Genomic DNA, 212,996 nt, shown 5'->3' with positions numbered 1-212,996 from the left:
ATCCGATTCCTTCAATACAGAATATGAAGTGCCTCAAAACTCTTGCCATTCCATTTTATATGCAATGTACATTTGCATTACACAGCAAAAAACATTGTTGGCGCGCGAGGGGTTTTACATGTATTTTAGCCCCTCAGTATACTACAGCGGGAGAACCTTACATAGTGGCCTTTCCCCATTGAGCCTTTGCGGCAGCTGCCCCAAGCTTTAGTGCATCCCTCAGCACATAGTCCTGGACCTTGGAATGTGCCAGTCTGCAACACTAGACAACTCTTTGCTCTGGAAGACCAGCAAGTTTCAGGCAGATCAAAGTGCGTCTTTCACCAAGTTGATGGTCCTCCAGCAGCAGTTGATATTTATCTCGGTGTGCGTCCCTGGGAGAAGCCCATAAAGCACAGAGTCCTGAGTTACAGAGCTGCTCGAGATGAACCACGACAAAAACCACTGCATCTCTTTCCGGACCTGCCTTGCAAATGCATATTCCAGAAGGAGTTTGGACGACAGTCTCTTCCCCTCCACAGCCACCTCGAGGGCAGCATGCGGAGGCTGTGAGATTCCGGGCATGCAGGAAGGATATGACAGGGAGGGCCCTTCTCACCACTTGCCAAGCTACGTCTTGGCGCTTGTTTGAAAGTTCTGGCAATGAGGCATTCTGCCAAATGACTTTAACAGTCTGCTCAGGGAACTATCTGACAGGATCCACCATTTCCTTTCCCCACAGGGCCGTGAGGATATTCTGTACAGGCCACTGCCTGATGGACTTGTGGTCAAAGGTGTTTTTCTGTACAAATTTTTCCACAGAGGATAGGTGATACGGCACGGTCCAATTGGATGGAGCATTCTGCAGCAATGTGGCCAGACCCATCCTTCGCAACACTGGGGACAGATAGAACCTCAGCACGTAGTGACACTTGGTGTTTGCGTACTGGGGTTCTACGCACAACTTGATGCAGCTACATACAAAAGTGCCATCAGGATGAGGGTGATGTGGGGTATGTTTTTTTCCCTTGTTATCCAGAGGTTTGAACATCGTGTCCCTGTGGACACGGTCCATTTTCAATCTCCAGATAAAACGGAAAATGGCTCGGGTGACCACCACAGCACAGGACTGAGGTATGAGCCAGACCTGCGCCACATAGAGTAACAACGTGAGCGCCTCGCACCTGATGACCAGGTTCTTACCCACAATGGAGAGAGAACGCTGCTCCTACATGCTTGGTTTATGGTGTTTCCTGGCCACTCGCTCCATCCAGGTTTTGGAGCACACCCTGAACCCTCCAAAACATATCCCCAGCACCTTCAGGTAGTCTGACCTGACAGTGAAGGGGACAAAAGATCGGTCAGCCCAGTTCCCAAAGAACACGGCCTTGCTCTTGCCGCGATTAACTTTGGCTCCTGACGCCAGTTCGAACTGGTCGCAGATGCTCATCAGCCTGCAAACGGATGGCGGATCCAAGCAGAAGACAGAAATGTCGTCCATGTACACCTGAGTGTCTCCGCTGCCTGGGATTGTCACTCCTCTTATGCCCGCATCCTTCCTACTGGATTCAGCAAAAGGTTCAATACAGCAAACAAACAAGGCAGGAGAGAGAGGACAGCCCTGTCAGACTCCAGATTTGATCGGGAAGCTTTCTGATTCCTACCCATTAATTGAGACTGTGCTACTGATATTTGTGTAGAGCAGTTTGATCCAATTGCAGATTCCCTCCCCAAACCCCATTTTGGAAAGCACGTCCATCATGTAGGTATGCGATATCTTGTCAAAAGCCTTCTCCTGGTCCAGCTGATGAGGCAGGTGTCCACCCCCTTGTCCCGTACAGAGGCGATCGTTTCCCTGAGAAGCGTAAGGCAATCAGAGATCTTCCTGCCGGGTACAGTACAGGTCTGATCAGGGTGAATCACCAACTCCAGAGCAGAGTTGACCCAGCTGGCAATGACTTTGGACTGAATTTTGTAGTCTACATTAAGCAGTGAGATGGGCTGCCAATTTCTGATTTCCTCCCTCTCCCCCTTTGTAAGACCCCTCTCTGGTCTAAAGGTTCTTGTCTTTACTCTTGATATCAATGGCACACAACAACTTGGATACTGTTTCACTAAATGTGAGACACCTTTATTAAATCTCTAAACAATAGTAAATACTCACAATGACACTGGTTGCTTAGGAATGCTATGAGCTAGGGTCCATCTCAGGTGGTCAGTCCTTCGACAGATCTTCAGGCGCGACTTCGGAATGGCTGACCAACCCACTCTAAAGGCTGCAGTAACAATGTCCTTGAGGGCTGTAGTTTTATACACCTTCCTGACCCTGGCCCTTGGCATATAAGGTAATGTTTTCTATTGGGTTTCAGTGCCTTATCAATTGCACCCTGGTTTTGCAAGACCACCTGCAAGTGGTCATATCCTGCTCTCAGCAGGAGGAGTTCTTAGGTGCATACCGCCCATGGATGTGATATCTGCATCTTGATAAGGCAAGAAGGAAACCATTCATCCATATTTCAAAAGGCCATTGTTCCCAAGTGTGGTTGTAGACACGCTGTTTGATGTTCTAACAACCCAGGCTAGCATATCCTGATTAGTTTGTCTGTGTGTGTATGTGTGGGGTCCCAGCTCACTTACATTGTCTTTTATTTTTAAAAGTCCAATATGAACCCCAGCGAATGATATTTTTGGTCAGAATTCTTCTCCCTTCGTCCCAATGTCCTTTGCCTCCTTCTTCTTACCACCATGAGACAACCTCTGCCCACAGGACTGCATCACAACCAGTTTACATTCATTAATAGGAAAGAAATAAAAGCATGGTTTACAAGATTAAGTCTGATTAATACAATTAAAGTAAAGCATTGGCTTACACCTTCTGCTTATAGATGAGGGTGATGATGCCTTTCCTCATGGATTTTGACATGCTGCCGGCCAGAAGCATACCCTTGTACACTTCTAGCAGGTCTGGGCTGATCCAGTCCCACACAGAGTCAAATACAATTTGACTGGTAAGCTGTCGCTTCCGGGAATTTTACTCATCTCGAAGAACCTGATGGCCTTCGTCAGCTCGTCCAGAGTTAACTGTTTGTCCAGACTCTCCCACGTACTGTCATCTAAGACCTCTGTGATTGATGACAGGAAGGACTGGGAGGCGGTGCTGTCCGGGGGCTTCACGTCATACAGCCCAGCATAAAATGATTTGCTGATCCTTAGTATGTCAGACTGCGATGACGTTACTCAGCCGTCTTCTTCCTTCAGGCTGCTGATCACAGAGCTCTCTCTGTGTACCTTTTGGAAGAAGAAACGCGAGCACATCTCATCCTGCTCAACGGAGTGGACTCTGGACCGGATGATGATCTTGGAGGCCTCTGCAGCAAAGAGCGAGGCCTGCTGGCTCTTCACCTCTTGGAGATCCTCCTTGACATCACACCCATTGACTACAGCAGGAGCAGATTCTGCATTCTTTTCAGGAGTTGGGACATTTCCCTCTGTCTCTCTCACCCTCTGAACTCCTTTGAGGATGAAGAACCTCTTGATGTTCTCCTTGATCACTTCCCACCAGTGCGCCAGAGACTCAAGGAGGGGTTCCACAGTTCGCCAAACTTTGTAATCCCTTTTGAGTTCCTCAATGTTCTCTGGGGTTAGTCATTTTACATTCAGCTTCTCGCTGCAGGATTCCTAGTCTCTGACCTGCCAATCCACTGGTCATCCAGTAAGTGACAGTCAGTCAGTAGGAGGCAGTGGACAGAGAAGAACACCGGCTTGACATCAATGGATCTGACCGTGAATGCATGGGACACAAACAGGAAGTCAATCCTGGAACGGGCAGACCTGTCTGGTCTTGACCAGGCGTATCTACGCTGTGCTCCGTCTGCAAGGTTGAAGATGTCGTGCAGCTTGGCATCTTTTACTGTTTCCATTAGGAATCTGTATGTGGCATCCAGTTTGCGGACGTCTCTGCCGGATTGTCCAACTGCATCAATGATGCAATTGAAGTCACCGCCTAGTATGACCGGCCTGGACATCGCCAGCAGCAGTGGGAGCTGCTGGAGGACGGTCAGCCATTCGCTGTATTGGACCGGGGCATACACATTGATTAACCGGAGCAGAGCGTTTTGGTACATTCTGTCTGCTACAAGGATGCGACCGCCCACCACCACTTTAACTTTGGAGATGTGGAGTTGCCTCCCCACAGCAGAATACCCAGGCCAGAGGAATGGGAATCATTTCCCCCTGACCCGATCGATGGCCCGTGGGACCACCATCTCAACCATTGCCTGTAAGTGCTGAGGTGTGGAATTCCACACTCCTGCAGAAACAGTAGGTCGGCTTTGACCTCGGCAAGGTAACCCAAGCTCGAAACACATTGCGTAGTGGATTTAACGCTACACATATTAATGGAAGCAATCTTTAAACCCATTTAAAGCTGGATGTTGCTTACCACTCCAGGTATCCTTACTAGTTCCAGTCCTTGGGTAGTTTTCTGCATACCCATAGTGTGCTGAAGCTGTTGCACAGTCGTTGGGCTCAGTAAAATCTCCTGGTCACTCAGGGGGGGTTTGTTCCACTGGGGCGACATGGGGGTGGTGGGGGGGGGGGGGGGGGTGGCGGGTCTTGCAGGCAACGAGGTTTGGACTGTCCTCTGCTGGTGGTGTCTTTCCCTTCTGCTCCTCCTGGAGGATGTTGCTGCTCCTGGCTTCCCAGAACTGGAGTGCACTGGACACTTCACTGGGTTCAGCGCTTTGGGGTTGGGACGTGTTGGGGCCCATCCCTGCTTCCAATGCTTCGGAGCTGGGGGGCTTTTTCTTCCAGCTCCTTTGCATTCTGCCATTTCTTTTGCAGGTGCCATCTTTCCAGCCCTTCCTCATCAATGAGGAGCAGCTGCTGTAGTCCTTCTCAGACGTTAGCCTCCTCTTGCCACTAGTTTGGGTGGTTTCCAGTTGTTCTTTTAAGGGTTAATGATTAATGGCAGCAGCATAGCTGGTGCTTGGTTGATAATGACAGTTATACAGTGGAAACCACCTTTCAAATAGAAAGGAAGCCTGACCATAGATGGCAATTGTAACTGAAAGGTCTGTGGAGAGGCTAAAAACATTGACAGCAGCTGTGGAAGAAGAACACATACTGAGGCAGAGTGGGAGAAAAACAGTATCCATCTCATAACCTTATCTTTAACAATCTTGTCTTTTCACTTATTTTTTTATTCGTTCATGGGTTGTGGGCATCGCTGGCTAGGACAGTATTTATTGCCCATCCCCAATTGCCCTTGAAAAGGTGGTGGTGAGCCGCCTTCTTGAACCGCTGCAGTGCTTGGGGTGTAGGTACACCAACAGTGCTGTTCGGGAGTTCCAGGATTTTGACCCAGCGTCAGTGAAGGAACGTCGATATAGTTCCAAGTCAGGATGGTGTGTGACTTGGAGGGGAACTTGCAGGTGGTGGTGTTCCCATGCATCCTCTGCCCTTGTCCTTCTTGGTGGTAAAGGTCACGGGTTTGGAAGATGCTGTCTAAGGAGCCTTGTTGCATTGCTGCAGTGCATCTTGTAGATGGTACATACTGCTGCCACTGTGTGTCGGTGGTGGAGGGAGTGAATGTTGAAGGTGGTGGATGGGGTGCCAATCCAACGGGCTGCTTTGTCCTGGATGGTGTTGAGCTTCTTGAGTGTTGTTGGGGCTGCATCCATCCAGGCAAGTGGAGAGTATTCCATCACACTCCTGACTTGTGCCTTGTAGATGGCGGACAGGCTTTGGGGAGTCAGGAGGTGAGTTACTCGCCGCGGGATTCCTAGCCTCTAGCCTGCTCTTGTAGCCACGGTATTTATATGGCTACTCCAGTTCAGTTTCTGGTCAATGGTAGCCACCAGCATGTTGATAGCAGGGGATTCAGCAATCGTAAAGCCATTGAATGTCAAGGGGAGATAGTTAGATTCTCTCTTGGTGGAGATGGTATTTGCCTGGCACTTGTGTGGCGCGAATGTTACTTGCCACTTATCAGCCCAAGCCTGGATATTGTCCAAATCTTGCTGCATTTCTACACGGACTGCTTCAGTATCTGAGGAGTCACGAATGGTGCTGAACATTGTGCAATCAACAGCGAACATCACCACTTCTGACCTTATGATTGAAGGAAGGTCATTGATGAAGAAGCTGAAGATGGTTGGGCCTAGGACACTACCCTGAGGAACTCCTGCAGTGACGTCCTGGAGCTACAATGATTGTCCTCCAACAGCCACAACCATCTTCCTCCGTGCATCACTACATATTCTACCATCTATTTGGAAGTAACAATAAAACTTCAACTTGCATTGCTGTCTAGAACTTGAATTTTTGCAATCAATATATTCCTGATGTATGGAGACTTCCTTCTCTCAGTATCCAGTAAAAGACTTATTTCAGGCTTCACTTAACATGAAATCGCATGAGCTCAATGTAGTTCAATCCTGTGAAAGTGCTCTTGACCAAATCGGAATTCGATACTGCAATAAACTAGTCAAGTAAATGGGATAGAGAACATTCTTATCACAAGTCCAATAATGACAGAGCAAAAGGGCAAAAGTTTAATTAGCCACAGCCTTTGGATTTATTAGTGTATATTGAACAAAGTCTGGGCAGTGTGCATACAGACAAATTAAATTTAGATTGCAGAATACACAAAGCAATCTTTTCATGTAATTTTTGCCCATTAAGTAACTAATTCAAAGCAAATTGTTTGTTGTGGCAAGTAATTTGTTATTTTTCACTACCTCAGGGATATTTTAACCAAAATCATGGTAATCAGACAATAAATTGTGCTAACATGTCACATGGCCCATAACTTGCAGAATGACCCTGGTCCCCAAGATTCCAGGGTTCCATGTAAGGGGACAAGAAAAAGTTTTTAAACATAAATGTTACCATTCTTCAGGGGTCCAGACCATCTTACTCTGGAACCAGCACATCTCAGAGCATAAAGCACCACTAGTAATGTGCATTTAAAAAGGAACATTTGCTGAGTCACTGCTTTGCTCCCAATGTTTCTCTATTACAATTAGATTAAAACGATCAATTTACTTGACAAGGGGTTCCCTGTAAGAGACTTTCAACATTATTTTAAATATCTTTACAATAAAATTTCAACTTTAAATCACACATTTGTCATGGCCATCATCTATATCATGACTATCAAGAAATAAAGTTAACACTTGTTACTGAAAGTCACAGCTTTTGAAGTTGGCTATTTCTGGTTATTCAGTACTCAAAAAATTCAAATTCAGTTTTTCCTCAATCGGCAAATGAAATTCTGATAAACTGCTATTATTCTTCCTGATCTGCCACACCATAAACCCATAAAAATAAAAGTGCAGTGGATAACGAGCATGAACAAAAATCACCAAATTTAACCCTAAAATTAGCTCCAAAAATTGTCTACAAAACAGTAGTCTGAGTCTCTGAATAATCTGTATTCTAAGTACACCCTTAACAATTGCTGGGGGAAGAGAGTATCCACAGACAAAGTCTGAATGTCAGCATCTCCAGGGCTACAGTGCTGGTTTCCCAACCCCCGGTCTGCCATTGGGAGGCTGCCTCCAGGCAACTGGCCTGATCCCCAACACCTCAGGCCTGGAGACCTTTAATTGGCTACCTGCTGCCTCTGTAGGCAGAGACTATCTACTAGTGACTGACCACCACTCCAAATTTCTTATTGTGCAGAAGCTTCGAGACCGGTCAAGTACAGCAGTGCCAACACTGTTAGTGCCATCTTTAGTCTTTCTGATGCCCCAGTAGAAGTGGTGTCCAACAATGGCCCACAATACACCAGAAACCGTTCCAGGATGTGTGTGAACAAAGGTCCATCAACCAAGTCACATCATTGCCCAGATATCCTCATTTGAATGGGATGGCTTAACATATGGTCAGGACAGTCAAATCACAGATCAAAGTGTTCAGAATCCAGGCAAGATACCCAAGTTACATTATTGCATCCTCGCACAACACCATTAGACTCCAGATTGCATCACCTGCTGAGATCCTGCTTGGTTGACCAGTGAGAACCACATTACCAAGTTATCATCTCACAAGTCATCCTTGATCACAAACTGGTTATGTCAAAAACAAGATGAAAGTCACACACGATGTGCATGTGGGTGCAGAATTACTTCCACGATATGTTGGTCAGAAGGCGAGGGTCCTTTATTCGCAAGAACAGACATGGATCCCAGCAGAGGCAGGCAAAGAACTACGTTCGTATGAGGTGACAACACCAAATGGTGCAGTACTGCAAAGGAATCAGTCTCACCGCCAGGGTCTCTCTGCTAGCTGTGCACAATGCGACCAACCAACGTTGCCGACATGTACCCACGTACATTTTGTAGATGGAGACAACAAGCAACACACCGACAACTGAAGACAATCCTCCCAAACACAATTTTCAGGAGGACAGGAAAGACAGTTCAAGAATGCACCCATGTCATTGTCACAAAGTCTGGTCTAGTCAGCGGACAACCGGTACGGTTCCCAACGTAAACAACACCTTGAAGAGGAGTGTTCCAAATGTTCTTGTCACAGTCGAATGTTTTATGTAAATAGTGTTATAGTCGTCAAACCACAAGGGTTGCTTATTCATATACATATTATACTATATGGGGTTGTCATTTACAAGAAGGGGTTGTTGTGATAGTGTATTTGTTAGTATGTTAAATATAATCATTTAAACATATGTTTATGCTAATATGCATGACATCACAGGAAGTGATGCAATATTACGTGCTTGAGTTCTCTTGCACAGTTAGCACGTGTAAGCTGTAGCAACAAGTCTCCATGAAAGCTCTGTGTTCAATCTCTATGCCTGCCCTTCAGCTTCACTTATATTAGTTTAGAAATAGATAATACGACAAGGGTCCTCTCTCATCAGTAGCACACATCATTCTTAAGACTGATCTTGACTGTCCTTAGGGAAGCAGCTCATTTACCAGAGTTCAAAATATATCAGTAGCAATTCGGAAAGAGCTCAAATCTCGTCAGCATTGCTCATCTTCCAAAGCAACACATTACTTCGGACCAGGTCTGTCCAAACAGATTAGAGCATCAGATAACAAAGAAAGAATGGAGAGTGGTATAGAAGCAGACCCACACAACCACCACCTGCTGCTGAATGCATGAAAGGCAGCTCAAGATAATCATTGAGCAAACCACACTTTACTGATTCCATCCACCTCTAGGGGATGGCTGGTGGATAGGTGGTCACTTTACCGCACAAATGTACTTGTGCTGTTACGTTTAGCTGTAATAGGCAGCAGTCTGGGAAACCACAGAGAACATGACAGGTTCCAACCTTTGCAAACTAAGCTAGTGTCTGGTAAGCAAGCTCCCCTGCAATTTACAGACTAACACAACCATCACTGCTAGGTGAAAGAAGATACATTTCCTGTTTTTTGAACACAGCTTGGATGCAAAGAATATGAAAACATTGACACATTAGTATATGAGGCAGGTGTTTTTCTTATCACCAAGTAAATCTTTTGCAAGTATTCAGTTAATTGGTATCAAAGTAAGCTACATGTAAATGGTTCCTCACTTTACTGTCAGTTTGAATTTGGATGAAATGATAGCCATAACCGATTAAAAATAACACCCCAAGTCAAAGCAATTTCTCCCCCAAAATGGTTGACAATGACTTTAAATTTAGTCATTAAAAATGAGACAAGTTTTTGTAGTCATTGACTTGTGCATAAACTGTGCCTCAACTAATGAGTGATTTAATTTATTTTAAAGCATGTTATGTATGAAAATGTTACTATAGGTTTTTTTTGGAAAAAGATTTAAATGGTTTATGTACTCAATTCTGTAAGTATCAATTGCATTTGTGTTTTACTGGAAACTTGTTTCTGGTCTTTGAGCCCCAGTTAAGTGTTTGATCACACATCTCCCAGCATTTGTGGTTGATGGGAGTCGGTTGGGGCTGTGATGTAAATGTGCATTTCTAATGTTAGGAAATAGAATGCCAGATGTGTACAAACACCCACAAATGTTCCTTCATTCAGAATATTGGAATAAACTTGCAAAGATATCTTTGTAGAATTAGTTGTAGTGACAACAGACCTAAAAATGCAGAATCGATAACACCAGGGTTACGTAGAATAGTATAATAGGTTAATGGCTTAGCCTAAAGGGAATCATAAAATCAACAGGAGGGCTAGAGTAAAGTATAGAAACCACAGGCATACATTAGGCCCGATTAAGTAGAAGGCTTGGAACAGATGGAGAAATGAGGAAAAATAGCTCAATATAGAAGTTAATATTAAAAGTTTATTCTGTGAGATACAGGCTAACAGAATTTAGGTTAGGTTGATAGTGTCGGGTTAAGACAAAATTTATTTAAGGAGAATTTATTTAAAAGGATTTGTGTAAAGGATTATGGCCTAGTTTAGAAACATGTCTCATTTCAGTTGCTAATATCATGGAAAAAGTGGATGTTTTACAATAGTGCAAGTTTATCTTGCCTTCACTGGTGAGATAAGGGCCAGAATTTTACCTTAATCGCTGGCTCCGGTACGGGTGGAACTCAAACGGATGCGACCTCCGATCCCGCGCTGTGTCTCCTGTCCAGCTAATTGGCTGCCCCGCGGCGTAACTGAGACCTGAATCGGCTCGTGCAGGCGAGAAGATATACATCATTGGGGGCGGAGCCACATCCGGGAATGTCTGACGTAAGCCCTTGAAAAAGATTTAGTTCAATGAAATTGACCAGGTAGTCATTCACTGTTTGTAAATCTGCTGTATTAGTTGTGGTGCACTGGGAGGCTGCACTTTTGTTAGGGCAGAAGGACTTAAAGATTTCAAGACAGGTGGAGGAAGTCATGGAGGGGAGAAGCACTCGTTCAGCCCCCCCGGTTTTCGGATGCATCACTACAGGTCCTCCTTCAGGCGGTTGAGGAGAGGCGTGAGATCCTGTTCAACCCAGATGGTAGGAGGCGACTGTCGACAGTGACAAAGAGGGCCTGGCTGGAGGTCGCGGAGGAGGTCAGCAGCCTTGGCATCATTCGGCACGCATGGATACAATGCCGCAAACGTCTCAATGACCTGCTTCGCTCTGCCCAGGTAAGGGGCATTCCTCATTCATCTAATCGTTATTTTGTCAAGGGAGGGTGTATTTGTATTCATGATGCAATGTGGAACCTCTGCATGATCATTGCCTGGCTGCCTCCTTGCATTGGGATGCAAGATGGGCATATGTGAGATGAACGTTAAGGAGGGATTGATGAGGGCACGCTCAGCAATGGCACAGCAGTTAAATGCCACATCAACCCATTTGGGTGATTGCAGGACATGCCCACAAAAACGTTTAAACTAATGTTTTTTCTCTAATTAGGAAAAGAGGGCACACAACACCCGAGAGAGGTCCCGGACAGGTGGTGGCGTGGCCTGTCCAGCATTCCTCAGTAGAATGGAGGAGGGCGCATTGATGATAGCAGGGGAGGAAGGAGGATGAGCCGTAGCAGATGGCGAGGCTGGTGGAGCTGGCCGTGAGAGTGAGAGATCCGGAAAGTGCTGTATTAGTGCATTTCAGGGGGGAGGGGGTGGTGGTGGGAGGGAGCGTTGCTGGGCCAATGTTGTGATTGACTAATGAACTTAATTATGCCCTCAAATGTCACATCACACTGATGTGACCATAATGGACTCAAATACATGTTCTCCACTCTGGCTTTCTGATCAAACTGATCAATATGATTTTCCCAGCAGGTGACCAACTGCATGGAACAGGAAGCATCTCAGTTGTACCACCATCAACCTCCGAGGTTGAGGAGGGTGCCTCAGAGGGTGCACCGTCACATCCTCGCGACGCACCAAGCACCAGCGCAGATACAGACACCTCAGTTGCGATTTGCGTGTCCGTGGAATCGATTTCACAGCCAGATGTCAGCACAGCACAGGTGCCAGGCCAGCCACCGGAGGCAGAATCAGCCGATGCCTCACACAGTCGGAGGAGTGTGGGAGGCCAGGCCAGTGCAGAGCAGCAAGCTGATGACATGCCTTTGAGAACATCCCATTCGGTGGGAGATGTTGCAGGTGCAGCAAGTGGTCCTTGGAAATCTGGCGGAGCTGCCTGAGACAATGTGCGCAATTAATCAAACTCTGGCTACATCCATCCAGAGTATAAGTTCTGCTAACTCTCAGGCAATTGAACATCTGGCTTCCTCCATTGACAGATTGGCGGCTGCAGTGGAGGGGCCAGTTCTGGATACACTTCGTGACGTCAGATCGAGTATGGCCTCCCTGGACCAGAGTACCAGAGAGCAGAATCTGATGCGCTGGCGCCAAGTCGAGGCTGCTCATCCCTCTGATGTCACCATTGAGGATCGTCAGAGACTCACGAGGGCACAGGGGCAGCAGTTTGCATATGGATGTCCTCTCAGGGCCTCTGGTGCATCCTCCAGCTCCTTGCTCCCTCTGCCAGGGACATGTGATCAGTGAAATCCCAGGGTGTTACAGGGTGCTCATGAGATTTCTCAGGAGAACCCGGAGATGCCGGGGCCCTCACGGCTGCGAGCAAGCAGAGGACGTCGCCCAAAGTCATCACAAGCAGGGCAGCAAACAGTTCAGCCACCTGCCTCTGGTGTGTCTGGTGGTGAGGGATCATGCACCCGAAAGAGCACTCGGAAAAGAATTAAGAAATCACTTTAACATCGTTACTGGTTCACAGGGTGAATTGAAAGGTTTTTTATTTGAATGTGTTACAAAATATTGTAATAAATTGGGTTATCTGAGATTTTGTCATGGCTTTCCTCAAGTCAAATCCAACATCGTTGCTCAACAAAAGTAGTTCAACATGTGAGGTCTCACACCTGGGTGGTGTTCCTCATGATGTGAAGGCACAGTGGCGTAGTGGTTAGCACCGCAGCCTCACAGCTCCAACGACCCGGGTTCAATTCTGGGTACTGCCTGTGTGGAGTTTGCAAGTTCTCCCTGTGTCTGCGTGGGTTTTCTCCGGGTGCTCCGGTTTCCTCCCACAGCCAAAAGACTTGCAGGTTGATAGGTAAATTGGCCATTATAAATTGCCCCTAGTATAGGTAGGTGGTAGGGGAATATAGGGACAGGTGAGGATGTGGTAGGAATATGGGATTAGTATAAATGGGTGGTTAATGGTCGGCACAGACTCGGTGGGCCGAAGGGCCTGTTTCAGTGCTGTATATCTAAATCAAAAAATCAAATCAGATTGCATCGTCGCATTCTCTCTCCCCGTGAAGGTGAGTGAATTTGCCCTTTCAGAGCCTCACAATTAGTCTTGTCATACAGTAATCCCAATTGTGTGAAAATTTACACACTCTCAATGGAAACGTCTGCCTCTTAAAGACTGCCTGGTCTCTCGAGCAGTTAGGGCCAAATTACATTCAACTTCCTCTCCAGGACTATCAAGTGATGTCCAGCTTCATCATCAGAAACATCATTGTCATCTGATGACACATCGTGCTGACACTGATCTTCCTCCAGTGCCTCTCCATTTTCAATCGTCAGGTTATGCAAGGCACAGCAGACGACAATTATTCTTGAAACCCTTGAAGGTGCGTACTGCAGTGCTGCACCTGAGCGGTCAAGACACCTAAACCTCATCTTAAGCAGGCCTATAGTTTGTTCGATGGTCACTCTGGTGGCCACATGGCGCTCATTGTATCGTTCCTCCACATGACCTCTTGGATTCCTCACTGATGTCATGAGCTCTGTCTTCAGAGGATAACCCCTGTCGCCAAGTAACCATCCCTCCATTCCGTCTGGAGGGCTGAAAAGTACAGGTACCTGGGAGTTTCGGAGAATGAAGGCATCATGACAACTCCCAGGGTAACGTGCACACACCTGCATTATTCTCTTACGATGATCACAGCCGAGCTGAACGTTCATTGAATGGAATCCCTTGCGGTTCATGAATGCCCCTGACTGACCTGCTGGGGCTCTAAGGGCCACACGAGTACAGTCTATCACACCCTGTACCATTAGAAACCCAGATATAGTACTGAAGCCTCTGGCTCGCTCAGCCTGACTAGTGTTGTTCGCCTTGAACGTGATGAAATGGTTAGCACGTTGGAACAATGCATCAGTCACAACCTTGATGCAGTGGTGCGCTACTGCTTGTGAGACTCCACACAAGTCTGCTGCTGAGGCTTGGAATGAGCCAGACGCATAGAAGTTAAGAGCTATTGTAACCTTTAGAGTGACCGGCGTTGGATGGCCTCCGATACACTTTGAGGAAACATCCACTGCCAACATCTCACAAAGAGATGTGACAGTCTCCCGTGACAGCCGCAGTCTTCTTCTGCACTGGCGCTCTGACAGCTGCAACTAGCTCAGACGGGGCCGGTATGCCCTTCCTGCTGGGTAGGCACATTTCCAGACATGTGTTCGCTCCCGGGCGACTCTACCACCTACTCTCCCTCCCACATCACAAATAGTGCACTGGGTCAGATTGTTGTCCTTCTGTCCCTCGTAGGGGCAAGGTCTTCCTCATCTGATGATCCACTTCCAGATTGAACAATTCCCATTGCTGTACTGCTCACCAGATGCTCTGTTAGCTTCCAGCAGTTAGGACTGGCTCACGAGATCGCCTTCCTTTCACCATATAAATCAAAGTTGATGGGTCCCCATCAGCAGTGCAGAACACTCAGATGAATCTTTTAGCACTAGTTGCAAGTCACACACCTTGTCAGGATATACAAATAGCATTAGAATTATTTCAGAGTAAAACTGAAAATTGTACTTCCAACTCCCTCCTGAATCAACGCCTGCCGCCCTTATGTAGCTGCCGGCTGGCCGACACGCCCCACGAGCCGATTTCCAGGCGTTAAATCAGACCTCAGACGTAAAATTGTAGTCAATTGCTTTCTAAACGACCTCAATTACCTTTCAATTACTTGTAGTCGGGCGGCGAGCGCAGACTCGCTCACGCCCGACTTCCAACGTTGGTAAAATGACACGGCCTGACGTCATTGCGCTTCATTTTACCATCCAGACGCCTCCGAAGAGACATGTTTAATGCCGGTAAAATTCCAGCCAAAGTCTTTTACGGACCAGTGAAAGAGTTGTGTGGGGCAACATTGCCACCTACTGGTGGCATGATTCTTTGCCCTATACAACATGAAAATAATCTCACATTGATAGATTCAGAGCAAGTCAATTGACATTCTCCATTTATATGTATAAGTATGGACCAATTTCAATAGTTACTTGATATTCAGTGCTAAGGAACCTGCCTGCATAGGAGCATTTACATACTCCAATGGATATCCTATTTGCAAAAAGAGAGACTGGTTTGCTTGATCTCTTAGGGAATTGAGAGATATGGGAACAGAGAAGAAAGTGGAGTTGAGGCAAAAGATCAACCATGATTGCACCTGAATGGCAGGAGAAAACCATAGGCTCTTTGAACCTGCTCTATTTCTTATGTCAATAAAAACAAGTCAATTTATCAGTATCCATACCTACATAACTTGCATTGATCCACTTGATTAAGCCAATAAATTATACTTGAGAAGGGAGTTTTGTAAAGCACTTGGCTATTCTAGATTCCTTAAGCAGCTTTCTGGAGTATGCACAATTACCTACTGGTACATAGTCAGAGTGGTGTTGCTATTAGAAATGGCAATGAGCTGAAAAACCTTTAGTCAAAATTGATCCCTTTTAACATTATGGAAGTCCCTTAACCCGTATTAAACACCATTACTTTTTATTGTACTCTTTCCAAAGGACTGAATGCAGGGCTATGGAGAAAGGGTAGGAGGGGATGGGGAGTTGCTCTTGCAGAGAGTTGTAACCATGCTTTGATTATAAGTAAAATGTGGTAAGGAATATGGGATTAGTGTAGGATTAGTATAAATGGGTGGTTGATGGTCGGCACAGACTCGGTGGGCCGAAGGGCCTGTTTCAGTGCTGTATCTCTAAACTAAACTAAACACTTGTATTGTTTAGGCATTATACATATTTCCAAATGAGTGTTATCCCCATATCCTTCATGACACAACATCCATTAGGAACAAGTACTCTAATTAAATTTGCATTTGTTCCACTCCGTTATCAACTGAATCAAAACCATGATGCGCTATGCAGTCCCTTAATCAAATTGCTGTTTGGATTGTCTTTCCAAAGCCTCATTTTACATCATTGCTAGTGTCTGGAGCTTCTAAAACAATGGCTTACACTTTTGGAAAGGTCGCTTCAGGATGGGAAATCTGCAGTGTTTAGCTGATCAGTTTTGATTGCTTGGGCCTTATTATGCAATGTTGAATGATACATTTGCATCAATGCACTGGTGTACTCCTGCCTGAGGACAGAAGTGATAGAATTGTGTGCAGCTGATCCCTAATGGACTGGTGAAAGTAGCAGCAGCACATATGTTGGTGGTCGAGGGAGGCTCATGCATCATCAGAATCAGGGTTTCAGCTAAACCAGCATCTGACCTTCAATTCAAGGGCAACTTTACACAGCAGCTCAGAGCAAATACTTAATTAGACAGCCTCCTTTTGGACAGTTAATTTCCACCTCAACTGTCTACGCCATCTCCATATTCGACCCAGCAGTTGTGAAAGGATAATATTGCACTGCAGAGGTACCACTTTACCTTAATGAGGGGATTTTCATGCCATCTGGCCTGGCTAAGTTTGAACACGATCAACTATTACATTGTATTTTACAGCATAACTTGTAAAGTTGAATATGCATTTTATAAAGTGGGAGGATATAATTGTACATTATACAAAAGCTCTGGTTAAATTCAAAATATTCCAATTATGCATTCTGCAAAACACTGCATTGCAAACATATTATGCAAGCCATTTATGGAACAGTTGCAGCGAATACATTTTATTTAGTAATACAAGCACCTTTGTTATTTTTCATAATGGTCTATAGGAGCAATAGAAAAAGGTCACATTATAGGCAAGACATTTTGAAAGCCATGAATGCTCATGAACATAATTAAAATTAGACAATAAATAGACAATTTTCCAAACTTCAAAGTAAATGCAGTTTAAGGCCTTCACCTGGCATCTGTTTAAGAATGAATATTAAAAAAGCGCAAGATTTTAAACTTGTCGGTGAACAGCTTTCAGAATATTGAAAGCTTGATGGATTGGACAGCAATAATAGGGCAGTGCTTACTTTAGATCAACAGAAAATGTACAACAAAGCAGTAACTGACTGGGTTAGGTGTTTTCTTAATAGATTCAGTGAGATCAAATCAGCAGTCAATAATTTCTAAAATCTGCAAACTTAGTCTTCCCCCAAATACTTCTGGAATTTAAAAAAAAAAAATTAAATTTCTTCCTGCATTTGGCTTTTTAAAATTCTTTGAGGAAAAAAGGGCCATCTGACACACTGCAATTGGAGTGTGCACCTGCTGAGAGCATAAGGTTTCCCTCCAGGAACAGATGTGGCTACTATAGCAAGTGACCAACCCCTTTTGATTACAGTATTGGCAAATAGAAATGGTTTGCTGCAATGCTCATCTATCCGAGCTCAATCATGTGTGGAAAGAAAAAAAAAAAAATCAAGAATGCATGACAAAACACGATACCTGCTAGTGCCATTCTAAATATTAATTTCCTTATTTAATTGTAGAATTCATTAACATTACTTAAGAGCAGAGCAAACAGTTTGGCCATTAAATCCTTCAAAACATCTTAAATGCAACTCAGTTTGCATTATGATGTGCCTTAAAATCACTCAGCTTTAATGCGGAGGAAAATCTTCAGTACAACCAGAACGTCAAGGTATAATGTCAAGCTATTGTCACTGAGGCGCATCCATGAGGTTGAGACCTTTGTGAATAGCATGTTTATAGATGAGGTCACCCCGCAGCTTAAGAGTATGCAGGGAGGGGGGAAATGGGTGACTGCCAGACAGCCAAGAGGAAACAGGCAGGCAGTACAGGAGACTCCTGAATGCATCTCACTCTCCAACCAATATGGAGGAAAGAGATGATTCATCTGGGGAGTGCAGACAGAGCCAAGGCCATGGCACTACAGCTGGCTCAGCTGCACAGTGGGGGGCACAAGGAACACTGGAAGAGCGAATGATAGAAGATTTGACAGTTGGGGGAAATTGACAAGCTTTTCTGTTCCGCAGACGTAAATGGTGTGATGGTGTGTTGGCTCCCTGGTGCCAGGGTCAAGAATATCACTGAATGGCTGCAGTACACAGAGGCGGGAGGGTGAACAGCCAGCAGTCATGGTCCACATTAGTACCAATGGCATAGGTAAGAAGAGGGATATGACCCTGCGGGCAGAGTTTAGTGAGATAGGTAAGAAATTAGCAAGTAGTATTCTCCGGATTACTCCTGGTATCAAGCACAATTGAGTATAGAAATAGGAGGGTAGAACAGATGTAGTATAAGGATGTAAAGGGTTAATACCAAAAGACAGCGAGACCCCTCCCATTATATGAGCGATGATGTAACAGTCACTTGAGGAGGCGGTTTAGCAGTATGAAGGATGCTGGCTTAGGTGGCTTGCTGAGAGTGTATATAGTTACTGTAAATTATTAGTTCAGCTTTACCAGAGTCTAAGACATTCTCTGGAACACCCTACAATGCTAATACAAATCCAACAAATGCATGGCTGGAAAAATAGTGCAGAAGGGAAGACTTTAGATTGTTGGGACACCAGGAACAGTTCTGGAGATAATGGGGCCTCGACAGGCTGGGGCAAGTTTCCTTGCGGCCATTTTCTAGTGCTATGGGGAGGGTTTAAAACTTATTTGGTAGGGGTGTGGGAACCAGGAGGTAATGAGAGAGGAACACCAAGCTGCACGGAGAATTGGGAGAGGCAAGTTGCATTTACAGTTACTATATACGCTCTCAGCAAGCATCCTTTGTGCTACTATACCTTCTTCCTCTCAGGCCTCTCATGTGACTGTTACATCATTGCTCAGTGGGAGAGGTCGCTCTCCCTGCAGGAAATAAAGTATTAGGTAGGGTCAAAGTAAGAGGGAAAGTAATAAAGTCTAAATTAGGGTTGCTATGCATGTATGTGAATGTGGGAAGTGTGGCAAGGTCAGTCAGCTGCAGGTGCAAATAGTCACGTGGCAATAATGGAGACCTGGCTGCTGACTATTCCTGGATGCAAGGTGTTCAGGAAAGGGGGAGGGGTGGCAGTTTTGATTAGGGAGAACATTGCACAGAGACAGACAGACCAACCAAGAATATGAATAAGGTGGGCCAAGTGCATCAAGTGTCAGTAGGGGAACATTTAGGGGGCAGTGATCATATCATAAAGGTTTACGTTGGCTATGGAAAAGGACAAACAACAATCCAGAGCAAAAATAATGAACTGGGGGAAAGCCAACTTCACTGGGGCAAGAATGGATCTGACCTAGATAAATTGGAATCAAAGGTTGGCAGGCAAAACAGTAATTGAACAAGGGGCTGCCTTTAAAAGAAAGAGGAGAGTTCAGGCACTGTCAAGGTATATTCCCACAAAGGGAAAAAGGTAGGGCAAACAAATCCAGAGCTCCCTGGATGACAAAGAGAGTTCAAGATGAAGAAAACATGCATTATGACAGATGTCAACCGATAACAACTCAACTAAGCAAAATATAAAGGATTAGAGGGGAAGTGAAAAAGCAAGTAAAAGAAGCAAAGAGAATATGAAGAGACTGGCAGCTAATATAAAAGTGAATCCAAAAATCTTCTATAGGCAGTGGTAATAGGATGAGTGGGGATGATTCAGGACCGAAAAGGGGATTTATGCAGAGAGAGATAGGGGACATGATTGAAGTATTAAGTTAATACTTTGCATCAGTCTTTACCAATGAAGGTGCTGCACAGGTCACGGTGAAAGGCGGTAATTTAGACAGTTGAAAGGGGTTTAAAAATCGATGAGGTATTGAATAGGCTAGCTGTACTTAAAGTTGATAAAACGCCAGGACCAGATGAGATGCATCCAAAGATACTGAAAGTGGAGTGTGGAAATTGCAGAGGCACTGGCCATAATTCTCCAGCCTTCTTTATATTCAGGGTTGTGCCAGAAGCCTGGAGAATTGCCAACATTACACTCTTGTACAAAAAAAAGTGTAAAGATAAGCCCAGCAACTACAGCCCAGTCAGTTTGGTGGGGAAGCTTCCAGAAACAATAATTCAGGACAAAATTAATAGTCACTTGGGCAAATGCAGGTTAATTAGGAAAAGCCAGCATGGATTTGTTCAGGGAAAATGATGTTTAACTTGGAATTTTTGATGAGGCAAGTAAAGGTCGATCAGGGCAATGCCATTGATGTGGTGTACGAAGACTTCCAAAAAGCATTTGATAAAGTGCCACACAATCTTGTGATCAAAGTTATAGCTCATGGAATGAGGGGGACATTAGCAAAATGGATATGGAATTGGCAGAGTGACAGAAAACAGTAGTGGTTAAATGTTCTTCAGATTGGAAGGAGGTTTGTAGCAGAGTTCCAAGGGTCATTGTTGGGACCCTTGCTCTTCCTGATATACATTAGTGACCTAGAACTTGGTACACAGGGCACAATTTCAAAATTTGTGGATAATAAAAACTTGGAAACATTGTGAACTACAAGGAGGATAGTGTAGAATTTCAGAAGGACATGGATAGGTTGGTGGAATAGGTGGGCAAGTGGCAGATGAAATTGAATGCAGAGACATGAGAATCACAGAATCGTTACAGTGCAGGAGGTAGCCAGTTTGCCCATCATATCTACACTGGCTCTCCCAATGAGCCACTTTGTGCAGGGTTATAGGGGAATGGCACTTTCTTCCTTTTCCTGCAACAGTCTCATTCCCTTTTGAAGGTTTCAATTAAACCTGCCTCCACCACACTCAGGCAGTGCATTCCAGACCGTAACCACTCATGAATGAAAAAAACTTTTCCCTCATGATTTTTTTTTTGCTTTTTCCCTAACCACTAAGTCTGTGCCCTCTCGTTCTTGATCCTTTCAAGAGTGGGAACAGTTTTCCCCCCATCTTCTCTGTCCAGACCCCTCATGATTTTGAACACTTATCAAAATCACCCCTCAGTCTTCTTTTCTGCAAGGAACAGTCCAAACTTCTCAAATCTACTTTCATAACTAAAGTTCCTCACCCCTGGAACCTTCGTCTTGAATTTTTTCTGCACTCTCTAAATGCCGTCACATTTTTCCCCAAAGTGCGATGCCCAAAACTGGATGCAATACACCAGTTGAAGCCAAACTAGTGCCTTATGCAAGTTCAACATAATCTCCTTGCTCTTGTACTCTATACGCCCATTAAACCATACAGTATCCTGGACTTTATTATTAACTGTTCTCAACCTGTCCTGCCACCTTCAATAACATGCACATATACACCCAGGTCCCCCTGGTCCTGCACCCCCTTTAGAAATTGTACCTTTTATTAATATTGCCTCTCCATGTTTTTCCCCTACCAAAATAAAATCACTTCACATTGAACTTCATCTGCCACCTGACTGAAGTGTTTCATTTTGATAGGAATAATATGGAGACAATACAAAATAAAATAAAAAAAGTACAATTCTAAACAGGGTGCAGGAGGAACCTGGGTGTTTATGTGCATAAGTCATTGAAGGTGAAGGACAGGTTGAGAGTGTGGTTAAGAGAGCATACAACATCCTAGGCTAGAGTACAAAAGCAAGGAAGTTTGTTAAACATGTATAGAACACTGGTTCAGCCTCAGCTGGAGTATTGTGCCCAGTTCTGGCTGCCACACTATAAGAAAGATGTGAAGACATTGGAGAGAGAGAGTACAGAAAAGATTCACCAGAATGGTTCCAGGGATGAGGAACTTATGTTGATAGATTGGAGAAGGTGGGACTGTTATTTGGAAAAGGTGGTTGAGAGATTTGATAGAAGTATTCAAAATCATGAGGATTCTGGACAGAGTAGATAAAAGGAGAAACTGTTCCCATTGGTGGCGGGATCAAATTTTTTAAAAAAGGTAATTGGCAAAAGCAACAGTCATGAGGAAAAACTTTTTTCTGCAACAAGTGGTTGGAATCTGGAATGCACTACCTGAGGAGTGTGTGGTGGAGGCAGTTTCAAATAGAGGCAAAGACAGAATTGGATTGTTATTTGAAAATAAAATGTGCAGGGCTACAGGGAGAGGCGTTAGATAACTACTTTCAGAGACGGCACAGACATGAGCTGAATGGCCTCCTATGCGGTTAGGCTGAACAGCACTATGGATATTCAGTTGTACATTTAAGAAGTGAACTTTTGTGGTGACAATACGTTAAAACTTGTTACTTTCCTTAACCAAACTAGGAAGCAAGGTCTGAAACAAAATAGATGACTTTTGTGGGGTATAGAGAGAGAGGGAGAGAAATAAATACATCACAAACTGATTGAGACAAAACTATTAGAATGGCTTTACTGAAAGCACAAGTAGCAAGACCATACAGCACTAGAGGGAAACAAAATAAAACAGAACTTATGTTCCCCTCCTCACACCAAAAAAAAAAATCCAACTGCTGCTGCTTAAAATAGGAGACCACCATACAGCCCCTTGAGCCTGTTCCACCAATGATTAGGACTGATCATCTGCCTTAATTCTTCTTCCTGCCCACTCCCCATATCTTGAGTCCCTGAGAAAAATCAAAGTCTCTCGGCCTTAAATATATTCAATAGAGCATCCACAATCCTCCTAGAGAATTCAGCCCTCAGACTGAAGAAATTTTTCATCTCAGTCCTAGATGACCAGCCCCTTATCCCGAGACAATGTCCCCATATACTAGATTCCCAAACCAGGTGAAAAACCACCTCAGTGTCTGCCCTGTCAAGCCCATTCAGAGCATTTCAATGAGATCACCTCTCATTCTTCTAAACTCCAAAGAATGTAGGCCCAATTTACTCAGCCTTTCAGGACAACCCCCTCATCCCAGGGAACCAATCTAAATGAAACTTCACTGTACCACCTCCAAGGAAAGTATGTCCTTCCTTAGATAAGAGAACAAAAACTACACAGTACCCCAGGTGTGGCCTCATCTACAGTAACCCATACATTGATAAATAAACCCCATAGGTCAAGATTCCTACACAAACTTTAAAAAGAAAAAATAGGATATGATAGCAAAGGCCAACTGGGAGAATACTGCCTGGGATCACCTGCTACTGTATAAAATAAATTTCACTCCATGAAAGAATCAAACTCAAACCTAATGTTTATGCTGAACTCCTTTTCATTCTTCCCCCTCTCACTCCCACCACATTACTAAACAGCATTTTAGTGGATAGATTTCTGAACAAAAGCAAGCAAACAAAAAAAGATGGCTGCATTGAAATAATGCCTTTGAAGTGACATTTTGTATAAACCATATGCATCCTCTTGCTTGAAGAAAACTAGCAAAAAGTGTCCAAATGTTACATAATATCCTGTCACTTCGGTACCCAGTGTAGTATATTTGAATACAATGTCACTTTTACCAGAGAGCCAAAGTTATGGTCACTTACTCGGGTTAAAATGAAATTTTTTAAAAAAGGGGTTAAATTTCTCACCTTAGCTAAATGTAGACCTTACTAAAGTAACCCATTGATGGGCAACAGTCAATCCTCTCAGTCTCCAGTCATGATCTCCTAACTTCCAGAAAACAGATAAATATAAAATCAGATTGCAAATTTGGAATTATCACTCGAGGGTTCCTCTTTCTTTCACCACCAATGGCGTCAGGCTACCATTTGTCCCAGTTTATGGCCACCTATGCAAGCAATTATGCCCATTAGAAAAATAAAAGTGAATTCAATCTGGAGGAACCAAGTACTTTTTCTTTGCACCACACCATCCCCACCCTCAAAGCTTAAAAAACTAGTCAGGAGATAAAACACATTCATTTATTTCATTGAAATCTTTAATAAATAACATTTTGCTGAACATAGCCACAAACTGAAATTTTCCTGAACAGCACTGGAGGATTTTAAGTTGTGCAAATGAGAAGTTGGAGAATTTTGTAATTCACAGAAACTTAGACATGGACTTCATTTAAGACAGGAGTGCTGAGCAAGAAATACAGGACAGTAAACAAATTTGCTTAGGTTTTAACATTTGAAGAAATCCCTAGACATGTCAATGTACATGTACAAATTGTCAGACTGATGTAGATGTTTAAAGATAGTTTATAATGAAAGTCTCAAAACCTGGGACAATTAGACAATTTAATTTCTGATTAGACAAGACCGTAACACTGGTAGTTCCATTTTTTTTTTTAAAAAAGGATCTTAAATTAAGGCTAAACACAAATAATGGGCTTAAATGTCCAATTCACACCAGTACTGGCCCATCAAGTCATTAAACTAGTTTGACTAGCTAGGTCTAGGCCAGCACCAGGCCCAAGTGAAGCAATGAATATCGAAATTAGTAATTCTATGAATTGTAATAAAAAAGTTAAACACAGAAAGTTCAAGTGATTTTTTTCCCTACAAATGGTTAATTGTGCACGAGGTGAGTCAATCTGAAATTAAAAGCTCCCAAAACAAGTTTTGTGAACTAGTTTCCAAGAGAATAAGTGCTTCTATCCTTTCAATTTGCATAACAGCTTGGAATTTAAACATTAGAGCCACCTTGTTTAAAATCAGGTAAGTAATTATCCAAATGCAAATGAGAAAATGACAATGATAAAAGTAAACAATGCAAAAAAGGATAAGTGTGTGCCTTTACCTTCAGGATTAGATGTAGGGACCAACAGTAAAAAAAAAGTGAGCACCCTTGTGTGAAAGAAAAATTTTAGTTTATGCCTCAGGAATGTGATTGTAGTTACAGGGACTACGTTGTGCTGGTTGGTCTCCACATCCCCAGGAGTTCCAAATGCTAAGTAATGAAAAATCCTGAAAAACCTGAACTTGCATCAATCTGTAAACACAGATGGGAATGCACATCAGAAATTGATAAATTGAACACCAAAGTTATATTTTGTTTGTTTGGCCCGAGAATCAAACTGACAGTATATGGTCAGTGCAGGCTCAGTTATATAGCAAGTATCACTTTCTCACTGTGCCCATTACCAGATATTTACATTGTGATTCCAGATGTGGAAGTACTGCAGAAGATACTATTCCAGCATTTAGTTGTTCAGCTCTCTCAACTTGGCTAGTTCAATTTTTCCCCTCATGATCAATGATTTCAAGATGGCTGAACAACCACTATGAGCAACCAACAGCAAGTATAGAAATGCACACTGAAAATTTAATATAGAATATCTAGTTCTAGTAAACGTACTAAACTGGATTTCATATGCTATTAATGGAATTATACTTTAACAAATTTGAACAATTTGGATTATGAATTCCTGAACACAGATTATATCACGAGATGGTGCAAAGCATATTGAACTTGAATGTTCAAAAAAGTCCATTTTATTCCCCACTGCCCCCACAGTCGAGATAAAATCTTAAAGATGCCTTTTTGTCAGCTGTTAGGTTGGTGGATGGTGAAAAAAAATTTGAAAAACTTTATATGGTTAATACTGACATAGCCATGGAGTTGTTTCTAAAAATTTTTTTCGCAAAATCGAAGCAAGCATCCTACTTAGACAATGACGCTTCAGAAGATGGCAGGTTAAGGTGCATTTTGGAGACTATAGTCCATTTGCTTTGGTGCTTCTCACCACAGGATGGTATCTTACATTATCTGTCGATGCATGCCATAACCAGTCATGCCAGACTGGGAGGCTCCCTTGTTACTTCCCATCTGTAGGCCTATAACACTCTGTCCCTTTCGTAGCTGTTCTTCAGAAAATGCTCGTTTGTTGCCCTGAGCTTTCCTGTTAGAAAAGAGAAGTGGCCTTTACAAAGATGATATCAAACAAAGAAAAAGAAAAATCCAAAAATGAAAGCACCTTTTCTTGAGCCTTTTACACATTGACTTGACTAAAATTGTCCTGCTGTATATTTAGAAAATTATGGGATAGAGACATTTGTGCATCTTAACTATGAATATTTATTTTGGATGTGAAATAGTATCCTGTGAGAAATACATTCTCATGTTAATATTGCAAGGAAAACACTGATTTTACTGGGCATTATAAATTTAAGCAAAAATTCAGTCGGATGGTTAGCTTTACTAAAAAGATTGAAAACAAAATACTTACTTATGAAACCAATTGGGGTCTCCATGATAATATCCATCATCTTTAGTAACTGCTACACTACCTAAAGCTATTAGAGTTCTCTGAACTGCAGCCAAATCTTTTCCTATTGAGAAAGGAAAGTTTTTATTTTTAAGCTATTGAACTTCTGAAGAATTGAAACTTTAATAAGCACACAAGTGGTGGGACATCACCATAGCTATTACAGGCTAAAACATTAAATACATTCTGACTAAATGTTAATCAGCAAAATGGCAATTTATGCAAGGTGCATTAAATAGCAAATTAACCAATCTTTGCTTCACTAAACAGTGCAGTAATTCAGAATTGTCCATTTAAAGCAAGTTTATAATAGCTTCCAAAATCTTATTTCATGCAAGCACAGTTTAATTCAAGTTCAGGATGATTTAGGGATGTAAATTTAGCACATTTGGTCAATCACCAGTTTACATTAAAATGAAATAAATTATAATTTGAATTAAAGTCATTACAAGCACATGCATATGGTGCATTTTGAAATGCCACAAACAACTTGAAGGATCTATCGAATGCTGGAGCATTCAAATAGTCATCTCATTCCTCAGGACTAGCACTTCACTATTATCCACCCCCACCCACACCTCAGCATGCATAATTACACAGCTAGGAAGGTAGGCAACAAACAGCAACCAGATATTTGCCAATGCCATTGTGATCAACTGCAAGATGATTTACCCTACTGGAGTAGCATCAAACTTCTCACTGGCACCTAATAAGCAAGATTTAAAAGTTTTTTTTTTTGGAGTAGTTGCAAATGCAAACCAATGTACCCAAGCACTAAAACCATAATTAGATATCCTCAAATGGACCCTACCACCAACTCCTCCCCCTGCCCCCCACAATTATAATGCACCTTCATTTAGAAGGATGAAGTTGGTTTCTTCCGCAATGAGCTTGAGATCGGTAACTGAAATTATTCAGTGGATAAAGTCATAATGCAGGTTGAATTCTTTTTTAATTGGGGAAATTAAGGCTGATTGTACATTTACGCTCTAGATAGTTGTCCATTAGGTATTAAGACTAAAAATTGCTTTGTCATTTTATCTAGAATGGTTAAAAGATAATGAAAGGAAGCCATCATCCCATCTATTCTTTTCCCTTCAAGGGAAGGACTAAAAAGAGCAATCATTCATCGACAGCTATTCCAAGTTAGTTCGGTTCTCCTCCCCCAAAAGAAAATAAACCCAATGCCATTTTAAGCCAACAATTAATGTCATTTAAATCAGAGTGAAATATTAGTGCTGAATACCTTCCCACAAGGCTACAGTCTGGAAGATATCCATTGTTGCAACACCATAAGCTTCAGCAGCTTTTAGAAACTGAGAGATTTGTTCCATCTGTTTAAAGGCCATTTTGGATTCCTGGATTTTCTTAATTGGTTCCTGGTCTTTTGGATAAAGGCTGTTTATAACTCTACACAGTAACTAAAAGGGATGGAAAGAAAAACATTAGCAACATTATATCCAAACATGAACAGAATTTCAAGTGAACACAATGTCAGCCAAATAAAATGCTTTCACTCGTTAACAAAGATGCAAAGCAAACGTCATTTGCAACAGGAACTTGTCTTTCCCACTTTTTGGGCATCTTCGTGTACTGCATGCAAGTCAATGTTTTCCTTCTAATTCACAAGGCAAATGGTAGAATATGCATCTCTTTACAGCAGATAGGCTTTAAAAATCAGGCAAACCACATTAGGTGGCACTCACTTCCTTCAAATAAAAAAGGTGCTATGGGTACCTGCACTGATCCTAGCTATGCCTGCCTTTGTGGGATATGTGGAACATTCCTGGTTTCAGTCCTACTGGGTCCCCTCGTTCATCTCTTTCTAGGTGAATTGATGCTATCGGTACAGTTTCCTGCTCTCACCCTGAACTGGAAGATATCAACTTTGCTTCTAACTACCACCTTTCTCACCTTCATATCTCCAACTCTTTGCTGACTTGTGTCTTCATTTCTGGGGATAGGCCATCAATAAATATTCACTGCAGGCCCATTCATCGCCATAGCTACTTCAACTACACTTTCACACCCCACTTCTTGTAAAGGACTCCACTCCATTCTCCCAGTTCATGACATTTGTTCTGATGACAACCTTCCATCACACTTTCTTCAACGGAGGACTTCTCACCATCACAGTGGTTGACAGGACCCTCAACCAGGTTTGTCCCATTTCCCACACTTCTGCTCTCACCCCTTCCCCTCCCTCAGAGGGATGATGGGGTTCCCTTGTCCTCACCTTCCATCCACCATATTCAACAGGCCATCCTCCAGCTCCAAAGCCATCTTCCCCTCCCAGCATTTCAAAGGACCATTCCATCCGACACCTTGATCTACTCAATTGCCCCCCCTTCCCACAGCACCTTCCACACCCATCTCCTCTCTGTCCAACGCCTGAAACACTCTTTCCAGGTGAAACAGCAAATTGTACTTTGCAATTTAGTATACTATATTTCACTGCTCACGTGATCTGCTCAACACTTGGGTGACCATTTTGCAGAACAGCTCTTCAGTCTACAAGCATGATTCTAAGCTTCCGCTTGCCTGCCATTTTAATTCTCTACCTTGCTCTCATGTTGACCTCTTCTCCTGTAGTGTTCCAATGAAGCTCAATGCAAGCTTGAGCAGCACTTCATCTTCAACTGCCTTCTGGACAGGAGTTTAACAATCTCACACCATAACCCGTGTCCCCATTTTGTTTCTCATAAGGTTTTGGTTTTAACATTCTGCTTTCAGATGGCAGCTGTCAAGATATGGCAGAATGATGAACTTTACTTGTCCCATTACCACTCCCTTTGGTCCTGCAGAACCAACTCTAATCTCTCCTGTCTTCTACCTTACTAGACATTCCTTTTCGCTCTTCACCCTTCCCTTTCACTTGCTTAAAGCCTATTACATTTCTAACTTTTCCCAGTTTTGGTGAAAGGTCATTGACTTGAAATGTTAACTGTTTCTCCACATGCTGCCTGACCTGCTGAGTATTTCCAGCTGATTCAGACTAGCTGTTCTGCCAATCATTCCTTATTAAAGACAGGATGGCTGCTCCAATTGTCTGCAAATTACTTCTCACAAATTTATAAATGCAAGTCTGTCCTTCTTTCTGTAGGACATAGAAAGCAAAATACTGCAGATGCTGAAAATCTGAAATAAAAAAACTAAAAGTACTGAAAATAATCAGATCCAGCAGAATCTGTGTAGAGAGAAACAGCTAACAATAGAGATCATGAAAAGTCATCCACCTGTAACATTAACTGTTTCTCTCTACAGATGCTGCTAGACTTGAGCATTTCCAGCAGGCTATTACATTTAAATAACGCCTTTTATGACCAGACGTCTCAAAGTGCTTTACAGCAAATGAAGTAATTTTTGAAGCGTACTGTATGCACATAGCAAACTCCCAAAAACAATCTGTTTCTTGTGATGTTGACTGAAGGATAAACATTGGCCAGGACACAGGGGATGACTTGTGTGTTCTATTTCAAAATAGTGCCATGGGATCTTCCACATCCAACCGAGCAAGCAGATAGGGCCTCGGTTTAAATAGTCCCTCAATACTGTACTGGAGTGTTAGCCGTGATTTCTGTGCTCAAGCCGTGGAGTGGGACTTGAACCCAAAACCTTCTGGCTCAGAGGAAAGAGTGCTACCAACTGAGCCACAGCTGACAACTAAAAAATTAAACAGCAAGAGCAAAGCCAGTTAGTCTCAATTCAATAGCCCAATCAATAGATGCCAAAACAAGCTTTTGGTAACTCAAGAGACTAAATGAATCATGGCCTATGCTGCAATTTGCTCTGCAAGGAAGAGTTTACTGCACTCTGCTTCAGTGACTTCAGGCAAGACTTGGTCAGGTGATCCTGCAATAGTTATTCTGTATCCTCTGCCACAAACTAGGTGTGGAAAATCAGATCAGATAACAACTCGGATATTCCCAAAAAATAGAACCAGACAAAGGCTCTAAATAAGCCACACAGGCCATTGACACATAGAACTTGAATGCAAAATATTTTGGCAAGACCCTCTGTTAGGCATGGCTCAGTTGGTAGCACTTGCACCAGATTCAGAAGGTTGTGGGTTTAAGTTCCACTCGAGACTTAAACACAAGAATCTAGGCTGACATTTCAGTGCACTACTGAGGGAGTACTGCACTATTAGAGGTGCCATCTTTCAGACGAGACGTTAAAACAAAGGCCTTGTCTGCTTTCTCAGGTGGCGTAAAAGATCCCTGGCACTATTTCAGAGAACAGCAGGAGTGTTATTCCCAGCATCCTGACCAATACTTATTCCTCAAATTATCACAGATTATTTGGTCGTCATCATGTTGCTGTTTGTGGGACCTTGTGTGCAAACTGGCTGCTGCGTTTCTTACATTGCAGGAGTCACTACACGTTAAAGACTACTTCATTGGCTGTATAGCACTTTGGGATGTCCCAATGTTGTGAAAGTGCTATAGAAATGATTCTTTGAAGGCTCCAAGCACTTGCTAGTAATTGAATATTTGCATTTTTCTTTACTCATCCCCTTGAGGAGCCACCAGAACGACTTAAAACAGCTTCAAGTCACCTAAAATCAAAGTGCCAGATTTCTCCCTTAATCTTGTCACCATCATAACTGGTTTACCAAAATGAGATCATAGTTTTAGTAACGGAGTTTGGAGTAGCTCCACTATCAGACAGCATTCCTTCCAATTCCAGTTCTGACGAAGGGTCTAACACAACGTATTCTATGGTGCTGACTGACCTGTTTCCAACATTTTCTGTTCTTGCTTTATTTTCTATTGACTCAGAATGAACATCTTAACCATTACTCATTTGTGCCTTGACCAGTTGATGACAAGGGTATTATATCCAAATCCAATTCAGTTCTTAACCAGCATCCAGACATTAAAAAAGGAACTAGCATCTGTAGCAGTGGGAACACTGAAACGACTCGTACCTAATCCAGGGAACTGAAGCCAAAATACATTTATGACCTGCTGGCTAAAATCAGATCAGTACAGACTGGGATTGAAGATTTCTGGCCTTAAAAGGTTGCATCTACATAGGAATGGCAAGTTAAAAGTATACTTACTGTACCATTCATCAACCACTTCTGAAAGTGTGCTTTTCCAGGTTCCGGACGATTTACATTCCCACCACATTGCACAATGATCCAATCCACTAATAGTTCTTCCAATTCAGGATCATATTTCTGATCAATTTTTTGCTCAACTTCTCTGCTCAGGCCATAGCTTGGTCCTCTGTTGGCCATTTTTGAAGCCTAGAAATGCAAATGTTTATTTAAAAACCTTTCTACGCCACTTACTTTGATACATTTTATACCTACATCATGCCAGTGATGTATTCTGCACCATGCTTCTACAAACTGTGGCGCTATACTCGTAAGATGGAAATTTAAATTCCACTGCATTACTCAGTTCTTGGTCTGCATCAGATCACTGCATCCAAGCCTCAGGATGGATGACAAAAAGCTGTAACCCAAATGCCAGTCCACTGTACAGTTCAGATTAGAGAGCTTTAATTTTAGTGTTAATGCAAAACTACATTTAGTGGTAATTGCTGAAATGGGTACAAAAAAAAAAATCAACCTGCATTAATCTTAACATAGCAACTAAAGCTTCTACATTTTCCAGAAATGTTCTTCTCGAAGACATCCTTGAAATTATACAAGTGTGCCAATTCCATTTACATCTGTTTAACAGAAGTATAGCCAATTTAAAACATTTTTCCTCCACGTGAATTTTATCCAGCGACAAAGCAATCAATAGAGGCTAGCATAATTTTAGGTCTTTTAAATTGAACAGCTGAACACAAGTTTTATACCAGTCCTCATTGGTGATTCTACTCAATTTGGATTATTTACAACTTTTAAAGTTATAGTAAATAGCAAATAGTAAATTGCCCATGACACTGCCCATTTAGTTGAATAGTACAAGTATGCACAGTTAACATGAAGGAAATAGTTGCAGTCTTAACTTCCTGCTGGTTTATCACAAATACATTCCAATAATTGTGATCAATGACAAGGCACTAAAAACACCATGGAACAGGAAACAAACAAGTCTGGAGGAGAGGCTGGTGAACAAAAGGGCCAGACACAGGTGGCAACTTGGTGATTGAGCCAGAGAGCAGTCTGACTCAAAAGAACTCAGTAGTCAGTGAAAACAGGGTTGACAAAGGGCATTGACTTGAAGTGTTAACTGTTTCTCTCTCTCCACAGATGCTGCCAGACCTGAGTATTCCCAGCATTTACTGTTTCTAATTTTTTTAAATAAATGAGGTGATGAGCATACAGTCACACAAAACAGCCAGAGAATGGACTGCATACAAACTGGCAGGTGGACCAGATACAGCAAGAAAAGCTGCAGATACTGAAGATGAATGGTACATAACAGGGATGATCTCAAAACGGAAAGCCTGTGAAATACAGATAAAAACAGTTTTAAAGGTAATGTTAAGTGGAGAATTTCTATCTTAATACAACCTAAAAGCACGTAGGAGATTTGAATAGAAAGTGACAGGTTACAACAACTTTAATATATATGCACCCCACACTAAATGCAGACAAAAAAAAAAATCACTTATGTAATGTGATGTCAACAAATCAGTGGCAGTAAACTAGCCCAACTATTTTTCTATTCTTAAACTTAAAGCTCAGTCCTTTAGGAATTAAAATCAGGATTTCTTTTTCCAAAACAAAGGGTAGTAAAAATTTTGAGCTTGCTCCCTAAAAATGATACCGGGTCAATTGAAATTTCAGACTGAGCTCACTAGTTTTTTTTGCAAGTCAGGGGTACCAAAATCAAGTAAATAGAGTTGTGGTACAGATCAACTGCGATCTAATAGAATGGCAGAACAGGCTCGAGGGGGTAAAAGGAACATTGGCCTATTTCTATATTCATGAATAGTTTCAATCTTTAACAATGGCACCTAAAATCCATTGTTTCCAACTGACAGAACAGAGGCTATTCTCAAAATGCAGTTATCGATTTATTTTTAATTGCTGCAAGGGGTTTTTCCAGAAACAAACAGCCACAAAAGCAAATTAGTTAGTGGTTATCTTCTGAGGCATTTCATCTAGTGCTGTATTCTGAAGAGTCTGTTCTGCCCTCGTCAACTATGAATTATTCAAAAACCAAAAAACAGCTGAGTCATTAATTTACCCAAGAGAATTAGAATTGTGCGTACAAGTTAAACCTTTTTTGTGGACACAAGTGATTTGACTGGTCAGATCAATACTTTTACTGGCAGAGTTGGACATTCAATACAGGCTGCTAAATATTCAATATTTACTGCATTCACTAACAGTTTACATGGAGCACTCATTTCCAGATCAGCAAGCGATGGACATTCGATACATTTAAATGAGATCTGACTGCTGTAAAACCTCCAATATTAATACTGTAGCTCTGGCATTGAAATTTAAACCCTTGGTGAAAAAAATTAAATTAAAATTGAAGGCAACTGCATTAGTGCAAGTATCATTTCTGGCTTTGAGGTTAAAAACATTTATGAAACAAAAGCTGTAATTCAGTGCTAAAAAGAATTTAAATACTGCCTGGCTTAACCTAATAGAAGTAGGCCATTCAATTCAATTATGAATTATTTGTACTTCAATTCCTTATACCTTGATACTTTAACTCAAACAAAAATATATTGATCTCAAATTTTAGTTGACAAGCACGCATAACATTTTGGGAAAAAGCAAGTTCCAGATGTTCACTAGCCATGATTCACTCACCATGGTTTCCAAACAAATCCTGCAGCTTTGGTTTAACAACTGCATTCCATTTTTGCTCCACTATTGAATTTTGAAACTGAATGAGGCTTTCAGAGTTTGTTTCATTTTCCATTCACTCCTTTTGAACATTTACATTTTCTACATTTATCTTCTTTGGTGCTATCCCTTCCCTGTTCAGTATATTTTGTTTACTGTTAAAGATGTACCTTTTCAAATTATGAAAAGTAAAATTGATATTGAAATCAGTGACTGAGAACCTGCATACTTTGTAATGTTTTAAATGTCAAATTTTCCTTTCTCTTCATTCCTCAATGCAAATGACAAATGGAATGCTGAATACAGTTAAATATCAATTTAGAGCTCAATTCAACATAAAGGCAATTCCCTAAAACAGAATGGGCAAAAAAAGAAATCCGTCCTCTCTCCCAAATAACGTGGTGAGATACTGGAAAATTATTGCTGATGTTCAGGTTTATTCTAATTCTAACCAAATCACAATGTTGATCTGCTCCATAAATTGTGCAGTTAAAAAGTGTCAAATGGTTATAGTCAATTGTGTTCAATGCTTTCATTTTAGGCCATTTAGCTTTTCTACATTAGATATTGTCTTTTATCACCCAGTGATTCATCTAACAATACCAGTTGCTCCATTTCTTAGTCAAGTACAATGAAGTTATAAATCAGTGAAGTTAAAATAAGCCCATAAGCCATTTAAGCCCTTCCCCCTCCCTAGTCTCAAGATCACCAAAGACTCCCCCATCTTCATATATTACCATCTGTTCTCCTGCCATTACCAAAGGCTGCTTCCACCCACTGACAAAGTACCACCAACATCTATAGAATGGTGGGGGTGGGAAGGGCAGGAAAGATAATTTGCACATTTAATGTTAACATTGTCATTTTCAAAAAATTGTTCCCCAATCAAAACCACTAAAAAACATGTTTTTGAACCACAAGATCAAAAGTTACAAGCATACTTTCTGCAACAGCATTTCAATATTAAAAAACGCAAATTATTAATTCTACAGTTCTGATTTGACTAGTGCAAGTTCTGAAAATAAGTTAGAGTGAATGCTGGCATTGCAGAGTTATCAGCACCAATGGAATTGGACATCACCGGTAGACACAATCTAAAACTGGAAAGGGGGGAAATCAGTAAAAAGGAGGATACAATTATATGGCCTGATTTTTTTTTTAAACTTACAAATAATTAAATTATGCTGAAGACACTTGAATATAAACGTTCTGGTATTCCCGCAAGACACGTTATAATCGATCTTCACCATTACAGTTACATAATGTATTTTACTAAGTCACTAGCTTCCCTCGTGTTGTTGGATATAAAAGAGCATTCCCCTCCCCGTTATGATTTTCGGATCCCAGTGCGAAATGCATTTCAGGTTTTCTAAAAAGGTTCATAGCTTATAAAACTAACCTGAAATGAAAGCGTACAGAAGTCCACAAGAAGAGCAATGTAGAAACACCTCAAATCAGGCCGGGCAGTAAAAGAACAACTTGGGCCGGGCCAGCCCAGCGAAGGGTATCTCAGAAGGACCGGTTATGGTTTAGAATAACCACAACACAGTGACTTGTTAATTGATGGTTTGCTGTTTTGAGGCTAACGATATGATGCACACAGTTCCAGTTACGGGCTCCAGCTGATTAGCACATTCTGATCATACAGCTCTTTTCCGGTTGCCTGGCTATCTGACGCATTGGCTGGACGGCAAGCGTGGGCACAATTAAGTCGTGACCACAATTTTCACCATCACAAGTCTGCACGTTTACCCTCATCAGCATGAGTAGAAATCAATAAAGGCAAGCTGAATAAACAAATCGAATGATTAGATTTTTTCGGGAGCGCCACACTGAGGAGGACTACTGTCTATTTTAGATAATTATTCATTCAAAACACCATACTTCCAGGGTCTGTGATTTTTTTTCTTACATTGTAAACAGCAGTGAACTCAATTAATATTTCAAATACTGCACCTAGGATCATGAATTGCTTCCAATTTGATATATTTGTGACCCTGATTAATCTAAATTATCAAGAGAATGAGATCATTTCCATTCCGTGAGAAAAATAAAAGTCGACTACGAAAGGCAAAACAATCAGCCCTAAGAGTACGTTATACTGTGTGACCTCTATTTGAAAGCCTTCAGTTTGGGCTGTACAATAAAATCTTGGTAGTATTGGTGAATTGTTGGTAATTAGTTTTAGCTGCAGCTCTGGAAATGGACATTCTGCTGGGTACACCTATCTATTTGCTAGTTTTGGAGGCGAATCTGAGGATCTATGAGAAGCAGGTGCGTTTACAAGTGAGATGGAACCAGATTTTCAATTCGGGGTTGGCAACCTGACTCCTGGATGAATTCCAGGTCCCGATGCCGCGCCTTAGCTGCGTCGCTCTTGTGACACTATTTTTAAATGTAAATGCTCTAATTTGGCAGGAGCTGAACTCAGTGCCCAATAAGTGGCAGGCAGTAGGCTTGCCGAAGAGAGCAGGCAGTTCCCTACAGAAACGGTAGAGTCAACCAGGATGAAAGGGGCCATGCAGGAAAATGAAGGTCCAGTGCTAGTACCGGTGCAAGAAGTTTTAAGGCAAATAAGTTTTATTTGGCTCTGCGGTGAACCCAACAGCTGTGTACTAACGTTTTTATTCATTTCATGGGATGTCAGCATCACTGGCAAGGACAGCATTTATTGTCCATCCTGAATTACCCTTGCGAAGGTGGTGGTGAACTGCCCTCTTAAACTGCTGCAGTCCACCTGGTGTGGGTACACCCACAGTGCTATTCAGAAGAGTTTCAGGATTTTGATCCAGCAACAGTGAAGGAACAGCGATATATTTCCAAGTCAGGATGGTGTGTGGCTTGGAGGGGAAATTACACATGGTGGTGTTCCTGTGCGTCTGCTGCCCTTATCCTTCTAGGTGGTAGAGGTTGTGGGTTTGAAGGTGCTGTCGAAGGAGGCTTAGCAAGTTACTGCAGTGCATCTTGTAGATGGTACACACTGCTGCCATGGTGTGCCAGTGGTGGACCAGGTGCAAATCAAGCTAGCAGCTTTGTCCTGGATAGTGTTGAGTTTTGAGTGTTGTTGGAGCTGTGCGCATCCAGGCAAGTGGAGAGTATTCATTCACACTCCTGACTTCTGCCTTTTAGATGGTGGACAGGCTTTGGGGAGTCAGGAGGTGGGTTACTTGCTGCAGAATTCCCAGCTTCTGACCTGTCTTGTAGCCACAATATTTGTGTGACTGGTCCAGTTCCGGTAACCCCAAGGATGTTAGTATAATGACCAGGTGAGGAAGGAGTCTCAGGCTTCCCTTTTGCCCCTTCTCTGGTTTGACCACAACAGGGTTTATCCTTTTTTAACAGAGTGATTGAACTTACCACCTCAGTGAGCGCTTGCTCCTGTTCCTCTAATATAATTGCAAATGAACCAGACAGGTTTTCTTGAATTTGAACAGGAAAGATGTTTCTAATCCTTCTCACTCTAAAGTGGTTAAAATTACTAAAATGCCCGATGCATCCACGCACACACACAAATAGATTACAGAGTTGGGAGGTTGGAGTAGAGTCTGAAATAAATGGAATTTAAATACTGGATCTCAGTCCCAGAATTCTTAGTTGAAAGTGTAGTCCTGAAGTCTTCGTTGAGCCATGTGCATGGATCAGACTTGCTTCTCAGGCTCCGGAAGGCAGGAGAGTGGCTTTATCCTTGTCCCCTAGTTGCTGGCTATGCTGATCTGTAGATTTGAGGCGTTAGTAGTTGCAGCTGATGCTTCTCTGGGTCTTCAACTGGAGAGAGAGTGAGAGCTGTTTCCTTGGTGGCTTTCAGTTACTGTCTGCTTTCTGCATCACTCAGTACCTTGCTCTATGGCAGCGAGGCCTGGACAACATATGTCAACGTATGTCAGCCAAGAGCGACGTCTCAATTCATTCCATCTTCGCTGCCTCCGGAGAATACTTGGCATCAGGTGGCAGGACCATATCTCCAACACAGAAGTCCTCGAGGCGGCCAACATCCCCAGCTTATACACACTACTGAGTCAGCGGCACTTGAGATGGCTTGGCCATGTGAGCCGCATGGAAGATGGCAGAATCCCCAAAGACACATTGTACAGCGAGCTCGCCACTGGTATCGGACCCACCGGCCGTCCATGTCTCCGCTTTAAAGACATCTGCAAACACGACATGAAGTCCTGTGACATTGATCACAAGTCGTGGGAGTCAGTTGCCAGCGTTCGCCAGAGCTGGCGGGCAGCCGTAAAGGCGGGGCTAAAGTGTGGCGAGTCGAAGAGACTTAGCAGTTGGCAGGAAAAAAGACAAAAGCGCAAGGGGAGAGCCAACTGTGTAACAGCCCCGACAAACAAATGTTTCTGCAGCACCTGTGGAAGAGCCTGTCACTCTAGAATTGGCCTTTATAGCCACTCCAGGCGCTGCTCCACACACCACTGACCACCTCCAGGCGCTTACCCATTGTCTCTTGAGATAAGGAGGCCAAAGACGAACTCACAATCTCCCAGAGTTGCACAAGCAGTTACATGGCATAACTACCTCTTTGTGCTTTAATGAGGTTCTTCTGAAATTCAAGGCTCTCCCCTCAGGCTGCCCAGACATACTTGGTGGGGGGTTGGCTCTTTCAAAGTCAATGGATGGCTCTTGACGACCACATTGATAAGGTTATCTCAGGTAATTGAATCAGTGAGCATTCCATTGTTCTGGCTAGGCTGAGTCAATCATGTTTGTCTCCAGTCTAGTCCTTTGGTATTTCAAATGCAAATGTTTGTGGCCATCTTGGCTGCTAGCTGTTCTTTTTAAAAAGTGATATGTAGCAATTTCCAGTAAAAGTCTCAGGCAAAGTTCCAATCGATGAAATTACTATTTTCCATTTGGCATGTGGGGGATTCAGTGATGGTAATGCCATTGAATGTCAAGAGAAGATAGATTCTCTTTTGTCGGGGATTGTCATTACCTGGCATTTGTGTGGCATGAATATTCCTTGCCACTTATCTGCCCAGACCTGAATGTTGATAAGATCTTGCTGCATATGGACATGGGCTGCTTCAGTATCTGAGGAGTTGCGAATGGCGCTAAGCATCATACAATCATTTTTTTTTTTGTTATTCATTCAGAGATGTGGGCGTCGCTGGCTAGGCCAGCATTTATTGCACATCCCTAATTGCCCTTGAGAAGGTGGTGGTGAGCTGCCTTCTTGAACCGCTGCAGTTCATGTGGGGTAGGTACACCCACAGTGCTGTTAGGAAGGGAGTTCCAGGATTTTGACCCAGTGACAGTGAAGGAACGACGATATAGTTCCAAGTCAGGATGGTTTGTGACTTGGACGGGAGCTTGCAGGTGGTGGTGTTCCCATGCATTTGCTGACCTTGTCCTTCTAGTTGGTAGAGGTCGCAGGTTTGGAAGGTGCTGTCTAAGGAGATTTAGTGCATTGCTGCAGTGCATCTTGTAGATGGTACACACTGCTGCCACTGTGCGTCGGTGGTGGAGGGACTGAATGTTTGTAGATGGGGTGCCAATCAAGCGGGCTGCTTTGCCACTTCTGACCTTATGGAAGGAAGGTCATTGATGAAGCAGCTGAAGATGGTTAAGCCGAGGATACTGGCCTGAGGAACTCCTGCAGTGATGTCCTGGGGCTGAGACGATTGGCCTCCAACAATCACAACCATCTTCCTTTGTGCTAGGTATGACTCCAACCAGTGGAGCATTTTCCCCCTGATTTCCATTGACTTCAGTTTTGCTAGGACTCCTTGATGCCACACTCCGTCAAATGCTGCCTTGCTGTCAATGGCAGTCACTCTTGCCTCCCCTCTTGAGTTCGGCTCTTTTGTCTAAGTTTGGCGGAAGGCTGTAATGAGGTCGGCAGCCAAGTGGCCCTGGCAGTACCCAAACTGAGCATCAGTGAGCTGTTTAAGTGGTGCTTGATAGCACTGTTGATGAGTCCCTTCCAGCACTTTGCTGATGATCGAGAGTAGACTGATACAGCGTTAATTGGCTGGATTGGATTTATCCTGTTTTTTGGGGACAGGACATACTGTGCACCAGAGTGATTGGGTTCACCAAAATAAAGTTTAAAAATTTCATTCTGCACTGACCAGAACCCTTAACAAGCTCCTTAAGGAACTGATAATTGGTGGTGAGTGGGTTTCCGATTCCTTGCATCACCCCCCTCCCCCAGCCCCGCCATCTCTTTGAAAATTATAAACTGTGCTGGTGGGTTTGGGATCCCCTGACAACCTCTGGGACCTTGATTTTGAAATCACGCCCACACCAGATCCCGATCCCACAGCTCTTTGAAGATCCAGCCTGCAGGTTCAAAATTAGAGGGCAGAATTTTAACTGGCAAGGGGGTAGATTCCTGTGTGGGTGGGGGTGGTTATTGCCCCCAAAAATATCAGCGTGTTGTGTTGGAAGCCTGCTACGTTGACAAAGGATTTCCCGACCCGTTGCCAGCCATCCTGCTGTGAGTGTGTCAGGTTTGTTAAAATTCTGCCCATAGAATCATATAGCACAGAAGGAGGCCATTTGGCCCATCATGCCTGTGCTGGCAGTTTGAAAAATTAGTCCTTGCTCTTTCCCCATAGCCCTGCAATCTTTCCCATTTCAGGCAGATAACTATCCTTTTCAAGTTTACCAAGTATAAGCTGTCTTGCAGCATCTTACCCATCCACTGATGTGAACAACACAAGACATAACGCATGAAATTTAGAAAGGTACAGCCTGTTGTTTGGGCACTATAGATGCCATTTGGGGTCCACATTGCTGTCCAGTGCGCACGCGCACACACATTTGGACCCCAGATTGTAGAGGGCATTAGTGTACCACAGTGAACAGCTGCTAGAAATATACAGAGCAGGCAGAACATGATGTCAATCAGTATAACAGCAGCACTGCCACTTTGAAACTCAATGCTCCTGCTAACGCCCTCTCTTATCCTTGCACAGCAGCAAGAAGTACAACCCCATCCCCAGCTCTATTTAAAGGGATCTTCAAGTGCTTACAGGTTAGTTGTTGGTTGATTTCTTCTGACTGTTGATTTGATTCTACAAGTGTTTGGTGCTTTCTATAGATGGTTAAAGTTGCAAAAACTTCATGGAGTGGTATGGCAGGTGCCAAGGAGTTTTTTTTGCTGACTTCAAGACTTCTGCACAAACCAGTCTCTCCCAGAGATGGGTGAAATAGTAGGTATTCCCCTCAGATATAGAGCATAACTTGAAGAATGAACAGAGGTCACATAAAACAGAATAAGCTGCTGAAAGAGGGAGGAGGAGGCGGGGGAGAAGGGCTTTCAGCAGGGGGCCATACCAGCCCAGGTATTCATGGAGCAATTCACCTAACTGGCCCTCAGTAAGGAACAATGTATGCAACATCTGTGCTTCAATAAGGATGACCTCACCAATAAGGATGCCACCTGCTGTAGCCATAACTGCAACCTCAGAGCTGGGCGACGACCACATTGCTAGTGTCAGCTACACTTGAGCCACCATGGAAAATCAAAGGGTGGCAACCGTGCGACAAGGGCTATCCACGGACCACATAGCTGGTTACTGCAGTGCATAACTCGCGCACACGTGTGTAGCATGCCTACAATGAAAGTCTTGCTGCCAAACAAAAAATGATAGAGCAGACCATTGGCATGTTGAAACAATGTTTCCACTACCTGGATCCCTCTGGACTCGATTGAACAGGTGCCTCAATTCATCAAGATTTGCTGCATGCAGAATAACCTTGCCATCATGAGGGAATAGTCCTTGCTGCCAGCTATATGGTGAGCAGCTCAGGAACAGGAGGAAGAGGAAGAACAGAGGAGACAACCTCGACAGCCCCTTTCTGGTCAGACTGACTGTGAAAATCTCATGTGAGTGACCACAACCCCAATTCTCCATTCACCAACAGTCTCACACCTTGCCTTTCATCTGTCACAGTGTCTGCTTGGCCACAATGGAAAAATAAAAGCCATCAGAAAATAAACATTCCAAACCCAATTTATGAATGAAATCAATCCATATTGCGCATAAAAGTCAACAAATCACCCTTTTGCATTCCCTTTGTGCCTGACTTCTGTGCCTTTGTCCTCGTGTTCCTATGCGATGTTACCCTAGAGGCTCCAGCATGACTGGTGGAAAACTGATGACTTTCAGTGTAGGAGACTGCAGATGGCCTTGGAGGATGACCTTGAGCTGCTCTGGGCCTAGAAGGCCCAGCTTCAGACTGCACCATCTCAGCATAGGCAGTAGCATCCTGCGCTCGCTGGCTGACAGGAGCAGCAAGGGCATTGGCAGAGTGGCAAGATAAATGCTGTCTTTCTGATAGAGGGCAGACAGCAGGTTTGTCAATAGAGGCTTGCTCAGGTTGGGGAAAAAAGAACCCGACCGAACCACCGTGTACCCGAGCCCAACCCAACCCGAACCCACCCCGACTCGACTGGACCCGAGCCTGACCCGACCATCTCTTTACTCACCTTCGGACTCGGAATCTCCACGAAGTTGCAGCGCGTGCGCGATAACGTCAATATGATAATATAAAAGCAAGTTTAATCAATATGATGTCACTCGCTCACTGCGCAGACTCAGTTTCATCCCGGACTCCCAGCTCAGGTAATTTTTAAAAATTTCAATACTTACCAGCAGAGCACTTACCGTGTGTGTCCAGCCCGACCTGACCCGACTCGACTGGGACTCAGCCCGACCCGACCTGAGTCCGAACGTCGTACCCTGAAGATGGGCCTGACCCGACCCGAACCCAACACGTCGTCTGGTCCCGTCGGGTTCGGGTCGGATAGCAGGCCTCTAACTGCCAATACTCATGGGTGGAACCTCAGCAGTCCTAATAATGTGTTGGGCGACAGATCGCAGGACTGCTGTGGCACCCTGCAAGCCTCTTTCCACACTGTAATCCATAACCATGATGGCAGCAGTCTGAGTTTGCATAAATCCAGTACTAGTTCCAGTGCTGCACCCATGACTTCTGGTGAAAGTTGCTTGTGGTGCTTTCTCATTTGTCTGTGGGCCCAATCCGGGACGCCAGCCCCCAAATTTCTGTTACGACCAGGTGAGAAAGAGATCTACGGCTCCCCCTCTCAGCCTCTTCCTGGTTTGGCCATAACTGGGTTTAACTTTTAAAACCCAGTGTTTTAGCTTCCCTCTCAGTGAGTCCTTGCTCACTGTTCTCTAACTGTAATAGCAAAGAAATCAACCAGCAGGTTTTCTCAGATTTAAACAAGAAAGGTGTAAGTTTATTAACCTTAAAACTACTAAAAATACGCAATGCAACCACGCTAGCATGCATACGTGATAAACACACACGCAAATAGAGAGAGAGGAGGAGAAAGAAGGGGTAAGGTTTGAAGTAATAGCTGGAATTCAGGTACTGGTTTTGAACTGGATATAAAATCTTGCAAAGCATTAAAATAGATTGCAAAGCATTAAGGTAGATAAGTCCCCAGGGCCTGATGGGATCTACCCCAGAATACTGAGGGAGGCAAGGGAAGAAATTGCTGGGGCCTTGACAGAAATCTTTGCATCCTCATTGGCTACAGGTGAGGTCCCAGAGGACTGGAGACTAGCCAATATTGTTCCTTTGTTTAAGAAGGGTAGCAAGGATAATCCAGGAAATTATAGGCCGGTGAGCCTTACGTCAGTGGTAGGGAAATTATTAGAGAGGATTCTTCGGGACAGGATTTACTCCCATTTGGAAACAAATGGACTTATTAGCGAGAGGCAGCATGGTTTTGTGAAGGGGAGGTCGTGTCTCACTAATTTGATTGAGTTTTTTGAGGAAGTGACAAAGATGATTGATGCAGGAAGGGCAGTGGATGTTATCTATATGGACTTCAGTAAAGCCTTTGACAAGGTCCCTCATGGCACACTGGTACAAAAGGTGAAGTCAAACGGGATCAGAGGTGAGCTGGCAAGATGGATACAGAACAGGCTCAGTCATAGAAGACAGAGGGTAGCAGTGGAAGGGTGCTTTTCTGAATGGAGGGCTGTGACTAGTGGTGTTCTGCAGGGATCAGTGTTGGGACCTTTGCTCTTTGTAGTATATATAAATGATTTGGAGGAAAATGTAGCTGGTCTGATTAGTAAGTTTGCGGACGACACAAAGGTTGGTGGAGTTGCGGACAGTGGTGAGGATTGTCAGAGGATACAGCAGGATATAGATCGGTTGGAGACTTGGGCGGAGAAATGGCAGATGGAGTTTAATCCGGACAAATGTGAGGTAATGCATTTTGGAAGGTCTAATGCAGGTGGGAAGTATACAGTAAATGGCAGAACCATTAGGAGTATTAACAGGCAGAGAGATCTGGGCGTACAGGTCCACAGGTCACTGAAAGTGGCAACGCAGGTGGATAAGGTAGTCAAGAAGGCATACGGCATGCTTGCCTTCATCGGTCGGGGCATAGAGTATAAAAATTGGCAAGTCATGCTGCAGCTGTACAGAACTTTAGTTAGGCCACACTTAGAATATAGCGTGCAATTCTGGTCGCCACACTACCAGAAGGACGTGGAGGCTTTGGAGAGGGTACAGAAGAGGTTTACCAGGATGTTGCCTGGTCTGGAGGGCATTAGCTATGAGGAGAGGTTGGATAAACTCGGATTGTTTTCACTGGAACGACGGAGGTGGAAGGGCAACATGATAGAGGTTTACAAATTTATGAGTGGCATGGACAGAGTGGATAGTCAGAAGCTTTTTCCCAGGGTGGAAGAATCAGTTACTAGGGGACATAGGTTTAAGGTGAGAGGGGCAAAGTTTAGAGGGGATGTGCGAGGCAAGTTCTTTACACAGAGTGTGGTGAGTGCCTGGAACCTGTTGCTGGGGGAGGTGGTGGAAGCAGGTATCATAGAGACGTTTAAGAGGCATCTTGACAAATACATGAATAGGATGGGAATAGAGGGATATGGACCCCGGAAGTGCAGAAGGTTTTAGTTTAGGCAGGCATCAAGATCGGCGCAGGCTTGGAGGGCCGAATGGCCTGTTCCTGTGCTGTACTGTTCTTTGTTCTTTGATTGAAGTTAAATCTTGCAGTTCTTGTTGGGGCCCAGTGCACGCTTTCAAACTTGTTTTGCTGGTCTTCTGTCTTGAGGTTTATATTACTTCCGTGGGTCCCTGAAACTTGGCTTGAGAGAGAGAGAGACAGGGAGAGATCTTCCTTCTCTTTTGTCTTCAAATTGCAGCCTGTTCCTTTCTGTGTGGCACAGTTCAAACAACCCCCAGGTTGGCCAGCAGCTTAGTCATCTTAGTGATATGACTAGCTCCTTATTTGGAACAGTCTCTCCTGCGAGGTTTGTGGATTCCTTCAAGCTTCGTAGACGCTCTCAGTGGGGGAGGTGGGGGGGAGTGGTGGAATGTTGCCTCTTACACATTCAATGTCTCTTGATCACTATTGACAAAAATCCATCTGCTAATTGAATCAGGGAGGCACTCCCATTGTCGCCTTCAGGCAACTGTCTTTTAGAGTGCAGCCATGTTTGTAGCCACTGTTGTGGTCTTTTTAAACAAGTTATTTCAAGTCCAGTAATAGTTCAAAAATAATGCTCCATATGATGAAATTAGTATCTCATTTTGACAGGTGTGGTTTCCATCACATCTGTCTTTATCATCATTGTCTTCTTGCTGTTCCTCTACTGTCTAGCCAGGCTGCACATTTTGGGTATCTGAAAAGAGAAAGGTACAAGGATAAGGTTGTGGTTTGGGGAGGGGGGCAGTGGAAAGGGGAAGTAAGAGGCTTACTCCAAGATACCATCATCTTTGATGTTTTCAAACTCTCCACAGGCCCTGACCTCAGCAATGGCCATCCCAATAATGGCCAGCACTATCTCCTCCATGGGAGTCATATCATGCAGGCGTACCCCAGTCACCCTCCAGTTAGCTCTTGCTGCCTCCAGCAAGAGATGGAAGTGTGTCAGTAAGTGTCATGCAATCTGGGTGATGTGGCTGTCATGTTGAATAGCTGGCAGCATGTGCAAGCTGTGAGATGTGGGTAGGAGGCTTGCAGCAATGCAAAGTGAGTGAGGGTGAGGTGAAGCATATGAATGTTAGTTATGACTACTGATTGATAGAGACTGCTGGTAGCTAAGTGATGCAGTTGTAGTGAATTGAGCAGTGTCTGAGTTAGGGGTGTAGTTGGTAGGATAGTGCATTTGAAGATGATCTTGACCACTCCTGTGAGGACATTGAACCTTTTGTGGCACTGCATCCAGGTCCTTGGGGATAGACTCCTGGCATTGACCTCCCCGGCTATCTGCGTGGAGCATGTATCTGGAGAGCCTCCTGGCCCCTTGCAAATACAGGACATCTCTCATACATTCCACCTCCTTCACCAAGGCCTGTTATGCATCATCCAAAAGCCTTACAGCCCACTCTCTCCCATGTTGTTCAATATTGTAAATAAGGAGGAGTGTGAAGTATTGGATGTGATAAACATAGGGAGAGAGGAAGTATTAATGGGATTAGCATCCTTGAAAGTTTATAAATCATCAAGGCCAGATGAAATGTACCCTAGGCTGTTAAAAAAAAAAAGCAAGAGAGGAAACAGCAGAAGGTCTGACCATCATTTTACAGTCCTCACTGGATACAGGCATGATGCCAGAGGATTGGAGAACTGCCAACATTGCACCTCTGTTTAAAAAGAGAGCGAGGGATAGACTGAATAATTACAGGCCAGTCAGTCTAATCTCAGTAGTGAACAAATTATTGGAATCTATTCTGAGAGACAGGATAAACTGTCACTTAGAAAGGCACAGGCTAATCAAGGATAGTCAGCATGTACTTGTTAAGGGAAGATCTTGTTTGACCAACTTGATCGAATTTTTTGAAGAAGTAACAAGGAAGATAGATGAGGGTAGTGCAGTTGATATGGTCCACATGGATTTTAGCAAGGCTTTTGACAAGGTCCCACATGGCAAACTGGTTAAAAAAATAAAATCCCATGGGATCCAGGGAGATGCAGTAAAGTGGATACAAAATTGGCTCAGTGACAGGAAACAAAGGGTAATTGTTGACGGGTGTTTTAGCAACTGGAGAGCTGTTTCCAGTGGTGTTCCACAAGGTTGGGTCCCCTGCTTTTTGTGGTGTATATTAACGATTTGGGTGTAAACATAGGGGGCATGATCAAGAAGTTTGCAGACAACACAAAGATTGGCCTTGTGGTAGATAGCGAGGAGGATAGCTGTAGTCTGCAGGAAAATATTGATGGTCTGGTCAGATGGGCAGAAAAGTGGCAAATGGAATTCAACCTGGAGAAGTATGAGGTGATGCATTTGGGGAGGTCAAACAAGGCAAAGGAATACATGATAAATGGGAACATACTGAGACGTGTAAAGGAAGTGAGGAACCTTGGAGTGAATATCCACGGATCCCAGAAGGTAGCAAGACAGGTCGATCAGGTAGTTAAAGGAAAGGATTCCATATGCCTTCTTATTAGCCGAGGTATAGAATATAAGAACAAGGAGGTTCTGCTGGAACTGTATAACTCATTGGTTAGGCCACAACTTGAGTACTGTGTGCAGTTCTGGTCACCTCATTACAGAAAGGATGTAACTGCACTAGAGAGGGTATAGAGGGGATTTATCAGGATGTTGCCAGGACCGGCAAAATGCAGCTATGAGGAAAGGTTGGATCGGCTGGGGTTGTTCTCCTTGGAACAGAGAAAGCTGAGGAGAAATCTGATTGAAATGTACAACATTTTGAGGGGCCTGGATAGAGTGGAGGTGAAGGGTCTATTCACCTTAGCAGAGAGGACAGTGACGGGGGGCAAAGATTTAAAGTGATTGGTAGAAAAATTAGAGGGGAGATGAGGAAAATCTTTTTCACCCAGAGGGTGGTGGGGGTCTGGAACTCAGTGCCTGAAAGGGTAGTTGAGGCAGAGACCCTCAACTTATTTAAAATGAGTCTAGATATGCACCTCAAGTGCCATAATCTGCAGGGCTACGGACCAAATGCTGGAAGGTGGGATTAGAATAGGTGGATTGTTTTTCGGCCGGCACAGACACAATGGACCAAGTGGACTCTTTCTGTGCCTTAAACTTTCTATGATTGTATTCAATGTTTCCCAGGTCAGATTCACTTCCTGTGCTCTGCCAGCCCCTGTTCCAGCCACAAAATACCTCCCCTTTAAGAGATGCAGGCTGGCTTTAACTGTTGCTAACTACTCACAATATTGGCCCCCTGCACAGATGTCCAGCTAAATAACAGTAGTTAATGCTGGCTGGATACTGAAATGATGTAAAACTGAAATGATGTAAAACTGCAGGCAGCATAAAGTTGGTGTGCTGCCTGCATTGCAATCAATGGGCATGGGTTAATCATGCATTGCAATCCCCATGCCCATTTTCGAATTTAGCATCCATATTACCTAAAACGTAACTGAGGATCTCTATCTTCACTGCTTATGCTTGATAAGGGAAGCAATCACAGACATATACTACCCCTCAAACCAGACCTTCAAGTTTCCTTCCATTAATGGGATGACTTTGTCAGTATTTGTAGGGGCTACCACAGCCTTTTACTTCTACATTACTGGATCCTTTCGAGCAACAGCAGAGTACCAATGCAGAAAGCAGACAACATCTTGTTTGCCAGGAATAATTCTTTCATCCATTTCCTTATGGAAAGGAGCATGGGATCATACTGCATTTTTTCCATCTTATGGATTTCCTCAAAGTGCAGAACATTATTGATGGCACATATGCTGCTGCACAGGATTCTAATTCTGCAGACTTAATGGCTGGTAATATACCGTTGGTCTGTGACCATGGGCACAAAATTATGCATGTGAATGGCTTCTAGTCAGGGAGCAGTCACAACTGCTTGTTTTACAACAGTCCATGGTGCCACCTTGCAACAATCACAAACAAGAGCTAAGTATCTTGCATACATCTATCAGTAAACGTGAGGTTATCCAGAAATGTGAGATTATCCACTTTGGTAGGAAAAACAGAAATACAGAGTATTTCTTAAATGGTGAGAGGCTGGGAAGAGTTGAATTTCAAAGGGACTAGGGTGTCCTTGTTCATGAGTCACTGAAAGCTAACATGCAGGTACAGCAAGCAATTAAGAAGGCAAGTGGTATGTTGGCCTTCATTACAAGAGGATTTGAGTATAGGAGTAAAGATGTATTACTGCAATTATATAGAGCCATGGGGCTGTATTTTAAGAGCCTGTCACTGAACATGGTCTTCAATTTTGCTCGTGAGTATATTATGTACTATTTTATCAACCACACAGCCTTCATCAACCCTCTCTGCTACTTCATCAAAGAACTCAATCAAGTTGTGATTCTGAAATCTGTGCTGTCTGCTTGACAGGAAGATTCTTAAGGCTCTACTAATTAATGAGACCTTTATTTAAAAGCCTGTCAATCATGTCCTGTCCATATATACCCGATAAAGTGGGCCAATGCACCATCTCCATAATTGTCCTCTTCCCTATATCAACTATCATTGATACCAATCAGTTCCTCTGCTACAACTTATTTAGCCCCATTTCAAGTAAACTACAGGACACTGTCGAAATATTATATTTTATTATTCCCAATACTGAGGCATGTGTGCTTATTGTGCTTTAACCTAGTTCCCTATTGTGAAAGTGTATGGTGTGTATCATTTACTACCTATCCTGATGCTTTCTCAGTGATTTCCCAGTGTAAAGAGGAATTGTGATAGCTGGTTGCCAAAAGTCAGTGCATGCTTCATCAGATGAAGGTGGTCCAATATTTTCTCTTGTTGAGTCATGAGATAGTCTGCAATTACTGGTGCCCCATTTTATGTTACATTAGCTGCCTAGATCCTCACAGTATCTGGCACACCATCATTAGTGTGGGGTCATTCAGATGGTTTCATCATCTATGCCAGCACTTGTCATTGTATTACAGATAAACAATCCATCAGTACGCTCAGTGGTCTGTTTGCAAACAGGCTGTTGGGAAACAACAATGTCATACGGCTCCTGTATACCGAAGAAACATTTTTATACCCATGGATAGTAAACTGCTTTCTCCTCCTCTGGTCTATATTGGGTACTTTTAAAAGATTCTATTTAATGTCTCTTGTGTTGGACATCTAACTTATTTATCCTTTGTTCAGCATCCGCAATCCTTTACCATAGTAGTTTACACCACAAGGGGTGGCCATTTGGCCTACAGTCTGTGCTGGCCTTTTTCTTGAGCAATGCAGAATGAATTCCCATGTTCTGCATTCTCCTCATAGTTGTGTACGTTCCTCGGCTTCAAGCATTTACCTGATTTTCCCTTAAAAGATGCAATGGCCCCTGCGCAATCACTCCTGCAGGACAACATTCCATACTCCAACAACCCTGTGTCAAAATTTACAGCATTAATCTAATCCTCTACCTATTCCAAGCTTGAATATAATCAATTATCTGCACCACAATTTTATGCATATATCTAATTTCTAACAAGGCACCCAATTTACCTGGGGAGAAAGTCAGAAGGGGGTATTAAGAAACAAAACCAGCAAGGGAAGTTCAACAACAAACAAAATCTGTCAATTGTAATAAAATAAACTATAGTATAAGTCTTCAGATAAGCTAGATTGCTACAGATAACAGTACGCTGTAATTCAGCTTATGAGATGCAGGTTATAAAACAAAATCACTTGAAATGTGAAAACTCAGTGTTGACCTGATTATGTGAATTTTACTGCTACAGAATGAACATTCAGTTGTCACTAACAGGAATACATTAGTTAAGTGTATTCTGACTCAGGACGTCAGAAATGCTCCATCCATCAATATCGGCGACCACGCTCTGGAAGTGGTTCAAAGGTTCACCTACCTAGGCTCAACTATCACCGTAACCTGTCTCTCAATGCAGAAATCAACAAGCGCATGGGAAAGGCGTCCGCTGCTATGTCCACGAGGTTGTGGGAAAATGGCGCACTGACACGGAACACAAAAGTCCGAGTGTATCAAGCCTGTGTCCTCAGTACCTTGCTCTACGGCAGTGAGGCCTGGACAACGTATGTCAGCCAAGAGCGACGTCTCAACTCATTCCATCTTTGCTGCCTCTGGAGAATCCTTGGCATCAGGTGGCAGAGACTGTATCTCCAATGCATAAGTCCTTGAGGCGGCCAACATCCCCAGCATATACACCCTACTGAGCCAGCGGCGCTTGAGATGGCTTGGCCATGTGAGCCGCATGGAAGATGGCAGGATCCCCAAGGATGCATTGCACAGCGAGCTCGTCACTGGTATCAGACCCACCGGCCGTCCATGTCTCCACTTTAAAGACATCTGCAAACGCGACATGACGTCCTGTGACATTGACCACAAGTCGTGGGAGTCAGTTGCCAGTGATCGCCAGAGCTGGCGGACAGCCATAAAGGCGGGGCTAAAGAGTGGCAAGTCGAAGAGACTTGGCAGTTGGCAGGAGAAAAGACAGAAGTGCAAGGAGAGAGCCAACTGTATAACAGCCCCGGCAATCAATTTTATCTGCAGCGCCTGTGTAAGAGTCTGTCACTCTAGAATTGGCCTTTGTAGCCACTCCAAGCGCTGCTCCACAAACCACTGACCACCGCTAGGCGCTTACCCATTGTCTCTCAAGACAAGGAGGCCAAAGAAACCTCACTCCCAATCTCAGATCACAAGTCTTCAGAAGTATTCCCCCTAATGTGGCATTTAATGCACCTTTCGCTTAATGGTTTGAATAGGACTGCTAAAATTTGCGCAACTGTGGGAATTAACTGAGGCAATGGAAGTCTTAGTTGTGCAACTATGACCATTTCTGGTGCTATACCTATATTGTGGCTTCTTATTTTGTAATAAAACTCTGTATAAACCTTTCAGGTGTTAAACCTTAGTTCTTGGAATTTTTCTCATCTACCACATCACAAGCCTCCCTTTCATGCCCAATTTGTAAAGCCAGGCTGGAGTCAAAGAGGATAACTGTAGTGACTAGGGAAAGAATGCAGTTAGCCAAAGGGGCAAACTTTTAAGGGTATCACTGTTTCAGAAGGTTTTAAAAGTCTCAGCATAACCCATTTTTTCCACACCAAAACTTTAAATATTTAAAAAAAGAGAATTTAAGTGTTGGGTTTTAAAAGCACAGTGTTTCACTGCACAGAAAAAGAAAAAAAAGTGCCTGAAATGTAGGATTGTAGGTAAAATATAATGAATTAGCCGCAATGTGGTTTTCTCAGTAAATAATAATTGGGTAGTCCATCCCCATTATTGACAAACAATTCACATCTTTTATATTGGGGAGATTTTGATCTCTTCGCCTGTGAACTGTCAGGAATAAAGCAGAATGTCAGATACTTAAAGGACTCCAACTTTTACAACTGAAGGGGCAGCTGAGGCAAAGAGGTCCCAGAACAGACAGGCTTAAAAGTCAAGATATAAAGGAATTATCTGTTTGAGTCAAGAAAGATGACTTTCAGAAATGGGGTAAATATTCATTATTTTCAACTGACAATAAGTTGTTTTAACTGAAACAAGTAAATCTGACCATAACTATTACTCTGTACGCTCACTTTACTATAGAATAAAGCAGCTTAATTATTCAAACTAAGCCTCTCCTCATTCAGTGTTAACCCGGTCTGCCTTCGATGAGACTGAAGAAATGTGCATACAAAAGATGCTGATACTTGGTCCATGTTATAAGGGAGTTTTAAATGTGGCATAAGAACATAAGAAATAGGAGCAGCAGTAGACCATACAGCCCATCAAGTTTGCTCCACCATTCAATATGATCATGGTTGATCTTAGGCTACAACTCCACTTTCCTGCCTGCTCCCCATACCCTGTGATTCCCTGAGACCCCAAACATCTGAATATATTTAAGACTGAGAAAGACAATTATGGTGCATCCACAACCCTCTGGGGTAGAGAATTCCAAAGATCCAGAACTCTTTGAGTGAAGAAATTTCTCCTCATCTCAATCCTGAATGATTGGCCCCTTATCCTGAAACTGTGCCCCCTTGTTCTAGATTCCCCATCCAGGGGAAACAATGTTTCAGTATCTACCCTGTCAAGTCCCTTCATAAACTTGAATGTTTCAATGAGATCACCTCTCATTCTTCTAACGTCAAAGAATACAAACCCAATTTACTCAGCCTCTCATCCCAGGGACCATTGGAAAAACAAAAACTCAGTGAGAAGGATCCGTGGCTTACGACGGAGGTTAAGGATAGTATTATATTAAGAGAATGAAAATGTTCCAAAGAATAGTACTAAGTCTAATGTTTTTCTCTACTGATATTAATTACCACACTCTTATTAGCCCTTAGGTTACCTTCTATTTCTGGTATGTCACTTGTGTCTTCTACTGTGAAGACAGACAAAATATCTTTTCAATGTCTCTGTCATTTCCTCATTCCCCATGATAATTTCTCCTGTCTCTGTTTCTAAGAGACCAATTTTTACTTTAGCTACTCTCTTCCTTTTTATATAATTGTAAAAACTCTTACAATCTGTTTTTATATTCCTGGCTAGTTTACTCTCATTCTATTTTTTCCCTCTTTATCAACTTTTGGTGGCCCTTTGCTGGTTTCTAAAACACTCCAAATCCTCAGACTTAGTACTATTCTGTGCAACATTTTAAGTCTCTTCTTTTAATATAAAACTATCCTTAACCTCTGTCATAAGCCACGGATGGATCCTTCTCACTGAGGTTTTGTTTTTCCGATGGAATGTATTTTTGTTGAACATTTTGAATTGCTTCTTTAAAATATTTCCCAATGTTTATTTACTGATGTACCTTTTAGTCTATTTACCCAATCAACCTTAGCCAGCTCTCCCATAGAAACATAGAAAAAAAAACAGCAGCAGGAGTAAGCCCTTTGGGTTTGCTCTGCCATTCAAAAAAGATCATGGCTGATTGTAAATATTGGCCATGACACCAGGGAGAACTTTTCTTTGAAATAGTGCCCTTAGTATCTTTTACACAGTCTACATTGTATGTTTTATCTGAAAGATTGCACCTCTGACAGTGCAGCACTCCCTCAGTACCGGCATTGTGAGCTTCAGACTGGATTATGTGCTCAAATGCCTGGAGTGGGACTTGAACCCACTCTCCTCATACCCTCATACATACATAATTGGCTTTACATTTAATATTCTTGTTTGTGATTGGAGTACGTTGTTTTCAAACTTAATGTGGCATTCAAAAATATTATGATCACTATTTGCCAGTGGATCTTTTACTGTAATATTACTAACTAACCCTGCCTCATTGCAAAATACTGTGTCTAAAATAGCTTTATCCCTTGTTGATTCCACAACATATTGCTCCAGGAAACTGTTACAAAAGTATTCTACAAATTCATCTTCCAGACCACCTTTGCCAATTTGTTTGGTCCAGTCTATATGAACATTAAAGTCCCTCACAATTATTATATTGTCTTTGTTATAAACTCCAATAATTTCTTATTTATTGCTCTGCCCAACAATATAACTACTGTTACAGGACCTATAAACTGCTCCAACCAGAGTTTTCTGACCCTTGCTATTCCTAATTTCTGTGGGGCGGCACAGTGGCGCAGTGGTTCGCACCGCAGCCTCACAGCTCCAGCGACCCGGCTTCAATACTGCCTGTGTGGAGTTTGCAAGTTCTCCCTGTGTCTGCGTGGGTTTCCTCCGGGTGCTCCGGTTTCCTCCCACATGCCAAAGACTTGCAGGTTGATAGGTTAATTGGCCATTATAAATTGCCCCTAGTATAGGTAGGTGGTAGGGAAATATAGGGACAGGTGGGGATGTGGTAGGAATATGGAATTAGTGTAGGATTAGTATAAATGGATGGTTGATGGTCGGCACAGACTCGGTGGGCCGAAGGGCCTGTTTCAGTGCTGTATCTCTAAACTAAACTAAACTAAAACTAAACTAATCTCCACCCGTACTGATTCTACTTCTTGATTTTCTGAGCCAAGATCCTTTCTCACTAATATCCTTATGTCATCCTACATTATCAAGGCTACCCCTTGTCCTTTTCCATTCTGCCTGTCTTTTTGAAATATTGTGTACCCTGGAATATTTATTTCCCACCTTGGTCACCTTATAACCATGTCTCTGTAATGGTGATTAGATCTAAACCATTGTGCTACTAGTTCGTCTATTTTATTACGGATGTTCCATGCATTCAGATGTAGTGACTTCAATTTTTTTTTACTACCATTCCCTGCATGGACCTTACTCTCTGATGCACTAATACTGTTAAACTCTTTGTCCCTTCATGTACCACTTTCTTGTCTTTACCCACATCGATATACTTTTCTATTGCCTCAATTTTTATCTTTTGAATTTCTAAATCTCCCTTCACCCGAACCCTCTGCCCTCTCTGTTAGTTTAAAGCCATTTTTCCGTACTCTAACCATATTTGCTGGTGCACTCTTATGTTTGAATGTTCTGTCCCTTCCTATCATACTCTGGTTACCATTGCCCGTATTGCTACCCTGCATTATTGCCTTGTCCTTTCTCTTTAACCTTAACTTTCCAAATCTCCCCTCACGTGAACCCACACCCACTCCTTGGGTCCTGCTATTGCACAAGTAGAAAATGGAAGAATGGGAGATGGGGCTTGGGTTTAGAGTGGCAGTCAAAATACACACAGAAAACAACACTGTGTAAACCTTTGATTATGCGACTCAATGGTAGAGATCCAATTGTGACAAAGAGGGAACTTAGTGCAGAGACTGATGAAGGGCAGTAAACAGAATGCCAAAAGACCCAACCTTGTGGGTGAGGGGTGGAGGAGAGGATGGAGCAGCAACAAGCAAAGGCACAAATTGGAAAAAATCTATTCCCAGTTCCTTGCCCTATTTACTTGTTGTGAAATTTATATCAAAAATTTTCAACAAAAGAGATACAAGTCTGTGGAGTCTCATTCAATCAGTTTTTAATTGTTGAAAATTTTTTAAATTAAATTTTTTAAATAACTTGTCTCTTTTTCCGTCTTAATTCAATCTTTCTTTCCCTCTCATTTTATTTTGCTTTCTATAACTGATTTGACAATGAATTCACTATTCTAACTGACACTTCCTGGTCCAGACTCTGGGTGTTTATTAGCAACTTGGAAAAACAAAAAGCAAAATACAGCAGTTGCTGGAAACAAAAGAATGCTTGAAACATTCAGCATTGACAGGCAGCATGGATGGAGAAGATAGGGTTAATGGTTCAGGCAAATGACCTTTCATCATAACCACTGGCTCTTCGGACAAAGTCACCAATCTGCATCCTAGCTTCCTCTCTCCACAAACACTGCCCAAGCTCTGAGTGTTTCCATGGCATAAGAAAAACATCTCAAAGCATGAAAAAAAACTGTCTAATCTGGAGGAAGCAGAAATAAATGAAAAAACCTATTTTACAGAACACTGAACCAATTCAAAGACATTTTGGTTTACAGTCCGATCACATTATGAGACATCGTGTCATTTCATTTTTAGTTTCTACATAAGGTTTATTCTCCTCTACATATTTTGTAAAATACGTAAGGGCAATATGTTGACTGGAAACTTTTAAACTTAAAAACCAAATAAAATTTAGAGTCATAGAGAGATACAGCACTGAAACAGGCCCTTCAGCCCACTGAGGCTGTGCCGACCAACAACCACCCATTTATACTAATCCTACATTAATCCCATATTCCCTACCACATCCCCACCATTCTCCTATCACCTACCTACACTAGGGGCAATTTACAATGGCCAATTTATCTATCAACCTGCAAGTCTTTGGCTGTGGGAGGAAACCGAAGTACCTGGCGGAAACCCACGCGGTCACAGGGAGAACTTGCAAACTTCGCGCAGGCAGTACCCAGAATGAACCTGGGTCGCTGGAGTTGTGAGGCTAACCACTGCGCCACTAAGCTGCTTATATATTTGAGGTGCCTGATTAAAATGTCATCTTTATTCTCTTCAATGAAGATGCGCAAATGATCCAAGCAATGTACAACATGCTATCTCACTGATTGCAACAAAAAGGCAAACATAAATCATACTTGGAGTGGGCCAACAGAACTATGATTCATTGAGTCCTCCATGTCTCATTCTGCTGAGCTCTTCAGAGGTTGTTCAGTTGGCAAGACATTTTCTGCAGAGCTGCTTTTTTTTCAATGCACATTGCAGCATAAATAAGCACCAACACGCAGCAATAAATGTAGGGGTTGGGAGAAAAAAAATGCTAATGGTATGAGGTACAAGGTAATTGGCACAAACAAAGACACATGCACAAAATACATGGCTAAAAATGAAGCATTGAAACACCCATGTTGGCCACTTAATGCAATATTGCACCTCACTTTAAAAGTCAAATAAACAAAATAGTATTGTTGGATTTTTGTGTGTGGTGCATACTGAGAGTTGGAATAGCATATTGGCCATCCTTGCTAAATTGTGGTTCAGTAATGGGTTTCCAAGGCCACGGATACAAAACTTAAAAACAAACATACATGCAACACATCTCTAATGAACAGAAATGTGCAAAAGCCTTGTTTCAATGTCGTACCAATTTCTTAGCATAGATGGCCAAAAATAGCACATCATAATACATTGAGGCAGGAAGAACTCTGTTCCCAATAGCTTGGGAAATAAACCATATATATATTTTTCAAAAAAATTTCTTTACACTGAAGTGTAAGACATAATTCCACACAGAAAATTCTGCCTGTAAGTCAAGTCATCAAGGGAACACATTAAGCAAGCAAAAAGACAGGAAGGGAGAGGTCTAACTACTACTGCCATCAACCATGGTTTCTCACTTCAGAAATGGATAGAATGATGAGGTACAATTTCCAAACGCCATCAATGTTAAACTGCATTAGTTCTGAGAGAGAGTAGAACAATAAAAATAAATAACTTCTACCATTTATTCACTCTGTTTTTCTGCATCATTTTTAACAGACCAGAGTGCTCAAGGTCCTTTCAGTATTTTGAGATCAAAGAAGAACAGCTTGTTTCCACTGAGCAGCATCCAATGAATAAAGGCTATATGATGAACTAAATGGAGGGTCTGAAGAAATGTATGATAGAAAACAGACAGATGTTTTGTGGTACAAGACTCATCTCTCAACTGGAAGGCAACAATTACCCATAAATAACCAAGAAACGTGACTTTCCGCTTAGCTTGCAAGATTGAGCAGTCCTCTTGCTGGTAGGTTTGGAGAAGATATGATAGGAGCACAGGACAGAAAAAGAAGAAATACCTGCAGTGTGCATCACCTGTCAAATAATCAGAGCAACATTAACAACTGCTAGCTTCTCTGCAGCTACTTAACATTGATCCAAATATTTCAGTTGAAGGCTGAAACATGGCAGAGAAAGCATGAGGGGTAGATAGGAGAAGAAAATGATAATTGTTAAAATGTATGGTCATTAATTTAAAAATACCCAAATGGCATACTGTCACAGTGGGACATATACTTCTAATGCCAATCCCCCAGTTTCCAGTTAAGTGAGGATGGAAAATTGGCATTTGTCAATCTCTCAGTTTATAGTAGCCAGCGTATCTTTTTTTATTCATTTATGGGATGTGAGCATCACTGGCAAAGCCAGCATTTGATACCCATCTGTATTTGCCCTTGAGAAGGTCGTGATGAGCTGCCTTCTTGAACTGCGACAGTCCATGTGGTGTAGGTACACCCAGTGCTGTTAGGAAGGGAGTTCCAAACTTTTCACACAGCATCAGTAAAGGAATAGTGACATATTTCCAAGACAGGATGGTGTGTGACTTGAAGGGAACTTGCAGGTGCTGGTGTTCCCATGAGCCTGCTGTCCTTCTTCTGGGTGGTAGAGATCATGGGTTTGGAAGATGCTGTTGAAGGCGGCTTGGCAAGTTGCTGCAGTGCATCTTGTGGATAGTACACACTGCTGCCATGGTGCACCTATGCTGGAGTGAGTGAATGTTTTGGCTGCTTTGTCCTGGTGTTGTTGGGACTGCACTCATGCAGGCAAGTGAGGAGTATTCCATGACACTCGTGACTTGTGCCTTGTCGATGGTGGACACGCACTGGGGAGTCAGGAGGTGGGATACGCACTGCAGAATTCCCAACATCTGATTTGATCTTGTAGTCACAGTACTTATGTGGCTGGTTCAGTAAAGTTTCTGATCAATAGCGATCCCCAGAATTTTGATGGTGGGGGTTTCAGCAATGGTAATGCCATTGAATGTCAAGGGAAGATAATAGATTCCCTTCTGTTAGAGATGGCGATTGGCTGGCACTTGTGGGTGTGAATGTTACTTGCCACATATTAGCCCAAGCCTGAATGTTTAGTTTAGTTTAGAGATACAGCACTGAAACAGGCCCTTCGGCCCACCGAGTCTGTGCCGACCATCAATCACCCATTTATACTAATCCTACACTAATTCCATATTCCGACCACAACCCCACCTGTCCCTATATTTCCCTACCACCTACCTATACTAGGGGCAATTGCTAATGGCCAATTTACCTATCAACCTGCAAGTCTTTGGCATGTGGGAGGAAACCGGAGCACCCGGAGGAAACCCACGCAGACACAGGGAGAACTTGCAAACTCCACACAGGCAGTACCCAGAATTGAACCCGGGTCGCTGGAGCTGTGAGGCTGCGGTGCAAACCACTGCACCACTGTGCCGCCCCATGTGTTGCCCAGGTCTTGCTGCACACAGGTACGGACTGCTTAATAATCTGAGGAGTTGTGAATGGTACTGAACATTATACAATCAGTGAACATCCCCAATTCTGACCTTATGATGGAAGGCACGTCATTGATGAAGCAGCTGAAGAATGTTGGGCTGGGAACATTGTCCTGAGGAACTCATACATTGATGTCTTAGGCTGAGATGATTGTTCTCCAACAACCACAACCATCTTCCTTTGGACTAGGTATGAGTCCAACCAGTAGAGTGTATTCCCCCTTATTCCAATGGACCTCAATTTTACTCAGGCTCCTTGATTGTCAAGGACTACCTTGATGTCAAGGTCAGTCACTCACATTTCACCTCTGGAATTCAGCTCTTTGGTCCATGCTTGGACCAAAGCTGTAATGAAGTCTAGAGCTGAGTCTTCCTAGTGTAACCTAAACTGAGGATCAGTGAGCAGGTTATTGGTGAGGAAGTACCATTTGATAGCACTGTCAATGGTTAGGTTCTGCTTTGTTGTTGATGGTCATTGCCTGGCACTTCTGTGGCATGAATGTTACTTGCACCTATTTCCAAAAGGCATTCGACAAGGTGACACATAAAAGGTTAATACACAAGATAAGGAGCCATGGAGCTGGTGGTAATATATTAGCATCGTGATGGTCAGGTGAGGAGGGGTCGAAGGGCTTCCCTCTTTTTCCTCTCCTTGTTTGACCACAACAGGGGTAATTTTTTTTTGAAGTGGATGTACTGGCCAATTCTGTTTGTGTTTGATTGCTTACTTGCTATGATTATGAGAATGAATTGGACAGGTTTTCTTCTGTTTAACAAAGAAAGAGGTTAACTTTATTGTACTTACACTGAACAAATTAAAATGAACTACATGCCAACTTTCACATGCACACAAGCATTAGAGGTTCACACACACATAAATAGGTTACAGAGTGGGGAAGGTTAGATTGGTCCAGTTAGAGTCCATAGGAAAAAAAGGTATACAGTCTGTGGAGTTTGGTGATTTGGCTGGCTTCTAGCTGAATTTGGTGGTCCTAAGGCTTTTTAGTTTGAAGAGGTAAATGTGGATGCGATGTGGATGATTTCCTCCAAAGGGGTTTCTGATTGTAGCCAGAGTATGCAAAGGTGGTTAGTAAACAGGCAGGATTTGAAGCTTGTAAGCTGGAATGGAGAGAGAGAGGGATCCCCACTTGGGTCTGCAAGTGTCAGAGTCTAGATGCTTCTCCTTGCTCTGCTGAAGAAAAATACCATCTTAAAACCACAGAAGGGGAGGGGGTGCCTGTCACATGACAGTCATCCAGTGATTCAAGAATGGTAGTTAGCAGTGTATTTCTTCTTGATAAACAGAACAGGCAGTTCCCTTAATCTTCCTGTGTCTTGGTTCTTACTGGGATGCGCAGGCGTTTTATCTCCAACTCACAGGCCTTACAATGTAGGATATAGTGTTGCAAATTAGGTGGCCATCTTAAGATGCTAGCAAAGTCACTTCTATCTGTTCCTTTTAAAAATTTCTTTAAAAAATATAAGTTCAGATCTCCAGTCAGTGGATTAAAGAAAATTATCATTCAACAAAGCAAATGGGTGTGACTGCATCGGTAGAGGGTTGGTTCATGGAAAGGAAGCAGAGAGTAGGGATAAATGGGACATTCTAAAGTTGGCAGGCCGTGACTAGTGGAGTGCTGCAAGACTCAGTGCTGGGGCCTCAGCTATTTACAATCTCTATTAATGACTTAGATGAAGAGACCGAGAATATTGTATCTACGTTAACTGATGATACAAAGATAGGTGTAAATGTAAGTTTTGAGAAGGACACAAAGAGGTTGCGCAGAGGTATACACAGGTTAAGTGAGTGGGCAACAAGGTGGCAGACAAAGACGTGGGCACATGTGAGGTTATTCACTTTGGTAGTAATAATAGAAAAGCAGTTTTTTTTTAAAGGCAAGAAACTTTTAAATGTTAATATTCTCTCGAGAGACAATGGGTAAGCGCCTGGAGGTGGTCAGTGGTTTGTGGAGCAGCGCCTGGAGTGGCTATAAAGGCCAATTCTAGAGTGACAGACTCTTCCACAGGTGCTGCAGAAAAATTTGATTGTCGGGGCTGTTACACAGTTGGCTCTCCCCTTGCGCTTCTGTCTTTTTTCCTGCCAACTGCTAAGTCTCTTCGACTCGCCACACTTTAGCCCCGCCTTTATGGTTGCCCGCCAGTTCTGGCGATCGCTGGCAACTGACTCCCACGACTTGTGATCACTGTCACAGGACTTCATGTTGCGTTTGCAGACGTCTTTAAAGCGGAGACATGGACGGCCGGTGGGTCTGATACCAGTGGCGAGCTCGCTGTACAATGTGTCTTTGGGGATCCTGCCATCTTCCATGCGGCTCACATGGCCAAGCCATCTCAAGCGCCGCTGACTCAGTAGTGTGTATAAGCTGGGGATGTTGGCCGCCTCGAGGACTTCTGTGTTGGAGATATGTTCCTGCCACCTGATGCCAAGTATTCTCCGGAGGCAGCAAAGATGGAATGAATTGAGACGTCGCTCTTGGCTGACATACGTTGTCCAGGCCTCGCTGCCATAGAGCAAGGTACTGAGGACACAGGCTTGATACACTCGGACTTTTGTGTTCCGTGTCAGTGCGCCATTTTCCCACACTCTCTTGGCCAGTCTGGACATAGCAGTGGAAGCCTTTCCCATGCGCTTGTTGATTTCTGCATCTAGAGACAGGTTACTGGTGATAGTTGAGCCTAGGTAGGTGAACACTTGAACCAATTCCAGAGCGTGGTCACCGATACTGATGGATGGAGCATTTCTGACGTCCTGTCCCATGATGTTCGTTTTCTTGAGGCTGATGGTTAGGCCAAATTCGTTGCAGGCAGCCGCAAACCTGTCGATGAGACTCTGCAGACACTCTTCAGTGTGAGATGTTAAAGCAGCATCGTCAGCAAAGTGGAGTTCCCTGATGAGGACTTTCCGTACTTTGGTCTTCGCTCTTAGACGGGCAAGGTTGAACAACCTGCCCCCTGATCTTGTGTGGAGGAAAATTCCTTCTTCTGAAGACTTGAACGTATGTGAGAGCAGCAGGGAGAAGAAAATCCCAAACAGTGTGGGTGCGAGAACACAGCACTGTTTCACGCCACTCAGGATAGGAAAGGGGTCTGATGAGGTGCCGCTATGCTGAATTGCACCTTTCATATTGTCATGGAATGAGGTGATGATACTTAGTAGCTTTGGTGGACATCCGATCTTTTCTAGTAGTCTGAAGAGACCACGTCTGCTGACGAGGTCAAAGGCTTTGGTGAGATCAATGAAAGCAATGTAGAGGGGCATCTGTTGTTCACGGCATTTCTCCTGTATCTGACGAAGGGAGAACAGCATATCAATGGTCGATCTCTCTGTACGAAAGCCACACTGTGTCTCAGGGTAGACGCGCTTGGCCAGCTTCTGGAGCCTGTTTAAAGCGACTCGAGCAAAGACTTTCCCCACTATGCTGAGCAGAGAGATTCCACGGTAGTTTTTGCAGTCACCACGATCACCTTTGTTTTTATAGAGGGTGATGATATTGGCATCGCGCATGTCCTGAGGTACTGCTCCCTCGTCCCAGCACAGGCAAAGCAGTTTATGTAGTGCTGCGAGTATAGCAGGCTTGGCACTCTTGATTATCTCAGGGGTAATGCTGTCCTTCCCAGGGGCTTCTCCGCTGGCTAGAGAATCAATGGCATCACTGAGTTCCGATTTTGTTGGCTGTACGTCCAGTTCATCCATGACTGGTAGAGGCTGGGCTGCATTGAGGGCAGTCTCAGTGACAACATTCTCCCTGGAGTACAGTCCTAGGTAGTGCTCAACCCAGCGGTCCATTTGCTTGCATTGGTCAGTGATTGTGTCCCCTGATTTCGATTTGAGGGGGGCGATCTTCTTGATGGTTGGCCCAAAAGCTCTCTTAATGCCATCATACATTCCTCTGATATTTCCGGTGTCTGGTGGAGTAGCAGATAGTGAAGGGGACTGTCAGAGAATACAGCAGAATATAGATAGATTGGAGAGTTGGGCAGAGAAATGGCAGATGGAGTTCAATCAGGGCAAATGCGAGGTGATGCATTTTGGAAGATCCAATTCAAGAGTGAACTATACAGTAAATGGAAAAGTCCTGGGGAAAATTGATGTACAGAGAGATTTGGGTGTTCGGGTCCATTGTTCCCTGAAGGTGGCAACGCAGGTCAATAGAGTGGTCAAGAAGGAATACGGCATGCTTTCCTTCATCGGACGGGGTATTGAGTACAAGAGTTGGCAGGTCATGTTACAGTTGTATAGGACTTTGGTTCGGCCACATTTGGAATACTGCGTGCAGTTCTGGTCGCCACATTACCAAAAGGATGTGGATGCTTTGGAGAGGGTGCAGAGGAGGTTCACCAGGATGTTGCCTGGTATGGAGGGCGCTAGCTATGAAGAGAAGTTGAGTAGATTAGGATTATTTTCATTAGAAAGGCGGAGGTTGACGGGGGGCCTGATTGAGTTGTACAAAATCATGAGAGGTATAGACAGGGTGGATAGCAAAAAGCTTTTTCCCAGAGTGGGGGATTCAAATACTAGGGGTCACGAGTTCAAAGTGAGAGGGGAAAAGTTTAGGCGGGATATGCGTGGAAAGTTCTTTACGCAGAGGGTGGTGGGTGCCTGGAACGCGTTGCCAGCGGAGGTGGTAGATGCGAACACGATAGCGTCTTTTAAGATGTATCTAGACAGATACATGAATGGGCAGGAAGCAAAGAGATACAGACCCTTAGAAAATAGGTGACATGTTTAGATAGAGGATCTGGATCGTCGCAGGCATGGAGGGCCGAAGGGCCTGTTCCTGTGCTGTAATTTTCTTTGTTCTTTGTTCTGAGGCCAGCTGAATATGACTGCTAGGTGTTGCCAGTCGTCATTTGCGCAGCGCCTGGCTGTTCTTTGTGCAGTGCTTCTGGCTGCTTTAAGTGCTACGGATGTTAACTCGCTGGGGGCTTTCTTGTCGTTCAACAGTGCAATGCGCTTAGTGGCTATGACAGGTTCCTGCTCTTCAATATGAGATTGAAACCAGTCTTCATTCCTCTTCGCACGCTTGCCGTAGGTGGTCAAAGCTGACTCATAGATGGCATCTCTGATGTGGGCCCACTTGGTCTCAGCATCCCCTGTGGGAGTGTTTTGAAGGGCTTTTACAAGTGAACTTAGAAATTTTTGTAACAGCTGTGGATGAGAAATTCTGCTCGTGTTGATGCGCGGGTGGCCCTTCTGCTTGGAGTGATGCAGCTTCTTTGGTTTGAGTCTAACCTTGCTGCACACCAGAGAGTGGTCGGTGTCGCAGTCCACACTGTGGAACCTGCTTGTGATTTGAACACTGTTTAAGGAGGCTCGCCTTGTGATGATGAGGTCTAGCTGGTGCCAACAATGCGATCTTGGGTGCCTCCATGAAACCTGGTGACAGGGTTTAGTGTGAAAGAACGAGTTGGTGATGCAGAGGTTATGATAGGTACACAACTCAAGCAGTCTCTGTCCGTTCTCATTCATCCTTCCAACGCCATAGCGCCTAAGGCAGGAGGGCTATGAGTCACGGTCATCCCCAACCCTGGCATTAAAGTCCCCCAGCAGGAACAGGTGTTCGGTGTTGGGGATGCTACTAATGATATTATGGAGATCCTCATAGAACTGGTCTTTAGCTTCATGTGGGAGCAGTGTCGGAGCGTAGATGCTGAGTAGGTGTACTGGACCAGAGGCGGTGAGCAGTCGGATGGACAGTATGCGTTCCGAGCCATTTGAGGGAGGCTCTATCATGCTGAGCAAGGTGTTTCTGATGGCGAAGCCCACTCCATGCTGTCTTGGTTCTTCAGGATCCCTACCGTGCCAGAAGATGGTGTAGTCTTGCTCTGTTAGATATCCACTCACAGGGAGGCGTGTCTCCTGAAGTGCTGCAATGTCTACATTGAGTCTACTGAGCTCGTTGTTAATGATGGCGGTCTTCCGAGAATCGTTGATTTGTGTAAGGTCTTCCGACAGGCCAGGACACATAGTTCTGACGTTCCAGCTTGCAAAGCGAAGGGCTGGTACCTTCTTTCCTTTTATCATGTTGTTTGGTGCGGTGTTTCAGTCCACATTTCGGGCAATGACCCTGAGCTCCAAGAACCCATTGAAGCAGGTGGACTGTGGCGGGACAGAACCTTATTGACCGGGGCCTGCCCGGTTTGAGGTGGGCGGTAGCTGTCCAGTGAGGTGCGATGACCTCTCCCACCGACAAAGGCAACCCGTGGCGCCCAATCTCTATGCCAATTGAGCTGGACTTATAACCCGTAACTGCTGCCTTCCGTGTTGTTTCAGTCGCTGTGAGGCGACTATGGAGTGACCTCTCCATGGCGCATGCCTGGGCAAATGTATGGACGTTGAGAGTTGCCCAAGTGTCAAAACCCCCCCTCTCGGCCTTTCTGGTGGGGTCCAAAGGGGTGCAGAGCACGACGTTTGGCACTGGTATGGCTGCAGGAACTGCCGGAAACATGCCAAAGGTGACACATGACCACCTACGGGGTTCCACTCCGGGTTTTCTGTTGGGGTTTATTCCCTTAGCCTTGGTCTCTCCCGAGACGCCCACAAGGCAGTGGGGTTGTTAGGGCCCCTACACAGGGGTAGGAGGATGCCGGTAGGAGGAGGGGGTGCGAGGGGTAAGGAAGGGGGTGCGAGGGGGAGCTGGGAAGGGGGCTGTAAGGGGGTGGGGGGTGCAGGGGGAAGATGGTGCGAGGGGGGAGCTGGGAAGGGGTTGCGAGGGGGGAGGGGGTGGGGGAGGGGGGGTGAGCTGGGAGAGTGGAGCTGGGAAGGGGAAGGGGGGGAAGGGGGTGCAGGTAATAAACCATTTTATCAGTTCCCATGATCGATGCCGGGAAAGCTCATCCACGTCCTCTGGGAGGTGAGCGACAGCCTCAGGCGCCGGTACCAGCAGGAATTTGCCGACATTGCGCTGCAGATGCTCTCCGAGCTGTCTCCCGCGGGCGCTTTGAAGTTGTGGCTGAGGAGCTGTTCGTGGCTTTTTGCGTGTTTGGGGCACCTTTTTCTCAAGGCTTCCCCTCTGTGATAGTCTTATTGCCCTTGGGTCCCGCTGCTCCTTCTTCTCTTCAATAGACTTACTGCACGCCGTGGCCGCGGACACTCTGGACGGTGTAGACAGCAGGATCAAAGATCAAAGTATCACCAGCTGTACTTTGCAATTTCGTCCGGATTACGTTCAATTCCATTGAGTACTCAATGAGGAAAACAAAGAGCAGGTATGGCTGGGGGAGGGCAGTGAGCCCAGGTAACATAAACTAGCTGTTAGCTTGTAGTTCGGGCTAAAATGAGCTGATTAAAGAGCCAGGGGAATTTAGACAGTTTAAGAGGATAGATTGGGGGAGAAAACACTAAGAATGGGCGCAGATGGCCATGGATAGAGTTGAACAGCAAGGGAGCTTCCTAGGGAGCTTATAGCCCAGGAGCCATCTTGGAAATTGCATGCAGCAACAGCAAGCAATTATGAATGCAAATGCAATGTTTGCCTTTTTTGCAAGGGGACTGAAGTACAAGAATGAGGAAGTCTTGCTACAGTTGTATAGGGGTCTGGTGAGACCACAACAGCAGCGTTGTATGCAGGTTTTGTCTCCATGTCTGAGGAAGGATATATTTTCCCTGGAGGCAGTACAGTGAACGTTCACTAGATTGGTGCCTAGGATGAGAGGGTTGCCCTATGAAGAGAGGCTTATTAAATTGGGCCTATACTCTCTGGAGTCTATGGGTTTTGACAGGGTAGACACAGAGGTTGTTTCCCCTGCCTGGGAAATCCATAACACGGGGGCATAATATCAGCATAAGGGATCAATCAGTTAGTGCTAAGAAAAGGCGACAATTCTTCACTCAGAGTGTTATGAATCTTTGGAATTTTGGACGTTCCATCCTTGAGTGCATTCAAAGCTGTGACAGACGATTTTTGATCTCTCAGAGAATCAAGGATATGGGGAGCCGGTGGGAAAGTACAGTTGAAGCAGATCAGCCATGATCGCACTGAATGGTGGAGCAGGTTCAAGGGGCCATATGATGTATGCCTGCTCATATTTCTTATGTTCAATGACACCTTCCATTACTTTGTTGATGATTGAGAGTAGACCGATGGAAGAGTAATTGGCTGGATTTGATTTGTTCTACTTATAGTGGACAGGACACAGCTGGGCAACTTTCCACAATGTCAGGTAGATGTCAGTGTTGTAGCTATACTGGAACAGCTTGGCTAGGAGCGCAGCTAGTTCTGGAGCACAAGTCTTCAGCACTACTGCCGGGATGTTGTCGGAGCCCATAACTATTGTGCGCAACCGTTGCTTGATATCATGCGGAGTGAATTGAATTGGCTTAAGACTGGCACCTGTGATTTGGGGAACCTCAGGAGGAGACAGAGGTGAATCATCCACTTGACACTTCTGGCTGACGATAGTTGCAAACGTATCAGTCCTGTACTTTGCACTGAAGTGCTGGGCTCCCCCATTATTGAAGCTGGGAATGTTCTTGGAAGCTCCTCATCCCGTTATTTGTTCAGTTGTCCACCATCATTTATGACTGGATGTGGAAGGACTGCAGAGCTTTGACCTGATCTGTTGGTTGTGGGATTGATTAGCTTTGTCTATAGCATGCTGTTTCTGCTGTTTAGTGTGCATCTAGTCCTGTGTTGTAGCTTCACCAGGCTAGCACCTAATTTTTAGTTATGCCTGATGCTGCTCCTGGCATGCTGTCCTACACTCCTCATTGAACCAGGATCAGTCCCCTGGCTTGATGGTCATGGTAGAGTGAGGGATATGCCAGTCCATGAGTTCAGATTGTGGTTGAATACAATTCTGCTGCCCATAGATGGCCCACAGCGCCTCATGGATGCCCAGATTTCAGCTGCTAGATCTGCTCTGAATCTATCGCATTTAGCAAATGGTAGTGCCACACATCATGATGGAGTGTGTCCTCAGTGTGAAGATGGGACTTTGTTTTTGTAAGGACTGTGCGGTGGTCACTTCTACCAATACTGTCATGGGCAGATGTATCTGCAACAGGAAGACTGGTGAAAATGAGATCAAGTAGGTTTTTCCCTCTTGTTGGTGTTCTCACCACCTGATGCACACCCAGTCTGGCAGATATGTCCTTCAAGACTCAACTAGCTCAGTCAGAACTGATGCTACCAAGTCACTCATCAATGGACATTGAAGTCCCCCACCCAGAGTACATTCTGTGCCCTTGAAACCCTCAGGGCTTCTTCCAAGTGGTGTGCAACATAGAGAAACACTCATTCATTCATTGCAGTAGGTGGTAATCAGCAGGTTTCCTTTCCCATGTTTAGCCTGATGCCATGAGACTTCAATGTTGAGGACTCCCAGGGCCACTCCTTTCCAACTGTATGCCACTGTATTGTCATCACTGGTGGGTCTGTCCTGCCAGTGGGAAAGGACATACCCAGGGATGGTGACGGACGAGTCTAGGACACTGGATGTAAGGTATGATTCAGTGATTATGACTATGTCAGGCTGTTATTTGATTAGTCTGTGGGACAGCTCTCCCAATTTTGGCACAAGTCTCCAGATGTTAGTGAGGAGGACTTTGCAGGGTTGACTGCGCTGGGTGTGCCTTTATCGTGTCCAGTGCCTAGGTCAGTGCCAGGTGGTCCGCCTGCTTTTTATTCCTATTCAACTTTTCTGCAGCAGTTTGATCCAACTTGCTTGCCAGGCTATTTCAGAGGGCAGTTAAGAGTCAACCGCATTGCTGTAGGTCTGCATTCACATGTAGGCCAGATTTCTTTCCCTAAAGGACATTCGGGAACCAGATGGTTTTTTACAACAATCCATAGTTTCATGGTCATTATTACTGAGACTAGCTTTTTATTCGAGGTTTATTTAATTGAATTTAAGTTCCCCCAGCTTTCGTGGTGGGATCTGCACTCATGTCTCCATAGCATTAGTTGAGGCCTCTGAATTACTAGTCCAGTAACATTACCAGCATGCTACTGTTCCCGATAAATGTTAAAACATATGTGCAAGCTTGATCCACATAATTAGGATATTGCCATTGGTGCAAATTTGGTACGGTTACTTAGAACATTAAATGAATGTTGAAATTACAAATAATACAATTAAGACTAATACAGCAGGAAAGTATGACTAGACAAAGGAAAACATTTGAGAACCTTCCAAACTGTTAATTCATCTGCTGTAAACTTGATTTAAAACTAAGACCGATTTTACAAAGCAGTTAGTAGGGAAAAATTATTCCTATCCCTTAATAATCAACATAAAAACCAAAGAACATTTTGCATGCTCATAATAATTACCTAAAAACATGTGGCTAGACAACCTAATCAACCAAATCAAGATCAAGAATGAACTGCAGATGCACCAACAGTTTCAAAGTTAATTTTGGGTCAGTGTACTTAAGAATGGCAAAGCAACAAGTGAAACCCAAAATCAACAAGGAACTTGTACATTCAATTTATCTCTGACCAGTTACTTGTATAAATTATATTTAATATGTATTTTTCCACCAGTTCCTACTTGGGGAAAGTTTGTGGCAGACTAAGTGGTCAACAGTGAAGGAAATTATCCCTACTTGTTAAAACTTGCACATGATGTCACAAGTGTAACAGTACAACAGGTATCAACAGGTAAAAATTACAATATTCATATGTTGAATATATGGATACACATTTAGAAAAACATGGTGGAAAAGTACCTTTCCTACATTGTAGTATTGTAATTCGATGAAGAAACTAATATTTTATACAGAGATCTACCATACATTCAACTTTTACACCAGTAATCCAAGTGTTACGATCACGTGATGTGACGTGATGTGGGTGGTTCCCACTGTTCACCTTCCCACCTGACCGCAGCAAGTGTACTAGGTTAGCCCCTTGGTGTTTTATTTTTCAAATAAACAGAGAGCGCCAGGTTTTCTTGCAGGAATTTTTAAAAAGTCAGTTGTTTATTGATCAATATGTCTTATCCCGAAATTGTCGCAACCGCATCCACTCACACACTCGCTTGCGCACACAAAGAGACAGACATAGAAGGGAAAAAGGAAGCTGACGTTTAGTGGTGTGGGGAGGGGGGCGGGTAAGGTTATGATAAACCTGTTGAATTCTCTTGAAAATCAAGTTCTCGATGGATGCAGGCCTGAGAGAATTGTAGATTACTCTCCTGTTTGAAGGTTCCATTGAAGACAGTGAGTTACTTCTCGTTCTCACTGCTGTATAATGTAGATGTCAGATTCTGCAGCAGGGCATGTGTTTTTTTTCTGGCTTGGCCAGAACACAACTGTTAGGATGTTGCTTCTGCTCTCTCTCTATCTTTTTTTTAAGGCAAAGCTGTCAACTCTCACCTTCTGTTAGGAGACACTCTGGGTCTCTTCCTCATGGTGATTGCACAATGGCCCAGGATGTGGCTACTTCACACCTTCTTTGTTTCAGAGAAAGACATTTAATTCTGGAATGTTTTAGGATAGGCGTAGGATGGGTTCAATTGACACCTTTTGTCCTTTGTCTTTGTCAGTTTGAATACACAAAAGACCAATCCCTTTTACTTCAGTGGTCATTTTGGACCAATTGTTTACTCTTTAACATGAAGGTTCATTTTTTAAAAGGCAAAGTCAGTTTATCATAACTCTTCAGTTAGTCCATGATTTTTGTATTATCGCACTTTTGGTGTGTGTGACACAAGATACACAGATTGAAAATACTGTAACCTGCTCCCAACTGGAGTTTTGAATTGTTTCTAGAATGGTCAATTTTGAAGAATTCTTCAGAAGTAAATGTTTGCCTGACACTTCCATCAGGTTTGAAAAGTAGACAAAAAAAGCACAAAGCCACTCTAAAAATCAATGCATACACATTAATGTAATGGAGGCTTGGAGCTCAATTCTCAAAATATTTGCTTTTACTGCCACTTCCACCAAAAGTCAGCCAGATCTTGCTGGGAATTGAGCATGACCAGGGTTCGCTGTGAAAGCTAACACAAGAATGGCTATTTGGGCAAGGTACTATAAAGTGTCCATGCATTCAGACCCCAGCAAGAAGAATCAGCACTACAAAAGAGAAAAGGAATAAGACTGAAGCTTTGGGTAGTTGCACAGGATGGTAAAATACATCAATGCAAATTTTGTTTGTGCAGCAAAACACAAACCTTAATGTGCATGGCTTCACCTCTATCTGCTACAAAAACAGGAATTCTTCTTCTCACCAAAAATGCACAGTCCTCATTTCTTCTCCCACAGTCATGAATCACTATGCAGGAATGCATCAAATTGAAATGAAAAATTCTTCAAAGACAGATGTTTTTATGTTAGTGAACAGATACAGCCAATCACAATGCATTTGCAATAATGACTTTTCAACACTTCTGTAACAGCTAACAAACTACTTAAGTGACATCAATCATCCATAAAATAGCTAAAAAGAAAAAGGAAGAAATTCATATCAGTGACAACATGCAGCAAGCTTTTGTTAGCACTGCAATGCTGCATCGTGATAGCATAAGATTCAAGATCTCATAAACCCATCAAAATATGTTCAACCAAATCAATAATTTTGAGAGAAGATGCCTTCCAGCAGTGGCAGAGTGGGACAGAACAGATGGTTGGCACATCTCAGCACCAATTCTGTGCCATCATCTCATAATGCAAAAAGTGGTAACTGAAAGCTTTGGATGTAATAAGCTCACACTAATCACAGCAAAGAACGCCCTCTGGCACTGATGGAGGTCTGTCAGAAATTGTGTTGCACGTGTATCCCAGGCAGCCAACTGCCAAATACAGTTATACTGTATTAGAGGAGCTCCAAACTCCACAATTAAATTTAGAATTGAGGTATACTGATGTTATATGAATGAATTTTGGCACCAGAGGTATCCAAGCTGATGCTATGAAAACATCTTGGTCATAATGGTACCATAATTTAAAAATTGGAAAAGATTAGGAAATAGTTTTGTCACAGTTTTCTACAAAAATCACAGTACTTGCTGATACACATTTGCAGAAAAACAATTTGTAGAACAAACATTTTCTCTCCAGTAGTGCAAAATCAAAATCACCATTCCTTTGCAGGCGATTGCAAAGTACTGGCCATTAATGATGAGTAGCACAGATCAAATTCATGGCCATGAAAAATGCGTCAAGGACCCTGAAATTTTGGTTCTTTCGTGAAATTGGCCATTTTGTGTCGCGTGTTTTACTGATTGACACAAGGCTCAACACACTGACTGGTAGATGAGGGACAGCTTCCAGTGCAGTTTTGAGAGTCGCTGTCTCAAGTGTATAGCAAACAAACGAGAATGCCAGAATGAGCAATTCAAAACAACCACAAGTATCAATGCAACACATCAAGTGAAAGAATTTGGAAGCCAAATTCTGCATGCTGATGGTGGTATACCATTTTGTACAATATTTCGTTGGATCACACACGGCAAGCAATGGTTCAGCGCCACTTAAGAGTGCAAAAGCCATCGCAGCAGAAAGAGAAATTGACACTGCCAAAAAAAAAAATGATTTCATCTCTTTTTAAGAGTGGACAGAGAGCTCAGAAAATTGACAGTTGGTTACAATGGAACTTGAGATGTTTCTGCAAGCGCCAACATACCATTGGAAAAACTTGATCACCCAAAGCTACAGGTATTTATTAAACCTAATATCCAAAATGGGGTTGCTTGCCAAGTGCAAATAAACTACGATAGGACTACCTGACAAAGCCTTTTGTTACAAATTGTGAGGAGATGAAGTCTCAGAATAATGCATGTGAGTCTTTTGTAATTATTTGTGATGGGTCCACTGATGAGCAAGGCAACTATTTGCTGCATGTTTTGTTTGATTTTATGTCTGGCAAGGCCGAAGACATAGGGCTGAATTTTACACTGCCCCAACGGTGGTGGCGTGGGGGCAACGTAAAGTTGAGCGGGAGGCTCCGGGAGGCCTACCCGCCTCACTTCCGCTTCCAGCCAAGTTTACGGCGTTGGGCAGGGGGTGGGAAATGGCCCGCCCCCCCGAGGCCAATCAAGGCCCTTAAGTGGCCACGTAACAGCCACTTAAGGGCCCTCGCCCACCTCCACGGGTATTTTACCTGTGGCAAGCGGGCGTGCTGGGGACGTGAAAGGCCGCCCAGCGATAGCTTCTGGCCTTTCCACACCCCAGGGGCAGGGGGGCATGGTAGTCAGGCACAGGGTGCTCGAATTGAGGGCCACCCCTGCCTCCCAACCCATCCCCGGGACCCAAGACAACCCCCTCCCCCCAAACGACCACTCCAGCCTCACCAGGGAAGGACCAATTCCCGTGGTGAAGCAACCCCAATTTACCTTCCCTCCAGGGTCCCTGGCATCAGCTGGGTTGCAGTCCCAACAATGGCCATTGCTCCCGGAGACTGAGCTGCTGGCCCACTGATTGGCCGGCAGCTCACTGAGGCGGGATCTCCTCCCTCAGGTGGGGGGGGGGGTGGGGGGGAAGTCCCGCCTTGTGACACTTAAAGCCCGGGGACGCGTAAAATGCGGGACAGATCCCCGGGCTAGGCGGAAGCGGGTTTGCCACTGACTTTCACATCCGCCTAAGATAAAATCCAGCCCATACAGTCAGGAAAGCTAACAACAGTGCTTGCAGAGTACGTCTACTTAGAAGCTGTTAATTACACCAGTCTGCCAAGCAATAATCAAAACCTTTTCAAAATATAGTGCAGATTTCAAGGCGGCACAGTGGCGCAGTGGTTAGCACCGCAGCCTCACAGCTCCAGCGACCCGGGTTCAATTCTGGGTACTGCCTGTGTGGAGTTTGCAAGTTCTCCCTGTGTCAGCGTGGGTTTCCTCCGGGTGCTCCGGTTTCCTCCCACAGCCAAAAGACTTGCAGGTTGATAGGTGAATTGGCCATTATAAATTGCCACTAGTATAGGTAGGTGGTAGGGGAATATAAGGACAGGTGAGGATGTGGTAGAAATATGGGATTAGTGTAGGATTAGTATAAATGGGTGGTTAATGGTCGGCACAGACTCGGTGGGACTCGGTGGGCCAAAGGGCCTGTTTCAGTGCTGTATATCTAAATCCTAAATCCTAAAGTGTCTGCTTTAATTAGTGACAATGCAACATACATGACAAAATCTTTCAAACCAAGGTGTAAAACCTAATGCTTCATCAATGATCTTCCCTCCATCATAAGGGCAGAAGTGGAGATGCTCGCTGATGATCGTACAATTTTCAGCACCATTTGCAACTCCTCAGATACTGAAGCAGTCCGTGTCCATATGCAGCAAGATCTGGACAACACTCAGGCTTGGGCTGATGTGGCAAGTAACATTCATGCCACACAATTGCTAGGCAATGACAATCTCCAACAAGAGAGAATCTAACCATCTCCCCTTGACTTTCAATGGCATTACCATTAACATCCTGAGGGTTACCATTGATCAGAAACTGAACTGGAGCAATCACATAAAAACGGTGGCTGCAAGAGCCAGACAGAAGCTGGGAATTCTGTGGACAGTAACTCCTGACTCCCCAAAGCCTGTCCACCATCTAGAAGGCACAAGTCAGGAGTTTCATAGAATACTCTCCACTTGCCTGGATGAGTGAAGCTCCAACAACACTCAGCAAGCTCAACACCATCCAGGACAAAGCAGACCACTTGATCGGCACCCCATCCAGCACCTTAAACATTCACTCCCTCCACCATCAATGCACAGTGGCAGCACTGTGTACCATATACAACATGTGCTGCAGAAACTCACCACACCTCCTTTGACAGCACCTTCCAAACACATGACCTCTTCCACCTTGAAGGACAAGGGCATGCATGAGAACATCATCATCTGCAAGTTCCCCTCCAAAGCACACATCATCCTGACTTGGAAATGTATTGCTGTTCCTTCAAAGTCCTAGAACTCCCTCCCTAACAGCACTGTGGGTGTACCTGCAACAGATGGACTGCAGCAGTTCAAGAAAGCAGCTCACTATCACCTTCTCAAGGGCAATTAGGGATGGGCAACAAATGCTGGCCTTGCCAGACACCCACATCCCATGAAACATAAAAAAATTACATGTAATGCACATATAATTTCTCATCAGTGAGCTGTGGAAAAGCAAGCTTGGTAAAGCCAACAAACTGGTCAGCTACATTAAAAAGATCTACAAACACAGCCCTAACCACAAGCTTCAATACAGGCAACACATTGCAAATGTGGCTGAAATTGGGGAACAAAACAGTGCCCTTCCTCCAGAGCTAGTAATTACACATTGGAATTCTTGGTTTCGGGCAATACAGGATCATGCAGCCCACCTGAAATACTACTCAAGACTTCGTCTCAGAAGAGCTCATACTGACACTGAAAACATAGGTTATAACAGACATTGTAACCCTTCTAAACAATGCTCAGCTTAATGAGGAAATGTAGGTTGTTGCCAAGAATGCTATAAGACTGATGGATTTAATTACCTGAGTTACGAGATTGCTTCTATTTCTTTTGTAAAATATGTTTTAAAGACTTACAGTTGACTTATGGACATTAATTCATCTGAAATTTTGAAGAGATGCTGAACTTTGTGTTTTTTTTTTAAAGAAGTCAACAGAAGGTTCCTGGATTTGGCTTGTAAACAAGTCTTACTGTAAGGCAACAAAAACAAGAAATGCTGGAATCACTCAGCAGGTCTGGCAGCATCTGTGGAAAGAGAAGCAGAGTTAACGTTTCGGGTCAGTGACCCTTCTCTTTCCACAGATGCTGCCAGACCTGCTGAGTGATTCCAGCATTTCTTGTTTTTGTTTCAGATTTCCAGCATCCGCAGTATTTTGCTTTTATCTTACTGTAAGGCATCTGTCTGTGGATAATCACCCAGCAGGGGTTGTTTTCGATGTGGGGATCTTTTTACAAAGAAGTGACAGGTCAAGATTTTTTAGGGGTCAGAAGGCTTGACTTCAGGAATGTTTTTAGTTTAAGTTTGAACTGTTACAACAGACAGTTGGTTTTTGCCTGCCATAGAAGACCCAGCGCTGTCTCTCAAAAAAAAAATCCTGCATTTCCAGTGTGTCAGATTCCTATTTTCTCCTGTATTTGAAGAAACCCTGCATATTTGAAGAAACTCTGTGTATCGAATGTGTGGAAACTGAAAACCCTTGTTGCTGTATCTTTGCTGTAAGACCTATCTGAAGCCTCTGTAGCTGCACTTCTCGGAAGCCTACTCAAACTGATCTTGAACATTGCCTGGAAGGAACTGTTCTAGGAAGATCCCATTGACAGCTGTCTATATGCATTTGGTACATCAAACCAAACAAAGGACATCTTTCCAGACCTTCTTTTCAGCCTAAGTTTTTCCCCCCTTCTGTTTCCTTTGTAATAGCGCTATAAACAAAAATCCCTTTTATCTTCCTGGTTAACCAGCGTGTGTGTTAGGGGCTAAGATAAATAAGGGGCTTTAATATTTCAATTTGTCTGTGTATGTTTTACTTAATTATTGAGACTTTTTTTTATAATAAACTGATAATTTTGTTGTTCATTAAAGAAACCTGGTTGGTGTGTTTTATTCTGGGAAAAATATGGTTGACCGTATCGGTAAGTGGGAAAATTTAAATATATGTTGTGACCTGTGGAGAAGTGGGACTAGAATAAACAGTGCACTCCTCCTACCTTGGTTGTAACACTTGGTTTGAATCTTGACACATCACAATCCACAAAGCTTACAATAAAGTAATGGCTGAAGCACAGTCAAATGAACACTCTTATGACACTGAATCAGATACCCGTGCTCAACAGGTGCTTTCCTGCATGACAAAAAAGATCAAAGAATATTACTGCTACGAGAACAAGTCAGGTGGTGAAGAAAAACGGCTCAGAGGTTTCAACAACCTTCTGCGGCGTTCCTGAAAGTTGTGCGTACCTTTGACCCTGCACAAATGTATCTGTTGATGGTGGATTTGAACTTGTTTGATGCAACTCCTGGCTTTGACAAGAACTGTAGTCTGGAGATTCCTGCTTTTAAAAGCATTACAAAAGAAGCAGATTGCATTTTGCCTGTGCTTTGGAATTCTGTGGAATGCAGAATCTCCCACCTTGCAAGGCTAGCACTGTACTATCTGACAATTCCAACAAACTCTGTGGACAAGGAGAAATCTGTGTCTAAACATGGACAGATGTTCACAATGTAGAGACATGGAGTGGAGAAAGAGACAGTTGCAGCTTGCTCCATGCTCACATTCAACCACTGACTTCAATGAGTAAAGAATGTGACCTGTTTATAGTCAACTTTTTACAATAGTTGTTGACTATACAATAAATGCTATTTGAAACCAGAAACCTTTGTCTATTTTTTGTTTTAAATAGATCATTTTCATGGTTTGTTACGACACAGTGAAATTTGCAATTGAAATATGTGAAACTAGAATACAGTGACCGTGAAAATTGTAAAGTTTGACTGTGAATTTGGTAGGGCCCTAATGATGAGTGCTGATAGCCTCACCATTATTCTTAATATTGAATCAGGGCTTTGACAGTGACATTGGTAGACCAAGAGACAATGAGACACACAAATGGGAATGACTGAAAAGAAGTTTAAATTTTGAGAAACAAGCCCCAAACTATTTGAAAATCAAATTAATGTTATACTTTAAGAAGTAGCCTTAAAAGACATTGCATGTGATTCTATAATAAAATCAAGTAACAAATTCTAGAAATATTTTTTGAAAAAGCACAATTGGTATCAAAAATCAGAATGCTCTATTACTTTCCGAAAAGTAGTGGCAATTTACTGTCCTCCAGGACTACAAAATGCTATGACATGTCAGGAGATGGTGGACAGCATTCACAAATTGGCTCTTTAGGGAAGTAAATATCCATTACATTTTTCCTCCCAAGGAAGTTTTACAACTCCAAATCATGATGAAGGGGATCAAAACAATAAAAATTGCATTAAAACAAAGAAAGAAACAATATTTTGAAATAAACTAAATCCAAAAAGTATTTTCTCACTTTACTTCTGGCCTTCAGATTTTAAAAAAAATATTAGTTTAGTTTAGAGATACAGCACTGAAACAGGCCCTTCGGCCCACCGAGTCTGTGCCGACCATGAACCACCCATTTATACTAATGCTACACTAATCCCATATTCCTACCACATCCCCACCTGTCCCTATATGTCCCTACCACCTACCTACACTAGGGGCAATTGCTAATGGTCAATTTACCTATCAACCTGCAAGTCTTTGGCATGTGGGAGGAAACCGGAGCACCTGGAGGAAACCCACGCAAACACAGGGAGAACTTGCAAACTCCACACAGGCAGTACCAGAATTGAACCCGGGTCGCTGGAGCTGTGAGGCTGCAGTGCTAACCACTGCGCCACTGTGCCGCCCTATTGTTGGTTATGCTTAGATTTGTCTAGCTGTGTATCATATTAATGGTGTGAAAACTTGCAATTTTCATTTTTAAGCTATAAGAAGAAAATAATGAAGTAATGATTTATTCCTAGAATGTTAAACTTCAACTTGCAACTTTTGAAGTCCATGAACAGATTGCAAAATTATTTGCTTAAATGCAAATCTCTGCTTAACTGAATTAAGTTGGCATAAATTACAGCACGGATTCCTATGGAGGTATGTTCTGTTCAATTCCTATTTTATTTTAATAATTTTTTGTCCATTCTCCTCTGCAATCTAGCCTATCACGCTGTTTCCACTCAAGCACCCAATGCCATTCATACATTAGTCTAGCAGAAGTCACAGAGGAGATTAGACTACTTCGCCCACATTTCTCAATCTAAATGACAAACCTCTCTACAGCAGGTCAGAAAATTTCACACAAAATACAATTTAAACTTAGGCTTCTGGTTTTAATGCTAGCATTAGATTTTAAACCACACATTTCTCATGCACAAGCAGTTTAGGTTTATACATCCCTAGTGCAGTACTAAACAAGTATTAACCTTTAGAATTTTGCTGAATTTTGGCCACTGGTATTCAGGATCAGCTCTTCTCATATCCACTGAATTACATAGAGAAATTATTCAAGGAAAATCAATCATGACAATATTCTGAATTATGGATCATGTAGCAATTAACAGTAGAACTCAAATTAATATGTAAATTTCCTCAATTTCAACAACTGCTTTTATACAAAAATGTTCAAGTCTGCATGCATCAATTCTTTTAGTCACACGTATTGATTTTCTGGCACCACATCATAATACCATATTCAATATCTTACAGAAAACAAAAATGCAAACCACTAATTTGCCTTTCTGGTAAACAGATCTTTTTCAATTAAATACACCGCTTTTCAAATTTTTACTTATGCTGTACATCACTACATACAGTGTACCAGTTATAATTGGTTTGGTTTGCTTTTGAGCAGAGCTTGCACAGAACATGGTACTCTTAACACAACTAGGACACTTCTGGATCTTTAAAGTAGTCGTTTAAGAGAAGGAAAATCAAGAACTTTTTATTCTAACTTTTGGAACCAACAGGTTCTTCCCTGAAACTAATTTCACTCTACTTTCCACAACTTTCTCCCCTCTTGAAGGTATTGATTCCTTTACTGCTACTCCAAATAAGATCACCCATTCACAGAAATGAGTTTTTCATACAAACATACAAATTAGGAGCAGCAGTAGGCCACTTGGCCCTTCGAGCCTGCACCGCTATTCAATATGTTCATGGCTGAACTGTTTGCTCCACATTTCCACCTACCCCTGATAACCTTCCAGCCCCTTGTTTATCAAGGTGGGGTTGGGTGGGGGGGGCCCATATGACTCAGATACATTACCTGAAGTGCTACCTAGAGCAATGGACTTTGGAAACAGAGCTTGGTGAAGTACAACACCACATTGGGGAATTTAAAAATATAAGTACCTTAATTAAAAAGTAATACTCTGACATTGCATCCATGTGTGACTAAATCGTGACACAGGAAGTGTGACAGGTGGGAACTGTACATTAGAATGAATACCTTTACTATATGGATGGACTTAAAGTTTCTGTGGGTTGAGCTAAAGAATAAAGAAGATGCATGTTGCAATACTGTTTGTCCTTTACATAATGTCATATTGTCAATTGACAAGAAAATCTGCACACCGTTGAGGGAGGTATATGGAGGTGATAATAGGGAACTTTAACTAGAAATAGACTGGAAGAATACAGAAGAAGATTATTAATCTCCAATTTTAACAATGCATTCAATACTTTTTACCTGTACAAGCAAAGATGGCAAGCAGTGAGATTATGATAGCTAAGGAAAGCAGGGTTGCTTAAATTAATACTTTGCTTCAGTCTTCACAGGAGAGCAAGAGACATTTTCAAAAGCTTGTAGACAGAAGAAATAGAAGGGTCACCATAGATTTATGCATCCAACAGGAAACAGATAGGGGACTGAGGGTCCATGATTAAATGGTACAAGTCTCAGAATAATGAAGAGGGCCAGACAATGACTTTTCAAAATTTAATGAAGACTGGAGCAGTGCCAATAGACTGGTGGGTGCCATAGGTCTGTTCAAATACAGGAAAAGGATAAGCTAGTTACTATCGACTGGTTAACTTTATGTCAATAGAAAAATAACGAGAGACTATAATTCCAGATAAAATAAATCGATTTAGAAAGGCAGGGACTGACTACTGATAGGCAACATGGATTTGCGAAGGGCAAGTCCGATTTGATTAATTCTATAGAATTGTTTTGAGGGAATAAGGTGTGAGGGGGAGGGGGAAAGAACATAACTTAAATGAACTTTATGCATTTGTTAAAATTCTGCACTAGAAATTAGTTGAAAAAGTTGGGGCTCAACGTCAACAAGAAAATCATAATACAAACATTAAGCAGCTTTCCCTCCAAGTTTTTTTGTAGTGCGCAGGTGATTTGGTGTGGCCCTTTAAACTTTTTGTATGACCGCGCACGCATGCTAACTTTAAGGGGCCAATTTGTGCGTGGCAACTTGCGGTTTGCTGTGTGTTTGCATGGCTTACAGAAAATATTGCCAGAAAGTCACTCAAGAATGGCTATCATTTTTCAGTTTTGGAATGAAAACATTGTTTCAAGTGTACAGGATATTACTAATGTTCTCGCCAAGCTACACGGGTGCATAGCCTTGCAACAGCTTGAATAATACCATGCAGGCCTTGTTCTGAGAGAAATAATGCATATATGAGGCTACACAAAAAAAAATTATATGGGCCGCGCACTAAAAATAAAGGCCATGCGCAAGAACTAAATTTTAAAAGAACAATGGATATCACCAGTTGTCAGAAGATGCACTCACGGAAGCCATGTCCTTCCCACCCTCTCCAATAATGGCTTGTTCTACTGCCTAGTAGGTACCATCCTGAGGAGATTGGTTTGCTCTTAATAAATATCCAAACAGATTTTGGATTGCCAGTCAAGGAGAAAGACAGAGGTACCATATTTGCAACTTCAGGAGCCTTGGCACCAGTGTTTGAATCACTAAAGAGTTCTATTAAAAATAACCAATTGGTCAGCGTGTGATTTGGTTACACCTTCCCACATGTCCAACATAAATTAAACTAATCCATCTGCACTAAATAAGCAACAAGGTTAAGAAATGGAAAATTCAATTGTTAAAAATAGTAGCTCACCAGACAGATTAAACCTGATTTTAAATCTTCAGCACTGCTCATCACTGCTATTTCAAATTTACTAATCAAAAAGTTGGGCATTTTGAACCAGAGACTTTTCCTTTGACACTGCTCTTACCGTTGAAATAAAAAGACCCATTTTTCTCTGGCACTTCATCTACTAGCCAGGGTGACAGCTGTCTTTCAACACACTATTAACATATGTTGCCTTTGTTCCGTGACCTTCTGGTCAGCTATTCTGTGACCTTGTCCTATTTACATCTTCTCCTTTGTTATCTCTTGCCCCACCCCCGCTTTACTTGCTTACAACCTTTTACATTTCTAATATTTGCTAGTTCTGAAGAAGGGTCACTGACCTGAAACGTTAACTCTGTTACTCTCTCCACAGATGCTGCCAGACCTGCTGAGTATTTCCAGCATTTCTTGTTTTTATTTCAGATTTCCAGCATCCGCAGTATTTTGCTTTTATTATGACAGCTAATTAAATGGCTTCAGGTAACTATTAGCTGATACTGAAAGGCTGTATCATGATAGTAGCTAAATTACCAAAATTCGAGCTTAGACAAGTTGTTAGTGTAGAGAAATACCAAAATAATTTCATTTTTAGGATGAGGGAGAAAAAAAAACTTGTTCAAAATCTAGAAACAAAAAGAAAATCACAACATGCCCATCAGGGGCTAAACATTTGTATTCATACATTATTTGTATTAATAGCATTATAGTTGGTCATTCCAAAATATACTTAACATTTAAGTACTTAGAACCACAGACAATGTACCCACTTTTTATTTTTGGGGTATGCGGGTGATTTATTTAAGTGCATGGCCCCTTTAAATTTTTTTTATTGGCCATGCTTGCGCAAGGACTTTTGGGTTATTGTGCAGTTGTGTAGCTTACAGGGAGCACTGAACACAGGACTAAACAGTAAACTGTAATGAAGTCACATTTAGCAATTGATTCATGAACTGATGCCAAGGAAACCAGAGAAAGATGCAACCTCTTCGGGGCTGGACTTAACTATTGAGATTTGACCGCTGTGACATTCAATTACTTTTTAATGCAGACAGCTGCTATAGGAGTATCTATTGTCGAAATGAAAGTCTTCTGATTAAAAAGAACCCTACTGACAAAAAAGCTAAATTGGCTAATCATTTTTTCCCCAGAACAACATACAAACCACTACTGCAATGATTAGTGCCACTGCAATACAAAAACCTAATCTGTTTCTGGTTATATGATCTGATAGTACCGTAGTGTAAATTAAATGCCATCTACTATTAGTAACATACACTTCTTTCATTAGTAACACACTTCATATTGTATTTCTTTCTTTTGGGCCTCCTTATCTCGAGAGACAATGGATACGCGCCTGGAGGTGGTCAGTGGTTTGTGAAGCAGCGCCTGGAGTGGCTATAAAGGCCAATTCTGGAGTGACAGGCTCTTCCACAGGTGCTGCAGAGAAATTTGTTTGTTGGGGCTGTTGCACAGTTGGCTCTCCCCTTGCGCCTCTGTCTTTTTTCCTGCCAACTACTAAGTCTCTTCGACTCGCCACAATTTAGCCCTGTCTTTATGGCTGCCCGCCAGCTCTGGCGAATGCTGGCAACTGACTCCCACGACTTGTGATCAATGTCACACGATTTCATGTCGCGTTTGCAGACGTCTTTATAACGGAGACATGGACGGCCGGTGGGTCTGATACCAGTGGCGAGCTCGCTGTACAATGTGTCTTTGGGGATCCTGCCATCTTCCATGCGGCTCACATGGCCAAGCCATCTCAAGCGCCGCTGACTCAGTAGTGTGTATAAGCTGGGGGTGTTGGCTGCTTCAAGGACTTCTGTGTTGGAGATATAGTCCTGCCACCTGATGCCAAGTATTCTCCGAAGGCAGCGAAGATGGAATGAATTGAGACGTCGCTCTTGGCTGGCATACGTTGTCCAGGCCTCGCTGCCGTAGAGCAAGGTACTGAGGACACAGGCCTGATACACTCGGACTTTTGTGTTCCGTGTCAGTGCGCCATTTTCCCACACTCTCTTGGCCAGTCTGGACATAGCAGTGGAAGCCTTGCCCATGCGCTTGTTGATTTCTGCATCTAGAGACAGGTTACTGGTGATAGTTGAGCCTAGGTAGGTGAACTCTTGAACCACTTCCAGAGCGTGGTCGCCAATATTGATGGATGGAGCATTTCTGACATCCTGCCCCATGATGTTCGTTTTCTTGAGGCTGATGGTTAGGCCAAATTCATTGCAGGCAGACGCAAACCTGTCGATGAGACTCTGCAGGCATTCTTCAGTGTGAGATGTTAAAGCAGCATCGTCAGCAAAGAGGAGTTCTCTGATGAGGACTTTCCGTACTTTGGACTTCGCTCTTAGACGGGCAAGGTTGAACAACCTGCCCCCTGATCTTGTGTGGAGGAAAATTCCTTCTTCAGAGGATTTGAACGCATGTGAAAGCAGCAGGGAGAAGAAAATCCCAAAAAGTGTGGGTGCGAGAACACAGCCCTGTTTCACACCACTCAGGATAGGAAAGGGCTCTGATGAGGAGCCACCATGTTGAATTGTGCCTTTCATATTGTCATGGAATGAGGTGATGATACTTAGTAGCTTTGGTGGACATCCGATCTTTTCTAGTAGTCTGAAGAGACCACGTCTGCTGACGAGGTCAAAGGCTTTGGTGAGATCAATGAAAGCAATGTAGAGGGGCATCTGTTGTTCACGGCATTTCTCCTGTATCTGACGAAGGGAGAACAGCATGTCAATAGTCGATCTCTCTGCACGAAAGCCACACTGTGCCTCAGGGTAGACGCGCTCGGCCAGCTTCTGGAGCCTGTTCAGAGCGACTCGAGCAAAGACTTTCCCCACTATGCTGAGCAGGGAGATTCCACGGTAGTTGTTGCAGTCACCGCGGTCACCTTTGTTTTTATAGAGGGTGATGATGTTGGCATCGCGCATGTCCTGGGGTACTGCTCCCTCGTCCCAGCACAGGCATAGCAGTTCATGTAGTGCTGAGAGTATAGCAGGCTTGGCACTCTTGATTATTTCAGGGGTAATGCTGTCCTTCCCAGGGGCTTTTCCGCTGGCTAGGGAATCAATGGCATCACTGAGTTCCGATTTGGTTGGCTGTATGTCCAGCTCATCCATGACTGGTAGAGGCTGGGCTGCATTGAGGGCAGTCTCAGTGACAGCATTCTCCCTGGAGTACAGTTCTAGGTAGTGCTCAACCCAGCGGTCCATCTGTTTGCGTTGGTCAGTGATTATGTCCCCCGATTTAGATTTGAGGGGGGTGATCTTCTTGATGGTTGGCCCAAGAGCTCTCTTCATGCCATCATACATTCCTCTGATGTTTCCGGTGTCTGAGGCCAGCTGAATATGACTGCATAGGTGTTGCCAGTAGTCGTTTGCGCAACGCCTAGCTGTTCTTTGTGCAGTACTTCTGGCTGCTTTAAGTGCTGCGGATGTTAAATCGCTGGGGGCTTTCTTGTAGTTCAAAAGTGCAATGCACTTAGCGGCTATGACAGGTTCCAGCTCTTCATTATGAGATTGAAACCAGTCTGCATTTCTCTTCGCACTTTTGCCGTAGGTGGTCAAAGCTGACTCATAGATGGCGTCTCTGATGTGGGCCCACTTGGTCTCAGCATCCCCCGTGGGAGTGTTTTGAAGGGCTGTTACAAGTGAATTTAGAAATTTTTGTAACAGCTGTGGGTGAGAAATTCTGCTCGTGTTGATGCGCGGGTGGCCCTTCTGCTTGGAATGATGCAACTTCTTTGGTCTGAGTCTAACCTTGCTGCACACCAGGGAGTGGTCGGTGTCGCAGTCCGCACTGTGGAAGCTGCGTGTGATTTGAACACTGTTTAAAGAGGCTCGCCTTGTGACAATGAGGTCTAGCTGGTGCCAACGACGTGATCTTGGGTGCCTCCATGAAACCTGGTGACAGGGTTTAGTGTGAAAGAACGAGTTGGTGATGCAGAGGTTATGATAGGTACACAACTCAAGCAGTCTCTGTCCATTCTCATTCATCCTTCCAATGCCATAGCGCCCAAGGCAGGAGGGCCATGAGTCATGGTCGGCCCCAACCCTGGCGTTAAAGTCCCCCAGCAGGAATAGGTGTTCGGTGTTGGGGATGCTGCTAATGATGTTATGGAGTTGTTCATAGAACTGGTCTTTAGCTTCAGGTGGGGAGCAGAGTGTTGGAGCATAGATGCTGAGTAGGTGTACTGGACCAGAGGTGGTGAGCAGTCGGATGGACAGTATGCGTTCCGAGCCATTTGAGGGAGGCTCTATCATGCTGAGCAAGGAGTTTCTGATGGCGAAGCCCACTCCATGCTGTCTTGGTTCTTCAGGATCCCTGCCCTGCCAGAAGAAGGTGTAGTCTTGCTCTGCTAGAGAGCCACTCGCGGGGAGGCGAGTCTCCTGAAGTGCTGCAATGTCCACATTGAATCTACTGAGCTCGTTGTTAATGATGGCGGTCTTCCGAGAATCGTTGATTTGTGTAAGGTCTTCCGACAGGCCAGGACACATAGTTCTGACGTTCCAGCTTGCAAAGCGAAGGGCTGGTACCTTCTTTCCTTTTTTCGTGTTGTTTGGTGCGGTGTATCAGTCCACCTTTCGGGCAATGACCCTGAGCTCCAAGCACCCATTGAAGCAGGCAGACTGTGGCGGGACAGAACCTTATTGACCGGGGGCTGCCCGGTTTGAGGCGGGCGGTAGCTGTCCAGTGAGGTGCAATGACCTCTCCCACCGACAAAGGCAACCCGTGGCGCCCAGTTTCTACGCCAATTTATCTGGACTTATAACCCGTAACTGCTGCCTTCCGTGTTGTTTTAGTCGCTGTGAGGCAACTATGGAGTGACCTCTCCATGGCGCATGCCTGGGCAAATTTATGGAGGTTGAGAGTTGCCTAGTCGTCAAAACCCCCCTCTCGGCCTTTCTGGTGGGGTCAAAAGGAGTGCAGGACACGACGTTTGGCACCAGTATGGCTGCAGGAACTGCCGGAAACATGCCAAAGGTGACACATGACCGCCTACTGGGTTCCGCTCCGGATTTTCTGTTAGGGTTTACTCCCTTAGCCTTGGTCTCTCCCGAGACGCCCACAAGGCAGTGGGGTTGTTGGGGCCCCTACACAGGTGTAGGATGGTGCCGGTGGGAGGAGGGGATGCAAGGGGGAGGGGTAGAGGGAGGGGGTGGGGGGGGGGTGCAGGGGAAGGGGGTGCGGGGTGAAGATGGTGCGAGGGGGGGGCGGGCTGGGACGGGGTTGTGAGGGGGTGAGCTGAGAGGGTGGAGCAGGGAAGGGGACGGGGGTGGGGGGGGTAAAGGGGGGGGGGGGAGGGGGGGTGGAATCTGGTGCAGGTAATAAGCCATTTCCTCAGTGCCCACCATCGACGTCCGGAAAGCTCATCCACGTCCTTCGGGAGGTGAAGCATCATTTGGCAGACTTAGAGGTGATTACATTTGCTAAGGGTTTTTTTTTTTCTGCAGTGGTTTAAATAAAGGCATGCAGCATTGCCGACAGTGCGCTGCAGATGCTCTCCGAGCCATCTCCCGCGGGCGCTTTGAAGTTGCGGCCGGGGGGGCCGTTCGTGGATGTTTTGGGTGTTCGGGGCACCTTTTCACAGGACTTCTCTCGGGTCCCGCAGCTCCTTCTTCACCTCAATGGACTTACCGCATGCCGTGGCTGCAGACACTCTGGACTGTGAAGACAGCAGGATCGGAGATTGAAGTATCGGCAGCTGTGCTCGTCAGTTTCATCCGGATCAATTTCATTGAGAAAACAAAGAGCAGGTGTGGCTGGGGGAGGGCAGTGGGCCCAGGTAACATACACTAAACTAACTGTTAACTTTTAGATAGGGCTAAAATGAACTGATTTAAAGAGCCAGGGGAATTTAAACAGTTTAAGAGGGCAGATTGGGGGAGAAAACGTTAGGGATGGGAGCAGATGGCCATGGATAGAGTTGAACAGCAAGGGAGCTTCCAGCCAGGAGCCATCTTGAACATATTGTATAACATAGTAATTTTGCAATGCTACATGAGGATTATCACACCTATACCTACAGGCTGGTCCACTGATGCAGGCTGTTTGGCCAAACACTTATGTTTTAAAATCTATTAGATTAAATTCTGTTAAAAATTTGGAGTCTGTTGTAGATACCTTTTTGGATTCAGTGGTGTCAGTTGTTCCCTGAAGTGATTCCCATGTCCTTCATGTTTGAGTTGATTCATATTGTGCAATATCTACTCATATGATAGCATAACCCAAGAGATGCAATACACCCACTTTGACATATGAACTGGATACTGTAAATTCAGATGCCCACATTTGCTTCCACAGCAAGGAGGCTGTAATGTAGCAGAGAATGGTCATAAATTATTTTGCTTAAGTAAGATAACCTATTGCTGATGTGAGTAAACATGGCTTGTTCTTTATTTTGTATAGTGAAGAGTAGCTGCATTGGTTGAATTGAGTCCTATCACAACTGCGTGTTCATTTTGCTGAGAGCATTAAGCTGATCAATTCATACCATGTCTGCTTTCAACAAGTGTTTGCTCAATTTACCTTCAGAGAGATTGGAGGAGAATGCATCTGAAGACATGAATATTGGGTTCAGGGCACAAGAAGAGTTCTATTGCTACACCCTCTGTTTACACCATTGTACAGCAGTTAAGGGCAGCGAGAGTAAACCTGAATTTAGAAAAAGTCACTTGTGGGATTGTCTGACACCACTGAACCCAACAAGTTATAGGATGCCACCTGCTTTAATGTCTGTATTATACATTCTTTATTCTGCTGGAGAAGGAGGGGAAAGGAAACGGGAAACTGCTGCATCAGAATCAGTCCAGAATAGCAAGAATGGGAGGTAGATGACTTGTGTCTGGAATGGCTGCCAATTTACACATGGCACCTGAAGTTTTAAACCAAGATGTGGAATTTGTTTGAAATCCCCAAGAGAACTTTATATCTATATAGTACCATCTCTTTATGGAAACAGCTGGTTTCTGTTTGTGATTGCCTGATGACATGGTGAAGATCAGGAAGAGCCTGTAAAGGGAAATATTATGGGCGTAAATCCATTTTATGCCCTGCTGAGACACTGTTGTGCTAGTGTAATGTATTGCATTGCTCATAACATGAACGATTTTTTTGACATTTGCACACTGTAGGTATAATTATTTTGGGGATTTCAAACACACTTTAGATCTTGTCTGAGGACTTCAAGCCCATGCTGTTTAAATTATACACAGATAGATATTTTACCAGCTCAGTACCTTTATCTTTGACTCTGTTATTCTGTTTTGTTCTTACATTGGAACGACCTTGTGGTCATTATTTTCCAATTGTTCTCCTATTTTCACATCATTTATTTGCCACCCTTTTATTTCCCAGAACCAAATCAAGAAATGTTTCCTTCCTTGTTGGTCTAGAAACATACTGACCTAGGAAGCAGTGCATGGTATTAGAAGTATCCAGTGTATATTGAGTACTTTAACAAAATAAAAAGAGGAAAGAAAATGGGTCTATACGGTCATGTGAACTTTGACATCAAGAATTAGCAGATAATTCAATTGAGGGGGCACAACAGCCAGTCCTTTACTCACTAGATATCCAGGTAGCCATAGCTTATGTGCAAGTTTTGAGACTGAGCAGAGAGTAACTGAGAGAGAGAATACAGCTTTTAAAAAACAGGTTATAATATATTGACAGATTACAGTCAGAGTCAAGTTAGAGGTTACATCTTTTGCACAATATATGGTTATCATTCACACCCTGAACTCTTATGGGCAATATTTTAGCTATACTGATTGCTTTCAATCAATATGTGTATACTATGCGCATCATTGATACAAGATTGCCACACAACCAATAACCATACCAGGGTTAGCAATTCTGGTTTAAAGGCAAAAGAATAAAAGCTAATCATTTCATTTAATAGAAATACATAACAAAGTTTTGCCTCAGTGGGTAAATGCAATGCGTCATATATGTTGATCCATACAGATGGAAAAGATTCCAGGTTCAATTCTTGTTCTGTACCCAGTCAGCTGATCTTAGACAAGGGTGGGGACTACTGGAATTGACTTTAGCACCTTTGGCTAGATAGAAAGGGAGAGAAACAGCCATGGTTTCCATTGCTAACAACAATCCAAGGTCAGCTGGTGGATAGCGCATGGGCAGCTGGTCAGGTGAAAGCAGATCATATTCAGTGGCTGAATGGCCTGATGACGCTTGCTTAGGCCAACAGATGAAAGAGGTGAATTGTGGTGAAAATGTGGCTGCTGATGCATGTAGAATTATATCCCCAACTTGAAGAAAAAGATAAAGGGAAGAGGGGAAGGAGGATAAAGATAAGGCAAGGAGCCATAAAATACACAACCAGATAAAGTTCTAGGTGTATGAAAAATATTCAAAGTATTAATCTACAAGGGGTATCCAGAAAAATGTGCAGTGTGTACATGCTTTTTTAATTAGCATTTTGCTCAAAAATGGGTTTAAAATATTGAGAGCGATTTTTTTTTGATCTTTTGTGTTTTCATGTACCCAATGTCACAGATTCCAAAAAAGAGGGCACGCAAAACAAAAATGAAAGCACCAAAGTTGACCACTTCTGAGAAATTGGACTAAAACTGAACAAACATTTTCACCTATTAACATTTTGTCTTTAAGAGGAAAAATTGGATAAGCATGCAACTTACCTGAATAAACTGAAACACCATAGATTTTAACTGGAGCTTAACGGCATTGCGAAACTTACACAATATTATTTACTGCTACTCGTGCATAATAATAAAGAATTACCATGTAAACATTTCGGGTTTATCCTCTCTTGACAAAGTACACTATGCCAATAATTAGCAGTAAACCTGCAATTGCTCCAAAAACCGAGCCTGCAATGACACCCCACGTTTGAGTAAAGAACCTGAAAAACAGAAAAACAAAAGAAACAACTTGTATGTTATATATCACTTATTTACATTCTCAGGATGTCATGAGGGCACTTTATAACCAATAAAATTACCTTTGAAGTACACTCAGAAATAAACTTAGCAGCCATTTCGCACATAGCAATATCTCATGTAACAGCAAATTAATGAATGATCAGGTTTTTTGGTGGTTTTTAGCCAGAATACCACCAAAATTTCTTAAATAAAAACAGCAAATGCAACCGATGTCAATCAGTATTGATGAAGAGAACAGACAAGTGAATATTTCAGCTGCAAACACTTTCTCAAAACCCAAAACGTTAACTTGGCTGTTCTCTTCACTGAAGACTGATATTTAGTTTTTGTTTCACCTTTCCAGCATCTGCAGCATTTTTATTTGGGGGAATTTCTGGCTCTTCCTCCATGATGTTGGTTGGATTTTTTTTTTAACCTGTCCACCCGAACAGGCAGAAGTTTAACATCTCAGCAGCTCCAAGAATGTAGTATGTATGCCACAAGTTGTAATGAGTTCAAGTAAACCACAATTTTCAGGAAAATAAAATTAAAACTACTGATATTTTCCACTCACCTTGTTCAACAACTCTTAAGCAAATTTCAGTACCAGTCTTACTGATGTCATGTGGATTCAACACAAGACAGGTGAAGTTCCATTGTCTTTAAAATTAATATTGGGTTATAATAATGGAAACATTGTTCCTGTTGATATTGCCATCCCAAGTAACGCGGTCTTGAAATTGAGATTCAGGTGCAGGAAAAGCTTTTCCCACTGAATAATATAAAATCTGTCACAAAGAGATAGAATAACTGAAACCACACTTTAAAAATATGCGTTATTAACCTACTATCTTGTCAATGAATCTTCAATGAACAACTGTTTTGAATTTTATAATGAACTTTCAAAAAAGGATTACACAGCAAAGCTAACCAGATAAACCAAAAATTATAAAAAGACGCACAATACCTAACTTACTAAAAAGTTCTTGCTAAGCAGTATAACACTATAGTACGAGAGCAGATTAATTCAGTAGTATTTACAAGAAGTTCCTCTTGGTTGATGCATGAACCTATGGGACAGCAATTCTTCCTTCGCTGACAAATCTAAGGAAGAGTGCATTGTTTCTCAAAGTGGCAGCCCTGATGTGTGCAGGCACTTGTTTAACATTGGTGTGCCTGGTGGAATGACCTTTGACCCCGGCTCATGAACTTTTGCCACACATGAAATCAAGAGATATTCAACCAGTCATTTTGTCAGTAGTTTCTTTCATAAGCAAAACCATAATTACGTGATGCATAAAATACAAACAACTTATATTTGTATAACGTCCTTAATATAATAAAACGTCATAAGGCGCTTCACAGGAGCATTATGAAATAAGACATTGAGCCACATACAGATATTAAGTCAGATGACCAAAAGCTTGGTCAAACAGGTAGGTAAGTTTCAAGGAGTGTCTTAAAGGAAGAAAGCAAGGTAGAAAGGCAGAGAAGTAGGAAAGGACAACTGAAGGCAAGGCCACCAATGGTGGAACGATTAAAATCAGGGATGCTCAAGAGCCAGAATTAGAGGAGCGCAGATATCTTGGACGGTTGTGGGGCTGGAGAAGATTACAGAGATAGGGAGGGATAAGACCATCTAGCGATTTGAAAACTAGTATGAGAATTTTAAAACCAAGGCATTGCTTGTTCAAAAGCCAATGTAAGATAGCGAGCCATAGGTATAATAGATGAATGGGACTTGGTGCAAGTAAAGACACGGGCAGCAGAGTTGGAGGACTTTCTTTTATTTGTTTCATGGGTTGTGGGCATCGCTGGCAAGGCTAACATTAGTTGCCCATCCTCAACTGCCCTTGAGAAGGGGATAATGAGCTGCCTTCTTGAACCGTTGCAGTCCATCTGCTGCGGGTACACCCACGTTGCTATTAGGGAGGGGCATTTCAGGACTTTGATCCAGAAACAGTGAAGGAACAGTGATATATTTCCAAGTCAGGATGGTGTGTGGCTCGGAGGGGAATTTGCAAGTTGTGGTGTTCCCACACGTCTGTTGCTCTTGTCCTTCTAGCTGGAAGAGGTTGCAGGTTTGGAAGGTGCTGGTGAAGGAGGCATGGTCAGTTGCTGCAGTGCATCCTGTATATGGTGCACACTGCTGCCACTGTGCATTGGTGGTGGAGGGAGTGAATGTTGAAGGTGCTGGATGGGGTGCCGATCAAGCGGGCTGCTTTGTCCTGGATGCGCGGCGGCGCGGGGGCCAGGGAGAGCAGCGCGGGGGCCGGGGAGAGCAGCGCGGGGAGACCAGCGGTAGCGGTGCCGGGGAGGGGGGGGGGAGAAAGAGGGAGAGGGAGAGGGAGGGGGGGGAGAAAGAGGGAGAGGGAGGGGGGGGAGAAAGAGGGAGAGGGAGGGGGGGAGAAAGAGGGAGAGGGAGGGGGGGGAGAAAGAGGGAGAGGGAGGGGGGGGAGAAAGAGGGAGAGGGAGGGGGGGGAGAAAGAGGGAGGGGGGGAGAAAGAGGGAGAGGGAGGGGGGGAGAGAGAGGGAGGGGGGAGGGGGAGAAAGAGGGAGGGGGGGAGAAAGAGGGAGAGGGAGGGGTAAGGAAGGGGGGAGGGGGAGAGCTGGGGGGAGAGGGAGGAAGGGGAGAGAGTGGGGGGGGGAGCAGCGGAACGGAAGAGGAGTGCAGCAAAAGACTTACTGGCCAGTCCCTGGACCCGGTGACACCAAGGTCTTCGCACGCTCGCTCCCCGCGGCTCTCTACGGCCTGTCGTCGTTGGTGTCTAAGATGCACGCCAGCGACAATTGGGGGCGAGCCTGTCCAAAGGCAGACCCAGATGCCTCTGCACAACAACAGCACGTTTGCAGGGCAACAAAGTCTGAATGGAGAAGATGCAGCTGCAGGTAGCCTGGCCATCATGTATCTGCAGTGTGTACTGTTTGGCGCCAGAAATCACAGTCACTGTGCCTTCATCCTGCTACCTGCGGTGGCCCAGACAATGGAAATGTTTTCAGAGCAACTCACAACAGGGACTGGAGAACATGCGGTGGCCCAGACAATGGAAATGTTTTCAGAGCAACTTACAAAGGCAGAGCAACTTACCTTGGAACAATCTCCTGTGTCAAATAAAAATGAAGCAAGTCTCCAAAACGAATAAATAATTCAGATAAGATGCCCGACGAAACCTCCGCTCCTTCCACTTTCAAAAAGTCGGGCCGAAGCTTTGACGCATGCGCAGAGGCCAAACTGGCGCGTCGGGAGGAAGACGAAATAACGCGATGACGTCATCTGCGCATGCGCACAACCTTACCGGCAGGTTGGACCGCAGCGCATGCGCAGAGATGAATAGACTGTGTGCGCATGCGCATACCGCGTCCTTTGCGCATGCGCAAATCAGTCCTGGAGCGTCGGACCGCAGCGCATGCGCAAGGGGCATGACACCGTCTGCGCATGTGCGCAACGCGGCGCATCCTGATGACGTTATCCGATGAAGTAGCGTTGTCATGAATTACTTTGATATACTTATAAAACACCTTAGGATTTTCCTTTATCTTGCCCGCCAGTGTTTTTTCATGTCCCCTCTTCGCTCTCCTGATTACTTTTTCAAGTACCCCCCTACACGTTCAATGTTCCTCAAGGGCCTCTGCTATTTACAGCGCTCCGAATCTGCCACAAGCCTCCTTTTTTTTCTTGATCCAATCCTCTATATCCCTTGACATCCAGGGTTCCCTGAACTTGTTGGTCCTATCCTTCAGCTGAACGGGTACATGTTGGCTCTGAACTCTCACTATTTCCTCTTTGAATGACTCCCACTGGTCTGATGTAGACTTTCCTACTGTCATCCTGACAGTACTGCGCACCCCTTGGCGTGGGTCTCGAGTACTTGCAGCAGCCATAGCTCAATCGTTGTTGTTACTGTATTGGCATTAGGCCAATCCCAGCAGAGCTCAAACGTCGTCGTCACCACCGCCGCCCTCAATTTTCACACTCGCAACTCGAAAATTACACTAGTCCTGGGACAGCCTCCTTCCTGATCAAGAGTTCTCCCCTGCCAGGTAAAGTATCTTCCTGGCCCAAAAATTGCAAAGGTCAAAAGACTTGACTTTTGATTCACCAAGGTATAAAATATAAGAGCAGGAATGTTTTGCTAGAACTGTATAAAACACTAGTTAGGCAACAGCTAGAGTACTGCATACAGTTCTGGTCACTACATGACAGTCATTATAGTGATCGCACTAGAGAGGGTATAGAGACCTACGAGTATGTTGTCAGGAATGGAGAATTTTAGCCAAGAGGAAAAATTAAATAGGCTGGGATTGTTCTCTTCGCAACAGAGGAAGCGGAGGGGAGATTTAATTGAGAGGAAGTACCTATTTTCATCATTAGAGAGGGGGGCATAGACTTAAAGTAGAAAAAGTAGTCAAGGTAGAAAGAATAAAGAGGAATTGAGGAGAATATTTTCCACGCAGAACAGATGAAAGGTCACAGATCTGAAGCGTTAACTCTGCATTTCTCTCCATGGATGCTGCCTGACCTGCTGATTATTTCCAGCATCTACAGTATTTTGCTTTTATATTAGTGATACCAATGTTGGGTGTGGTAACAAACCCCAGTCACTGGGTAATACTATTACTGGATTATGATTGCCCATTGTGTTCCTCAATACAAATTGGGAAATTATTGGAACAACCTCACTACACATCTCTATAGAGCCATAGCTGAGTTATCAGAGTAATCATTCTTCACAGTTATATAACCCTGAATCACAGACTTACTGGGTAAGATCAAAAATCACCACTAGGCACTACAGTAGCTCCATTTTCAAACTGTTTACTCACAACGCAAAACACGAGTGCAGTGCAAAATTTACATGAAGTCACAACAAATACACGGTCAGAAAATCTACCTTCAAACATAACAAAGCCTCACATAACATGTTCCCTTACTAAGTAACAGCAGGAAACCCCCAAGCCAACAGCTGCTCATGATGTTTTAAATTATTCCACACTCATTCTGCTGTGAATACACACAGTTGAAGAGCCACAATAAACGCTACGACTCTGCTTCGATTGCTTCGGTTTCGCGCGTATGCACAACCCACCGCCTCCAAGGCGGCTCGAAAGCCCGTCCCACAGCCCGCCGCTGATTCGCTTCAGCGACACGGCGACGTCACGGAGATTCTGTCGCTGGATGGATCCACCGGCTGTCGATCAGTGACGTCACCGGGCGGAGGCGAACGGAACTTCGGCAGTTTTTTTCAACTGCGCATTTGGGCTTTAACTCAGGGAGAGCATGCGCACAAAAATTTACCGCCGCTCCGTGAAAACAACGGCTGTCGTTTCCGGCTGGGTGACGTCACAGCGTCATAGAGGGGCGCGAGCAGGAGTGGGAGGAACAAGTTGGAGGCCGGGAGAGAGAGAAGGGGATGGGGGAGAGAGAGAAGGGGATGGGGGAAAGAGAGAGAAGGGGATGGGGGAAAGAGAGAGAAGGGATGGGGGAGAGAGAGAGGATGGGGGAGAGAGAGAGAGGATGGGGGAGAGAGAGAAGGGGATGGGGGAGAGAGAGAAGGGATGGGGGGAGAGAGAGAGAAGGGATGGGGGAGAGAGAGAGGATGGGGGAGAGAGAGAGGATGGGAGAGAGAGAGAGAGAGAAGGGGATGGGGGAGAGAGAGAAGGGGATGGGGGAGAGAGAGAAGGGGATGGGGGAAAGAGAGAGAAGGGATGGGGGAGAGAGAGAGGATGGGGGAGAGAGAGAGAGAGAAGGGGATGGGGGAGAGAGAGAAGGGATGGGGGAGAGAGAGAGAAGGGATGGGGGAGAGAGAGAGAGAGAGAAGGGGATGGGGAGAGAGAGAGAAGGGATGGGGGAGAGAGAGGGGATGGGGGAGAGAGAGAGAGAGATGGGGATGGGGGAGAGAGAGAGAGAAGGGGATGGGGGAGAGAGAGAGAGAGAAGGGGATGGGGGAGAGAGAGAAGGGGATGGGGGAGAGAGAGAGAGAAAGGGATGGGGGAGAGAGAGAGAGAAGGGATGGGGGAGAGAGAGAAGGGGATGGGGGAGAGAGAGAAGGGGATGGGGGAGAGAGAGAAGGGGATGGGGGAGAGAGAGAAGGGGATGGGGGAGAGAGAGAGAGAGAAGGGGATGGGGGAGAGAGAGAAGGGGATGGGGGAGAGAGAGAGAGAGAGAGAGAAGGGGATGGGGGAGAGAGAGAGAGAGAGAGAGAGGGGGATGGGGAGAGAGAGAGAGAGAGAGAGAGAGAGGGGGATGGGGGAGAGAGAGAGAGAGAGAGGGGGATGGGGGAGAGAGAGAGGGGGATGGGGGAGAGAGAGAGAGAGAGAGAGGGGGATGGGGGAGAGAGAGAGAGAAGGGGATGGGGGAGAGAGAGAGAGAAGGGGATGGGGGAGAGAGAGAGAGAAGGGGATGGGGGAGAGAGAGAGAGAGAAGGGGATGGGGGAGAGAGAGAAGGGATGGGGGAGAGATTGAGGCCCGCGGATGGGGGAGAGAGAGAAGGGGATGGGGAGAGAAGAGAAGAGAATGGGGAGAGATAGAGGCTGGGGGATTGGGGAGAGAGAAGGGAATGGGGGAGAGATAGAGGCTGGGGGATTGGGGAGAGAGAAGGGAATGGGGGAGGGAGAGAGAAGGGAATGGGGGAGCGAGAGAGGCCGGGGAATGGGGAAAGATAATAGGGAATGGGAGCGAGAGAGGCCAAAGGATGGGGGAGAGATAGAGGTTGGTGAATGGGGAGCAACAGAGGCTCAGGAATGGGAATCAGGAAGGAAGGCGACTCAATTGGTTATTGTATTACTGTTGGTTATGATGGGAATCTGAGCCTTAGCACACTTACTATTAATTATAAATGCAATTTCAATGAGTTACCATTAGTTACTGGTGGAATTATAGTTACTTGCGCCTCTGATTTCCTCTCTGCAAATCACTCCCCTACCTTCAAACGCAATCTATTTTCTTCATCTTAAAAACCTCAATCAAATCACCCCTATGTCTACACTTCTCTAAAGCTCGTCCAACAGTGACAACACTGGCATCTACCTGACATGTGGAAAATTGTCTGGGTATGCGCTGTCCACAAAAAGGGCAATCCAATCCAGCCAATCACCACCCCATTGGTCTACTCTCAATCATCAGCAAAGTGATGGAATGTGTCTTTGACAGTGCTATCAGACGGCACTTATTCAGCAACAACCTGCTCATCGGTGGTCAATTTGAGTTCTGCCAGGACCACTTGGCTCCAGACCTCATTACAGCCTTGAGCCAAATATGGATAGAAGAGCTGAATACCAGAGGTGAGGTGAGAGTGGCTGCTCTTTACATCAAGGAGCCCAAGCCAAATTGAAGTTGATGGGAATTGGAGAAAACTCTCCACTGGTTGGAGTCATACCTAGCACAAAGGAAGATGGTTGTGGTTGTTGGAGGTCAATCATCTCAACCCCAGGACATCGCTGCAGGAGTTCCTCAGGTTAGTGTCCTAGGCCCAAACAATCCCATTCATGATGCCAAGATACTGAGACTGTCCGTGCCTGCATGGAGCAAGACCTGGACAACATTTAGGCTTGGGCTGATATGTGGCAAGTAACATTCGCGCCACACAAGTGCCAGGCAATGACCTTCTCAAACAAGAGCGAATCTAACCATTTCCCCTTGATATTCAATGGCATAACCATTGCTGAATCCCGCACCATCAACATCCTGGAGGTTACCATTAACCAGAAACAGAACAGGACCAGCCATATTGTTACGACCGAAACAGGAGTAATGCACTGTCAATTCAGCATATTATTAAAGTTTTCCCATCCAACCAGAAAACAGCCAAATTTAACCCTCTAGTAATCTCCAGAATAAAACAGACCAAACCAAGTATCTTTAGACAACAACAAATTAACTATTTATTAAAAACTAAATCTTAAACACAACACAACTATGTCTAAAGACCTTATAACTTCATATTTTAACCTAACTCCCCATTCACACACTCAAAAATCATGGTTAACTTTTAAAAAATGATGTTTTAAAAATTAGCTGTTGCATAAGAATAAGTCATAGAGAGATACAGCACTGAAACAGGCCCTTTAGCCCACTGAAAATGTGCAACCATCAACCACCCATTTGTACTAATCCTACATTAATCCCATATTCCCTACCACATCCCCTCCTGCATTAATCCCATATTCCCTACCATCCTCCTACCAACACTAGGGACAATTTACTTATCAACCTGTAAGTCTTTGGCAGTGGGAGGAAACCAGAGCACCCAGCAGAAACCCACACAGTCACAAGGAGAACTTGCAAACTCCGCACAGGCAGTACCCAGAACTGAACCCAGGTCACTAGAGCTGAGAGGCTGCAGTGCTAACCGCTGCGCCACCCAGGTTGTTAATCTTTGTGGGTTACGTTCCTGTTGGGTGAGGTATCCTAGTGTAAAATTAATAAAATGCCACTCAAAGTCTCCACACAGATTTGATGAAACAAACTTTTCTTGATAGGCATTCAAAGCACTTTGGCTGCAGCAGGCATCAAACAGTTCTTTAAACAAAGAGTACAGCAATCGGACAACTCGGATTTTAGCCTAAAGTCTCTGAGTGGAAACTTCATTGCGAATTCCAGCAAACACAATCTGTCAAGAGAGAGTCAATCTTGAAGCAAAGACTTCCTGGCTTGGAAGTAAAGAAAAGGAGTTTTGCTGCCACCAGCAATACAAATGGTCTCTTGAAAGTTTTTTTTTCTTCCTTAGGCAATTAACTTGGCCTGTAGCTCCTTGTAGAATGTTTGCTGAGAGAAATAGCTCTTTCCTTCAGTAAGCATGCTTTGCTGGTGTCTCTTAAAAACTGATTTGAGCTCGTTTTTACACACAGTTAAATTGAAACATTATACCATGTGACCTCACTCTCCTGCTGTTGCCTAGGTAACAAGTGCAGTTGGCGCACTGTGCCTCAGAAATCTAAAACTTCTCTCTGTCTTAAAGGTACACTGTTTTTAACAATCTTAAAAGCACAATGTTTCAAACAGAGCAGAAAATAAATACAGTTCCTTGACAATATAAATACTGTGGCTACAAGAGCAGGTATACCAACTAGAAGATGCATGGGAGTACAACCATCTGCAAGTTCTCCTCCAAGTCACACATCATCCTGACTTGGAAATATAGTGCTGCTCCTTCTCTGTTGCTAGGTTAGAATCCTGGAACTCCCTAACAACACTGTGGGTGTAACTACACCACATGGGCTGCAGAGGTTCAAGAAGGCAGTTCGTCACCACCTTCTCAAGAGCAATTAAGGTTGGGCAACAAATGCTGACCTTGCAGTGACACTCATATCTAATGAACAAATAATTTTTTAAAAGCCTCAATATCACCCATATGAGGAGACTGAAATTGGACACACTATTCTAACTGAGGTCTTGTACAAGGACAAAATAGTATGCTTTGTCTTATAGTCAATTGTCCTATAAATGCACCATATTTGCTCCAGCTATTGCTTCTTGGCATTGCTCATTACTTTTTCCTGCAGGGCGTAGGTATGTTCAGAATTCTCCCTGCTCACGTGCATAACACCACACCTTTCCAAGTTAAACATCATTTGTCAGTCACAAGCCTAATTTCCAGCATATCTAGAACTGCCTGCAGTACTCAAGCATCATCTATAGTCCTGAGTCTCGCACATATCTGAAAATTTTCAGATTGTTCCCCCAAGATCTCCGTCTAGATCACAAATAAGAATGCTAAATAGTCCTAACATCAGTTGCTGTGGGACTCTACTGGTGTCTCCAAGCAGATTCAATCCATCTACAACCAGTATCTGCATAGACTTTTTGCCAGTTCTCAATTCAGCACAGTAGATAGCCACTAATACCTGAGATTTTTATCTTTTAAAGAAGCCTCTTACACAGTAATTTGTCAAAAGCTTTTGGGGAGTCCCTCATTCACTATCTTGGCAACTTGTTGAAAAAGTTACAATCAAATTTGAGAGAGAACCTTCTTTTGAAGGCACGTTGGATGTCCACATGTCCTTCTCCAAGTGGTCATATATTACATCGATAATGATTCTCAAGGATCTTTCTCATTATTGGCATAAAACTAATGAGCCTATAGTTATCCAGATCAGTCTTACCTCATTTTTTTAAAGAAAGGGACTATATTAATCTCCTACCAGTCTATGGAAACTGTCCCAGAGTCTGCAATCTATACGGGCAAGAGGCTCACATAGCACCTGACCCATCTCCCTGAGGATTCTCACGTGGATGTTAGCCAGACTGAGTGCCCTATCTATTTTAAGGTTCCTAATTCTATCAAAAACAATGTTAAATCTATGTTAATATTATCAGTTGTATTAACATCATTTAATTCTGACAGTCAAGCATCATCTTCAAGAATGAAGACCGATGGAAAGTACTCATTTAGTATTTCCGCCATACTCCTATCCTGTCCTTGAGCATCTTTCAATGGTCCATTACAGTCTTTAACAGTTCTCTGACTCTTCACATGATGAAAAAAGGTTTTCCCATTACTTCCAGAATTATCTACAATCCTTTTTCATTATCCATTTAGCAGATCTAATGGCAGCCTTAGTTTTCTTTAGTTGTTCCTGTCTTTGTTTTGTTGAGTATTGCATGACCTACTTTGTAGCAACATTTTTGATTACATCTTATTTGTCTTTGTACATGACCAGTCAGACATCTTGGTATTACTTACTACGCTTCTTATGTGGATATTTTTCTTCCACATTTTTTATTTTGTTCTTAGAAACTTACCATTTTATTCTACATAGGTTTCATCATCATCTAATAGGTTTAACCATTTATTCTTTTCCAAATCTTCTGCCATTTTAGTAGTTTGCCTTTCTGAAATCTGGAATTGACTGTAGATTTTAAATACCTTTGGCTTTACCAGCCAATTGAGACTTTATAATGTTGTGATCACTGTTGCCCAGATGTTGTCCCACAGTATAGGATTGCTACAAAACACTAGATCCAACATATGATTACCACTCTTTTCTTCTTTGATATGCTGAGTCAGGAAGCAGTTCTGTATATCTTAATGCTCTTGTTAAGCACTTTAGGACATTATGTTAATTTAAAGGCGCTACATAATAAAGAAGAAAGTCTTGCATTTATATTGCCCAAAGTGCTTTATAGCCAATGCAGTACTTCTGAAGTGTAGTCACAATTATAATGTAGGAAATGTGATTGCCAATTTGCGTACAGCAAGCTCTCATAAACAACAATGTCAAAATGATCAGATAATCTGTTTTTAGTAATGTTGGTTGTTTAGTATGTGTTTGTGAGTAAATAGATATAAAAAACAGAGACACAGATCCACTTCAAACAGGATGATCAGTACTAATTACACACCAGTATCAGCTTTTTTTAATCCTCATATTCCAAACAATCCAATTCAGTTTGTGTCTTTGTACTTCAGCTTGTGTGTTTTTGAAAATAATTTGAATGCAACAACTTCCATCTACATAGCACCTTTGCCATAGTAAAACATCCCAAGGCACTTCACAAGAGGGTTATCGAACAAAAATTAAACTAAACCAAAGAAGGAGATACGAAGACAAGTAATCAAAAACTTGATCAAAGAGGTATGTTTTAAAGAGGGTCTTAAAGGAGGAGAGACAGAGAAGTTTAGGAAGGGAATTCCAGAGCTTAGAGCCTAGACATCTAAGACACAGCCACCAATGGTGGGACGAAGGAATTGGGGATGCACAAGATGTCAGATTAGGAGGAACACTAAGATCTCAAAGGGTTGTAGGGTCAGAGGAGGTTACAGGGATAGGGAGGGACAAGACCATGGAGGGATTTGAACAGGAGGACGAGTGTTTTAAAATCGAGGTGTTGATGGCAAGGAGCCAATGTAGGATAGGGAGCACAGGGAGATGAGTGAATGGGACTTGGTGTAAGTTAGGATGTGGACAGCAGAGTTTTAGATCAGTTTAAGTTTATGGAGGATGGAAGATTACAGGCCAGGAGAGCATTGTAATCATCAAGCCTAAAGATAACAAAGTCATAGGCAAGGGTTTCAACAGCATTGGGCTGAGGCATAGGCAGAGGCAGTCACTATTACGACTTTGTAAGTAGGCAGTCTTTGTGATGGAGAGGATAAGGGGTCAGAAGTTCAGCTCAGGCTCAGATAGGACACACAGGATGTGAACCCTCAACCTGAGATAGTGGCCAGATAGGGGAGTTTATGGCAGAAATTGAATAAAATGGTTTCTTTCTTGCCAATGTATAATTGGAGGAGATTTCTGCTCAGCCAGGTGTTATGAACACTGGACTTTGTACCATAATTATGCTTTAAAAACAGTGATTTTTAATGTAGAGTAAGATGGAATCAGAGGAAACATGTGACCTTACACCAAATCTGCTTAAAGACAAGACAGGAATCTTGGTTGCCAGGACAACAAGGAACCCAAATCAAAGACCTTTTTGAAAAGCAGAGAATGCTAACAGACAATGGGTTTCATTTTCCCAGACTCTCAGATTGTAAACAAGGAGCCAGTGGCTCTGAAAATGCAAATGCAAGTTGCAATTGCTAACACCTAGAAACAAAGTAAGGCCTGGCTGGTTCTGCTGTGGCCAGACTTGTGGGCTCTGCATGCTGAAAAAAAGCAAATGAATATTGACTTTTGATTTTAGATAAATTCTACAGACTTTGAGAAATCTGCAGGCTGTCAGGAAGACCAGAAGACAACAACCAGCGGTGGCAGCCTGACGAGGGAGAGAGAGAGAGGGAACACCTGCTCTCAGAACACTGATACAGAGAAAGACTGCAAAGACTTGAGCCTGATTTGGAAGTTGAGGTTTGCAGAGAAAGAAAAGACTAACTTGTTTACCACAGATCTCCTTATTCACGGAAGTCCAGGTCAAAAGTGCTCGGAAGAAGTCAGCAAAGAGGACGTTGACTTTGAGATGGTCTTCGAGATCCAAGCCATTGCAACTGCAAGGCGTTTGGGACTTTTAGCTGCAAAGATTTCGCTTCAAGGAGGACTGTGTAATGCAAAAATATGGTGTGAGGTTTTCAGATGTTTTAATAAGCGAAGAAAATATCTTTCTCTGTAATTTGAGGTATCAGCTACTTACAAAGTGCTATTTAGTTAATAGTGATTTTTAGTTTAGTTGTTATAATAAAAGTTTTAAAATGTGAAATCTTGTGTAATTCTTTAAATCGGTCTGGGGATTTCATATCTCGTGTTTTAACTTTAATGGTCTCATTGAGGTCGTAACACAGGACTGGATGTTGAACAAGTAGTCTGACAAAACAGAGGCAGTGGAAGGGTCAAGAGAGGTGGCGATGAAGGAAAGCTGGGTGTTATCAGCATACACGTGGAACCTGCATTGTGTTTTTGCCTCATTTCGTCAAGGGGCAGCTTGTAAATAAGAAATAGGAGGGAGCCAAGGAAGAGAAGCCACTGCAGCAAACTCTCTGCTTACGACTGGATAGGTAAGAGTAGAACCAAGCGGGGCAGTCCCACTCAGCTGGACAATGGAGGACCACCTTAGGAGGAGGAATTATGTGGTCAGCTATATCATTGGCTCCAGACAGGTTGAGAATGATGAGGAGGAATAGTTCATCATGGCCACAGTCACATAGGATATAATTTGTAACTTTGATTAGGGCTGTTTCCAGTGCTGTGGTAGGGGCAAAAACTTAATCAGAGAGGTTAAAACATGGAGGTGTTGAAAAGATGGGCCCGAATTTGGGAGACAACAACATGTTCAAAGACTTTGGAGAAGAAAGGGAGGTTGGACAGTGGGGTCAAGGATGGGCTTTTTGAAGAGGGGTGATGACAGCAGATTTGAAAGGGAGGGTGACAGTCCCCGAGGAGGCGGAATCATTAGCAATATCAGCTAGTTTCAAGCCCAGGCAGGGAAGCTTGCTGGTCAACAGTTCAGGGGGAAATGGGTTGAGAGAGAAGGATGTGGATTTCATGAAAAAAAAATAGGCTCAGAGAGGGCATGAGGTAGGATAGGAAATAAACTAGAGAAAGATGTGGGTTCAGGGCTAGGGCGGGAGTTCCAGGGTGGGGGTTAGGTTGACTTGGTGGTCTGAGGCAAGGGAGGAATGCAGCAGAGGTAGCTCAATGGATGGTCTTAATCTTAAGTGACGAAGAAGTCCATTAACTCTTGCACTTGTTGTTGGTGGAGGGGGCAGGGGAAAGAGGATTAAGGAGATGGTTAGTAGTGGAGAAGAGGGCGGGGATGATCTTTGCTTTCCAGGCTGATCCTGGAATAGTGAGGAGTTTTGGCAGAGCAGTGGCAGGCCTGATAGTGCTTTCATGTGATGCAGCAAGATCTAGCGATGAATGACTAAATCAGTTACGTGCCATAAACATTTAAATCTATTTCCTTTGGACTTAATGGAGGGAAGAATACAAACTGGATGATCAATCTTGACTAGATTTTCAAACTAACCTTTCAAATAAAAACTATTTCACCTGATATTGCTCCATCCCCCTGTGCCTGGATGCCAATCAGTTGGAGTGCCTCTGAAGGGTATTCCAGTTTATATAATTCAGAACTTACTTGTATTTCCAGTTTCAAGTAAGTCACATAAGCCAGGTGCTACTTCCCTAACAAACACATCCCATCCCACTCCATGGACAGAGCTTAGTGCCTGAAAGCGGTGTAAGATAATCAGTCACTTCATCCAAGTCATTGATATAAACTGGAAATAGTTGAGGCCCCAGCACTGATCCCTGTGGCACTCCACTAGTTACAGCTTGCCAACCTGAAAAAGACCCATTTATCCCTACTCTCTAATTCCTATTAGTTAACCGGTCCTTTATCCATGCTAACATGTTATCCCCTACATCATGTGCTCTTATCATGTGTAGGAATCTTTGCTGTTAGCGGTAAGTTCTGGAAATTGTGAAAGATAATTATTTTATTTAGACTAATCTGCTATCCAAGTAAACCATTAAGTTGTTATCAGGTTTTTATTTATAAAATCTTCAGGACTATTGCCTACTCTGATAGAATGTATTCTTGGAGGTTTGATTACGCGGTACTTATCTTCAGTTTGCAAGTCTTATTACATTCGCCTTACAAAAGGTTGGGAAGGTTGGGTCCCCTGGTGTTGAGAGCCTTTGCATCGCGCCAGCCTATAAAATATTCTTACTGACTGGCAGGAGCAGACAGCGTATTGGGAAATAGGGAATTATAACGAATGGCCCTATGAAAAAGTTCCCTACCACCCTGGAAAGTGTTCTCTCCCAAGAATTGTACTCTCTGATCCCCCATAACCCTGAGAGTCGATCTCCGTGATCCCCCATAACCCTGAGAGTTACTCTCTCTGATCCCCCATAATCCTGGGAGTCGATCTCTCTGATCCCCTATAACCCTGAGAGTCACTCTCTCTGATCCCCCGTAACCCTGAGAGTTGATCTCTCTCATTCCCTGTAACCCTGGGAGTCATTCTGTCTGATCCCACTTAACGCTGGGAGTCGATCTCTCTGATCCCCCATAACCCTGAGAGTCGCTCTCTCTTCTCCCCCATAACCCTGAGAGTCGCTCTCTCTTCTCCCCCATAACCCTGAGAGTCACTCTCTCTGATCCCCCATAACCCTGGCAGTCACTCTCTCTGATCCCCCATAACCCTGAGAGTCGCTCTCTTCGATTCTTCCACAAGTTTCCACACTTGATGTCCAGCTGACTAACGAGAAAGGATCTCTTGTTATAAAAGGAAGGTGTGGTGCAGGCTGTGCAAATTATTTAGCTGCAAATACAGTTCCTCAGGAATAGTCCTACAGCGAATTAATGAATAAACTCTAGGAAGAAAATTGACACTGGAAATAAGCTTCAGCATCTTTGTGATGATCAGTACAATGAAATAATAATGAATAATATGAACATTTGCAATACTGAAGCTGGCAGTGGGCTTGTTCCCACCAGTGCCGACAGGCTGGCCTAAAGTATCACTGTCGTCTGGCTCGTTGGTCTAGGGGTATGATTCTCGCTTAGGGTGCGAGAGGTCCCGGGTTCAAATCCCGGACGAGCCCTTCTTTTTTTTGAAGAACAATTTCCAGCCCTGCGACCTTTTTCCTTCTCTTTGCAAAACGCATCAGCCTAACCAGAGACAAAATGAAACCTAACAAGAGTGACAATGATAAAAAAATTAAATTCCGAAGCAGGGTCACTGACCCGAAACGTTAACTCTGCTGCCAGATCTGCTGAGTGGTTCCAGCATTTCTTGTTTTTATTTCAGATTTCCAGCATCCGCAGTATTTTGCTTTTCTAAAAAAATTAAACCTACTTTAAAAGTAAAACAGGGCTCGTCCGGGATTTGAACCCGGGACCTCTCGCACCCGAAGCGAGAATCATACCCCTAGACCAACGAGCCAGCTGCCATTTTCCTCACCAGCAGCCGCTTTCTCCAGCTGCTCTTCTGCGCCGCTCCGCTCTCACTTCTGTATTTTACTTTTTCAGTTCCCGCACCGACTGCAACTGAAGCTCCATCTTGGGCCCCGAATGCAGTGAACCGGCTTTCCCCGCATCCCACAACACCCGACCCGGGAGCCGGTGATAGGAAAGCCCGGTCCCGGAGCGATCAGCGGCGCAGGAGAAAGCCGCCATATCGTCACAGCGCCACCCAGTGATAGCACTGAGTAATGCAGACACGTCACAATGGCGCCCCCAGACGGCAGCGCGGAGAAGCAGCACTGTGTCGCACCTGCCCCATCCAGTGGCCATGCCCAGTAGTACAAGTCCTAACAGACCAATCCCCACAGCAACACGCGAATTAATTTAATTGTCGCTTACTGGATTCTTATCAGCCATGTCCTCCTCAACCTCATTTTTCTCAACCGTTGATAGTTGATGTCACTGATCTGCATTGTATCAAAGTATTTGCAGTTGTCTCATCTATTTAAAAATGGAAACTACCTTAGCTCGTTTTCCAGCACCTTCCCAGTGTCTATTGACAACTTATGTTTATATAGCATCTTTAAGGCAGAAAACACGGCACGTCACAGAAGTACAATTAGACAATTCTTGATAAGCAACCGGGTGGAAGGTTATCGGGGTCCGTGGAAATGTTCCGCCATGAACTTATTGAATGGCGGAGCAGGCTCGAAGGGCCGAGAGGCCCACTCCAGTTCCTAATTCGTGTGTTCGTATGTAAAAGTGGACATCGAGCTTAAGGAAAAGTTATTAGGAGGGGCGTCTAAAAGTTTGGTCAAAGAGATGAGATTTAAGGCGGTACTTTGGAGGTGCAGAGGTAGCGAGGTTTACAAAACAAATGCCAGAGCGTAAGATTTCGATGCATGAAGGCACAGCTGCGAATGATAGGACGAAAGGTGGTGAATGCACAAAATGTCAAAGGAACACAGAGTCCGCAGAGTTTTGTAGGGCCGGAGGAGTTTTCAGAGGTGGGAAGGGAAAGGCCATGGAGGACTTTGAACACGAGGATGAGAGCATTAAAGAAGGGGTGTTTTCAATATACACGTGAAACCTGGTCCCATGACCAGAATTTTACATTGGCTGGAAATCCTGCCCACCAGCCAAAATGTCAGTGGCGCACCCACCTCCGCTGGGCCTGGGACCCATGCTATGAGTTTACATGGCCCAGGCCCTTAATTGGCCTTGGGTGGGAATTCTGCCCCTCTGAGGCAGGAGGTCCTGCCTCCAACAACTGTCGGCCAATCAGCGGACTAGCAGCTCTCCGCCCCAGCAGCGCCACCGGGAGCAGTGGCCACTGCTGGGACTGCATACAGCGAGAGGAGCCAGCATGGACAAGGCCCCAGAATTAAGGTGTGTGTGGCCTCACCAGGGACAATTGGCTGGCCCTGCGAGGCGAGGGGGTTCATTTGTGGGGGGGGGGGTGAGGTGGGAATGTTCTCCAGTGGTGCCGTGTGGGAGCCCAATCAGTAGGGCCTCCCCAACCTGCAAGGAGGCTATCAGGTTTTACTGGATGGCCTCCTGAGGGGCTGATCTGCCCATCCAGCGGTGGCAGGAGGAGGCCTTAAGTGGCAATTAATTGGCCACTTAAGCACCTTAATTGGCCTGGGGTGGGTGGGCCATTTGTCACCTCCCCTGCTGCTTGTAAAATTGCAGCGAGGGTGGGAAGTTAATGGGAACGATAGCCCCTGCCACTCACTCAATTTTATGCCCATCCTCACCCCTCACACTTCCAGCCTCCAAACCACTTCCACAGAGGATGTAAAATTCCAGCCCATGTCTTTGGAGGATGTCACCACAGATGCAGCCGAGGAGCAAGAAGGGCAAAGGATATAACGGTCACACTGAGCTGAACATGGAAGAGAGGCTTTGAGAGGGATGATAAGGGCGGCACAGTGGCGCAGTGGTTAGCACTGCAGCCTCACAGCTCCAGGGACCCGGGTTCGATTCCGGGTACTGCCTGTGTGGAGTTTGCAAGTTCTCCCTGTGTCTGCGTGGGTTTTCTCCGGGTGCTCCGGTTTCCTCCCACAAGCCAAAAGACTTGCAGGTTGATAGGTAAATTGGCCATTATAAATTGTCACTAGTGTAGGTAGGTGGTAGGGAAATATAGGGACAGGTGGGGATGTTTGGTAGGAATGTAGGATTAGTATAAATGGGTGGTTGATGTTCGGCACAGACTCGGTGGGCCGAAGGGCCTGTTTCAGTGCTGTATCTCTAATCTAATCTAATCTAAGATCAACTACGTCTAAGGCTGCAGACAGTTTATAAAGGTATCATAGTAACAGTCAGTCACAGAGGATGTTATTTGTGACTTTATTAGGGTTGTTTCAGTGCTGTGGCACCTGATTTGAGAGATTCAAACATGGAATTTCAGGAAACATAGACTTTGGTAAGCAAAGGGATATTGTAGATGAGGTGATAGGCTGCAAGGACGGAAATGTAAAGGGCATTTGTTTTGAGGAGGGGTGATGATAGCAGTTTTGAAAGGGAGGAGGGCAATATCTGAGTAGAGGGAGCCATTTACAATATTAGGACATAGAACAGTACAGCACAGTACAGGCCCTTCGGCCCACGATGTTGTGCCAACCCTTTAACCTACTCTAATTAGCGTTAATGATCATCAAAGCCTCAAAATCTTCTCCCTTTTCCCTGCCCTCCATCTTTCCCTTTAAGTCTGTTTAAGACTTTTGTCCTAATTATATTGAAGTCATTACATCTACTCAGGTTATCGTCATTTGAGATGGCATCTTACGCACATTTTAGTAAGTACTTGGAGGCAGTAATCATTTAATGTACTACCTTCTGTTCATCGCAGCCCCTACTTGCATTTTTTCAGGTTTCTTGTTCCTTCTCTAACTTCCCTCTTTATTTCCCAGATCTCTCTTTGCACCTCTGACTATGCTTATCACTTCAACACCAGCTAGTGGCAGCACAATATAATTCATTTTACAATATTTGCAGTATTTAGTGTTGCTGAGACACTGCAGTTGTAATTCCTGTCCTCACCAGTATGTGGCAATGTGGTATTATGTTTGTATCTTGAGCAGTTGAGTTGTTGAAGTCATGGTTTTACCACTTGGTGCCACTGAATGGTGAATGAAACTCATCACTTAAGTAGACATTGACAAGGAGAGGGAAAGAATAGAAATACAGCTTGACATTCTGAAATATAGAAATATGCATGTATCCAAATAGATTTAAAGTGGAAAGGTAACAAACAAACGAGTAAAGTGCAGAATTAACCATCCAAAGGAATAGGGAATGTCACAGATAGTGTCACCCCATCCACCACCTTCAACATTCACTTCCTTCACTACCAATGCACAGTGGCAGCAGTGTGTGACATCTACAAGATGCACTGCAGCAACGCACCAAGGCTCCTTAGACAGCACCTTCCAAACCCGCGACCTCTACCAACGAGAAGGACAAGGGCAGCAAATACATGGGAACACCACCACCTGCAAGTTCCCCTCCAAGCCACACACCATCCTGACTTGGAGCTATATCGCTGTTCCTTCACAGTCGCTGGGTCAAAATCCTGGAACTCCCTTCCTAACAGCACTGTTGGCATACCAACACCCCAAGGATTGCAGCGGTTCAAGAAGACAGCTCACCACCACCTTCTCAAGGGCAATTAGGGATGGGCAATAAATGCTGGCCTAGCCAGCGACGCCCACATCCCTCGAACAAATAAATAAAATCTAAATGGTACTAATTTGTGGGGGTTACAAGAACAGACATACCTGGGGGGGGGGTGTATATTCACAAATCTTTGAAGGTGGCAGGGAAGTTGAGAAAGCAGTTATGGAAGTGTACGGGATACTTGAAATTGTAAATAGAGGCATTGAATACAAAAACTAGGAAGTCATGCTAAACCTTTACAAATCTCTGGTTCCGTCTCCACTGGGGTATTGTGTCCAGTCTGAGCACCACACTTTAGGAAGAATGTGAAAGCATTAAATACAGTGCAGAAAAGATTTACGAGAATGGTGCCAGGGATGAGAAACTTCGTTCCATGGATAGATTGAGAAACTGGGACTGTTCTCCCAGAATCGTTACAGCGCAGGAAGAGGCCATTTGGCCCATCATGTCTGCTCTCCAAATGAGCAATTCTTCTCCTTAGAAAAGGGAAGGTTGAGGAGATTTAGAGGTGTTCAAAATCATGAGGGGTCAGCACAGAGTGGATAGGGAGAAACTGTTCCTATTGGCAGAAGGGCCGAGAACCAGAGGGCATTGATTTAAGGTGAATGGCAAAAGAACCAAAGGCAACATGAGGAAAAACTTCTTTTGTGCAGCACATGGTTAGGATCTTGAGTGCACTGCCTGAGAGTGTGGTGGAGGCAGGTTCAATTACAGCTTTCAAAAGGGAATTAGATAGTTATCTGAAAAGAAAAAAAAACTGTAGGCCTACAGGGAAAGGCTGGGTGAGTGGGACTAGCTGAGTTGCTCATGCAGAGAGCTGGCACAGACACAGAGGGCTGAATCGTCTCTTTCTGTACTGTAACCAATTCTATGATTTAAAATAATTGGCAAAAGTACTAGACAGGAAATGAGGAGAAATTTCTTCACATGGAGGGCTGTTAAAGATCTGGACCACACTACCTGAAAGGCTGGTGGAATCAGATTACACAGGAACGTACAAAGGGCAAGTGGACATGCAGTTGAAGTACATTAAATTTCAGGGTTATGGGGGAAATGCTGGGGTGTGGAATTAAATTGGACAACTCTTTCAAAGGAGTCCTTCTATTCTCATAACCTCCTCAAAGCAGTACCTTTTAGATTATAATGTTGTTTCTGCCAAAGTGCATCACTTCAGATTTAATTGCATCTGATGTCGCTGCCCATTTCAGCATTTCCTCAGTTGAATATACAATAATTGAACCACAAGACTCCCAAACAGCCCAACACTTTTTGCTAGGAAGCGGAACTCATGATATACTATGTTATCTGTGACATTCCCTGTTTCTTTGGGTGGTACAGGCACAATGGGCTGAACAGCCTCTGTTGTTGGACTCTATGATGTGAATGAAGCTATGCTAAACCTTCAGAAAAGCACGGGTGAGACCATATCTGGAGTATTGTGTCCAATTCTGAGCACTGCACTTTCAGAAGGATGTCAAGGCCTTATAGGGTGAGCAGAGGAGACTTACTAGAATACCAGCAGTGTTGCAGGACTTCAGTGATGTGGAGAGACCAGGGAAGCTGGCTCTATTTTCTTTACAACAGACGATAATGCTACCTTCCATGACGGTGCTTCTGATATGACCTCCTTTTTCCTCAACCGAGGAATCCCCCCCATAGTTGTTGACAGGGCCCTCAACCGTGTCTGGCCCATTTCCCGCACCTCTGCCCTCAATCCTTCCCCTCCCTCCCAGAACCGTGACAGGGTTCCCCTTGTCCTCACTTTCCACCCCATCAGCCTCCATATCCAAAGGATCATCCTCCGCCATTTCCGCCACCTCCAGCGTGATGCCACTACCAAACGCATCTTCCCCTGCCTTCCCCTGTCAGCATTCCGAAGGGATCGTTCCCTCCGCCACACCCTAGTCCACTCCTCCATTACCCCCACCACCTCGTCCCCGTCCCATGGCACCTTCCCCTGCAATCGCAGGAGGTGTAATACCTGCTCATTTACCTCCTCTCTCCTCACTATCCCAGGCCCCAAACACTCCTTTCAGGTGAAGCAGCGATTTATTTGTACTTCTTTCAATGTAGTATACTATATTCGCTGCTCACAATGTGGTCTCCTCTACATTGGGGAGACCAAGTGCAGACTGGGTGACCACTTTGTGGAACACCTCCGCTCAGTCCGCAAGCAGGACCCTGAGCTTCCAGTTGCTTGCCATTTCAACACTCCCCCCTGCTCTCGTGCTCACATCTCTGTCCTGGGATTGCTGCAGTGTTCCAGTGAACATCAATGCAAGCTCGAGGAACAGCATCTCATCTACCGATTAGGCACACTACAGCCTGCCGGACTGAAAATTGAGTTCAATCATTTCAGAGCATGACAGCCCCCCATTTTACTTTCATTTTTAGTTATTTTTTCTTTTTTCTTTTTTACATTTTTTAGAATCCTTTTTTTTGCATTTATTTCATTTCATCTTAGTTTGTTTAGTTTGCTTACCCACGGTTTTTTTCATGTTTGCACTTGCTGCTGTTCAATATTCAGTCCGTTAACACCTTATCTTTACTAATGCTTTGTCTTTCAACACACCATTAACATATTGTTTGCCTTTGCTCCATGACCTATGTGGTCTTGTCCAATCTACACCTTCTCCTTTATTATCTCTTGCCCCACCCCCACCTCACTTGCTTATAACCTTTGACATTTCTTATATTTGTCAGTTCCGAAGAAGGGTCACTGACCCGAAACGTTAACTCTGCTTCTCTTTCCAAAGATGCTGCCAGACCTGCTGAATGGTTCCAGCATTTCTTGTTTTTATTCCAGATTTCCAGCATCCGCAGTATTTTGCTTTTATTTAAGGTTAAGGGGAGATTTAATATAGGTGTTTATGAGGGATTTTGATAGAGTAAATAAAGAGAAACTGGTTCAAGTGGCAGACGGGTCAGCAACAAAAGGACACAGATTTAAAACAATTGCAAAAAGAACTAGAGGGAAGATGAGGAGATTCCATTTTTTACACACAGCAAGTTGTTGTAATCGGCAATGCACTGGCTGAAACAGATTCCAAATCACTTTCAAAAGAGAACTGAATAAATACTTGAAAGGAAATATTTGCAGGAGCATTGGAACAGAACAGAAAAGAGGGACAAATTGGATAGCTTTTAAAAGAACTGGCAGAGGCACGATAAGCCAAATAGTCTCCTTCTGTGCTGCAAGATTGTATGATTCTATAAGATGTGCTCTTGCTTCTCTGCTGCCAGTTTGGAAAGGGCTAGCAATTGAGTATGGTCACAGACTGTGGCCTAAGGAGAGAAAAGCAATTCACAAGTCAGCACGGGGGGGGAAGAGACAGCCAAAGCCTGGGTTTAGTAAGAGGAATTGAGAAAGCACTAGCAGAGCAAGTTAAATATGAAGAAAGGAGAGATTCAACTTGATCTTCCAACACTCGGTAATACTTCATGCACCAGGCATAATTCTCTATAACAATTTTCATTTAAATAGCACCTTTAATATGGAAAATTGTTCTTAGCTGATTCACAGATGGGAAAAATAAAAATGAATGTATGTCAAACTAAGGGACGGGAGTTCAGAAAATTGACCAAAGATTTGGTTAAAATATGGGTTTTAGAAAGGCTTGTAAAGGTGGAGAGAGACAGAGAGATTTAGGGAGTGAGTTCCAGAGAGTAGATTTGATGCAGCTGATGGCTCCATCACCAGTGACGGGGCAGAGTGGGGACACACAGATCGGAAATGGAGAACTGAAGCAGTTTTGCCAATGACCATAAGATAGTTCATCAACAGAAAATAACCCAGCTTCTTTCATTATACATATCAACAGGAACCCTTGAGCTCAATACCAAAAAGAAAATCTTGTTTTAATCAACATAGTGCCACCTCTTCATGTGACCACTTTTACAGAGTCCAAAACTAGATTTGGCCAAATCCCCAACTACCATTCCTTGCTTAATATACTTCAGAGAGACTGCAGGGCTAACGTCATGCAATAAAGCAGCCAATCTCGGGTTACATCATAGAAGGATGTCTGGTGGTAGGAACTTTAATATCTCTTTGTTGACAATGTGACATCAAAATGTCATCACAACAGCAGAATTCTATTCTACAGAAGTGAGGGGACATTTTGACATCTTAAAACTAGATTTTTGATGGTCAGCTTGCTGCCAAACTAGATTCAGGTCCAAACCCTGACCTAGTTTTACCAATAGTTCTGTGGGCCCAAAATGACTGCCACAGAAAGCAAATCAAATAACCTAGGTCACTGCAGTTTCCTATATTGCCAACCAGTAGCACCATGCTACTATACCTTACAGTTGTTTATAACTGAGGAATCTAGGTGAGGAGCCAACGCCCATAACACAAGAACCAGTAAAGGTTGAAATGAGTCAGAATGGTGCAGGATGTCTAATTACATGATTTAAGCTGGGACAAGAGGCTCAAAAGCCTGAAAATTGAAGCAGGCAGCAAAGAATTCAGGAGATTCCCTACTTGAGGTCCTAATAAAGACCAAATTTGAGTAAAACAGACACCAACTCTCATTCAGCTTCAGACCCACTCAGATTGCTACTTCCCAGCTAGTCTCCATCCTCAGAATGCAATCTCAAGTATATACACTTTTTATTTTATTCATTCATGGGATGTGGGCGACGCTGGCCAGGCCAGCATTTATTGCCCATCCCTAATTGCCCTTGAGAAGGTGGTGGTGAGCTACCTTCTTGAACCGCTGCAGTCCATTTGGGGTAGGTATACCCACAGTGCTGTTAGGGTCGGAGTTTCAGGATTTTGACCCAGCGACAGTAAAGGAACAGTGATATAGTTCCAAGTCAGGATGGTGTGTGACTTGGAGGGGAACTTGCAGGTGGGGGTGTTCCCATGTATTTGCTGCCCTTGTCCTTCTAGTTGGTAGAAGCCGCGGGTTTGGAAGGTGCTGTCTAAGGAGCCTTGGTGCATTGTTGCAGTGCATCTTGTAGATGGTACACACTGCTGCCACTGTGCGTCGGTGGTGGAGGGAGTGAATGTTTGCAGATGGGGTGCCAATCAAGCAGGCTGCTTTGTCCTGGATGGTGTCGAGCTTCTTGGGTGTTATTGGAGCTGCACCCATCCAGGCAAGTGGAGAGTATTCCATCACACTCCTGACTTGTGCCTTGCAGATGGTGGACAGGCTTTGGGGAGTCAGGAGGTGAGTTACTCGCCTCAGGATTCCTAGCCTCTGACCTGCTCTTGTAGCCACGGTATTTATATGGCTACTCCAGTTCAGTTTCTGGTCAATGGTAACCCCTAGGATGTTGATAGTGGGGGATTCAGTGATGGTAATGCTGTTGAATGTCAAGGGGAGATGGTTAGATTCTCTCTTGTTGGAGATGGTCATTGCCTGGCACTTGTGTGGCACGAATGTTACTTGCCACTTATCAGCCCAAGCCTGGATATTGTCCAGGTCTTGTTGCATCTCTACACAGGCTGCTTCAGTATCTGAGGAGTCACGAATGGTGCTGAACATTGTGCAATCATCCGCGAACATCCCCACTTCTGACCTTATGATTGAAGGAAGGTCATTGATGAAGCAGCTGAAGATGGATGGGCCTAGGACACTACCCTGAGGAACCCCTACACTGTATTAGCATTTCTCAGTTTGATCTTCCAGAAATTTACAGCATAGAAGGAGACCAGTCAGCCCATCCTGTTAAGTATCAGTTCTATACTGGTGAAATCTAAAACTAATCCTACTGCCCCACTTTCTCCCAAAGCCACATTATCATCTTGTTTCAAATATGCTTCCCTTGAGATATTGTGGTCTCTGCCTCAACAACCCCAGTGATAATTCACTCCATGCTTCAGCAGTGCTCTGGATAAATAAATGCCTCCCATTTTCCCTCTTCACACTCGCTCTGTGCCAGTTTCAAATTGATGCCTTCTCACTGGTGTCTCCCCAACCAGAGAAAAAGTCTTGCAATATTAGTGAGGTTTCAGATTGATGTTCGACTTTCCAATACCAACAGAAAGAAATTAAAGCATGTCTAACCAACAAAGTGAAGTATCCACAGGGGAGTTGCCATGATTACTGGGAAGCTGCAATGTTCTTGGGTAGTTTGTTTGCTTCCTGATACTCCCCCTCTGTCACTGATCTGAAACAAAACTGGCACAGAGCCTCAGGCAAGGCTTCAATAAGCAGAGTAACACAATGCTGTAGACTTCTCCTGAAAGCTTGGCATACATTTCCTGCATTTATTTTCCTGGTCAAGACTGAACATGCATCAAGCAAAGTGTGAAAACAAGGTGGTAAATTCTCAGTTCCAATATGTGAAACAGAGGCAGGTTATCCTCACTGATGTCTTTGTAACTTCCAACATTCCACTGAAGTAGTGCCTGTGGGATCATAGTAACAATTGCAGTAACAATTTTCCAATTCTGTTGGTAAGGCACAATTAACAACATGGCAAATCTATGCCAGTGGGCCCTGAATGTAGAATACCACTGGCAGACAGGAAATAGGGTACATGTTAATGGGGCATCAGTGCAACTGCAGTGCTTAATTTATTTGCTTATTTTAAGGCACAGTCCCTCTCTTCACCACACAGATGTGAGTTGCCATAGTTGGAGGCCTGTTTCATGAAGAAAGCATTCTCTTTGTGAAGGGACAGTTAAAATTTACGTGATGAAATATCCAGAGGAACAGTTAGTGGAAATTGCAAAACCTGTTGGAAGTTGGGTTGAAGCATCTGAAAAGCAAGCAGTACAGACAGTCAGTGCAAAAACTGGCTCTAAAATAGATCCAGCATTGTACTAAATAATGAAGACATGCAACTGCTAAACTGGTTGAAATCAGTTCCATTCAATACCTGCAAGCGGATAAGAGGAAACTTGATTGAAACATATAAGATCCTGAGGGGTCTTGACAGGGTTGGTGTGGAAAGGATGTTTCCCCTTAGGGAAGGATCTAGAACTAGGTGGTCACTGTTTAAAAATAAGGAGTTGTCCATTTAAGACAGAGATGAGGAGAAATTTTTTCTCTGAGGGCCGTGAGTCTTTGGAACTCTCTCTTCCTCAAAAGGCGGTGGAAACAGAGTCTTTGAATATTTTTAAGGCAGAGGTAGATAGATTCTTGATAAACAAGGGGGTGAAAGGTTTTTGGGAGTAGGCGGGAATATGGAGTTGAGGTCACAATCAGATCAGCCATGATCTTATCGAATGGCAGAGCAGGCTCGAGAGTCCAAGTAGCCTACTCCTGCTCCTAATTCGTATGTTCGTATGCAACCTCTATCAATGCCTGGTCAGTCCCTGTGGGACATGTACATTTTGGACTCACACACACTTTAAATGTCTCAGTTTCAAAACTACCATCACTTGTGACTGGAGCCAAAGGCATAGAACCCATTCAATCACACCTTTCCCCACCTTTATGGCTATCAATGGATATCTCCCTCTAAATTACAGAAATTCCAGGAGAGATGGGAGCACTGAATTAAGGAATACTTGCCTGAAAAAAATAATGCTGAATTCAGGAGTTATATTTTCGTAATGCATTTTTATTTTAAGTTAAAAGCTTACAAAAGCAGCATTTTTGGCATCACATTTTTTTCAGGAGTGGGAAGCACATACTTCTTGCATATACCTCACTCCACAGAAAGTTTCACATACAGTCATTCCAACATGTTAGATATCTATATATATAAATCCATGACTCACAACTGTGGGCTAGACGTTACAGTATTAATTGCAAGGTAATGCAATAATTTGCGCAGTAGCAAATTCAATGCTCCTGTTGAGACACCATCTCACTCAAAGCACTTTCACTTCAATAGAAGCACATCTTCTGGTGTGATTGGGACTATAATAGCAGTTTTACACTAAAATAGAAAATACACGTGAAGCTTCTTAACTAGGACACATTGGTAAGGATGGAAATGTCCTTTTTTTTTAAGACCATCTCAATTAATCAGACCAACTGATTTTGAATTAAAGATATTCAAATGGTAGCTGAGGAAATGTCTGTTATCAAGGAATATCTAATTAACAACGTCCCATTTAAGTGGCATCAAATGAACATGTCTGAAGTCTACTCGGTGACTGTAAATAAGTTGTGCATAGTTCCTTACATTTTTCTAGTTCTACTTTACAATATTCAGCTTTGAAAATATCCAGAAAAATACCAAGAGGTTATTTTTATAGAATATGTGCAGATTATGTACATTGTAAAAAGGATTCAGTTTATATCAGCCAGGCAAAAGTTTGGGTTTTCAATTCCAGTTTTTGGTTTATTGTGATTCAAAGACAGAAAATTAATCTAATTAAAATCAGTATGAACACTATCCTTTGGATAATTATTTTTATTAACACTGGATTTTTCTGCTGAAATAGATCACTTTTCTGTATCCAATGCTACCAACCATCTTGAGTCTTTTGGGGCTATTTTGATCAAGCTTTCCTTCCGATTTCTTATTATTCCTTGCTTGTGAACTTAATTATTTTTATAGATAATAAACTATTGTAATGGAAAGATAAATGATCCAGATTTAGACCAATGTGCGAAACTTCAACTAATGACACTTGATTGAATAATTTAAAACCAGCATTTTGCAACGTGTTGGTATAGAGGAGGTTATTCATTCAATGACAAGTAAAACAAGTGAGTACGGTGATAAAATCTGGCAATAGGGTTATTCACATTAATATTATGCTCCTCTTTTACATGTTCAAGTAGCCATAGAAACATTGCAGGTTTCAAATGGGAATAACATCTTGTTGCCACTGAATCAATTCATTCTTGTGTCTCACGGATACACTTTGATGAGACAATATTTGGTGATAAATTTATTTTCACCTAAGCTTTAGTGGATACACTCTTCAACAAATTCAATTTTTGTGAATGAAACCACAATCCAGGCAATTTTAAACCCTTCATATACTTCAGCCAATAAATAATCATTTAAACAGTTACTTTTCTACAAATCAATTATTTCCCAATTCTGATTTACAGGAATGAAAGGTCTGTTATCTAACCTCTTCAGCTGTTAAAAATGTCACAAATAACCCTTGCACAACTCTCTAAAGAGGCCACTGTTGGCTTGCAATGTCAATTTGTATTCTCTTGTTTATATAACTTGTTACATGACAGTTTCATTTGCTAGATTTAAAAAAGCATTCAATGAGATGGGACTGCAAAATGGGTCCTTGAAAATGGAACAGACAATATGAAAACGTAAAGGATTAATGTCATGTGTTCACATTTGTAGTGAAGGAACTCAGAATAAGGATAAGGGCCAGTAGTGCAAGTCTGCAAATGGAATGCAAGGGTACTAGTCCAAGTATAACCAAAAATCAAATTTGAAATATTAATGTTAACTCCATTAATGAAAGCAATGTTTTTTTTAACCAGTAGAACAATCCCAATCATGATCCATGTGAAAAAAAGAGCATCGAGATATTTAGAAAAACAACTAAGAATAAACACCCACATATGTGCAGTGGGTACTGACTCAGGATCAGTTATGGTGACATTACAAAATAATAATGTGGATCTAAGGAATTTTCAGGCAGGCTCGAGTCTCAGAGGTCACTCTAAATGCAATGGAGAAAGGCAGGTGTTGTGGGAAATGCTGCACCATGAACTATCAATCTGTGATTTCCATATTTTGGTTTTGTAAATGTCATGAAAATGTTAGTGAAAGACACAGTTATTGATGGAATGATGTAAATCACTTTACCAATTGCACAATTTCCACACGTGCTTGTTTTATAAAATACTTTACCAGGATGACAATTCCCATTTCAGAGCTAAACTTGAAATCTACATTTACTTTATATTTTAATGTGCTTAAGCAATAGAAATGATTGAACAGTTAAGTACGACCACATCACCATCTCGGTCCTCTGCAGATGTGCTGGAATTAGGGGATATGAAGTATTAAAAGGACCTGTCCAATTGGAGGGGATCAAAATTTTGTCTTCCATTGCTAGAGAGACTAAAAGATCCTACAGCAGTAATTGCAAAAAGCAGAGATTTAAACCTTCCAGCAGTTAATTTTACTAAAAGGAACCCTTCCAGTGCCTTCTTTCTCCAATTGCAGCACCTCACTGGGCTGTCCTGGTTAAAAATGTACAAATAAAATAATTCTATATTTGTAGGGAGCTTGAACAGTTCCTGGCAATCACAAGGCGAACGGCTGGATTTTTATGTGAAAGAGAAACATTGCCCAGAATGTGTGCTCCTGAACATTCCTTACTCGAGTTTGGAGCAATAGTGACCTCAAGGCAATGCAGAAGTCTACTCATCTACTTGCAGCAAGTTATTTGAAAACGAGATGCATAATGTTGAGGAAAATGAAATCAGAGAAAACCCCTCAAAAATATTCAAAACACTTTTTTTTTGAAACTTGAATGAAAGCTTTGCAGAAGCTAAAATTTCTAAGCAAAAAATATACTTTGTACCTTATATTGGTGATAATTTTGATCCACAGGCTATGTAGATTTTGGAAGCACAATAGCTTTGCTTTCAATAATAAGGCTAACAGGAAAACTGAAATTTATTATGTTAACTGAGACAACAAATACCGAAGTTTAAGTTAAACTATCGCCTCAATTTTAGCTCCTCCACCTGGTGGAAACCAGGCCCACTGGGCGATGGGTGAGGTAGCAGTTTAAATGGAGCAGGCCTCATTTGGCCTATTGTGACGATATTGTCCGGGCCCAATCTACCATTTTAATCTGAGGCCTCAGTGGAGCAGTAAGGCTCCCTCACAGGGCAAAAACTGCTGGGATCCAAGTTGAGGGCCTGACGAGGCCCAGCAAGGTCCTGGAGACCTAACTAACTGCTGGGGACTGTTTATGCTCCTCCTGACCCCTAAATCCTTTGCCCACCCACTGATGAGGCACTGATTGCTGCCATGTTTGGGCAGGAGTTGAATCTTTAATATAGAAATGAGGTCCATGAGCTAAAATTTCACTGGGTCTTGATATGTGAGCATGTCAGCAATCTCACCCAGAGTTAAAATCAAGGCCTACGTGTCTAGTTAACAGACAGGACATCCATAATATATACACATCTATAACCTTCCGCTCATCTTCTCATTCTGACATGAAGCTCTGAGCCAGCAATATCCAGGACCTGACTACTTGGGGCTTTTTGACACTTTGCAATAATGCCAATGATTATTCATGTTGGTTTGGATTCTTCTCATTTGTTTCTTTCGACATCAACATCTTTGGTTTCATGGAATTATTAGTTCCGCTTTTAATTGCAGATGTGTGAGCAAGTTTCATATCCATTTATCTGCACATGCACATCTAGTCGTAAAAAAGTTTGGGTGCTGGAATTTAAGATGCTCGTTCAATATTATTTTGTTGATTGGCACTAGTCGTAGTGGCTCCTTGAGGTATGTAGCTTGAATTAAACATTTATTCAAAAAAGAAATTTTCAGATCATATTTCATGAAGGATATACACAGAACAAACTGGGATAGGTGTGCGAATGAATCCAGCCCATAACCAGCAGAGTAAGCATAAATGTGCAGGTGAACTATTACAGAAACTCACACACACCATAGCAAATAAAAGAACTGAAAGTTATGTAGAAAGACGAACAATCTGTTTTTTTTCACTTGTCACTAGATATGCGCAAAATAAGTTGAGTTGCTTTGAAAGCCTATCAGCCTCCAATGAATGTTGGCTTGGTTAGATTGGTCACACACATCTTTAGTCTTCAGTTCCTCCAGGAGCCCTTTCCTAGAAAAAAAATAAATACAGGTCACATTAATTGTACATAGTACACCAAACCCCTCTATATCTTACAGATAAAAAAGCAGTGTACACATTCCTACATCACAATACACACACAGACTCAGTTGCGCTTTTTTCATTTTGTACATCACACACATCATATCCTTTTGGATTTGCATGTTGTGCAAGAGTGAATCTTTCCAATAATGGACACTAAAATAGTGAAACTGTGGAGAAATGGATTTGATGCTGGCCAATACCACTCTGCATCAAACTTCACCAAGCATTCAGACTTGGGCTCTAACTATTCAGAGTGAACTAGGCCTGTTTACAGGAACTCACTGTCAGGATGCAGCTCCTGAAGCTCATAGCTGATTGTTAAAGGGACTGTTTGACTGTCATTGTGTAGAGAGAAAATCACGGCTGAGCAAAGAGGCAAAGTACCGTTATTTTTAGATGGAGCTTTGTAGGCAGCCTCTCATTCATCCACAGGATAATAGGGTGATCATTTAGGACTGAAATGAGGAGGAATATCTTCACTCAAAGGATTATGAATCTTTGGAATTCTCTACCCCAGGAGGGTTGTGGATGCTCCATTGTTGAACACATTTAAGACTGGAATAGACAGATTTTTGGTCTCAGGGAATCAAGGGATATGGTGAGTGGGCAGGAAAGTGGAAATGAAGCCCAAGATCAGCCATGATCATATTGAATGGTGAAGCAGGCTCGATGGGCCATATGGTCCACTCACGCTCCGATTGATTGTGTTCTTATCCTCCTTATAGGAGAGATACCCAGGTTCTTTGGACATCTGTCACTGTGCTCACATCTTACCAAAACAGACAAGGAGAAAAGTTTGCCAGTGAGGCTAGCCACCCATTATACTACATCAAGTAGATATGCAAAGCATGAAGGAACCAACAGTTCCCTCTCACCTACTTACATCCTGAGACTGCAGGCCAATCCTCAAATGCATACGCGTACTGTATCAGTTACTCTCACTTTAAATTGGAATTGCTGTTGTGTGATTATTGTGAAAGGTGACACCCACTAACTAAGCTTACCACACACAACTACCCTGGTAAGTTGGGATGCAAGATGAGCATATGGTTATGTCATTTGAGTGTTCTTCAAACCTCCAGTAGTTCAATGCTTTTTCTCTACTTGCAGAACAAATGACACATAACAAAAAGGAGCAGGCTAAAGGAGGTCCCTCTCATTTTAGACATCTCAGTCAACCTGAATGGGCAATGCTAGATATGGTGGCATGTGAGTGAGGCCATGATGAAGCTTAAGGTATCCCCAAAGCTGATGCCATTTTATCATTCTTTTTCCCTTAATCCAGTCATTCAGATGTATATATTGCACCCTGACATACTTCAGCGGTATCAGCTTTGGTGGTAAATTTCAGCCACCATTCAAAAATTTAGTTGTTTCAATTACTTGGTTTGCTTTCGGCTTTGTGGGTCTTGAATCCAAAACATTCTGACAATAAACCTGAGCACATAAATGTAGGCTGGCACCTCAGTGCATTAGGAGTGTTGCATTGCCTTTCAGACGGAATATTAAACAGAGGAGATTCCTGCTTGCTCAGGTGAATGTAAAAGATCTTATGGAACTATTCAATGAAAAGCAGGGAATTCTCTCAATGGCCTGATCAATATTTCTCGGCCTACCAACACCACCAATAGTTGTTCTGGATGTTCATTCATTTCCTGTTCATGGGACCTTGCTGTGCACCAATTTGGTAGGTGCATATTCCTACATAACAACAACAGCACTTCAAAAGTAATTCATTGTTGTACTGTGCTTTGAATTGCCCTAGGAAAACTATTAGGTATGGCACAAACACAAGCTCTTTATTACTATTGGGATTCCTGAAGCGGTTACATGACCCAGCAGTGACCATGGACCCCAAACCCTAAAGCACCTGGCATCACTTACTAGATCTGTGACAGACACCAGCACAGATACATCTAGCCTTGGGGAATTTAGCCAGCCCGTTTGAGGTGGTGTATTGAGTGTGCTGCAGCAGCTGGTAGAGGCAGAGGAGGGGCAGGAAGCAAGACATTATGGACTGCTCATCTTCAGTTCATAAATAGGAACTAAGTATGATGATACAGATTATAAAGCCATGGGAGTGACTTTAATTGTCTACCACCCTGTTTTCTGATATACTATAATCAAAAATCACCCCCACAAAATACTGGGAATACATTACCAAGAAAGGGTGGGAAATTTGCTGAAGAATTAAATGTCCCAAATGAAAAAGTAAATCTTTTTGGTAAAAACTGAGAAACTGAAATGAAAAGCCTTAAAAACAAGTCAGCTACACTACAGCAAAACAGATGTTCAGACTAATGCTTAAGACTTAAGTTTGCTACTTCCTGGTCGAATGGTACTGAGATTGTTGGAGTTAAAATCTTCATATTGCACTGGGAAGTCTGAGTGAGCTAAGATTCCTAAAGAGGCAAGAAACCAATTGGTGTTACTGTTGGAATTCATGCAAGTTAATTTGTTCAAATAAAACTCTTGCACCTACCTCTACATTATTGATCAGCAGATCAATATCGATTGCTTTCGCTTCTTCAATTTTTGGTTCTTGATCGGCAGTCTCAGAAACTGCAGTCTCACTTCCTACAGTGTTGTGATCAATACTGGCAGAGGCCTCACCGTCTTTGTTTGAATACTCTTCAGTTTGCTTTGCTGTGATATTATTGTCTTCCTTGAGTTCACATTGGTTTAGATTAGAACAATTTTTAGACTCTTGACTTTGAGAAGACGGGAGGTCATTAAGCTCCTTATGGGATGGTTCTTCAGGTGAAGACGCTATAGGCGAGGCAAAAGAGTCTTCTTTGGGCGAGGCGAGAGAGTCTTCTTTGGGCGAGGCGAGAGAGTCTTCTTTGGGCGAGGCGAGAGAGTCTTCTTTGGGCGAGGAGGAGTTTTTTGAATCTGCATTATCAGTTTGAACTCCATGATCAGTAAAAACATCATCACTTTTTTCATCTTCTGCTCCATTCTGTTGTGGTTCTATTTCCTTGTCAGAGTTACCAGGTTTTTCTGTTTCTGGAGAGCCAGGATTATCTACATCTTCAGTGACTGATCTTCTAAATCGCCTGCTAGGTGGTCGTCGTTTCAGTGATACACGTGCTCGACTCTAAAAGGCAAAGCAAACAAAAACACATCCAAACAAATTTACGATCTGAAATGCATTTATCTTTCCTGATCAGAGACAACAGCAGGTGTTATTGCAAAATAATAACTATGCATGCACTGTGACCCAAAACAACTCTACTTCAAAACTGGGATGGTCTACATTAATCTCAATCCTGAAAATTTCAATTGACCCAGCACCAACAGCCTTTTGAGGGCGAGAGTTCCAGATTATCTTTTGTATATTTCACTCCAAAATGGCTCAACTCTAATTTTAAAATTATACTCCTTTGTTCTAGATTCCCCTACCAGAAGAAATAGCCTCTTTGTACCTATCATATCAAATCCCTTTATCATTTTAAACAACTTGATTAAATCAAGTCTGACTAAGAGTCTGTACAACAGAAGCATAACTTCCTCACTTTTGCATTCCAACTCACTCGATGCCAACATTTCATTAGCCTTTTTGATTACTTTTTTGCACTTGTGCACGAGCTTTCTGTGATCCATGCACGTGGATCCCCAAGTCTTTTTGCTCCTCACAGCTCCTAATCTCAGGCTTGGGCCCAAGCCCAGTCAGGTCTAAGAAGCCCCAATCAATCCCAGGGCAGCACAAAAGGTGAGGGAGATCTGACATAACAGGTCTCTGTCTCTTTTTCCTCTTCACTGCACCCCACTAATTTCCCACATGCAATAGTGAGGAAAATCTACCCAATGGCTCCAATCAGAAACTAGCATCTTTTTTTCAGATGTTGATCAGCTTGCCCTGTAGTTATGGTCCTTTCTATTTTTATTTCACAATCCAGTTGCCTGTATGTTCATAGTTCCAGGTTTGAAATCTTTGAAAACAGACCTAGACCTCACCTTGCTTATATAGTTGCATTGTGGGTAATAATGTAGATTCCAGACACCATGGTCAGGAGTTTTCCTGCAAGTTTCAGAACCCTGACGTCATGGTCAAATGGGGGTTAGAAGCCCACACTGTGGTGGGAAACAGAGTCACTGGCAGTGATTTTCTCCAAATTGGCCAATTAGTGGTCAGAGGGCAGGCTCACCATAAGGATGGCAGACGAACTGTCTAAGCTGGAGTGCCAATAGGAGGCCCTCCAGCAATAAAGAAGCACCAGGCTGCCTTTTCAGGTAAGAGAGAGAGAGAGAGAGAGAGAGAGAGGGGTCACCTCAAGATGGAGGTGCCCCTCACCAACCTTTTAAATTTTAGAATAAAAAATTCCCCTCAGCAGCCAAGCCACCATTGTGGAGGGGGAGGTGAGGAGGGCCTCAAAGCCTGCCTGGAGTGTTGCTTCCCCACCCCCGTCTGCCACCAGGAGGCTGCCTCCAGGCAGATGGCCTGTTCCCCAATGCCTCCGGGGGCCTGGAGGCCATTGAGAAAATTCCATCTGGCCTCTAACAATAGGCCTTTAAAGGGCCTTAATTGGCTACCTGCCTCATGTGGGTGGGTAGCCCTGCCGCCCTCCCATTCTGATGAGAAAATGCCCCGGGGCAGGATGGTGCTGGCAAATCGGCATGCCACTGGCAGTACGAAATTCTGCCCTCAGCCCATCGGGGCCTAAAACCTCAGTTACATGTAACAATTATTTACTAATATCAGCTAGCATATATATTCCTAAAATTAAGTTTAACTTGAAAGATTTGCATACTCTAATAATAGCACTCAAAATTGATGCTGTATCTTGTTCGACATTACCTTGTGGAAACTGTGCAAAGGCTCTGCTTCTGTGGGTTGGTCAGATGTAACTGGACCTCCATCTGATTCGCTGGATCGGGAGCGTGCTCCAGGGCTATCAGGTGTAGAAGCAGGGCTAGCAAAAGGCGAGACTGAAGATTTTAATGGACTCTTTGGACCAATCCCAGGCAAGAGAGCAGTCGGGGAGAGAAGCAAGTTGGCCTATATATAAAAACAAAAGGAGGAAAAAAAGCTGCATTCTATTAGCATTTTAAATTTTTTTTTGCAACTGTCTAGTAGCTTTTATTGATTTATGTACATGCACACCTGAATAGCTCTGTTCATCCACAGTTCCTAGTTTCTCACCGTTTAGCAAATAGTATGAACCTAGTTTAAAATTTTCTCATTGGATGGGGTAGGAATTGTTTTTTGAACTGAGTTTCCACTGTTAGGAAAGTTCATGCTGCAATCAACTTTCTCCTAAAATTAAAATTACCAAGATGAGCAGCTGCCAGCTGTTTTCAGGTTTGGTGGTTCGACATCACACTTTACAAGTACCAGTCTGAGATCAGAGAGATTGTAACATACATCCTGAGCTAGTTCCAAATACAATTTCTGCCAAGTCAAAATATTCATTACATTATAAAACAAACATTTACCAAATGGCTGATAGAGAGAGAGTACAAAAATTAACATACTCCAAGGCTACGGATAAGATATGTAAAGTGCACAAGCTCAACCTTTGTGATTTTAATGTTATTTAAACTGCTTCATCATCTTCAGCAACAGAAGAGCCGATTTTCTGAATGTGTTCTCCTAGTGGAGATCTTCACCCACTGAGGTGCCATCTCCCAAAATACTCCTCCATTAACCGGGTATATCCCTGAAATGCTAACCCACCTTTTCACTTTACAGATGCTGATGGACCTGTTGTTATTTTCAGCATTTTCTGTTTTTTTATTCTGCTTTATTATCTTATTGCTTAACTTTCTGGGCCATACATCCATAACAAACCATAGTTATAGCAAGTGGCAAATATTCTCAAACACACCTGGAGTTTTTCAATGAGAGGAGAGGATGTTTTCAATTTCAACTTTGGATGACGGGAGGAGTCGTTGACTGATGGCTTCTGTGTATATAAAAAAAAAGTATGTTGAGAAGCATGGAATGGGGAAAGGTCAATGAGCCCTTCAAGCTACAACAGCTATTTCATATTCATGACCAGATTTCAGATGATCGGATTTGCAGCCTTCACATATGCAATAGGTTCAAGTTTGAGGGTTAAAGTTACCTATGTGCTAAACTTTATATGATTATCTTAAGGTAAGTAGGTACTTTTAGATATGAATATTTTACCTCATCTGCATTATGGTCTGCTTCAGTATTATTCTTCATACCACACAAAGGAAGAAAACAAGGAGGCTTTTTACGAATTGGTCCCTTGAGTTGTTTCTACAAAAAAAAGAATGAATTTGTATTTAAGTAGCACTTTTCATAGCTTTCAGAATATCCTGAAATACTTCAAAATGAATAAGTCAGGGTGACGTTAGCTTAATAGTTATAGTATTGGACCAGCAACCCAACTTTTGAGAAGTAAAATGCTCCTATCGCAAGTCATGAATTGACTGGAATCATATGGTAATTTGTGGGCTACCACCAGAAAATGACCATTAAAGAAGCTGTCAGATTTTTGTAAAAACCCAAATGCTTCACTAATGTAAAGGGTCTGGCCTACATGCGACTCCAGCCACATTACATGATTGATTGACTCTTAATACTCTTTAGGCAACAAGGGATGGATAACATCTACTGCCTTGCCAATGTTGTTGACATCCCAAAAAATTTATTTATTTTTTTTTTTAAAAAGAGTCACAATTATGTAAGCAAATACAGCAACCATTTTGTACGTGGCAATGAGATAAATGTACAGCTCATCCAAATCATAGAATGTCTGTAGCACAGAAAGAGGTCTTTTGGTCCATCGTGTCTGTGCCAGCTCTCTGCAAAAGCAACTCACTCAGACCCACTCCCCGGCCTTTTCCCCAGAGCCCTACAAATTTTTTCTCTTCAGGTAATTGTCCAAAAATCTTTTGAAGGCCTTGATTGAAACTGTCTCCACAAACACTCAGGCAGAGCATTCCAAATCCTAACCACTCGTTGCGTAAAAAAGTTTTCCCCCATGTTGCCTCTGGTTCTTGTGCCAATCATCTTAAATCGGAGTCCACTGGCTCTGGATTCCTCCGCCAATGGGAACAGTTTTTCCCTCTCGACTCTATCCAGATCCTTCATGATTTTGAACGCCTCTATCAAATCGCCTGATAATCTTCCCTTCTCCAAGGAGAATAACCCCAGCTTCTCCACCCTATCCACATAACTGATGTTCCTCATTCCTGGAACCATTCTCATGAAACTTTTCTGCACCCTCTCTAATGCCTTAACATGCTTCCTAAAGTGCAGTGCCCAGAACTGAACACAATACTCCTGTTGATCCAAGCCAGTGTTTTATACAGGTTTACCATAACTTCCTTGTTCTTGTACTTTATGATCCTGTTTATAAACCCCAGGATCCCATATAATTTATTTAACCACTTTCTCAACCTGCCCTGCAAGCTTCAATATTTGTGCACATATACACCCAGGTCCCTCCTACAACCCCATTAGAATTGTATCCTCTAATTTATATTGCCTCTCCTCGTTCTTCCTATCAAAATGAATCACTTCACACTTTTCTGCATTGAACTTTATCTGCCACTTGTTTGTCTATTCCACCAACCTATGTCTTCTTCAAGTTTATTGCTATCCTCACAGTTCACAATTCTTCCAAGTTTTGTGTCACCTTCAAATTTTGAAATTGTGCCCTGTACGCCCAAGTCTAGGTCATTAATATATATCAAGAAAAGCAGGGGTCGGTCCTAGCACCAAACCCTGGGGAACTGCTCTCCGCCCCCCCCCCCCCCCCCACCCATATACTTTCCTCCAGTCTGAAAAACAACCATTCACCACTACTCTGTCTCCTGTCACTCAGCTAATTTTGTATCCATGCTGCTACTGAACAGTTTATTCTATGGGCTCTAACTTTGCTGACAAGCGCCTGTTATCAAATGCCTTTTGAAAGTCCATGCATACCACATCAACTGGATTACCCTCATTAACCCTCTCCGTTACCTCAGCAAAAAATTCAAGCAAATTAGTTAAACGTGATTTGCCTGTAATAGATTCATGCTGGCTTTCTATAATTAATCCAAACTTGTCCAAGTGACACTGTATTTTGCCCCAAATTATCATTTCCAAAAGCTTTCCCACCACTGTGGTTAAACTGACTGACTTGAAGTTGCTGGGCTTGTCCTAACACCCTTTTTTGAACAAGCATATAAAATTTGCAATTCTCCAATCAACTGGCACCACCCTTGTATCCAAAAAGGATTGGAAGATTATGGCCAGTCCCTCCACAATTTTCACCCTTGCTTCTCTCAGTATCCTTGGATGCATCTCATCTGGTCCTGCTGACTTCTCAACTTTAAGTACAGCTAGCCTAATATCTCTTTATCAATTTTTAGCCCATCCAGTATCTTAACTACCTCCTCTTTCACCGTGACATGGGCAGCATTTTCTTCGTTAGTAAAGACAGATGCAAAGTACCTCAGCTATGTCCCTGACTCCAAGCCTAAATCCCCTTTTAGGTCCCTAATTGGCCCCACTCCTCCTTTTACCACTTTTCTGATATTTACATGCCTATCGAAGGCTTTCAGGTTCCCTCTTATGTTAGCTGCTAGTCTCCTCTCATACTGTCTCTTTGCTTCTTTTATTTTCTTTTTCACGTCCCCTCTGAACCTTTTATATTCAGCTTGGTTCTCAATAATATTATCCACCTGACATCAGTCATATGCAATAAAAACAGAAAGTGCTGGAAATACTTAGCAGGTCTGGCTGCATCTGTGGAAAGAGAAACGGAGAAGCTGAAATGTCACAGACCTGAAACATTAACTCTGCTTCTCTCTCCACAGATGCTGCCAGACCTGCTGAGTATCTCCAGCACTTCCTGTTTTTATTTCAGATTTCCAGCATCTGCAGTATTTTGCTTTTACTAATTGGTCAGATGCACAGTTTATCTGCTTCATCTTACTCTCTATCTCTTTAGTCATTCAGGGAGCTCTGGATCTGTTGCCCAACCTTTCCCCTTTGTGGGAATGTACCCAAACTATCTCCTCTTTAAAGGCAGCCCACTGTTCAGTTACAGTTTTGCCTGCAAATCTCTGATTCCAATTTATTTGGGCCAGATCTGTTTTCACTCCATTGAAGTTGGCCATCCCCCCAATAAATCATTTTTACTTTGGAGTGCCGCTTGTCCTTTTCCATAGCCAACCTAACCTTCATGATGCGTTGGCCATTGTCCCTTAAATACTCCCCTATTGACACTTGATTCACTTGACCCACGTCATTCCCCAGAATCAGAACCAGCAATGCTTCATTGGACCGGAAACATACTGATATAGAAAACTCTCCTGAACGTACTATGGAAACTCTTGCTCCTCTCTGCCATTACACTATTACTATCCTAGTCTATATTAGGAAATTAAAGTCCCCCATTATAATTGCTCTATAATTCTTGCACATCTTTGTAATTTCCTTGCAAATTTGTTCATATATATTTCCCACTAGTTGGTGGCTTTTAGAATACACCCAGTATTGTAATGGTACCTATTTTGTTTCTTAGCTCTAACCAAATGGATTCTGTCCTTGATTCCTCTAGGACATCCTCTCTCTCCAGCACAGTAATCCTTAATCAATACTGCTACCCCTCCTCCTTTCCTTCCTTCCCTATCTTTCCGGAACATCTTGTATCTGGGAATATTTAGCACCCAGTTATGCCCTTTTTTGAGCCAGGTCTCCATTATCACCACGTGGCCATCTATGCCTGCAGTTCATCAACCTCATTTACCACATTCCATGCATTGATATACATGCATATTAAACCTTATTGAGACCTTATTACATTCTATCTTACTCTGACCCCACCCAATACCTTACTCTTTTCTACTCCAGTGCTAGCTGTCTCTCCCAATTCTCTGTGCATCTGTGATTTACTCTCTAATATTGCCTTCTACTTCCCACACCCCTGCCAAGTTAGTTTAAACCCTCCCCAATAGCAGTCGCAAATCGCCCCACTAGGACATTGGTCCCCGCTCTGTTGAGGTGCAACCCATCCGGCCTGTACAGGTGCCATTTACCCCAGAACCAGTCCCCAATGTCCCACAATCTAAAGCCCTCCCTCCTGCACCATCTCTGCAACCACGCATTCATTTGCTTCATCTTCCCATTTCTATACTCACTAGCGCATGGTACTGGGAATAATCCGTAGACTAAAAACTTTGTGGTCCTGCTTGCTCGTTTCTTTCCTAGCTCCCTAAACTCTGCCTGCAGGACCTCATTCCTCTTTCTACCTATGTCATTGGTAGCAATATGGATTGTAACCACTAGCTTTTCATCCTCATCCCTCAGAATGTTCTGTACCCACTCAGTGACATCCTTGACCCTGGCAACAGGGAGACAACACACCATCCTGGATTCATGTCTGTGACTGCAGAAGCACCCATCTGTTCCCCTAACTATCAAATCCCTTATTACTACTGCTTTTCCAATCTTCCTCCTTGCCCCCCTATACAACTGAGCCAGCCATGGTGCTGTGGACTTGACTCTGGCTGCACACTTCAGAGGAATAATCATTCTCACCAGTATTCAGAACAGAATACTGGTTGGAGAGCATGATGCTCTCAGGGGACTCTTGCAGTATCTGCCTGCTCCTTCTTGACTCTGGCAGTCACCCGTTCCCTCTCTGAGCTCGAGTTGCTGCAGCTGACGACACTTCCTGTACATGTGGTTGCCCAGGACACATGAAACATCCTGCAGTTCCCACATGTAACTGGATGTATATTCCATGGGCCTGAGCTGTCCTTGTCATGCCTTTATTTATTAGCCCATTAAACATACAACTTGAATAAAAGAAAAAAAAAGTAGACGAAAGACACTCACTGGCTACTCACCAATTAGCTGCTTTTCCTGTGCTGACTTTGTTTTATTTTAAAGGGTGATAAACAGATGTTTATACTAAAGTATTAGCTAAAAACCTTAGATTTTAATTTACTGAAAAGAACAGACTTCTTTCGTATTCCTAACCCCTATAATTTAATTTGTAATGTTATCCCCTAGATCTGATTGATTTTAATTACATGATAAATTATAAAATTGACTTTAGTTTTTAGTTTGTTTTTAAAGGTGTTGGTTGAGTAGAGACTGCTAACTAAGACAATGCACGGAAATCCCTGCTGTTTTCAGATAGTGTCATGGCATCTTTAACATTCATCTGAACAAGGCCTTACTTTATCATCTCATCTAAAGGATAGCACTTCTAACAATTCAGCACTTCCTCAGTACTGCAATTGAGTGTCATCCTAGTTAAGTGTTCAGGTCCTGGAGTAAGGCTTTGAACTCACACCCTGTTGAATTAAAGGAGAATGCTATTACTGAGCCACACTAATGAGTCAGAATCTTGAACATTCGGAAACAGGAAATTAACTGAACATGTCTCCGATGCAAACCTTTATGCAGCATAGGTTTGTCTTTAGAAAACACAAAGTATCATCTAGCCCCAACATCACATGGTAATAAGCCAAGCTACACCTTGATCTCCATCCAACATCCTCATTGTGTTCAAATAAAGAGCTGAATTTTTGCCATGGAGGCGGGAAACAGGAGCTGGGTTTGTTTTGGGTCAAGAACCTGCCTCCAGTGGGAAACTGATTAAAGTTGCGCTTTTCACAGGGGTGAGCCCTTAATTGATATGGAGACAGACTCCCTACCCAATTAGAGTCCGTATGGGCAGGAACGTAGGCAGGTCAGATAAAGCATGGGACTGATTTAGACATCACTGAGGCTGCTGGTTATCTTAAAGGAGAAATTTGCTGATTGTGCCAAAGCCTTTCACAGCATCAGAGGGAAGCGAGATATCACAGGAGAGCCAGAGACCTGGCACCCAGGGCAGGGCTGCCCCCTTTGCTTCATGGATGCTAACCTGGATCTAATATTAGAGACCATGAGAGAGAGGAGGGAGGTCCTCTTCCTGGAGGGTGGCAGGAGGCGGCCACCAGGTCGCATGAAGCACAAGTGGGTCACTGGGGTGTTCTTACTGTCTCTGCCTATTGCTTTCCTCTCTTTGCAATGTATAAATGATTACACTAAGTCAGACATCAGAGACTCCTTTTATTGCTGCTTTGACAGGAAAAATGGTATGAGGTGGTGAAAGAGATAACGGAACCCTCCACAGTGAGGACAAAACCTCCGAGCAAATCTGCTTCCTTCATTGGTGATTAGAAGGTCCAGGATGTGTCTTCCAAGCTCGTATTAGGACAGATATCTCTGATTTCCTTCCATACCAAGCCCCTCAATCTGGGTCAGAGGGACTCAGTTGAAACGTTCTTGAATCAGGACATCCCTGATATTCATGGCATGCTCGCAAGCACTTTGCACTCTGACCCACGCCAGCCAACCCGTTGAGCAGCAGGGGCACCTTTCTGTTCAGTGTTATCATCATCTGCCTGCAATTCCTCCTCCCCTCTCACCTCCTGCTCCTCCCCCAATGAGCTGTTTTCTTCCATGGCCTCCCTGTCCTCAAGGGGTCCACACCTCTCTGGAGAAAATTATTATGGAGAACACAGCAGACCACCACAATGACTGAGATCCTTGCAGGAGGGTACTGGAAGGTGCCACCCGACTGGCCAAGGCACTAGAATCAAATCTTCAGAAGCTCGATGGCCTGCTCAGTGGTTGTCCTACTGAGCAGGTGGCATTGGTTTTATCACCTCTGTGCTTCTGTCTGGGGCTCCCGTAGAGGGGTCAGTAGTCATCTTTTAAAGGATATCCCTTCTTCCCTGGGATTCATCCATGCACTTTGGGGGTTAGAGTGAATAGCCGTGGCAGCCTGGACTGCCAGAAGATGAGGGAGTCATGGCAATGTCAGGAAAGAGTGCACGCATGGCGGAAGCTCTTCTTGTGGTCACAGACCAGCTGAACATTGAGGGAGTGGAAGCCCTTCCTCTTTATGAATCTGAGTGCCTTGATGGTCACAAATGCAATCAATGACATCTTGCACCTGGGGAACCCAGTGATGGTGGCAAAACCCAATGGCCTCTGTCCCTGCGAGTTCACATGCGTCATGAAATGACTGTACTATCCAGCTCTGGCAAAGTGGACATCAGTGACCAGTGAGATACAGTGGAGTGCTGCCGTTTGCAAGATGCCACCAAAGTCCGCAGCTGATCCTTAGAAGGAGCCAGAGGCAAAGGCCAGTGACTTTGATAGCCACTAGCAGGGCATGGTGAGCAGTGCAATGAGGTCTTCAGCAATGGGATCACAGATGTTTGTGGCTATCTGCCTGGAGAGTCACAGTCTCCTGCAGCACAGGGTCTCCGTCATCTCCAAGTAAATCCTGTGGAGAGAGTGTGACTCTGTTGCCTTTCTACCCCTCTTTCCTCCCTTTTGTGTCCTCCTGTTGCTCAGGGTTCCACTCCTCATCGCCACTGGGCCCAAACTCTGACGGTCGTGCCCCCCCTTGCCAGCTGTAGCCGTCCTTTTGGACTGGTGGCCGCCCTATTGCGCTTGGCAGCCTTGCCCTCTGCTCTTCTGTCCCTGCGATGCTGGCAAGGGTGGGGTGGGTGGCGACAAGAGACGGCCCATTCAAAGGTCTGAGTGCTGAGTGCCAACTCTCCTCGATACCGGTGCAGCACCAAGGGCACCTTCTTTGCCCTGCTGACCCTCTTATGGGGCCGGGTATTCCCCTGCGGCAGCCAAGACTGGCTCCCCAATCTATACCTGCCTCCCTTCTAGCTGATTAGAAACAGACAGCTGCTGAAACCTGTGAATCCCCTAAACATTCAAACTTCCCCCTCTAACAAGCACTTAACAAGCCTGAGCAGTTTAATTGACCAAATCAGGAGGTGGACAGGATCGCTGTCCCTCTCTCTCCCTGCCCTGATAAATATTGTCGGCGCCAGGAAGGGCATCTTGAAACTGACACGCCAGCTTATGCCAGTATTGTCAGCACCCCACCCCAACCTCCCCACTGTGTTCCTGACCTCGGTGTGCGGGGGTGGGGCGGTGAAAATTCAGCCCAAAGAGTCATTGTACCACATCCTACTCCAATTCGTTCTCTCTCAGGACTTAGACTGTGGAACACTTTCGATCCTCAACCTCGCCTTCTTTCCACAATCTTCAAGCTTTTAAAATTCAAGCTTACCATCACCTAATGATTGCTTCCTAATTTATCTCAACTTTATTTTCACTCTGTTCAACTTAGAGATATCTGGGCTATGGGCTTGGTCTTTCACATTGGTTTCACGGTCGGTGGAGGGGTGGAGGGGTGGGGGGGGGGGGCGGGGATCTTATTACTGGAGAATATTTATCAAGATTACAGAAAGAATCCTTCCCAGTAAAATGGACTATGCACGATTGGTTTTGTTTTATAAATAAAATGTTTGTATAAATGATTATGTATGAAATTAATGAAACTAGTGGAGGAAAAGTAATCACGACAGATGAAGAGATTAACTGAAAGCTGTAGGACATGAATGGGAGAAACAATAAATAGAGAGAGGCAGAAGCAACAAGAGACAGTGAGAAGCAGAACCTAAAGTAGAACACTGACATACCGGGAGAATCCAATATCCCAAGCATGAAAGAGAAGAGCAAGAGAAGAATCAAAGATGGAGAGCATGTTTAAAAGAAGGGGCAAGTAGTAAAAAATACTTAAGATGCTGAGTATTGAATGTTCAAGCTGCCTGAACCACTGCTGAGATATAAGTGACAGGTCTGGATGTGACTTAGAAACGACTAATTATTTGTCTTATTTTGAAAAGATGTAGATTTCTTAAGAAGCTAAGAAAAAATTGAACATTCTATGACCTCAAAATAATTCCAAGAGAAGTGTGAATGCTTAATGTGTGTGAGAGAAATTTGGGAGCGGTTAATCCATTTATTTGAAAATGGAACAAATATTTGCACGCTATGTTTTGCACAGTGTAATTTCAAGGCTTACATTTTTAATGATAGAACCGTTATTAATATTGCCTGTTGTTGTAAATAGTACATAACTTGTGTCCATAGTGACAGACAATCTGTCCGTTGATGCAAAGGTCGATACACGTAAAGGGAAAGCAGCTACCACCTTTGGCCGACTCGTGAAACGGCATGGGATAACAGCAAGCTGACCCTGAGGACCAAACTGATGGTTTATAAGGCCTGTGTTCTCAGCACCTTGCTGTATGGCTGTGAAACATGGATGACTTATAGCTACCAGGAAAAGCAGCTCAATAATTTCCATCTTCACTGCCTGCGGTGCACTATGAGTATATCCTGGCAGGACAAAAATCACAAACATGGCAGTCCTCTTAAAAGGCAAGTGTGTTGGCACTAACCAAACAGAGGCAGCTTCAGTGGATCGGACATGTCTGCATGATGGAAGACGGTCGCATACCCAAAGACTTTCTATATGGCGAGGTAGCCAATGCCAGACAACCAGCGCGGTGCCCAAATCTCTGCTTCAAGGATGCTTGCAAGCGTGACATGAAGGCCCTAAATACTGACTATCACACCTGGGAGTCACGAACTGGTGAAAGAGGGGAATGGCGACACATCCTGTGGACGACCATGATGACCAGTTGTCACAGCAACTTGACAACAGGTGCCAATGTCAAAAACAACAACACACAGTGTCACTTGGCAGCTTCACGTGCAGCACTTGTGGCAGAACCTGCCTGTCAAGGATTGGCCTTCACAGCCATCAGCAAAGGTGCACCAAGAGAACACCCTCCACCTAAATAGAATGTTTGCTGCGTGTCCATCATCTTTTGTAGATGGAAGGTTGCCAACCAAGGTGTACATAGTTGCATTAAGTAAAGCCACAGCGAGTATTAGTCTTGTAAAATGATTTGAATACTTACCTCATTCTTTTCCAAGGTGTTGCTTGGTTCTTGTCTGAATTTTGAAGCTAATGCAGCAACGGACATAGGCTTATCTTCCATGGTTTGGATTGCATCTCCTGAGCTCGCCTAAAATGAAAAAGAGCAGGAATACAAATGAGGAAACTCACTTATTGATAACTTCTGGTCAGATTTGGAGGCAGTAGACCGTACATTCATCAAAAAGCCTACAGCATCTCTGTCACTACATTCTTTATACAATGTAGAACAAGTTAGTGCAAGGTATAGTGCCCTTACAATGTTCCTTAATAGCAGTTTCTCGATTATCAATCCAATCCATTCTTGTGTCTTCGGCCTGTCAAATAAATGTCACTTAGAATCCCAAATAAACCATTACTTAGGATCCCTTACAATAGAGGTATAAGACCTTCATACCAATTACCTAGTGTCATGCTGGGCCCCCACCCAGCAAGAATGAGGCACATTAATTTTGTCATGAAAATTGATTTTAAACTGTTGCTGGAGCGAGGAATTGACTTGTTGGGCAGATCAGCCATGGCTGGAAAAGACATTTGCATATTGACAGATGGTGCTTATGTAGACAAAGAACCATTTCCTGCCACATTCAACCCACAATGGATGTTGATCACAAAACATTGAGGGGGTGGGGAAGCACATTTCAGGGCCTGCTGGGGTGATGCAATCCACAGGGGCCAGGACTGGTTGGACCAGCTGGTCACACAACTAACTAGCTGTTCCAGGGGTCTTTTGAACTAGCCACAGGGAGTTTGAACTCAAAGACTGTTTGTTCCTGGACTGAGATGGTCTCTTCTGTTTGCTCCCATTTCTTTCTCACAAGGCTCTGAATCCACTGAAGACACATGAACCCCAAGAGACAAAAGGTCCTACAGCGAACAAGGTTTAAGAAGAATACTGGGCCCCAATGAAAAGCAAGATCTACCTACAATCCAGGACTTTACAGTGAGCTCGAAGAACCATACTGTACTGTATCTCTAAAAAACAACTTCAGATATTGCCTCAAATTTTTCCACTTTATTTTCCTTCTGCTCTTTACTGTCTCTATTTGCATGTGTGTATCGCGTATGCATGCTATTGTGGGCGTGTCGTGTATCCGTAGGTATCAGTCGAATTAGACTTTAAGTTTAATACATTTCAACTTTTTTCTTTAAACCCAAGAAAGCCTGTTTGTGCTGGTTTCTTTGCCTTATAATTGGAAAGCAGTGAACAAGGATTCACCAAGGGGAGCTCAAAACATGGTGTGTTTAAAATTAAACCCTGTTACAGTAAGACCAGGTGAAGGCTGAGAGGGACCCCTAGACACCTTTCTCACCTGGTCGTAACACTAGTCTAGATTCTGGTTCAGGGTAATGGGTTTAATTACCATAAGATTTTTGAACAAAAATCACTTGAGATATAGGTGTCACTCCCTTGTTGCCCTCAGAAAGTGGTGGGGGCCTTCTTCTTGAACCACTACAGTCTAAGTAATTTGATAAAAGCCTAGCAAACCATTCAGTTGGGTTACTGTGCCAACTTCAAAATGCAAATAGGTTCACTAAAACAGTTAAGAAACACAAACAGGAAATTAAAATTATAGGACATACAATGGCATGAACTTCCTACCTCAAACCAACCAATTTGAAATGGACTACTCCCTTAGCCTGGATCATTCTCCCCTCCCTCTGACGGAATCCACTTGTACCATTCAGGATGCTGGCAAGCCTCATTTCCCTGGGCTTACTGGCCTTCAATTTGGCACCAGGTCTCTGAGGCAGAGCAAAATAGCAAATATCAGGACCCAGCACTTTGGGTCCCTGCGAAGTTTGTCGCCAATGGATGGAGTTGTCGCAGGTATCTGCCAGAACAGCCAAGCAATTAGCCCCAAACACAGTGTCTCAGGAATTCTATATGGTACATTGTTTCCCATGACTTTGGCCACATGAAGTGAAGATCAAGCAAATTTCCCTCAGAGCGTAGTTGTAATGCCTCAGTTATTAGGTATGGGGAACTGCAGCTTCTCGAGTTTATAAAAGGTCTGTCTTGTGACTGAGCATCTAAACAATAAAAATTCCTAAATAAGGAGTGCACAATATGCAAATTTATCAATTCTTTAATATACACAAAGCATGCTTGGGACCAATATTTTACAAATTGTAGTAAAGACACAAAAGGAAATATTTCAGCCTTGGAGGGAGTTCAAAGAGCTAGATGGCTGATCTGAGCACCAAAAGCTTAAGGTATGAGGGTAGATTTAAGAAACCAGGACTCTACCTAAATCAACTTGTTTCATGATGGAAGTATACATAATATTAAATAATATAGAGACGACAAACCTGCAGCATTACTTCAAGGTAAATGAAGACCATAGGACAAGGGGCATAGACTCAAACTGGGTGAGGGGAAAATTTAGATCTGATGCTAGGAAGAAATTCTTCAGAGAGTAAATCAACACTTAGGATGGATTTCAGGAATCATGGTGGAGACAAAAACCTTACACCAATCTTTCAAAGGCTCAGAAGTCAGAAAAATAAATTGATACTATGCCAAAGAGCAGAAACCTAAAACATGAGGAGCAATTGGCACAGCGATTAGCACCACAGCCTCATAGTTCCAGAGACCCGGGTTCAGTTCTGGGTACTGCCTGTGCGGAGTTTGCAAGTTCTCCCTGTGACTGCGTGGGTTTCCACCGTGTGCTCTGGTTTCCTCCCACAGCCAAAGACTCGCAGGTTTATAGGTAAATTGGCCATTGTAAATTGCCCCTAGTGTAGGTAGGTGGTAGGAGAATGGTGGGGATGTGGTAGGGAATATGGGATTAATGTAGGATTAGTATAAATGGGTGGTTGTTGGTCAGCACAGACTTGGTGGGCCGAAGGGCCTGTTTCAGTGCTGTATCTCTAAATGAATAAAAAAAAATTTTTTATGAAATGACACTACCTGTGGAAGCTTTCTAATTCTAAATCACTGGAAGAGTGACAGCCACACAATTATTTCAAAATATATGGTTACTAGGTCTGGATAGAAGTAAAGCAGCTTGTTTTGTAGTTGACAGTGTCTTTTGCTCCTCTTCTCACATTGGGTGGAATATCAATTTACACCACAGTATCAATGAGTTTGAGGCAGCAGGATTTACAGCCATTGGATTTTTACAGCAAAGAAGGTTTATTTATATTCTGCAACAAACAGAGCTGCAACAACTTCCCCCAATAAAAGCGAAGTGATTTCTCCAGAAAAATGCAGTGGGCAGAGGATAGTTAGATAATAAAATTCTGGGTGTAAAATCAATCCTGATCACTTACAGCAGTATGATTGATGGGGGAATAACCCAATCATCTCTGTTCTGGCTGGGAATAGTGGCATTAATAAATGTAGTATTCATTGGGACTGAATGCAGCCAAACAAAGCATTCAAACAACTTCAGCCACAGTTGCAGATAAGACGCTGGCTTGTCATGCCTGTCTTACATTCATTCAAGAACCTGTTGGATGGTGTTTGGGGAGGGAACTATTTTCTTTTTCTTGGTGGATGAGCCAAAATTAACTTTTGCGAATGACAACACTCCTACTCTTTGGGTAGCTGACACTGTTTTAGGATGGGGTCCTTAGTTCCGTGTCAATATTTGCAGGAGGTACCCTACATGGAAGAGTTTAATAACGTACCTTGGCATAAATGCCAATATGAGCTTCTTTGCACATCCACCAACACCACAGATCTCTTCAAAAACTTTGAGGGATGCAGGAAGTCCTTTATTTCTCCAATCATTGACACACACCTGCAACATTAGGCCGACTCTGAAGTGCAGCAAGGTCAAAAAGACCAAACAAGATTTAGTTGCCTCAGAGCATTTTAAAAGATGAAATGTGACCCATCCCAGACCAATAGTGTTGGAAGAACACAAGTTCTTGAACCTGAAACACTAATCCTACCTTCCTCTCTCAATAAACCTGTTGTGTGTTTCAGCATTTTCTGTTTTTATTTCAGATTTCCAGCATCTGCAGTATTTTGATGAAACGTTATGTTTGAAATGTTAGCATTGTCTGTTCCCACTCCAGGTACTAATCACCAGCTAGGTATTTCCAGCATTTTCCATTTGTTTCAGATATTTATACAATTCTCTTTCTGAAGGAGTTTGGTAAAGTCACTGCTGTAAGTTTTAAAGTTGTAAATGTACCACTCCAAATTGTTGCCAGTAATTGCAGCAAATTATTTGGATAAACATGGGCACCAGCTATGAGACATCAATTTTACATAAAGGCAACAGACCACATTATTAAGAAGCAAAATTACCTTGAACCTACAGCCATCAGACCATTCAACTCTATTAGTCTATGCCTCTGCATCCTTCTATCCCCTTCACCCTCATAAGTTGCAAGTTAATTTGGCTGGTCAAGGTCACAAATGGTAAAGAAATCACAAACCAGAGCTGGCAGCCATGCATTCTGTTAGACATTAATTCCTTTTTCAATAATTTTGTCGAGCAAAACTCACATGTGGTGCATGACTTATGAAAAAAATGTAAGTAAAGCTGTGGCATAAATCAACTTTCAGAGATTATAATTTAAAAGCAAACACAAAAAATGCACCTTATGGACAAAGTCATAATTAGGTAGAAGAGATATTATTTTATCAAAGGTAGGATAGAGAAGAGATGAGAACGGTCTGTGTAGATTTTATATGAGAATCTAAATGACGGGCTAATTAGATTGGTTGAATATTATTCGGTTGTTTTTCCTTCCTATGTTCTGTATAACTATTACTAAATTAGTGACTACAGAGAGAAAATTAAGTATTATTAACAATCCATTATTTCTTCAAAAGCAATCCCATGGTTGTTTTTGCCAATTGCAGATTTAAAGTATTGTTACGACCAGGTGAGAAAGGTGTATGGGGGTCCCTCTCAGCCTTCACCTGGTCTTACTGTAATAGGGTTTGATTTTAAACACACCATGTTTTGAGCTCCCCTTTGGTGAATCCTTGCTCACAGCTTTCCAATTATAAGGCAAAGAAATGAGCACAAACAGGCTTTCTTAGGTTTAAAGAAGAAAGGTGAAATTTTATTAAAACTAAAACTCTAATTTGGTTAACGCCTACGGATACACGCCGCGCCCCACGCTAGCATGCATACGCGATACGCACATGCATACGCGATACGCACATGCAAATAGAGACAGAAAAGAGAAGAAAAATAGTGGAAAGGTTTGAGACAATATCTGAAATGTTTGTTATGGTTCTTCGAGCTCACTGTAGGTTGATCTTGCTTTTCGTTGGGGCCCAGTATTCTTCTTAAACCTCGTTCACTGTAGGAGACTTTTATCTCTTGGGGTTCATGTGTCTTCAGTGGTTTTCGGTTCCGTGAGAATGAGATGGGAGCAGGTAGAAGAGAGGTCTTCTCAGCCCAGGAGCAAAACAGCTTTCTGAGTTCAAATTCTCTGTGGCAAGTTCAAAAAAACCTGCAACAGCCAGTCATGTGACCAGCTGGCCTGATCAGTCTTGGCCCTTGTGGATTGTCTTGTCCTAGCAGACCTTGGAATGTCTCCTCTCCACACAATACTTGGCGATCAAAGGCCCATTGTGGGTTGAATTGGAGCAGGGAATAGCCCCTTTGTCCTTTCAAGTACCGTCTGTTAAAATGCAAAAATGGCTTTCCAGCCAGTCTGGCAGCCCTTGTAATAGGCCTTTTCTTTTTCCCCAACAATTTGAAATTTAATGTCCATGTGGCGAAATTAATATGCCTCATTCTTGGCAGGTGGGGGCCTGCATGACAGTATTCATCTGAAAATACACGCTTTTTAAAAAAAAAATATTTTCTTGGGACATGGACAGTGTTGACTAGGATCCACTTATTGCTTATCCCTAGTTGCCCTGAAAAGGTGGTCGTGGACTGCCTTCTTAAATAACTGCAATCCTCATGGTGATAACACTCTTGTGATAGTATTTTGTAGGGAATTCCAAGATTGTGATTCAGGAACAATGCAGGAACAGTAGTATATGTCCAATCAAGACGGGGTGTGACTTGGAAGTAATAGTGTCCCTGTACATTGCTGCACTTGCTCTTTTCAGTGGTAAAGTTAAGACGTGCTGTTCAATGAAACTTGGTTTATTGATGTTCCAATGCATCTTATAAATAGAACAAACTGCAACCACAGTATGTGATGGAGGGGGGTGGATACTGAGTCTAGTGGCAGGGATGTCAATCAAGCAGACCCTTTTGTTTTGGTTGGAGTCAAGCTCCTTACATGTTACAGGTGCATCCATCCAGCATAAATTGCTCCATCATGCTCTTGACTTCAAGCTTTGTACATAAGGGAGAGGTTTTGAATCACTCATTGCAGAGTATCAACTCTTTTTCAGAACTTGTATCCATGCTATTGATATAACTGGTGCAGTTAAAACTCTCGTCACTGGTGACAACCCCAGATGCTGACGATTGAGAACTTGGGTTGATGGTGACATCTTTTAAAATCAGAGGAAGATGGGCTTTTTCTTGTTGGAGATGGTCATTGCCTGACACTTAGGTGGCATAAATGAATATCAATCCAAGCCTGGCTATTGTCCACATTCTATTGTACACTGCCACAGGCTATTTCTTTATTGGAGGAATCATGAGTGGAGCTGAACACTATGGAATCATCAGTAATCAGCCCTACTCGACCCTATAATGGATGGTAGGTCATTGATGCAGCAGCAAAAGATGATTAAACAAAGGACACCTCCCTGAGAACTCCTGCAGTAATGTCCTGTGACTACGATCACTGCTCTTGGCCAACCCCAACCATCTCTGTGGGTGTTAGGGAAAGCCCTCTAACCACTATTTTGTGAGGGCTCCCTACTGCCTTATTCAGTTGATTACTACCCTGATGCCAAAGACATTTACTCTCACCTTTTATCTGGCATTCAGCTCCAAAACCATGTCTGAATTACAGCAATGGCAAAGCCTGCAGCTAAGGGGTTCTTATAGAACCCAAACTGCGCAGTGATAAAGTTATTGGTGATTACCTGGTGCTTGATATCACTACTAATGGCTCTTTCCATCACTTTGCCAATAATTAGGGAGGGGGGAGGCTGATGGAGACAGTTAGATTTGTTGGGTTAGCAATTTTCATGTTGGTTAGAGCCAGTATCACAGCTACTTTGGAGCAAGCTTGGCTGGGAGGGGCCTAGATCTGGTGCCAGCAATACTGTCAGGTTTTACTGTACATTTCTTTTGAGACATCACCCATGAAGATCTCTATGTGGAAGCTATGCCAACTGTAATAAAGACATTTTAGTAAAATATTTATAAACCTAATTTTAATAAGGACTGTGAGCTGCACTGATGCACTGAGTTAGCACCATGTTCCTTCACTCTTGGGATCCAAGTTCAAATCCAGTTCAAGCTGATACAGCAAGTCTCCTTTCTATGTTGGTTGTAGTGTGAACTAGTCCTTACTGAGTGTGGGTTACCAGTTCAAAGTTACACAGAATTTTGCAACTTTAAGTTACATGCAGAGATAGCAGAAGGAGAGCTAAATGGAGAAATGTACAAATGGATGCCAGAAGTGTTCTCTGTCTTGGATAAATGCATGTTGATGGGGCTCAACATTAGAAGTAATGCCCGACTTGTGGGCTAGGTCTCCATATGGAGAAAGTGTATTCATTCCCATTAGTGCTATCCTTCACCTTATTCATCAAGAATACTGAAAAGTTCACAGCATAACATCATTGCTCCAAATCCTCAGCAACGTAATGCTGTTCACTTGACATCTCCTTATAATTTTACAGCACAAGGGATATTTCAAAGTTAATCTGAAACTGGATAGGCTGATGAAACGGCAGTTTTTGGTTTGCTTACAATTTATTTTCATTGGCAGCCACCACCCAACTTTGGTTACACCCTCACCTGATGCATCCTGACCACACCCCTGTCTCATTTATTTTATTTTATATTTTTCTTTCCATGTTTTGGGTATATATAGAAAAATTCTGGTTTAAAAATATATCCAGCTGTCAGTACACTGTTGGGAGCTTTAGGTTCACACGTCCTGCTGATAAAGGTTCTCAAGCAGTAAGTGCAGCCTGCTTGCATGGCTGGATTAGCTTTGCAATTCACAGGGATCATTTAAAAATGTCACTGCCTATTAAGCTAAGTTTAAACATAGCCATCTGTATTACCTCTCACAACAATCTTTGATGTTCCAACGGAAAACAATGACAGGAAGCCTGGCCTCTATGATGAGAGATTGCCAGAAATGCAATCAGCACTAAGGCAAGAGTGCTTAACCCTTTCAGAAGTTGTATTGCTATGCTGCATTTTCTCAACACACAATGAAAAAGAATGCCACTTTGGAAAAAATCTAACAAAAAAAAATGGGTTTCTCTAACTAACATTTCTTCAATCCTCTAAGGGTTCAACTGTTAATATTACAAGTGATTTGTCTGTTGGGTAAAGGCAGGTAAAATACAATAAAATTAAAATTTAAGAAGTTATATTGGATATGGACAAGGTAAAAGATGCAGTATTCCATAAGTCACCTGACATTTAGTTCCATTGACTTCAATAGAATTGAATACTGGGCACATTGTACAAAGAGGTAGGCATGGGCTAGCCTTGAAGGACATCTCCCAGGTGATGTCAGACACCCGATGTCATAGCTCTGCTCGTTTCAACCTGTAAAAGAGCTTCTTCATGCAAATCGTTACAGTTAGAGTAGTTGGTAACTGTTATGACCAGGTGAGAAAGATGTCTAGGAGTCTCTTTCAGCCTTCACCTGGTATTATTGTAACAGGATTTAATTATTAAACACACTGTTTTGAGCTCCACCTTGGTGAATCCTTGTTCACTGTTTTCCAATTATAAGGCAAAGAAACCAGCACAAACAGGCCTTCTTAGGTTTAAAAGGAGAAAAGTGAAATTTATTAAAAACTCTAATTCGGTTAACACCTACAGATAGATGCCACACCCCACACTAGAATGCATAGGCGATATGCACATGCAAATAGAGACAGAAAAGAGAAGTAAAACAGAGAAGTTTGGGGCAAAATCAGAAGAGTTTCTTGTTAATATAAAAGCAAAATACTGCGGATGCTGGAAATCTGAAATAAAAACAAGAAATGCTGGAACCACTCAGCAGGTCTGGCAGAGAAGCAGAGTTAACATTTCGGGTCAGTGACCCTTCTTCGGAACTGAGTTTCTTGTTAAAATGCTCACTGAAGTATTTTTGTGGGTAATTCTTGCTTTTCGTTGGGGCCCAGTATTCTTCTTAAACCTTGTTCACTGTAGGAGACTTTTCTCTCTTGGGGTTCATATGTCTTCAATGGCTTCCGAAGGTGGTGACAGCAAGATGAGAGCAGACAGGAAAGAGGTCTTTTCAGTCCAGCAGCAAACAACTTTGAGTTTTAAAACTCTGTGGCAAGTTCAAATACAAAAAAAACTCCAACAGCCAGTTAGTCATGTGACTAAACTGGTCTGACCACGTTTGTTTGTGTATTCTGCCATTTTAGCAGTTAACCTGGAATGCTAGCCTCTCCATCTTCAACGTCTGATAATCAAAAGTCCATTGTGGATTAAATTGGAGCTGGGAGCGGCCCCTTTGTCCTTTCCAAGTACTGTCTGTTACTACGCAAATGTCTTTTCAGTCAGGGGCTTGGCAACCCCTTGTAATAGGCCTTTTCTTCCCGATAGCAATTTTAAAATTTAATGTCCATGTGGCGAAATATGTGTGCCTCATACTTGGCAGGTGGGGGTCTGCATGACACCACGCCCAGGGGAATGAAATGTGATTTGAAAAAGAAAAAACGGCGCATATCATGAAGAGATTTGAGAGAAATACAAGATATAGAAAGAAAAACCATGCATTTCTCTCATTCATTTCCATTTATTCATAACTCTTAAAGCTTATTAAAATTGTCATTTCTGGGTGCGAGTGCTGCTTTAACTTCCCTTTTTAGTTTTTGGCATCCCAGTAGCCATGTGGTTTGTTGGGGAAGCTTTTCTTCAGTTTGCCCATTGCCAAAATTGCCTAGGGTTTTGTTCCTGTTGAGGTAATGTTTTTTCCAGGAGAGTTAGTAGTGGGCGGTTCTATCCTGAACACACTCTTAGCATTTTGCTGAGTCATGCAAAGGCTTTTGCCTTCAGGGAATGGGTGGTTCACTTTTCCTTTGACTGTGGGGGGAGGATTCTTTGTTAATCTCCCCTTTGTTCTCTGGGACACTCCTACCTTCAGGTATTTGTGCAGAGTTGACTGCACGCTCCTGTGGCACTTCGACCAGGTCAGGCATCACCCTCATGGTTTCTCTGCCCCCTTGTGGTCTCTCTTTTTCTCTGCAGACTCCTGTAAATTCTGTTTGCAACTCTGGTGGGGTGCTTCTTGAGTCGGCATTTACATAGGAGGATGTGGGCTCCAACGTTTCAAATTTTTCGGGGTTGGCTGACCAGACAGTAGGAGTTTTCATCTGGGATTCCTCCCGGACTTCCTTTAACCTGCCCTCTTGGTCACTTTTTCCCCTTCTCTTTCTAAACTTTTGCCAGCCGTGTGCCTGCCTGTCCCCTTTTGTTCTCGGCGGGGGTCCCTTACAGTTCACCAGCTCTCTGCTGGAGGGTCCTCCTAACACCAGTACAGGACTTAGGGGTACAGGTTTCACTGTAGGTTGGGGTTTCCCCTCAACCAGGCATATGAGGCAATTCCAGAAGTACTCCACCACATCTTTGTGGAGTTTTGGCCAGTCAAACTGCTGTCTTATGTGGGCTTTGGTCTTTCATATACCAGCATCTACAGCCACTAGTCTCATGGGTCCTTCTTAATATTTTTCCCTGGTACATCTGTGGCACCACTACTGTCCACTCCTTGCCCTCAGGGCTGTGAGGAGAACTCCATTTCCTCATCAGTACCTCATTCATTAAATAGTAGCAATCAGGGACTCCCTCTGCTTCACTTTCAGACTGGGCAGCCTGTGCTAACTCTTGTAATACTGGGTCGGCTGGCCTAGCCTCAACAAGGGAAAATCCATTTAATTCATTCCCTGGGGCTCCTAGCTTTCCAAAGAAAGTCTCAGACAGGCAGAGCTCATGGTCATCTGTCTGCAGTACCAATGCAGTCTCCTCTGGGGGAGCTGGTTCAATCACGGCCTGATTAATTACACATTCAGGGAAACTGCAGGGACCATCTCCTGCCACGGCCCTGTCTCTCTGACCTTCTGCCGTCTTTCTTTCACTACTGGTGGAGGTGGGGGGGCTGCCACCTTCACTCCTGCCAGATCATTACGTAGGAGCAGGTCAACCCCATCCACAGGCAAACTAGGGACAATCCCTACAGCCACCGGTCCCGAAACTATGTCACACTCCAGGTGCACGCGGTGTACAGGTACAGGCATACACTGCCCTCCAATACCACCATTTTGGTGTTCACTGTACTCTCTGGGGGAAAGGTCAGGCCTTTTCCCAGTAAAAGGGATCTCGTGGCCCCTGTGTCCCTGATAATCATTATGGGCTTGCTTGCCCTACTCGAGGGTAAGGGGTTTCTTTCCCTTCAGATACAAAACCCTGATAACCTTCAGGAATCCTATTAACTTTTCCTGCACTGGCCATAGTAAGCTTCCTGGGTTGCACTCTTACTGCAGTTAAAACCACAGCTTGTTCTGCTGTATTTTGCATCAGGTCCCCATCTTCATTGAGCGGGTGTGCCCTGATTAACCCTACCAGTTTTCCCTTTAGTTTCCAGCAGTCAGCCTTTAAATGCCCTGCCTTATTACAATGGAAGCACACAGGTCTCTGGGCCTCACTCTTGCTCACAGCACCTTTCTTTTTGGCTGGAGGATGGCCCTCTGTGCCTCCTGCTTTCCTTTCTCTTCCAGCACTGCCTGGGTGGAGATCACCTTCCCACCCTTTGTCCTTTTCAGATTTGTGGGGGTGATTAGGAAAGGTTCTCCCCTAGAAACTGACTTATAAGTTAAAGCAAACTCATCGACTAGAACGGCCACTTGCCGGGCTCCCTGAACCCACTGCTCCTCTACATGGGTCTTTATTGAGAGTGGGAGAGAGTTTTTAAATTCCTCTAACAGAATAACTTCTCTGAGTGTCTCATAGCTGAGCTGTATTTTTACAGCCCTCAGCCACTGGTCAAAAGCCAGCTACTTACTTCTTTCAAACTCCAAATGAGTTTGATTAGCTTGCTTGAGGGTTCTAAACTTTTGGCGGTAGGTTTTGAGTGCTAATTCATATGCCCCAAGGATAGTATTTTTGGTCAGTTCATAACTTGATGAACTCTCATCTGGCAACAAGGAATAAACTTCATGGGCTTGTCCAGTTAGTTTGCTTTGCATTAAAAGAGACCAGGAATCAGCTGGCCATTTTAGCTGCCTTGGCAGTTTCTCAAACAACACAAAAAAATGCTTCCACATCTTCCTCATTGAATTTTGGAATTAATTGAGTGAGTTTTAGCAATTTTGTACTCAGCCCTGAATTCTGCTCTTCCATATTGGCCATGCTTTCACTTGGGTTACTCTTTCGCCCCCTTAGTTAACTCTAGCCACCTCAACTCTCTTTCTTCACATTCTTTCTGGAATATTCTCTCTCTCCTTCTCCTGTCTTTCTTTCTCTCTATATATATTTCTTCCTGTTCCTTCTGGAAGGCTCTCTCTTTCTCCCTCAATCTTTTTCTCTTTCTTCTAATTCAAGTTTCCTCTGTTCCAATTGTATCTTTGCTAGCAGTACCCTGTTGGAGTCTGCTTCCAACACTGCTTCTGCCTCTTCAGATTCAAGGGAAAAATGGTTGGCCACTAGCCTTAGGAGTTCAGACTTCCTAGCCTTGCCACGTTCAGTGATCCCACACTGCTCAGCCATTTTTCTCAACTCCTCCATAGACGGTGCTTTTAATTTATCCCAAGTTACTTCACCCTGGTTTGGAGAGCTACTAGCTTCAGTTGCAGACATGTTAGTATTCAATCACACACAACCACAAGAAAACCTGTATTAATCTTGCTCTTTTTTTGATTGAGAACCATTTGGCTTCCCACTTCCAATTTCTCTCGTTTGTCTGTGGGTAAAATTCCGGATGCTAGCACCCAAATCTTTGTTATGACCAGGTGAGAAAGGTTTCTTTCAACCTTCACCTGGTCTTATTGTAACAGGATTTAATTTTTAAACAGTGTTTTGAACTCCCCCTTGGTGAATCCTTGTTCACCACTTTCCAATTATAAGGCAAAGAAATGAGCACAAACAGGCTGCCTTAGGTTTAAAAGAAGAAAAGTGAAATTTATTAAAATTTAAACTCTAATTCAGTTAACGCCTACGGATACACGCTGCATCCCACGCTAGCATGCATACGGGATACGCACATGCAAATAGAGAGACAGAAAAGAGCAGAAGTAACAAAGTAAAGTAGAGAGGTTTGAGGCAATATCTGAAGAGATTCTTGTTACTGTGCTTCGAGCTCACTATGGTCCTTTTATAGGTAGACCTTGATTGTAGGTAGGTCTTGCTTTTCGTTGGGGCCCAGTATTCTTCTTAAACCTTGTTCACTGTAGGAGACTTTTCTCTCTTGGGGTTCATGTGTCTTTAATGGTTTCTGAAGCTGGTGAGAGCAAGAGGAGAGCAGACAGAAGAGAGGGCTTTTCAGTCCAGCAGCAAACAGCTTTCTGAGTTTTAAAACTCTGTGGCAAGTTCAAATTCAAAAAATCTCCAACAGCCAGTTAGTTACTGGCCTGACCACTTCTGTTTGTGTATTCTGCCATCTTAGCAGTTAACCTGGAATGCTAGTTTCTCCACCTTCAACGTCTGGTAATCAAAAGTCCATTGTGGATTAAATTGGAGCAGGGAGTGGCCCCTTTGTCCTTTCCAAGTACTGTCTGTTACTATGCAAATGTCTTTCCAGTCAGGGGCTTGGCAACGTTGTAATAGGCCTTCTTTTCCTCCCAGTAACAATTTAAAAATTCAATATCCATGTGGCGAAATATGTGTGTGCCTCATTCTTGGCAGGTGGGGGTCTGCATGACAGTGAGACTTAATGACCACTTTAGCCACAGTGTAGTGTGAAGGGTTACTTGTGCGGCTTTTATCTTGTTAGGATGAACAATGTGTTAGTGCCCATGGTGAAGGAGGAATAAAAAGACAGCTACCAGCGTGTTACTTTGCCTGTCTTTATCAGGTCATTGATCTGCAGTCCTTGCAGTTATCTGATGGTCAGCTCCCTGTGCCAAACACTCCCCTAGCCTAATAATTCCATCTTCAGCCATTCTTTGCTTAAGGGCTGCACCTCTGATTTCCAAACCTCATGGCAGTTGTGCTACAGAAATGCCAAAGGATATGCAAATGAGTTAGCCCCACCATTTACTGCAGGGTCAGAACTGGAGATGATCAGCAGGTAAAAGTCCCACTGTTCGGACATAACATAAGGTTAGCACAAACCAATTACCAGGCCAATATATCTCTGTCCTGGCCTGATTTGCGGCCCTTCCGGTGCCACGGTATAGCAACAGTGCTTTGAAACGGTTGCAGATTTTCAGCCCCAGACATGACATAAATCACAAATGCACTAAACATAGTCAAAAAATTTGGGGTGGAGAAAATATCTTGCCATTGATGTACAATATACCCACTTTAACAATTGCAATATACCATAGTTTACATCCAATTGTGCATGGAGAATATCATGCAGGTACACCCAAGTCTACTGTAACTTCAAATAGCACATGCCTTCTGCTTCCAGACATAACAGCACCTCTAGTTATCCCTGTTTTTGTGCTGTGTGGGCACAAGTAATATTTGTTCCAGTGTAAATGGTATTTATATCTGTGTCCAAGAAAATATTTGGATCACGATGTTAAATATGGATTCTGATAGCACTTGAGTTTCTTACAAAAATAGTGTTGCATGTAAAATACAATAAAAGTATAAACTTTGCTTCTATTTATTTACCTATTTCTGTTATGATTGTGTCATACAGGACAATTTTCTAAATTCTCCACTTTCTAAAAGCACAAAGAAAGGCATATGGTATTTAGGATAATTTTTTGAACCTCTTCCTATGAGACACAGGAGAATTCTCACTGAATGCTAACAACTAAAAGCTATTTTAACGTTCAGAGTATCCGTCTTTCCTGCCTGGGAGTAATTGTATAATTAGATTCTATCTATCCTTGCAGTTAAATATAGTTTCAGAACAACTGGGATAGGAGCCCATAACAGTTATCCACCTGTCGTCTCCAAGTCCAGTCCTTATTAGCTCAAATACAAACACTTCTGAAGCCTCTCATGACCTCTATCACATATCAGTGGAGGGAATTCTTCTCCAAGATCCCACCCAAAGTCATGTGGCATTGTAACAGAGAGCCAAAAAGAGTCAGGCAGTGAGGCTTACCACCATCTCACCAGGCAGTGAGTGCCAATCCAGGGCTGGGATATAAATGAAGGGATGCACCTGACCCCATGGTGGTACTACTGCTATTGCTATTTATATATTACCTTTAAAATAATAAAATGTCCCAAAGTGCTTTAAAGGTGGAATTCCATGAGACAAGACTTCAGTTAACCCTCCATATCCACCCAGCTCCTATTTTCCTTGGTGAAGGCTAATTACACATGCATGCCATAAAGGCAGGCTAACAGTGCGAGCAACAAAACTTTGCCACTCCTGCACTGGGAATGCTGTGGCAACACAAGATGGACCTTAAAGGAGCAGAATCACCTCAAAAGTTGGGGTGGAGAAGAGAAGAGAAAGTTTCCCACTGAATGCGTCAGCCAAAACCGAGCAAGTCTCCGGGGCCGACTGGATAGACAGAAAGCCACTATAATAGTAAACTCTTGGCCTTTACTGCATAAAGGAGGAACATCTAACAGGGACCTGAACTCCATCCCCAAAACTATTTGCATGCAGTGGGAAGGGAAGGCATGGCCAGCAACAGTTTTGGTAGGGATGGGAAGAGGGAAATCTTAATTGGGCAGTGATAGAACATTTGGCTGGTGAGGCTATCACAATCCCACTCAAATTTGGGGATTGCATCCATCTATGTCATTTCCCTATATCTCATCATCCCCTTCGCACTGCAAGAGTGAGTCAATTTATTCTGATAAGATGCTTTGGCATCAACACTGTTTCAGCCATTCTATTTGCCAGCATAGGCAGTATTACCAAGTAAATACTCCTTAATTCATTCCAATGAATTTCTGTTGAACATTTGTATTACTGGACTAGAATTCCAACAATTGAGTCAGTGAACAAATGATCTTTTGCAGCAACTCACAAATTGCAAAATGTCCTCCTAAAGAAACCTGTTCTTTTAAAAAAAAAATAATTTGGATATCAAAAGTAATTGAAATATTTTACAATGGAAAAATTCTATACTATTTTCATTAAAAAAGTGCTGCCAGAACTCTACAGAGGAAATGAATATTACATAGTTCATCAGGCAGAGTGACTTAAAATAAACACATTTCTTGGACATGAGTGAAAAGTCAAATCAATATCCACTGCCTTCTTTGTGGTGAACCACAGAGCAAGACACATCACAGCACATGGAGGCTGAAGAAAAAATATATTTGTTATGCGTTTGCATTTTGAAACAATCTTGCCAGAAATATAGTAAACAGGTGAGGAGGGTAATAACAGACTTCTGGAGGACAGACTGGTGAAATGAGCACATATGGCAGGTGAAATCTGATGCAGAGAAATGTGAAGATACGCATTTTGATAGGAAGAATGTGGAGAGGCAATATAAACTAAATGGTACAATATTAAAAGGGGTGTACGTGCATTTTTTTAGGTTGGCAGGACAAGTTGAGAAGCCTGTAAAAAGCATATTGGATCCTTGACTTCATTAATGGAGGCATAGAGTACCAAAGGAATGGAAGATGTGCTAAACCGTTATAAATCACTGGTTAGTCTGCAGCTGGAGTATTGTGCCAAATTCTAGGCACCACATATTTAGGAAGGATATCATAGCCTTACAGAGGGTGCTGAGGAGAGTTACTAGAATGGTATCCCAGATGCAGGACTTCAGTGACATGGAAAGACTAGAAAAGCTGGGGTTGTGCTCCTTAGGGCAGAGAAGGTTAAGGGAAAATTTAATAGAAGTGCCCAAACCCATAAAGGATTTTGAGTTTCTCCTTATTTAGGTTGTTTCTAGTGGCAGAAGGGTCAGTAAACAATGGACACAGAGTAAAAGTAATTGGCAAAAAAACCAGAGGCGAGATGAGAAATTTGTTTATGGTCCAGAATGCACTGCCTGAAAAGAGTGGTGGAAGCAGATTCAATAATAATTTTCAAAAGGAAATTGGATAAATACTTGAAGGGGAAAAATAAAAGACTATGGCAAAAAGGGCAGAAGTGTATGACTAATTGGAGAACTCTTTCAAAGAGCTGGCAAAGGGAGGATGGGCCGAATGGCCACCTTCTGTGCTGTATCATTCTATGATTCTCTAAAATTAAGATGCAGCCTTTAAGCATCTGTATATTACTCATGGATGTGTTTGATTTTTGCAGGGAGCTAATTTTGAAAATGGATTGGCAAATATGAAGAAGTAACACATTTTAACCTGCAGAATGCAGCTTCACTATCATAGACTCAGACAACAACACAGCACAGAAGGAGACCAAGTCTTTGGCAGCTGTTTGGTAAAGCTATCTAATTAGTCCCACTCCCCTCCTCTTTCCCCACAACCCTGTAAATTTTTCCCTTCAAGTATTTATCCAATTCTCTTCTGAATGTTACTATTGAATCTACTTCCACCATCCTTCCAGGCAGTGCATTCCAGATCACAACAACTAACAGTGTAAAAAAAAAATTTCCTCATGTCACCTCTGGTTTTCTTGCCAATCACCTGAAGTCTGTGTCCTCTGGTACCCGACCCTTTTGCTACTGGAAGTAGCTTTTCCTTATATACTCCCACCAAATCCTATTGACCCATCACCCATGTGCACCCATGGCTTCTGGTTAAGCAACATCTCAATTTTAAAATTCTCATCCTTATTTTCAAATCCCTTCATGGCCTTGTCCCTCCCCAGCTCTAATCTTCTCCAGCCCCACAACCCTCCAAGATATCTGTGCTCCTCTAATTCTGGCTACAGGCCAGTCAGTTTAACCTCTGTGGTGGGAAAGCTTTTACAAATGATAATCTGGGACAAAATTAAACAGCCACTTGGACAGACATAGATTAATTAGTGAAAGCCAACATGGATCTGTCAAAGGCAATTCCCGTTTAACTAACTTGATTGAATTTTACTGATGAGGTAACAGAGACGGTTGATGAGGATAACGCAGTTGATGTGGTGTACATGGACTTCCAAAAGGCATTTGATAAAGTGCCACATTGCTTGCCAGCAAAGTTGAAGTCCATGGAATAAAAGTGGCAGCACGGATATGAAGTTGACCGAGTGACAGGAAACAGAGTGGTGGTGAACAGTTGTTTTTTTGGACTGGAGGAAGATACAAGTGGGGTTGCCCAGGGGTTAGTATTAGGACCACTGCTTGTCTTGATCTATATTAATACCGCAGACATGGGAGTACAGGACACAATTTCAAAATTTGCAGGTGACTCAAAATTTGGAAATATTGTGAACTGTGAGAATAGTTATAAACTTCAAAAGGACATAGGTTGCTGGAATGGGCAGACACATGGCAGATGAAATTTAATGCAGAGAAGTGTGATGTGATTCATTTTGTTAGGAAAAATGAGGAGAGGCAATATAAAAAGGATGCAATTCTAAAGGGGGTGCAAGATACTGGGAGTATATGTGCACAAATTTTGAAGGAGGTTGTAGGGCATGTTGCAAAAAATGGTTGAAAAGGCATATGGGATCCTGGAATTTATAAATAGAGGCATAGAATACAAAACCAACAAAGTTGCAGTGTAGAAAAGCAAAATACTGCAGATGCTGGAAATCTGAAAAAAACAAGAAATGCTGGAAATACTCAGCAGGTCTGGCAGCATCTGTGGAGAGAGAAGCAGAGTTAACATTTCAGGTCAGTGACCCTTCATCAGAACTGGCAAAAGTTAGAAATGTAATAGATTTTAAGCAAATAAAGCTGGGGTGGGGCAAGAGATAACAAAAGTAAAAGTGTTGATAGGGCAGGGTCACAGAGAATAACTGACTGGAAGGTCATGGAGCAAAGGCAAACCGTATGTTAATGGTGTGTTGAAAGACAAAGCGTTAGTGCAGAGAGGGTGTTAATGGGCAGAAAAATTAACAGCCCTGACCCAAAGCACAAACATGAAAAAATACAGTGGGCAGGCACATGACAAGAAAAATGATTGATGAAACAAACTAAAATAAAATAAAAAGAAAAAAGAAAAAATATCTGAAAATACAAAGGGGGGCCCCGTCACGCTCTGAAATTATTTAACTCAATGTTCAGTCTGGCAGGCTGTAGCGTGCCTAATTAGTAATTGAGATGCTGCTCCTCGAGCTTGCGTTGATGTTCACTGGAACACTGCAGCAAACCCAGGACAGATATGTGGGCATGAGAGCAGGGGGGAGTGTTGAAATGGCGGGCAACCGGAAGCTCAGGGTTATACTTTTGGACTGAGCGGAGGTGTTCCACAAAGTGGTCACCCAATCTGCATTTGGTCTCCCCGATGTAGAGGATACCACATTGTAAGCAGCGAATACAGTATACTACATTGAAAGAAGTATAAATAAATCACTGCTTCACCTGAAAGGTGTGTTTGGGGCCTTGGAAGCAAGGAGGGAGGAAGTAAAAGTGCAGGTATTACACCCCCTGCGATTGCACGGGAAGGTGCCATGGGAAGGGGATGAGGTGTTAGGGGTAATGGAGGAGTTGACCAGGGTGTCACAGAGGGAATGATCCGTTTGGAATGCTGACAGGAGAGGGGAAGGGAAGATGCATTTGGTAGTGGCACCATGCTGGACGTGGCAGAAATGGCAGAGGATGATCCTTTGGATATGGAGGCTGGTGGGGTGGAAAATGAGGACAAGGGGAACCCCTGTTGTGGTTCTGGGAGGGAGGGGAAGTGGTGAGGGTAGAGATGTGGAAAATGGGCCAGACACGGTTGAGGGCCCTGTCAACCACAGTGGGGGGAATCCTCGGTTGAGGAAAAAGGAAGACATAACAGAAGTGCTGTTATGGAAGATTGCATCATCAGAGCAGATATGTCAGAGACGGGGAAACTGGGAGAATGGAATGGAGTCCTTGCAGGAGGCAGGGTGTGAAGAAGAGTAGTTGAGGTAGCTGTGGGAGTCGGTGGGCTTGTAATGAATATTAGTAGACAGCCTATCCCCAGAGATGGAGACAGAGAAGTCAAGGAAGGGAAGGGAAGTGTCAGAGATGGACCATGTAAAGGTGAGAGAAGGGTGGAAATTAGAAGCAAAGTTGATAACGTTTTCCAGTTCAGGGCGGGAGCAGGAAACGGCACCAATACAGTCATCAATGTACCGGAAAAAGAGTTGGGGGAAGGGGCCCGAGTAGGAATGGAACAAGGAATGTTCGACATATCCCACAAAAGGACAGGCATAACTGGGACCCATGCAGGTATCCATAGCAACCCCTTTTACTTGAAGGAAGTGAGTGGAGTTGAAGGAGAAGTTTATGTAGTGTATCTTTATAAGACACTGGTTCGGCCTCAACTAGAGTATTGTTTTGATCTATTCTGGGTACCACACTTTAGGAAAGATGTAAAGACATTAGAGAGAGTAAAGAAAAGATTGATGAGAATGGTTCCAGGGATGAGGAACTTCACAGTTACGTGGATAGATAGGAGAAGCTCGAGGGGAGATTTGATAGGAGGTTTCAAAATATGAAGGGTTTAAGAGAGCAGAAAGGGAGAAATTCTTCTTGTTGGACAGGTCGAGAACCAGAGAACACGAATTTAAGGTAATTTTCAAAAGATGCACGAGGAAAAACTATTTTTATGCAGAAAGTCATTAGGATCTAGAATGTACTGGCTGCAAGTGTGGCGTGGAGGCAGATTCAATTGTGGCTTTCAAAGGGAATTGGATAAACAGCTGAAGAGATAAAAGATTTGCTGGACTGTGGGGAAAGGGCAGGGGAGGGGGACTAGCAGAGTTGCTCTTGCAGAGAGTCGGCATGGACATGACAGGCTGAATGGCCTCCTTCTGTGCTGCAACCATTCTATGATTCTGGCCTCTCGTGCATCCCCAATTTTAATTGCTCCAGTGCTGGTGCCATGCCTTCAGCTGCCTGGGCCCCAAGCTCTGGGATTCCCTTCTAAACCTCTCCGTCTCTCTCCCTTCCTATAAGATGTTACTTAAAATCTACCTCTTTGACCAAACATTGGTCATCTGCCAAATATCCCCTTACTTTGCTCAGTGTCAAATTTTGTTTGATAAAGCTCCTATGAAGGACATTTTACTATGTTAAAAGTATGATATAAAGGCAAGTTGTTTCTATAAAGAAATTAATAATTTTGAACACTATCAATTTCCTCTCAACCTTCCCTTCTTAAAGGGAGAACAACCCCCAGCTTCTCCAGTATCTCTACATAACTGAAGTCAGTCATCCCTGGTACCATTCTAATCAATTTCTTCGGCACCCACTCCAGTACCTTGACATCCTTCTTAAAATGTGTCCAGAATTGAACACAATACTCCAGCTGAGGCTGGACCAGTGTTTCATACAAGGTTCAGTATAATGTTCTTGCTTTTGTACTGTATTCCTTTATTATAAAAAAGCAAAATGATCTTCGGCTTTATTAAAACAGTCTTCTCAACTTGTCCTGCCACCTTTGAATATTGGTGCTCATACACCCCATTTATCCCAAGCTCTACCTGTTCTTGTACCCCCTTTAAAATTGTACAATTTATTTTATATCGCATCTTTTCATTCTTCCTACCAAAATGTATCACTTCACACCTCTCTGCATTAAATTTCTTCTGCCAGATGTCTGCGTTTTACCAGTCTATGTCCCCCTGAAATGTATTATTCTCCTTGTTGTATACTATAATGAAGGAAACTTCACAACCAGCATGGTACAGTGAATAAAATGATATGCCATCCCTAATGTAAACCCATAATCCAGGTTGTTTCCAAATCCAAATATTTCACAAAAAGTGAAATAAATTGAGAAAAGAAAGCAATAAAGTTCAGTTTAAAAATCTGTTAATGCCTAGTGCTGTCATGCAGTCAGAATCATCAGTAGAGTTTTACTCTAATATGATTATTTTTGTCACAGAAGACAAGTCATTTGGGAGTATTTTTTTTTTTAAATCACTTTTTACACTCCTTTGTGTTTCTGTGGACATTTTAATTGCATTACTGGTTCTGAGGAGGTTGTGAATACTCATCTATTTACTGCGACAAAGAAATATATAATAGTGTTTACTATGTGCATAAAACATTGCTGAAAAAATACAACATTGATTTAAAAAAAAGTTACATTATAATACTAAAACAAATGTGTAATACTAAAACTAAGAATTGGGTCCATGGAAAGAAGTGACAATAATCAGACTGTAACATGGAAATAGATAACATACACAAAAAAAAGACTGATGCCAATTTCCTGTCCTGGTAATTCAGCAGTCGGACTTTGAACAGACTAATTCACTTTCTAATCCTGTTTTCAAATTTTATTTTGAAACTGACTTTTCTTCTGGTAAGAAACTTATTCCTCCTGCGTAAAATAATCGTGAAATTTGTTTCCCCACGGTACTGTTCAACATTGCTTAATGACATACATAAAAAGAAAGTTTTAGTGCAACTAAAAGGGAAGTTTTAGATTGTTCTTTTTTGACGTCAATTGACTGCAATGGCATTGAAACAGAAAAGATACCTCTTATTTGAAATTAAAATAAAAGCAAAATACTGCAGATGCTGGAAATCTAAAATAACAATAAATGCTGGAAATACTCAGCAGGTCTGGCAGCATCTGTGGAGAGAGAAACAGAGTTAACGTTTCACGTCAGGGACCCTTCTTCAGAACTGGCAAATATTGGAAATGTAAAAGGTTTTAAGCAAGTGAAGCAGGGGTGGGGCAAGAGATAACAAAAGCGATGTTGATAGGACAAGGTCACAGAATAACTGACCAGAAGGTCATGGAGCAAAGGTAAACACTATGTTAATGGTGTGTTGAAAGACAAAGCATTAGTACAGAGAAGGTGTTAATTGACAGAAAAACGAACAGCCTTGGCCCCAAACACAAACATGAAAAAAAAACAGTGGGTAGGCACAGTAGAAACAAACTAAAACAAAACAAAGAAAAAAGAAAAACTAACTAAAAATAAAAAGAGGGGCACTTCATGCTCTGAACATATTGAACTCAATGTTCAGTCCGGCAGGCTGTAGTGTGCCTAATCAGTAAATGAAGTGCTGTTCCTCGAGCTTGCGTTGACGTTCGCTGGAACACTGCAGAAATCCCAGGACAGAGATGTGAGCACGAGAGCAGGCGGGGTGGGGGGAAGTTTTGAAATGGCCAGCAACCGGAAGCTCGGGGTCATGCTTTCGGACTGAGCGGAGGTGTTCTGCAAAGTGGTCATCCAATCTGCGTTTGGTCTCCCCAGAGTAGAGGAGACCACATTGTAAGCAGCGAATACAGTATACTAAATTGAAAGAGGTATAAGTAAATCACTGCTTCACCTGAAAAGAGTGTTTGGGGCCTTGGATAGTGAGGAGGGAGGAGGTAAATGGGCAGGTATTACACCTCCTGCGATTGCACGGGAAGGTGCTGTGAGAAGGGGACGAGGTGTTGGGGGTAATGGAGGAGTGGACCAGGGTGTTGCAGAGTGAACGATCCCTTCAGAATGCTGACAAGGAAAGGGAGGGGAAGATGCGTTTGGTAGTGGCATTACACTGGAGGTGGCGGAAAATGATCCTTTGGATGTGGAGGCTGATGGGGTGGAAAGTGAGGACAAGGGGAACTCTGTCGCGGCTCTGGGAGGGAGGGGAAGGGGTGAGGGTAGAGGTGCGGGAAATGGGCTGGACATGGTTGAGGGCCCCGTCAACCACAGTGGGGGGGGGGGGCGGAATCCTTGGTTGAGGAAAAAGGAAGACATATCAGAAGCACTTTCGTGGAAGGTAGCATCATCAGAGCAGATGCGTCAGAGACGGAGAAACTAGGAGAATGGAATGGAGTCCTTACAGGAGGCAGGGTGTGAAAAAGTGTAGTCAAGGTAGCTGTGGAAGTCAGTAGGCTGATAATGAATATTAGTAGACAGCCTATCCCCAGAGATGGAGACAGTTTTCGGACTGAGCGAAGGTGTTCTGCAAAGCGGTCACCCAATCTGTATTTTGTCATATCTGCTGAATCCTGCTGCGCTGTTCTCCAAGTGCACAAGAACCCAGGCAAAGGGCTGAGTGAAGCGAAGTGGATTCATGTGAAACAGTGCCACTTTAAGTATTTCGGATACATTTTGTTCTTTCCATAAATAAAGGGCAAGTTACCATCACTTTATAAACAATAAAGGAATGAAAACCAAGGTGGGAGAGATCAGTTTTGCTTCTGAATTATGTGCCTAATCTGAATCCATTAGTATTAACAATACAAACCAGTGAATCTGCACCTACCTGCAAAAGGTGCTTGCAGTGTGCAATAGTATGAAGTCAACACATAACTAGGACAAGTATTGAAAAATTTCTGTAATCCCATTGTAAAGTACACAAAGCTTAGGTAAAAGGGCCCAAAGAATATCTTGTGAATTCCTGGCTAGGTGGCAATCCTGATCAGACTTCTAGTGACAGCCCAATCTGCCCCAGCTCCCACTGCCAGCCACATCCCAACCTCACTCCCACAAGCAGTTCATGCACAGGTCAGAAGTCGATCACTTATTATGGACAAGATAGGCATATCTACAGAATGAAGTCACTAATGTCAGTATTTGTAAAACCTGAATGAAATTAATGAAATGCTCACATGCACGGTAACGTAGTGGTAATGTCACTGGACTCGTAATGTAGGATAATGCCCTGGGGACACAGGTTCAAATCCCACCACAGCAGTTGGTGGAATTTAAAAAATGTAATTAATAAAATTCAATCAATTAGTAGAAATCTGGAATTGAAAGACAGTCCCAGTAATGGTGCCATGAAGCAATCATTGATTGTTGTAAAGACCCATATGGTTTACTAATGTTCTTTAGGGAAGGAAATCGACTGTCCTTACCTGCTATGGCCTACATGTGACTCCAGACCCACAGCAATGTGGTTGACTCTTGCATGCTCTCTGAAATGGCCTAGCAAGTCACTTAGTTCAGGGGCAATTTGGGATGGGCAACAAATGCTAGCCTGGCCAGTGACGCCCACATCCCTGAAGGAATAAACAACACGAAAAGAATAACGGATATGTAATGGACTGGTCAACTCCAAATGTGTGAGCTGCCACCAGGCATTAGGTTTGATGGAGAATGCCAGCTTTATTTGGGCTAAGGAGCAGAAACGAGCCACAACCCCACCTTCCCCAAAATCTTCCGCTGCTTCCGTCAATACTGATTAAATTTTATCAAATCCTTCCTTTGCAAACCTACTGCAGTAGGTGTGACTGTGAATAATGAACACAGTCTCTGTAGTTATCTGACCAATATTTCTCTTGATTCAACTTTAATTTTGGTGAACTAACTCCAACAAACACATGGAGACCATAAGTATGCGACAAACTGGAAAATAAAAACATCACAACTTTTAAGTAAATACACCTTTGCCTTCACATTAGTTGAGCTACTTAATGTATCCTAACATTTCACAGCTAATTAGGAGGATGTGTAACTTCCTTGCTGTTAGTGGAAGGTACAGGCCATTGTTAACCCACAACCGATAGCAATTTTTAACTGTTTTGAGAATAAATATCAGACATGATGGGGCAATTGGCTTACTTCTGTATTGTAACATTGGTTCTGTGAAACTATTTCGAAATTTGATAAATGACTACTTTCATAGTTGATTCATTCATTATTTGAAACCCATACATTTTGGTCACTGGGAGTATATTGAACAGTGACAATTAATTTTTTAAAAATTTCACACAGAAATGTCAAGAAAGTATTTTCTTACAAGATGAAATAAGTTTGAAAATGTTGTTGGATACACTTCATTATTAAAAGTCAGGCAGTGTTTCACATTTGTATATTTCTGGCAGCCTAGACATTCTTGTGATGTCGACTCAGATTGAGACTGTGAATCAGAGCAATTCAAGATGGAATCGCACGCCTACCAAATATATAAACATGGCCACACTCATTCGCATAGTTACTTCAGTTCCTGGCCAGGCTGCCAGATAGATGAATGAGTGGAGGGGGGAAAAAAATGTTCGAAATAGAGATGTACCTTCCAAGTGAAACCATTCTCCCATCCTGGGTTGGGGTAAGTTTCATAGCAGAGATAAACTTGGGTCAAATAGTTCTTTTTTAAAAAAAAACAGTATTTTAGTGAAAAGTGGGCAAGTTTGTTCTTAAAACCAGACTTCTGTTCCTTGTTGCAAGAACATGCAAAAGTGTAGGAAATACAGTTGGATCTGCCATTGCTTTACACAAACAGCTGTCTCTACTCTGCTAAGCAGTTGTATCCAAATGTAGGCTCTTACATAGATTAGTGGAAGTGAGGCAAGAGGATAGAAACAGAATATAGTTACACAACATTCTGCGACTTGGGTTTTCGTAAGCCACTCTGCTCAGAGATAGTAGTCCATTATCTCAATAAAAACTGCTCACACACAAAAGAGAAACAAGGCTGTGACGCTCAAAAATGCAAATAAATATGCAAACTAATCCTCATCAGAATCCTTTGAGACTCAAGTTATTCAGCAGTTTCAATACAAATGAGACAGGCATTTTCCTGATCACAAATATTTCTTCATAAACATCCCAGACGTTGTTAGCTGAAAGCAAATGTCAAATATTATTCAGTAGCAGAGCAGAATTCTGAATTAAACTTAAATTCTAAATTGGTCTGAGTTGGAATGATTTCTCATTCCTGATGATGCATTCAGTCCAATTTAAATGATTCTTGGATTAAAGAAGAGACTGATCAGATTGTGGAAGAGAGTGCCAAATGGAATCGGCATGCACAAAATAGAGAAAAAAATATTCAAGGGCCACTTTCATATTTCCGTCTGCTCAGTAGACACATTTGCAATATAATTTGGAACATTTCCACTAAGTACTAGGGGAGACAGTTATGATTTTGCAATGTCAGGGGATATCTACCCTAAATTTAAACAGGACAGACTCACTTCAAGAGGTGGTTTCAACAGAGTCACTGGTGATAAACATGAACAGCCATTGCTGCAGTGCACCACCTCAGCTGACAACAGGCAAGCCAAGGATTCAAACTGACACTACTGCCATTCTTCAAGCATCCATGATTGGAACTTAATTTGACAGTCACAAATTGTGACATTGGGACCGGTTCGGGGGCAGGAGGGACCTACACAAGATGGACAAGTTGAATCTTAGCAGGACTGGGATGAATATCCTCGCAGGGAGATTTGCTAGTGCTATTGGGGAGGGTTTAAACTAAATTGGCAGGAGGATGAAAACCTGAGAGAGAGCTCAGATTGGAGGGAAGCAAAACTGGTAACTTGTCGGGTGTGGGAACCAGGAGCAAGTATCAGAGAGGAATACCAAGTTGCAGAGAATACTGGGAGAGATAGATAGCACTAGAGTAGGGAATAGTAAGTTATTAGGTGGGGTCAGAGTAAGGGAGAAAGTAATTAAGTCTGAATAAGGGTTAATGTGCATGTATGCGAATGCACGGAGTGTGGTTAATAAGATTGGTGAGGTACAGGCGCAGATTGTCATGTGGAAATAATGTCCTTCACTAATGTTCACTAATGTCCTTTAGGGAAGGAAATCTGCTGTCCTTACCTGGTCCTGGGACTCCAGACCCATAATAATGTGGTTAATTCTTACATGCCCTCTGAAATGGCCTAGCAAGCCACTCAGTTGTTACGAAGTCAATAAAAAGGAATGAAACCGGATGGACCACCCGGCATCGACCAAGGCACCGGAAACAACAACAGCAAACCCAGTCCTGTCGACCCTGCAAAGTCCTCCTTACTAACATCTGGGGGCTTGTGCCAAAGTTGGGAGAGCTGTCCCACAGACTAGTCAAGCAACAGCCTGACATAGTCATACTCACGGAATCATACCTTACAGACAATGTCCCAGACACTGTAATCACTATCCCTGGGTATGTCCTGTCCCACGGCAGGACAGACCCAGCAGATGTGGCGGGACAGTGGTCTACAGTAGGGAGGGATTTGCCCTGGGAGTCCTCAACATCGACTCTGGACCCCATGAAGTCTCATGGCATCAGGTCAAACATGGGCAGGGTAACCTCCTACTGATTACCACCTACTGCCCTCCCTCAGCTGATGAGTCAGTATTCCTCCATGTTGAATACCACTTGAAGGAAGCACTGAGGGTGGCAAGGGCACAAAAATGTACTCTGGGTGGGGGACCTCAACATCCATCACCAAGTGGCTCGGAAACACCACTACTGACCGGGCTGGCCGAGTATTAAAGGACATAGCTGCTAGACTGGGTCTGCAGCAGGTGGTGGGGGAACCAACACGAGGGAAAAACATACTTGACCTTGTCCTCACCAATCTGCCTGCCGCAGATGCTTCTGTCCATGACTGTATTGGTAGGAGTGACCACCGCACAGTCCTTGTGGAGACAAAGTCCCGCCTTCACATTGAGGATACCGTCCATCGTGTTGTGTGGCACTACCAGCGTGCTAAATGGGATAGGTTTCGAACAAATCTAGCAATGCAAAACTGGGCATCCATGAGGCGCTGTGGGCCATCAGCAGCAGAATTATACTCAACCACAATCTGTAACCTCATGGCCCGGTATATACCCCACTATACCATTACCATCAAGCCAGGAGACCAACCCTGGTTCAATGAAGAGTGCAGGAGGGCATGCCAGGAGCAGCACCAGGCATACCTCAAAATGAGGGGTCAACCTGGTGAAGCTACAACCCAGGACTACTTGCATGCCAAACTGCATATGCAGCATGCAATAGACAGAGCTAAGCGATCCCATAACCAACGGATCAGATCCAAGCTCTGCAGTCCTGCCACATCCAGCCATGGACAACTAAACAACTAACAGGAGGAGGTGGCTCCACAAATATCCCCATCCTCAATGATGGGGGAGCCCAGCACATCAGGGAAAAGATAAGGCTGAAGCATTTGCAATAATCTTCAGGCAGAAGTGTTGAGTTGATGATCCATCTCAGCCTCCTCCTGGAGTCCCCAGCATCACAGATGCCAGACTTCAGCCAATTCAATTCACTCCGCGTGATATCAAGAAACAACTGAAGGCACTGGATACTGCAAAGGCTATGGGCCCTGACAATATTCCGGCAATAGTACTGAAGACCTGTGCTCCAAAACCTGCCGCGCCCCTAGCCAAGCTGTTCCAGTACAGCTACAACACTGGCACCTACCCAGTATTGAGGAAAATTGCCGGGGTATGTCCTGTACACAAAAAACAGGACAAATCCAACCAGGCCAATTACCGCCCCATCAGTCTACTCTCAATCATCAGTAAAGTGATGGAAGGTGTCATCAACAGTGCCATCAAGCGGCACTTGCTTAGCAATAACCTGCTCAGTGACTCTTAGTTTGGGTTCCGCCAGGGCCACTCAGCTCCTGACCTCATTATAGCCTTGGTTCAAACATTGACAAAAGAGCTGAACTCCAGAGGTGAGGTGAGAGTGACTGCCCTTGATACCAAGGCAGCATTTGAGTGAGTATGGCATCAAGGAGCCCTAGCAAAACTGAAGTCAATGGGAATCAGGGGGAAAACTCTCCACTGGTTGGAGTCATATCTAATGCAAAGGAAGGTGGTTGTGGTTGTTGGAGGTCAATCATCTGAGCTCCAGGACATCACTGCAGGAGTTCCTCAGGGTAGTGTCCTAGGCCCAACCATCTTCAGCTGCTTCATCAATGACCTTCCTTCAATCATAAGGTCAGAAGTGGGGATGTTCGCTGATGATTGCACAATGTTCAGCACCATTCGCAATTCCTCAGATACTGAAGCAGTCTGTGTAGAAATGCAGCAAGACCTGGACAATATCCATGCTTGGGCTGATAAGTGGCAAGTACCATTCACGCCACACAAGTGGCAGTCAATGACCATCTCCAACTACAGAGTATCTAACCATCTCCCCTTGACATTCAATAGCATTACCATCACTGAATCCCCCACTATCGACATCCTTGGGGCCACCATTGGCCAGAACCTGAACTGGAGTAGCCATATAAATACCGTGGCTACAAGAGCAGGTCAGAGGCTAGGAATCCTGCTGCGAGTAACTCATCTCCTGATTCCCCAAAGCCTGTCCACCATCTAAAAGGCACAAGTCAGGAGTGTGATGGAATACTCTCCATTTGCCTGGATGGGTGCAGCTCCAACAACATTCAAGAAGCTCAACATCATCCAGGACAAAGCAGCCTGCTTGATTGGCACCCCATCCACAAACATTCACTCCCTTCACTACCGACACACAGTGGCAGCAGTACCATCTACAAGATGCACTGCAGCAACGCACCAAGGCTCCTTAGACAGCCTCCAAGAGACCACGGGCAAGTGATCATTGCAACATAAGGTTTAGGCTGGCTATGGAAAAGTACAATGAGCAATCCAAGGTGAGAATAATTAACTGGGGGAAGGCCAACTTCAATGGGGAGGTGGGGAAGAATGGAGCTGTGCGAATAAATTAGAGTCAAAAGCCTACAGGAATACTGGTAGATGAACAATGGGCTACCTTCAAAGGAGAGATAGTTCGGGCACAGTCAAGGTATGTTCCTCCAAAGGGGAAAAGTAGGGCAAACAAATCCAGAGCTCCCTGGATGACAAAAGAGGTGGAGATTAAAATAAAGAAGAAAAAGTGTGCTTATGACAGATCCCAAGTAGAAAAGACTATTGAGAACCAAGCTGAATATAGAAGGTCCAGAGTAGAAGTGAAAAAGCGAATAAGAGAAGCAAAGAGAGAACATGAAAAGAGACTGGCAGATAGCATTAAAGGAAATCCAAAAGTTTTCTATAGGCATATAAATAGTAAAAAAAAGGTAGTAAAAGGAAGAGTGGGGCTGATTAGGGGCCAGAAAGGGGATTTACACATGGAGGCAGAGGGTATAGCTGAGGTATTAAATGAATGTTTTGCATCTGGCTTTACCAAGGAAGAAGATGCAACCCAGGCAATGTTGAAAGAGGAGCTAAGTCAGACACCAGAGGGGTTTAAAATTGATAAAGAGGAAGTGTTAGATAGGCTGTCTGTACTGAAAGTGGATAAGACACCAGGACCAGATGAGATGCATCCAAGGATACTGAGGGAAGTAAGAGTGGAAATCGCAGAGGCACTGGCCATAATTTTTCAGTCTTCCTTAGACTCAGGGTGGTGCCAGAGGACTGGAGAATTGCAAATATTACACCCTTGTTCAAAAAAGGATGTAAAGATAAGCCCAGCAACTACAAGCCAGTCAGTTTAACTTCAGTGGTGGGAAAACGTCTAAAGAATAATTCAGGATAAAATCAATAGTCACGTGGACAAATGTGCGTTAATTAGGGAAAGCCAGCATAGAGTTCTTAAGGGAAAATCATGTTTAACTAACTTACTGGAGTTTTTTTGAGGAGGTAACAGAGAGGGTTGGTGAGGGCAATGCTGTTGATGTGGTGTACATGGACTTTCAAAAGGCATTTGATATAGTGCCACACAACAGACTTGTGAGCAAACTTGTAGATCATGGAATAAAAGGGATGGAGTAACATGGATACGAAATTGGCTGAGTGGTTAATGGTGTTTTTCAGGCTTGAGGAAGGTTTGTAATGGAGTTCCCCAGGGATCAGTGTTGGGACCCTTACTTTTCCTGAAATGTATTAATGACCTAGACCTTGGTGTACAGGGCACAATTTCAAAGTTTGCAAGTGATACGAAACTTGGAAGCATTGTGAACTGTGAGGAGGATCATGTAGAACTTCAAAAAGGACATAGACAAGTTGGTGGAATGGGCAGACAGGTGGCAGATGAAGTTCAGTGCAGAGAAATGTGAAGTGATTCATTTTGGTAGGAAGAACATGGAGAGATAATATAAAACAAAGGATACAATTCTAAAGAGGGTGCATGAGCAAAGGGACCTAGGTGAATAGGTGTATAAGCCATTGAAGGTGGCAGAACAGGTTGAGAGATTTTCCTGGGCTTTATTAATAGCGGCATAGAGTATAAGAGCAAGGAAGTTATGTTGAATTTGTAAAAGATACTAGTTCGGCCTCAGCTGGATTATTGCGTCCAGTTCTGGGCGCCACACTTTAGGAAAGATAGGAGGGCATTGGATTCGTGGGAATGGTTCCAGGGATGAGGAATTTCAGTTATGAAGATAGATTGAAGATGTTAGGACTGTTTTCCTTGAAGAGAAAGCCGAGAGGTGATTTGATAGAGGTATACAAAATCATGAGGGGTCTGGACAGAGTAGATAGAGAAAAACTGTTCCCACTCATGAAAGGATCGGGAATGAGAGGGCACAGGTTTCAAGTATTTGGTAAGAGAAGCAAAAGTGGCATGACAAATAACTTTTTCATGTAGCGAGTGGTTAAGGTCTGGAATGTGCTGCCCGAGAACGTGGTGGAGGCAGGTTCAATTGAAGTATTCAAAAGGGAATTAGATAGTTATATGAAAAGGAAGAATGTGCAGGACTACGGGGAGAAGGCAGGGGAATGGAACTGAGGGAATTGCTCTTTCGGAGAGCCAGTGCGGATATGAAGGGCCGAATGGCCTCCTTCTGCACTGTAACGATTCTGTGAAGTTTTCACATGTGCAGTGGTTTGTCTGTTACTCATCGCATTCTGAATTCCAATGATGTAAATAGAACAATTTCCAGTCCACTGCAGCCTCATCATTCTGTAGAACCACTAAGTGGAAGCTTCACCATACCATTCAAAGAATACATTTCAAATCTACTTGCTTGAGTGTGTCTACTGGCCTTGGAGTGGTAGGATTTTAGCCCTCTGATGGTAAATAGACAAACTGGTTTCAAAACACAGTTTCCAGGTAATTACATATTATGTTTCTAATGTGCCGCCTGTAATAAGATAATAAGAAATAGAAGCAGGAGTAGGCCATGGCTGATCTGATTGTGGCCTTAAATCCACTTTCCTGCTGCCTGCCGCACCCCCCTCCCCATAACCCTTGTAAATCAAAAATCTGTCTAACTCAGCCTTGAATATATTCAATGATCAAGCCTCCACTGCTCTCTAGGGAAGAGAATTCCTAAGATCAACGACCCTCAGGAGAAGAAATTCCTCCTAATCTCCATCTTAAATGGAAGACCCCTTATTTTGAAACTGTGACCCCTAGTTTTAGATTCCCCCATGAGGGGAAACATCCTCTCAGCGTCAACCCTGTCAAGCCCCCTCAGAATCTTGTATGTTTCAATAAGATCACTTCTCATTCTTCTAAACTCCAATGAGTATAGGTCCAACCTGCTCAGCCTTTCCTTTTAAGACAACCCCTTCATCCCAGGAATCAGCCTAGTGAACCTTCCCTGAATTGCTTCCAATGCAAATATTTATCCCTCCTTAAGGAAGGAGGCCAAAACTGTGCGCAGTACTCTAGGTACAGTCTCACCAATGCCCTGTACAGTTGTAGCAAGACTTCCCTACTTTTATACTCCATCCCCCTTGCAATAAAGGCCAACATTCCATTTGCCTTCCTAATTTTTTTGCTGTACCTGTATACTAACTTTTTGGGATTCATCTACGAGGACACCCGAAGCCCTCTGTACTGCAGCCTTTTAAATATTCTGCTTTTCTATTCTTCCTGCATTATACTTCATCGACCAAATTTTTGCCCACTCACTTAACCTATCTATATCCTTATGCAGAATTGTACTCAACCACAATCTGTAACCTCATGGCCTGGCATATCATCCACTCTACCAATACCATCAAGCCAGGAGATCAACCCTAGTTCAATGAAGAGTGCAGGAAGGCATGCCAGGAGCAGCACCAGGCATACCTCAAAATGAGGTGTCAACCTGGTGAAGCTACAACACAGGACTACTTGCGTGCCAAACTGCGTAAGCAGAATATGATAGACAGAGCTAAGCGATCCCATAACCAACGGATCAGATCTAAGCTCTGCAGTCCTGCCACATCCAGTCGTGAATGGTGGTGGACAATTAAACAACGAACAGGAGGAGGTGGCTCCACAAATATCCCCATCCTCAATGATGGGGGAACCCAGCACATCAGTGCAAAAGATAAGGCTGAAGCATTTGTAACAATCTTCAGCCAGAAGTGTCGAGTTGATGATCCATCTCGGCCTCCTCCAGAAGTCCCCAGTATCACAGATGCCAGACTTCAGCCAATTCGATTCACTCCGCGTGATATCAAGAAATGACTGAAGGCACTGGATATTGCAAAGGCTATGGGCCCTGACACTATTATGGCAATAGTACTGAAGACCTGTGTTCTAGAACTTGCCGCACCACTAGCCAACTGGTTCTAGTACAGCTACAACACTGGCATCTACCTGGAAATGAGGAAAATTGCCCTATATGTCCTGTGCACAAAAAGCAGGACAAGTCCAACCCGGCCAATTACTGCCCCAGTCTACTCTCAATCAGTAAAGTATTGGAAGGGGTTGTCAACAGTGCTAACAAGTGACACTTGCTTAGCTATAACCTGCTCAGTGACACTAGCTTGGGTTCTGCCAGGGCCACTCAGCTCCTAACCTCATTAAAGCCTTGGTTTAAACATGGACAAAAGAGCTGAACTCAAGAGGTGCAGTGAGAGTGACTGCCCTTGGCATCAAGGCAACATTTGACCGAGTATGGCATCAAGGAGCCCTAGAAAAACTGAAATCAATGGGAATCGGGGGAAAGATCACCGCTGGTTGGAGTCATACCTAGCGCAAAGGAAGATGGTTGTGGTTGTTGGAGGTCAATCGTATCCACCCCAGGACATCACTGCAGGAGCTCCAGCTGCTTCAATGACCTTCCTTCAGTCATAAGGTCAGAAGTGGGAATGTTCGCCAATGATTGCACAATGTACAGCACCATTCGTGACTCCTCAGATACTGAAGCAGTCCTTACAGAAATGCAGCAAGACCTGGACAATATCCAGGCTTGGGCTGATAAGTGGCAAGTAACATTCGCGCCACACAAGTGCCAGGCAATGACCATCTCCAACAAAAGAGAATCTAACCATCTCCCCTTGACATTCAGTGGCATTACAATCACTGAATCCCCCACTATCAACATGGAGGGGGCTACCATTGACCAGAAACTGAACTGGAGTAGTCATATAAATACCGTGGCTACAAGAGTAGGTCAGAGGCTAGGAATCCTGCGGTGAGTAACTCACTTCCTGACTCCCCAAAGCCTGTCCACCATCTACAAGGCGCAAGTCAGGAGTGTGATGGAATACTCTCCACTTGCCTGGATGGGTGCAGCTCCAGCACTCAAAAAGCTCAACACCATCCAGAAAAAAGCAGCCTGCTTGATTGGCATCCCATCCACAAACATTCACTCCCTCCACCACCGAGGCACAATGGCAGCAGTGTGTACCATCTACAAGATGCACTGCAGCAATGCACCAAGGCTCCTTAGCCAGCACCTTCCAAACCTGTGACCTCTACAACTAGAAGGACAAGGGCAGCAAATACATGGGAACACCACCATCTGCAAGTTCCCCTCCAAGCCCCACACCATCCTGACTTGGAACTATATCGCCATTCCTTCACTGTCACTGGGTCAAAATCCTGGAACTCCCTTCCTAACAGCAATATAGGTGTACCCACCCCACATGGACTGCAGCGGTTCAAGAAGGCAGCTCGCCGGCACTTTCTCAAGGGCAATTAGGGATGGGCAATAAATTTTAGCCTAGCTAGCGACACCCACATCCCATAAATGAATAATTAAAAAAATCATCTTTGTATCGTCCGCAAATTTGGATACAGTACACGAGGTCCCTTCATCCAAGTCATTAATATTAAATCATAAATATTTGAGCCCCCAACACTGGTCCCTGTGGCACTCCACTAGTTACAATTTGCCATCATGATAAAGCCCTATTTATCCTGATGCTGTTACCTGTTAGTTAACCGATCCTCTATCCATGTTAATATATCACCCCCAACACCATCAGTTCTTGTGTAGTAACCTTTTATACAGCACCTTTTCAAATGCCATTTGGAAATTGCAATACACTACATCTACTGGTTCCCCTTTATCCACCTTGCTTCTCACATCCTCAAAGAATGCTAATACATTTGTCAAATACCATTTCTCTTTCATAAAACCATGTTGACTCTGCCTGATTGCATTATGATTTCTAAATGCCCTGCTGCTACTTCCTTAATAATGGATTCCAGCAGTTTCCCAATGACAGATATTCGGCTAACAGGCCTATAGTTTCCTGCTTTGTGTCCCTCATTTCTTGAATAGAGGTGTTGCATTTGCAGTTTTCCAAACCACTGGGACTGTTCCAGAATCTAGGGAATTTTGGAAGATTATAACCAATGCATCCACTATCTCTGCAGCCAATTCTTACTGTGGCACTGTAGCAACAGACTACCTAATCTAGGTAGGCCTCGCACATGGTGATTGAATGATGATGTTGCGGAACAGACTCGTTGTTCTTCCCCTGTTAATGGTACTCAGAAAAAAGGCAAGGGAACTCAAGTTCAGAAGAAAACGGAGCTTCATATTTTCACAGGTCTTGTCAGCAGTTATTACATCTAAACTATTGAAATTGATAGGCTCCCTTTTACAAATTATTTATCTGTCTGCAGATCCCAACAAGCCTTAAATTTGGAGCAATGACAGGAAGTAAAGATAAAATAGATAAGAACAATGCAAAGGTCTTGGCTCACCTGTTGAGGGTCGTTGCCCCAAAATCCCAAACTTAAAGATAAAAATGCTGTTGCTTTATTGATTATTCATTCAGCCAGGTTACATTAGAAATTTATATCAATACCATAACTTCAGCATTATCAGCTCCTTCAGAAATGTCTTCAATTGAATTATTATAGGAGATTTTCTTTCCTGATTGGAAAAGTGCAAAATTCTATGCCTCTCTCACAGCAGCATCAAGATGTTCATAACATTCCTCATAGTTGAGTTAATCAGGCACAGGCAGGAGCCAATTTACTTGCTTCACTTGGAATTTGCATGGAAATGATCAAAAATCTATTGTCAGCTCCCTTACAGACTCCACAAATGTATTGAGTGGTTTAGCCATACAGCTGAGGAAGTTCCCTGGTCCATGCTGAGTTAGTGACTTGAATAGAATATTGGAAAATAACATTAAAATTGGCAAGGGAGGGGGTGGTTTGCTCAAGGAAAAAGTTAAATATTGATGTCATTTAATGTGCAGAGTTATTTAACATATGGTGAAGAAGCAGGTTGTCAGAAGCATTGTGCAGACTTAACAGGAAATCAGCGAAAGGTTAGAATTTTCTTTTTAAATCATTGAAATTTGCATAATGCCACAATCTGAGCTACATAACTTATTAGTACCTGCCACAAGTACTTAGTACAATCGTAGTGAAAGACAAGCTATGTTCAGACTACTCATTTTCAATAAAAGACTCAATTCTGATTGGCGCCACATTGTATACATGTGAAATTTAATGTAAAAACAGACAGGAATGGATAGTCTCAGAAATCTCTAGCAATTGTATTTGGTGTGAGAGTAGTCACAAACATAGTGTCAGCTGAAATTGACACCTGCATATTTATAGTGACATTAATTTTGTTCCAAGCAATTGAATGAAATGCATTTTTCATCATTGTGTCATTGGAATTTACATCTAATACCGACCATTGATTTTAACAGCAAAAGAAATAAAATCTAGCCTCTAAAAATTAATACTTAAGTTTTAAGAAATACAGGGCTTATCCAGAAGTATATTTCGACCATATGAACATAAGAAATAAGAGCAGGAGTAGGCCATTTGGCCCTTTGAGCCTGCTTCATCATTCAACAAGATCATGGCTGATCTTTTACCTCAAATCCACCTTCCCGCATTACCCCATATCCCTCAATTCCCTTAGTGCCCAAAAATCTATCACTCTCTGTCTTGAATATACTCAACGACTGAGCATCCACAGGCCTCTGGGGTAAAGAATTCCAAAGATTCACAATCCTTAGTGAAGAAATTTCTCCTTGCTTCAGTCCTAAATGCCTGACCCCTTATTCTGAAACCGTGACTCAGTGTTCTAGATTCCCCAGCCAGCGGAACCATTTTCTCAGCACCAACCCTATCAAGCCCCTTAAGAATGTTATATGTTTCTATTAGATCACCTCCCATTCTTCTAAATTCCAAGGAATATTGGCCTAGTCGACTTAATCTCTCCTCATAGGACAACCCCTCATCTAGTGAACCTTCTTTTCATTCCCTCGAGAGCAAGTATGTGTTTCTATAGGTAAATTTACACATAGTTCATCAGGTGTGGCCTCCCTAATGCCCTGTATAATTGTAGTAAGACTTCTTTGCTCTTATACTGCAATCTCTTTCAAATGAAAGATATGCTTGTTATGCATCTTTTAAACATTTAATATTACGTAATCACTTAAGCGACTGAAACCACATCAAGAAAAGTTTGATCGTACCCATGTCACGTGGTTTCATCTAGGAGGGGGTGTTCATATGGAAAGCATAAAACCACTTACTTTTAGCTAGCAATGTAGGAACTGGCAATTTGTTAGAGGGAGATCGGATGTACAGTAGAAAAATGTTGAAGCTGACACCACACATGTTTTGCAGAAAGCTCTCACACACTCCCAGCTGAATGAGGCTGCATGGAGGTGAAAGACTTGGAGAGGGAAATAAAAACTAAAAATTAAGTCCTAGAACAGATTATTGTCAGCAATGTATCAAACCGTCTTTTAACTCCAATTTACTGCTCTTTGTTGATTGAGATTCCAACAGAGCACATCGATTAACTGACCAGTGTATAATGCTTGTGTTATCAGCATGTAGCGCTTCTACAATAATAACTTCTGTATATCAAATTTTATTTTGACAAACAAGACACTTCATCAAGCCAGAGATCTTCAGTGCTCAAGATTAGTATTGATACCAACTGTAAAACAATGACAGAGCAACTTCATCAAACATGCACATGAGAAGAGCATTGTAAAGTTGTTTGTTACACAGTTACCAAATAGCTAAATTACTATTAAATACCGGGCAAGAGTTTCTGCTTTGGGCACAATTTTTTTCTTCTTTCATGGGATGCAAGTGTCGCTGGCAAGGCCAGCATTTGTTGCCCATCCCCAATTGCCCTAGAAAAGGTGGTGGTGAGCACATTCTTGAACTGCTGCAGTCCATCGGTCAACTCGGGTGCAAATTATGCTACCTTTCAGAAGTTGTTTTTGCTCAAGTTTCTGCATAAACTCATTTGCATATCAAACATAAAATCTGCCATGAAGCAGCACAATAGATTTTTAAAAAACACTTCTGCTTTAAAAAGTATTTATTGATGTATTTAAGAGCGGTAACCTGGTGCAGTTTATTCAATACAGCCAAAAAAGAGTTTATCACCAAATTAAGCATTTATAATTAGAGTGTCTAGTCCATCACCTGTAACTATTTTAATTAACTGAAAATTACTTTAAAAAATTATACAGAGCTACGTTACATTGGCATACAGCAGTCAGTATCTTAGTAAATTAAATATTTAATACACATCTATTAGTGTCCTTGTGCCTTAGAGACTTTAAAATTTAAATTTTAAAGAACCTCCTTAAAGGCCCACAAACAGGCAGAGTTAGTGGAAACGCACCATGGTGATTAATTTGATTTGGGGCATAGCCAGCGTCTAGCGCAATGTTTTTTTAAATCAGTGCAAAAGATTGCAGAAACTTGGTTTATATCCAGAAACTGGATATAATTTGTGCTTGAAATTCTTTGATCTTTTGCGCGGGTTTGGCCGATTTAGGGTGAATTGCGTTGAAACAAAGCACTCGCACTCACTATTTTAAAAGGCATGGTGTTACACTTTTGAAATGTACATACTTATAAAACCATTAGGTGTAAAAAATTTGACATTTCCAGGGAGTCCATTTGCATAAACAGAATAATGCTTTGTTGTCTGGACCTAATTGGTAAATAGAAAGGAAACAATTATTTTGATTTATGTGCTACATTTGCGAATAAAACTCTCAAATTAACAAATTCTGCAGCTTCCTGCAACAAATGATTTTTATTTTTATTTAGAGATACAGCACTGAAACAGGCCCTTCGGCCCACAGAGTCTGTGCCGACCAACAACCACCCATTTATACTAACCCTACAGTAATTCCATAGTCCTTACCACCTACCTACACTAGGGGCAATTTACAACAGCCAATTTACCTATCACCTGCAAGTCTTTGGCTGTGGGAGGAAACCGGAGCACCTGGCGAAAACCCACGCGGTCACAGGGAGAACTTGCAAACTCTGCACAGGCAGTACCCAGAAGCGAACCCGGGTCCCTGGAGCTGTGAGGCTGCGGTGCTAACCACTGCACCACTGTGCCGCCCGCCTAATAAGAAGCCAGATACCGAATTATTGTCAGCCACAAACAAGATCCGATGATTGGAAATGTCTCTTAACCAAAGAAATCTAGTTGATTTTCCACCCGAGTCTAGGGATGCAGTGACCTATTGTATTGCCTACTGCTTGGCCGAGTTCAGCTAACCCAGCACAAATTGAGAATTGAAGTAGCCACAATTAGACTGTTATCAGTAAAGCCTAGCTATGAGGTCAGAATGTCCTGGGCTCAAATCCCAAGGCAGATTTGAAAACATAAACTAGGCTGATAACTCCAACGCAGTACGAAGAGCGTGCTGCATTGTCAGAGGTGCCAATCTCTTGGATGAGATGCTTAAACCTATGCGTCGATGGCCTGTTCAGAAAAATATACTATGGCACTATTGGAATAGGGAATTCTCCTCCTGCCCAACATTTCTCCTTCAACCACCACCAATAATAGATCAATTCGCTGTTTGTGGGACTTTGCTCTGTGCAAACTTTATAGTAGCACTTGCCTGCATTACAGTAACTGTACTTTCCAAGTAATCCATTGATTGCCAATTGCTTTGGGACATGGATATTATATCATAATAGGCAAGTTGATTCCTTTTTCTTGAATTGCGGCCTTGGTGCCATGCAAAGAGATGTCATCAGTCACTACGTCCACATTTGTTGACAAACTTGGATTAATTTCCTGTCTAGTTTTCATAATTAGTCAACACAAGTTGATTAGTTTTCTGGCCTGTATTAAAACAGGTAGCCCCTCCCCTCTATCACACTGCATTATTCAGTGAACTAGTTGATAAAAATATAAAAACTAAACAAAAAAACTGAAAGGAATGTATCCCAATATTATAGAAATAAAGCTATTCATTAAAGATACATGCCACAAGATTTGGTACTTAATGATCTTACTCAAGTTGTCTCGTTCCGGCAATACAACATTGAACGCCTAACAAAAGGATATTTTCAAATTTCAGCCTTAGCTTATATGGCCTTTCTTAGGCTCACAGGGTGAGCCTTATTCAGTTCCCTGGGGGCTAAACTGGATAGCCCCCAAAAATGGATGCAAATATTGTGATGCACGATTAACCTGTGCCTGTTGATTGAAATGCAGGCAGCATGCTAACTCTGTGCTGTGTGCTCATTAGAATGATTGCTGCATGAAGCCAGTGCTAACTGCACTGTTCATTGGCTGCACACATCAGCAGGGGCCCCAAAATTCACAACTTTCTTCCCTCTTGCAGGACAGGGTGGCACACAACTGGAGGCAGAAAGAGCCAACCGGAGAGGGACAGGAGGACAGGCATGCCTACGAGTCCGAACCCCCATGGAGGAGACGGTGCTAGCCATTATTGGAATGGAAATTGATGAGTCCGTAGACAGCCCAGAGGGCGCTGAATCAATTGAAGATGACGGTATGGTCATACCCAGTCCTCTTTCTCACAGCCCACTTCCTTCGCTTCCCACAATCTCTTCTGACTTACAAGCCACAGATAGTGTAGGCATGCACCTCTTATTTTATGACCCCCACCCCCCAAATGCACCCGGGCAGCCATAAAGACAGGGCTAAATTGTGGCGAGTCGAAGAGACTTAGTAGTTGGCAGGAAAAAAGACAGAGGCGCAAGGGGAGAGCCAACTGTGCAACAGCCCCAACAAACAAATTTCTCTGCAGCACCTGTGGAAGAGCCTGTCACTCCAGAATTGGCCTTTATAGCCACTCCAGGCGCTGCTTCACAAACCACTGACCACCTCCAGGCGCGTATCCATTGTCTCTCGAGATAAGGAGGCCCAAAAGAAAAGAAAAAAGAAGACCCCCCAAATATTTCTTCTTTCAGATATCCAAGAAGTGGAACCTTGCCAGGCAGTGGAGGAACAGTAAGATGACTGATGATGAAGACATACTGTTACTCGATTAATCACTCACAGCCACCAGCTCTGATACTGAAAACTGCTCATAATTTAGAGGATAGCAGAGGCAGGTTCAGCAAATGCTGAGACACAGGGCATGTGTGGCCTGCAGCAAGGGCAGGGGCAAGAATAATGCAGGCATCAGCTCTGAGGGCAAGGTGACAAAACCTGCTGCAGATGACCAGATGGGACTTTGATGGGGCAGTCTACAGAAGGCGGCAGATGGCTATGCACAATTAAATGCTTGGTGCATTGGCAAGCCTACCAGAAAGCCTGCATTCAATGTCAAGGAGCATTGAGGAGTCCAGCATCAATTTGGCAGAGGGGTTTGTGCAGAGCTTAGAACCCATTGTTTCCAACATGGAACTGGCAAACTTGTGGACCCAACCACAATGCAGTGTCTGATGGTTAATGTCTCAGCTTTCATTGCAGCACAAGCAGTTTCCACCAGATGTCTGAGTGCTGCAGTGGAAGCTCAGACTAAAGTTATGCAAAGTCAGCGGCACAGTGGTTAGCATCGCAGCCTCACAGCCCCAGCGACCCGGGTTCAATTCTGGGTACTGCCTGTGTGGAGTTTGCAAGTTCTCCCTGTGTCTGCGTGGGTTTCCTCCGGGTGCTCCGGTTTCCTCCCACAGCCAAAAGACTTGCAGGTTGATAGGTAAATTGGCCATTATAAATTGCCCCTAGTATAGGTAGGTGGTAGGGGAATATAGGGACAGGTGAGGATGTGGTAGGAATATGGGATTAGTGTAGGATTAGTATAAATGGGTGGTTAATGGTCAGCACAGACTCGGTGGGCCAAAGGGCCTGTTTCAGTGCTCTAAATCTAAAAAAAATCTAAATCTCTCTGCAAACGTAGACAGATGCGATCATGGCAGTGTTCAAAGAGGTTTGCAGGTCTCCCAGCAGTCCAGTAATCTGGTCTCAAGCAGATTTCTAAGTTTGCTGAAGGGCTTCCCAGGGGAATGGCAGTGGTGCCATGGATTATGAACCTGCTGTCCTCTCTCGGGATATCAGCATTTGTGCTCCACTCTTTCTACTCCGCCAGTGCCCTCGCTGTTGTCTATCAGCCACCCAAATCCACACTGCTGCCACCCATGCTGAGATGGTGCAGTCTGAAGCCAGGTCTTCTCAGCCCAGAGTTACACGAGGTTGTCCAAGGCCACCTGCAGTCTCCACTAAAATTCACCAGCCATGCTGCAGCCATTGGGTTACCATTGCGTAGTAGCACGACGACAGCCAAAGGCACACGAAGGACAGGATGAAGGGAATGCACGTGGGTGATTCATTTACATTTATATGCACTATTGGATGATTACATTTATAAATTTAGTCTGGAATGTTTATTTTACGCTGGCTTTTATTTTTTGCATTTGGCCAAGGTAACAATGTGATGGTCAGTGACAGAGAGAAGGTGTGGAATACGGGACTGCTGGTGAATGGAGAATTTGGGTTGGGGTTACTGGTATCTCACTTGAAGTAGTTCTTCAATTACAGCCCAGGACAAAAAGGGCTGGCTCGTAGTCACCTCTCTTCCTCCTCTTCCCTCTTCTAGAAGCTTGTTTTGCTCTGCGTAGTCTCTACTTATTCTCCCAGTCATGCTCTATTCCAAGGGCAAGGCCTACTCATGCATCCATATCTAGCAGCAAATGCTTGTGCAGAAACCTTGAAGTCAGGAAAAAGTTTTTCAGCACTTGCCACACCACCCCCTGTAAACTTTTGCAACTTGAAACAACTATGGAAAACACCAAAAGCTTGTAGAATCATACCAACAGCCAGAAGAAATCAACCAGCAATTAACAAGTAAGTAGTTGATGATCCCCTTAAATAGCACTGGTAGAAGGGGTGTCCTGCCTGCTGCTGAACATGCATTCAGCCATGTGAGGTTATGAGAGGGCATCAGCTGGAGCACTGAGCTGCAAGATGACAACACTGGCCTCTAACCAGCATTGCATACTGACTGATGTCATGTTCTGTTTGCTCAGCATACTTCCAACGGACATTAGCTGCACACATGCCAACACCATAACCAGAATGGCATCCATTGCAATTCGCAGCAGAACCATGTGCGTGCATATTGGACACCATTTTAGTCCCCAAACGACACTAAAAAGGGATCCACCGAGCCCGATTTTGCACCCCATGAGTTAATCCTTGAATGATTAAGAAATGGAGCATTGCTCAGCAGAAGAGCATTCCATCTAAGCATGGAGGAAAACCAATTAGATTAAGTCTGCCCTGCAAAAGCATACCTCCTGCCTGTAAGGAGTGGCACAGTGGTGGAATCCTGCAGCCAATATTGTCCCATTCTTTTAGCTCAAGGAAGAAACAGTGCATGACCTAAAAGGGAACAATTATAGACAAGATACACAGCTTGTTCAACTTTCCTTTTTTTAAATAATTCTTCAGACATAAAATTTTTTATTTTGGAAAAGATTAATTAGTTACCCGTGGTGTTAATATAACAGTGAAATTATGTAACTAATTAATAAAACAGTAAGTGCTATTTTTGTGAAGTGTCAAAGAAGTTATAGTAATAATTGGAACTATTTCATCATATCGTATGATTAATATTTAAATAATAAACTAAGACATCTAAAGTTGAAGGGTGCGACAAATTTGAAATAAGCAAATGTGGGAACTGCCACACAATGAGTATTCCTTTTTTAAAGTAATACATATCACTTCCTTTCAAAGTGAAGACAGTCAACCCAACATACAGAGCCAATAATGCCTTCCATTTTGGCAAAGTGAGTCAGCTGAGCTATATAAACTGGTGTTCTTGGAAAATACTGAACTGAGCGAAGTTGAGAACAGTTGTTATGTTCACTTCCGCTGTTCTTCTTGCTGACTTCACCTACAGATTATTTTGCACCCAGCGGTGCCACTCAATAATATTTACTTTACTCAGCCCAAGCCTCATGTCCTCCTTGGTCAGCTCCAAGTAACAACACCTTGTACAGAAATGCCTTTTCTTGGGATAGTTGGTTGACACACCTGAGTCACCTATCCCTTCAAAACTCACTTGCTGCAATTTCCTTCATCTGAAAATACATCCACTACATATAGTATCCACAAAATCCCCAACATGGTCTGGTAAATATGCTTTCTTACAATAAGGACTGCATGCACCAATGTGGCAAATATAGCAACAACACCCAAATAAAGAGTGGCGATAGGACCTTTCAATATTAACATGCTGACAATAGAAATTTTATTTGAGTTTGTTTCACAAAACCAGACCTTAGAAGTTCAAGCCACCCTCCCTTTACAGGGGACAGGCAGAGAGGAAAGCTATATCTAGCACATTACGTGGATTAAAGCAATTCTTTTGATTGGATTGAGGGTTTAAAGAAAAGTGACATTTATTAAAATTTAAACTCTAATTCAGTTAATGCCTATGGATACACGCTGTGCCCCACACTAGCATGCATACGCGACATGCACATGCAAATAGAGACAGAAAAGAGCAGAAGAAAAATAGAGAGGTCTGAGGCAATCTCTGAACAGCGGTTTTTGTTACTGTGCTTCAAGCTCGCTGTAGTCCTTGCTTGTAGGTAGATCTTGCTTTTCGTTGGGGCCCAGTATTCTTCTTCAATCTTGTTCACTGCAGGAGACTTTTCTCTCTTGGGGTTCATATGTCTTCAATGGATTCCGAAGCTGGTGAGAGCGATGAGAGCAGGCAGGAGAGAGGCAGCGGCAAGCCAGCCACGAGAGGTCTGTTCCAGTTCAGGAGCAAACACCTTTCTGAGTTCCAACACTGTTTCTCCAATTTAAAACGCCCCTAGTCGGCCAGCAGGTGGTCACGTGGCCAACTAGTTTGACCAGGTCTCTTCTGTGTACTGGGCAGGGACTGGTTCCCTATTAGTATGAAAAAAAATGTCTTTCCTGTCAGGGGCTTGGCAATCCCTTGTAATAGGCCTTCTTTTCTTCCCAGTAAGTATTTTAAAATTTAATGTCTATGTGGCGAAATATATGTGCCTCATCGTCACAAGACAAGCCTCCATAAAGTGTCCAAATCACACGCAAACTGCGACATCGACCACTCCCTGGTGTGCAGCAAAGTTAGACTCAAACCAAAGAAGCTACATCACTCCAAGCAGAAGGGCAACACTAACAGAATTTCTTATCCACAGCTGTTACATAAGTTACAACGTCTGTCAGCCAAGAGCGACATCTCAACTCATTCCATCTTCACTGCCTCCGGAGAATCCTTGGCATCAGGTGGCAGAACCGTATCTCCAACACAGAAGTCCTCGAGGCGGCCAACATCCCCAGCATATACACCCTACTGAGCCAGCGGTGCTTGAGATGGCTTGGCCATGTGAGTCGCATGGAAGATGGCGGGATCCCCAAGGACGCATTGTACTGCGAGCTCGTCACTGGTATCAGACCCACTGGCCGTCCATGTCTGCTTTAAAGACATCTGCAAACTCGACATGAAGTCCTGTGACATTGACCACAAGTCGTGGGAGTCAGTTGCCAGTGATCGTCAGAGATGGCAGACAGCCATAAAGACGAGGCTAAAGAGTGGCATGTCAAAGAGACTTAGCAGTTGGCAGGAAAAAAGACAGAAGTGCAAGGAGAGAGCCAACTGTGTAACAGCCCCAACAACCAATTTTATCTGCAGCGCCTGTGGAAGAGTCTGTCACTCTAGAATTGGCCTTTATAGCCACTCCAGGCGCTGCTCCACAAACCATTGACCACCTATAGGCGCTTACCCATTGTCTCTCGAAACAAGGAGCCCAAAGATACGAAGAAGATAAATTCTAGGTAGTTGGGGGCCTGCATGACAGTATGTAGGTTGAGACATCTTAGAAGTAGCTGTATGGGGAAAGGAAAAGTTTAGCAGCTCACCCTTCATCCAGCACAACTGTAAGCATTGAGGTGAAATTTAGAGGCAAATTAATGGATAGCTCACCTATTCCCTTTATAGAGGAAGGCTATAGAGATAAGAGTTCAGCTGTATTACATGTTATTTTAGTTGTCCCCAAAGCCAATAGAAATACGTTTTAAAGCCTTTACAGAAATTTGCAACTAACTACACTCAGCGTATGTCTGAAATCTCCCATAAAATTAATGTATTGCATGAACATAGCTTACGAGATCACGTGAAAACTGGGCTCTGATAACATTCCAAATCAGGAAGGAAGGGGAAGCAATTGGGAGAGAGATGGAAGTGATTCAGAGGCAGCTGAACAGGCAGCAGCAGCAAGCAACTTCAGTTTTCAGGTAAACATCTTGAACAAATATAACCTTTTGATAACTGTCTCAGTGGTCCCTTCAATGATCACATTTTCCTGAACACAGCTGAACCAGTGCTGGCTGCGTTCAGTGCAGATTAATTTGGCAAAGAGGACTACTTGTTTGCATTCACAATCAGCCTAATACCCATTTTAGGGGAAGGCCTCAAAATGCTTCTTTTTCTGCCTTTACTAATACGACAGGTGGGTGCACCTCTGCCATAGAACGTGCACGCCTATTCTGGCTCCAATTTTGGATGCAATGGTAAAACAAGCACACCATCAAGCACTATTTAAGCTATTGAGTTCACAGTATTTTTTTAAGTTAGAATTTAAATATTTGGTACTTTCCAAAAGTCTAACAGTTTAAATGCAGCATTTCAAAGGTACTTCTTTCAGAAAGCGAATATTTTAGAATAGTTAACATTTCATGTACCCTGTGTTTTAAAATTTCAAAAGTAAATACATCATGCTCTTTAAACACTCCAAAGATCTCTTTGGGGCATTATGCTGCCTGTCCCATATCTGTTTAATTGTTGCCTTCACAAAAGATGCCACTTATCATTCCAAATATAAGCACTCATATACATAATAAATATTTTCTGCATATTTACAAAGCTGAACATTGTAATGTAGAATTGAGAGAGGCGGCGGCAAGCCAGCCACGAGAGGGCTTTTCCAATCCAGGAGTAAACAGCTTTCTCTCTTCAAAACAGTTTCTCCAATTTCCCCTAGTTGGCCAGCAGGTGGTCACCGACTGGTTTGACCAGGTCTCTTCTGTGTATTGGGGCAGAAACTGGCTCCTTTGATCTAACACTGTCTGTTAGTATGAAAAAAATGTCTTTCCAGCCAGTAGAGTTGAGAAGTGTGCAGAGTCATAAAATATTTCTTAATTCATAGTATTCTGAAAAAGTATAGGGTAAAGTTTCCCAAACTGGAAGTCTGTGCCTTTTTAAATGTGAACAGTGTCCTCTTATTGCTTAATTTCTTTTTAAAAATATGTTGAAAAATGTTAACAGATAAAATGAAAATGCAGCTAAGAAACAAGCATTATGAATGAAACTATACAACATTGTCTTTACTTGATTCAACAGAGTGGTGTAACATACAATTGGGGTCAAAAGTAACATGAGAAATCAGTTGCCAATTTAACAAATAAAGGATAAAACATGCGGTATTAAGATTTTAAACCTTTCAAACAGCAACAACTTCCTTATTTACTACATCTAAAATAGTACAAGTTTTTTTTAAATCTGTCTGAAACTTACATCAATGTTTGTTTTCCCACAGAGGCTTATGATCCAGTAGATACATGCTTGTGATTGAAAGGCAAGATGTTTCAGTTGTAGACTAATCACTGAGTGCCATCAGTCACTGTTTGATCAGCTGACAGGAAACACACTTACCTCACAGTAATGTTGGTTCAAATTGTCTGTAGCACCTTTTTCTCATTTTTAAAAAAAAAACCTCTTTTGTAAATTTTAATGATTACCAGCCAAAAAGGCAGATTAAAGCAATTTCATACAGTTTGATTCCATTTGTAGAATGATAGAAAACCAGCCAATAAAGAACCAATACTTCTCAGTCAGCTAATAAAGTCCTTAACCAGTATACATTATGAAAATTTAATTCATTCAATTGTGGAGTGCATAAAAGACAGCAGAAAATCCAAGTTCTGATGTAAAATCACAGACCTGAGACATTAACTCTGTTTTTCTCACCACAGATGCTGCCTGACCTGCTGAAAATTTCCAGCATTTTCTGTTTTTGTTTCAGATTTCCAGAATTCACAGTATTTAGCTTTTGTAGAAAATTCAAAAAGCCTGTTTCACAACTGGACCATGAGTGTTCTAGTATATAGCATTGTAGTGAAACAGCATAACACTGGGGAGGGCAAGGAAGCTCACTATCATTCTCCAGAGATTAAAACCATGCCAAGATGACACAAAGCATGTGGGCTTACATGGCACATGGACTGCAGTGGTTCAAGAAGGCAGCTCACCACCACATTCTCATGGGCAATAGGGATGTGCAATAAATGCTGGTCTGGCCAGCAATGCCCACATCCTATGAAACGAATATAAAAAAAACTTGGCCTGAACATTATGAGGAGCTGAAAAATCCAAGTTAAAGTAGGAATTGTACTTTAAATTAATAGCATAGGACAGATATGGAACTGAAGTTAAATGGTATTTGTTATAGATCAATGCAAGAAAGGCTTTACTCACTGTGTGTCAAAAAGCCCTCAAAATTTATTCCACTGTTATATTTAAAGGCAAATTTCACGCATAATTTTCTGGTCAGTAGCAGAGAAAACAGATTTAAGACCATTGAAAAAAGAACCAGTAGCTATGAAGAGAGGTTGAGTAGATTAGGATTATTTTCATTAGAAAGACGGAGGTTGAGGGGGGACCTGATTGAGGTGTACAAAATCATGAGAGGTATAGACAGGTTGGATAGCAAGAAGCTTTTTCCCAGAGTGGGGGATTCAATTACTAGGGGACACGAGTTCAAAGTGAAAGGGGAAAAGTTTAGGGGGGATATGCGTGGAAAGTTCTTTACGCAGAGGGTGGTAGGTGCCTGGAACGCGTTGCCAGCGGAGGTGGTAGACGCGGGCACGATAGCGTCTTTTAAGATGTATCTAGACAGATACATGAATGGACAGGAAGTAAAGAGATACAGACCCTTAGAAAATAGGCGACATGTTTAGATAAAGGATCTGGATCGGCGTAGGCTTGGAGGGCCGAAGGGCCTGTTCCTGTGCTGTAATTTTCTTTGTTCTTTGTGAAGAAATTCATTTTATAATGCAGTGAGTAGTTATGATCTAGAATGCAATGGCTGAAAGGGTGGTGGAAGCAGATTCAAAGGTAACTTTCTAAAGGGTATTGGATATGTATTTGAAAAGGAAAAAATTGCAGGGCTATGGGGAAAGAGCAGGGCAAGAGGACTAATTGGTTAGCTCTTACAAAGAGCCAGCTCAGGTGCGATGGTCCAAATTGCCTGTAAGATTCTATGACAAGTGGGTAAATAGTGGAACAGATGGTGGATGCATCCAGAAGTAACCACTAATATGATAGGAAACAGACTGTGCAGTAAAGACTGGCTCGGGTATAAAATTAAAACCCGACCCAGGCCCGACCCGACCACAGCCAACCTGAGCCCGACCCGAACCCGAGCCCTTTAATTTTTTTTGCGCCCGACCCTACCTGACACGAATCTCCTTCATCTGTCCCGGCAGCAGGCTATTCCTGCAGCTGGAGTTGTGGGGAATCATGGGTAAGCCTGATCCTATGACTTCCCAGAAGCACTGTCCAGCCCAAACCGACCCGAGCCCGAATGCTGGAGTCGGAATTTCAACCCGACCCAACCCGAACCTGACACATGACATCCCAAATTGACAAGATAAGTTATGGATGACAAAGGCCATTTGGTCTATTTCATCCTTCCATCCAACTAACTAACCATCCATCCCCAAAAATACTATATTCCATGAACTGGGAAATATGACTTCACAAGCTGCGATCTTTAGGCTCAAGAAGAGACTTTTCAGAGGGAAATAGACAATAGATATACAAGAATAATAATGGGATAAAGTAAACCTCGGACAATATTTTCAGGCACACCAAACAGCAGGACAAGAAGGCACAACTGGTTCAGAGTTGTCATGGTCAAGTTCTAGAGAGACATCAGGAAGTACTTCTTTGAACCGAGGCAATGAGTTTCTCGGAATGGTGGTCAAGGCCAGGACATTGGGCCGATTTAAAACAGTGAGATTCCACAATGAGAAAACGATAAGGTTTGTATTTTGAGAGGCTCTTTTATCTGAATATATTGTGAAATTACAGTTTTATAAAAGGCAACCTCTCAACAGTGTGGGATCTGAAGAGATCAACTAGTATGTCCCAAATTATACAGATATTCTATGATTTACACCATATTTTACAATCCTAAATTTATAAATGTGTTTTGTTATTCATAATATCCTATCTGTTCTATTCACACAGCAAGAAGATTCAAATGAACTGCATTACATGAATAAGAATAGTCAGCATAGCCCCAACCTTCACCATGCACTTGAATTAAAACAAGTTTAGTTTAGTTTAGAGATACAGCACTGAAACAGGCCCTTCGGCCCACCGAGTCTGTGCCGACCATCAACCACCCATTTATACTAATCCTACACTAATCCCAGATTCCTACTACATCCCCACCTGTCCCTCTATTTCCCTACCACCTACCTATACTAGGGGCAATCTTATAATGGCCAATTAACCTATCAACCTGCAAGTCTTTGGCATGTGGGAGGAAACCGGAGCACCCGAAGGAAACCCACGCAGACACAGGGAGAACTTGCAAACTCCACACAGGCAGTACCCAGAATCGAACCCGGGTCCCTGGAGCTGTGAGGCTGCGGTGCTAACCACTGCGCCACTGTGCCGCCCTAAGTGTGGTGAAGTGCTAATAAAGGTGGAGTTTGATGTTGGGCTAGTAGCTCCGGGGTGAAGATTAACATGCTTTCTGCTCCTCCTGAGTTGTCTGCGGATACCAATCAGAGTAAACCTATTTCCAGTGGGGAATATGACAACAAATGGATTATGTTGAGCTATCACTTGCCTCCATACACACTCAGTGGAAGGGAGTAAGGTTAGACTGGAGCAAGAAGGTATGGCTGGTTTCAGTTTGTTTGTAGAATGTTTTCTCCTCATCTTCTTTGGTTCTATCTGGCTACAATGCCTACCCTGCTGCTGGACACAATCTTTTCCCTGATCTCCCATGGCTTGCTCCTGCTCCTCTTAAAAGCCCATGGTGAGGCACTTTCCATCAAATATTATGAAGCATGTAGCATAAGGTTATTATTTTTCTTCTTTTCTATATACAAAATTGCAAAGCATTCCCCCCTGACCACTGCAAGCATCAGAAGCATTTCTACAGCACCCCAATGCCCGTTATTTGCTTATGTGCCATGTGTCTTGTTGCATTTGTTTCTTCCTGGAAAATGGGGGTTGTTCAGAGCTGTTCGCCGTTATGGATTGGCTGCATGTCCCATATCTGCAAGGAACCAGCAGTCCATTCTTCCTTTTTCTTTCAAAAGCTGTGTGATGATTCATTTGTTCTGAGTAAAGGTATAATTTGTACTCCTCAGGAAGCTTGCATCATGTGCATTAATTTCTGTTGGAGTTGCACTCTATTTATAAGTGGATGAAGTAAAAGCACTTCCACTTTATGTATGCCATAGGGTTGTTAGTAGTTGAATGAATAGTTACATGCATGCGGTAAATGGTGCTCTTCATTTTGGGGAAGCCATCAATGTAGTAAGATTACAGATGGTTCTGCTGTTGTGCTCACTAGTGAATGTTGAAACAAGTCTTCAATTACCTCCCTAACATGGCTGTAGACAGAAAATCAGTGAATGAGTCCGGTTAGGTCTCCTGTGGATCCCTGAAAGTTGAGGGAGGTGGTGAGCTTCACTGCCATTGGTAGTGCAGAATAGATGTTTGACAGTCCCTGTAGATTTTTGTGTATCATGAAATACACAACCTATTCTTCAGTCTCAGCTTCATTGTGTACTATTCCTTTGTCAGTCATAAACATCTGACACTGTTTCAGTAAATCCACTGCTCTGTGAGCATGCAGCTCAAACGCCCTCTGCACTCCCAAGCTGCCCTCACCACCCTACTACACCAAAAGGCATTGTATCCATACTATTAAAGCTGAAACTTTTTTAGTGTTTAACTTTTCCAGTTCTAAGTGATATTAGTTCAGAGTTTGAGCTCAAAACTCACTTTTAATTTTTATGCACTCTTTCTCACCCCTGTACAATTTTGCATGATTACAGTCGTTAACAAACAATTTTGTTTTGCAATTTTCTGTTAACAAAGAACAAAGAACAAAGAAAATTACAGCACAGGAACAGGCCCTTCGGCCCTCCAAGCCTACGCCGATCCAGATCCTCTATCTAAACCTGTCGCCTATTTTCTAAGGGTCTGTATCTCTTTACTTCCTGCCCATTCATGTATCTGTCTAGATACATCTTAAAAGACGCTATCGTGCCCGCGTCTACCACCTTCGCTGGCAATGCATTCCATGCACCCACCACCCTCTGCGTAAAGAACTTTCCACGCATATTCCCCCTAAACATTTCCCCTTTCACTTTGAACTCGTGTCCCCTTGTAATTGAATCCCCCAGTCTGGGAAAAAGCTTCTTGCTATCCACCCTGTCTATACCTCTCATGATTTTGTACACCTCAATCAGGTCCCCCCTCAACCTCCGTCTTTCTAATGAAAATAATCCTAATCTACTCAACCTCTCTTCATAGCTAGCGCCCTCCATACCAGGCAACATCCTGGTGAACCTCCTCTGCACCCTCTCCAAAGCATCCACATCCTTTTGGTAATGTGGCGACCAGAACTGCACGCAGTATTCCAAATGTGGCCGAACCAAAGTCCTATACAACTGTAACATGACCTGCCAACTCTTGTACTCAATACCCCGTCCGATGAAGGAAAGCATGCCGTATGCCTTCTTGACCACTCTATTGACCTGCGTTGCCACCTTCAGGGAACAATGGACCTGAACACCCAAATCTCTCTGTACATCAATTTTCCCCAGGACTTTTCCATTTACTGTATAGTTCACTCTTGAATTGGATCTTCCAAAATGCATTACCTCGCATTTGCCCTGATTGAACTCCATCTGCCATTTCTCTGCCCAACTCTCCAGTCTATCTATATTCTGCTGTATTCTCTGACAGTCCCCTTCACTATCTGCTACTCCACCAATCTTAGTGTCGTCTGCAAACTTGCTAATCAGACCACCTATACTTTCCTCCAAATCATTTATGTATATCACAAACAACAGTGGTCCTAGCACGGATCCCTGTGGAACACCACTGGTCACACGTCTCCATTTTGAGAAACTCCCTTTCACTGCTACTCTCTGTCTCCTGTTGCCCAGCCAGTTCTTTATCCATCTAGCTAGTACACCTTGGACCCCATGCGCCTTCACTTTCTCCATCAGCCTACCATGGGGAACCTTATCAAACGCCTTACTGAAGTTCATATATACATCTACAGCCCTTCCCTCATCAATCAACTTTGTCACTTCCTCAAAGAATTCTATGAAGTTGGTAAGACATGACCTTCCCTGCACAAAACCATGTTGCCTATCACTGATAAGCCCATTTTCTTCCAGATGGGTATAGATCCTATCCCTCAGTATCTTCTCCAGCAGCTTCCCTACCACATTGTAGAATGGAAGCAACAGTCAATGTAAGAGTACAAACAGACAGAAAGTCCATTACTACTTTTTATTGCTCTTAATGTTCTGTCTAGCACCACTTACTCCCGATGTATGAGTCTCGCCTTATTTTGCTGCCATTTTCTGTTTATCAGCTTAATTTGGTACTGCCAAGAGCTGCGCAAAGATCACACGTCTGAAGTGAACAACATTATCACAGTATTAAATATAAGATTAGAGGAGCTTTTTATGCATTAATGAATGTGCAGAGCATCATATGACCTTCTAGAGTTACTTTACAATTCAGGTTAGAAACTGGCATGTGTTGTGCCCATTTTCCGGTGTAAAATGGCCACAAAGCATACCAATTTAGCAGTAGGACAGCCTGCAGCACTCTGTGCAGGATTTGGTCCCACTGCTAAATTTATGAGGCTCTTTTTTCAGGTATCCCAGGGCAGATGCCTGAAACAGGTTTTATTTCAAGGATCTATGTAAATTATGGGCCTAATGTCTGTTTTTATTTATTCCTTTCATGAGATATGGGTGTCGCTGGCAAGGACAGCATTTGTTGCCCATCCCTAATTACCCTTGACAACAGAATTCAGAGGGCAGTTAAGAGTCAACCACATTGCTGTGGGTCTGGAGTCACATGTAGGCCAGACCAGGACAGCATATTTTCTTTCCTAAAGCACAATAGTGAACCAGATGGGTTTTCACCACAATCGATGGTAGTTTCATGGTCAACATTACTGAGACTAGCTTTCAATTCCAGATTGAGGGATCCCAATGAGAAAATTATTGCTGATGAGCAGGACAGGTTCCAGCCCAGACTAAAATCAACCCCTTGGTTTCCATGATACTTCAATGTGATGGTTTTTTAAAAATACAGTAAATATAATATATAATAATATATATAGGGAACCTCATTTCAAGAGAAAATTTGGCACATCATATTTAAAAGGATCATAAGAGGCTTTGTTATCCTGCAGGAGATCACAGAATGGCTCCTTAATGCTCAATATTATAAGAATGAAGTAAAACAATTCATGAGATAATGGAATGTTCCTGAATTTGCAGTATTTTCAATATGTTGGAATGTACGTCTGTGCTCAAAGGACAAAATGTGTTTTCTATGAAGAAAGCACTAATCATCGTTGAGGCAACACAGGAAATTGTCTCAGTTGAATTTTAACAACAGGGCTCGTGAATTCACTTCTCTGTCTTTACTTAAAAATAAAAACAAATGTAGCACCCTACTAACTCAATGTTATTCAGTGATAATGTGATAAAAGATTAGTTATCAACAGAGCAGCTGGTCTCCATAACTTGGATCTCTCTTGCACACCTTCTTAAAAGCAGCAGCCGCAATCTAAGCAATCGCAAATGAACTTCAGCTGTTGCTACCCCAAACAAGGGTAAAAAAGAGAGTATGTTGTTATTATCTTCCCTTACCCTTCTAACTTTCCCCTTGTGGCTGCTGATGGAATTATTATTTGCTATATTTAGAGATATACTTCTATCGATTGCGTATAGTACAGAAGTTGTGAGAAAATAACCAAATCATTATTCCTATAATTACTGTGCCAACTAAGTGTTAAATTCTTAGTGTGTTAAGTATGTAAGCTCATATCCGCATAATTCAAGACTTATATAATAAAATTAAATAATCTTAATATGAAAGACCTTTGCATAGCATCTCCTGATTTTTTGACAAGCATTTTTATGTTTTGATAATGAATAAAGTGTTTGTGTTTCTATGGAAAAGCTTCCTTCATATCAACTCAAATGTTTAATGCTCTACACTTGTACATTTTAAAGAGCCAACATTTTCCTGAAATGTTATGCAGTCTGATGAGCCCACCTTCAATATGCTTTTATTGTTACAGACTTCTGAAAATCGTAAATGATTTTGAGCAAGAACAAAAAAATGAAACTATTATAATGGCAATATTTATCCTGTCTTTTATGACAGTAACAAGCTGCAATACAGTTCCACAGGCACCAGCAACTCTTCTAGGCAGCTATTCTTCATATGCACAGCAAACCAATGCCAGCAAGATATTCATCAATGTGCAGCATTCCTGATGTGTCCACATATACACATTTTCCAGCAGGAGTCACTTGCTAATAATCAGGAATAGGGAACCTTGGCTGTTAATATTCTCCCTAACCAGAACAACCCTCTGCTGACCCCAACAAGATTAGCAAACTTAGCCCAAAGAAGGAATCTCAAACTGTCCTAATTTGTATAGCTCAGTACCAGCCCACTTGTTGCTTTTACCAACTGAGCAATTAAAGCCTCTGAAAATAGCAGCATTTCTATTAAGAATGCACTCACAATTTTTTGCAGTTTGAATTTCCAATATTATTCCATAGTTGTATACCCGATGATTCTTCATCCCTTCCCCAGCAGTACAATCATGTTGATATAATGAGCTGCATTATTAACATATTGTTTGCCTTTGCTCCATGACCTTTTGGTCAGCTATGTGGCCAGGTCCAATCTGCACCTTCTCCTTTGTTATCTCTTGCCCCACCCCCACCTCACTTGCTTATAATCTGTGACTTTTCTAATATTTGTCAGTTCCGAAGAAGGGTCACTGACCCGAAACGTTAACTCTGCTTCTCTTTCCACAGATGCTGCCAGACCTGCTGAGTGATTCCAGCATTTCTTATTTTTGTTGCATTATCCAATGGTCGGTATCACTACCACCTGTTTTTCACTTTCTCCATCCAGCAATGTATAACATATCTCACCCTTAGCATGAAAAAGGAAAGTATGCACAGGGATATCCAGCATTAAGAATGGGTGTACAGTGAGTTCATACTTAAGGATAAGACACTCAACTTTGATGTGTTGCAACATACTGAGTGAGAAATAAGTTGGGCACTATGGAACGATTTGCACGGGCTATCAATTTTAACAGCAAAATGAATCATTCTCATTTCTATAGAAACAAAAAGAAAATATTGTCAATGGTTTTCCTTCATAGACGTTTGTGTAAAATTATTTTCTGTAATTAAATGCTTCTCATAATCAATGTATTTGTATTTCAAGCTTGTTTCATTTTTTTTTATTACAGCGATATGACTTCCACCTGACAAGTGTGAGGCACCATTTAATACACATTGCGTACCGCTTACACTCCATGCCTAGGATCAGATGTTCATAAATATTATTTATTTTAATTGTCGGGTTTGTTCAAAGAGCGACGAAGAAAATTTCAAAGTGTCAAGTTGAAAACAGCTGATTTATGATTCCTAACTTCGCAGCCAATTCTAAATACAGTATGATGGGAAAAGATTCACCAAAGTTGCACTGAACATTTACCTTTGTCAAATAACTGCTTCGGTCCATTACACAGAACCAATTCTCTACAGTAATTATGGTCTAACCTGTAACTTGCAGTTTAAAAATAAAATAACGATTTGCAATGTGAATAAAATCGCCACAAACGCCCTTAACACGAGCACCTATGTTGACAGGAATAAGCTAAATGGAGTTGACAAGAAACTGAGAAGACCGCGTGTAGACTGGGCAATGGAAAGTGACACATCTCGAGAGAGGCGATCTGCAACACGGCTGCCAATTACACCTTACCTCCATTTTCCCCAGGAGTCCTTTCAAACAATTTGTCTCTGCGTGCAATTGATCCTAGAGATATAGCCGTTGTGTTCTCTCTTCTCAGATCACAAAGTCATGCTCTGGCATAACACACATGCTACCCAGTCTCTCAGCTTCACATATCCTGATGACACAACCCTGTGGTCAGAGGCTGATCTGAACACAGCAAAGTCTACCATTAGACACAAGGGGGGTCTTAGGCGTCTAAAATCAGAGTGAAACTCCAAACAGCTTGGCTCAGTTCATATTCCCCGAATCTGCAATATCCACATTGTGTTTATAGTACGACCCAGAGCTTTAATTTTAAACGGTCGTCCGCACAATGAATTAACCCGTAACCGTGTGGACAGAGAACCCTTCCTCGAAGAGATACAGAGTTGCTGAACTCCTCTAAACAGCGTGTGCATGTCAGATTCTTTGCGAGGCGTTCCTCTTGGCAGCACAGTGAGAAAAAGTCGCCCCGATTTGTGCTTTTGGTCAAAGTTTTGTCCCAACCGTTACAACACGCTGAGTGATTAAATAAATAAAAATAAACGTTTGTGTCGCTTTTTTGACGTTTCGAGAAAAAAGTTTTGAAATGTTTTCGACCTGCCCTGATAATATTAGCTCCATATATAAGCCAGGAATACATAACTTGTTGACACTCTTTATAATATTAGTATGAAATATTTGTATTAGTGTTTTGGAGTCAATTTGATATACGGTCTTTCCTGCGTCAGTTATTTATATTGTAAACAGATAAATAAACAGTACTGTGTAACGTTTGATGACAGAAATTTTATTTTAAGTTTCATTCCTTTAAATGGTATACGTTACTGAGCACTTCCTCTTTTCATTTTTGATATGAGAAGGTCGGTTGTTTTTTGTTGGAAGGAAGCCATTGAACGGAAACCAGTCAGCTTTCAGGCAAGTGAAGGAAATGCGCTGCAATGAAGATAACATCAGCAAATTGAAATGACCCATACCCAGGACCTGTCAGATATAGCCACTGCGTAATAAGTGGTACAGCTTAACACAGTATATCACAAGCACGGTCATATAGTTTCATATAAATGTCGTTGGAAATGAGGCGAGAATATATTAGTGCAAACACAGAACCAAGTCCCCAACAGAATGTTTTTCCCAAAAATACTTTATTTATAAAATTTGTAAAAATACATAACAGTTCAAATTTGACATTACATAAAGTGCAATACAGATCAGTTTCTTTCAATACAATACATGAGGTGCCTCACTACATTTGGCATTACAGGTGAGATTATATATACATTTCATGTGGAACTTTCTCTGGTGCATATAGCCCAAGGGGTTTTTACATAGTTTCCAGCATCTGGGTATACTATGGTGGGAGGGCCTTACACAGTGGCCTTTCCCCATTGAGCCTTTGAGGCAGCTGACCCAAGCTTTAGTGTATCCCTCAACACGTCCCTGGGAACAGCCCATAGAGCACAGACGCCCGCGTTATGGAGTTTCTTGGGATGAATCATGACAAAAATCACTGCATCCCTTCCCAGACCTGCTTTGCAAAGGCACATTCCAGAAGGAGGTGGACAACGATCTCTTCCCCACCACAGCCACTTCAAGGGCAGCATGAAGAGGTAGTCAGACTCTGGGCATGCAGGAAGGCTCTGACGGGGAGCCACTAGCCAAGCTATGTCTTGGTGCTTGTTTGATAGTCCTGGCAATGAGGCATTCTGCCAAATGACTTTGGCAGTCTGCTTGGGGAACCATTCGACAGGATCCATCATTTTCTTTTCCTGCAGGGCCTTGAGGATGTTACGTGTGGATCACTGCCTGATAGACTTGTGGTCAAAGATGTTTTTCTGTACAAACTTTTCCACGAGGGGCAGGTGGTACGGCACAGTCCAACTGAATGGAACGTTCCGCAGCAACGTGGTTAGACTCATCCTTTGTAACACCGGGGACAGATAGAACCTCAGCATATAGTGACACGATGTTTGTGTAGCAAGGGTCCAAGCACAGTTTGATGCAGCCACACACAAAGGTGGCCAACAGGATGAGGGCAAAGTGGGGTACATTTTATCCCCTTTATTTAGTGGCTTAACATCCTGTTCCTGCCAACTGGGTCCATTTTCAATCTCCAGATAAAGTGGAAGATGGCTTGGGTAACCGCCATAGCGCAGGAGCAGAGTATGGACCAGACTTACACCACGTTGAGCAACACTGAGAGCGCCTCACACCTAATGACCAGGTTCTTACCTGCAATGGAGACGGAGCACTGCTCCCACATGTCCAGTTTCTGTTTTACCATGGCCAAATGTTCCTTCCAGTTTTTGGCGCATGCCCGGCCCCTCTGAACCATATCCCCACACCTTCAGGAAATCTGACCTGATAGTGAAGGGGACAAGGGATCGGCCCCGGCTCACGTCCCAAAGAACATGGCCTCACTCTTGCCGTGATTTACTTTGGTTCCCAAGGCCAGTTTGAAGTGGTCGCAAAGGCTCATCAGTCTGTGAACCAACAGTGGATCTGAGCAGAAAACGGCGACGTCATCCATGTACAGGGAGGCTTTGACCTGAATGCCTCTGCTGCCTGTGATTGTCACTCTTCTTATGCCCATATCCTTCCTGATGGATTCAGCAAAACGTTCAATACAGCAAATGAACAAGACAGGGGAGAGTGGACAGCCCTGCCTGACTCCAGATTTGAAGTGTGCAAAATTAAAGCACATGGGATTGGGGTAATATACTGGCATGGATTGAGAATTGGTTGACAGACAGGAAACAGAGAGTAGGAATAAATAGGTATTTTTCCGTATGGCAGGCAGTGACTAGTGAGGTACTGCAGGGATCAGTGCTTGGGCCCCAGCTATTCACAATATATATTAATGACTTGGGTTAGGGAACTAAATGTAAAATTTCCAAGTTTGCAGACGACACAAAGCTGGGTGGGGGGGGGGGGAGTGTGAGCTGTGAGGAGGATGCAAAAAGGCTCCAATGGGATTTGGGCAAGTTGGGTGAGTGGGCAAATGCATGGCAGATGCAGTATCATGTGGATAAATGTGAAGTTATTCACTTTAGTTGTAAAAACAGGAAGGCAGATTATTATCTGAATGATGATAGATTGGGAAAGGGGGAGGTGCAATGAGACCTGGGTGTCCTTGTACACCAATCGCTGAAAGCAAGCATTCAGTTGCAGCAAGCAGTTAGGAAGGTGAATGGTATGTTGGCCTTCATTGCAAAAGGATTTGAGTACAGGAGCAAGGATGTCTTACTGCAGTTATACAGGGCCTTGGTGAGACCACAACTGGAGTATTGTGTGCAGTTTTGGTCTCCTTATCTGAGGAAGGATGTTCTTGCCATGGAGAGAGTGCAAAGAAGATTTACTAGGCTGATTCCTGGGATGACAGGATTGACGTATGAGGAGAGACTGGGTCGACTAGGTCTATATTCACTAGAGTTTAGGAGAATGAGAGGGGATCTCATAGAAACTTATAAGATTCTAACAGGACTAGACAGGCTATACACAGGGAGGATGTTCCCGATGGCTGGGGAGTCCAGAACCAGGGTTAGAGTCTCAGGATACGGGGTATGCCATTTAGAACCGAGATGAGGAGAAATTTCTTCACTCAGAGGGTGGTGAACCTGTGGAATTCTCTACCACAGAAGGGAGTGGAGGCCAAGTTATTAAATATCTTGAAGAAGGAGATAGATATATTTCTTCATGCCAAAGGGATCAAGGGATATGGGGAGAAAGCAGGAGCAGGGTACTGAATTAGATGATCAACCATGATCCTTTTTGAATGGTGGAGCAGGCCCAAAGGGCTGAATGGCATACTCCTGCTCCTATTTTCTATGTTTCTATGTTTTCCGATTCCCCATTGTTTAACACTGCACTACTAATGTTTGTGTAGAGCAGTTGGATACAAATACGGTTTCCCTCCCCAAAGCCCATTTTGGAGAGCATGTCTATCATGTTGATGTGTGATATTCTGTCAAAGGCCTTTTCCTGGTCCACACTGATGAGGCAGGTGTCCTCACCCCCTGTCCCGTACATAGGTGATTATATTCCTGAGTAGCGCAAGACTAACAGAGATCTTCCTTCCAAGTACAGTGCAGGTCTGATCTGGGCAAATCACCACTCCAGAGCAGACTTCAACTGACTGGCAATGACATTGGACAGAATTTTGTAGTCCACATTAAACAGTGAGATGGGCCGCCAATTTCTGATTTCTTCCCTCTCCTCCTTCCGCTTATAGATTAGGGTGATGATGCCTTTCTGATGGATTCTGACATGCTGCCGGCCAGAAGCATACACACATATGCTTCCAGCAGGTCTGGGCCGATCCAGTCCCAAAGAGTCGAATACAACTCGGCTGGTAAGCTGTCGCTTCTGGGAGTTTTAGTTGTATCGAAGGACCTGACGGCATTTGTCAGCTCATCCAGAGTCAGCGGTTTGTCCAAACTCTCAATTAAACAGAAAAAAATATATAACATTGGACTGTAACTTTTTTGGGACTTTTTGTCCTTGCTGCTCGAGATGTTCTTTTGACTTCTGTATCTGAGCTACACATTTTGGTGAGACTTGTTCCCTTCATGCTGCTCAGAGTGTTTACACTTGTCCTGATATCCAGATCATTTTGATAGCACAAGCAAAAGAGAAACCCTTTCTTTAAATCTAGTAACTAAAGCAAATCTATCCTGTTATTCCATAGAATCCTCCTCACATCTTGGAGAGACAGAGGAAAAGAACAACACCAGACCTTTTTTTAGGTCAAATGAATTTAATTGAACAATAAACTTACAAGCGAATAAATAACAGTAATTTTATATATTAGTTGTTAAGACTATGTTAAGTTCTCAACTAATTTATACTTTATAATTTAATATGAATAGTTCTCTTAAATTCTTATAATGCAAGCTACCTGGCGTGATTCAGTCTTGTCAAAAATTTAACACTGGTTCTTTGATTTGAACAATCCAGGCTAATATATACCCGAAAAGTAATTGCTGGAGTTTGTGGATTTTAAATAGCTGGTAAGCAACCAAAACTTGCATTTATACATTTATAATCAAAGTTATAAAACAAAGTTCCAAGATACTTCACCAAGAATCAAGGAAAGAATGGATGCTGAACCTAAAGAGAGAAGTGGGTGACAAAAAGCTTGGTCAAAGAGGTGGGTTTTTCGGACAGTCTTAGAGAAGTAAAGGCAGGTGGAGTTTAGGGAGAAAATTCCAAAGCATGGGGCTTAGGCAGCTGAAGGCACATCTGCCAAAGGTGGGCAAAGGGAAGGGGCGATACACAAGATGCCAGACTTAGAGGAATAGAGAGTTTGTGGAAATTATAGGATGGGAGAAGGTTACAAAGATAGGGAGGGACAAGCCCATGAAGGAATTTAAGCACAATGATGAAAATTTTGAATTTAAAGCATTGGAAAATAGGACTTAGGAGCAGGAGTAGGCCTTTTGGCCCTTCAAGCCTGCTCCGCCATTCGATAAGAACATGACTGATCTGGTTGTGGTCTTAACTCCACTTTCCTGTCTTCCCCCATAACCCTTGACTCCCTTGTCTATCAAAAATCTATCTAACTCAGTCTTGAATAAATGACCCAGCCTCCACTCCTTTCTGGGGAAGAGAATTCCACAGACTAACAACCCTTTGAGAAAAAAAAGCTCCTCATTTCTGTCTTAAAAGGGCGACCTCTTATTTTTAAACTGTGTTCCCTAGTTCTAGTCTCCCCCACAAGGGGAAACAAGCTCCCGGTATCTACTCTATCAAGTCCCCTCAGGATCTTACATGTTTCAATAAGATTACCTCTCATTCTTCTAAACTCCAATGGGTATAGGCCCAACATTTCTTCTTAAGAAAAGCCTTTCATCCCCGGAATTAGTCAAGTGAACCTTCTCCAAATTGCTTCTAACACAATTATATCCTTTTTCAAATAAGGAGACCAGAACTGTACGCAGTACTCGAGATTTGGTCTCACCAAGGTCCTGTACAGCTACAGTAAAACTTGTCTACTTTTATACTCAATTCTCCGAGCAATAAACGGCAACATGCCATTTGCCTTCCTAATCACTTGCTGTACCTGTATACTAATCTTTTGTGATTCATGTACCGGGACACCCAGATCACTCTATACCACCAAGTTCTGCAATCTCTCTCCACTTAAATAGTATACTGCTTCTCTGTTCTTCCTGCCAAAGTGGACAAGTTCACATTTTCCCACATTATACTCCATCTGCCAAATTTTTGGCCACTCATTTAACCTATCTATATCCTTTTGTAGACTCTTTACCTCCTCTTGACAACTTACTTACCTTCCTATCTTGATGTCATCGGCAAATTTAGCTACCATATATTTGGTCCCTCCATCCAAGTCATTGATATAAGTTGTAAATAGTTGAGGTCCCAGCACTGATCCCTGTGACACTCCACTAGTTACAGCTTACTAACCATTTATAATGGGGAATAGGGAAATGGCAGAGAAACTGAACAATTACATTTTGCCTGTCTTCACAAAGAAAATACAGAAAATCTCCCAGAAATACTAGGGAACCAGGGACTTGTGAAAGTAAGGAACTGCAAAAAATTAGTATTAATAAAGAGATTGTACTTCAAAAATTAACTGGACCAGATGAGCTACATTCCAGAATGTTGAAGGAGGTGGCTATAGAGATTATGGTTGCATTGATGTTTATCTTTCAAATTCTATAGATTCTGGAAAGATTCCTGCAGACTGGAAAGTAGCAAATGCAACCCCATATTGCAAAAGCTTCTATAAGTATATAAAAGGTAAGAGAGTAGCTAAAGTGAATGTTGGTCCCTTGGAGGATAAGACTGGGGAGTTAATAGAGGGGAACACAGAAATGGCGGAGACACAAATCAGTATTTTGCCTCAGTTTTCATGGTAGTACCATCCCAACAGAACCAGGAAATGCAGAGGTTATAGAAAGAGAGAAACTTAGAAAAATCATCATCACTAGGGAAAAAGTACTGAGCAAACTATTGGGATTGAAGGCAGACAAGTCCCCAAGGCCTGACGGCCTACATCCTAGGGTCTTAAAGGAAGTGGCAGTGGAGACAGTGGATCCATTGGTTATAGTATTCCAAAATTCCCTGGATGCGGGAAATGTTCCAGTGGATTGGAAAAAAAGCTAATATAACGCCCTTATTCAAAAAGGGAGGGAGGCAGAAAGTAGGAAACTACAGACCAGTTAGTTTAACATCTGTCATTGGGAAATTGTTAGAATCCGTTATTAAGGAAGTAATAACAGGAAATTTAGAAAGTCAAAACACAATCCATCAGAGTCAGCATGGTTTTATGAAGAGTAAAGCATGTGTGACTAATTTGCTAGAGTTCTTCGAAGCTGTGCCAAGCAAAGTGGATAATGGGGATCCAGTGGATGTAGTATATCTGGATTTCCAGAAGGCATTTGATAAGGTGCCGCACAAAAGGTAAATACACAAGGTAAGATCACATGGAGTTAGGGGCAGTTTATTAGCTTGGATAGAGGATACGGTGGTCAACAGAAAACAGAGAGTCGGGATAAATGGGTCTTTTTCTGGTTGGCAAGATGTAACTAGTGGGGTGCCACAGGGTTCGGACATCGGGCCCGAACTATTTACAATATATATTAATGACTTGGATGCAGGGATATAAGGTACTATAGCCAAATTTGCAGATGACACTAAAATAGGTGGGATAGTAAGTTGCAATAAAGAAATAAGAAATTTACAAATGGATATGGATAGGTTAGGTGAATGGGCCAAAATGTGGCAGATGGAGTTTAACGTGGATAAGTGTGAGATTATCCACTTTGGTCGGAAGAATAGAAAGGCAAATTATTATCTAAATGAAGAGAAACGTCAGAATGCTTCGATGCAGAGGGATCTGGGTGCCCTCGTGCATGAATCGCAGAAAACTAGTATGCAGGTGCAGCAGCTAATAAGGAAGACAAATGGAATTTTGGCATTTATTGCTAAAGGAATAGAATATAAAAGTAGGGAACTGTTGCTGCAACTGTTATTACAAGGCATTAGTGAGACCGCACCCGGAGAACAGCGTACAGTTTTGGTCCCCTTACTTGAGGACGGATGTAGTTGCATTGGAGGCAGTTCAGAGGAAGTTCACTGATTGATTCCAGAGATAAGGAGTTTGTCTTATGAAGAGAGATTGAGCAGTTTAGGCCTTTACTCTCTTGAGTTTAGAAGAATGAGAGATCTAATTGAGGTATATAAGATGATTATGGGGATTGACAAAGTAGACGTAGAGAGGATGTTTCCTCTTGTGGGGCAATCTAGAACGAGAGGTCATAGTTTTAGGATAAGGGGTAGCAGATTTAAAACAGAGATGAGGAGAAATTACTTCTCTCAAAGGGTCGTGAATCTGTAGAATTCACTACCCTAGAGTGCGGTGGATGCCGGGACATTGAGTAAACTTATGGAGGAGATAGACAGATTTTTAATTAGTAAAGGTTTGAAGGGTTATGGAGAATGGGCAGGAAAGTAGAGTTGAGGCAGAGATGAGATCAGCCATGATCGTATTGAATGGCGGAGCAGGCTCAAGGGACTGAATTGCCTACTCCTGCTCCTAGTTCTTATAATCTTATGGCCTTATAGTTCAGAAAGGAGGGAGAGAGAAAATGGGGAACTACAGACCTGTTCATGTCAGTAGTAGAAAAAATGTTAGAATCTATTATTCTTTTGGGCCTCCTTATCTCGAGAGACAATGGATACGCGCCTGGAGGTGGTCAGTGGTTTGTGAAGCAGCGCCTGGAGTGGCTATAAAGGCCAATTCTGGAGTGACAGGCTCTTCCACAGGTGCTGCAGAGAAATTTGTTTGTTGGGGCTGTTGCACAGTTGGCTCTCCCCTTGCGCCTCTGTCTTTTTTCCTGCCAACTACTAAGTCTCTTCGACTCGCCACAATTTAGCCCTGTCTTTATGGCTGCCCGCCAGCTCTGGCGAATGCTGGCAACTGACTCCCACGACTTGTGATCAATGTCACACGATTTCATGTCGCGTTTGCAGACGTCTTTATAACGGAGACATGGACGGCCGGTGGGTCTGATACCAGTGGCGAGCTCGCTGTACAATGTGTCTTTGGGGATCCTGCCATCTTCCATGCGGCTCACATGGCCAAGCCATCTCAAGCGCCGCTGACTCAGTAGTGTGTATAAGCTGGGGGTGTTGGCCGCTTCAAGGACTTCTGTGTTGGAGATATAGTCCTGCCACCTGATGCCAAGTATTCTCCGAAGGCAGCGAAGATGGAATGAATTGAGACGTCGCTCTTGGCTGGCATACGTTGTCCAGGCCTCGCTGCCGTAGAGCAAGGTACTGAGGACACAGGCCTGATACACTCGGACTTTTGTGTTCCGTGTCAGTGCGCCATTTTCCCACACTCTCTTGGCCAGTCTGGATAAAGGATGCGATAACTAGACATTTAGAAAATAATTGTACGGTTGGGCAGAATCAACATGGCTTTATAAAAGGGATTTATACAAACCTGTTGGAGTTTTTTCAGGATGTAACTAGCAGAATAGATAAGGGGGAACCAGTGGATGTGGTGTATTTGGATTTTCAGAAGGCTTTTGATAAGGTCCCACACAGGAGGTTAGCAATCAAATAATGGTATGGATTGAGAATTGGTTAACAGACAGAAAACAGAGAGTAGAATAAACACACTATTCTCAGGATGGCAGGCTGTTTCTAGTGGGGTACTGCAAGGATCAGTGCTGGGGGCCACAGCTGTTCACAATCTATATAAATTATTTGGATGTGGGGACCAAATGTAATCTTTCCAAATTTGCTGATAACACAAAACTAGGTGGGAATGTAAGTTGTGAGGAAGATGCAAGGAGGCTTCAAGGGGACTTGGAAAGGCTAGGTGAATGGGCAAGAACATAGCAGATTGAATATAATGTGAATAAGTGTGAAGTTATCCACTTTGGTAGGAAAAACAGAAAGACAGGGTATTTCTTAAATGGTGAGAGGTTGGGAATTGTTAATATCCAAAGAAACCTGGGTACCCAAACTGAAATTCAACGTCGCCTGAAAAACTAGGAAGATGCATGTCCTCTACGCATCAGGACAGTTGACATTTTCCATATCTTCTCTTTTTTCTTCAAGAATTAGCAAGTGTTTGGCCAAAGTATTCTTTTTTGTCTTTTTTTTTGTAATAGAACTCTAAAGAGTAAATCTCTTTATTTTTTCGGTTAATGTGTGTGTGTGTGTCAGGTAAAAAGGGAATTTTCATATAACAATCTGTGTGTTAATGCCTTGCTTCATGACTGGTTAAGACTTGTTTTATAATAAACTGATAATTTTGTTGTTTATTAAGGAAAACCGGTTGGTGTATTTTATTTTTTGATAAAAATATATGTTGTGACCTGTGGAGAAGTGGAACTCGAAAAACAGTGCACTCCTCCTGCCTCACTCATAACAGCACATAAGACACTAAAAACTAACATGTAGGTGCAGCAAGCAATTAGGAAGGCAAATGGTATGTTGACCTTCATTGCAAGGGATTTTGAGTACAGGAGTAAAGAAGTCTTGCTGCAATTGTATAGAGCCTTGGTGAGACTGCACATGGAGTGTTGTGTAAAGTTTTGGTCTCCTCATCTAAGGAAGGATAAACTTGCCATCGAGGGAGTGCAATGGAGGTTCACCAGACTCATACCTGGGATAACGTGATTGTTTTATGAGGAGAGACTGAGGAAACTAGGCCTGTATTATCTAAAATTTCAAAGAATGAGAGGTAATCTCATTGAAACTTACAAAATTCTTACAGGGAATGACAGGGTGGATGTAGAGAGGATGTTTATCTGGCTGGTGAATCTAGAACCGGGGACACAGTCTCAGAATAAGGGTCAAGCCATTTAAAACTGAGATGAGGAGGAATTTCTTCACTCAGAGGGTGGTGAATCGTTGAAGTTGTCTACTCCAGAGAACTGTGTAAGCTCAATCATTGAGCATGTTCAAGACAGAAATTGATAGATACCTAGATACTAATGACATCAAGGGATATGGGGATAACACAGGAAAGTGGCATTAAGGTAGATGATCAGTCATGATCTAATTGAATGACGGAGGAGACTCGATGGGCCGAATGGCCTACTCCTGCTCCTGGTCCTATGTTCCTATAACCTGAAAGGATTCATGTATCCCAACTCTCTGCTTCCTGTTGGCTAACCAGTCCTTTATCAATGCTAATATGTTACCCCCTGCACCATGGACTCTTATCTTGTGTCGTAACCTTTGAGATGGCACCTTATCAAATGTGTTTTGGAAATCCAAGTACACCACATCTACAGGTTCCCCTTTATCCAACTTGCTTGTTACTTACTCAAAGAACTCTAATAAATTAGTTAAACACGATTGCCCTTTCATAAAACCAAGAGCCAATATAGGTCAGTGAGGACTGGGGTGATGGGTGAGCAGAACTTGGTGTGAGATACAACATGACCGCAGAGTTTTGGATCTCTAAATCATTCTTAAAACTGTGGACATCTTTTCCTTCCTTGGGCTTCCCTTCTTCTTAAAATCTTTAGGTTTTTTAAAACGCAAGCTTGGCATCACCACATTGTTGGTGCCTTATCTGTGTTCCTCCTCTTTTACACTTTTCAACTTTTGTGATGTCCAACACTATCAGCTTTGACCTTTCACTTAGGTTTCTCAAGTAAAAATGCAGAAGATGTTCACATATTAGATCATGTAATAACATTAAGAAGCTACCACTTCATGCTAATTCAGTCCTGACAGAGGAAATTAGTGAAGAGAAAAAATCACATCCTGTGCTACATATAAAATTGGTATCAAAATCCAGATCATTTATGTAGAACAAGAACAACAGAGGCCTTTGCAACAAGCACTGACTCCTGCAGAGTACTGCTCCATATCTTCTCCAGTCTGACAAAATACCTCTCACTGATCTCTGTTTCCTGTCCTTGCCAAATTTGTGTCCAGTGCTACAGTATACCCTGTACTTCCATGGCTTTCAGCTCAATTAGACTTTCATGTACAACTGTATCGAAAGCTTTCTGAAAGTTCATTTAAACCATATCATCGGACATTCCACTGCCTACTTTATCTGTACCACCCTCAATGAATCCAAAATTGACCGACATAATTTTCCTTGTCTAAATCCATGTTGGCTATTTCTTATCAAGTCATTTCCAAGAAGTATCTGCAGGTATTGGAGAAGGTGTAGAGAAGAGCAATAAAAATAATTCCAAATATAAGGATGATGAGTTATGAAAAAGTTTTTAAAAGGCTCCATATCTGAAGTCTGGATAAAACAGAGTTACGAGCGATGCAAACTTCAAGGTATTGAACATAAATGTGCTGAGAAAGACGCAGAAATTAGTGTAAATGGTTCATCCTTGATATTATTGATTTTCTTATGTTTACCTAACCAGAATTCTGTTTTGAAAACATAATGAACATGACTAATGCAAGGAAAACTTTAGCATTCTATGGCTCAGTGGGTAAATTGACCACATGCGTTAGTACTGAAACATACTCATCTGGTTCACTAATGTTCTTCAGGGAAGGAAATCTGCCATCCTCACCTGGTTTGGCCTACATGTGACTCCAGACCCAATGTGGTTGACTCTTAACTGCCCTCTGAAATGGCCTAGCAAGCCACTCAGTTCAAGGGCAATTAGGGATGGGCAACAAATGCTGGCCTAGCCAGCGACACCCACATCCCAGAAAGAATTTTTAAAAAGAACCAAAATGGTCCGAGTTTCAGCCTGTGCTGAATTACCTAATCTCAGTCAGTACATTAGGGGGAATGTGACATTTAACCTCAGTGTCCTTGAGCTGGGAAAGGGAAAAATAAGACTGGATTCCTCCATCTGACTGGAATATCCCCTGGAATACTGGCCATTTGGGAGTTGAAAAAACAAGAACTGGCAGGGGAGATGGTTTTCCGGCCATCCAGACACAGTGTCCAGTCTATTGAAGTTGGTTTTGCAGGAGTTTTGCCTGAATGCTTGTGAATCTGGCTTCAAGAAGGGCACATGTGTTCAATGGTCCTCCTATTGAATCCGGAGGATGCGGCAGAGGCATTGCTTATGGAATTTCTCTAGCACTCTTGTGTCGCTGATACACAGTCCAGGTCTCGCTGCAGTACAGGAGTGTGCTGACAACAACTGCCCTGTACACTAGGACTTTTGTTGACTTGCGGAGGTCTTTGTTGTCAAACTCTTGCTGCTGTAGTTTATAGAAGGCTGAGCTGGCACAGCTGATCCGGTGTTGGATCTCATCATTAAATGGTGGCCTTTTGAGAGAAGTGGCTGCGAAGGTATGGGAAATGTTCAACACATTCTAAAGTCTCTCCTTCAACATATATGGAAGGGGGAATATTTGGCTGACCAAGTGTGGGTTGATACATGAGTTTTATTTTGTCACATTCAAGGACAGGCTGAGTATCTTGTATGCAGAATTGAAGAGATTGAGAGCAGCTTGTAAATCTGGTGCAGAGCGGACAACAACACTGCAGTCAACTGCAAACTGTGGATCATGTATATCTAAGGTGGTCAGTTTAGTTTTGGCACAGAGGCAACTGAGGTGAAACAATTTTCCATCTAGGCAGTATTTAATACGCACACCAGAGGGCTGCTGATCTTTCATGAGGTGAATAGCCACTGTCAAGTAGATTATAAATAGTGTGGGGACTATTGCACAACCTTGCTTGACCCCGGTCTGGATTTTGAAGGCATCTGTTTCAGATCTCCCACTCAAGACAGTTGCAGTCATATCATCATGGAGCAATTGCAGGACTGTGATGAACTTTCTGGGACATCCAAATCTTTGGAGCACGATCCACAGAGCCTCGTGATTTATTGAGTCAAATGCTTTGGTCAGATTAATGAATGCAATGAAGAGTTCCTAGTGTTGTTCTTGACATTTTTCCTGGATTCGTCGGGCAACAAAGACCATGTTGGAAGTTCCTCTGGAAGATCTAAAGCCACACTCTATCTCTGGGAGTATTTCCTCAGCCACAGGAAGTAGGCGATTCAGGAGAATGCTTGTCAGGATTTTTCCTACTATGGACAAGATGGAAATACCTCGATGGTTCCCACAGCATGATTTATCTCCCTTCTTGAAGATAGTTACAATTGTTGCATTGCTGAGGTCGGGGTGGGGGTGGTGGGGGGGGCAGGGGTGGAGGGTGGGGGGAGTTCTTTTTCCTCCCAAATCTGTAGGATGAGTGCATGGAGACCTAAAATGAGCAAAAGCCCACCAGCTTTGAAGACCTCAGCTGGAATACCATCAGGGCCGCAGGCTTTGTTGTTTTTCATCCATTTGATTGCTTGTTGCAGCTCTCCCATCGATGGTGGTTCATCCATGGATTCTACCACAGGATACTGGGGGATAGCCTGAAGAGTATCAGCTGCCACTGTGGATTCTTGGTTGAGGAGTTGTTGAAAATGTTCTTTCCAGCGTTGACGGATGGCATTGTCATCCTTAAGAAGAGAGACACCATCCTGTGAGTGAAAGGGATTTTGTCCATATATCTTGGTCTACAGATTTACCTGGTGGCTTCAAAAAAGCTTCACATGTCATGATGGTCGGCATATTGTTGGATCTCTCGGGCTTTCTCTTCCTACCACTTGTTCTTTATCTTCCAGATTTGTCTTTGGGTGTCAGCCTTGAGCTGTTACAATGCTGCCTTCTTGACTTGCGACCTTGGGTTGTTCGGCCAGGCAATGAAGGCGGCTCGTTTTTGTTCCAGGAAGTCACATATTTCAGCATCATTTTCATCGAACCTGTTCTGGTGACGATGATGCTCGAACCTAATGGCCTGGTCACAAGAGTCTAGTACAGCTGAATTTATTTGTTAAATAAAGTCAAAAAACAAATTTCAACAGTCATGAACAGGTGAATAAATAGCAGAAGCTTCGCATATAATTTCACAGTAGTTGTTAAACTTTGCTAACGCCTTATATATAATAGAAAATAATAAATTGTTTGTAATACTCTGCTAAACTAATGATAGTAGTGAGTAACGTTTGCTCGTGGGCACAACTCCACTTTCTTGTCACTGATTGTATTCCCTTCCCCAACCACTCTCTCGGGCTGAAACTGACTATCTGTAATCTCAATGTCCTGCTCAATGCTGAGCTGAGCTTTAAGCCCCACATCCTGTCTATCTGTACCTCAATTCCATTGACCTGTCTTTTTTCCTAAATCTAACCCTCTCAGTCCTGACTCTGGATTTCTGTACATTTCCTCCCTTTGCCCAAACATTGCTCACAGTTCCTTCAGCCATCTGAGCCCAATTGGGTGGAATTCTATCCCTAGGTTTCTGTCACCTCTTTTAGCAATCTCCTTAAAAGTCCCACCTTGTTGACCAAATTTTCACTTATCTTTCCTAATCTCTCTCTACCTGGATTAATATCCATTTTCCTTATGCTCATCTGTGAAACCCCTTGTTTCTTTTACATTAAAAGGTGACAAATTAATGCAAATCATTGTTGTACTGAAGTGCATGCCTCAATAAGGTGCAATAATCCTGGAGTGGGACAGTAATTCACCTAGAAGTGATTTGAAACAGAGTCCTGGTTGATTCAAAGAATGTGAATACATGAGAATACAATAATTAATATCTCAATATTAGACTCTAATTGAATTTTTTTTTGAAAAAGTGGATTGTACATTGAAGTTACTTCATAAGGGTATGGTCGTGTAGTGATTATGTTACTGAACAAGTAATCCAGAGATAAAAACAGAAAATGTTAGGAATACTTATCAGATCTTCGAATCCTGCCTGACCTGCTGAGTATTTCCAGCAATTACTGTTTTGATTTCAGATTTCCAGCAGCCACAGTATTTGTTATCACATTACTAATCCAGAGATCTGGACTAATAATCACAAGAAATTGAGTTCAAATCTGACCATGGCAGAATGAAAATTTGAATTCAGTTTAAAAAGATTTGAAGTAAAAAGTTGGTTTCAGTAAACGTGACATGAAGCTGTCAAATTATGGTTAAAATCCCAACTGGTTCACCTTACGTGGTCTGGCCTATATATGGCTCTGGTCCCACACCAACGTGGTTGACTCTTAAATGCCTTCTCAAGTGGCCAATCAGTTGTGCCGAACAGATACAGTGCTTCAAGAAG

General features: G+C 43.0%; 2 protein-coding genes and 2 non-coding genes across 10 annotated transcripts; 1 reads left to right on the top strand and 3 right to left on the bottom strand.

The window, feature by feature from the left end:
• Nucleotides 1-23,805: 23,805 nt before the first annotated feature.
• Nucleotides 23,806-107,499, bottom strand: LOC137374571 (transgelin-3-like). 6 transcript variants are annotated; one of them, XM_068040864.1, is made up of 8 exons: nt 107,271-107,499; nt 103,739-103,900; nt 91,496-91,709; nt 90,782-90,902; nt 31,126-31,314; nt 27,307-27,481; nt 26,022-26,124; nt 23,806-25,694 (listed from the first exon to the last, which is right to left on the bottom strand). In XM_068040864.1, the coding sequence occupies exons 4-8, from the start codon at nt 90,782-90,784 to the stop codon at nt 25,553-25,555; spliced, it is 612 nt and encodes a 203-aa protein (XP_067896965.1). In that variant the 5' UTR covers nt 90,785-90,902; nt 91,496-91,709; nt 103,739-103,900; nt 107,271-107,499; the 3' UTR covers nt 23,806-25,552. The 6 variants fall into 6 exon arrangements, with proteins under 6 accessions (XP_067896965.1, XP_067896964.1, XP_067896966.1 ...); XM_068040863.1 differs by having other exon boundaries at nt 103,747-103,900; XM_068040865.1 differs by lacking the exon at nt 91,496-91,709 and having other exon boundaries at nt 103,747-103,900.
• On the top strand, nt 106,840-106,911 carry trnap-agg (transfer RNA proline (anticodon AGG)). Its single transcript has one exon. It is a non-coding gene; the product is annotated as a tRNA-Pro (tRNA).
• On the bottom strand, nt 107,181-107,252 carry trnap-cgg (transfer RNA proline (anticodon CGG)). Its single transcript has one exon. It is a non-coding gene; the product is annotated as a tRNA-Pro (tRNA).
• Nucleotides 107,500-118,450: 10,951 nt separating the features above from the next.
• LOC137374570 (capZ-interacting protein-like) lies at nt 118,451-197,285 on the bottom strand. Of its 2 annotated transcripts, none has more exons than XM_068040861.1 (7): nt 196,883-197,285; nt 138,489-138,596; nt 128,854-128,949; nt 128,549-128,626; nt 127,519-127,719; nt 125,203-125,817; nt 118,451-122,666 (listed from the first exon to the last, which is right to left on the bottom strand). In XM_068040861.1, the coding sequence occupies exons 1-7, from the start codon at nt 196,886-196,888 to the stop codon at nt 122,637-122,639; spliced, it is 1,134 nt and encodes a 377-aa protein (XP_067896962.1). In that variant the 5' UTR covers nt 196,889-197,285; the 3' UTR covers nt 118,451-122,636. The 2 variants fall into 2 exon arrangements, with proteins under 2 accessions (XP_067896962.1, XP_067896963.1); XM_068040862.1 differs by lacking the exon at nt 196,883-197,285 and adding an exon at nt 195,620-195,766.
• Between the last annotated feature and the right edge of the window lie 15,711 nt (nt 197,286-212,996).

Source organism: Heterodontus francisci, chromosome 10, assembly GCF_036365525.1.
Source record: "Heterodontus francisci isolate sHetFra1 chromosome 10, sHetFra1.hap1, whole genome shotgun sequence".
NCBI classification, from domain to species: Eukaryota; Metazoa; Chordata; class Chondrichthyes; order Heterodontiformes; family Heterodontidae; genus Heterodontus; species Heterodontus francisci.
This window is presented reverse-complemented; position numbering and strand designations above follow the sequence as displayed.

Excerpts from the sequence above, each read along its gene's own strand:
- LOC137374571 (XM_068040864.1), bottom strand. Across the intron at positions 27,482-31,125 it reads AGTGGTTGATGAATGGTACA|TTACTGTGTAGAGTTATAAA; the intron begins GTAAGTATACTT and ends CATCCCTTTTAG. Across the intron at positions 26,125-27,306 it reads GACTGTAGCCTTGTGGGAAG|GAAAAGATTTGGCTGCAGTT; the intron begins GTATTCAGCACT and ends CTTTCTCAATAG.
- LOC137374570 (XM_068040861.1), bottom strand. Across the intron at positions 128,627-128,853 it reads CAGACCATAATGCAGATGAG|AAGCCATCAGTCAACGACTC; the intron begins GTAAAATATTCA and ends TTATATACACAG. Across the intron at positions 122,667-125,202 it reads TGCTGATCAATAATGTAGAG|GAAAGGGCTCCTGGAGGAAC; the intron begins GTAGGTGCAAGA and ends TTTTTTTTCTAG.